Raw genomic sequence first — 251,274 nt, 5'->3', positions numbered from 1 at the left:
TAAGGTCACAGAAGTAGTGTTTTTGCAAGATGGATGGAATTAGCTACGACTGTGTCCCTTCCTGCTTTTTACTTGCTTTTCTTTGCTTTGTTTCTTCAGCATGTGGTTCCTCCAACAGAGCTTCTGCACAAATGTCTTCTGTTCATCTTGAAAATGAAAACATGCAGAATTTTATGTGACAGTTTTTTTTGCCTCACAATTATGCTGTGAATTTTACAAGAATTTATTTTCCCTTTTGATAATTTATTGTACCAAAGCTGTTTTTTATAGCACATAGATGTCTGTAACAAATAATGTAGCAGTTCTGCACTTTGACACAAGGTGTATCAATACCTTTTTTAAATGTCAGTAAAAATGGCTGTATCTATTGCTTTAGCAAAACTGGAACTGTTGTTGAATTCAATACATTTACTGTTAGCTGTATCCTCGACAGAATTGGTTGTAAGGTTGTCAAAAAAAGACAAAAAACAAAAACAAATCTCTCATTGGTATAACTTTTTTTCCGTTATCAAGGACTTGAGGGACAATAGATGCCAACGCTGGTTGCTACTCTGCGGGTTCCGGAGTATCAGTATGGTGGCTATGAGTCGAGGCAAGTCCTCGTACTCATGAGTCGAGAGGAAAAAATGTGAACAACAGTGCATTAATCCTTCAATTTGTGACCTGGGATTCAGAGGCCGTTTCAAACATGCCTATCTATCTGGGTAAAGCTGCCTTAAAATGACTTTCGGCAGTCTTCACGGCAGTGGCTAAAATGGTACCGCTTTTCCCCCCTCAATTTTGAAGCAACCCTATTTGACCTAGCTAGCAGAGGCACTGTACACATCCACATGTTTAGATGGATTTGGAGATGGGGTACTGCTCTAAATTAGCTTAAATTCACGTGTTTGACTGAAGCTCTCACCATGGGTGTTAAATCCAAAAGGAAACTAGTAGGGATGGATGGCGTGAGAAGTGAACCCTGTCTGCTGGAGCGTCATACTCCAGTCTCCTCGTGTGATGCCGGAGGATACGAGAGAACTGGCTAACGTTTTGTTCCAGTTGCAAATGGAAAGGGGCGGCAACAGCTAGAGGAAAGGTGTCCATGAAAACACAGGCTTCAGGTGTTTACTTTTCAACCCCATTTTAATAGTTGAAATAGAATTTATGTATATATTTATATTTTTTTAATAAAGGAAGTTTAGAACTCACTACTTTTTTCCTAATGGTATTTTGAGTACATTTAAGTCAATGTGGAGACCATGCAGTGGAAGTTCTTCTGTGATATTAGTCAATGGGTAACAGTGCTTCCAGGCCAAAGTAGTTGACAATGCCAGTACAAATGCAAAACCTGTAGGGTTTAAATTTTAACAGGACAGTAGATATGCATACCTTAAATATTATAGACAGGGTATAGTGTGTGGGTGTATGTCTACGAACCTGAATGACAGCTGTGTTTTAATATATAACAAATACATAAGAAATTATGTACGTATTACAGGAACTAATTTAAGTTGCATTAAAATTGGCATAAGCTTAAACCGTGGGTCCATTTGAAGTCAGGCTACTGATACGTGTGTGAAAGCCATGATCGTCACTATATAACCAGTGCATCGTCAACAAACATCCAACGTTTACTCCGAAGTGTTCAATATATTTTCTGCTCTGCTACCTGTTTCATTCGAATAAAGGCTTTGTTGTCCTCCTTGCCACCCTTTCTTTTCTGTCCCCCAGTCTGGTTTTGAGTGATTGACAACATAGTTTGGTTACAGGACATTTGACATGCACTGTTAAGATGAAACGGCATGGGAAAAGTACCTGTGTCCACAGATTGTAAGATCTAGTCAATACTTACTGTGTATATGATGTTACAAAAAGATACAAAATGGACAAGCCCTTTGTATTATATTCAAGCGGTCTTATGTATGATATAAAAAAAGTTCATTAACTTGTACTGAGTCTCTTTTGTTTCCTTTTCACTGTCACTTTCTTTGGTGATGGGTAACAGGACTAACATTCAATCGCAGTAGACCTGTCTAGAATGCCAACCCAAGCATTTTAACTAGTCTAGTTCCCATCGTGACCATTTTATGCTTCAGTAAGAAATGCAATACTAAAAAGCCCAAAATCTTGACAGTACTTAGTGGTAGCCAATCCAAGTATTTTATGTTCAAATCATCTGAAAGTATAAACATTTTATTGTGAAGCTCAACAAAGTCACTTTTAGATGATTAGAACATGATGTGCGAAAAATGCTAATATCAGGCCCATGACTTGAATGGGATATGTGCCACAAATGCTAAAACAGTAGCATGTGGAAACAGTGCCATGGAGACCGTATTGCTTAGTTGGTTACAGCGAGCAAATACGACCATCACAATCAACCATAGTTAACATGTTTTTAATGATATTCTGTAATTGCCACACATATACCACATCAATACAGAAACTAAATCGAAGCAGGGGTTGTTGTCGTACCTTGTCCATGGACTGCTTAAAGGGTAAGGAAACCAATATGTAATTTAGGTGAACTATCCCTTTAACCTTTTGACACATAATGAGGTTGAATGTGTGTTAACCAATGATGTGTATATAAATCATTGGTGTTAACATTCCACCACACTTGATACTTTGATTGTTATGAAGGGATTTCCATCCTTTAACATTTCTAAAGAATTTGCAAACAGATCAGTGCTTTTACTCCCACGGAATGTCATGAATGTCTAATTCTGAAGAGCCACAATGGCACTGAAGAACCAAGTAAAACAGAATGTTCCGACACTGCAGAAAGTGGGACAAAATTACCAAAAGATCCAAGCTCCTTACCTTTGCAATCATTTTAATACTTGCTTGGTGTGACTTTCATGCCAGGTAACTATTGTATGATGTCTGGTGAAATGAACATTTATTACATTTTGCAGCTGCTGTTTTCTTGCCGCTTGATATACTGTAGAGCGGCATCCTCTTTCGTGTGACACCAGTGAATTCATGTATTTGGTGTAATGGCTAAGGTGTGGCAGATAGCAGGATTGTACTGGTGTTAGAAGTGGGATAGCGCTACTGTAAGGCCATCAGAGGTGTGCCCAGGTGTGATCGACTTGAGATAGTTAGGTGTGGGAAGGAAAGGGGTAGTGTAGCATCAGAGATCTCATCAACCAGTTCAGACCTCATCAACCGGTTCAGACCTTGGTCAAAGTGTTGGACTGAGAGAGACTTGTTTGGTCTACCCCCTGAACTCTGCTCTACAGTAGCTAAACAATGTACTGTGTCACCAATTGCATAGCTTTAACTGATACTGTCATCGTTCTCTTGTGCCTATGCATTTAAAAGTATTCAGTCACAACTTAATGACATTGACCAATACAATATCATGCTCCTGAAAGTATTAGCAATCGGCTGTAGTATTGTAACCATTCCTTAAAACGCAGTACATATTTCAGTCAGAAGAGGGTACTCTAACACAAATGTGGAGAATGTACCGCCAGTAAAATGGATATGCTGTTGAGGAATCATATTTCCTTGTTTGTTTTTTGTTTAATGGATAATAACTATGTTTATGTTCCTTGTATATGTCTAATGGCTTCTCAACTTCTAACAACACCTAATCCACAGCCCCATGACAAGTATGCACTCCTGAGTGGCGCAGTGGTCTAAGGCACTGCATCGCAGTGCTAACTGTGCCACTAGAGATCCTGGTTCGAATCCAGGCTCTGTCGCCGCCGGCCGCGACCGGGAGACTCATGGGCAGCGCACAATTGGCCCAGCGTCGTCCAGGGTAGGGGAGGGAATGGCCAGCAGGGATGTAGCTCAGTTGCTAGAGCATGGCATTTGCAACACCAGGGTTGTGGGTTCGATTCCCACGGGGGTCCAGTATAAAAAAAATATGTATTCACTAACTGTAAGTCGCTCTGGATAAGAGCGTCTGTTAAATGACTAAAATGAAAATGTAAATGTATGCTGATCCATATCACTTACAGTGCATTCGGAAACTATTCAGACCCCTTAACTTTTTCACATTTTGTTACATTACAGCCTTATTCTAAAATAGATTAAATAAAACAATTTCCTCATCAATATACACACAATACCCCATAATGACAATGCGAAAACCGATTTGAGAGATTTTGGCAAATTTTTAAAAAATATCTTATGTACTTAAGTATTCAGACCCTTTGCTATGAGCTCAGGTGCATCCTGTTTCCATTGATCATCCTTGAGATGTTTCTACTTGATTGGCGTCTACCTGTGGTAAATTAAATTGATTGTACGGTGAGGGAAAAAAGTATTTGATCCCCTGCTGATTTTGTACGTTTGCCCACTGACAAAGACATGATCAGTCTATAATTTTAATGGTAGGTTTATTTGAACAATGAGAGACAGAATATCAACAAAAAAATCCAGAAAAACGCATGTAAAAAATATTACAAATTGATTTGCATTTTAATGAGGGAAATAAGTATTTGACCCCTCTGCAAAACATGACTTAGTACTTAGTGGTGGCAAAACCCTTGTTGGCAATCACAGAGGTCAGACGTTTCTTGTTGTTGGCCACCAGGTTTGCACACATCTCAGGAGGGATTTTGTCCCACTCCTCTTTGCAGATCTTCGCCAAGTCATTAAGGTTTCGAGGCTGACGTTTGGCAACTCGAACCTTCAGCTCCCTCCACAGATATTCTATGGGATTAAGGTCTGGGGACTGGCTAGGCCACTCCAGGAACTTAATGTGCTTATTCTTGAGCCACTCATTTGTTGCCTTGGCCGTGTGTTTTGGGTCATTGTCATGCTGGAATACCCATCCACCACCCATTTTCAATGCCCTGGCTGAGGGAAGGAGGTTCTCACGGTACATGGCCCCGTCCATCATCCCTTTGATGCAGTGAAGTTGTCCTGTCCCCTTAGCAGAAAAACACCCCCAAAGCATAATGTTTCCACGTCCATGTTTGACGGTGGGGATGGTGTTCTTGGGGTCATAGGCAGCATTCCTCCTCCTCCAAACACGGCGAGTTGAGTTGATGCCAAAGAGCTCAATTTTGGTCTCATCTGACCACAACACTTTCACCCAGTTCTCCTCTGAATCATTCAGATGTTCATTGGAAAACTTCAGACTGCCTGTATATGTGCTTTCTTGAGCAGGGGGACCTTGCGGGCGCTGCAGGATTTCAGTCCTTCACGGCGTAGTGTGTTACCAATTGTTTTCTTGATGACTATGGTCCCAGCTGCCTTGAGATCATTGACAAGATCCTCCCGTGTAGTTCTGGGCTGATTCCTCACCGTTCTCATGATCATTGCAACTCCACGAGGTGAGATCTTGCATGGAGCCCCCCAGGCCGAGGGAGATTGACATTTATTTTGTGTTTCTTCCATTTGCGAATAATCGCATCAACTGTTGTCACCTTCTCACCAAGCTGCTTGGCGATGGTCTTGTAGCCCATTCCAGCCTTGTGTAGGTCTACAATCTTGTCCCTGACATCCTTGGAGAGCTCTTTGGTCTTGGCCATGGTGGAGAGTTTGGAATCGGATTGATTGATTGCTTCTGTGGACAGGTGTCTTTTATACAGGTAACAAGCTGAGATTAGGAGCACTCCCTTTAAGAGTGTGCTCCTAATCTCAGCTCGTTACCTGTATAAAAGACACCTGGGAGCCAGAAATCTTTCTGAATGAGAGGGGGTCAAATACTCATTTCTCTCATTAAAATGCAAATCAATTTATAACATTTTTGACATGTGTTTTTCTGGATTTTTTTGTTGTTATTCTGTCTCTCACTGTTCAAATAAACCTACCATTAAAATTATAAACTGATCATTTCTTTGTCAGTGGGCAAACATACAAAATCAGCAGGGGATCAAATACCTTTCTCCCTCACTGTATGCTTGCTTGTTTTGTCACATAAACTGAAATTAGGCAAACTATTAGAATTTTAGCAACCAGAAAATGGCGGAGTGATTTCTGCATAGTGCATTTAATTTTTAATTTACTGGAAATCTAAAGGCACAACCTAGATTCGAGCCAATGTCTTAAGTAGTTGAACATGTTATTACTCCAACCTCCTGAAAGTGACAAACTGACACGTTTTCATTTTTGCAAAAATAATTTTATATCGAAGGAGTGCCTTTGAGTTGATGGCCTGCACATGCGCAGTTCGAAACGAGGCTACCATGAGACCCGATGATGTGTTTCTGCACATGAGTTTAGCTAGCCAACGTCGCCATGACATCGCCTACAAGTGTATTCGGGGATTTCTATTGGAGAAGCAGTTTCTGCCTATCTTCATACTGTAGGATACTGTCTTTGCCAGTATGTAGGTGATCTAGTTTCAGGCGTTTATTTTACGCCTGCTACGTTAGGTTAGGGCAGGGCTCTCCAACCCGGTTCCTGGAGAGCTGTTCCTGGAGAGCTACCGTCCTGTAGGTTTTCACTTCAATCCTAATCTAGCACCTGATTCTAATAATTAGCTGGTTGATAAACTGAACCAGGTTAGTTACAACTGGTGTTGGAGCGAAAACCTACAGGAGTGTAGCTCTCCAGGAACAGGGTTGGAGTCCTCTGGGTTAGGGATAGGCAGAAATTGTTTATAAAAAAGGACAGGTTATTGTAACAAAAATTAACAATGTTTTGTCCCCATACATTTTGAGTGTTTGATATTTAAAACATGTTAAATCTATATGAGTTGGAGAGTAATGCTGACTAAACAAATGCACATCCGATAAAAACCCTTGCTCTGAAGGTCTTGAAATTCAGCCACAAAGTAGGCTACATTAATTTTGTTGACCTCGTGTGTGTGCGGTTGTGAGCATGCGTTTGAGTGTGTGATAACAGATATGGTAGCTTCAGCATTGGGAAATTGAAAACTTCCCCAGGTACAAAGCGAACAGCTGGGGAACAGACACACACACACACCAGTGGAGAATCCTCAGAGGAGGAAGGGGAGGACCATCCTCCTCAGTGAATTTCATAGAATAAAAAAATAAGTATCCAAAGTTATCCTTTTAGATTAAACTATACTAACTATATTCACGTCACCAAATAATTGATGAAAACAAATTGTTTTGCAATGAAGGTCTACAGTATCCTCAACAGCACTCTGTAGGGTAGCACCGTGGTGTAGCCGGAGGACAGCTAGCTTCCGTCCTCCTCTGGGTACATTGACTTCAGTACAAAACCTAGGAGGCATGGTTCTCACCTCCTTCCATAGACTTACACAGTGATTATGACAACTTCCGGAGGACGTCCTCCAACCTATCAGAGCTCTTGCAGCATGAACTGACATCTTGTCCACCCAATCAAAGGATCAGATAATGAATCTAATACTGAAAGCTACAGCTAGCTAGTACTGCAATGCATAAAATGTGGTGAGCTGTTGAATCAAAGAGAGAGAAACACAATAGTTGAGCAGTTTTGAACAAATACATTTCTTCCAAAATTAAGGAGAAGCAAGAGAAAGAGAGATTTTGTCATATTTTTTTCACTTTCAGTTTAGCCTACTCAAACATCCTGCTCCATCAGAGGGATGATATGTTAGCTAGCTGGCTATGACTATCCAACACAACACTGGAACTCTTCCAAGTTTTACTAATTTATTGCCACTGGGGCCCGCTGGTGTAAGTGCTAAACTGCTTACTGACTGTACACTGTAATGTTACTGCATGATTGGAGCGGGTTTACTAACGCGTTAGTTGACTATGATGTTACTTTAGCTATGGTGACAACGATGTAGGCTGTGTGTAGCGGTTATGATATGGTTTGGCTTGGAAAGGTTTTTTCGCCTGGTAACATACAGCTGATGTGTTGTGCATTGAAGTCCACAAGCAAAGAGAAAAGGTGAGAGGAGGAGAGCGCATAGATGCGAGAAGGAATACAACGTGGCTGCCATGAAAGTGAATCGTGTTTACACATGATCAGGGGTGTATTCATTCCGCCGATTCTGTTGAAAAACGTTTCTTAAACGGAAGCAAACGGAACGAACCGGGGATAATAGAAACTCCCGTTGGCAACTGTTGGACTAATGATTACACCCTAGATCAGCTAGATGCAGGCATGATGCAGGCAAGAGTGTGCAAGGCGGTATTAAATGTGTCACTGTCTGTCCATGTTTCACTGTCTGTCACCTCAAATTTATCTCCACCTGTCTGCAACTACGTTGTAAACTTTCATTCATAGGTTAGGTTGTAGCAACCTCATGATGGGTATAAGGAAAATTATATAATCATGTAGTAGCCTAAACCTATCGCTGTTACATTGAACTGGGTGAATGGAATATGAATGACAGTCATCCAATATGCTGTAATAGAAATAAGGCCATGCTCATCAAAAATAAAATCATCCTCCCTCATCTTAAACGGCAATGACTGGCACTGACACACACACAGTCACTCTTGGAGGTAAGGATGACAGCAGTGGTGTAGCCTACGGGCGATACGGCTATCACTTATTATTGATATATACATAGCGCATTAATGTGAATCACGCTGCTGCTCTCTCATTTAGCTATTTGCGCCTTACGGATTGTGGTTGTTATGGATGGCTGTTCACAAATGTATATGTGTATTTAACACAATAATGGTTGAATTGAAGAAGTTTCAACTGCCTATCAATTATTGTTTTTGTGACCAGTGGACAGCCAATGAAAAATGCGCTCTTGCAACAGCTGCATGCGGATCCCAGCCTATGGAATACAAGTTTGAGGGAGTTCCCTTCTAAACTCCTCCGTGGTATTGTGCTCCATACTGTCAAAAACTAGTTTAATTTAAGAAGACCATGCGTGGGTCTTTTATTGCTCAATCTGATTGTGCTGATTCAACCCACAAAAAAATCCATAGGCCTAATGGACACAAACTTTTGATAGACTTAAACAGTTGCAAATGATCAAGATTTCAAAGTGTCACCAACAAAAACTTAAACAGTAGGCCTATAGCAAATGCAGCATATGGCATACGTTTTTCACACGCAAATAGCTCTTTTCGGTAGTGCTCAATGCATGCCATTCCATGAGAGCATCATTTCTTTTTCAACTCGAAGCAATGAGCCCATCTGTCCTCCATGACAACAAAATCATAAACAACAGAGTAGGCTAATAAATCCTTCGTTTTTGGGTTATGCTCAGGTAAAATAATTTAGCTAATCTATATTTTCATACTTCCAAGTCCTATTCTTGAAGATCAAGGGGTATTACATTAATTGGAATGACTGGAAATCTGACAGAATTTGGTTTTTAATGTCAATATATGGCCTAATCATATTATTATCTGTAATTAAAAGCAATGGGTTAGAGGGAGCCTACATCACCAACCCATAAAGTAAAATGCAACATCCATTTATGGCCAGCTATGTAAACTAACATTGATTTATCCTGGAATAGATGTCGTTCAATTGGTAATATACATTTTTGTCTTCTTCTAATGCCTCTTAAAGGGAAAGTAATCTAAAAGTAATCAGATTATGTTACTGAGTTTGGGTAATCCAAAAGTTACGTTACTGATTACAATTTTTGACAGGTAACTAGAAACTAACGGATTACATTTAGAAAGTAACATACCCAACTAGTGGTCTTCATGGGTCCAACAGACCCGAAATTCCCAGGTCCAACAGAACTGAAATTCCCAGATCCGATCTGTGACCCGAGTGGGTCCGGGTCCTACATTCTGACTTTTGCATCGGATTTGGGTTGGGTCTGATATAATTGTCTCTGGTATGTGCAATTAAAATTGATTTACCGATTGGACCTATCCTCTGTTAATTTAATGTGTGAAGTGATGAGAACTGCTTGAGCTCGTTATCTGTGTCAGCCAATTGCAAGTCAATAAAACATATAGCCTATGTCCAGCAAAAACTAGTTCCGGCCACTCGCCTCATGTGCGCTTGCTGCTAAGGAGAGAGAGAGAGAGTGGACGCCTGGATCTTTGTAGTGACTGGGTGTATTGATACACCATCCAAAGTGTAATTAATACATGGAATATGCTCAAAGGGATATTCCATGTCTGCTTTTTTTATTTAGACTTTTCCCATCTATTTTTTTATTTTTATTTTATTTCACCTTTATTTAACCAGGTAAGCCAGTTGAGAACAGGTTCTCATTTACAACTGCGACCTGGCCAAGATAAAGCAAAGTAGTGCAATAAAAAAACAACACAGAGTTACATATGGGGTAAAAAACATAAAGTCAGAAATACAACAGAAAATATATATACAGTGTGTGCAAATGTAGCAAGTTATGGAGGTAAGGCAATAAATAGGCTATAGTGCAGAATAATTACAATAGTATTAACACTGGAATGCTAGATGTGCAAGAGATTATGTGCAAATAGAGATACTGGGGTGCAAAAGAGCAAAATAAATAACAATATAGGGATGAGGTAGTTGGGTGGGCTAATTTCAGATGGGCTGTGTACAGGTGCAGTGATCGGTAAGGTGCTCTGACAACTGATGCTTAAAGTTATTGAGGGAGATAAGAGTCTCCAGCTTCAGAGATTTTTGCAATTCGTTCCAGTCATTGGCAGCAGAGAACTGGAAGGAATGGCGGCCAAAGGAGGTGTTGGCTTTGGGAATGACCAGTGAGATATACCTGCTGGAGCGCAGACTACGGGTGGGTGCTGCTATGGTGACCAATGAGCTAAGATAAGGTGGGGATTTGCCTAGCAGTGATTTATAGATGGCCTGGAGCCAGTGGGTTTGACGACGAACATGTAGTGAGGACCAGCCAACAAGAGCGTACAGGTCACAGTGGTGGGTAGAGTATGGGGCTTTGGAGACAAAACGGATGGCACTGTGATAGACTACATCCAATTTGCTGAGTAGAGTGTTGGAGGCTATTTTGTAAATGACATCGCCGAAGTCAAGGATCGGTAGGATAGTCAGTTTTACGAGGGCATGTTTGGCAGCATGAGTGAAGGAGGCTTTGTTGCGAAATAGGAAGCCGATTCTAGATTTAACTTTGGATTGGAGATTCTTTATGTGAGTCTGGAAGTTGAGTTTACAGTCTAACCAGACACCTAGGTATTTGTAGTTGTCCACATACTCTAGGTCAGACCCGTCGAGAGTGGTGATTCTAGTCGGGTGGGCGGGTGCCAGCAGCGTTCGATTGAAAAGCATGCATTTAGTTTTACTAATGTTTAAGAGCGGTTGGAGGCTACTGAAGGATTGTTGTATGGCATTGAAGCTCGTTTGGAGGTTTGTTAACACAGTGTCCAATGAAGGGCCAGATGTATACAAAATGGTGTCGTCTGCGTAGAGGTGGATCTGAGAGTCACCAGCAGCAAGAGCGACATCATTGATATACACGGAGAAAAGTGTCGGCCCAAGAATTGAACCCTGTGGCACCCCCATAGAGACTGCCATAGGTCCAGACAACAGGCCCTCCGATTTGACACACTGAACTCTATCTGAGAAGTAGTTGGTGAACCAGGCGAGGCAGTCATTTGAGAAACCAAGGCTATTTAGTCTGCCAATAAGAATGCGGTGGTTGACAGAGTCAAAAGCCTTGGCCAGGTCGATGAAGACGGCTGCACAGTACTGTCTATTATCAATCGCGATTATAATATCGTTTAGGACCTTGAGCGTGGCTGAAGTGCACCCGTGACCAGCTCGGAAACCGGATTGCATAGCGGAGAAGGTACGGTGGTATTCGAAATGGTCGATGATCTGTTTGTTAACTTGGCTTTCGAATACTTTCGAAAGGCAGGGCAGGATGGATATAGGTCTGTAGCAATTTGGATCTAGAGTGTCACCCCCTTTGAAGAGGGGGATGACCGCGGCAGCTTTCCAATCTCTGGGGATCTCAGACGTTATGAAAGAGAGGTTGAACAGACTAGTAATAGGGGTAGCGACAATTTCGGCGGCTAGTTTTAGAAAGAAAGGGTCCAGATTGTCTACCAATATGTGCTCTTCTTTGCGAGGCATTGGAAAACCTCCCTAGTCTTTGTGGTTGAATATGTGTTTGAAATTCACTGCTCGACTGAGGGACCTTACAGATAATAGTTGAGGTAGTCATTCAAAATCATATTAAACACTATTATTGTACACAGAGTCCATGCAAGGGGTGTGAATACTTTCTGAAGGCACTGTATATGTATATGATGGTGTGTATAGACATTATGGACAATATATTAATAGAAAAGGTGTGTACAGCAGTAGTTATATAGGATGAGCCTTGACTAGAATACAGTATATACATATGAAGTGGGTAAAACAGTATGTAAACATTATTAAAGTGACCAGTTTTCAATGACTATGTACATAGGTCATCAGTCTCTAAGGTGCAGGATACTGGGCGGAGGCCGGCTGGTGACTATTTAACAGTCTGATAGAAGCAGTTTTTCAGTCTCTCAGTCCCAGCTTTGATGCACATGTGCTGTCTCCCAACCTCTAGATGGTAGCGTGGTGAACAAGCAGTGGCTCGGGTGGCTGAGGTCCTTGATGATCTTCTTTGTTTTCCTGTGACACTGGGTGCTATAGATATCCTGGAGGGCAGGCAGTGTGCCCCCGGTGATGCGTTGGGCTGACTGCACCGTCCACAACTTCAGGGCTCTCCAGAGGGTGGTGCAGTCAGCCCAACGCATCACCGTTGCCGTACCAGGCGGTGATTCAGCCCGACAGGATGCTCTCAATCTTGCATCTGTAGAAGTTTGTGAGGGGGCCAAGCCTTCTTCACCATACTGTCTGTGTGGATGGACCATTTCAGGTTGTCAGTGATGTGTACGCCGAGGAACTTGAAGCTTTTAACCCCCTTCCGTCAAAGTGGATGGGGGCGTGCTCCCTCTGCTGTGTCATGAAGTCCACAATCAGCTCCTTCGTTTTGTTGACGTTGATGGAGAGGTTATTTCCACTCCGCCACTGTTGTGTCGTCTGCAAACGTGATGATAGATTTGGAGGCGTGCGTGGCCACGCAGTCATGGGTGAACAGGGAGTACAGGAGGGGGCTGAGCACGCACCCTTGTGGGGCCCCCGTGTTGAGGATCAGTGTAGTGGAGGTGTTGTTGCCTACCTTCACCACCTGGGGTCGGCCCGTCAGGAAGTCCAGGACCCAGTTGCACAGGGTAGGGTTCAGACCCAGGGCCCCAAGCATAGTGATGAAGGCTGAACTGTAGTTGATGAACAGCATTCTTACATAGGTATTCCTCTTGTCCAGATGAGATAGGGCAGTGTGCAGTGCGATGGCGAAGCGTCATCCGGGGATCTGTTGGGGTGGTATGCAAATTGTAGTGGGTCTAGCGTGTCGGGTAAGGTGGAGGTGATATGATCCTTAACTAGCCTCTCAAAGCACTTCATGATGACAGAAGTGAGTGCTACGGGGCGATAGTCATTTAGCTTAGTTACATGTACCTTTCCTTTCTTGTGTACAGGAACAATGGTGGAAGCAAGTGGGGACACAGACTGGGGTAGGGAGACATTGAATATGTCCGTAAACACTCCAGCCAGTTGGTCTGCACATGCACTGAGGACGCGGCTAGGGATGCCGTCTGAGCCGGCAGCATTTGCGAGGGTTAACACGCTTAAATGTCTTATTCACGTCGGCCATGGAGAACGATAGCTTACAGTCCTCGTGAGCGGCACTGTGTTTTCCTCAAAGCTGGTGAAGAAGGTGTTTAGCTTGTCCGGGAGCAAGGCGTCGGTGTCCGCGATGTGGCTGGTTTTCCCTTTATAGTCTGTGATTGTCTGGAGTCCCTGCCACGTACATCTCGTGTCTGAGCCATTGAATTGCGACTCCACTTTGTCTCTGTACTGACATTTTGCCTGTTTGATTGCCTTACGGAGGGCATAGCTGGACTGTTTGTACTCGTCCATATTCCCAGTCACCTTGCCGTGTTTAAATGTGGTGGTTTGTGCTTTCTTTTTTTTGCCAGAATGCTGGCATCTATCCACATAGATGGCTTGGTGTACTGTGCATTGGGCAACCCTCAGGGTTTGAGTATGACACCCCAACCCAAAACATTGGGTCCTCCCAAACTCTAGCTCTACCACCATTTCTTGGTCCTGCACCACATGGTTTCACAAAGTGCCCTTTAGATTGAATATGATTGTCAATTTTAATGAATCATTCTCCTAATATTGACCACAGAGTATGAATGTATGTCTCAATTTCATTAAATCAACACAAAAGGTAAAATACGATTTGTATCAATAAAAGAGTGTGAGATAAGTATTAGTTAAAGTATTGTTGAAGTTGATTTATGAACCAGTATGTTGGAATTCAGTGTAATGTTCAAGTTACAACCTAATACAACCATGATTGTGGTATTAATAATTACAAATGAATAAATACAGTCAAGTAAAGGAGTCGATATAATAAACATGTCTGTTTGTTCAATCTTTGTTCAGAGATTGGATAGAAGTAAGATTCAACAATGACGCCTGCATGTTGATAACGCTTTACATTAAGCTGCTGAAATACCACATAGCTGAAATATCTACCCTTTTGATAACATCAGAGTAATTACCAATAACTGTACAGTAACTACACCTGTAACAAATATGGATCACAAATAAAAACAATTGAAATAGCTATAGACTAACTGCGTTGTATACGGGCAACTTAATGTAAAGTGTTTCCCAAATGTTTTTCATTGACACATAGAACCCAAAGTTAAACAGGTGTGCTATCAGTGACAAGCAGAGCTAAAATGTTCTGCAGTAAAGAAATTACACAAAATAAATTACACACTGTAGATGTCTGAGCCTTGTATATGGCTCTTCAGCACAAGCAAAATAACCATGTTGTAAAGTAATACAATTGTAAGGTTATATTACACTGTTTTATTTCTAATCAAACATTTTGCCAGAAACACAAAGAAATTGCTTTTAGAAACGTAGTTCTGCAGCAGAAATAAAGTGGTCTAAATATGTAAAAATGCTATGGGCCAGACAGTGGGCTTCACTTCAGAGACACATTGAAAGATTGAAGCCTGTCCTTCAAATTAGAAAAGTGAGCATGTTTCTCACTGGTTCCAATCCAAGTGCCAATGCCGTTTATCAAACTCCAGGCAGTGCTATGGTCAGATGACATGAAAATAGAGCTCTTTGGCCATGCACACCAGTCGTGGGTTTGGCATCGAAAAACAGAAGCATATGGAGAAAAGTACTTCATACCTACGATAAAGTACTTTGCGTGGTGCATCTTATGGGGCTATTTTGCTTCCACAGGTCCTGTGGCCCTTGTTAAGGTCAACGGCATCATGAACTTTACCATGTACCAGGACATTTTAGCCCAAATCCTGGTTGCCTCTGCCAGGAGGCTGACACTTGGCTGTACGTGGATCTTCCAGCAAGACAATTACCTCAAGCACACATCAAAATCCACAAGGAAATGGTTAATTGACCACAACATTTTCATAAAACATTTTAGAAAAACGCTCAGTGTCGTGCCAATAATTTTTACCCGTATCTTTTTTAGATTTTTGTATTACATGTTAAATAAAATCTCTTTCTCTGAGCAACTGTATTAGTATAAAATAATATAATTTACCAATTTTGTGGAGCATACACTATACTGTATCTCAGTATTTGTATTTATTTTAATAAAAATGATTTATTTTGCTCACCTTTATCAAGGGTGAAAATAATTATGGACCTGACTGTATGTTTACATTGCCTTAGTTATACTTTTAGTGAGACTCTACGCAATACCATCATTATATGATAAAACCCCTAACATGCCAGTAACTAGAGGGCCTACAAGGAACTTTCCACTGGGTGGCTATCCACTACACTTACTCTGGCCTGCGGCCTGTGGCATAACTAGACCACCTCATCCCCATGGCAACCTCTATATCCTCAGCTGACATACAGTAGCCTACACTCATGTCTAGCATACAAATTGGATTATGTAATTTATTATACATCTTGGATAACGTATCTTGGATAACGTATCTTGGATGACGTCTTTCTCTGAGACCAGGTTGCTTGTTGCACCAGTAACAACATAGGAGAATTATGGGGAGAATTTATGTTGGCAGTTAGGGGAACTAACAAGCTTAGGACATTTACATAAAAGGTTAGAACTAAAACAACAAAGGTTAGGTACATTTACATAGCAGGTCAGGTGAATTGGGTTAAGTTTAGAATAAGGGTTAGGGGAAGTTTTAGATAAAATGCTACAGTTGTCCCAGACGCGACTCGAACACGCAACCTTTGGATTCCTAGACGGTCACGGATTATGCCTACCCCGACCAAGCTCCCTACTTTCGTTTCTGTTTAAAGTAACTAGCTCATTAGGCCAGGCTGAATAATCTATAGGGCTTGCATCCAGAATTATTAATAAGAGTTATTTTGTCTTGACTATTACAATCGCCATGATTCTCGTATGTACACAATATAGAATAAATTAACTACAGTGAGTTTTTGTACATGCTTATATATTTCTGAAAACCCTAATGTAATGAAAGCTTTGTACATAAGGCATATAATATGTACAGACCTGGTCTAAATTAATCATTATCAAACATCTTCCTGTCAAATATTCACACTTTGGCAACATAACAAATAGTATATACAAAAAATACAAATACAAATATCATAGAATATATATGTTTATATGTATAGGTTTTAATCTTTGAAAAAAAAAACTAAATAATATTAATTTATATCTTCAAGAAAAAAACAATGTTATCAAAACATGCAATTGCAGAGCTTTCCAGTCCAGCCATTGTCATTTACCAGCTATCCTTGGGGGGCAAATTACCTGTTTAGGGCCAAAGCTGTCCTTGTTGGAGGGCTCCTCGTACCAGACCGTCCTTGTACTCAGGTTCTCCCCTTTTCTGCCTTGGCCCCGACCCCTGACCTTTGACCTGGGACCAGCTCACCTGGTCAGACAGCCATGAGGAGTAGAGACACCACAGTAAGCCTCACACAGCCCCTCTGGCCCTAGGTTTTCTCTCTCCCCTCTACACTTTGGACTCGCTCTCTATATTAGCAATGTCACCGTTCTTCTCTGTCTGCTCCTCCAGCCCCTCTTCCTGGGTGACCAGGGTAGTACTCTTCTTCTCGCGGCCCTCGGGCTCCAGTACCCCCTGCTGGCTGAGCTTGCTGGCCACGGACCAGGTGAAGGGCAGGCGGACGTGGCAATTCATCTCAGCCAGCTCTCTGGCGCTGCAGCTGGGGGTGTTGGTCTCGTGGATGTCGTGGAAGCTGTTGTAGTCTACCTCGTAAAAGCCATCCTCCAGGGTGAGCACCGGCATGAAGCGATAGCCCCACTTTATCTCGCTGGTCACATACGAACTCCTGGCCTGGCAAGTCATCCCTGTGGGGACAGAGAGTAGAGGGAACTTAGCCTCCTCTAGAGGTGGACAAAAAAACACTGTCTAGTTGTGGATATGACTAATTCAATGTCAGAGTCATTACAACATAATGACACAGGTGTACCAGCACTTTACGAGCAATAATGTTACATTATGTTATCATGTCATTGTTAGGTGTTAGCATCGGTGATCTCTGGCTAGGGCTGTGTGTGTTGAGAGTGAGTAAGTTATTAAATGTTGAAAACTGAGCATTCATTAATATATCCAGCACTATCCAGTCCACCTAACACTCAGGAAGGGTTGATGTTTTGAACATACTGTACAGAGACTATTAATAACTCTTAATTATGAACATAGCCACTAACCATTTGACTTTTGATGCAGCAGTACACTGTAAATGCACCCCAAGCACTTCGCTCGGATTTTATTGTCACATTGGAATGAATGGTGCTAATAGGCTCTGTGTGTAGGCTAAGTGAAGCAATCCTCTAATATATTTCTCAAGGAAAACAGCCTTCTCACTACTTAAATTAATAATTTGTTGGGTCAAATATAATGACATGTTAATAATTACTCTAGAAAGTGTCTGAATTCCTTGCCTCTTTCCAACAGAAATCTAAATTCTTAGAGAAGGGAATTAGAGACATTTCAAGTTGACCGCTAAAAATAGTTTTCCATGTGTTTTAGAAGGAGAACTGTTTTAGAAGGGGAACTTCTAAAACAATAGACGAAAGACTTTAAACAGTAATTCTTACACAAGACGAAGAGCCTATAATCATTAACCTCGTTTTACCTACAGCTGTGCGCTGTCTTTTTTCTGATCCGTCAGGTTTCGTAAGACATCCTAATAAGAAACCGTTAAACTGACACTGAATGACAAGCAATGTCCCAAGACAGTTGTCATGGCTAATCAGCCCCTTTGACACGTGCAATGCTGCAGGGCATTGAAATGGCACAATTATTGAGATTTAAAAAGTGGAGGGCGGTCAACAGGGGATTCGTAATGAACATGTGATTAAAAAATAATTGGTGCTTTGGAGCGAATCCATCAACAGGATATTGAGTAAAGCAAAGAGATGGTATAAAGGACTATATCAAGGTGTGTGTGTGTGTGTGTGTGTCTGTTTCATGGTGGGGGAGGGAGGACTGGTACATCTAGTACTGCAGTTTCATTTGGCTGATACTCCTGAAAATGTGCAGCTCCATGGATGCTGAAGAAGACCTGCTGCTATGAGGTCTAACACATAGGTCTCTAAAACTATGACCAAGCCAAAAAGAGTGTGAATTTACAGAAAATTTAAAATAAGTGATATAATTATCCTGCTTGGAAAGAAACCATTACAAACTGTTGTTTTCTTTCATGTCATACCCTAAATGACACAAGCAGCTAGAGCTTTTCTTCTACTTCCATTCCTCACAGTGCAACATAGGCATTTCACTGGCTACAACAGTTTAATAATGTTTTCATTGAAGACATGCAAGGGGTGGAATTGCATATACATATAAACTGGTTGGGAATGCTCAACCGCCCAATATAGAGACAAATTCAATGGAGAACAGCAATTTGTTGTGTACTCAGACCCATCAATTACTCAACTTCAGAAAGCCCCCTCCTGATCCTGACACTACCAATCACTGTGTTTTTACACAACTTCCCCTGCCTAGTTTAGTTCAGGCAGGGGATTGGGCTACGGAGGATGTGAAGCCTTGAGATGGGGGGCTAAAACTGAGACATCATAATATAAAGATGGCTCACAGTGCAGGCCATAGGTACCTCAGTGGCTGATTACTCTCTCACAGCTGAGAGGCCCCTGAGCGAGACATGGGAGAAAAAAACTGACATGCTCAAACGCAATAATTTCAACAACAGCAACAGCCCTAAGGTAAGTGGAGAGAAATGAAGGCAGACACCTACACACAGTCCTAGCCGAGCACATACAGTGCCATGAAAAAGTATTTGCCCCCTTTCTGATTTTCTCTATTTTTGCATATTTTGGATACTGAATGTTATCAGATCTTCAACCAAAACCTAATATTAAATAAAGGGAACCTGAGTTTACAAATAACCCAAAAAATGGATACCTATTTTATTTATTTAATTAACAACGTTATGCAACACCAAATTCCCCTGTGTGAAAAAGTAACTGCCCCTTACACTCAATAACTGGTTGTGCAACCTTTAGCTGCAATGACAGCAACCAAATGCTTCCTGTAGTTGTTGATCAGCCTCTCACATCGCTGTGGAGGAATTTTGGCCCACTCTTGCATGCATAACTGCTTTAACTCAGCGACATTTGTGGGTTTTCAAGCATGAACTGCTCGTTTCAAGTCCTGCCACAACATCTCAATTGGGATTAGGTCTGGACTTTGACTAGGCAAATCCAAAACTTCAAATGTTTTGCTTTTTAGCCATTTTCATGTAGACTTGATTGTTTGTTTTGGATCATTGTCTTGCTGCATGACCCAGCTGCGCTTCAGCTTCAGCTCACAGACGGATGGCCTTACATTCATCTGTAGAATTCTCTGATACAGAGCAGAATTCATGGTTTCTTCTATTAAGACAAGTCGACCAGGTCCTGAGGCAGCAAAGCATCCCCAAACCATCACACTACCACCACCATGCTTGACTGTTGGTATGAGGCTCTTACTGTGGAATGCAGTGTTTGGTTTTCGCCAGGCATAATAGGACCCATGTCCTCCAAAACGTTGACTCAAGTTTGCCAAAAAGCACCGGGAAGCACCTGGATGATCATCAAGACTCTTGGAAGAATGTTCTATGGACAGATTATTCAAAAGTATAACTCATCGCATAAACAACTAGTTGGCCTGCTTCCATATGGAGAGTGTTATTCCCAGAAACACAATGTGCTATTGTGCATGCGGGTGAATGACAAACCTGGAACATGAATGTCTGGCGGGCACATAACCACACAGACTGCTCATCCTGCTGTGGATACGTGTGTATGTGTTTGTGTTGCGTACTGTACACTAACAGCCGTGAAAATGGCCACAAGCTGCCTTCCACAACCTTGCGACCCCTCCCCTCTCACCCGGAACGTCCTCCTTTACGTCACTGCTGCTCCGGCCTGTACAGGCCCCTGGGTTGAATGACAAGGCACCGCTTCGACTGTCCGTCTACAATTACTTCAGCCGGGCATGCTATACAGGCCACTGCCACAATAACACACAGTGAATTGTACACTAGAAAAACTATTAAACTTTGAGTCTGGCCTCACAAAGTTCACATCTCACCTCTTTTTCCATAGCATAGTATAGTAGTACCTTCGAAATAGGGGGGGAGGGAGTGAATTGATGGTTTCAAATGTCACCTGTGGTACCACCTGTCCATGTTGGTAAATTGGGCCTTGTATGTAGTCTACACAATATCAGCTACTCGCCTTCAACTTTCCTAAAACAATGACTGCCCTCGAATCTCCCATTCCTCTCAAACATTTTAGAAAGAGCTGTTGCGCAGCAACTCACTGCCTTCCTGAAGACAAATAATGTATACGAAACACTCCAGTCTGGTTTCATAGTACTGAGACTGCACTCGTGAAGGTGGTAAATTACCTTTTAATGGCATCAGACCAAGGCTGTGCATCTGTCCTCGTGCGCCTAGACCTTAGTGCCGCTTTTGACACCATCGATCACCACATTCTTTTGGAGAGATTGGAAACCCTAATTGGTCTACATGGACAGGTTCTTGCCTGGTTTAGATCTTATCTGTCCGAAAGATATCAGTTCATCTCTGTGGATGGTTGTCCTCTGACAAATCAATGGTAAGTTTCGGTGTTCCTCAAGGTTCCGTTTTAGGACCACTATTGTTTTTACTATATATTCTACCTCTTGGTGATGTCATTTGGAAACACAATAGGGCAGCGCACAATTGGCCCAGCGTCGTCCAGGGTAGGGGAGGGAATGGCCGGCAGGGATGTAGCTCAGTTGGTAGAGCATGGAGTTTGCAACGCCAGGGTTGTGGGTTCGATTCCCACGGGGGGCCAGTATGAAAAATAAAATAAAAAATGTATGCACTCACTAACTGTAAGTCTCTCTGGATAAGAGCGTCTGCTAAATGACTAAAATGTAAATGTGAAAAACAATGTCAACTTTCACTGCTATGCAGTGAAACATGGTGAAGCCCCAATAGAATATTTCAAGGGCAGCTTTTTTCATCTTCGTAACATTGCAAAAATCCTAAATGTTTTTTCAAGAAATTATGCAGAAAAGCTCATCCATGCTTTTGTCACTTGTAGATTAGACTACCGCAAAGCAATACGCTCTGGCTACCCGGATAAAGCACTAAATAAACTTCAGTTAGTGCTAAATACGGCTGCTAGAATCTTGACTAGAACCCCAAAATTGTACCATATTACTCCAATGCTAGCCTCGCTATACCTGCTTCCTATTAAGGCTAGGACTGATTTCAAGGTTTTATTGCTAACCTACAAAGCATCACATGGACTTGCTCCTACCTACAGTGGCTTGAGAAAGTATTCACCCCCCTTGGCATTTTTCCTATTTTGTTGCCTTACAACCTGGAATTATTTTTGGGGGGTTTGTATCATTTGATTTGCACAACATGCCTACCACTTTTTTTAAACAAACAAGAAAAAGAATTATAAATGAAAACTTGAGCGTGCATAACTATTCAACCCCCCAAAGTTAATACTTTGTAGAGCCACCTTTTGCAGCAATTACAGCTGCAAGTCTCTTGGGGTATGTCTCTATAAGCTTGGCACATCTAGCCACTGGGAATTTTGCCCATTCTTCAAGGCAAAACTGCTCCAGCTCAGTCAAGTTGGATGGGTTCCGCTGGTGTACAGCAATCTTTAAGTCATACCACAGATTCTCAATTGGATTGAGGTCTGGGCTTTGACTAGGCCATTCCAAGACATTTAAATGTTTCCCCTTAAACCACTCGAGTGTTGCTTTAGCAGTATGCTTAGGGTCATTGTCCTGCTGGAAAGTGAACCTCCGTCCCAGTCTCAAATCTCTGGAAGACTGAAACAGGTTTCCCTCAAGAATTTCCCTGTATTTAGACCAGTTTCCCAGTCCCTGCCGATGAAAAACATCCCCACAGCATGGTGCTGCCACCACCATGCTTCACTGTGGGGATGGTGTTCTCGGGGTGATGAGTGGTGTTGGGTTTGCGCCAGACATAGCGTTTTCCTTGATGGCCAAAAAGCTCAATTTTAGTCTCATCTGACCAGAGTACCTTCTTCCTTATGTTTGGTGAGTCTCCCACATGCCTTTTGGCGAACACCAAGCTTATTCTTTTCTATAAGCAATGGCTTTTTTCTGGCCACTTTTCCGTAAAGCCCAGTTCTGTGGAGTGTACGGCTTAAAGTGGTCCTATGGACAGATACTCCAATCTCCACTGTGGAGCTTTGCAGCTCCTTCAGGGTTATCTTTGGTCTCTTTGTTGCCTCTCTGATTAATGCCCTCCTTGCCTGGTCCGTGGGTTTTGGTGGGCAGCCCTCTCTTGGCAGGTTTGTTGTGGTGCCATATTCTTTCAATTTTTTTATAATGGATTTAATGGTGCTCCGTGGGATGTTCAAAGTTTCTGATATTTTTTTATAACCCAACCCTGATCTGTACTTCTCCACAACTTTGTCCCTGAACTGTTTGGAGAACTCCTTGGTCTTCATGGTGCCGCTTGCTTGGTGGTGCCCCTTGCTTAGTGGTGTTGCAGACTCTGGGGCCTTTCAAAACAGGTGTATATATACTGAGATCATGTGACAGATCATGTGACACTTAGATTGCACACAGGTGGACTTTATTTAACGAATTATGTGATTTCTGAAGGTAATTGGTTGCACCAGATCTTATTCAGGGGCTTCATAGCAAAGGGGGTGAATACTGTACATATGCACGCACCACTTTTCCGTTATTAATTTTTTTGAATTTTTTGAAACAAGTTCTTTTTTTCATTTCACTTCACCACTTTGGACTATTTTGTGTATGTCCATTACCTGAAATCCAAATAAAAATCCATTTAAATTACAGGTTGTAATGCAACCAAATAGGAAAAACGGCAAGGGGGATGAATATTTTTACAAGGCACTGTATCTTTCTGATTTTGTCCTGCCGTACATACCTACACGTACGCTACGTTCACAAGACGCAGGCCTCCTTATTGTGCCTAGAATTTCTAAACAAACAGCTGGAGGCAGGGCTTTCTCCTCTAGAGATCAATTTTTATGGAATGGACTGCCTATCCATGTGAGAGACGCAGACTCGGTCTCAATCTTTAAGTCTTTACTGAAGACTCATCTCTTCAGTAGGTCCTATGATTGAGTGTAGTCTGGCCCAGGGGTGCAAAGGTGAACGGCAAGACACTGGAGTGACGAACCGCCCTTGCTGTCTCTGCCTGGCCGGCTCTGCCTGGCCTGGCCGGCTGCCTGGCCTGGCCGGCTGCCTGGCCTGGCCGGCTGCCTGGCCTGGCCGGCTGCCTGGCCTGGCCGGCTGCCTGGCCGGCTGCCTGGCCGGCTGCCTGGCCGGCTGCCTGGCCGGCTGCCTGGCCGGCTGCCTGGCTGGCTCTCTCCACTGGGATTCTCTGCCTCTGACCCTATTACGGGGGCTGAGTCACTGGCTTACTAGTTCTCTTCCATGCCGTCCCTAGGAGGGATGTGGCACGTTGTGCCTGGCTTTTTTTGCTATACTCAACTTGAGTGGGTTGAGTCACTGACGTGACCTTTCTGTCCGATTTTGCGCCCCCCTCGTGCTCGTGCGGTGGAGCTGATCTTCGTGGCCTATAGTCAGCCTTGTCTCAGGGTAGTAAGTTGGTGGTCTGTTGAGATCCCTCTAGTGGTGTTGGGGCTGTGCTTTGGCAAAGTGGGTGGGGCTATATCCTGCCTGGTTGTCCCTGTCCGGGGGTATCGTCTGACAGGGCCACGCTCTCCCCTGCCCCCCCATCTCAGTTCCAGAATTTATGCTGCAATAGTCTATCTGGTGAGATTCTCCTGTCTTTATCTGGTGTCCTGTGTGAACTTAAGTATGCTCCCTCTAATTCTACAATCTCTCTCTCTCTCTCTCTCTCTCATGCTCTCTCTCTCATGCTCTCTCTCTCCCCTCCTGGAGTACCTGAGCGCTAGGACCAGGTCTCAGGACTACCTGGCCTGATGACTCCTGGATGTCCCCGTCCCCAGTCCACCGGTTCGTGCTGCTGATCCAGTTTCTGCTGTTTTGCCTGTGGCTATGGAACCCTGACCTGTTCACCAGTCGTGCTACCTTGTCGTGCTGCTGCTCCAGTTTCAACTGTTCTGCCTGCAGCTATGGAACTCTGGCCTGTTCACTGGACGTACTACCTTTTCCCGGACCTGCTGTTTTTGACCCTCTCCCTTCCTCTCCCCCTCTCAAATCAAATCAAATCAAATCATATTTTATTTGTCACATACACGTGTTTAGCAGATGTTATTGCGGATGTAGCGATATGCTTGTGCTTCTAGCTGCGACAGTGCAGTAATATCTAACAAGTAAAATCCAACAATTTCACAACATATACCCAATACACACAAATCTAGTAAGGAATGGAATTTAAGAATATATACATATATGGACAAGCAATGACAGAGCGGCATGGACTAAGATACAGTAGAATATTATGGAATAGAATACAGTATATACAGTGAGGGAAAAAAAGTATTTGATCTCCTGCTGATTTTGTACGTTTGCCCACTGACAAAGAAATGATCAGTCTATAATTTGAATGGTAGGTTTATTTGAACAGTGAGAGACAGAATAACAACAAAAAAATCCAGAAAAACGCATGTCGAAAATGTTATAAATTGATTTGCATTTTAATGAGGGAAATAAGTATTTGACCCCCTCTCAATCAGAATGATTTCTGGCTCCCAGGTGTCTTTTATACAGGTAACGAGCTGAGATTAGGAGCACACTCTTAAAGGGAGTGCTCCTAATCTCAGCTTGTTACCTGTATAAAAGACACCTGTCCACAGAAGCAATCAATCAATCCGATTCCAAACTCTCCACCATGGCCAAGACCAAAGAGCTCTCCAAGGATGTCAGGGACAAGATTGTAGACCTACACAAGGCTGGAATGGGCTACAAGACCATCGCCAAGCAGCTTGGTGAGAAGGTGACAACAGTTGGTGCGATTATTCGCAAATGGAAGAAACACAAAAGAACTGTCAATCTCCCTCGGCCTGGGGCTCCATGCAAGATCTCACCTCGTGGAGTTGCAATGATCATGAGAACGGTGAGGAATCAGCCCAGAACTACACGGGAGGATCTTGTCAATGATCTCAAGGCAGCTGGGACCATAGTCACCAAGAAAACAATTGGTAACACACTACGCCGTGAAGGACTGAAATCCTGCAGCGCCTGCAAGGTCCCCCTGCTCAAGAAAGCACATATACAGGCCCATCTGAAATTTGCCAATGAACATCTGAATGATTCAGAGGAGAACTGGGTGAAAGTGTTGTGGTCAGATGAGACCAAAATCGAGCTCTTTGGCATCAACTCAACTCGCCATGTTTGGAGGAGGAGGAATGCTGCCTATGACCCCAAGAACACCATCCCCACCGTCAAACATGGAGGTAGAAACATTATGCTTTGGGGGTGTTTTTCTGCTAAGGGAACAGGACAACTTCACCACATCAAAGGGACGATGGACGGGGCCATGTACCGTCAAATCTTGGGTGAGAACCTCCTTCCCTCAGCCAGGGCATTGAAAATGGGTCATGGATGGGTATTCCAGCATGACAATGACCCAAAACACACGGCCAAGGCAACAAAGGAGTGGCTCAAGAAGAAGCACATTAAGGTCCTGGAGTGGCCTAGCCAGTCTCCAGACCTTAATCCCATAGAAAATCTGTGGAGGAAGCTGAAGGTTCGAGTTGCCAAACGTCAGCCTCGAAACCTTAATGACCTGGAGAAGATCTGCAAAGAGGAGTGGAACAAAATCCCTTCTGAGATGTGTGCAAACCTGGTGGCCAACTACAAGAAACTTCTGACCTCTGTGATTGCCAACAAGGGTTTTGCCACCAAGTACTAAGTCATGTTTTGCAGAGGGGTCAAATACTTATTTCCCTCATTAAAATTCAAATCAATTTATAACATTTTTGACATGCGTTTTTCAGGATTTTTTTGTTGTTAATCTGTCTCTCACTGTTCAAATAAACCTACCATTAAAATTATAGACTGATCATGTCTTTGTCAGTGGGCAAACGTACAAAATCAGCAGGGGATCAAATACTTTTTTCCCTCACTGTACATATGATATGAGTAGTGCAAGATATGTAAACATTATTAAAGTGACTAGTGTTCCATTTCTTAAAGTGGCCAGTGATTTCAATAGGCAGCAGCAGCCTCTAATGTGCTAGTGATGGCTTTTAACAGTCTGATGGCCTTGAGGTAGAAGCTGTTTTTCATTCTCTCGGTCCCAGCTTTGATGAACCTTTACTGACCTCGCCTTCTGGATGATAGCAGGGTGAACAGGCTGTGGCTCGGGTGGTTGATGTCCTTGATGATCTTTTTGGCTTTCCTGTGACATCGGGTGCTGTATGTGTTTTGGAGGGCGGGTAGTTTGCCCCCGGTAATGCGTTCGGCAGACCGCACCACCCTGTGGAGAGCCCAGCAGTTGCGGGTGGTGCAGTTGCCGTACCAGGCGGTGATACAGCCCGACAGGATGCTCTCAATTGTGCATCTGTAAAAGTTTGTGAGGGTTTTAGGTGCCAAGCCAAATTTATTCAGCCTCCTGAGGTTGAAGAGGCTCTGTTGTGCCTTCTTCACCACACTGTCTGTGTGGGTGGACCATTTCAGTTTGTCAGTGATGTGTACGCCAAGGAACATGAAGCTTTCCACCTTCTCCACTGCGGTCCAGTCGATGTGTATAGGGGGGCGCACCCTCTGCTGTTTCCTGAAGTCCACGATCATCTCCTTTGTTTTGTTGACGTTGAGTGAGAGGTTATTTTCCTGGCACCACACTCCCAGAGCCCTCACCTCCTCCCTGTAGGTGGTCTCGTCATTGTTGGTAATCAAGCCTACTACTGTTGTGTCGTCTGCAAACTTGATGATTAAGTTGGAGGCGTGCTTGGCCACACAGTCATGGGTGAACAGGGAGTACAGGAGCGGGCTGAGCATGCACCCTTGTGGGGCCCCAGTGTTGAGGATCAGCGAAGTGGAGATGTTGTTTCCTATCTTCACCACCATGGGGCGGCCCGTCAAGAAGTCCAGCACCCAGTTGCACAGGGCGGGGTTCAGACCCAGGACCTCGAGCTTAATGATGAGCTTGGAGGGTACTATGGTGTTGAATGCTGAGCTATAGTCAATGAACAGCATTCTTACATAGGTATTCATTTTGTCCAGATGGGATAGGGCAGTGTGCAGTGTGATGGCGATTGCATCATCTGTGGATCTATTGGGGCGGTAAGCAAATTGAAGTGGGTCTAGGGTGATAGGTAAGGTAGAGGTGATATGAGCCTTGACTAGTCTCTCAAAGCACTTCATGATGACAGAGGTGAGTGCTACAGGGCGATAGTCATTTAGTTCAGTTACCTTTGCTTTCTTGAGTACAGGAACAATGGTGGCCATCTTGAAGCATGTGGGAACAGCAGACTGGGAAAGGGAGAGATTGAATATGTCCGTAAACACACCAGCCAGCTGGTCTGCGCATGTTCTGAGGACGCGGCTAGGGATGCTGTCTGGGTTGGCAGCCTTGTCAACCCAGATGTCTTACTCACGTCGGCCACGGAGAAGGAGAGGCCACAGTCCATGGTAGTGGGCCTCATCGGTGGCACTGTGTTATCCTCAAAGCGGGCGAAGAAGATGTTTAGCTTGTCTGGAAGCGAGACGTCGGTGTCGGCGACGTGGCTGGTTTTCTTTTTGTAATCCGTGATTGTCTGTACACCCTGCCACTTACGTCTCGTGTCTGAGCCGTTGAATTGCGACTCCACTTTGTCTCTATACTGATGTTTTGCCAGTTTAATTGCCTTGCGGAGTGAGTAGCTACACTGTTTGTATTCTGCCATATTCCCAGTCACCTTGCCGTGGTTAAATGCGGTGGTTCGCGCTTTCAGTTTTGCGCGAATGCTGCCATCTATCCATGGTTTCTGGTTAGGGTAGGTTTTAATAGTCACAGTGGGCACAACATCACCTATACACTTCCTGATAAACTCAGTCACCGTTTCAGTTTATTCGTCTAAATTATTTTCACAAGCAACCCGGAACATATCCCAGTCTGCGTGATCAAAACAATCCTGAAGCGTGGATTCCGATTGGTCAGACTAGCGTTGAATAGTCCTTAGCATGGGTACTTCCTGTTTGAGTTTCTGCCTATAGGAAGGGAGGAGCAAAATAGAGTCGTGGTCAGATTTGCCAAAAGGAGGGTGGGGAGGGCCTTATAACCATCCCGGAAGTTCGAATAGCAATGGTCGAGGATTTTAGCAGTGTGAGTACAACAGTTGATAGAACTTCGGCAGCCTAGTCCTCAAATTTGCTTTGTTAAAATCCCCGGCTACAATAAATGCAGCCTCAGGATATGTGGTTTCCAGTTTGCATAAAGTCCAGTGAAGTTCTTTGAGGGCCGTTGTGGTATCGGCTTGAGGGGGGACATACACGGCTGTGACTATAACCGAAGAAAATTATCTTGGGAGATAGTAGGGTCGGCATTTGATTGTGAGGTATTCTAGGTCGGCTGAACAAAAGGACTTGAGTTCCTGTATGTTACTACAATTACACCATGAGTCGTTAATCATGAAACACACACCTCCGCACTTCTGCCTCCCGGAGAGATATTTATTCCTGTCTGTGCGACGAACTGAGAACCCATCTGGCTGGACTGATTTCAACAGAATATCCCCAGAGAGCCATGTTTCCGTGAAACAAAGTATGTTACAGGCCTTGATGTCTCTCTGGAAAAAAATCCTTGCCTGGAGCTCGTTGACCTTGTTAACCAGAGACTGAACATTAGCGAGTAGTATACTTGGAAGCGGTGGGTGGTGTGCGCACCTCCTAAGTCGGACCAGAGTGCCTCTCCTCCGCCGGCGATGTTTTGGGTCAGCCGCTGGAATCAGTTCAATTGCCCTGGGGAGGATCTGCTTCGGGAAAGTCGTATTCCTGGTCGTAATGCTGGTGAGTGTCACGTTCGTCGGTAAGAGAGGAGGACCAAGGCGCAGCGTTGCAGGCAAACATACTCTTTATTTAGCGATACACGACCAAAACAACAAAACGATAACGTGACAGTTCACGGTCTAACACAAACCAACTAGAAACAAGATCCCACAACTACTGTGGGAAAACAGCCTGTTTAAATGTGGTTCCCAATCAGAGACAACCAGCCACAGCTGACACTCGTTGCCTCTGATTGAGAACCACACTGGCCAACATAGAAATGAAACACCTAGAACTACAACACAGAAATCTACACACCCTGGCTCAACATAAGTGTCCCCAGAGCCAGGGCGTGACAGTACCCCCCCCTAAAGGCGCGGACTCCGACCGCGCCAACCAAATACCACAGGGGAGGGACCGGGTGGGCACTCCGCCTAGGCGGCGGATCCGGCTCCGGGCCTGATCCCCGCTCCCTCTCCAACCCCCCAAAGTATCCCTGGTCCGGTCTGGCCCCGCTGGCCGGAGCTGGACTGCACACTGGTGGAGCGGATTGCTCTAGCTCCGGCGTGAAGCATCTGACCGGTGCCGGACCAGGCACCGGTGGAACAGGCACGGGACGTGCCGGACTGACGACGCACACCACTGACTTGGTGTGGGGAACAGGCACGGGCCGTGCCGGGCTGACGACGCACACCACTGGCTTGGTGTGGGGAGCAGGAGCGGGCCGGACCGGGCTGGCGATGCGCACCATTGGCTTTGTGCGGGGAGCAGGAACGGGCCGGACCGGGCTGGCAACGCGCACCATTGGCTTGGTGCGGGGAGCAGGAACAGGACGGGCCGGGCTGACGACGCACACCACTGGCTTGGTGTGGGGAGCAGGAGCGGGCCGGACCGGGCTGGCGATGCGCACCATTGGCTTGGTGCGGGGAGCAGGAACGGGCCGGACCGGGCTGGGAACGCGCACCATTGGCTTGGTGCGGGGAGCAGGAACAGGACGGGCCGGGCTGACGACGCACACCATTGGCTTGGTGCAGGGTGCAGGAGCAGGCCGGGCCGGGCTGTCGACGCGCGCCATAGGCTTGGTGCGGGGAGCAGGAGCGGGCCGGACCGGGCTGGAGACTCGCACCATTGGCCTGGTGTGGGGAGCAGGAACAGGCCGGACCGTACTGGGGACACACACCACTGGCCCTACGCAGGGATCTGGAACGGGCCGGACCGGACTGGTAACACACCCCAGTACCTCTCGCCGTGCCTCTACACCTTCCATCCCCTCTTCGACCAGTGGCCCCCGTAACCTGGCGGCCTCCTCTGCCAACCCGCTGGGCCGCTCTGTCGCGGTCTCCTGCTGGCCCGTCGTCCACGGCGTTAGCCCCCCCCTAAAAATTTTATGGGCTTCACTCCTACCCGTGGACCAGGTCTCCATACTTCTCGCCAGCCTTTCGCCCTTCTGCTTCCACGTCAAGCCCCTTTCTTCCTCACCCGGCTTGACCCAGTCGAGGAGGCGCTGGATATCCGCTAGGGATTTCCCTGGCGATGGCTCCTGGACCCGCTGCTTGGTCCAGTTATGGTGGGATCTTCTGTCACGTTCGTCGGTAAGAGAGGAGGACCAAGGCGCAGCGTTGCAGGCAAACATACTCTTTATTTAGCGATACACGACCAAAACAACAAAACGATAACGTGACAGTTCACGGTCTAACACAAACCAACTAGAAACAAGATCCCACAACTACTGTGGGAAAACAGCCTGTTTAAATGTGGTTCCCAATCAGAGACAACCAGCCACAGCTGACACTCGTTGCCTCTGATTGAGAACCACACTGGCCAACATAGAAATGAAACACCTAGAACTACAACACAGAAATCTACACACCCTGGCTCAACATAAGTGTCCCCAGAGCCAGGGCGTGACAGTGAGTTACCACCGCTCTGATATCCAATAGTTTTTCCCTGCAGTATGTAATGATACAAAACACTTTCTGATCTAATAATGTAAAAAATAATACATAAAAAAACAAAATACCGCAAAGTTTCCTAAAGCTAGTAACTCCCTCTCTCTCTCTCTCTCTCTCTGTCTCTCTCTCTACCTCACCTGCTGTCTCAACCACTGAGGTGCTGACCTGTTGCACCCTCTACAACCACTCTGATTATTATTTGACCCTGCTGGTCATCTATGAACGTTTTAACATCTTGAAGAACCATCTGGCCTTAATGGCCATGTACTCTTATAATTTCCACCCGGCACAGCCAGAAGAGGACTGGCCACCCCTCAGAGCCTGGTTCCTCTTTAGGTTTCTTCTTAGGTTCCTGCCTTTCTAGGGATTTTTTCCTAGCCAAAGTGTCACCGGCCACATCATCATGATGATGCAAAATGCAGAGAGATCATTCAAGTTTCACCCTCTCTCTCTCTGTCTGTCTTACACACACACACACACACTGCAGTTGCCATGGCAACCTCACAAACCACTGCCAATGATTTGATGGTTGCTTAGAGAGAGCAATAATAGCAGGAGGAGGGAGGACTTGTCCTTATGTTCCCACAACAAGATGGGGAATTAGTCATGTCTGCAGCTCTGTGTTCATGTCTAACTGAAATATTCACTGTACTGTAGTCACAGATACAGTGAGCACTGCTCTAAAGTATTACCTGTATAATAATTTGGTGGGTGCTTATATTTGTCCTATTTCACACAAGTGTGTATTATACACATTTAAGAATTGGAAATTTGTTTTTTTTGCATATTCAAACTCTCCCTGAGACACCCTGGAGCAATTAGGGTTAAGTGCTTTGCTCAAAGGCACATCGGCAGATTTTTCACTTTGTCGGCTCTGTGATTCAAACTAGCAACCTTTCGGTTACTAGCCCAATGCTCTAACCACTAGGCTACATGCTGCCAGTGATGTGCAGTCAGAGTAGGCAGGGTAGGTAAAAATAAATGAAAAAGGAACTGTAAAGAAAAATGTATAAATATAAATTGAATCAATAAATAATTTTGTCATCTTCATGTTTTTTCTGCATGATAAAATCGATTTCTGAACTACAGTCGTGGTCAAAAGTTTTGAGAATGACACAAATATAAATTTTCACAAAGTCTGCTGCCTCAGTTTTTATGATGGCAATTTGCATACACTCCAGAATGTTATGAAGAGTGATCAGATGAATTGCGATGAATTGCAAAGTCCCTCTTTGCCATGAAAATCCCCAAAAAACATTTCCACTGCATTTCAGCCCTGCCACAAAAGGACCAGCTGAGATCATGTCAGTGATTCTCTCGTTAACACAGGTGAGAGTGTTGACGAGGACAAGGCTGGAGATCACTCTGTCATGCTGATTGAGTTAGAATAACAGACTGGAAGCTTTAAAAGGAGGGTGGTGCTTGAAATCATTGTTCTTCCTCTGTTAACCATGGTTACCTGCAAGGAAACACGTGCCGTCATCATTGCTTTGCACAAAAAGGGCTTCACAGGCAAGGATATTGCTGCTAGTAAGATTGCACCTAAATCAACCATTTATCGGATCATCAAGAACTTCAAGGAGAGAGGTTCAATTGTTGTGAAGAAGGCTTCAGGGCGCCCAAGAAAGTCCAGCAAGCGCCAGGACCGTCTCCTAAAGTTGATTCAGCTGCGGGATCGGGGCACCACCAGTGCAGAGCTAGCTCAGGAATGGCAGCAGGCAGGTGTGAGTGCATCTGCACGCACAGTGAGGTGAATACTTTTGGAGGATGGCCTGGTGTCAAGAAGGGCAGCGAGGAAGCCACTTCTCTCCAGGAAAAACATCAGGGACAGACTGATATTCTGCAAAAGGTACAGGGATTGGACTGCTGAGGACTGGGGTAAAGTCATTTTCTCTTAATCCCCTTTCGGATTGTTTGGGGCATCCGGAAAAAAGCTTGTCCGGAGAAGACAAGGTGAGTGCTACCATCAGTCCTGTGTCATGCCAACAGTAAAGCATCCTGAGACCACTCATGTGTGGGGTTGCTTCTCAGCCAAGGGAGTGGGCTCACTCACAATTTTGCCTAAGAACACATTCATGAATAAAGAATGGTACCAACACATCCTCCGAGAGCAACTTCTCCCAACCATCCAAGAACAGTTTGGTGACGAACAATGCTTTTTCCAGCATGATGGAGCACCTTGCCATAAGGCAAAAATGATAACTAAGTGGCTCGGGGAACAAAACATCGACATTTTGGGTCCATGGCCAGGAAACTCCCCAGACCTTAATCCCATTGAGAATTTATGGTCAATCCTCAAGAGGCGGGTGGACAAACAAAAACCCACAAATTCTGACAAACTCCAAGCATTGATTATGCAAGAATGGGCTGCCATCAGTCAGGATGTGGCCCAGAAGTTAATTGACAGCATGCCAGGGCGGATTGCAGAGGTCTTGAAAAAGAAGGGTCAACACTGCAAATATTGACTCTTTGCATAAACTTAATGTAATTGTCAATAAAAGCCTTTGACACTTATGGAATGCTTGTAATTATACTTCAGTATACCATAGTAACATCTGACTAAAATATCTAAAAACACTGAAGCAGCGAACTTTGTGAAGACCAATACTTGTGTCATTCTCAAAACGTTTGACCACGACTGTAGTACTTCCCAAATTTGCAGTGATCTGGTAGAAAATGCGTAAGGAGGCCAGGGAAAGGAAAGGCCTCACCTTGTGCCTTTCTCCCCCCCTTCAAACTCCAAACTCAATGCAAGGTATTGAAATGACTTGCGCATGCGTGTTTCTACCTTATATTGCCTGCTAACGGACGCCGGAAAGCAGGCAGAGAGCTTCACTGCCTTTCATGTGAACATTTAGCATCCCATTTAGAGACTGCTACTGTGTTTGCTTTTTGCTCATGGTCTATGATGGGATTTTCAATTAATCTGACGCGCTCTTCCGTGTTCTGCAGGACAAAGTGATGGATATGTGTTTCTGCCTTACCCGTATCAGCGACACAATGAAAGCACATTTCGAGCAGAAATGCAGTGAACTGGGCCTGTCAGGAAGCGAAACTCATAGTAAACAGCCGATTAGCGTAGATAGAGGTCGAATCTACTACAACATACTGGACAATATCAATGTTCAGATGAGAGTCAGGTTTGACCACTTTGGTGAACTTTATTTCCTTGGCTTAGTGGACTGCAAAAAATGTGAAACAATGTCACAAAAGTTCGACACCAGCAAACGAGAGCCTGTAAAAATATGCCAACTACTTAGATCTCGTTAGACTTAAGTCTGATCTTGTCGGATGGTACAGTTATTTGTTTGGGGGACAAATCGATTGGACAGCTCCTCAGCTTTTTGTTCCAGTATGACCTGACACAGACTCTCCCCAAGGCAACAAAGTTACTGCAGCTGGTCCTCACTATACCAGCCACGACAGCATCTGTTGAGAGGTCATTTTCTGCATTGAAACGAATGAAGACATACAGTCGAAACCGGACCGATCAAGGACGACTCTCATCCCTTGCCATCATCTCCATCACATCGAGACTGAGGCACTTTTAAAACTGAGGGCCAACAGGGAGGAGTTTTACAGTTCAGTCACCGATGTCTTAACCCAGAAGGATAGACGGTTGGACTTCATTTACAAGTAAGTGCAAGTGTTAATTTACAGTAGCGTTGTCTACTATTATTACGTTACATGTCTATTGCGTAAGTGTACTGTACATTCACTGGCCAGTTTATTAGGTACACCACCCGTTCGCGAAAATGGATTGCTCCTACAGAAAGGGACTCAAGTGGCCGTGGCTTGCTATATAAAGCAGGCAGACAGGCATCGAGGCATTCTGTTACTGTTCGATTTAATGTTAGAATGGCAAAACAAGTGACCTAAGCGACTTTGAGCGTGGTCGGTGCCAGGCCTGCCGGATCCAGTATCTCAGAAACGGCCGACCTCTTGGGCTTTTTCACGCATGACAGTGTCTAGGGTTTATTGTGAATGGTGCGACAAACAAAAATCATCCAGTCAGCAGTAGTCCTGTGGGCAAAAACAGCTTGCTGATGAGAGAGGATGAAGGTGAATGGTAAGAATTGTGCAAGCTAACAGGTGGGCCACAAACAGACAAATAACGGCGCGGTACAACAGTGGTGTGCAGAAATGCATCTCGGAACTCACAACTCGTCGATCCTTGTCATGGATGGGCTATTGCAGCAGATGACCACACCGGGTTCTACTCCTATCAACTAAAAACAAGAAGAAGCGGCTCCAGTGGGCATGCGATCACCAACACTGGACAATTGAGGAGTGGAAACACATCGCCTGAAACATGACAGTGAGTTCAGTTTACTTGAGTGGCCCGCACAGCCCCAAGACCTCAACCCAGTAGAGCATCTTTGGGATGAGATTGAACGGGCTGTTCGCAACATGAATGTACTGCTGTCCAATCTGCAGCAACTGCGTGATGCCATCGCGTCAGCATGAACCAACATCCCTGTGGAACGTTTTAGACAACTTGTAGAATGCCCCGAAGAATTCAGACTGTTCTGGAGGCAAAGGGGGGTCCGACCCGGTACTAAATGGGTGTACCTAATAAACTGTCCGGTGAGTGTATATCTCAATCAGTATGGCTCAATAGAAAGTGCCTACCGGCCTGTCGTGTTGGTACCCGAGGTATAGTAAACCTGAGATATTAACCACGGGTATTGATTTGAGTGTCAAGAAAAGGGCCAAATGCAGCAAACCAGAAGCCTGCTTCTCTATTGTATCTCTACACTCTTTATTTCCACGTCATCACTCCATCCACTTACCGAAGACTAATGTGACTGTTTGACCGAAACAGTTGACTGTTTGACCGAATGACCGCTGAGACATTGAAGCCACACAATCCCATTCTAACTTTCTGTAACGTATATACTATGGGTACAAGAAAATCTAACCAGAAACATCAACCAACCTATCAGGTCTGCTATTCTTATAACTCAGTGCTTGTGGCGATACATGTGCTTCCCATGTTTGCTGAAAAGGAGAGTAATGACAGAATAATGTTCACAGCTACATCAACATGATGTAAAAGCTGAAAAAATTGATTTAGTAGCTTCCATTGTATTGTTCACTGCTATAATCCATCATTATGTTATGAATGAACATATATTATGCAGCCAATGTTGCTTGCTGTGGTAATCTCTCAGAGAAACATAGACTGTAACAGATGTATGTTCATTGAACCGACTCAAAAATTGTTTAACCACCACTTCATCATGTACAGTGGGGAAAAAAAGTATTTAGTCAGCCACCAATTGTGCAAGTTCTCCCACTTAAAAAGATGAGAGAGGCCTGTAATTTTCATCATAGGTACACGTCAACTATGACAGACAAAATTAGAAAAAAAAATCCAGAAAATCACATTGTAGGATTTTTTATGAATTTATTGGCATATGATGGTGGAAAATAAGTATTTGGTCAATAACAAAAGTTTCTCAATACTTTGTTATATACCCTTTGTTGGCAATGACACAGGTCAAACGTTTTCTGTAAGTCTTCACAAGGTTTTCACACACTGTTGCTGGTATTTTGGCCCATTCCTCCATGCAGATCTCCTCTAGAGCAGTGATGTTTTGGGGCTGTCGCTGGGCAACACAGACTTTCAACTCCCTCCAAAGATTTTCTATGGGGTTGAGATCTGGAGACTGGCTAGGCCACTCCAGGACCTTGAAATGCTTCTTACGAAGCCACTCCTTCGTTGCCCGGGCGGTGTGTTTGGGATCATTGTCATGCTGAAAGACCCAGCCACGTTTCATCTTCAATGCCCTTGCTGATGGAAGGAGGGTTTCACTCAAAATCTCACGATACATGGCCCCATTCATTCTTTCCTTTACACGGATCAGTCGTCCTGGTCCCTTTGCAGAAAAACAGCCCCAAAGCATGATGTTTCCAACCCCATGCTTCACAGTAGGTATGGTGTTCTTTGGATGCAACTCAGCATTCTTTGTCCTCCAAACATGACGAGTTGAGTTTTTACCAAAAAGTTATATTTTGGTTTCATCTGACCATATGACATTCTCCCAATCCTCTTCTGGATCATCCAAATGCACTTCAGACGGGCCTGGACATGTACTGGCTTAAGCAGGGGGACACGTCTCGCACTGCAGGATTTGAGTCCCTGGCGGCGTAGTGTGTTACTGATGGTTGGCTTTGTTACTTTGGTCCCAGCTCTCAGCAGGTCATTCACTAGGTCCCCCCGTGTGGTTCTGGGATTTTTGCTCACCGTTCTTGTGATCATTTTGACCCCACGGGGTGAGATCTTGCATGGAGCCCCAGATCGAGGGAGATTATCAGTGGTCTTGTATGTCTTCCATTTCCTAATAATTGCTCCCACAGTTGATTTCTTCAAACCAAGCTGCTTACCTGTTGCAGATTCAGTCTTCCCAGCCTGGTGCAGGTCTACAATTTTGTTTTTGGTGTCCTTTGACAGCTCTTTGGTCTTGGCCATTGTGAAGTTTGGAGTGTGACTGTTTGAGGTTGTGGACAGGTGTCTTTTATATGATAACAAGTTCAAACAGGTGCCATTAATATAGGTAACGAGTGGAGGACAGAGGAGCCTCTTAAAGAAGAAGTTACAGGTCTGTGAGAGCCAGAAATCTTGCTTGTTTGTAGGTGACCAAATACTTATTTTCCACCATAATTTGCAAATAAATTCATTAAAAATCCTACAATGGGATTTTCTGGATTTTTTTTTCTCAATTTGTCTGTCATAGTTGACGTGTACCTATGATGAAAATTACAGGCCTCTCTCATCTTTTTAAGTGGGAGAACTTGCACAATTGGTGGCTGACTAAATACTTTTTTGCCCCACTGTATACAGTGTGACCACTGGCTCCTGTCAGATTAAGCACTTGATGTCTGCCAGGCGTACCATCTGACTTCCACTGCCTGTGCTGCAGCTACGTATCTTGTCACTGAAAGCCACAAAGCTTAAAAAATTGATATCTGACTGGTTCATTATGACACCAAATCTGACTTTATTTTAACTATACATCTTTCGCTTTACTCTAGTGGTATGCCAGATATACGGTATGCTAGGTACAGTATCAAGAATAAGAGCGAAAAATCAGCTGGGATGTGTTAGGGCCTGCCGACTGCCCCCTCCAAAGTCAGCCAGCCAGCATAGCCGTCCTCTCTTGGACATTTTAAACAGTTCAGAAACAATGAACTGCAATATATTGGGAGCTAGATGATAACACCAGACCCAATCAGTCAACTCCTTAACACCGTGGGTCTTCAAATTAAGAGTGTAAATGTATGTATTAACAGCTGATAAAGACCATTGGAAGATTAGAATGATCAAGCAATTTCTGCTGCTTCCATTTCTAAATGATCCCCCTCTCTCATAATTTCCTTAGAAACCTTTTGTTGTAAACGCCCGCAGACTTGAGAGGAGGAAAATGTTCATTGTGAAAAGGTTATATTTTTTTAAGAGAGAAGATAATACACATTTTACAACCCACATAATTACATTGGTATTTTATTGGCGTTTTATCATCAAAGTGCTGATATGCTTCAAACCAACCTTGGCTGACTCAAATACAGTGAGGGAAGAAAAAAAAGTATTTGATCCCCTGCTGATTTTGTACGTTCGCCCACGGACAAAAAAATTATCAGTCTATAATTTTAATGGTAGGTTTATTTGTACAGTGAGAGACAGAATAACAACAACAAAAATCCAGAAAAACGCATGTCAAAAATGTTATAAATTGATTTGCATTTTAATGAGGGAAATAAGTATTTGACCCCCTCTCAATCAGAAAGATTTCTGGCTCCCAGGTGTCTTTTATACAGGTAACGAGCTGAGATTAGGAGCACACTCTTAAAGGGAGTGCTCCTAATCTCAGCTCATTACCTGTATAAAAGACACCTGTCCACAGAAGCAATCAATCAATCAGATTCCAAACTCTCCACCATGGCCAAGACCAAAGAGCTCTCCAAGGATATCAGGGACAAGATTGTAGACCTACACAAGGCTGGAATGGGCTACAAGACCATCGCCAAGCAGCTTGGTGAGAAGGTGACAACAGTTGGTGCGATTATTCGCAAATGGGAAGAAACACAAAATAACTGTAAATCTCCCTCGGCCTGGGGCTCCATGCAAGATCTCACCTTGTGGAGTTGCAATGATCATGAGAACGGTGAGGAATCAGCCCAGAACTACACGGGAGGATCTTGTCAATGATCTCAAGGCAGCTGGGACCATAGTCACCAAGAAAACAATTGGTAACACACTACGCCGTGAAGGACTGAAATCCTGCAGCGCCCGCAAGGTCCCCCTGCTCAAGAAAGCACATATACAGGCCCGTCTGAAGTTTGCCAATGAACATCTGAATGATTCAGAGGAGAACTGGGTGAAAGTGTTGTGGTCAGATGAGACCAAAATGGAGCTCTTTGGCATCAACTCAACTCGCCGTGTTTGGAGGAGGAGGAATGCTGCCTATGACCCCAAGAACACCATCCACACCGTCAAACACGGAGGTGGAAACATTATGCTTTGGGGGTGTTTTTCTGCTAAGGGGACAGGACAACTTCACCGCATCATAGGGACGATGGACGGGGCCATGTACAATGCCAGGGCATTGAAAATGGGTCGTGGATGGGTATTCCAGCATGACAAAGACCCAAAACACACGGCCAAGGCAAAAAAGGAGTGGCTCAAGAAGAAGCACATTAAGGTCCTGGAGTGGCCTAGCCAGTCTCCAGACCTTAATCCCATAGAAAATCTGTGGAGGGAGCTGAAGGTTCGAGTTGCCAAACGTCAGCCTCGAAACCTTAATGACTTGGAGAAGATCTGCAAAGAGGAGTGGGACAAAATCCCTCCTGAGATGTGTGCAAACCTGGTGGCCAACTACAAGAAACGTCTGACCTCTGTGGTTGCCAACAAGGGTTTTGCCACCAAGTACTAAGTCATGTTTTGCAGAGGGGTCAAATACTTATTTCCCTCATTAAAATGCAAATCAATTTATAACATTTTTGACATGCGTTTTTCTTGATTTTTTTGTTGTTATTCTGTCTCTCACTGTTCAAATAAACCTACCATTAAAATTATAGACTGATCATGTCTTTGTCAGTGGGCAAACATACAAAATCAGCAGGGGATCAAATACTTTTTTCCCTCACTGTAGAACATTTCAATTGTAAAAGAACAAAGTAATAACCCCTTTCAAAATGCAGGTCCACATTTATTGGCATTATTTTTTATCCTGGAGGCAGAGCTGAGCGATTTCCACTAGATGCTAGATGGGACAGCTGTAAAGTCAAAATTGGCTATACAGTATATCATACATTTTTTTGTCATTTAGCAGACGCTCTTATCCAGAGCGACTTACAGGAGCAATTAGGGTTAAGTGCCTTGCTCAAGGGCACATCAACAGATTTTTCACCTAGTCGGCTCGGGGATTAGAACCAGCGACCTTTCGGTTACTGGCACAGTGCTCTTAACCACTAAGCTACCTGCCTCCCCACCTGCTGCCCCAATGAACACAAAAATGTGATTTTTGGTCTTAATATAAGGTTAGGGTTAGTCATAAGGTTAGCATTGTGGTTAAGGTTAGGGTTAAGGTAAGGGTTAGGTTTAAAATCAGATTTTATGACTTTGTGGCTGTGCCAGCTGGTGACTACCCTGCAGAGCTGCATCCAGTACATGAGTTATCCCAATAAATGCCAACCTGCTTTCAAAACAGCTTCACTCATTTGACTCATTTACATGTACAGTGCCTTGCAAAAGTATTCATCCCCCTTGGCGTTTTTCCTATTTTGTTGCATTACAACCTGTAATTTAAATAGATTTTTATTTGGATTTCATGTAATGGACATACACAAAATAGTCCAAATTGGTAAAGTGAAATGAAAAAAATAACTTAATAATTAATAACGGAAAAGTGGTGCGTGCATGTATTCACCCCTTTTGCTATGAAGCCCCTAAATAAGATCTGGTGCAGTCAATTACCTTCAGAAGTCACATAATTAGTTAAATAAAGTCCACCTGTGTGCAATCTAAGTGTCACATGATCTGTCACATGATCTCAGTATATATATACACCTGTTCTGAACGGCACCAGAGTCCGCAACACCACTAAGCAAGGGGCACCACCAAGCAAGTGGCACCATGAAGACCAAGGAGCTCTCCAAACAGGTCAGGGACAAAGTTGTGGAGAAGTACAGATCAGGGTTGGGTTATAAAAAAATATCAGAAACTTTGAACATCCCACGGAGCACCATTACATCCATTATTTAAAAATGGAAAGAATATGGCACCACAACAAACCTGCCAAGAGAGGGCCGCCCACCAAAATTCACAGAACAGGCAAGGAGGGCATTAATCAGAGAGGCAACAAAGAGACCAAAGATAACCCTGAAGGAGCTGCAAAGCTCCACAGCAGAGATTGGACTCCCCAAACATATGGAAGAAGGTACTCTGGTCAGATTAGACTGAAATTGAGCTTTTTGGCTATCAAGGAAAATGCTATGTCTGGCGCAAACCCAACACCTCTCATCACCCCGAGAAAGTGGTGGCAGCATCATGCTCTGGGGATGTTTTTCATCGGCAGGGACGGGAAACTGGTCAGAATTGAAGGAATGATGGATGGCGCTAAATACAGGGAAATTCATGAGGGAAACCTGTTTCAGTCTTCCAGAGATTTGAGACTGGGACGGAGGTTCACCTTCCAGCAGGACAATGACCCTAAGCATACTGCTAAAGCAACACTCAAGTGGTTTAAGGGGAAACATTTACATGTCTTGGAATGGCCTAGTCAAAGCACAGACCTCAATCCAATTGAGAATCTGTGGTATGACTTAAAGATTGCTGTACACCAGTGGAACCAATCCAACTTGAAGGAGCTGGAGCAGTTTTGCCTTGAAGAATGGGCAAAAATCCCAGTGGCTAGATGTGCCAAGCTTATAGAGACATACTCCAAGAGACTTGCAGCTGTAATTTCTGCAAAAGGTGGCTCTACAAAGTATTGACTTTGGGGGGGGGGGTGAATAGTTATGCATGCTCAAGTTTCTGTTTTTTTTGACATGCGTATATAAAAAATATTTTGCATCTTCAAAGTGGTAGGCATGTTGTGTAAATCAAATGATACAAACCCCTGAAAAATCAATTTTTATTCCAGGTTGTAAGGCAACAAAATAGGAAAAATGCCAAGGGGGGTGAATACTTTCGCAAGCCACTGTATCAGCTCATATTGGCCACAAAGACAATTAAGGGGGAAATTGGAAGACGGAGGAAAGGGATTGAGTTGTTTGGCCTGCACTCCAGAGCAGAGCCAGAGAGCTACAGGATGAGTCAAGAAGCGGGGGACAGATAACTCTCAGAGCAGTTTCATAGCAGGATCATTTCTAGTTTACTCTTTGACCCAACCTTTAATGGGCCTGTTTTGAGTGGATGCATTCAAGTTCCCATTATCAAATGGCCTTTTTCTTACGATTTTCAAAGAAACAACAGTATCGGCCCAGAAACTGCAGTGCAATGATTTCTCACATTACAGCAAGGCCAAAAAAAACTCTCACTACACCCTGTGCGATTTAAAATAGAAAGTTGCAGTCAGACCTTCCCTGGAACATGATACAAAAACCAAATGTGATTTACAGACAAACAAGCACACTTCCTGCTTTGCATGATAATGTGCAACAAACAGACCTTACTCTTCAGCTCAATTGTCTTACTCTTCAGCTCAAATCATACAAGCGCAGTCACACGCCATACAGTACGACACCCTGCATTCGTGGAACGCTTAGGTCCCTTTAGAACCGCTTTTCAGTGATGCCATCTACAGAAATATTGTTCCAGAAAAAATTCTGAATGCAAATGTCCTTTGTGTTGGCATTTTGTTGGCAAAAATGTTAAACAAGGCCTTGTGTTTTGAATGTGTGTGCACAGCCTCTGACAAGCTGCCAAATTCAATCATGTCTATCCCTCTTCAGGGCTTCCCTGTTAGGTCCCGGAGTGATGTGTTGCGTTGGAGCTGTGCTGTGGAAGGCCCTCAGTGCCTGATAGAGAGTGACTCACTCACATTAATGTTACCTCACTAACGCAACATGAAAATGTACAGGCCGAAGCATGCGTGGAGACCTGCTTCTCACCCCGTCAAGTCACTTAGCTGCTTTTCTGCTGCCTCTGAAAATACAAAGTCACTCAGCCTTAGCGAATCCTCACTGCAGCTCCTTTGTAACAGTGTTTTAATTTATGAAACGCGTGTTTGTGTTTATCCCTTTATTCTGACAACCAAGTCTTGCTTCCAAGATGTCTCGGACGGTTTTGTTTGGTCTGAGTAGGAGTCAAGGAGACTCAAGGTAAACAACCTTCAAAGATAAATAATTTGTGTTCCTCCCAACAACAGGATTAAATTGTCTTCTAGCATGATGCACAGTAAATCTGGTATCTGGACTGGAAGTAATTAGTCTGGAATTCTGGAAAGGCAGTGCACTTGATTTCAGTAACACACGGACATGCACTGAGGTCAAGCCAAATCAAATGCAGCAAAGCTAGACCAACCAACAAACAGCAATTTGAGTCAAGGAAAACATATTCACCACACAATGGATACAATGAGTACCTGTCTTGTGGGTATGTTTGTGTTAAATAGTTTGTGTGTGTAACAAGTGTCTGTTTTTTCATATCAATGCCAAAGGAAAGTAATCTGTGCTATCTGTAACCTGTGTGCACACCTGGCTGGCTGCACTGTGCCTCTTAGTTTTATTCCACACTGAAGACTCTTTACTGCTTGTATAATCAGGCAAAAGTGTCTGCAGACAGTGTTTACAATGGTCCATGTGGTTACACAACCAGGGATGCACCTGCCTTTTCCTATTGGTAATAACATCTGATCTTATTTGCATCTCCCTCACAATAAGCCTATTGTGTAGCTAAAAACCTAACAAAAGGCTGTGGGGCAATACCATGGTGCACATACAGGGCCGGATTAATGCAGGGGTTTACCGGGACTGGAGTCCCTGGGCCCAGGCCTGTGGGGGGCCCAAGAGACAGCAAAAAATTGAATTTACCACAGGTGGACTCCAATCAAGTTGTAGAAACATCTCAAGGATGATCAATGGAAACAGCATGCACCTGAGTTCAATTTAGAGTCTCATAGTAAAGGGTCTGAATACTTATGTAAATAAGGTATTTCTGTTTTTTTTTGCAAACATTTCTAAAAACCTGTTTTCACTTTGTCATTATGGGGTATTGTGTGTAGATTTGTCTGGATTTTTATTTATTTAATCCATTTTAGAATATGGGTGTAACGTAACAAAATGTGGAAAAAGTCAATGGGTCTGAATACTTTCCAAAGGCACTACATTTTTCATTTTTACTGCAACCGCCAACTACAGGAGGATTCAGGAGGCCGCCCTCAATGAGTGTAGACAGCTTGCTGCTGCCTGCTGTCGCTTTAATAGATGGGTGGAGAGGAGGTAGGGGCCCACGTGGGTAACCGGGGGGCCCTGCCTTGATTGTGTAACTGATTAATAAATAAACTGCATAATAAATGTGACTGGTGAATTGTGTGAGCTAGGGGCTGGGCCCAAACACATATATATATATATATATATATATATATATATATATATATATATATATATATATATATATATATAAACACAGCTCTGGATAAAATTAAGAGAGCACTGCAAAAATATAAGTTTCTCTGGTTTTACTATTTATAGGTGTGTGTTTGGGTGAAATTAACATTTTTGTTTTATTCTATAAACTACTGACAACATTTCTCCCAAATTCCAAATAAAAATATTGTCATTTAGAGCATTTATTTGCAGAAAATGACAACTGGTCAAAATAACAAAAAAGATGCAGTGTTGTCAGACCTCGAATAATGCAAAGAAAATAAGTTCATGTTCATTTTTAAACAACACAATACTAATGTTTTAACTTAGGAAGAGTTCAGAAATCAATATTTGGTGGAATAACCCTGATTTTCAATCACAGCTTTCATGCGTCTTGGCATGCTCTCCACCAGTCTTTCACATTGATGTTGGGTGACTTTATGCCACTCCTGGCACAAAAATTCAAGCAGCTCGGCTTTGTTTGATGGCTTGTGACCATCCATCTTCCTCTTGATCACATTCCAGAAGTTTTCAATGGGGTTCAGGTCTGGAGATTGGGCTGGCCATGACAGGGTCTTGATCTGGTGGTCCTCCATCCACACCTTGATTGACCTGGCTGTGTGGCATGGCGCATTGTCCTGTTGGAAAAACCAATCCTCAAAGTTGGGGAACAATGTCAGAGCAAAAGGAAGCAAGTTTTCTTCCAGGACAACCTTGTTCGTGGCTTGATTCATGCGTCCTTCACAAAGACAAATCTGCCCGATTCCAGCCTTGCTGAAGCACCCCCATATCCTCACCAATCCTCCACCAAATTTCACAGTGGGTGCGAGACGCTGTGGCTTGTAGGCCTCTCCAGGTCTCCGTCTAACCATTAGACGACCAGATGTTGGGCAAAGCTGAAAATTGGACTCATCAGAGAAGATGACCTTACTCCAGTCCTCTACCGTCCAATCCTTATGGTATTTTGCAAACCTCAGCCTGGCTCTTCTTTGCTTCTCATTGATGAAGGGCTTTTTTCTAGCTTTGCATGACTTCAGCCCTGCCCCTAGGAGCCTGTTTTGAACCGTCCTCGCCGTGCACTTCACCCCAGCTGCAGTTTGCCATTCTTTTTGTAGGTCACTTGATGTCATCCTACGGTTGTTGAGTGACATTCGAATGAGTTGTCGGTCATCCCGGTCAGTAGAGAGTCGTTTTTGCCCTTTGCCGGTCTGTAGCTTTGTTGTCCCCAATGTCTGCTGCTTGACCTTGTTCTTATGAACCGCCGTCTTTGAAATGTTAAGGATGGAAGCAACCTGATGCTCACTGTATCCCTCTGCCAGTAAAGCCAGAATTGAACCCTTCTTTTCCTCACTCAAAACTTTCCTTTTCAACTCTTTTGGCATGGTCAATTGTTATTTTTTGATTAATATTACTTTTGAGGTACTATTAGCACTGTTTTTGCCATCCAGCTGGTCCTATTGCAAGAGGATAGTGATGACCACAGCAGTGGTTTTATACTTTTCCTCGTTAAATAAGATTTGGTTCTGGTGATCACCTAATCAGTACCTAATTCAGTAGAATGAGGTGTGCCTGTGTTGGAATTCAACAGACACTGTAATGGAATGGCTGTCATACATGTAGAGATGCTGATTTAAGAAAAATGTGCAGTGGTCTCTTAATTTTTTCCAGAGCTGTATATATATATTTTGTATTATATATATTTTTTTATCCAACCATAGGAGCCCACTCTCAATGTTAAAAAAAGACCATATCATTTTGTCACAGAAGATCAATAGTTTCTCAAAAATAACTGTGGATGAAATGTTATCACAAGCGCATACAGCTAACTGCCAGAATAAAGGAAACACCAACATAAAGTGTCTTAAAAGGGTGTTGGGCCACCACGAGCTGCCAGAACAGCTTCAATGCACCTTGGCATAGATTCTACAAGTAGACCTAAACGATTGCCAGGAAAATGCATCCCACACACAATAACATAAACTTTGTATCCCCCAAATATACAGCTTGTTGCGTTGTGGACATATAATCTATACAAAGGTTTTGGGACCACTTACCCTGGTGTTAAAGTCATGAGTAGACTAGCAATGGCTGCTAGTCCTGACTTGAATGGGAACTGCCATCTATGGATTATATTTCTATGGTTGGTTGCGACTGTCTGTTTGCCCTTTTCAAATGTCAAAATACAATAGCTGGAAGAACATACAGTTTGGAAAGCAAATGCCTACAGCTGAAAAGAGAAGACTAATCTGTTTGTAGAACCAATAGAAATCAAATTCTCAACAACTCCAATTTTTTTTCTAACAACAGCACTGTTTTTCAAAGTAGCTCATCTTGAGATAGGCTATTGCCAAGAGGAGCGCATCGGCCATCACCATGAGTAGTAGCCTATGGCTTCTGCTGTGTGTCGCTTCATTGGCCTGGTCTATTGTTTGTTTGAATTCAAGACCAGATTGATCTCAGTTTGTCAGAGTAGCCACTAATTTTGGTAATTTGTGTGGTATTACAAAAGATTCAGCTAATGTCTTCTGTCATGTAAATGACATAGAATTGCATGAAATGCGTTTTTAAAAGGCAATTTTTGGGGGGAGACCCTGCTAACAAATGTTCTCCGGCCCTGTGCACATTAAGGCTGAATCTTGATTAATTTAATTATATCACCTTGTTTGTTTCCCTCATGCCTTTCAATGACCCCCTCTCAAACCTCAGTGGAAAACAAGGTAAGAAGAAAAGGAGAGGAGATAAGCACACATGAATGCATTATTATAATAAGAGATGAAACATCCTTGTTCACTTCTGCATAATCCATTAACTACTAATGCAAATCAGTGGTAACATATAACTGGACGATGAGCATGGTCTTTGCTACTGTATAAAATTACTAGAGTTATTGTCATAGCTAATACAACACCCAAACACAAATTAAATATGTATTATCAAACTGCAGAAAAGTTTCAGTTTAACTTGGTGAAATCTGCTAATTAGGAAACAAAGAGAAGGAAAAGTGAATGAATTAAACCTGTAATTGATATGTTTGACGCTGCTTACCTGTAGCCTCCACCATGCCCTCCAGAATGACCACGATCTCCAGGTCCTCTTTGTCAAGGTGGGCCTGGGAGATCTCCCAGAAGGGGCTGTTCTGGTTGATCTCATGGCAGATGATGAGCGGGGACACCAGGAAGAGCCTGTCGTCCCCAGTGTCATAACCCACGTTCATGTCTGTCTGGTTGAGGGGTATGAACTCCCCTTCCTTGGTCTGCTTGGACTTGATCAGCTTGGCTCTGATGGAGGCCTCCACGATGTGCGAGTTCCGGAGGTCCCCCACCCTGAACATCAGGCACAGCCGGCCGTCCCTCACGGAGATGACGGCATTGGTGGAGAACACCAACGTCTCCGCCCGCTTCTTGGGCTGCGAGATCTTAACAAACATGCAGCCCACCATGAAGGCATTAACTATGGACCCCAGCACCGACTGAATCAACAGCAGAAGGATCCCCTCTGGGCATTGGTCTGTTATAACCCTATAGCCATACCCTATGGTGGTCTCCGTCTCTATGGAGAAGAGAAAGGCTGAGACAAACCCGTTGAGGTTATTGACACAGGGAGTCCACTGGTTGTCCCCTATGTGTTCCAGGTCGCCACGGACATAGGCGATGAGCCACCACGCAAAGCCGAATAAGAGCCATGTCACTGTGTACACCAAGACGAAGATGAAGAGGTTGAACCTCCACTTGAGGTCCACCAGTGTGGTGAAGATATCTGTCAGGTAGCGATAGGTCTCCTGGACGTTGCCATGGTGGACATTACACTTGCCGTCCTTACGGACGTACCTCTGAATCTCCCTTTTTGCCCGCACCTGATCCACCAGCTGCTTGGGCAGGTCCTCATGGGATGGCTTGGGTAGCTTGGGCTTTCGGATGGTGACTGCCGGACTCTCCACATCCTGCTCCATTGGGGCTTTTAGAAGAAGTCAAACCTACAGGGAGAGAGAGAAGACAACAAAACAAAAAGGGCAGGTAAGATTGCTGTTCAACTAATGAACTGCACAACCCCACTGGGCACAAACTGGTTGAATCAACGTTGTTTCAACGTAATTTGTCAACGTCTTGTGATGCGGAGTCTATGTGAAAAATAATCCTGTGGTTGAAATTGTACCTTTAAAACAATGTCAGATCTTCAACATTATATCCACTATCAGAAAAGAAAACTATAGGCTGGGCAGCACCTACTGGAGAATTGATTTACCTAAATTCACATCCAGGATTTTAACAAAGCCCATCCCTGTTTAACTATGATATTTGTCACTGACTATTACCAATGTGCTATCGGGAGAATGATTGTTGACAGAACTCCACTTAAAAAACTAAATAGATTCACTGTTACTATCAAAGTCATTCCAAAGGGTAGGTTTAATAGAGCAAATGAAATGTGACTATACTTTATCACTCATATATTATAAATAATGCTATTTAGGCCTATATAGCATTTGCAAAGTCATCAACAGATATTTTTTTCAATTCAACTCAGAATTCAACTAAACATAAACAATACAACAGGGTTTCAAGCGCTGGTTGATTTAAAATGTAACGATATTTAGTGATATTGAATTGTGTTTGATTCCAACGCAACCAAATACAAACATATACAAGGAGATGTATCTTCTGCTTATATAGTTCCATCTGTTCCACTGACTTAGTCTGGCTTTAATTTCAGTGTGTCTACAAATTAATACTTGATATGTTGGATTAACGTCTCCATCTCAACCAAAAATCGAAGGTAAAGAATACGACTAAATCTAATCAAACTTTATTTAAAGTGCATTTAAAGTTTGATTTGATTTAGTCCTATTTTTCTTCTATGCTTGATCTTGTTTGTTTTTTATTGTGTCTGTGTTTTTTGCTTGCTTATATATTTTGTAGGTTAACGTTTACTGCAGTGGGATAAATCAGGGTCACAAAGAGTGTTTATTGGTAGTCTTACAGTTTTTCTCGATTGTTTACACACATTTTCTGAAAGCATGCCTCATATTCTCAGAACTCTACACACAAATCAAAAAACACACACAATGGGCAAAACCCCTCAATTCTCCAGCAAAATGAAACTTTACATTCAAAACAATGTTATTTCTTATCAAAATGGAATTTTGAATAGACAATTATAAGAACCAGTTGAACACTGATGTGCTCAATGTAAAACACTATGATGAATGGAAAACACTTCTTCTCCATTCATCATAAGGCCTTTTTTTGGTTCAGTGTTGCCATTATTACAGACAGTACATACATAAGTGTGTTGTAAAATATTTGAGAATATTGTTTTTATACTCAGAACACACAAATACACGGTAACAAATATATTTCATTTTCCCCACAAAAACAATGTACACAGTGTACATCCCATTCCCAACCAACACAAAGTTGCACATACAGTGGTCTACATACAAAACAGAAGAATTTAATGTATACAGTTACAGAAAAAAAACGTACAAAAAAAATTTAAAAAAACTATGCTGTATCCTCTCTTCTGTTGCGGTCTGGCCACAGCACCTCATCCACATCACAAGCAATGTTTTCCCTGGCCAAGCAGCGGGGGAAATATCGCCTAGCATGGCGATTCCAGCCATGAAAAGCATCAGCTGCTATAACTCCACATGCGTCTTCCATAGCTTGGAGAAGAGGTATACGCATTTGTGGATTTCGGTCATACACTTTCCATCTCCAGGCAGAAAAAAATTCCTCAATAGGATTGTGGAATGGAGAATATGGAGGGAGATAAACAACTAAAAAGCGTGGGTGGGCAGTGAACCAGTTACGAACCAGAGCAGCCCTGTGGAAACTTACGTTGTCCCAAATGACAACGTACCTGAGCTGCTCTGGGCCATCTACCTGATCTGGTGGAATGAGTGTGTTGTGTAGGGTGTCCAGGAATGTGTTGGGTGGTGTTGTAGGGGCCAAGGGTAGCATGGTGATGGATGACGCCGTGGTGGGTAATCGCTGCACACATTGTGATGTTCCCTCCGCGCTGGCCAGGGACTTGAACAATGGCACGCTGGCCGATGATATTCCTTCCCCTCTTTCGTCTTTTTGTGAGGTTGAATCCAACCTCATCAATGAAGATGAACTGGTGCTCCACTGCAGCCACCTCTAGCTCCAGGACTCTCTGAAACACACATGACAATATCAGAAATAGACATGGAGTGGTCACTATTGTGAAGCACAATCATTATGATTACAATACTGAAATATGTATAATTTATACAATGTTGAGAGTATGCATCAATTGTGGGATTGTATAGGACTCACTTGCACATAGTTATATCGCAATTCTTTGACTCTTTCTGAATTGCGTTCAAATGGCACCCTGTAGACCTGCTTCATCCTAAGATTATTTCTGCGCAAGACACGGTCCAGTGTTGATAAGCTTACCCTATCAATATATTGAAATATCTCATTGTTTTCTATTATTTTTCTTTGTATTTGCCGTAATGTTATGGCCTTATTCTCTAGGACCATGTTCATGATTTCAGTTTCCTGTTCAGGAGACAGAACACGTTCCCGACCACCTTGTGTTGGTAATCTTTCAGTTCTGCCAAACAAATAGTAAAATGCTGTAAATACAAAGTAGAAATACATTTCCCAAATACTTAAAACATACTTTATTTTTACAGTCCTACAGAACAGTCCACAGGCAATACTGTACTACTGTACTCATTGAGTACTGTATTGATATGCAGTACTGCAATTTTCTAGTGAGAGTGGATTTCTTACCTATTCTCATTTCGGAATGTCCGGATGATGGATGCTACAGTGTACCTGCTCAAATTTGGCTGTACTCTTTGCCCAGCCTCCCTCATTGTTAGACCATGGTTGACCACATGATCAACCAAAGTGGCTCGGATCTCATCAGAGATTACGGTCCTTGGCCTTCCTCGTCCTCGTCCTCCCCTTCCTCCTCCTCTTACTCTCACTCCTCTGGCTCTGCCTCTGTTTCCAATGTTGGCATCCATTGCTCCAAAACAGAAGAGCTCACCTGTTGCCCTTTTATGCTAAAGCTCTGATTGCTAATTGTAAAACTGTGTGACGGGTGTTTGCCCATGTGATGAGTCAGTGTGCATATTTGAATGGCAGTGTGTTCATTGTGAAAACAAGAGATTTTCTGCATGAAAATTGTGCCAAATGCAAAGATTTGGGTGTAGTGTTTTGAAAAAAGTGTGTTGTAGAACTGCAATTTGAGTGTAAAGCAGGAATTGTGCTTGTAGTTTAGCAGAATTGGTTCAGGGGGTTGGTGCATGAGTTACATGTTGTGGTCATTGTGTCTCAAGTACCAGTATTTGTGTGTAAACAATTGAGAAAAACTGTAAACAAATCGACTTTGAAACAAAAGTATACACCTCACAAACATGGCTATGGGCTTTAAAAAATAAGATACCTGTACCATGTCAGATATAGAGTGGAAATGTATTCAATTTTGAGTTTGCATCCCAATATTACACTTTATATACATCACTGAAATATAACAAAACCGTTTGACATAGAAACACTGGATTGGAGGCCACTAGAGGGCGATTTGGTGATTTGACTGCAGGAAATGGCTACCTACAGTCGTGGTCAAAGGTTTTGAGAATGACACAAATATTGGTCTTCACAAAGTTTGCTGCTTCAGTGTTATGAGATATTTTTGTCAGATGTTACTATGGTATACTGAAGTATAATTACAAGCATTCCATAAGTGTCAAAGGCTTTTATTGACAATTACATTAAGTTTATGCAAAGAGTCAATATTTGCAGTGTTGACCCTTCTTTTTCAAGACCTCTGCAATCCGCCCTGGCATGCTGTCAATTAACTTCTGGGCCACATCCTGACTGATGGCAGCCCATTCTTGCATAATCAATGCTTGGAGTTTGTCAGAATTTGTGGGTTTTTGTTTGTCCACCCGCCTCTTGAGGATCGACCACAAGTTCTCAATGGGATTAAGGTCTGGGGAGTTTCCTGGCCATGGACCCAACATTTCGATGTTTTGTTCCCCGAGCCACTTAGTTATCACTTTTGCCTTATGGCAAGGTGCTCCATCATGCTGGAAAAGGCATTGGTCGTCACCAAACTGTTCTTGGATGGTTGGGAGAAGTTGCTCTCGGAGGATGTGTTGGTACCATTCTTTATTCATAACTGTGTTCTTAGGCAAAATTGTGAGTGAGCCCACTCCCTTGGCTGAGAAGCTACCCCACACATGAATGATCTCAGGATGCTTTACTATTGGCATGACACAGGACTGATGGTAGCACTCACCTTGTCTTCTCCGGACAAGGTGTTTTCCAGATGCCCCAAACAATCGGAAAGGGGATTCATCCGAGAAAATGACTTTACCCCAGTCCTCAGCAGTCCAATCCCTGTACCTTTTGCAGAATATCAGTCTGTCCCTGATGTTTTTCCTGGAGAGAAGTGGCTTCTTTGCTGCCCTTCTTGACACCAGACCATCCTCCAAAAGTATTCGCCTCACTGTGCGTGCAGATGCACTCACACCTGCCTGCTGCCAATCCTGAGCAAGCTCTGCACTGGTGGTGCCCCGATCCCACAGCTGAATCAACTTTAGGAGACGGTCCTGGCGCTTGCTGGACTTTCTTGGGCGCCCTGACGCCTTCTTCACAACAATTGAACCTCTCTCCTTGAAGTTCTTGATGATCCGATAAATGGTTGATTTAGGTGCAATCTTACTAGCAGCAGTATCCTTGCCTGGGAAGCCCTTTTTGTGCAAAGCAATGATGACGGCACTTGTTTCCTTGCAGGTAACCATGGTTAACAGAGGATGAACAATGATTTCAAGCACCACCCTCCTTTTAAAGCTTCCAGTCTGTTATTCTAACTCAATCAGCATGACAGAGTGATCTCCAGCCTTGTCTTCGTCAACACTCTCACCTATGTTAACGAGAGAATCACTGACATGATGTCAGCTGGTCCTTTTGTGGCAGGGCTGAAATGCAGTGAAAATGTTTTGGGGGGATTAAGTTCATTTTCATGGCAAAGAGGGACTTTGCAATTAATTGCAATTCATCTGATCACGCTTCATGACATTCTGGAGTATATGCAAATTGCCATCATCAAAACTGAGGCAGCAGACTTTGTGAAAATTAGTATTTGTGTCATTCTCAAAACTTTTGATCACGACATTCAGAAAGTATTCATACCCCTTGACTTATTCCACATTTTGTTGTGTTACAGCCTGAGTTCAAAATGTATTAAATATATATTTTTTCTCACCCATATACACACAATACCCCATAATGACAAAGGGAAAACATGTTTTTAGACATTTTTGCAAATGTATTGAAAAATAAATACAGAAATATCTAATTTACAGAAGTATTCACACCCCTTCGCTATGACACTCCAAATTGAGCTCTGGTGCATCCAATTTCCTTTGATCATCCTTGATATGTCACTACAATTGTGGAAAATTCAATTGTTTGGACATGATTTAGAAAGAAACACACCCGTCTATATAATGTCCCACAGTTGACAGTGCAAGTCAGAGCAGAAACTATACCATGAAGTCCAAGGAACTGTCCGTAGATCTCCAAGATATAATTGTGATGAGGCATATATCTGGGGAAGGGTATAACACAATTTATAGAGTCTTGAAAGTTTTCAAGAGTACATTGGTCTCCATCATTGGGAAATTGAAAAAAATATGGAACTACCCAGACTCTGACTAGAGCTGGCCGTCCGACCAAACTGAGCAACAGGGTAAGAAGGACCTTGGTCAGGGAGGCCATGGGAGAACCTGCCAGAAGGACAACAGTCTCTACAGCACTTCACCAATCTGGGCCAGACAGAAGCCACTCCTGAGAAAAAGGCACATGACAGCACACCTGGAGTTTGCAAAAAGGTTTGTGAATAACTTTGAGAGCATAAGACAAAAGATTCTGTGGTCTGATGAGACAAAATGTGTACTCTTTGGCCTGAATGCAAAGCGCTATGTCTGGAGAAAACCAGGCACAGCTCATCCATCACCCGTCTAAAGCATGGTGGTGGCAGCATCATGCTATGGGGATGCTTTTCAGCGGCAGGGACTGGGAGACTGGTAAAGATAAGAGGGAATAATGCATGAAGCCAAATGCAGGCAAATCCTTAATGAGAACCTGCTTCAGAGAGCAAACGACCTTAGACTGGGGCGAAGATTTAAGTTCCAACAGGACAATGACCATAAGCATACAGCCAAAGCAATGCTGGAATGTGAAAGTTCTTGAGTGGCCCAGCCAAAGCCCAGACTTGAATCCCATTGAAAATCTGTTGAAAGACTTGAACATTGCTGTTCACCCCCGCTCCCCATCTACACTGAATAAAAATATAAGCGCAACATGTAAAGCGTTGGTCCCATGTTTCATGTTTCATGAGCTGAAATAAAATATCCCGAAATGTTACATACGCACAAATAGATTATTTATCAAAAGATTTGTGCTCATTTGTTTACATCCCTGTTTGGGAGCATTTCTCCATCAAGATAATCCATCCACCTGACAGGTGTGGCATAGCAAGAAGCTGATTAAACCGCATGATCTTTACACAGGTGCTGGGGACAATAAAAGACCACTCTAAAATGTGCAGTTTTGTCACACAACACAATGCTACAGATGTCTCAAGTTTTAAGGGAGCTTGCAATTGGCATGCTGACAGCAGGAATGTCCACCAGAGCTGTTGCCAGAGAATTGAATGTTAATTTCTCTACCATAAGCCGCCTCCAACGTCATTTTAGAGTATTTGGCAGTACGTCCAACCGGCCTCACAACCGCAGACCACGTGTAACCACGCCAGCCCAGGACCTCCACATCCGGCTTCTTCACTTGTGGGATCATCTGAGACCAGCACCACTGAAGAATTTCTGCAGAAACTGTCAGAAACCATCTCAGGGAAGCTCATCTGCATGCTCATTGTCCTCACCAGGGTCTTGACCTGACTACAGTTCGGCGTCGTAACCAACTTCAGTGGGCAAATGCTCACCTTCGATGGCCACTGGAACGCTGGAGAAGTGTGCCCTTTACGGATTAATCCCTGTTTCAACTGTACCGGGCAGATTGCGTGTATGGCCTTGTATGGGCGAGCGGTTTGCTGATGTCAACATTGTGAACAGAGTGCCCCATGGTGGTGGTGGGTTTATGGTATGGGCAGGAATAAGCTACGCACAACGAACACAATTGCATTTTATTGATGCAATTTGAATGCACAGAGATATCAGGATGAGATCCTGAGGCCCATTGTCGTGCCATTCATCCACCGCCATCACCTCATGTTTCAGCATGATAATGCACAGCCCCATGTCGCAAGGAACTGTACACAATTCCTGGAAGCTGAAAATGTCCCCGTTCTTCCATGGCCTACATACTCACCAGACATGTCACCCATTTAGCATGTTTGGGATGCTCTGGATCGACGCATACGACAGCATGTTCCAGTTCCCACCAATATCCAGCAACTTCGCACAGCCATTGAAGAGGAGTGGGACAACATTGGCCACAATCAACAGCCTGATCAACTCTATGCGAAGGAGATGTGTCGTGCTGCATGAGGCAAATGGTGGTCACACCAGATACAGACTGGTTTTCTGATCCACACCCCTACATTTTGATTTTAAGGTATCTTCAGATTCATATCTGTATTCCCAGTCATGTGAAATCCATAGATTAGGGCCTAATGAATTTATTTCAATTGACTGATTTCCTTATATGAACTGTAAATCAGTAAAATCTCAGAAATTGTCGCATGTTGCGTTTATATTTTTGTTCAGTGTAAATTAACAGAGCTTGCCAAAATCTGCAAGGAAGAACGGGAGAAAATCCCCAAATCGAGATGTGCAAAGCTGATACAGACATACGCAAGACTACTCAAAGCTACAAGGTATTGACTAAGGGGTGTGAATACTTATGTAAATTAAATATTTCTGTATTTAATTTTCAATAAATTTTCTAAAATTGTGAAAATCATGTTTTCATTTTGTCATTATCGGGTATTGTGTGTAGATGGGTGAGAAAAACATGGATTTAATCAATTTTGAATTCAGGCTGTATCACAACAAAATGTGACATATTTCCAGAAGCTAGGCGTATTTCGCACGTCACTACTTCACAGGATAGGCATTTTAACTCAAAATGTGTTTTTTGGCAGAAATGCCTTCTGGAACATGTGAACTTTCATGTGCCTTAATAACAAACTTGTATGCCACCTGTAAATACAAATACAATTGTTAAATTAGGAGCCTAGTTTGTTTAGCCACGGCTTTTTTGAAAGATACACTACATGACCAAAAGTATGTGGACACCTGCTTGTCAAACATCTCATTCCAAAATCATGGGCATTAATATGGAGTTGGTCCCCCCTTTGCTTCTACAACAACCTCCACTCTTCTGGGAGGGCTTTCCACTAGATGTTGGAACATTGTGGTCCTCTGTAGCTCAGCTGGTAGAGCACAGCACTTGTAACGCCAGGGTAGTGGGTTCGATCCCCGGGACCACCCATACACAAAAATGTATGCCCGCATGACTGTAAGTCGCTTTGGATAAAAGCGTCTGCTAAATGGCATATTATTATTATTATTATTATTACTTCGGGGACTTGCTTCCATGATTAGGCAGTCTGCGTTCCAATTCATCCCAAAGGTGTTCGATGGGGTTGAGGTCAGGGCTCAGTGCAGGCCAGTCAAGTTCTTCCACACTGATCTTGACAAATGATTTCTGTAAGGACCTTGCTTTGTGCATGGGGGCATTGTCACGGAAGCACAGAATCGTCTAGAATGTCATTGTATGCTGTAGCGTTAAGATTTCCCTTCACTTGGACTAAGGGGCCTAGCCTGAACCATAAAAAACAGCCCCAGACCATTATTCCTCCTCCACCAAACTTTACAGTTGGCACTATCCATCGGGGCAGTTAGTGTTCTCCTGGCATCCGCCAAACCCAGATTTGTCCGTCGGACTGCCAGATGGTGAAGCGTGATTCATCAATCCAGAGAACGCGTTTCCACTTCTCCAGAGTCCAATGGTGGCAAGCTTTACAACACTCCAGCCGACGCTTGGTATTGTGCATGGTGATCTTAGGCTTGTGTGAGGACAGACGATTTTTACGCACTACGCGGTTCAGCATTCGGCGGTCCCGTTCTGTGAGCTTGTGTGGCCTACCACTTCGCAGCTGAGCCATTGTTGCTTATATTTCCACTTCACAATTACAGCATTTACAGTTGACTGTAGGAGGGCAGAAATTTGACGAACTGACTTGTTGAAAAGGTGGCATCCTATGACGGTGCCACATTGAATGTCACTGAGCTCTTCAGTAAGGCCATTCTACTGATAATGTTTGTCTATGGAGATTGCATGGCTGTGTGCTCGATTTTATACACCTGTCAGCAACGGGTGTGGCTGAAATAGCCAAATCCACTAATTTGAAGGCATCACCACATACTTTTGCATATATAGTGTGTAGCGTTAGCCATGGAGAACATTGCTGCCCTGAATTTAGCAGGCGCTACGACAAAGATCAGTGGGAAAAGGTTGCGATGGACTACTTTCTGCACACGGTCAGTGTGAACCTGAGTGTCTTGACTTACGCGGGTCAAACAAGCTGTAGCTAAAAACAAAACAGAGTTAAAGGGGTTCCAGACTGCCATGAAGTGTTCATCCATGTATACAGGTAAGAGTCTAGCTACATTATTAGATATTATACGTTTCAAATTTGGTCAGAAGTCATTTTCATTGCAAGTTAAAGCGTATTGTTAGCTAGCTAGCTAGCAAACGTTAGCTTTCTGGCTCGCTAGCTAACATTATGTGTGTGATCTGTGTAGAAATATTATCAGTATCTCAGAAAGCCATTTGCATTGCTAGTTATAGTCTAATGTTAGCTAGCTAGCTAGTATTGAACCTAGTTGGTTAGCTTTAGCTACCTGCAGATTCTTACTACAACATTTCATGCATGGTGGCTAGCTATGACAATCCGTTTGTATTGCTAGTAGGGTTGGGATTATGGTTCATTGTTAGAAAGTGAACCATCATGAACCCTAATAGCTAGCTAGCTAGCTAGCTAGCTAGCTACATGTCTAAACAAAAGACTTCACTTCGCCAGATGTTTACATGACCCATCAAGTTAGCCAGGTGTGTCTGGGGGTGATTGCAGCCATCTATTATATTTCATGAACATGTATACATGTCTAGACAATAGTGACCCATCCACTTAGCTCAGAGATCATCAACTAGATTCAGCCGAGGGCCGTTTTATTTAATTTTTTTGAGCGGATGGTCAGGTTGCTGAAAATAATGACCAATAATTTGTAGACTGCAAATTGACTGCAAGAACAGATACAATATTTTACTAAAATATAATAATTTTAAACCTTGCTTGCATTTATATACGATCACATGTATCTCTCTATTATGCGTGGGAATACTTTGGAAATCCAAAATTAAAATGACCTGGAGCTGATTTGCTGGTGTTTTTACAATCTTTTATGTCCAACAATTAAAAAATTATAATGATTACTCACGGGCCAAATTCAGCCTGCGGGGCCGCCGCCAGTTGGGGACCCCTGACTTAGCTAGATGTGGCTGGGCGTGGTTATAGCATTTCTTTCACATGACCCATCAATTTAGACAAGTGGGTCTGGGTAAGCATCATCTAATAATTATAAAATATTTATAAAATATTTATATCTGGACACTTTCTATTTTTGATATTGCTACTATGCAAATATGCAAGTAACCATTTCACTGTACCGTTTGCGCCTTCTCTATCCATGTGACAAATACACTTTGATTTGATTTCATATAGTGTGTGTTTACCAGAGACAGTAATGTGAAGAACAACATGACCTGCACCAAAGTCAGATTAGGATATAGGCCAAGGACTAGATAAAGTGTATTTTTACCTGGAGTTTTTACTTATTGTAGGCTACTACTTTCACCACTTTTAGCCTTGAAATCTTTGGTTGTTTACTACACTACCTTACTCACTCTGTTTAGCACATGGCCTCACGTGAATGCTTAAACAGATGGGTGGGCCTAAGGCTTAAGAGGGTGTGAACGATGCTGAATAGGTGTAGACAAAGAAAAGCTCTCCAGTAGGTGTACCAAAACATTCAAGGGCCATTTTCTCAAAACTGTGGTTACAAGTTTATCAACTTTCAAAGCAGAATGACTTTCCCTTTGTTCCTCAACTTCAGTGTATAATATACAATTTTGTAGCTCTGAGTCTCTACTTTTATCCAATGTAAAAAAAAAAACTATTTGAAAAGTTGCAACATAAGACCGAATCAAGGTGGTCGGTCACAAATGTGGAATAAGTCAAGGGGTATGAATACTTTCTGAGGGCACTGTATGTATTTTTACTATGTTTTGTATTTTTCCCCAGGTTGTTGCTGTAAATTAGAATGTATACTCAGTCAACTCCCCTGGTCAAATATTTTATTTAACTTTGATTTTATAAATAAAATAGCCTATTACAGTTTTTCCTCAATCGCGTACAGCAATTTTTTGATCTGTGTTGAAACGCATCTATAGCAGAACAGCAATGATAAATGTTCAAATACATTTACAGAACTTCTGATCATTTTCTTGCTTTAGTACCTGACTTGCATATTTTAGACCACCTTTTGCAAAACATTAAATACAAATGTCATCAGTGAATACAAAATTCACTGTTAAGTGTTTTGTTCACAGAATATTAACACATTGTTTTCATCAGAAGTGAAATGTGTGCAATTGTGTTCACTGTTTCCGGCAATCAGTAAACACTACTGCAAGAAATTCTAAATCATCTCATCAGTGTCATACCATGTACAGTGAAGGAAAAAAGTATTTGATCCCCTGCTGATTTTGTATGTTTGCCCACTGACAAAGAAATGATCAGTCTATAATTTTAATGGTAGGTTTATTTGAACAGTGAGAGACAGAATAACAACAAAAAAATCTAGAAAAACACATGTCAAAAATGTTATAAATTGATTTGCATTTTAATGAGGGAAATAAGTATTTGACCCCCTCGCAATCAGATAGATTTTTGGCTCCCAGGTGTCTTTTATACAGGTAACGAGCTGAGATTAGGAGCACACTCTTAAAAGGGAGTGCTCCTAATCTCAGCTTGTTACCTGTATAAAAGACACCTGTCCACAGAAGCAATCAATCAATCAGATTCCAAACTCTCCACCATGGCCAAGACCAAAGAGCTCTCCAAGGATGTCAGGGATAAGATTGTAGACCTACACAAGGCTGGAATGGGCTACAAGACCATCGCCAAGCAGCTTGGTGAGAAGGTGACAACAGTTGGTGCGATTATTCACAAATGGAAGAAACGCAAAATAACTGTCAATCTCCCTCGGCCTGGGGCTCCATGCAAGATCTCCCCTCGTGGAGTTGCAATGATCATGAGAATGGTGAGGAATCAGCCCAGAACTACACGGGAGGATCTTGTCAATGATCTCAAGGCAGCTGGGACCATAGTCACCAAGAAAACAATTGGTAACACACTACGCCGTGAAGGACTGAAATCCTGCAGCGCCCGCAAGGTCCCCCTGCTCAAGAAAGCACATATACATGCCCGTCTGAAGTTTGCCAATGAACATCTGAATGATTCAGAGGAGAACTGGATGAAAGTGTTGTGGTCAGATGAGACCAAAATTGAGCTCTTTGGCATCAACTCAACTCGCCGTGTTTGGAGGAGGAGGAATGCTGCCTATGACCCCAAGAACACCATCCCCACCGTCAAACATGGAGGTGGAAACATTATGCTTTGGGGGTGTTTTTCTGCTAAGGGGACACGAAAACTTCACCGCATCAAAGGGACGATGGACGGGGCCATGTACCGTCAAATCTTGGGTGAGAACCTCCTTCCCTCAGCCAGGGCATTGAAAATGGGTCGTGGACGGGTTTTCCAGCATGACAATGACCCAAAACACACGGCCAAGGCAACAAAGGAGTGGCTCAAGAAGAAGCACATTAAGGTCCTGGAGTGGCCTAGCCAGTCTCCAGACCTTAATCCCATAGAAGATCTGTGGAGGGAGCTGAAGGTTCGAATTGCCAAACGTCAGCCTCGAAACCTTAATGACTTGGAGAAGATCTGCAAAGAGGAGTGGTACAAAATCCCTTCTGAGATGTGTGCAAATCTGGTGGCCAACTACAAGAAACGTCTGACCTCTGTGATTGCCAACAAGGGTTTTGCCACCAAGTACTAAATCATTGTCACGAATTCCGCCGAGGCTGCTCCTCCTCCTTGTTCGGGCAGGCTTCGGCGTTCGTCGTCTCCGGAGTACTAGCTGCTACCGTTTGATGTTCTCTGTGTTTGTTTGGTTTTGTCTGTTTGGTGCACCTGTGTCTTATCCTGTCCTGATTATGTCACCTATAAGTTTCCTTTGGTTTTGTTTGTAGTTGTGTGTTGTTGTACGCCTGTCCGTTGAGGTTTTGGATTTTGCATTCTTGTTATTAAGTGTATTGACGCACTGTTTGCGCATTGCTTATGTTTAGTGTTTTACGCACTGTTTTGCGTATCGCTCGCCTCCGTTATTTGAGGCCCTTTCATTTGTATTGTCATTAGCTGACAAGTAAAGTCTGTTTGGACTAAGCTTCTGTGTCCTGCGCCTGACTCCAACACCACATCCACCTCAAAACACTGACAGAACAACACACCTTTCATGGAGTCAGCAGGAGCAGCGGCGGCGACCGAGTCGCTGGAGGATCGGGTCAGCTGCCAGGACGCCAGGATCCAGCAACTCGGCTCCGCCATGCAGGAAGTCATGAACACCCTGCACCGATGGGAAAGGGGAGGCGTGCCCACACCTCCTCCTACAGTACCACCACCATCGGCCAGTCCCACCAGACCGGTTCCGGAATCCAGTGGGATTCGGCTCTCGCTCCCGAGGGCGTATGATGGCACAGCAGCCGGGTGTCAGGGGTTCCTCCTGCAGGTGGAACTCTACCTGGCCACCATACACCCGGCGCCCTCGGGATACGAGAGCGTGTCCGCCCTCATCTCCTGTCTCTCCGGCAAGGCGTTGGAGTGGGCCAACGCCGAATGGAGGGGAATAGACGCCGCCACCATCAGCTACGCGGAGTTCTCCCGCCGCTTCAGGGCTGTTTTCGATCACCCTCCTGAGGATAAAGCGGCGGGGGAGCATCTGTTCCACCTCCGACAGGGGAAGAGGAGCGCACAGGATTTCGCCCTGGATTTTCGGACTCTAGCGGTGGATGCGGGGTGGAATGAGAGGGCCCTCATCGACCACTATAGGTGTAGCCTGCGAGAGGACGTTCGTCGAGAGCTGGCCTGCAGGGACACCAATCTGTCCTTTGACCAGCTAGTGGACATGTCCATCCGGCTGGATACCCTGCTGGCCACCCGCGGACATCCCGAGATGGGGCCGTCCTTTCCATCCCCCAGCACCTCCGAGCCGATCCCAATGGAGCTCGGGGGTGCTGGCGCTAGAGGGAGAAGGAGAGAGAATCCGAGGGGGGCCGTCCCCTGCACCAGCTGTGGCCGTGGAGGACACACTGCGGCTAGGTGCTGGGGAGGGTCTCCAGGGAATCGGGACAACAGGTCGCGCACTGGAGAGTCATTTCAGGTGAGTAGGCACCCCACTCACCCAGAGCTCTCTGTTGTTCACTTTTGTATACCTGTAGTATTTTCTCAGGTTGCATCTCATTCCCAGCATAAGGCGCTAGTCGATTCAGGCGCAGCTGGGAATTTTATTGATCGGAAATTTTGTTCTAGGTTAGGGATTCCCCTCCTGCCCGTTGATACACCCTTTCCTGTCCATGCCCTAGATAGCCGCCCGTTGGGGTCTGGGTTGATTAGGGAAGTCACAGCGCCACTAAAGATGAAGACGCAGGGGGGTCATGAGGAGATTATTCAGTTGTACCTAATTGACTCTCCTGCGTATCCCGTGGTGCTGGGGCTTCCTTGGTTAGTCACCCATGACCCCACCATTTCGTGGCAACAGAGGGCTCTCAAGGAATGGTCTGGCCAGTGTGTTGGGCGATGTCTAGGTGTTTCCGTGGGGGCGACTACGGTGGAGAGTCCGAACCAAGTGCCCGCAATGCACATTCCCCCTGAGTATGAGGATTTGGCACTCGTGTTCAGCAAGACGAGGGCGACACGATTGCCACCTCATAGGCAGGGAGATTGTGCGATAAACCTCCAGACAGGTGCGGCACTTCCGCGGAGCCATGTGTATCCTCTGTCTCAAGAGGAGACGGCGGCTATGGAGACATACATAGCTGAGTCCCTGAAACAGGGATACATACGGCCCTCCACTTCCCCTGCGTCCTCGAGTTTCTTTTTTGTGAAGAAGAAAGATGGAGGTTTGCGCCCGTGTATTGATTATCGTAGTCTCAATCAGATCACTGTGAAATACAGTTACCCTCTTCCTCTGATTGCGAGTATGACTGAATCATTACGCGGGGCGCGGTTCTTCACAAAACTGGATCTCAGGAGCGCTTATAACTTGGTGCGCATTAGGGAGGGGGATGAATGGAAGACAGCATTTAGTACCACCTCAGGTCATTATGAGTATCTTGTCATGCCATACGGGTTAATGAATGCTCCTTCAGTCTTCCAATCATTTGTGGACGAGATCTTCCGAGACCTGCATGGGCAGGGAGTGGTAGTGTACATTGACGACATCTTAGTGTACTCTGCTACACGTGCCGAGCATGTAGCCCTGGTACGCCGAGTGTTGGGTAGACTGTTGGAGCATGACTTGTATGTCAAGGCAGAGAAATGTCTGTTTTTCCAGGAGTCCATCTCCTTCTTGGGTCATCGGTTGTCCGCGTCAGGGGTGAAGATGGAGATTGACCGTGTGTCAGCCGTGCGTAACTGGCAAACCCCAACCACTGTGAAAGAGGTGCAGCAGTTTTTGGGTTTTGCCAATTACTACCGGAGGTTTATCCGGGGGTTTTGGACAGGTAGCAGCTCCCATTACTTCCCTGCTGAAGGGGGGCCCGGTGCGTTTGCAGTGGTCAGCTGAGGCGGACAGGGCGTTTTGTAAACTGAAGGACCTGTTCACCTCGGCTCCGGTGCTGGCGCACCCGGACCCCGCTTTAGCGTTCCAGGTAGAGGTGGACGCGTCAGAGGCCGGTATTGGGGCAGTACTGTCGCAACGCTCAGGCACGCCACCTAAGCTCCGTCCCTGCGCTTTTTATTCTAAGAAGCTCAGCCCGGCGGAGCGTAATTATGACGTAGGGGACAGGGAGCTGTTAGCCGTGGTTCAAGCCCTAAAGGTGTGGAGGCATTGGCTTGAGGGGGCTCAACACCCTTTTCTCATTCTGACCGACCATCGTAACCTGGAGTACATCCGGGCAGCTAGGAGATTAAACCCTCGTCAGGCTAGGTGGAACATGTTCCTGACCCGGTTCGTTTTTAAGATCACGTACATCCCAGGGTCCCAGAACGGTAAGGCAGACGCCCTGTACCGGCGGTATGACACAGAGGAGAGGTCCATTGAGCCCACTCCCATACTGCCGGAGTCTTGTCTGGTGGCACCGGTGGTATGGGAGGTCGATGCGGAAATTGAGCGGGCGTTACGCACCGACCCTACTCCCCCAGAGTGTCCAGTGGGTCGGACGTACGTGCCGCTCGAGGTCCGTGATCGGCTCATTTATTGGGCTCATACGTCACCCTCCTCTGGACATCCAGGTATTGGCCAGACAGCGCACTGCCTTAGTGTTAAATACTGGTGGCCAACATTGGCTAAGGACGTGAGGGTTTATGTCTCCTCCTGCTCGGTGTGCGCTCAGTGTAAGGCGCCTAGACACCTGCCCAGGGGGAAGTTACAACCCCTGCCCGTTCCACAACGGCCGTGGTCTCACCTCTCGGTGGACTTTGTCACGGACCTTCCCCCCTCCCAGGGGAATACCACTATTCTGGTCGTTGTGGATCGGTTCTCTAAGGCCTGTCGTCTCATTCATATGCCGGGTCTCCCTACTGCCCTACAGACCGCTGAGGCTTTGTTCACCCACGTCTTCCGGCACTACGGGGTTCCCGAGGATATAGTGTCTGATCGGGGTCCCCAGTTCACCTCTAGAGTCTGGAGGGCGTTCATGGAACGCTTGGGGGTCTCGGTTAGCCTTACCTCGGGTTACCACCCGGAGAGTAATGGGCAGGTGGAGAGAGTAAACCAGGATGTGGGTAGGTTTCTGAGATCCTATTGCCAGGGCCGGCCGGAGGAGTGGTCGGGGTATATCCCCTGGGCAGAGATGGCTCAGAACTCTCTCCGCCACTCCTCTACTAACCTGACCCCTTTTCAGTGTGTGTTAGGTTATCAGCCTGTTCTGGCACCATGGCATCAGAGCCAGATCGAGGCTCCTGCGGTGGATGAGTGGTTTCGGCGCTCGGAGGAGACGTGGAACGCTACCCATGTCCATCTGCAGCGGGCCATCCGCAGGCAGAAGGCGAGCGCCGACCTCCACCGCAGTGAGGGTCCAGTCTACGCCCCTGGAGATCGAGTCTGGCTCTCGACTCGAAACCTGCCCCTTCGCCTGCCCTGCCGGAAGCTTGGCCGGCGGTTTGTGGGGCCATTTAAAGTCCTGAGGAGATTGAATGAGGTGTGTTACAGGTTGCAACTGCCCAATGACTATCATATTAACCCCTCATTCCATGTGTCTCTCCTCAGGCCGGTGGTAGCTGGTCCACTCCAGGAGAGTGAGATAAGGGAGACCCCTCCGCCCCCACTGGACATCGAGGGGGCTCCGGCGTACTCAGTCCGGTCCATCGTGGATTCGAGACGTCGGATGGGGGGTCTACAATATCTCGTGGAGTGGGAGGGGTACGGTCCGGAGGAACGGTGCTGGGTGCCTCGGAGGGACATTTTAGATCCATCCCTCCTGACTGAGTTCCACCGCAGTCATCCTACGCGCCCTGCTCCACGTCCTCCTGGCCGTCCCCGAGGCCGGGGTCGGCGCACGGCTGGAGCCGCGCGTCAAGGGGGGGGGGTACTGTCACGAATTCCGCCGAGGCTGCTCCTCCTCCTTGTTCGGGCAGGCTTCGGCGTTCGTCGTCCCCGGAGTACTAGCTGCTACCGTTTGATGTTCTCTGTGTTTGTTTGGTTTTGTCTGTTTGGTGCACCTGTGTCTTATCCTGTCCTGATTATGTCACCTATAAGTTTCCTTTGGTTTTGTTTGTAGTTGTGTGTTGTTGTACGCCTGTCCGTTGAGGTTTTGGATTTTGCATTCTTGTTATTAAGTGTATTGACGCACTGTTTGCGCATTGCTTATGTTTAGTGTTTTACGCACTGTTTTGCGTATCGCTCGTCTCCGTTATTTGAGGCCCTTTCATTTGTATTGTCATTAGCTGACAAGTAAAGTCTGTTTGGACTAAGCTTCTGTGTCCTGCGCCTGACTCCAACACCACATCCACCTCAAAACACTGACAATCATGTTTTGCAGAGGGGTCAAATACTTATTTCCCTCATTAAAATGCAAATCAATTTATAACATTTTTCACATGCGTTTTTCTGGATTTTGTTGTTGTTATTCTGTCTCTCACTGTTCAAATAAACCTACCATTAAAATTATAGACTGATAATTTCTTTGTCAGTGTGCAGACGTACAAAATCAGCAGGGGATTAAAAACTTTTTTCCTTCACTGTACAACATATGGAAAGGTGTAGGCAATGGGGACAGTCTAATTGTTATGTTTTTTGTTGTTTAGTTTTTTACAGTATTGCGAACATGCAGAGAATTAAGTTGGGGTACTTTGGCTTACTCCTAAATCATCATCTCCAACATTGTGACCTTCCCTTATAAAGCTTTGCTTTGGTGTGGATTTAGGCCAATATATTCATATATGTTGTGTTCCTTGATTGTATTCACCTTTCCTTATTTCTATTGTGGATTGTGTTTCTTTACGCAAATGGTAAATTGACAAAACTATTAGCAAACCAACCTTTGTATTGAACACATACAATTGGAATGTGAGGATACCGATGAATGAATCCTGCACACAATGTGCTTATTTTTTAGAATAATTTTTTATCAGGAATAATATTGAATTTGATGTGTATGATATTGTTTTGTGAAATATGCATAAAAGGTGAGTAATTGCCCATAATTCTGCATATTTGGATAGTTGTACTTCCAATTTGGATCATCATTATTTAGTGACTGCAAAGAAAATGTATTGATCTACTGGGATTTTGTAAACACAGACTAACTTTCTGTTTCTGTTTTGTCTAACAAATGATATTTTGGATTCACGTCTCCAACTCAACCAAAAAAAAGAAAAAAAAGAAATGGGATTAAGCCAGTGGCATTGTCAACCAATCAATATTACTTTTGTAATACAGTAAATAGTCTAAAGTTAAGGCTATATTACAAACTACATTAATTCAATCTTAAAATGAGTAACACATCCATGGCCTATAACTATAAACTATAAATGTCTTATTACGTAATCATATCACAAATGCAGAATATCGAATGGCATTGCTCACTTGCACCATGCACTTTAATGTAATCTCAACTGCAATCCCAGGTCATTTGGTTCTGCTATTATCTCTCCCTCCCCTCCTGGAGGACCTGAGCCCTAGGACCATGCCTCAGGACTACCTGAACATTCCTCAGTCCCCAGTCCACCTGGTCGTGCTGCTGCTCCAGTTTCAACTGTTCTGCCTGCGGCTATGGAACCCTGAACGGTTCACCGTACGTGCTACCTTGTCTCGGACCTGCTGTTTTCGACTCTCTCTCTCTCTCTACCGCACCTGCTGTCTCGACCTCTGAATGCTCGGCTATGAAAAGCCAACTGACCTTTACTCCTGAGGTACTGACCTGTTGCACCCTCTACAACTACTGTGGTTATTATTTGACCATGCTGGTCATCTATGAATGTTTAAACATCTTGAAGAACAATCGGTCATTAATGGCCATATACTCTTATAATCTCCACCCGGCACAGCCAGAAGAGGACTGGCCACCCCTCAGAGCCTGGTTCCTCTCTAGGTTTCTTCCTAGGTTCCTGCCTTTCCAGGGAGTTTTTCCTAGCCACCGTGCTTCTGCATCTGCATTGCTTGTTTTAGGCTGGGTTTCTGTATAGCACTTTGTGACATCTGCTGATGTAAAAAGGGCTTTATAAATAAATAAATGTGATTGATTGATTGATTTGAAGCACAGTGATAATACATTAGTCTATTGTATGGTTTTAAATGGTTGAAAGCGCAATGATAGACATTTGGGTGACCACTGAACCAAAAATCAGACAATTGGAATTTGGTTGTGCTTTTAGATGATTAAAGCATAGTGATAACACATTGGAAATTCAATTAACTTTTGGCTTTTGGCTTTTTGAGTGGGTAAATATTAGTTGCAATCTCACTGATCAATGTCTCAACCAAATATTTCCCAATTATCCATGTTGAAAGGATGTGGTGTACCAGTGGGACCTTTAAACCGTGTGATGGCAATTTCATCCTAGATCCTACTATGTCTCACTTCAAGTGCTGTAGACAGATTGTAGGATCTTGCTACAGTTTGATTTATCTTATACAATTCTGACTTTTTATTTATCTTTGAAAATCTGCGCACTAACTTCCTAGTCTTCATACAGTGCAAGACATGATACAGTATATTGAATGTCTATTTGACTATTATTGCTTAATATGCTGACAATCTCAGACAGATTTTGATCATGAGGGGCCTTGAGTAAAGAAAGGTAATCTGTCAAGGTCAAAATATTAATATACTGGCTCTCCAATGCTACTCTCCAAATTCCATGATATTTATCAAAGCAATTTCCCATGCTTTGAACAAGCTCGTAACAGCAGGTGGGGATACTGACAATGTACTTTTGAAGATCCTCTCCAATTTACAACAGTTTCTGTTGTGCTTCAACTTTGAAGAGAGTGTTATATGGAATTTTTCACCAGCTAAAAATAGAACCATGGAAGTGCGAGGCTTCTGCCCAACCCCCCACCAACCCTCTAACTTTCTCCACATGGGGTCCTTTGAGGTCTTGGGCAGATGGACGGTCGTCCAGTTAAACCATGACCACATCTTCCTTAGTGTGCTTCTGGATACCACCAGATTAGATAGCTGTCACAATCCATTCTGTCTCTGAGAGAACTGCCAAGAAGCAAAGAAATGCTCTCTATGTTGAAATTAAAGCTACTCCAATCCATGTAGCCTGTTGTAATTAAACTACTCCATTCCACTTAGTCAGCTGGGTCAAGAATTCAAGGGGGGTCTCGGCCCTTGTACTTCATTTAGTCTCGACTGGTAGTAAGAGGTTAAATCGGAATTTCTAGATGATGGAACTGTTCGGAATATTTGCTTTTCCACAATACTTTTGAAGAGATATCTATTCAATTCCACTTACTTTATGCTGTCATCGCATGATTTTTTTTTCTCTCCAAAGTATTTATTAAAGGTCTCTAAGCAAGTGTTTTGTTGACAATATAGACATAAACTGAGTGTACAAAACATTAAGGACACCTGCTCTTTCCATGATATTGACTGACCAGATGAATTCAGGTGAAAGATATGATCCCTTATTACATTTACATTTACATTTTAGTCATTTAGCAGACGCTCTTATCCAGAGCGACTTACAGGAGCAATTAGGGTTAAGTGCCTTGCTCAAGGGCACATTTACGTCATTTAGCAGACGCTCTTAACCAGAGCGACTACAAATTGGTGCATTCACCCTATAGCCAGTGGGATAACCACTTTACAATTATACTTTTTTTGGGGGGTAGAATGATTACTTTATCCTATCCCAGGTGTTCCTTAAAGAGGTGGGGTTTCAAATGTCTCCGGAAGGTGGTGAGTGACTCCGCTGTCCTGGCGTCGTGAGGGAGCTTGTTCCACCATTGGGGTGCCAGAGCAGCGAACAGTTTTGACTGGGCTGAGCGGGAACTATGCTTCCGCAGAGGAAGGGAAGCCAGCAGGCCAGAGGTGGATGAACGCAATGCCCTCGTTTGGGTGTAGGGACTGATCAGAGCCTGAAGGTACGGAGGTGCCGTTCCCCTCACTGCTCCATAGGCAAGCACCATGGTCTTGTAACGGATGCGAGCTTCAACTGGAAGCCAGTGGAGTGTGCGGAGGAGGGGGGTGACGTGAGAGAACTTGGGAAGGTTGAACACCAGACGGGCTGCGGCATTCTGGATGAGTTGTAGGGGTTTAATGGCACAGGCAGGGAGCCCAGCCAACAGCGAGTTGCAGTAATCCAGACGGGAGATGACAAGTGCCTGGATTAGGACCTGTGCCGCTTCCTGTGTAAGGCAGGGTCGTACTCTCCGAATGTTGTAGAGCATGAACCTGCAGGATCGGGTCACCGCCTTGATGTTAGCGGAGAACGACAGGGTGTTGTCCAGGGTCACGCCAAGGCTCTTCGCGCTCTGGGAGGAGGACACAACGGAGTTGTCAACCGTGATGGCGAGATCATGGAACGGGCAGTCCTTCCCGGGAGGAAGAGCAGCTCCGTCTTGCCAGGGTTCAGCTTGAGGTGGTGATCCGTCATCCATGCTGATATGTCGGCCAGACATGCAGAGATGCGATTCGCCACCTGGTTATCAGAAGGGGGAAAGGAGAAGATTAGTTGTGTATCGTCAGCGTAGCAATGATAGGAGAGGCCATGTGAGGATATGACAGAGCCAAGTGACTTGGTGTATAGGGAGAAAAGGAGAGGGCCTAGAACTGAGCCCTGGGGGACACCAGTGGTGAGAGCACGTGGTGCGGAGACAGCTTCTCGCCACGCCACTTGGTAGGAGCGACCGGTCAGGTAGGACGCAATCCAGGAGTGAGCCGCGCCGGAGATGCCCAGCTCGGAGAGGGTGGAGAGGAGGATCTGATGGTTCACTGTATCAAAGGCAGCAGACAGGTCTAGAAGGACAAGAGCAGAGGAGAGAGAGTTAGCTTTAGCAGTGCGGAGAGCCTCCGTGACACAGAGAAGAGCAGTCTCAGTTGAATGACCAGTTCTGAAACCTGACTGGTTTGGATCAAGAAGGTCATTCTGAGAGAGATAGCAAGAGAGTTGGCTAAAGACGGCACGCTCAATAGTTTTGGAAAGGAAAGAAAGAAGGGATACTGGTCTGTAGTTGTTGACATCAGTGGGATCGAGTGTTGGTTTTTTGAGAAGGGGTGCAACTCTCGCTCTCTTGAAGACGGAAGGGACATGGCCAGCGGTCAAGGATGAGTTGATGAGCGAGGTGAGGTAGGGGAGAAGGTCACCGGAGATGGTCTGGAGAGGGGATGGGGTCAAGCGGGCAGGTTGTTGGGCGGCCTGCAGTCACTAGTCGCAAGATTTTATCTGGAGAGAGAGGGGAGAAAGAAGTCAAAGCATAGGGTAGGGCAGTGTGAGCATTAGACTTAACAACAGTGTCATTAGACTTAACAAACGAGGATCGGATGTCGTCAACCTTCTTTTCAAAGTGGTTGACGAAGTCATCCACAGAGAGGGAGGAGGGTTCAGCAGTGAGGAGAATGTGGCAAAGAGCTTCCTAGGGTTAGAGGCAGATGCTTGGAATTTAGAGTGGTAGAAAGTGGCCTTAGCAGCAGAAACAGATGAAGAAAATGTAGAGAGGAGGGAGTGAAAAGATGCCAGGTCGGCAGGGAGTTTAGTTTTCTTCCATTTCCGCTCAGCTGCCCGGAGCTCTGTTCTGTGAGCTCGCAATGAGTCATCAAGCCACGGAGCTGGAGGGGAGGACCGAGCCGGCCGGGAGGATAGGGGACACAGGGAGTCAAAGGATGCAGAAAGGGAGGAGAGGAGGCAGAATCAGGAGATTGGAGGGAGAAGCATTGAGCAGAGGGAAGAGATGATAGGATGGAAGAGGAGAGAGTAGTGGGAGAGAGAGAGCGAAGGTTGCGGCGGCGCGTTACCATCTGTGTAGGGGCAGAGTGAGTAGTGTTGGAGGAGAGCGAGAGAGAAAAGGATACAAAGTAGTGGTCGGAGACATGGAGGGGAGTTGCAGTGAGATTAGTAGAAGAGCAACATCTAGTAAAGATGAAGTCAAGCGTATTGCCTGCCTTGTGAGTGGGGGGATGGTGAGAGGGTGAGGTCAAAAGAGGAGAGGAGTGGAAAGAAGGAGGCAGAGAGAAATGAGTCAAATGTAGACGTGGGGAGGTTGAAATCCCCCAAAACTGTGAAGGGTGAGCCATCCTCAGGAAAGGAACTTATCAAGGCGTCAAGCTCATTGATGAACTCTCCAAGGGAACCTGGAGGGCGATAGATGACAAGGATATTAAGCTTAAATGGGCTAGTGACTGTGACAGCGTGGAATTCAAATGAGGAGATAGACAGATGGGTTAGGGGAAAAATTGAGAATGACCACTTGGGAGAGATGAGGATTCCTGTGACCTACAATAACTACCTGAGTAAACTACCTATAATACCTAACTACAATACCTACCTACAATCTAAATACATGGTTTAAGCTTTACTCAACACCATATAAGAAGCCAAGCTTACCTCCTGCTAGAGAAAACACAACCTCTCCCTCTCCCGACCACCTCTCTCCCTCTCCCGACCACCTTATTGATGTCACTTGTTAAATCCACTTCAATCAGTGTAGATGAAGGGTGAGGTGACAGGTTAAAGTAGGATTTTGAAGTCTTGAAACATGGATTGTGTATGTGTGCCATTCAGAGGGTGAATCGGTAAGACAAAATATTTAAGTGCCTTTGAACGGGGAATGGTAGTAGGTGCCAGGCACACTGGTTTGTGTCAAGAACTGCAACGTTACTGGGTTTTTCATGCTCAACAGTTTCCCCTGTGTATTAAGAATGGTCCACCACCCAAAGAACATCCAGCCAACTTGACACAACTGTGGGAAGCATTGGAGTCAACATCGGCCAGCATCCCTGTAGAACGCTTTTGACACCTTGTAGAGTCCATGCCCCGACGAATTGAGGCTGTTCTGAGGGCAAAAAGGGGGGGGGGTGCAACTCAATATTAGGAAGGTGTCCTTAATGTTTTGTATACTCAGTGTATACTAGGGCAGTCACTTTACTCCAATTCACCTTTACTGCCCCTGGGTCCTAAAGTCTCCATGACTGTCAAACTGATTTGGTCAGGAAAGGCTTGGCATGCGTCATGGATCTGATGAAAGACTAGAAAGCAAAATGCAGATATGCCTTGGCAAACTAAGCTGTGGCCCTGGCTCATAGAGAGTGAGGGACAGGGAGGCTTCTTTGCCCATGACTAATCCCTGTGTCACTGGCCGCCGGCAGCCATACAGAAAAGAGGCAGGTAATTCAATTACTCCAGCTTCACTAGGCCCTCCTCACATCCCCCAGATTTGTCATTTGCATCAGAGCTCCAGCTAGGGCAAAATGGAGATGAATGTTGAGCAACAGTTCTTTGTGGAGATGAGTACAATACACGACATGGAGTGTGTCCTTACATTTTCTTCTTCAAAAGACACAAACACATTCAACATAATGGTACTGTCTTGATGGACAGATTTACTTTTGTTGCTGTAACTTTGGTTTTTTTTGTCCTAGAAATGTATGCTATATTTAGCTTTAATTGGCTGGACCCAATTGAATTACAACCCCCTTACAGTGCTTCTTCTCCCCTCCATTTTTCTTTCATTCCTCATTGTCAGTAGGCTGCATAGACAGAATGTATGTATGCTCTTTCCTGCCCTTATCTTGATTGGCCAGCGTCTGTTGCCGCTCGTAGCCATGTCTTCTATTTCAAGCGACCGTCTCTGGGACGCCATCACTCTAAATCAATAGAACTTCACTGAGTAATCTACTTTTCACAGCGACAGTTGAAATGATTTAAACCGCCAAAGATAAGGGGATCCAGTGGATGTGGCCTTGTGGAACAACACTCATCATGTTTCAGACACCGAGGATCGTTTATGATGGTCTTTTACAGCCGTCCACCGAAATAGTTTATGGGTCAATGAAAAGGCCTACACTGACTGTTCTCTAATGTGACACACATTTCTTAACACCCAGCAATGCACTGACTGACCCAGCTTCACGTGATTACAATTGTGTCTTATTTTATTGTAGCGCCTACTTTCGTATATATAGTCAGTAGAGAAGACCAGACGACAATGTTGAGCACACTTAATCTAGGCTATTTTATCACACAAATGGGTTTGATACAGTGATAAGATCATTCATATAGCCTTTATGTTCATTATTCCCCACACATATGTACCCTACAAGGTTCCATGGTTCCTTGAGATGTGTATAGGCTGTGGGTTTAGCCCCGGTCAATCCCTAGCCACACCCATAGTCACTTCCTGGTTTGAGTGAATTAGGAAGTGGGTGCATAAACTGTGTGTTGACAAATCCAGGTTCTTGGCCTTCATCATGATGGTTGTGAATTGTGCAAATTATTAAAATTGCCATTATTATAGGATCTACAGAAGATGTTGGAAGAAGAAGTGCCACCCTCCCTGGCCCGTGGGCAGAGGAGGGATTCATTTACCTGATCTCTGTAGTATGGCTAGTGGGCTAGGGGTGGGTAGTGTAGTGCATGTAGTTTGGTGTGAGTTGTATGGGTTTGGATGATTTCTAGCTAACATTTTTGAGTAGAAGAAGTAGAGGTACAGTTGGTGCCAGTAATGAAACATTAATATTGGATGCCAACCGCTGTGAAACCCCAATGAAGGAGAAGAAAAAGGAAGTGGCCGTGTCAGTTAGGGAAGAAGCCATGTTGTGGTCCGTAATGTTTGGTAAAGGAAACTGTTTATAGTTTATAAGACTAGTTTTCTCACTCCATACAAGTGAGAACTTTCTCAAAAACTTTTAAGCCTCACTTAGGGGCCGATTCAGACTTATTCATTCAAATAAAATAAAATTGTATTTGTCACATACACGTGACAAATAGATGTTATTGCGGGTGTAGCTAAATGCTTGTGCTTCTAGCTCCGACAGTGCAGTAATATCTAACAAGTAATATTTAACAATTTCACAACATATACCCAATACACACAAATCTAAGTAAGGAATGGAATTTAAGAATATATACATATATGAACAAGCAATGACAGACTAAGATGCAGTAAAATATTATAGAATACAGTATATACAAATGAGATGAGTAGTGCAAGACATATAAACATGATTAAATTGACTAGTGTTCCAATTATTAAAGTGGCCAGTGATTTCAATAGGCAGCAGCAGCCTCTAATGTGCTAGTGATGGCTATTTAACAATCTGATGGCCTTGAGATAGAAGCTGTTTTTCATTCTCTCGGTCCCAGCTTTGATGCACCTGTACTGACCTCGCCTTCTGGATGATAGCGGGGTGAACAGGCAGTGGCTCAAGTGGTTGATGTCCTTGAAGATCTTTTTGGGCTTCCTGTGACATCGGGTGCTGTAGGTGTCCTGGAGGACAGGTAGTTTGCTCCCGGTATTGCGTTCGGCAGACCGCACCACCCTCTGGAGAGCCCTGCGGTTGCGGGCGGTGCAGTTGCCATACCAGGCGGTGATACAGCCTGACAGGATGCTCTCAATTGTGCATCTGTAAAAGTTTGTGAGGATTTTAGGTGCCAAGCCAAATATCTTCAGCCTCCTGAGGTTGAAGAGGCTCTGTTGCACCTTCTTCACCACACTGTCTGCGTGGGTGAACCATTTCAGTTTGTCAGTGATGTGTACGCCAAGGAACTTGAAGCTTTCACCTTCTCCACTGCGGTCCCGTCAATGTATTTAGTATTCAGACTTACCTTATTCAGTTGCGTAAAGCACTCTGCAGGTGTGGTTACCTTGCACGCTCTGAATAAATGTCATTCAACAGCTGCTGGCCAACAGATATTCTCGTGGAGTTTTTCAGTACATTTATTTTAAGCCATTCCTTTAAATACGGTGTAAAATTTAGTTTGACTTTTGTTGACAGACTCACTAGAATATTTTGAGAGAACGGGTTCAGAATATTAGGGATCAATGAAAAAGCCATCTAAATACAGTGGGGGAAAAAAGTATTTAGTCAGCCACCAATTGTGCAAGTTCTCCCACTTAAAAAGATGAGAGAGGCCTGTAATTTTCATCATAGGTACACGTCAACTATGACAGACAAATTGAGGAATTTTTTTTCTCCAGAAAATCACATTGTAGGATTTTTAATGAATTTATTTGCAAATTATGGTGGAAAATAAGTATTTGGTCACCTACAAACAAGCAAGATTTCTGGCTCTCACAGACCTGTAACTTCTTCTTTAAGAGGCTCCTCTGTCCTCCACTCGTTACCTGTATTAATGGCACCTGTTTGAACTTGTTATCAGTATAAAAGACACCTGTCCACAACCTCAAACAGTCACACTCCAAACTCCACTATGGCCAAGACCAAATAGCTGTCAAAGGACACCAGAAACAAAATTGTAGACCTGCACCAGGCTGGGAAGACTGAATCTGCAATAGGTAAGCAGCTTGGTTTGAAGAAATCAACTGTGGGAGCAATTATTAGGAAATGGAAGACATACAAGACCACTGATAATCTCCCTCGATCTGGGGCTCCATGCAAGATCTCACCCCGTGGGGTCAAAATGATCACAAGAACGGTGAGCAAAAATCCCAGAACCACACGGGGGGACCTAGTGAATGACCTGCAGAGAGCTGGGACCAAAGTAACAAAGCCTACCATCAGCAACACACTACGCCGCCAGGGACTCAAATCCTGCAGTGCCAGACGTGTCCCCCTGCTTAAGCCAGTACATGTCCAGGCCCATCTGAAGTTTGCTAGAGTGCATTTGGATGATCCAGAAGAGGATTGGGAGAATGTCATATGGTCAGATGAAACCAAAATATAACTTTTTGGTAAAAACTCAACTCGTCGTGTTTGGAGGACAAAGAATGCTGAGTTGCATCCAAAGAACACCATACCTACTGTGAAGCATGGGGGTGGAAACATCATGCTTTGGGGCTGTTTTTCTGCAAAGGGACCAGGACGACTGATCCGTGTAAAGGAAAGAATGAATGCGGCCATGTATCATGAGATTTTGAGTGAAAACCTCCTTCCATCAGCAAGGGCATTGAAGATGAAACGTGGCTGGGTCTTTCAGCATGACAATGATCCCAAACACACCGCCCGGGCAACGAAGGAGTGGCTTCGTAAGAAGCATTTCAAGGTCCTGGAGTGGCCTAGCCAGTCTCCAGATCTCAACCCCATAGAAAATCTTTGGAGGGAGTTGAAAGTCCGTGTTGCCCAGCGACAGCCCCAAAACATCACTGCTCTAGAGGAGATCTGCATGGAGGAATGGGCCAAAATACCAGCAACAGTGTATGAAAACCTTGTGAAAACTTACAGAAAACGTTTGACCTGTGTCATTGCCAACAAAGGGTATATGACAAAGTATTGAGAAACTTTTGTTATTGACCAAATACTTATTTTCCACCATAATTTGCAAATACATTCATTAAAAGTCCTACAATGTGATTTTCTGGATTTTTTTTCTCATTTTGTCTGTCATAGTTGACGTGCACCTATGATGAAAATTACAGGCCTCCCTCATCTTTTTAAGTGGGAGAACATGCACAATTGGTGGCTGACTAAATACTCTCGACAAACCATTTCTGTGTGGACCTCGCTTTGTGCACGGGGGCATTGTCATTCTGACACAGGAAAGGGCCTTCCTCAAACTGTTGCCACAAAGTTGGAAGCACAGAATCATCTAGAATGTCATTGTATGCTGTAACATTAAGATTTCCCATCACTGGAACTAAGGGGCCTAGCCCGAACCATGAAAAACAGCCCCAGACCATTATTCCTCCTCCACCAAACTTTACAGTTTGCACTATGCATTGGGGCAGGTAGCGTTCTCCTGGCATCAGCCAAACCCAGATTCGTCTGTCGGACTGCCAGATGGTGAAGCGTGATTCATCCCTCCAGTGAACGTGTTTCCACTGCTCCAGAGTCCAATGGCGGCGAACTTTACAACACTCCAGCTGACGCTTGGCATTGCGCATGGTGATTTTAGGCTTGTGTGCGGCTGCTCGGCCATGGAAACCCATTTCATGAAGCTACCGACAAACAGTTATTGTGCTGAAGTTGCTTCCAGAGGCAGTTTGGAACTTGGTAGTGAGTGTTGCAACCGAGGACAGACGATCTTTACACGCTATGCGGTTCAGCACTCGGCGGTCCCGTTCTGTGAGCTTGTGCTGCCTACCACTTCACGGCTGAGCCGTTGTTGCTCCTAGACGTTTCCACTTCACAATAACAGCACTTACAGTTGACCGGGGAAATTTGATGAACTGACTTGTTGGAAAGGTGGCATCCTATGATGGTGCCACGTTAAAAGTCATTTAGCTCTTCAGTATCCGCCATTCTTATGCCAATGTTTGTCTATGGAGATTGCATGGCTGTGCGCTCGATTTCATATACCTGTCAGCAACGGGTGTGGCTGAAATAGCCAAATACACTAATTTGAAGGGGTGTCCACATACTTTTAATCATGCTTTGTGACATTATGTTATCTAGCTGTCCCCAGTTAGATAATGTGTTTTCACTTATTGCATCTGTGTGCTTGTTCAAATCTAATCAAATCAAGATTTATTTGCCACATGCGCCTTACCGTGTAACACATGTAGACCTTACCGTGAAATGCTTACTTACAAGACCTTAACCAACAATGCAGTTCAAGAAATAGAGTTAAGAAAATATTTACTAAATAAACAAAAAGTAAAAAATAAAACAAAAAGAAACACAATAAAATAACAATAACGAGGCTATATACAGGGGGTACCGGTACCGAGGCAATGTGCGGGGGTACAGGTTAGTCAATGTAATTTGTACATGTAGGTAGGGGTAAAGTGTCAATGTAAATAGTCCGGGTGGCCATTTGATTAATTGCAGTTTTATAGCTTGGGGGTAGAAGCTGTTAAGGAGCCTTTTGGACCTAGACTTGGCGCTCCGGGTACCGCTTGCATTGCGGTAGCAGAGAGAACAGTCTATGACTTGGGTGACTGGAGTCTTTGACAATTTTTTGGGCCTTCCTCTGACACCGCCTAGTATATAGGTCCTGGACGGCAGGAAGCTTGGCCCCAGTGATGTACTGGGCCGTACGCACTACCCTCTGTAGCACCTTACGGTCGGATGCCGAGCAGTTGCCATACCAGGCGGTGATGCAACCCGTCAGGATGCTCTCGATGGTGCAGCTGTATAACTTTTTGAGGATCTGGGGACCAATGCAAAATATTTTCTGTCTCCTGAGGGGGAAAAGGTGTTGTTGTTCCCTCTTCACGACTGTCTTGGTGTGTTTGGACCATGATAGTTTGTTGGTGATGTGGACAGCAAGGAACTTGAAACTCTCGACCAGCTCCACTACTGCCCCGTCAATATTAATGGGGGCCTGTTCGGCCTTCCTTTTCCTGTAGTCCACGATCAGCTCCTTTGTCTTGCTCACATTGAGGGAGAGGTTGTTGTCCTGGCACCACACTGCCAGGTCTCTGACCTCCTCCCTATAGGCTGTCTCATCGTTGTCTGTGATCAGGCCTACCACTATTGTGTCGTCAGCAAACTTAATGATGGTGTTGGAGTCGTGCTTGGATACGCAGTCGTGGGTGAACAGGGAGTACAGGAGGGGATTAAGCGTTCTCCCTGGTGCACTTATTCGTTTGTGAGCTGACTGCTCGTTCTAAATAGTATAATCTAATGTGTTCAAAACAGTGGCAGCAGGTGCAGCAGCGGTCATTCACTTTTTGACATGCAAAAGTGAAATAGGTGCATTTATGCTGTTGTTCAAATGCACAGATTGCTTTATATAAAATAAAGAACAGAGCAGCAGCAGCAAATGATGAGTGTAAAAGTGTGTGTGTGTGTGTTATGTGTATGTGTGCGTACGTAGCGTATGTGAATGTGTGTGGGTTTTGTAATAATAAACTCTACAAAAATGTGAAGGTTATTTCCCCCCCCAAAAAAATGTAAAGAGCAAGTGTGGAGGCTGGCTTTGTTCAAGCTTGGTTTCAGAGGAGGGGGAAACGCTCCGAAAACAATCGCTCTTCCAAAAGGTCATCCCATTTCACGTGGCGATCAAATAATATTAGCGGCGTGGGGTTTCCTGTTGCGGGACATTATGAAGGCTCCTTTGTGCTACATCTGTAAAGCTGCATGGCCAAAGGTTTAGGTCACAGCACGCGTCATATTTGTTAGCACCCGCCGAGCTGTCAAATAGACCCGACCTCGGGGCACCCCACCTGCCTACGGATCTGCTTGCACTTCACTCATCCACCTAATCATCTTCCTTTAATTTTCTTTGCCAATGCAGTCACGAGTTAGGAGATATGACCACTCTATTGCCAAGGCCCCAGAGTGTCTACCTTCACAGTAACAGCACACTGACTGAGACAGATGGGTTACCATGCCTCCCTTGTGGAAGAACTCCTCCAGAACTCTGCCATACAAATTCTCTTCTTTCTTTCTCTCTCGTTCTTCATCCGTCAGCCAATCTCCTAAGATGGACCTATCCAACACGACACTATAAGCGTTTACATTTCTTATATTGCTTGCATCTCAAGAGGTTTGAATGCTAGGATAGATGAAAATATATGGTGCCTTGCATAAGTATTCATCCCCCTTGGCGTTTTTCCTATTTTGTTGCATTACAACCTGTAATTTAAATGGATTTTTATTTGGATTTCATGTAATGGGTAGCTGTCTTTACTCATGTTACCACCACTGATTCAAAACCCAAGCAGTGCTTTTATATGACCTCTTTTCAGTGACTTTTGTGTGAAAAATAGCATAGATCTAGAGGTTACAGTAATTAATCCTCAATCCATTATTAAAGTCTATTGTGTGTTATTTAAGATGACAGAAATGGCAGAGCGTCGGACATAAAACATGGCTGGTGTCACCTAACTGCTCTCGCATTAATCATTCGTTCACACTCTGGCTGCAACTGAGTCATGTAAGGAGAATTAAAGGCTTGTCACATGTCACCATGGCTGACACATTGCTACAGTCCCCTTTGTACACAGACTGCAGGAAGCCTTTACTCTGGGAGAGGTGGAGAAGACATGGCTGGCATTGCACTGAGTTGCCCAGAGTGAAATTTCTGTAGTTTTTTTACTTTCTGTTTTTTGAGCTGTCTTTCTTATCCATATTCGCTTCCAGACAGACACCAAACCAAAAATATAACCACTTGTGTTATTGAAGTCAGTTCAAAACATCTTCACCATGGCTTGATAAGAGAATTGTAATAAGAGAAAAGGAACTGCTAAGTCTCCATTAATTATTTCACGGAAGTGAAGGACAAGCCAAGAGATCAAACTCTTCTCAACCATTGTAATATCACAAGGCAAATCCTGAACAAGGCATATTTGAGTCTTGTCAAATGTCAAAAAGTTGAGAGCTCTGTCATGTTTTCACAGAGAGAGAAAGGGTATGAGTTGACATGTTCGGTATGAAAATGGCAGCCAGACCGGTAAGCATTTTCCCTGGCAACATAGCGCCGGAGGGGATGGCTGCCGTTTTACGGGCTCCTAACCAACTGTGCTATTTTGTGTGTTTTTTCGCATTGTTTGTAACTTATTTTGTACATAATGTTGCTGCTATTGTCTCTTATGACCAAAAATAGCTTCTGGATATCAGAACAGCGATTACTCACCTTGAACTGGACAAATATGTTTTCTTTAATGAGTCCGACGCGAAGGATATACTGCTTCTCCAAGTCCAGGCCCAAATCCCTGTCACTAGCGTGAAGAAAAGACAGGAATACAGGGGGCGGAGATCGGGGTGCCATGTGAGAATTCTTCGGCGAGTGGGTAAGACGCCTCTACCATCCGTTCTATTGGCCAACGTGCAATCACTGGAAAATAAACTGGATGATCTCCGCTTGAGACTATCCTACCAACGGGACATTAAAAACTGTAATATCTTATGTTTCACAGAGTCGTGGCTAAACGACGACACAGATTATATACAGTTGGCTGGGTTTTCTGTGCATCGGCAGGACAGAACAGCTACGTCTGGTAAAATGAGGGGTGGTGGTGTGTGTCTATTTGTCAATAACAGCTGGTGCGGGATGTCTAATATTAAAGAGGTCTCGAGGCATTGCTCGCCTGAGGTAGAGTACCTCATGATAAACTGTATACCACACTATCTAGCAAGAGAGTTTTCATCTATATTTTTCGTAGCCATCTATTTACCACCACAAACCGATGCTGGCACTAAGACCGCACTCAACGAGCTGTATAAGGCCATAAGCAAACAAGAAAATGCTCATCCAGAAGCGGTGCTCCTAGTGGCCGGGGACTTTAATGCAGGCAAACTTACATCCGTTTTACCTAATTTCTACCAGCATGTCACATGTGCAACCAGAGGGAAAAAAACTCTAGACCACCTTTACTCCACACACAGAGACGCATACAAAGCTCTCCCTCGCCCTCCATTTGGCAAATCTGACCATAATTATATCCTCCTGATTCCTGCTTACAAGCAAAAACTAAAGCAGGAAGTCATCCCAGCCAGAAGCCATGGATTACAGACAACATCCGCACCAAGCTAAAGGCTAGAGCTGCCGCTTTCAAGGAGCGGGACACTAATCCGGACGCTTATAAGAAATCCCGCTATGCCCTCAGACGAACCATCAAACAGGCAAAGTGTCAATACAGGACTAAGATTGAATCCTACTACACCGGCTCTGATGCTCGTCGGATGTGGCAGGGCTGGCAAACTATTACGACTACAACAGGAAAATCAGCCACGAGCTGCCCAGTGACATGGGCCTACCAGACGAGCTAAATGCCTTTTATGCTTGCTTCGAGGCAAGCAACACTGAAGCATGCATGAGAGCACCAGCTGTTCCGGACGACTGTGTGATCACACTCTCCGTAGCCAATGTGAGCAAGACCTTTAAACAGGTCAACATTCACAAGGCCACGGTGCCAGACGGATTACCAGGAAGTGTACTCAGAGCATGCGTAGACCAACTGGCAAGTGTCTTCACTGACATTTTCAACCTCTCCCTGACCGAGTCTGTGTAATACCTACATGTTTCAAGGAGACCACCATAGTCCCTGTGCCCAAGAAAGCGAAGGTAACCTGACCAAATGACTATGCCCCGTAGCACTCACGTCGGTAGCCATGAAGTGCTTTGAAAGGCTGGTCATGGCTCACATGAACACCATCATCTGGAAAACCCAAGACCCACTCCAATTTGCATACCGCCCCAACAGATCCACAGATTACGCAGTCCACACTGCCCTTTCCCACCTGGACAAAAGGAACACTTATGTGAGAATGCTGTTCATTGACTACAGCTCAGCGTTCAACACCATAGTGCCATCAAAGCTCATCACTAAGCTAAGGACCCTGGGACTAAATACCTCCCTCTGCAACTGAATCCTGGACTTCCTGACGGGCCGCCCCCAGGTGGTAAGGGTAGGCAACAACACATCTGCCACACTGATCCTCAACATGGGGACCCCTTAGAGGTGCGTGCTTAGTCCCCTCCTGTACTCCCTGTTTACCCACGACTGCGTGGCCAAGCACAACTCCAACACCATCATTAAGTTGGCTGACGACACAACAGTGGTAGGCCTGATCATGACAATGATGAGACAGCCTATAGGGAGGAGGTCAGAGACCTGGCAGTGTGGTGCCAGGACAACAACCTCTCCCTCAACGTGAGCAAGACAAAGGAGATGATCGTGGCCTACAGGAAAGGGAGGGCCTAACACGCCCTAATTCACATCGACGGGGCTGTAGTGGAGTGGGTTGAGAGTTTCAAGTTCCTTGGTGTCCACATCATCAACAAACTATCATGGTCCAAACACATTGACCCCCCACCCCCTTTTTTTTTACGCTGCTGCTACTCGCTGTTTATTATCTATGCATAGTCACTTTACCCCTACCTACATGTACATATTACCTCAATTACCTCGACTAACCTGTACCCCTGCACATTCACTCGGTACTGGTACCTCGTTATTGTTATTTTATTGTTGCTCTTATATTTTTTACTTTAGTTTATTTAGTAAATATTTTTCTTAACTCTTATTCTTCTTAAAACTGCATTGTTGGTTAAGTAAGCATTTCATTTTAACCTGTTGTATTCGGCGGATGTGACAAATACAATTTGATTTGATTTGAATTGTTAAATCTACTTCAATCAGTGTAGATGAAGGGGAGGAGACAGGTTAAAGAAGGATTTTTAAGCCTTGAGACAGTTGAGACATGGATTGTGTATGTGTGCCATTCAGAGGGTGAATGGACTAGACAAAAAATGTAAGTGCCTTTGAACGGGGTATGGTAGTAGGTGCCATAGTAAGTGACCCCAAACTTTTGAACAGTAGTGTACATCCATCCATACATACATATATAAATATGTTTGTGTCAAGAACTGCAATGTTGTTGGGTTTTTCACCCTCAACAGTTTCCTGTGTGTATCAATAATGGTCCACCACCCAAAGGACATCCAGCCAACTTGACACAACTGTGGGAGCATTGGAGTCAGTATGGGTCAGCATGCCTGTGGAACACTTTCGACACCTTGTAGAGTCCATGCCCTGACAAATTGAGGCTGTTCTGAGGGCAAAAGTGTGGAGGGGATGCAACTCAATATTAGGAGGCTGTTCCTAATGTTTGGTATACTCAGTGTACTTAGAGCTAAGTGTTAATGATATAAGAACAAACATTATGAATTTACGTAACATAAATGTAATAATGTTTGTATGGTTCAAAAGTCTAAACTCATGTCGGCATTCGTTATTATTGAAGGAGAATACGGTTCTTATCGAGTTACACAAATCCACAAGGAGTCAGTAGAAACCATATTTATTTTAGCAAGTCAGCCATATCAGCTATGGTTTTTAAAAAGGCAGTAAATGAGGCTGAATGAACTGTTTCGCTGCCAGACGAGGCTCCGTTGAAAGCCAGGTGTAGCAGTGGTAAGGATTCACTCCATGGTAATGAAAGGAAAGCTCTGCTGTCGGGACAGCTTTATATAGGCTCTAACAGTTTGTGGGCACCGTTTGTCACCGTTATAGTCTATTTAATGTATTGTTTAGTGTTGTTTTGTGTAGTGGCTTCGCTGGCATGCATCTAAAAAAAATTGGTTGAGTTTGCCCCACCAAGATTTAGATGTTAAAATCACCACTGAGAGCATGGTGTGGAAATGAGCGCATAACGGCTCTCATTAGGGTTCTCTAGCCATCCAAGCCATTGACTGTTCTCTCTGCTTCCGCACGGCAAGCGGTACTGGTCCATCAAGTCTTTTATTATTATTTTTATTTATTTAACCTTTATTTAACTAGGCAAGTCAGTTAAGAACAAATTCTTATTTACAATGACGGCCTACACCGGCTAAAGCCGGACGACGCTGGGCCAATTGTGCACCGCCCTATGGGACTCCCAATCACAGCCGGTTGTGATACAGCCTGGAATCGAACCAGAGAGTCTGTAGTGACACCTCAAGCACTGAGATGCAGTGCCTTAGACCGCTGCGCCACTCGGGAGCACCAACAGGCTCCTGAACAGCTTCTATCCCCAAGCCATAAGACTGCTAAATAGCTAACATAATTGCTACACCGACTATCTATTTTTGCATTGTCTCTATGCACACTCACAGGACTCTACACACTTACGCACACTGACACTCCAACACACACATAACATGCACACAAAATTATACTGACTCTACACACACACACACTCACATACAATCATCATTTACGCTGCTGCAAAGTCATGTCAAAGTGGAATAAAAAATTTTAAAAAATGTTTTTACAAATATGAAAAGTAAAACACTAATATATCTTGATTAGATAAGTCCTCAACAGCCTGAGTCAATACATGTTAGAATCAAGTTTGGCAGCGATTACAGGTGTGTCTTTCTGGGTAAGTCTCTAAGAGCTTTGCACACCTGGATTGTACAATATTTGCACATTATTCTTTAAAAGATTCTTCAAGCTCTGTCAAGTTGGTTGTTGATCATTGCTAGACAGCCATTTTTAAGTCCTGCCATAGATTTTCAAGCCGATTTAAGTCAAAACTGTAACTAGGCCACCCAGGAACATTCAATGTCGTCTTGGTAAGCAACTCCAGTGTACAGATACGCCGTATGCTGACCTTGACTTACAGTGCATTCGGAAAGTATTCAGACCCCTTCCCTTTTCCCACATTTTTTACATTACAGCCTTTTCCCCCTAATCAATCTAAATACAATACCCCATAATGACCAAAGTGAAAACAGGTTTTTAGAAATGTTTGCTAATTCATAAAAATAAAAAAACAGACACCATATTTACATAAGCATTCAAACCCTTTGCTATGAGACTCAAAATTGAGCTCAGGTGCATCCTGTTTCCATTGATCATCCTTGAGATGATTCTACAACTTGATTGGAGTCCACCTGTTGTAAATTCAATTGATTGGACATGATTTGGAAAGGCACACACCTGTCTATATAAGGTCCCACAGTTGACAGTGCATGTCATAGAAAAAACCAAGCCATGAGGTCGAAGGAATTGTCCGTAGAGCTCCGAGACAGGATTGCGTCGACGCACAGATCTGGGGAAGGGTACCAAAACATTTATGCAGCACTGAAGGTCCCCAAGAACATAGTGGCCTCCATCATTCTTAAATGGAAGAAGTTTGGAACCATCAAGACTCTTCCTAGAGCTGGCAGCCCGGCCAAACTGAGCAATCGGGGGAGAAGGGCCTTGATCAGGGAGGTGACCAAGAACCCGATGGTCACTCTAACAGAGCTCTAGAGTCCTCTGTGGAGATGGGAAAACCTTCCAGAAGGACAACCATCTCTGCAGCACTCCATCAATCAGGCCTTTATGATAGAGTGGCCAGACGGAAGCCACTCATCAGTAAAAGGCACATGACAGCCCCGCATGGAGAAAAAATATTCTCTGGTCTGATGAAACCAAGATTGAACTCTTTGGACTGAATGCCAAGCGTCACGTGTGGAGGAAACCTAGCACCATCCCTACGGTGAAGCATGGTGGTGGCAGAATCATGCTGTGGGGATGTTTTTCAGTGGCAAGGACTGGGAGACTAGTCAGGATCAAGGCAAAGATTAACAGAGAAAAGTACAGAGAGATCCTTGATGAAAACCTGCTCCAGAGCGCTCAGGACCTCAGACTGGGGGCGAAGGTTCACCTTCCAACAGGACAACGAACCTAAGGCCACAGCCAAGACAATGCAGGAGTGGCTTCGGGACAAGTCTCTGAATGTCCTTGAGTGGCCCAGCTAGAGCCTGGACTTGAACCCGATCAAACATCTCTGGAGAGACCTGAAAATAGCTGTGCAGCAACGCTCCCCATCCAATCTGACAGAGCTTGAGAGGATCTGCAGAGAAGAATGGGAGAAACTCCCCAAATACAGGTGTGCCAAGCTTGTAGCGTCATACCGAAGAAGACTCGAGGCTGTAATCCTTGCCAATGGTGCTTCAACAAAGTACTGAGTAAAGGGTCTGAATACTTATATAAATGTAATATTTCTGAAAGGTGAATTTGGCTCTTCTGTTTCTTTTTATTTAAAAAATAACTCCCTAGTCCTTGCCGATGACAAGCATACCCATAACATGATGCAGCCACCACCATGCTTGAAAATGTGAAGAGTGGTACTCAGTGATGTGTTTTGTTGGATTTGCCCCAAACGTAAATGTTTTTATTCAGGATATAAAGTTAATTTCATTGCCACATTCTTTGCAGTTTTAATTTAGTGCCTTATTGCAAACAGGATGCATGTTTTGAAATACTTGTATTCTGTACAGGCTTCCTTCTTTTCACTCTGTCAATTATGTTTGTATTGTGGAGTAACTACAATATTGTTGATCCACCCTTAGTTTTCTCCTATCACAGCCATTAAACTCTGTAACTGTTTTATGGTCACCATTGGCCTCATTGTGAAATCCCTGAGCGGTTTCCTTCCTCTCTGGCACCTGAGTTAGAAAGGACGCCTGTGTAGTGACTCGGTGTATTGATACGCCATCCAAAGTGTAATAACTTCACCATGCTCAAACGGATATTCAATGTCGGCTTTTTTCTTCTTCTCTTATTCTATCAATAAGTGCCCTCCTTTGCAAGGCATTGGAAAACCTCCCTGGTCTTTGTGGTTGAATCTGTTTGAAATTCATTGCTCGACTGAGGGACCTTACAGATAATTGTATATGTGGGGTGCAGAGATGAGGTTGTCATTCAAAAATCATGTTAAACACTATTATTGCAACTTATTATGTGACTTGTTAAGCATATTTTTTACTCCTGAACGTATTTAGGCTTGCCATAACAAAGAGGTTGAGTACTTATTGAACCAAGCCATTTCAGCTTGTCATTTTTTATTAATTTGTTTAAAAAATATATATATATAATAATAATTATCCACTTTCACATGGGGTATTGTGTGTAGGCCAGTGACAAAACTCTCAATTTAATCAATTTTAAATTCAGGCTGTAACACAACAAAATGTGGAAAAAGTCAAGGGGTGTGAATACTTTCTGAAGGCACTGTATATCCTGATGCGTAGTCACCTTACCCCTATTATGGGGGATTTATTATTCTCCTAATTGATGGGATGACTAACTTAGAAAGAATGCATTCTGGACTGTGCTAATGTAGGTTGTGTCACCTGGCAAGCTGTGATTGATGTGAAGAGCTGTTTTAGGGGATAAGATAAGATAATAATTTATGTCTCCAAATACTAGACAATACTGGTTCTTTGTGATCTGTGAACCTTCCTTGGACGTAGGAATGGTGTCTAGGGGAGCTGGCTCTTCTCACTATGACAGGTTGTTATGATAAACGTATGCCTGGTAACAGAAGAGGCGGGGAACAGCCGGTGCGCCAACGGATAGGCTGAGTAAGTCTAAACCACGCTCAAGTCTCTACTCTGATTGGCCAGCAGAGAGGTGGGAAACTCTCTCTCTGTCAGAGTATTTGAGGAAGAACCTGGAACAATGGATTAGTTCTCTGAAGTGCCCTGCGAGGTATTTCAAGGAGCCCGTATATACGAAACATCATATTTACCATTGAAGGTTTTTGCATTAATTAAAATAACTAGTATATCTTAGAAGTCGTGTTGACCTCTTTTGTTCCTAATGCCAGATTTGAATTGACGCAACTTTGACACTATACATATCTACCTCTATCACTCTGGTATCCCTGCACAATGTAAATATGGTATTGGAACTGACCCTGTATATAGCTTCTTACTTTCTCGTGTTTTTTCTTATCTTTATTTCTCGTGTGTTTTTGTTCTACCTCATGTTATTTTAAGTGCTACATTGATATTGATTACAGCATTGTTGGGTTTGGAGCTTGCACTGTACTTGTGCACATGAAATTACAACCAATCACATCTCAAATCTAATCTGCCTGGGGATGAAAGAGGGGGCCATTTGGAAAAGCTTGCGTCAGATTGCCTTGGGTTGATTTGCCAGATAAAATTATCCAGGGAAAGTAAGATTCTAACAGCAATCAGCACCACTTATTGGCTCCCAAGACAGGCCCTCCATCACACTTCTGCTGGAGTCTGGGCCAGAGGTACCCTGAGTTGGTTCAGTTATCCTGCTCCTTGGATATCTGTGGATGCCTAAAGTGGCTTGCGAAAGTATTCACCCCCCATTGGCATTTTTCCTATTTTGGGGGTTTGTTTCATTTGATTTACACAACATGCCTACCACTTTGAAGATGCACAATATTTTTTATTGTGAAACAAACAAGAAATAAGACAAAAAAACAGAAAACTTAAGCGTGCATAACTATTCACCCCCCCAAAGTCAATACTTTATAGAGCCACCTTTTGCAGCAATTACAGCTGCAAGTCTCTTGGGGTATGTCTCTATAAGCTTGGCACATCTAGCTACTGGGATTTTTGCCCATCCATCAAAGCAAAACTGCTCCAGCTCCTTCAAGTTGGATGGGTTCCGCTGATGTACAGCAATCTTTAAGTCATACCACAGATTCTCAATTGGATTGAGGTCTGGGCTTTGACTAGGCCATTCCAAGACATTTAAATGTTTCCCCTTAAACCACTCAAGTGTTGCTTTAGCAGTATGCTTAGGGTCATTGTCCTGCTGGAAGGTGAACCTCCGTCCCAGTCTCAAATCTCTGGAAGACTGAAACAGGTTTCCCTCAAGAATTTCCCTGTATTTAGCACCATCCATCATTCGTTCAATTCTGACCAGTTTCCCAGTCCCTGCCGATGAAAAACATCCCCACAACATGATGCTGCCACCACCATGCTTCACTGTGGGGATGGTGTTCTCGGGGTGATGAGAGGTGTTGGGTTTGTGCCAGACATAGCGTTTTCCTTGATGGCCAAAAAGCTAAATTTTAGTCTCATCTGACCAGAGTACCTTCTTCCATATGTTTGGGGAGTCTCCCACATGCCTTTTGGCAAACACCAAACGTGTTTGCTTATTTTTTTCGATAAGCAATGGCTTTTTTCTGGCCACTCTTCCATAAGCCCAGCTCTGTGGAGTGTACGGCTTAAAGTGATCCTATGGACAGATACTCCAATCTCCGCTGTGGAGCTTTGCAGCTCCTTCAGGGTTATCTTTGGTCTCTTTGTTGCCTCTCTGATTAATGCCCTCCTTGCCTGGTCTGTGAGTTTTGGTGGGCGGCCCTGTCTTGGCAGGTTTGTTGTGGTGCCATATTCTTTCAATTTTTTAATAATGGATTTAATGGTGCTCCGTGGGATGTTCAAAGTTTCTGATATTTTTTTATAACCCAACCCTGATCTGTACTTCTCCACAACTTTGTCCCTGACCTGTTTGGAGAGATCTTTGGTCTTCATGGTGCCGCTTGCTTGGTGGTGCCCCTTGCTTAGTGGTGTTGCAGACCTTTCAGAACAGGTGTATATATATATCTCATGTGACAGATCATGTGACACTTAGATTTCACACAGGTGGACTTTATTTAACTAATTATGTGACTTCTGAAGGTAATTGGTTGCACCAGATCTTATTTAGGGGCTTCATAGCAAAGGGGGTGAATACATATGCACGCACCACTTTTCCGTAATTTATTTTTTAGAAATCTTTGAAACAAGTTATTTTTTTCACTTCTCCAATTTGGACTATTTTGTGTATGTCCATTACATGAAATCCAAATAAAAATCCATTGAAATTACAGGTTGTAATACAACAAAATAGGAAAAACGCCATTTGGAAGAACAAAATAGGAAGAAAAAGTATTTGATACACTGCCGATTTTGCAGGTTTTCCTACTTACAAAGCATGTAGAGGTCTGTAATTTTTATCATAGGTACACTTCAACTCAGACCATGAAACATCACGAAATCGGTCTTCTCACAAAATCATCTGTAGCGTCCGAACGGTTTAGCTTACTCTCACGAACACGATGGTGTTCTCTGTTTTGCTCTACGGCCCCCACAAGTGTCTTGGAACTCATCTGAAGTTGGTACAGCTGATCTGCCAACTTTTGTCTGTAGCGTCCAAACAGTTTGGGCTACACACTAATATGACCCCTCTGTGGAAAGGTGAGACTCTGACGAACACGTACATGTCAGTTGTTTTGCCCACACGGCCTCAGAAGACTTGTCTGAAGGTCCCCTGGTACCAGCTGAAAAAATGCATGGAGACTGTTCAGTGGCAAAAATAATGGGTTAAATACATGTAAAAAAATCTACAAATGTTTCCTGATCTTCCTTATACCTCTCAGATATTGGACAGACATTTCAGAACAAACTTTCTTTAGATTTGTTTTTTTGGGGACTCTGTTGTTCCATGTAGTGAATCTGTTGTTCAATGCGTTTGTATGGGCTAATAGCAGTAAGGCCAAATACAGTTTTCATCAAATATTTTCTTGTTTGTTTTGTTTTTGATACTTCAAGGGGTCTTAAAATTCTAAATCAAATAGCAAAATGATCCTTGGTATGACCTTCTTAAAACAATTCCATATAGCTTAGTAGAACTTAGTAGAATTTCTGGGATCTTTTATTTCAGCTCATGAAACATGGGACCAACACTTTACATGTTGCGTTTATATTTTTGTTCAGTATATATATCCTTCTTTACTTAAAGGGGCAATCTGTGATTGCTACATTAATTTTTTAAACTTTTAAATTCATTATACAGTGGGGAGAACAAGTATTTGATACACTGCCGATTTTGCAGGTTTTCCTACTTACAAAGCATGAAGAGGTCTGTAATTTTTATCATAGGTACACTTCAACTGTGAGAGACGGAATCTAAAACAAAAATCCAGAAAATCACATTGTATGATTTTTAAGTAATTAATTTGCATTTTATTGCATGACATAAGTATTTGATCATCTACCAACCAGTAAGAATTCCGGCTCTCACAGACCTGTTAGTTTTTCTTTAAGAAGCCCTCCTGTTCTCCACTCATTACCTGTATTAACTGCACCTGTTTGAACTCGTTACCTGTATAAAAGACACCTGTCCACACACTCAATCAAACAGACTCCAACCTCTCCACAATGGCCAAGACCAGAGAGCTGTGTAAGGACATCAGGGATAAAATTGTAGACCTGCACAAGGCTGGGTTGGGCTACAGGACAATAGGCAAGCAGCTTGGTGAGAAGGCAACAACTGTTGGCGCAATTATTCGAAAATTGAAGAAGTTCAAGATGACGGTCAATCATCCTCGGTCTGGGGCTCCATGCAAGATCTCACCTCGTGGGGCATCAATGATCATGAGGAAGGTGAGGGATCATCCCAGAACTACACGGCAGGACCTGGTCAATGACCTGAAGAGAGCTGGGACCACAGTCTCAAAGAAAACCATTAGTAACACACTACGCCGTCATGGATTAAAATCCTGCAGCGCACGCAAGGTCCCCCTGCTCAAGCCAGCGCATGTCCAGGCCCGTCTGAAGTTTGCCAATGACCATCTGGATGATCCAGAGGAGGAATGGGAGAAGGTAATGTGGTCTGATGAGACAAAAATAGAGCTTTTTGGTCTAAACTCCACTGCCGTGTTTGGAGGAAGAAGAAGGATGAGTACAACCCCAAGAACACCATCCCAACCGTGAAGCATGGAGGTGGAAACACCATTCTTTGGGGATGCTTTTCTGCAAAGGGGACAGGACGACTGCACCGTATTGAGGGGAGGATGGATGGGGCCATGTATCGCGAGATCTTGGCCAACAACCTCCTTCCCTCAGTAAGAGCATTGAAGATGGGTCGTGGCTGGGTCTTCCAGCATGACAACAACCTGAAACACACAGCCAGGGCAACTAAGGAGTGGCTCCGTAAGAAGCATCTCAGGGTCCTGGAGTGGCCTAGCCAGTCTCCAGACCTGAACCCAATAGAAAATCTTTGGAGGGAGCTGAAAGTCCGTATTGCCCAGCGACAGCCCCGAAACCTGAAGGATCTGGAGAAGGTCTGTATGGAGGAGTGGGCCAAAATCCCTGCTGCAGTGTGTGCAAACCTGGTCAAGACCTACAGGAAACTTATGATCTCTGTAATTGCAAACAAAGGTTTCTGTACCAAATATTAAGTTCTGCTTTTCTGATGTATCAAATACTTATGTCATGCAATAAAATGCAAATTAATTACTTAAAAATCATACAATGTGATTTTCTGGATTTTTGTTTTAGATTCCGTCTCTCACAGTTGAAGTGTACCTATGATAAAAATTACAGACCTCTTCATGCTTTGTAAGTAGGAAAACCTGCAAAATCGGCAGTGTATCAAATACTTGTTCTCCCCACTGTATAATGAATTTAAAAGTTTAAAAAATTAATGTAGCAATCACAGATTGCTCCTTTAAGTAAAGAAGGATATATATACTGAACAAAAATATAAACGCAACATGTAAAGTGTTGGTCCCATGTTTCATGAGCTGAAATAAAAGATCCCAGAAATTCTACTAAGTTCTACTAAGCTATATGGAATTGTTTTAAGAAGGTCATACCAAGGATCATTTTGCTATTTGATTTAGAATTTTAAGACCCCTTGAAGTATCAAAAACAAAACAAACAAGAAAATATTTGATGAAAACTGTATTTGGCCTTACTGCTATTAGCCCATACAAACGCATTGAACAACAGATTCACTACATGGAACAACAGAGTCCCCAAAAAAACAAATCTAAAGAAAGTTTGTTCTGAAGTGTCTGTCCAATATCTGAGAGGTATAAGGAAGATCAGGAAACATTTGTAGATTTTTTTACATGTATTTAACCCATTATTTTTGCCACTGAACAGTCTCCATGCATTTTTTCAACTGGTACCAGGGGACCTTCAGACAAGTCTTCTGAGGCCGTGTGGGCAAAACAACTGACATGTACGTGTTCGTCAGAGTCTCACCTTTCCACAGAGGGGTCATATTAGTGTGTAGCCCAAACTGTTTGGACGCTACAGACAAAAGTTGGCAGATCAGCTGTACCAACTTCAGATGAGTTCCAAGACACTTGTGGGGGGGTCAGAGAGCAAAACAGAGAACACCATCGTGTTCGTGAGAGTAAGCTAAACCGTTCGGACGCTACAGATGATTTTGTGAGAAGACCGATTTCGTGATGTTTCATGGTCTGATAAACACCGCTCTAGCTCTGTCACCTTTCACCGCAGATGTGGATGTGCGACATAGGCGGATGCAGTGGATTGAGATGCATCCAATGCAAAAAAACTGATTTTTATGGGAGTTCTTTTATTATGCTAATTTGATTTCCGCAGGGGCGCAGACATTGAACTTAGGGGGTAAACAGCATGATCATTACAAAGGTGCACCTTGTGCTGGAGACAATAAAAGGCCACAATTTTGTCACTCAACACAATGCCACAGATGTTAGGGAGCGTGCAATTGGCATGCTGACTGCAGGAATGTCCACCAGAGCTGTTGCCAGAGAATTGAATGTTCATTTCTCTACCATAAGCTGCCTCCAATGTCATTTTAGAGAATTTGTCAGTACTTCCAACCGGCCTCACAACCGCAGACCACTTGTAACCACGTCAGCCCAGGGCCTCCACATCCGGCTTCTTCACCTGCGGGATCGTCTGAGACCAGCCACCCGGACAGCTGATGAACCTGTGGGTTTGCACAACTGAAGAATTTCTGCACAAACTGTCAGAAAACGTCTCAGGGAAGCTGATCTGCGTGCTCGTCTTCTTTACCAGGGTCTTGACCTGACTGCAGATCGGCGTCGTAACCGACTTCAGTGGGCAAATTCTCACCTTCGATGGCCACTGGCACGCTAGAGAAGTGTGCTCTTCACGGATCAATTCCGGTTTCAACTGTACCGCGCAGATGGCAGACAGCGTGTATGGTGTCGTGTGGGTGAGCGGTTTGCTGATGGCAACGTTGTGAACAGAGTGCCCCATGTTGGCGGTGGGGTTATGATATGGGAAGGCATAAGCTACGGACAACGAGCACAATTGCATTTTATCAATGGTAATTTGAATGCACAGAGATACCGTGACGAGATCTTGAGGTGCCATTCATCCGCCGCCATCACCTCATGTTTCAGCATGATGATGCAGGACCCATGTTGCAAGGATCTGTACACAATTCCTGGAAGCTGAAAATGTCCTAGTTCTTCCATGGCCTGCATACTCACTAGACATGTCACCCATTGAGCATGTTTGGGATGCTCTTGATCAACGTGTATGACAGCGTGTTCCAGTTCCCACCATTATCCAGCAGCTTCTCACAGCCATTGAAGAGGAGTGGGACAACATTCCACAGGCCACAATCAACAGCCTGATCAACACTATGCGAAGGAGATGTGTCGCACTGCATGAGGCAAATGGAGGTCACACCAGACACTGACTGGTTTTCTGATCCACGCCCCTACCTTTTTTTAAAGGTATCTGTGACCAACGGATGCATATCTGTATTCCCAGTCATGTGAAATCCATAGATTACGGCCTAATGAATTTATTTCAATTGACTGATTTCCTTAAATGAACTGTAACTCAGTAAAATGTTCTAAAGCTTAAAGGTCAAGTTTAACCAAATCTATATTTTTATCGCTGGTGGCCTAAGTTTCTCAAAACTAAGCGAAATTGCAAAAAAAGTGTCTGGACACTTCTATAACATGCCATTTACATCAAAAAAAGAGATTTGTTTAAATTAAGTGAACTTGTCCTTTAACAACATTACCAGTTAGCACATTGTGCTTATACAGTATACCTTGTCATTTCTGATTGACATGCTTTGATTTTCAAATAGTGTTAAGGATCAATTAGCTTCTGTGCATTGACAAAGTGGATTGAAAAATGACAAACCATTACTGTTTGCACACTCTTAGAAAAAAGCTGCTATCTAGAACCTAAAAGTGTTATTTGGCTGTCCCCATAGGATAACCCTTTTTGGTTCCAGGTAGAACCCTTTTGGGTTCCATCTAGAGCCCTTTCCACAGGGTGCAAATATAGATATCACATATTAGTCTGACCGCCTGGCCTATACCACCACACATAGTCTCAGTGGGCATCCCCTGCACTGAACCTAATTAGCCTCACTGCTGGTCTGCAGGTGGGGAACCAGAATTGGTCACAGGACCGCCGGTCAATGACGTTCGCTATTATCCGTGAAATAGTACCCTTATTTAATTCTGCTATTAATTTCACAGTGGGGACAGAGCATAGCTCCTGGTCCACATTTAAACTATGCAAAACACATTGTTTCTCAAACATGAGACCTCTCTCAACCTCCCTATAGCCCTTGTGAGAGTGAGGCCAAGAGATAATCCTGTTTGAAGGACGCGGAAATAGTATATTAAATGAATTGTGATTAGTGGGGAAAGCTTGGTGGGACATGCAAAGAAAGAGATAAGTCCTTATCGGTGTCATGCCATTCATGCTAAGCAGCACACAGGCAAATGAGGCGATAGATCTAATCGTGTGAACCTGTTTGAGTCAGGTCAGGTCTCCCTTTGCAGTGCTCACTCTGACTCAAAGTAAACTGTATGGAATATATAAACACAGAATCAAGTAGAAATCAACATTTAAGTAACCTTTAAAGCCCCCATGCAGTCTTTTTAATTTTAAATCATCACTGTATGTCTAATAAATCCCTGTGTGTGTTTATTTCATGAACATAACTCAAAATATATTTTTTATAATTTATTTCCACGAGCCACCTATTGCCATTGAAATGCTCAATCTGATCATGTGGGCGTGTTGATACAAATTGAAATATATTTACATACACAGCCCTGATTGGCAGATAGGATCATCTAGACTCTACAGCCTATCCCGCTTACCCCTTCAAAGTAGGAGGATACATATGCAAATAAAACATGACTGGTCATTGGTCAGAATATTCAGATCAGATTGTGATGTCATGCTGTGGGCCAAAAACTCTATCCCACCTGAACAGGCTTTAATTCCAGGTGTTTTTTTTCTCCACTAAAATGGCATTACCGATTTTAATACATTTCTTAATCGGAACGAAAAGGGGAGGGACCTACCTGAATTTGTCCAATAGAAGCTCTTGTTTTAGTTGCAGAACGGAACGTTTTGCAACTGTTTGGACTAATGATTACATCCCAGATCAGCTAGATGCAGGCAAGAGTAGGGTTGCAAAATTCCGGGAACTTTCAATAAATTCACTGGTTTTCCCAAAATCCCTAATGTGTCACCTTGAATCCTCCAATTTGTCTCTCGAACTGTGCACTTACGTTAGAAACTTTCCTATCTAGGCTAGGTTGTAGAAACCTCATGATGGGTATAGGGAACATTTGAGTATCATGTAGTAGCCTAAACCTATCAGTGTTACATTGAGCTGGGTGGATGGAATATGAATGACAGCCATCCCAAATGTTGTAATAGAAATAAGGCCATGCTCATAAAATAAAAAAGACTCCCTAATCTAAAACGGCCCGACTGCCACTGTTCTGCAGGCCAACTAACTAAGAAAACTTTCTTGGCTAATTCCAATAAAGCAAAGACTTCAGATATGAAGAATTCATTAACCCAATATAGCCTGTATCAGGTGTACACTTTTTCAATCGTAAATCTGAGGATTACGAGCAATAATCCACCATATTGAGTCTGTGTTCTCGGCTGCTTTGCAGCACTGCAAGAGACGGAGATGAAGCTGAAGAAACATCTTCTTATCTTCGGTCCTTATGTGTTTGGGCTGTTTTGTGTTAGATCGTGTGAGGTCAACCAATCAAAACCACTGTACAAACTTTTAGATTTTCAATAAATCCTATGGGGGTTAATTTTGTAGATTGTTTCCCTAGTCTTCCACAATGGATGACATCGTGATGTTCCAACGAGCCAAAAGAGTAGATGATTTAAAAACAGTAATCAAAGCTGTGCTAAAATCACTAAAGCTAGCATCAGAGACCGAACCAAAAATAGCAACGCCGTCAAAGGTTAACGCATGCTAGAGTCAGCATCGTGGGCCCAAGTGGCAAGGAAAAACATTTATTCTGTAGATAGTGCTGGAAAATGTAGCCTTACATAACATCATGCAACATTTACTTCTATCTATTTACCAGCTATGCCAGTGTTGGTAAGCTCTCACCTTAAGTACCTACATCGTCATATTGATTTTGTATCCGCATTGACTGTAGATTAGTTTCATTATGAACCAGCAAAATAGGCCTATATTCTCTGTAGTGGAGCTATGGAGTAAGTCTCAGTCTCCTAATTGAATAGAGGGCATATGGTCACAGCACAGCAGCAGATGTGTAAACATTTGTTGATGTGATTAATTAGCTCCCTCTCTCTCTCCCTCCTCGATCGCTGTTTAGCGGGCCATCACCTGAGTCCAACACATTCATGTCATCACTCTCTCACTCCCTCCTTCTTCCCTCTCTCCTCGTCTCTCACCCTCTTTCTCTGTGAAGATTGAAATGAATGCTGAGACACAACCCTCTACTCTTTCTTCTCTGCTACCAGCTTGTCTTTCCTCAGCTCAGATCTGATCTGTTAGCTCCTATCACTCCGCTGTTAGCCTCCTGTCTTCGTCTCTCTCTATCTCTCTAAAGAGGGGCTTACGGAAAGGCTTTTGTAACTATGTTCCTATCAATAGGAGGCCATTGAAGTTTGGACATGCTGACTTGATTGGCTTCCGTTGAAGAGGAGCTGAAGAGGGATGATGTCATCATGCCATGCATTGGGAGTTATTTAATGTGTGTGTATAATATCTGCTGCTTAACACTTGTTCTGTAGCTGCATTTCCTCTTCCTCTTCTTATAAACAGACATTGTCCTTTTAAGGTTTGTTATGAGCATTTCACATCCCACTCATGTTTATTAAAATGCTCAAATGACGAACCTCTTTTATGCTATGTGGCTGGGTGTCAATTTCCCGTGACAGACAGAAATGGAAAAATACAACACAAAAATAACTAATATTCATAAAGCCTTTCAAAAAAAGATACACTCTTAGAAAAAAGGGTTCCAAAAGGGTTCTTCGGCTGTCCACATAGGAGATCCCTTTTTGGTTCCAGGCAGAACCCTTTTTGGTTCCAGGTAGAACCCTTTTGGGTTTCATGTAGAACCCTCTGTAGAAAGGGACCTACCTGAATTTGTCCAATAGAAGCTCTTGTTTTAGTTGCAGAACGGAACGTTTTGCAACTGTTTGGACTAATGATTACATCCCAGATCAGCTAGATGCAGGCAAGAGTAGGGTTGCAAAATTCCGGTAACTTTCAATATATTCACTGGTTTTCCCAAAATCCCTAATGTGTCACCTTGAATCCTCCAATTTGTCTCTTGAACTGTGCACTTACGTTATACACTTTCCTATCTAGGCTAGGTTGTAGCAACCTCATGATGGGTATAGGGAAAATTTCAGAATCATGTAGTAGCCTAAACCTATCGATGTTACATTGAGCTGGGTGGATGGAATATGAATGACAGCCATCCCAAATGTTGTAATAGAAATAAGGCCATGCTCGTAAAATAAAAAAAGACTCCCTAATCTTAAACGGCACCGACTGCCACTGTTCTGCAGGCCAACTAACTAAGAAAACTTTCTTGGCTAAATCCAATAAAGCAAAGACTTCAGATATGAAGAATTCATTAACCCAATATAGCCTGTATCAGGTGTACACTTTTCCAATCGTCAATCTGAGGATTACGAGCAATAATCCACCATATTGAGTCTGTGTTCTCGTCTGCTTTGCAGCACTGCAAGAGACGGAGATGAAGCTGAAGAAACATCCTCTTATCTTTGGTCTTCATGTGATGGGGCTGTTTTGTGTTAGATTGTGTGAGCTCAACCAATCAAAACCACTGTACAAACTTTTAGATATTCAATAAATCCTATGGGGATGAACCTCTTTTATGCTATGTGGCTGGGTGTCAATTTCCCGTGACAGACAGAAATAGAAAAATACAACACAAAAATAACTAATATTGATAAATCCTTTCAAAAAAAGATACACTTAGAAAAAAGGGTTCCAAAAGGGTTCTTCGGCTGTCCACATAGGAGATCCCTTTTTGGTTCCAGGCAGAAACCTTTTTGGTTCCAGGTAGAACCCTTTTGGGTTCCATGTAGAAGGTTCTACATGGAACCCAAAAGGGTTCTACCTGGAACAAAAAAGGGTTCTTCAAAGGGTTCTCCTATGGGAACAACCGAAGAACCATTTTAGGTTCTAGATAGCACCTTTTTTTTTTGAAGAGTGTAAAAGCCAGAGCTCGACATTCAGGTAAATTTACCAGTGGCACACCGGGCCAGTGCCAACTGAAATCTACTGGCCCAAATGGAAGTCTTTGACATCAACAAGCTCACATCTCCTGAAATAAAGAAAGATTTTACCGTCTAGCGAAGAAATCACTTCAGTCCATTAGCCAATGCAGAGGAAGAAGACCAGGGCACAGTTGAAACCACGTGGAGTAACATTAAGAATGTGTATACAGAAACTGCAAAGAAGGTTATTGGCTTTAGAAACAAAAAGGGCAAGAGGTGTTTAACACAAGATACATGGAAGAAAATAGATAGAAGTCTGGCCAAAGATAAACTGCTGGCCGCAAAATGATTGAGCAAGCACAGCAAGACTATAGGACCAAGGACAAAGAAGTAAAAAAGAGTGCTCGAAGGGGTAAGAGAGCCTTTGTCTAGGAATTGGCCAGTGAGGCAGAACCAGTGGTGTAAAGTACTTAAGTAAAAATACTTTAAAGTACTACTCAGTGGTGGAAAAGGTATCTAATTGTCATAATTGAGAAAAAGTAAAAAATACCTTAATAGAAAATGACTCAAGTAAAAGTGAAAGTCACCCAGTAAAATACTACTTGAGTAAAAGTCTAAAAGTATTTGGTTTTAAATATACCTAAGTATGAAAAATAAATGTAATTGCTAAAATATACTTAAGTATCAAAAGTAAAAGTATAAATAATTTCAAAGTCCTTATATTAAGCAAACCAGACTCCATCATTTACAAACTCAGCATTTGTGTTTAGTGAGACCGCCAGATCAGAAGCAGTAGGGATGACCAGGGATGTTCTCTTGATATATGTGTGAATTTGACCATTTTCGTGTCCTGCTAAGCATTCAAAATGTAACAAGTACTTCTGGGTCTTGGGGAAAGTGTATGGAGTAAAAAGTGAAAGATGTCCAAAATGTTAATAGTAAAGTAATGTACAGATACCCCATAAAACTACTCGTTACACCCAAAAGTACTCGTTACATTTTGAATGTTTAGCAGGACAGGGAAATTGTCCAATTCATGCACTTAAAGAGAAAATTCCTGGTCATCCCTACTGCATCTGATCTTGCGGACTCACTAATCACAAAACCCACTGATATTGCCAACTACTTTAATTATTTTTTCATTGGAAAGATTAGCAAACTTAGGCATGACAGCAACAAATGCTGACACTACACATCCAAGTATATCTGACCAAATTATGAAAGACAGGCATTGTAATTTTGAATTCCGTAAAGAAAGTTAAAAATTATTGTTGTCTATCAACAACGACAAGCCACCAGAGTCTGAGAACTTGGATGGAAAATTACTGAGGATAATAGGGGACGACATTGCCACTCATATTTGCCATATCTTCAATTTAAGCCTACTAGAAAGTGTGTGCCCTCAGGCCTGGAGGGAAGCAACAGTTATTCCCCTACCTAAGAATAGTAAAACCCCCTTTACTGGCTCAAATAGCCGACCAATCAGCCTGTTACCAACCCTTAGTAAACTTTTGGAAAAAATGTTTGACCAGATACAATGCTATTTTACAGTAAACAAATTGACAACAGACTTTCAAGCTTTCAATCAACAAGCACAGCACTTACAGTGAGGGAAAAAAGTATTTGATCCACTGCTGATTTTGTACGTTTGCCCACTGACAAAGACATGATCAGTCTATAATTTTAATGGTAGGTTTATTTGAACAGTGAGAGACAGAATAACAACAAAAAAATCCAGAAAGACGCATGTCAAAAATGTTATAAATTGATTTGAATTTTAATGAGGGAAATAAGTATTTGACCCCCTCGCAATCAGATAGATTTTTGGCTCCGAGGTGTCTTTTATACAGGTAACAAGCTGAGATTAGGAGCACACTCTTAAAAGGGAGTGCTCCTAATCTCAGCTTGTTACCTGTATAAAAGACACCTGTCCACAGAAGCAATCAATCAATCAGATTCCAAACTCTCCACCATGGCCAAGACCAACGAGCTCTCCAAGGATGTCAGGGACAAGATTGTAGACCTACACAAGGCTGGAATGGGCTACAAGACCATCGCCAAGCAGCTTGGTGAGAAGGTGACAACAGTTGGTGCGATTATTCGCAAATGGAAGAAACACAAAATAACTGTCAGTCTCCCTCGGCCTGGGGCTCCATGCAAGATCTCACCTCGTGGAGTTGCAATGATCATGAGAATGGTGAGGAATCAGCCCAGAACTACACGGGAGGATCTTGTCAATGATCTCAAGGCAGCTGGGACCATAGTCACCAAGAAAACAATTGGTAACAAACTACGCCGTGAAGGACTGAAATCCTGCAGCACCCGCAAGGTCCCCCTGCTCAAGAAAGCACATATACAGGCCCGTCTGAAGTTTGCCAATGAACATCTGAATGATTCAGAGGAGAACTGGGTGAAAGTGTTGTGGTCAGATGAGACCAAAATCGAGCTCTTTGCCGTCAACTCAACTCGCCGTGTTTGGAGGAGGAGGAATGCTGCCTATGATCCCAAGAACACCATCCCCACCGTCAAACATGGAGGTGGAAACATTATGCTTTGGGGGTGTTTTTCTGCTAAGGGGACAGGACAACTTCACCGCATCAAAGGGACGATGGAATGGGCCATGTACCGTCAAATCTTGGGTGAGAACCTCCTTCCCTCAGCCAGGGCATTGAAAATGGGTCGTGGATGGGTATTCCAGCATGACAATGACCCAAAACACACGGCCAAGGCAAAAAAGGAGTGGCTCAAGAAGAAGCACATAAAGGTCCTGGAGTGGCCTAGCCAGTCTCCAGACCTTAATCCCATAGAAAATCTGTGGAGGGAGCTGAAGGTTTGAGTTGCCAAACGTCAGCCTCGAAACGTTAATGACTTGGAGAAGATCTGCAAAGAGGAGTGGGACAAAATCCCTCCTGAGATGTGTGCAAACCTGGTGGCCAACTACAAGAAACGTCTGACATGCATTTTTCTGGATTTTGTTGTTGTTATTCTGTCTCTCACTGTTCAAATAAACCTACCATTAAAATTATAGACTCATCATGTCTTTTTCAGTGGGCAAACATACAAAATCAGCAGGGGATCAAATACTTTTTTCCCTCACTGTACACAAATGGCTGATGGTTGGCTGAGAGAAATTGATGAACAAAATATTGTGGGGTCTGTTTTGTTAGACTTCAGTGCGGCTTTTGACATTATCGATCATAGTCTGTTACTGGAAAAATGTATGTGCTATGGCTTTACACCCCCTGCTATATTGTGGATAAAGGGTTACCTGTCTAACAGAACACAGAGGGTGTTCTTTAATGGAAGCCTCTCCAACAAAATCCAGGTAGAATCAGGAATTCCCCAGGGCAGCTGTCTAGGCCCCTTACTTTTTTCAATCTGTGAAAATGTAACAAGTACAGTTGAAGTCGAAAGTTTACTTACACTTAAATTGGAGTCATTAAAACTCGTTTTTCAACCACTCCACACCTTTCTTGTAAACAAACTATAGTTTTGGCAAGTCGGTTAGGACATCTACTTTGAGCATAACACAAGTAATTTTTCCAACAATTGTTTACAGACAGATTATTTCACTTATAATTCACTGTACCACAATTCCAGTGGGTCAGAAGTTTACTGTGCCTTTAAACAGCTTGGAAAATTCCAGAAAATGATGTCATGGCTTTAGAAGCTTCTGATAGGCTAATTGACATAATTTGAGTCAATTGGAGGTGTACCTGTGGATGTATTTCAAGGCCTACCTTCAAACTCAGTGCCTCTTTGTTTGATATCATGGGAAAATCAAAAGAAATCAGCCAAGACCTCAGAAAAAAATGTGTAGACCTCCACAAGTCTGGTTCATCCTTGGGAGCAATTTCCAAATGCCTGAAAGTACCACGTTCATCTGTACAAACAATAGTACGCAAGTATAAACACCATGGGACCAAGCAGCCATCATACCGCTCAGGAAGGAGACGCGTTCTGTCTCCTAGAGATGAACGTACTTTGGTGCGAAAAGTGCAAATAAATCCCAGAACAACAGCAAAGGACCTTGTGAAGATGCTGGAGGAAACAGGTACAAAAGTATCTATATCCACAGTAAAACGTGTCCTGTATCGACATAACCTGAAAGGCCGCTCAGCAAGGAAGAAGCCACTGCTCCAAAACCGCCATAAAAAAGCTAGACTACGGTTTGCAACTGCACATGGGGACAAAGCTCGTACTTTTTGGAGGAATGTCCTCTGGTCTGATGAAACAAAAATAGAACTGTTTGGCCATAATGACCATCATTATGTTTGGAGGAAAAAGGGGGATGCTTGCAAGCCGAAGAACACCATCCCAACCGTGAAGCACGGGGGTGGCAGCATCATGCTGTGGGGGTGCTTTGCTGCAGGAGGGACTGGTGCACTTCACAAAATAGATGGCATCATGAGGAAGGAACATTATGTGGATATATTGAAGCAACATCTCAAGACATCAGTCAGGAAGTTAAAGCTTGGTCGCAAATGGGTCTTCCAAATGGACAATGACCCCAAGCATACTTCCAAAGTTGTGGCAAAATGGCTTAAGGACAACAAAGTCAAGGTATTGGAGTGGCCATCACAAAGCCCTGACCTCAATTTGTGGGCAGAACTGAAAGAGCGTGTGCGAGCAAGGAGGCCTACAAACCTGACTCAGTTACAACAGCTCTGTCAGGAGGAATGGGCAAAAATTCACCCAACTTATTGTGGGAAGCTTGTGAACCTGAAACGTTTGACCCAAGTTAAACAATTTAAAGGCATTGCTACCAAATACTAATTGAGTGTATGTAAACTTCTGACCCACTTGGAATGTGATGAAAGAAATAAAAGCTGAAATAAATAATTCTCTCTACTATTATTCTGACATTTCACATTCTTAAAAGAAAGTGGTGATCCTAACTGACCTAAGACAGGGAATCTTTATTAGGATTAAATGTCAGGAATTGTGAAAAACTGAGTTTAAATGTATTTGGCTAAGGTGTATGTAAACTTCTGACTTCAACTGTACGTTGTAAACCTTCATTCTTAGGCTAGGTTGTAGCAACCTCATGATGGGTGTAGGGAAAATTTGAGTATCATGTAGTAGCCTAAACCTATCGCGGTTACATTGAACTGGGTGAATGGAATATGAATGAGAGTCATCCAATATGCAGTAACAGAAATAAGGCCATGCTCATTACATTTTTTAAATCCTCCCTCATCTTAAACGCCACTGACCGCCACTGATGGGAGATAATGTTTAATTTTCATGTTCCAAAGAACTCTGTGGCTGCGTCTACAATCACAGACACACAGAGAGAGACCCACAGACAGAGGTAAGTAGGTTTGCGACTGACACTGCTTGGAGTGAATCATCCTCTTCCAGTAGACAGCTGTTTTTAGACCACTGTGTCACGATCGTCGAAAGGAGGAGACCAAAGCGCAGCGTGTTGAGCGAACATCGTAGACTTTATTATAAAGAAACCACGATCAAAACAACAAACCAAATATGACGAAAGTGAAGTCCAATACTGATAATGACTAACAGCAACAAGGAAACAAAAACCCACAAAACCAAGGTGAAACCACACAGTATAAAAATTGCTCCCCAATCAGAGACAACGAGCCGACAGCTGACACTCGTTACCTCCGATTGGGAGTCATATGACTAATCAACATCAAAACCAAACATAGAAATGAAACAACTAGATCCCACATAGAACTACACCCAAATGAAAATGACAACCCTGGCTCACTACTAAAAGTCCCGAGCCAGAACGTCACAGTACCCCCTAAAGGCGCGGACTGCGACCGCGCCTCACAACCCCACAATAGGGGAGGGCTGGGTGGGTGTTGCTCCCCGGAGGCGGTTCCGGCTCGGGCTTGACCACCACCCCACTATAGTTACTACCCGCTTTCTTAACCTCCTCCCAATGACCACCCTCCACTTAAACCCACCTGGATTAAGGGGCAGCACCGGACTAAGAGGCAGCACCAGGCTAAGGGACAGCACCGGACTAAGGGGCAGCACTGGACTAAGGGGCAGCACTGGACTAAGGGGCAGCACCTGACTAAATGGCGGATCCTGGCTGGCTGGCTCTGGCGGATCCTGGCTGGACGGCTCTGGCGGATCCTGGCTGGACGGCTCTGGCGGATCCTGGCTGGACGGCTCATGGCTGGCGGACGGCTCTGGCTGATCCCGTCTGGCGGAAGGCTCTGGCTGCTCCTGTCTGGCGGAAGGCTCTGGCTGATCCGGTCTGACGGAAGGCTCTGGCTGCTCCTGTCTGGCGGAAGGCTCTGGCTGATCCTGTCTGGCGGAAGGCTCTGGCTGATCCTGTCTGGCGGAAGGCTCTGGCTGATCCTGTCTGGCGGAAGGCTCTGGCTGATCCTGTCTGGCGGAGAGCTCTCAGCGGCTCCCGGTCTGGCGGGACGGCTCTGAAGGCTCATGGCAGACGGGCGGCTTTGCAGGCTCAGTACAGACGGGCAGTTCAGACGGCGTTGGGCAGACGGACAGTTCAGACGGCGTTGGGCAGACGGGCAGTTCAGGCGCCGTTGGGCAGACGGGCAGTTCAGACGGCGTTGGGCAGACGGACAGTTCAGGCGCCGTTGGGCAGACGGGCAGTTCAGACGGCGTTGGGCAGACGGACAGTTCAGGCCCCGTTGGGCAGACGGCAGACTCTGGCCGTCTGAGGCGCACCGTAGGCCTGGTGCGTGGTGCCGGAACTGGAGGTACCTGGCTGAGGACACGCATCTCAGGGCTAGTGCGGGGAGAAGCAACAGGGCATGCTTGGCCCTGGGGACGCACCCGTAGGCCTGATGCGTGGTGCCGGAACTGGAGGTACCGGGCTGAGGACACGCATCTCAGGGCTAGTGCGGGAAGCAGCAACAGGGCATGCTTGGCCCTGGGGACGCACATAAGGCCTAGTGCGGAGAGCAGCAACAGGGCATGCTGGACCCTGGGGACGCACATAAGGCCCTAGTGCGGAGAGCAGGAACAGGCCGGGCTGGGCTGGCGACGCGCACCGTATCCCTGGTGCGAGAGGCCGGAACAGGCCGGGCCGGGCTGGCGAAGCGCACCGTATCCCTGGTGCGTGGAGTAGGAACAGGCCGGGCTGGGCTGGCGACGCGCACCGTATCCCTGGTGCGAGTGGCCGGAACAGGCCGGGCCGGGCTGGCGAAGCGCACCGTATCCCTGGTGCGTGGAGTAGGAACAGGCCGGGCTGAGCTGGCGACGCGCACCGTATCCCTGGTGCGAGTGGCCGGAACAGGCCGGGCCGGGCTGGCGAAGCGCACCCTATCCCTGGTGCGTGGAGCAGGAACAGGCCGGGCTGGGCTGGCGACGCGCACCGCATCCCTGGTGCGAGTGGCCGGAACAGGCCGGGCCGGGCTGGCGTAGCACACCGTGGACCTGGTGCTTGGAGTAGGAACAGGCCGGTCCGTACCGGGAACACACACCACTGGCCTCAACCGAGGATCAGGAACGGGCCGGACCGGACTGGCAACACACATCAGTCTTTCACGCCGTGCCACAAACACTTCCCTCCCTCTACTCGCCAATGGCTCCCGTACTCCGTTAGCCTTCTCTCCTTTTCTCCCTGTGGCAGCCTCCCTGCTGCCCAGCCGCTAAGCCATGTGCCCCCCAACATTTTTTTGGGGTTGCCTCCCGTCCTTCCGACGATGGCCCTGCCGATGCCGTTGCTCCTCTCGCCGTCGCCTCTCCACCGTCTCGCTCCATGGTCGGCGATCCATACCATCCAGGATCTCCTCCCAAGTCCAGGACCCTTTACCGTCCAACAGTTCCTCCCATGTCCAGACCCTTTGCTCCTGGACGCGCTGCTTGGTCCTTTTAAGGTGGGTTTTTCTGTCACGATCGTCGAAAGGAGGAGACCAAAGCGCAGCGTGTTGAGCGAACATCGTAGACTTTATTATAAAGAAACCACGATCAAAACAACAAACCAAATATGACGAAAGTGAAGTCCAATACTGATAATGACTAACATCAACAAGGAAACAAAAACCCACAAAACCAAGGTGAAACCACACAGTATAAATATGGCTCCCAATCAGAGACAACGAGCCGACAGCTGACACTCGTTACCTCCGATTGGGAGTCATATGACTAATCAACATCAAAACCAAACATAGAAATGAAACAACTAGATCCCACATAGAACTACACCCAAATGAAAATGACAACCCTGGCTCACTACTAAAAGTCCCGGAGCCAGAACGTCACACACTGTCCTGAAGAAAAAAAAGCCCAGAGCCAAAGCAATAAGCGGGGGCAGAGAGAACAGAAAAACACAATGTTTGTGGCGCTGTGACACTGAGGCAGAAGATGTACAGTACCGAGGGGAATAGGAATTAGATTAGTGATTCACCCCCTTTGATTCATGAATGATTCAGCCATTCATTTAGGCTTGGTATTCTGACTCTTTCATATTAGCAGGGTGATATAATATTGTGGTGACATATTGTGGAGCATGCTGAAGATTCCCTGAAAGCAGTGCTACTCAGAGCACAGGGACACACTGTGCTGCGTATCAGCTTGGTGACAGTTCCTGGATTATCAGCTTGATGACAGTTCCTAGATTTTGCATACTTTGGCAGGGAACATGCGCTTGAAATAATTTGGCCATCTAGAGGCTGGAATTCTAGGCTTACTCAACAGGTTGCTCTTATTAGGCTAGTCCCTGTGACAATACAGTATATACTGTATATGGGAAAGACATGGCAGGAGCAAGCGCTGAGCTGTCTTCTCAACATAAATTAATTAACACGCATTCAGAACAGAGGCTTCGATCCAATAGAGCACAAGCGAGGGGTTCTCAGAATAAATCCAGTAATAGTGTTGGAAGGATCATCTGACTGAACAATGTGGACGGTTTATCTTGCATACATTTCTGAGGGAGATGCACAAAGCTAAGGCACAGCATGTTGCACATTTAAAGTATTTTTTTATCAAACCACAGACTGTGGACTATTCAGTGGAGTATTCAAGTCGAATCAACACAGAGTTGGCAAAACAGTGTACATAGACTTCCCCCAAACCTGGTGCCAAAAGAAGGCTCACATGCAATGATTCAATATTCTTCCTTCGCTGGCTCAGTCGACAAAACCAGAGCAGCATTTTCACAGAATGAAACCATAGCACAATAGCAAGGAAAGGCAGATCTGTAAAATTACAACAAGGGAACATAATCACACAGCCTTTTCACATAGAAATACACAAAATAGATTCTAATTTCAGCGAGCTGCGTTCTTAACAGTACACTGTTAGGACTAGCGCTAAATCATATTTGTTGCATGTCTGACGGACGTTACTGTGCTTGCTTAACAGTACATCATCCTCGCTCATAAGTCCTCACCGGTCCTTGACCTTGAGTCATCTGTCTTGCAAACAGATATGACTGCCCTCTTGACAACACCTGCTACACCACCGAAAAGCTAGCAATTCGATTGCAGATGTGGAGGCATTTCAAGCTGATTGATATCAGTCTCATCAGAATGGGAGCGTTGTACTATTTGTGGCTGCAGTGCATGAAGAGAAATAAAGAGTGACTGATATCCATATGAAAAGAGAATGACTCATGTCCAACCAATGCATAGTGTTGGAGAGGACTTTAAATGGGCAGGAATGTTTAAGAAGAGAGACATGAGGGGCGGATCATACCCCTTCATAACAATGACTAGGAAACCCTTCGTAATTAATTAATGAAATCTGGCTGATCTTGTTATGTGGCTGACAAGGGTCAGGATTTGAGATGGTAGTGTAATATCACATTGGAGAGGAAATGAGCCTGCCAGTCATAATGTGTCAGAGACAGCTAGAGAGATGGCAGGCTGCAGTCTAATATAAGGGGCCATCTGGTAGACAGTGCATGTACTTCTCACTTCCTCCGAGATGAGACACAATGTCTGAAACACCTAGGCCTAACCCCCTTTCCTTCGCAACACTTCTTAAATCGTGGGCTTTCATAATGAAATGTCCTTGTTTCCTGGGGTTGACACCCTGTGAGAAGCCAGCTGATGGTGTGAGTCGTGTCTTTTAGTGACTGCACATCTTTTTTGATAACCTGCTGACACTGGGGCCATAGGCTGCATGATTCACTCCCAAGGGAGCAAAACAAATTACCCAAAAAATGATGGCTTTAAATCATGATGGCAGTTATAGCTGTCCAATTAAGAACCGTCGTCTCTGACCCAAGCCGTTCCTTTCCACTCGCTCTCTTTTTTCATTAAGTTCATTTTCACAGTCCCTCACTAAATCTATAGTGTGCCACAAAGCCATTAATCAGCTGCGGCCACCAGGCGAGGAGCCCCAGAACCAATCATATAGCTGTGGTGAAGCAGCCTCTTCCTCTGGCCAGGTAAATCCAGGGCCTGATGGTGCTACTTGTGACGCAGCGCCAGAGTCCCAATGGATTTCCTCACAGCCCAGACTGAGATACATTATTATGTACATACTGCACAGTAGGCCTATACCAGTACATGCACAGGTGCACACACACATGCTCTCACAAATGTAGGACTCACACACACAAGCACAAACTCATGCACTTGCGCACGCACGCATGCGTACGCACACATAACGGAAAGACACACGCACATTAGTGATGCGCGGGTCAGTTGTTTGTTCAACGCACCCGCCCGCAATTGGTAATAACCCATCCGCAACCGCCAGATTATATGTGATAAAGTGAAAATCCCGCAATTAGGCCGATAGAAAATGCACTGTACAGCCAGAGACGGCATAATATTTTTTTGACAGGGGGTGGGATTTCATTTTTTAAGCCTAATTTAGATATGTTTCTGCTTAAAATTGTCCATCCTGGATGGACAATAATGTTTTATTCTATTCTGTTTTATTCTATCTCACACAGGAGCAACAGAGCAACGGAAACCCGCCCAGACCAGTTAGACACTCTCCCAGAACTGTGAGACCCCTCCTGGAGGACCTGCACCAAGAGGATCCACACCAAGAGGACCTACACCCAGACCACAGCACCTACAGGCACATCCCCACCCCCACCCCAACCAGTTGACCTTCCCCCCAAACAAACCCTAGCCCCCCAAGATCAGGCCTATGCCCCTTCTTGCTCAATGTAATTGAAGAATCCATAGAATCTAACCACTTCTGGGAAAATTGGAACACACTAAAGAAACAACAACATGAAGAGCTTTCTATCAAAAATGGAGATGTATGGATAAACCACTTCTCCAATCTGTTTGGTCCTATAACAAAGAACAAACAGCAAAAACATATACATGATCAATTAAAAATCGTAACCTTTTCAGTTCCAAATCTCTAACGGTTGACCCAGCGTGAGTTTTTTTATGCGTGTGATGTCAGAATGCACTTACTGTTCCAAAATGTGATTGTTACGCAACAAGACAGTTAACCTGCGCTGCCCTCAAACCAAGACACACGCTGCCTGCTAATTATCTATAGCCTATATTTCAACTTATCAATTTGAAATTATATTTTATAACAAGTTTTATTTTCTAACAGTTTGAATTGAAGTGTGTTCCGCCTCCTCATTAATTCACATAGAAGTACCCCATTTCACTGTTGCGGACAATTTATATTTGAGGCTTTACTGAACTGGACAAACTTCTCTTTTTGATGAGAGCCCAAGCACTTCCCCAGTGTTTCCCCAGATCAAGTATGCAGACATTTGCACAGTCTAACACTAACTTTTTCCCCCTGGTCATTTGCCGACATCCTTTTTGCCTCGGTGGATCGACGTAAACTTTTTCTGCCCAAGTCCCAAAAGCATTTGGTGATTGGCGTGCATTTGGCGCGCACACAGTTAGGTCCTAAAGCTTAGGCTTACGCACTAATGGCAGATAAAAATAATGAATGAAAAACCTCAATGTAGCCTATAGATATGAATTATGAGTCAACCCACGCATCACTAATGCACATACACACAGGAAAGAAGACACAAAAGGTGGACTACACACACTACGCAGGCGAGAGTCGAATATTGCTATAGCAAGGAAGACATGAATGTACACTGCTTGAGAGGCCAGGCACTCTTGAATTCAATTATTGCCACTTGACATGAAGACAAAAGACAATTTAATGGCCCAGTGACGGAGAGACGTTTTTCATTGATCCCCAGTTCATAATGCAGTGTGAGGAAATCACATCAAAGCCGATGAACTCAAGTGATGACTTTAGTCCATGAAGCCGGATGTCAGGCGACAGTTTGAGCTTTGGCCCTTCAACCTCATGGTGGACAATGTGTTAAAACAACATGTTTAGTTACCCTCAAACACCATTTGCCTTCCTTTTGATATCTATGTTTCATGATTAACTACTAATGGTGTGATTGTGATAACGTACAGGAATTCAAGTCCTTTTGTTCACCCGACCTAGAACACCTCACAATCAAATGCCGACCGTATTACCTCCCAAGTGAATTATCTTCGGTTATAGACACAGCCGTGTATATTCCCCCTCAAGCCGATACCACAACAGCCCTCAAGGAACTACACTGGACTTTGTGCTTTCACGTCTCCTTCCGTTGCTCCCCTCCGGTGCTCTGATTCGCCGGTCTACTGAGCCACCGGTCTGAGCGCACCACCTCAGCAACACCGGAATGGAAACCCAACACACCCTAATCACCTCCAGCGCACCTGCACCTCATCATCTCATCACTACCCCTATTTAGCCCTGGACTGTTCTGTAGGATGTTGTGTGTGATTGTTTTGCTTCGTTAATTCTCTTTGTCATTGTTTGAGTAAACCTTGACCTTGTTAATTCCTGCGTCATGCCTCTTCGTATCCTCAGTACTCGTCACATGTGCAAACTGGAAAACACATATACTGAGGCCGCATTTATTGTAGCCGGGGACTTTAACAAAGCAAAAACCCACACTACCGAAATTCTATCAACACATACCTGTAGTACTCACACTTCAAAAACTCTTGACCATTGTTACTTTCCATTCCGGGATGGCTACAAGGCCCTCCCCCGCCCTCCCTTTTGGCAAATCAGATCAGGACTCTATTCTGCTCCTCCCTTACTATAGGCAGAAACTCAAACAGGAAGTACCGTGTTAAGGTCTATTCAACGCTGGTCTGATTTGGAATCCATGTTTCAAGATTGTTTTGATCACGCAGACTGGGATATGTTACGGGTTGCCTCTGAGAGTAACATTGACATATACACTGACACGGTGACTGAGTTCTTCAGGAAGTGTATAGGGGATGTTGTTCCCACTGTGACTATTAAAACCTACCCAAACCAAAAACAGTGGATAGATGGCAGCATTCGCGCAAAACTTAAAGCGCGAACCACCGCATTTAACCACGGCAAGGTGACTGGGAATATGGTAGAATACAAACAGTGCAGTTATGCCCTCCAAAAATGACGAGACTGCCTACAGGGAGGAGGTGAGGGCCCTGGCGGAGTGTTGCCAGGAAAATACCTCAACATCAACTAAATGAAGGAGCTGATCGTGGACTTCAGGAGACCGCAGAGGGAGCACGCCCCCATCCACATCAACAGAGCCACAGTGGAGAAAGTAAAAAGCTTCAAGTTCCTCAGCAAACACATCACTGACAATCTGACATGGTCCACCCACACAGACAGTGTGGTGAAGAAGGCACAACAGCGCCTCTTCAACATCAGGAAGCTGAAGAAATTCGGCTTGGCCCCTAAGACCCTCACAAACTTTTACAGATGCAACATTGAGAGCATCCTGTTGGGCTGTATCACCGCCTGGTACGGCAACTGCACCGCCCGCAACCACAGGGTTCTCCAGAGGGTGGTGCGGTCACCGCATCACCGGGGGCACACTGCCTGCCCTCCAGGACACCTACAGCACCCGATGTTACAGGAAGGCCAAAAACATCATCGACATCAACTACCCGAGCCATGGCCTGTTCACCCCGCTATCATCTAGAAGGTGAGGTCAGTACAGTTGCATCAAAGCTGGTACTGAGAGACTGAAAAACAGCTACTATCTCAAGGCCATCAGACTGTTAAATAGTCAGCACTAGCTGGCCTCCACCCAGTACCCTGCCCTGAACTTAGTCACTGTCACTAGCCGGCTACCACCCAGTTACTCAACACTGCACCTTAGAAGCTGCTGCCCTATGTACATAGACATGGAATCACTGGTCACTTTAATAATGGAACACTGGTCACTTTAATAATGTTTACATTCTTGTCAATGCCATCCTATTCAATTATTGCTGTATATATACTATTCTATCCTACGTGTTCTACAGATATACTAAATATTCCATCCACATACGGTCCATAATGTCTATACATCCCATCACACACATATATATATATATATATATATATATATATATATATTTTATACTCCGGACTCCGACATTGCTCGTCCTAATATTTATATAATTCTTAATTTCATTATTTTACTTTTAGATCTGTGTGTATTGTTGTGAATTGTTAAATATTACCACACTGCTGGAGCTAGGAACACAAGCATTTCGCTACACCCGCAATAACATCTGCTAAATATGTGTATGCGACCAATAAAATTTGCTTTTGATTTGATTTGACTACACCAGTATGTCTGTCATCTGTGGGAAAAAAATGTTTTGATTTAGAATGGACCATTATCATGCACCTGTCTCGAAACCATGGCAGGGGAAAAAATACATTTCATCTCTGTACTTCAAATCCAATTTTATTTGCCACATGTGCCGAATACAACAGGTGTAGACTTTACAGTGAAATGCTTACTTACAAGCCCTTAACCAACAATGCAGTTTTAAGAAAAAATAAGTGTTAAGTAAAAAATATATAACTTAAAAATAACAAATAATTAAAGAGCAGCAGTAAAATAACAGTAGGGAGGCTATATACAGGGGGTACCGGTACAGAGTCAATGTGCGGGGGCACCGGTTAGTTTAGGTAAATGAGGTAATATGTACATGTAGGCAGAGTTATTAAAGTGACTATGCATAGATAATAAACAGAGAGTAGTAGTCTTATGGCTTGGGGGTAGAAGCTGTTTAGAAGCCTCTAGTCGCGTGTAGCTCAGTTGGTAGAGCATGGTGTTTGCAATGCCAGGGTTGTGGGTTTGTTTCCCACGGGGGGGGCAGTATGAAAATGTATGCACTGACTAAAAAACTGTAAGTTGCTCTGGATAAGAGTGTCTGCTAAATATGTAAATCTTTCTTTGCCTCTAACAATGGCAAAACAATACACTAATTGCTTTGGAGAGAGAGAGAGAGAGAGAGAGAGAGAGAGAGAGAGAGAGAGAGAGAGAGAGAGAGAGAGAGAGAGAGAGAGAGAGAGAGAGAGAGAGAGAGAGAGAGAGAGAGAGAGAGAGAGAGAGAGAGAGATTTTTATAGAAAAATCTATATTTAAAATTGGATAAACCTTTTTTTTTTTTTTACAATGACATATACAGGATACTACCCTCCACAACATAGCCTTTACTCCAAATCAAAACTCCAAACCTAAAACCTGATTTTGTACAAAATGACCTACATTGATTCTTACTGCCAAGGACTATCCAGCAAACTTGCTGACAAACCAACAACCAGCAAAAGAAGCACAACAGAAACCCGAAAATATAATCCAACCAGGAACTGAGTAAGTAATGTTCAGTCTGAAGCTACTTATAAAGCCTAGAAGGAAAAGAACATTACAATAATCTCTAGATATTTTACTTTCTGAAGACTGAATGCTAAACTTGCTAGGAAAGAACAGATCCGGCTGCAACTTCAAATGACACTGAGGTGTGACATGAGAGGTGTGAAAGCCCTTGATCCCAACAATGTCAGCTAAAGGTTTTGGCACAATCAGTTATTGAGTGTAAGGGGGCAATTACTTTTTCACACAGGGGAATTGGGTGTTGCATAACTTTGTTTATGAAATAAATGAAATAAATATGTAATTGTTGTGTTATTTGTTCACTTATGTTCCCTTTATCTAATATTAGGTTTTGGTTGAAGATCTGATAACATTCAGTATCACAAATATGCAAAAGTAGAGAAAATTAGAAAGGGGCAAATATTTTTTCATAGCACTGTATGTACGGTATATCTATCCAGTGCAGTTGGGACAGCGGTCAGTTGTGAGTGAATGTATCAATGTCCTCTATGTTTTTAGTGTATGCAATATGATGGACTGACTGGTTTAACCTCTTAAGGATCGGACACTTTTTTTCAATTTTCGCCTAAAATGACATACCCAAATCTAACTGCCGGTAGCTCAGGACCTGAAGCAAGGATATGCATATTCTTGATACCATTTGAAAGGAAACACTTTGAAGTTTGTGGAAATGTAAAATTAATGTAGGAGAATATAACACATTAGATCTGGTAAAAGATAATGCAAACAAAAAAACATGCGTTTTCTATTAATTTTTTTGTTCCATCTTTGAAATGCAAGAGAAAGGCCACAATATAATATTGCAGTTTAGGCACAATTTAGATTTTGGCCACTAGACGGGAGCAGCGTGTGTGCAAAATTTCAGATTGATCCAGTGAAGCATTGCAATAAGTCTGCCCAAATATGCCGAATTGGTCAATTTATACATTTTCAAGTACATAACTATAGAGAACATACAAAAATGATTTGGTAATACAAAATGTAAGTTTACACACTCCCAGGAATGTCATACATGATGGATCATTAGCTATATAATCACTTTCACACATCTAGATGGCCGGGCGGGTGGGTGTGAAGCCAGAGACAGCAGGGGTTCAAACTGTAGAACCCAGTTCCTACATTTGAATATAAAAATTGATTTTATTAAACAAAACTATGCTACATTTTATCTCTGGGACCCTCAGGATGACAAATCAGAGCAAGATTACTGAAGTACATTATTTACCTTCAGAGGTGAATGTATCAAACCAGTTACCGTGATACGTTTTGTGTGTAGATTGCTGAGGATTTGTATTTATTTAATCAATTTTAGAATAAGGCTGTAATGTAACAAAATGTGGAAAAAGTCAAGGGGTCTGAATACTTTCCGAAGGCATTGTACATGAGCAACTTCACTGAATTGCCGAAAGGCCAGTCTCTTTGGCAAATTACAGGAGTGGCAAGGAATGGAATGTTAGCTAAAAAGACTGGTATCCGGATGGGTGCCCAGACAAAAAAATCCTGCACTTTCACTGGAGAATATTATGAGTTCGATCTGCGGTGGTCTCCATGGCAACGCACAGCTCAATCCATCAATTGCTCACAATATTGGCATAGGCTATGCAGCGATGTCAAATTCAAATTGCTTTATTAGCATGACAAACAATTAGTAAATATCAATGTTACAACTGCATTGAGTCATATAGCCTACATTGTAATACAATACAGACCCCCCCTCAGCCCCCAGTTGTGCCCTGGACACCATATGTGAATTGCATGCCCCTCATCTATCCTCAGAGTTTGTACTGCTTCGTGACCTAAACTGGGATATGCTTAACACCCCAGCCGTCCTACAATCTAAACTAGATGCCCTCAATCTCACACAAATTATCAAGGAACCTACCAGGTACAACCCTAAACCCGTAAACATGGGCACCCTCATAGATATCATCCTGACTAATTTACCCTCTAAATACACCTCCGCTGTCTTCAACCAGGAACTCAACGATCACTGCCTCATTGCCTGCGTCCGTAATGGGTCCGCGGTCAAACGACCACCCCTCATCACTGTCAAACACTCCATAAAACACTTCAGCGAGCAGGCCTTTCTAATTGACCTGGCCTGTGTATCCTGGATGGATATTGACCTCATTCCGTCAGTAGAGGATGCCTGGATGTTCTTCAAAAGTGCTTTCCTTTCCATCTTAAATAAGCATGCCCCATTCCAAAAATTCAGAACTAAGAACAGATATAGCCCCTGGTTCACCCCTGACTTGACTGCCCTTGACCAGCACAAAAACATCCTGTGGCGTACTGCATTAGCATCCAACAGCCCCCGCGATATGCAACTTTTCAGGGAAATCAGGAACCAATATACACAATCAGTTAGGAAAGCAAAGGCTAGCTTTTTCAAACAGAAATGTGCATCCTGTAGCACTAACTCCAAAAAGTTTTGGGACACTGTAAAGTCCATGGAGAATAAGAGCACCTCCTCCCAGCTACCCACTGCACTGAGGCTAGGAAACACTGTCAACACCGATAAATCTACGATAATCGAGAATTTCAATAAGCATTTTGCTACGGCTGGCCATGCTTTCCACCTGGCTACCCCTACCCCGGCCAACCGGTCCGCACCCTCCGCTGCAACTTGCCCATGCCCCCCCCCAACCCCGCTTCTCCTTCACCCAAATTCAGATAGCTGATGTCCTGAAAGAGCTGCTGAATCTGGACCCCTACAAATCAGCTGGGCTAGACAATCTGGACCCTTTCTTTCTAAAATTAGCCGCCGAAATTGTCGCAACCCATATTACTAGCCTGTTGGAAAGCTGCTGCGGTCATCCCCCTCTTCAAAGGGGGTGACACTCTAGATCCAAACTGTTACAGAGCTATATCCATCCTGCCCTGCCTTTCGAAAGTATTTGAAAGTTAACAAACAGATCACCGACCATTTCGAATCCCACCGTACCTTCTCCGCTATGCAATCTGGTTTCCGAGCTGGTTATGGGTGCAAGGTCCTAAACTATATAATAACCGTGATCGATAAAAGACTGTGCAGCCATCTTCATCGACCTGGCCAAGGCTTTTGACTCTGTCAATCACCGCATTCTTATTGGCAGCCTTGGTTTCTCAAATGACTGCCTCGCCTGGTTCACCAACTACTTCTCAGATAGAGTTCAATGTGTCAAATCGGAGGGCCTGTTGTCTGGACCTCTGGCAGTCTCTATGGGGGTGCCACAGGGTTCAATTCTCGGGCCGACTCTGTTCTCTGTGTATATCAATGATGTCGCTCTTGCTGCTGGTGACTCTCAGATCCACCTCTATGCAGACAACACCATTTTGTATACATCTGGCCCTTCATTGGACACTGTGTTAACAAACCTCCAAACGAGCTTCAATGCCATACAACACTCCTTCCGTGGCCTCCAACTGCTCTTAAATGCTAGTAAAACTAAATGCATGCTCTTCAATCGAACGGTGCTTGCACCTGCCCGCCCGAATAGAATCACTACTCTCGGCGGGTCTGACTTAGAATATGTGGACAACTACAAATACCTAGGTGTCTGGTTAGACCGTAAACTCTCCTTCCAGACTCACATTAAGCATCTCCAATCCAAAGTTAAATCTAGAATCGCCTTCCTATTTCGCAAACAAAGCCTCCTTCACTCATGCTGCTAAACATGCCCTCGTAAAACGGACTATCCTACCGATCCTTGACTTCGGCGATGTCATTTACAAAATAGCTTCCAACACTCTACTCAGCAAATTGGATGTAGTCTATCACAGTGCCATCCGTTTTGTCACCAAAGCCCCATATACTACCCACCATTGTGACCTGCACGCTCTCGTTGGCTGGCCCTCACTACATATTCGTCGCCAAACCCACTGGCTCCAGGTCATCTGTAAATCACTTCTAGGCAAATCCCCGCCTTATCTTAGATCATTGGTCACCATAGCAACACCCACCCGTAGTATGCGTTCCAGCAGGTATATCTCACTGGTCATCCCCAAAGCCAACACCTCCTTTGGCCGCCATTCCTTCCAGTTCTCAGCTGCAAATGACTGGAACGAACTGCAAAAATCTCTGATGCTGGAGACACTTATCTCCCTCACTAACTCTAAGCATCAGTTGTCAGAGCAGCTTACCGATCACTGCACCTGTACACAGCCCATCTGTAATTAGCCCACCCAACTACCTCATCCCCATATTGTTATTTATTTTTCTCATTTGCACCCCAGTATCTCTATTTGCCCATCTTCTTCTGCACATCTATCACTCCAGTGTTAATACTAAATTGTAATTATTTTGCACTATGGCCTATTTATTGCCTTACCTCCATAACTTACTACATTTGCACACACTGTATATAGACTTTCTATTGTGTTATTGACTGTACGTTTTGTTTATTCCATATGTAACTCTGTGTTGTTGTTGTTTTTATCGCACTGCTTTGCTTTATCTTGGCCAGGTCGCAGTTGTAAATGAGAACTTGTTCTCAACTGGCTTACCTGGTTAAATAAAGGTTAAATAAAATACAAATAATAAAAATTGCTAGTAATAATAAAAAAGAATAGAAATAACAGAAATAGGCCTATGGAATGAAGTGGCAGCATTAGATGGGGGTCTCCCGTAACGTTGATTGATTTATCCTCATCTTCCGGTTTTCAGTTAAGTCAACATACATGCTAGTACTCCATTCCACAAAATCATATAATCCATTTCAAATGCATTCTATCTCTCCTGTTTTTTTTTTAGGGGGTAGATCAGCTTTAATATTGCAGATATATCGTAACTTCCATCAATTTAGTTGTCTGCATCACTTCCAATCCCCCATATGTTTTTTTTTTCTTTTTTCTCTCGCATATATATATATATACAGTGGGGAGAACAAGTATTTGATACACTGCCGATTTTGCAGGTTTTCCTACTTACAAAGCATATAGAGCTCTGTAATTTTTATCACTTCAACTGTGAGAGACGGAATCTAAAACAAAAATCCAGAAAATCACATTGTATGATTTTTAAGTAATTAATTTGCATTTTATTGCATGACATAAGTATTTGATCACCTACCAACCAGTAAGAATTCCGGCTCTCACAGACCTGTTAGTTTTTCTTTAAGAAGCCCTCCTGTTCTCCACTCATTACCTGTATTAACTGCACCTGTTTGAACTCGTTACCTGTATAAAAGACACCTGTCCACACACTCAATCAAACAGACTCCAACCTCTCCACAATGGCCAAGACCAGAGAGCTGTGTAAGGACATCAGGGATAAAATTGTAGACCTGCACAAGGCTGGGATGGGCTACAGGACAATAGGCAAGCAGCTTGGTGAGAAGGCAACAACAATTATTAGAAAATGGAAGAAGTTCAAGATGACGGTCAATCACCCTCGGTCTGGGGCTCCATGCAATATCTCACCTCGTGGGGCATCAATGATCATGAGGAAGGTGAGGGATCAGCCCAGAACTACACGGCAGGACCTGGTCAATGACCTGAAGAGAGCTGGGACCACAGTCTCAAAGAAAACCATTAGTAACACACTACGCCGTCATGGATTAAAATCCTGCAGCGCACGCAAGGTCCCCCTGCTCAAGCCAGCGCATGTCCAGGCCCTTTGAAGTTTGCCAATGACCATCTGGATGATCCAGAGGAGGAATGGGAGAAGGTCATGTGGTCTGATGAGACAAAAATAGAGCTTTTTGGTCTAAACTCCACTCGCCGTGTTTGGAGGAAGAAGAATGATGAGTACAACCCCAAGAACACCATCCCAACCGTGAAGCATGGAGGTGGAAACATCATTCTTTGGGGATGCTTTTCTGCAAAGGGGACAGGACGACTGCACCGTATTGAGGGGAGGATGGATGGGGCCATGTATCGCGAGATCTTGGCCAACAACCTCCTTCCCTCAGTAAGAGCATTGAAGATGGGTCGTGGCTGGGTCTTCCAGCATGACAACGACCCGAAACACACAGCCAGGGCAACTAAGGAGTGGCTCCGTAAGAAGCATCTCAAGGTCCTGGAGTGGCCTAGCCAGTCTCCAGACCTGAACCCAATAGAAAATCTTTGGAGGGAGCTGAAAGTCCGTATTGCCCAGCGACAGCCCCGAAACCTGAAGGATCTGGAGAAGGTCTGTATGGAGGAGTGGGCCAAAATCCCTGCTGCAGTGTGTGCAAACCTGGTCAAGACCTACAGGAAACGTATGATCTCTGTAATTGCAAATAAAGGTTTCTGTACCAAATATTAAGTTCTGCTTTTCTGGTGTATCAAATACTTATGTCATGCAATAAAATGCAAATTAATTACTTAAAAATCATACAATGTGATTTTCTGGATTTTTGTTTTAGATTCCGTCTCTCACAGTTGAAGTGTACCTATGATAAAAATTACAGAGCTCTATATGCTTTGTAAGTAGGAAAACCTGCAAAATCGGCAGTGTATCAAATACTTGTTCTCCCCACTGTATATATATACACATACATACATACATATATACATACATACATACATATCCTTTAAAAATATATATATTTCCCTTTATTACCTTCCAACCCCACCATCCCCTCCCTAATTGGAGTAAACTAGTGAACAACAATGCTTAGAACTCTACTTCATGCTTATACATACTATATACATTTTATGGACTTCCTCCGATCATTTTCATGATGTCCATCTGGTATACTTCTATATGCCATATCTTTCTAACTGTGCTCTTTCACAAAAGCTCACAATATATAACCTATATACTTATTATGGACACAGCATGTCTTACACTAGTTATCTTGTTGTTATTAGTTGTTGTTATTAGTCCCATCCTTCTGCTCCATTCAACACCTCCCATCTATATCTTAACACCATCCATATTGGATTTCTATTTGCCATATATTTTTCATCTGTACTGTGATGTTTTACAAAAGTTCTGAACCTTTCTATTCTCATTGTTTCTACAGTTTGTGAATTGAAAATAAACATCTTTGCTAAAAGTATTATTATATTATTGATCGATTATTCTATCTCTCCTGTTACATGTGAATGCATATAGGCCTATAGCCTTGGGGGAAGCATCTGTAACTTTCATTTTCATTAGGCTACATGTTTCCTTAGAAAACAGTGCCTGACAAAGCAATATGTCAGCCTGAGAAGTCAAACCCTGATATTCTAATAATAGCGGAGCCTATCCAAGCCAAGCAGCATTCACAGGATACATTACCAGGCCTGCTTGTAAGCTTATCCATAGAGCTTTAAACTGGGGATAGTCAAGACATTTTATGATTTAAATAATTTATTGCTGACATAGGAAGGAAGTAAGGAAGAGAGAGAATGGGTTTTGTCTAGAAGGGCTACAGCTTTTGTCAAAATCGACTTTTCGTAGCAGGTTTAGGAGAATTTACGTAGCAGGTTAGGAGACTTAACGTAGCAGGTTAGGATAATTAGGTTAAGGTTAGGAAAATAGTTAGGGTTAGCTAAAATGCAAAAAATAAATACGCTTTTGACGTAAATTTGACAAAAGCTGTATTCTATCTAGACCGAGAGAATAACAGATAGTCCGACTAACAGCAAATAATTTAACCCTAGACATAAGACAACCTCATAGAAGTACTGTAAATTAACGTGTGCAGTATTGTCCATTTCCTAAATTTGTCAGGCAATTGCAATACTAAGTGAGAAGTAGAAAATGCATATTAACACCAATTCAGTACGGAGAGTTGGCCTAATTTGAAGCAGCCAGGTGCAAAATATGCAATGGCCTTAATTTCTTTAGGCTTCTAAAATAGCTTTCTTATTGTAAGCAAAGCCGTAAAGTGTCAATTTAGCCTAGATGTTATAGGCCCTACCAGCCTACTTCAATCATCCTCTATGCCTGTTTTCTGGGTTAAGCCATGTTGCAAGTATGACGACCTGCAGGCTACCTGTGTGGTTTAGTTAGGCAACTTGGCTCAATGTTACGCCATCTCTGAAACTTTAGCCTATTTAAGTAGCATATGTTGTCAATCACTATCGATGTTGAGTGTATGCGAATCACTTTAGAATGTTTTCACGTGTAAAGAATGCACCCGAGTGAGTTAGTTAGGAAATCACAGCCCAGTGGGCATACAACGTGATAAAGACATATTTTTTTGGTTGAAGTCTGGTCGTGACGTCTTATAACCAGATCACAACCAGATTAAGACATATTTTCCATGACGTCTTTTTGACATCTTATTTTGGTTGATATCTGTTTTTTGGTTGAAATCTGATTGAACTACTGACCAAATGTTAATTAATTAATAGACACCAATCTATATAAACATGTGCATAGTGTTTGTGGGCCATGCACCCATTGGATGTAAGACACTTCAACCATTACAATTATTACAATTGGAGTAATGTTGTTTTTCGATAGGGTTTGCATGATTCAGCTTAGCACACTTGGCAAACAACAGCTGGCAGAGCACACCAAAGCGGGTTAGGGTCTCATGGCATTCTGTACTGTGTAAGACTCGGGGGACTCTGCATGGACTCGGATATATTTCACCTTCAAGTCATCGGATTTGCTAGGTCATTAAAAGCAAAACATTTTGACAGTGTCTGCGGTCCTATAGCTATCAGAGATGGTCCTTATTTAGAGAAACTCTGATGCTATACAGTGAGGGATAAAAAGTATTTGATCCCCTGCTGATTTTGTACATTTGCCCACTGACAAAGACATGATCAGTCTATAATTTTAATGTAAAAAATGTTATAAATTGATTTGCATTTTAATGAGGGAAATAAGTATTTGACCCCTCTGCAAAACATTACTTAGTACTTGGTGGCAAAACCCTTGTTGGCAATCACAGAGGTCAGACGTTTCTTGTAGTTGGCCACCAGGTTTGCACACATCTCAGGCAGGATTTTGTTCCACTCCTCTTTGCATATCTTCTCCAAGTCATTAAGGTTTCGAGGCTGACGTTTGGCAACTCTCGAACCTTCAACTCCCTCCACAGATTTTCTATGGGATTAAGGTCTGGAGACTGGCTAGGCCACTCCAGGACCTTTATGTGCTTCTTCTTGAGCCACTCCTTTGTTGCCTTGGCCGTGTGTTTTGGGTCATTGTCATGCTGGAATACCCATCCACGACCCATTTTCAATGCCCTGGCTGAGGGAAAGAGAGTTTGGAATCTGATTGATTGATTGCTTCTGTGGACAGGTGTCTTTTATACAGGTAAACTGAGATTAGGAGCACTCTCTTTAATAATGTGCTCCTAATCTCAGCTCGTTACCTGTATCTGTAGCTCAGCTGGTAGAGCACGGCGCTTGTAAACACCAGGGTAGTGGGTTCGATCCCCGGGACCACCCATACACAAAAATGTATGCACGCATGACTGTAAGTCGCTTTGGATAAAAGCGTCTGCTAAATGGCATATTATTATTATTATTATTATTATTATAATAAAAGACACCTGGGAGCCAGAAATCTTTCTGATTGAGAGGGGGTCAAATAGTTATTTCCCCCATTAAAATGCAAATCAATTTATAACATTTCTGACATGCGCTGTTCTGGATTTTGTTGTTGTTATTCTGTCTCTCACTGTTCAAATAAACCTACCATTAAAATTATAGACTGATCATTTCTTTGTCAGTGGGCAAACGTACAAAATCAGCAGGGGATCAAATACTTTTTTCCCTCACTGTATCATACTGACATCTTTTCAACTAGGTTTTTCTCACTGGGAGAGGGCTATTGGAAATGTTTTGGTAAACTCCCAGTGGGTAAAACCTGTTTGAAAAGACATGAGTATGACTAGTTGATTTTTTATTTTTTTTATTTTTTATTTTTACTGACCAGAATATTAGGTATTTTTCTGACCACCATACGACCAGTTGGTCATAATTGTGACCACTATATTATGTGCTATATTATGCAGCCTACTAGTCAGATAGATATAGTTAAGACCTCATTATAACCTGGTAATGGCCACCTGACTACAGCTTATTACCACTGTAAAAAGTATTGCAGAGGAAAAAGTTGGATATTGAAAACATTGTTCATTACATTTCTATTTGTTTCCATAGTCACCAATTCAATTTTATATCTGCAACATATTCTTACATTTAAAATAGATCAAGCAATGGCAAAAACAAATCTACATCATAACTTTTTGCACATCTACATACAGTAATTGTTACATAATTCACCCACAGATATTACATGCATAGAAAGACTGAGACACAGAGTATATAAAGGCAGACTGTTGTATTGTATTAATGTTTTATTTTATAAATTATTAATAAGAGTGGTGTGATGGGTCAGATCTGCAGTGAAGACAGTCTGCACATTACAACTTTATGAATTTGAGATTTTAAAAGAAAATGACATTCCTGAAGAAACTTTGTGGACTCAGCTGGCTCAAAGTATTTCCATGGTACTAGTTGAATACGTTTTTGGCAGTTATAGCTTAGAAATGTCTTCAAAAAATACCAACTTGCTCATATACATACTTTGCGTCCTCCTCCACCATGGCGGTCACATCAACCTCCTGAGTTTTTGAGCTTTTTATGACACTTACTGTAAGCATAAAAAGAGAAGAAAATAAATGAACGGTTGGCATAAATTGGATATGCAGGACACGACTGAACAGTAATGCACAGTAAAATATCTTTAACTGTGCGAATCTACAAAAAATGTCTCATTGTCTATCTCAAATGTCTCAACTGCTCAAATTGACTTACTAACTACAATGGAGCACACACTAGTGGTAGCAAAGGCATGTTTGATCCTCTGTCGATTCATCTTGAAGTGGGACATTCATTCATTGGTCATCAATCTGAAACATTTAAAAAGGATATCAAAATTAGACAGTAGTTGGATAATGAAATGTTTTAACTAATCTCTAAATGGTAAACTTTTGCTTAATCCTAATACATGTTGTAATATTCAAACAACTTTTTATAAACACACCGCTCCATAATCCTGAAGACATTTTCCCGGACAGAGGTTCCCCCAAGAAAGGTAAATGCAAAAAATATGTATAAAGAGAAATTAAAGATACAATAAAATATTACATTTTCCAAAAATGATGTCTGTCATATCATTGGTGCAACAAACATTGTTAGAAATGGGTGTAATTGGCAAATCTCTTCCTCTTCTCTGCAACTGCGCACATGTGTGAGTTTGAGTGAGCGACAGGAAGAAAGAGCTAGAGAGAAATAGGATCAACTTTACATAACTCACCAAGGGAGATGTCTGTTGAATCACGTTTTGCACCTGAAAAAAAAGGAGAGCTACAATAGGATTTTATTTGCTTTACAAACTTATGTTATTAGAAGCAGTGCTATTTCAATTGGATCTACTTACACTACACTCTTTAAAAAAAGGGTTCCAAAAGGTTTCTTCGGCTGTCCCCATAGGAGAACCCTTTTTGGTTCCATGTAGAACCCTCTTTGGAAAGGGTTCTACATGGAACCCAAAAGAGTTCTACCTGGAACCAAACAGATTTTACATGGAACAAAAATCGGTTCTTCAAAGGGTTCTCCTATGGGGACAGCCTATGAACCTTTTAGGTTCTAGATGGCACCTTTTTTTCTCTTGGGGAATCCAGTTTCTCTCCTGATGCAGAGAAAAAATGTTAATGATCATCAGCATAGCTAGTAAAAACCTAGCTCTTACAAAGCTGGCTAGTAGGAATCAATACACATTGAAGATCATAGAATCAAACAGAAGGTAAAAAAAACTTAACTATGGATTTAAGGAGTGGTGGTGCTGCTCTCTCCTTTCCCTGGGATGTGGCAGAATAGGTCACCGGTAACTGAGTGGGTGGCCAAGCACTGCTGTAGAGGCCATTCATCAGGTCATTGACATGTTTCAGGAACTGTAAAGACAGAGACGAATCATGATTAACCATTACCTAAGGTCTTCACTAAGTTAGACTTAGCCTTGAAAGTACATTGACTACGTTGCCCCTCAGCCATCTGGCAGTCAGGCAGACATACGGAGAGATAGAAAGAGCAATAGAGAGCAAAACACAGGCTATTTACATTTCTTAGTCAGCCGGCTGGATAACTTCTGTACTCCTTCCTTTTGTTCCCTCCTCCATCCTTCCATCCAATCTAGAAGATTCCTGCAAAAAAGAGAATCAAGAATTGAAAAAGGCAGTTGAGAGTTGTAACGTTAGAATGACTGTTGAGGGGAAGGCTAAATGTATTGTCAAATACAAAATATAAGTATCCCTGATGAATCAAGAAAAACTTTACATCCATATCGGGGGTACACGTTTCAAGAATTAGGCTAGCTTAAAATGTATTTCTCTCTCTCTCACACACACAAACACAATTCCTATGTGTATTCATCAACCATCGCTCTCTCTCTCTCTCTCTCTCACACACACACACACACACACTTCCTATATGTGTATTCATCAACCATCGCTCTCTCTCTCACACACAAACACTATCTCTCTCGTTCTCTCTCTCACACACACACACACACTTCCTATATGTGTATTCATCAACCATCGCTCTCTCTCTCTCTCTCTCTCTCTCTCTCTCCACACAAACACTACAGTGGGAGAAAAAAGTATTTAGTCAGCCACCAATTGTGCATGTTCTCCCACTTAAAAATAATTTTCATCATAGGTGCACGTCAACTATGACAGACAAAATGAGAAAAAAAAATCCTGAAAATCACATTGTAGGACTTTTAATGAATTTATTTGCAAATTATGGTGGAAAATAAGTATTTGGTCAATAACAAAAGTTTCTCAATACTTTGTTATATACCCTTTGTTGGCAATGACACAGGTCAAACGTTTTCTGTAAGTCTTCACAATGTTTTCACACACTGTTGCTGGTATTTTGGCCCATTCCTCCATGCAGATCTCCTCTAGAGCAGTGATGTTTTGGGGCTGTCGCTGGGCAACACGGACTTTCAACTCCCTCCAAAGATTTTCTATGGGGTTGAGATCTGGAGACTGGCTAGGCCACTCCAGGACCTTGAAATGCTTCTTACGAAGCCACTCCTTCGTTGCCCGGGCGGTGTGTTTGGGATCATTGTCATGCTGAAAGACCCAGCCACGTTTCATCTTCAATGCCCTTGCTGATGGAAGGAGGTTTTCACTCAAAATCTCACGATACATGGCCCCATTCATTCTTTCCTTTACACGGATCAGTCGTCCTGGTCCCTTTGCAGAAAAAACAGCCCCAAAGCATGATGTTTCCACCCCCATGATTCACAGTAGGTATGGTGTTCTTTGGATGCAACTCAGCATTCTTTGTCCTCCAAACACAACGAGTTGAGTTTTTACCAAAAAGTTCTATTTTGGTTTCATCTGACCATATGACATTCTCCCAATCCTCTTCTGGATCATCCAAATGCACTCTAGCAAACTTCAGACGGGCCTGGACATGTACTGGCTTAAGCAGGGGGACACGTCTGGCACTGCAGGATTTGAGTCCCTGGCGGCGTAGTGTGTTACTGATGGTAGGCTTTGTTACTTTGGTCCCAGCTCTCTGCAGGTCATTCACTAGGTCCCCCCGTGTGGTTCTGGGATTTTTGCTCACCGTTCTTGTGAACATTTTGACCCCACGGGGTGAGATCTTGCGTGAAGCCCCAGATCGAGGGAGATTATCAGTGGTCTTGTATGTCTTCCATTTCCTAATAATTGCTCCCACAGTTGATTTCTTCAAACCAAGCTGCTTACCTATTGCAGATTCAGTCTTCCCAGCCTGGTGCAGGTCTACAATTTTGTTTCTGGTGTCCTTTGACAGCTCTTTGGTCTTGGCCATAGTGGAGTTTGGAGTATGACTGTTTGAGGTTGTGGACAGGTGTCTTTTATACTGATAACAAGTTCAAACAGGTGCCATTAATACAGGTAACGAGTGGAGAACAGAGGAGCCTCTTAAAGAAGTAGTTACAGGTCTGTGAGAGCCAGAAATCTTGCTTGTTTGTAGGTGACCAAATACTTATTTTCCACCATAATTTGCAAATAAATTCATTAAAAATCCTACAATGTGATTTTCTGGATATTTTTTCTCTCAATTTGTCTGTCATAGTTGACGTGTACCTATGATGAAAATTACAGGCCTCTCTCATCTTTTTAAGTGGGAGAACATGCACAATTGGTGGCTGACTAAATACTTTTTTCCCCCACTGTAGTGTTTGTGTGAGAGAGAGAGAGAGAGAGAGAGAGAGAGAGCGATGGTTGATGAATACACATATAGGAAGTGTGTGTGTGTGTGTGTGTGTGTGTGAGAGAGAGAGAGAAGATAGTCTCTCTCAAACAGAACCAGGGTTTCCGTTAGGAAAATGTGGCACTGGACATTTGACCTGCAGCGTTTTCATTTCCCAGACTTTTTAGAAATGTACCATATCTATATGTATTGGGTGCGTAAACTGATTAGGGCGTCCACCCACGGTGCTCAGAATGACAGAAATCACATTTAGATTATCGTAATTCATCTTAATAGAACATGCAAGTCGAGGATGCAATGATGTGTGGTCCTTCTTACCGAATTCCGATGCCACCAAGACGATTAACGAACAGCACAATCACTAGCCATAGTTGAAAAGTTTACCTATTCTATTGGTCAGCATGTCGAGAAAGAAATAGCCTATTCCAAACAGACTCTGGGACAGTTGTGGGACGATAGGTCCAACATTCATACAACCAGTAGGCCTAGGCTACATAAAAAAAAAAAAAACATTAAGAAGTAATGAGGGCCTCCCGAGTGTTTGGCAGGTCGGGATGTCCTTGTCCCATCGTGCTCTAGCGACTCCTTGTGGCAGGCCGGGCGCATGCACACTGACTTTGGTCGCCAGTTGTACAGTGTTTCCTCTAACACATTGGTGAGGCTGGCTTCCGGGTTAAGCGAGCAGTGTGTCAAGAAGCTGTGTGGCTTGACAGGGTTGTGTTTCGGAGGACGCATGGCTCTCGACCTTCGCCTTTCCCGAGTCCGTATGGGAGTTGCAGCGATGGGACAAGACTAACTACCAATTGGGGAGAAAAAGGGGTAAAAATACACACAAAAATTAACAAATAAGTAATGAGTCTGATGCAACATATCAGAACGTTTCGCTTAAAATGTTGATCATCTATTATTTATTCACATTATAAGCGCAAAAATGTGCATAAGGCAGTAGGATATGCATGTGGTCCTCTGTAGCTCAATTGGTAGAGCATGGCGCTTGTAACGCCAGGGTAGTGGGTTCGATCCCCAGGACCACCCATACGTAAAAATGTATGCACACATGACTGTAAGTCGCTTTGGATAAAAGCGTCTGCTAAATGGCATATTATTATTATGAATGTTCGTTCCATAATGCAATTAGCGGGAAAACACAGTCGTCAAAAGCCAGTGGTTTCATGTGACTGAGATGAAAATATCTGTTCTAAATTTAGAAAGAGGGGAGATCTAATATACAACAACTAAAATGGGGTGCTAGGATTGTGCATTTGGCTACTGGACAATGAAAGAAAGTTTATATAAAAGATTTGCCTCCACGGATATTGTCTGATTTTGGCTAGGTTACTTTGAAGCAAGGTAAGACATGCCTCATAATATGTAATAAAACGTTCAGGTTTCCAACAATTAAGTATATGTTTACAAAATGCATACTGCCTCCAGCTCATTACAAAGTGGTTTGAGATACTGTAGCAGCAGCTCTCGCGCTGTCTGACAGATTTTCTGCTCAAAGGCTCTGTATCTGTATGCTATTAACCTATAGACCGATAAGCATGACTGGTCAAATGTATTTACATCGACTACTATTTATATCAATGAATAGGCTAAAAAGCATTATTTCGCAATGGGATTTCTTCTTCTTCTCCCGGACAATTGGCCGGTGCCAATTTTATATATCTGCTTTTCAAATTTGTTATCGGCCAAAAGCCGGGTAATACAGGCTAACGGAAACTCTGCACAGAACACACACACACAGCTAGCATGACAACGTTGACATGACAATGTTTTCTACAGTTATTGTGATCATCATCTCTCTCTCTCTCGCTCTCACAGAGAGAGAGAGAGAGAGAGAGAGAGAGAGAGAGAGAGAGAGAGAGAGAGAGAGAGAGAGAGAGAGAGAGAACACACACATATACACAAATGTACTGTCATTAAAGTGGAACTTGAAAAAGAAAAGGAGAGCCGCACACTCTAGGAGCTCAGATGCAATAATTTAATAACCAATGTTTCGACAGACAAGCTGTCTTCATCAGGGTATAATGACAAACACTGCGGGTCACTAGTTTATATAGTTTCAAAGGACACACAGGTGTCTGTAACCATGGCCGGGTGTGGCATGATATCATTGGCTAATTTACAGTTATAAATAGAACATATAAAAAGCCTGAATGGATAACATATGATCATAGATACAATTTGGCTACATAGGCCTACAAACATTTACAATTAATAGCTAAATCACAAAAATCACAAGAATGGCTTCAGATCAAAGTCTACGTTGAGACCTAAGGGAGCAAGGCCCTTGTTAGCACCTCGCCTAAACAGGTGTGATTTCTTTCGCCTCCAGATTAAAGTGGAACTGACAGCATTTTAGAATCTGTTCTAGACCCCCAGGAAGAATAAATTTTCTGACAAGCGAGCAGTTAGATATGGTCATTTTCATGTTTTCATGCATTCTTAGAATGTTAGTGAATTACATATACTAAGGCATTTGTGAAAATTCTATAGCAATATAGAGTGGGCAAGCGGTCGTGCGTTTGGACAATTAACTGCAGTAAATAAAACCTAATAAAACATGTGTCTCGTCCAGGACCAGAGTCTACGCAGACCGGTGCGTCATAGCCAGTCAGAGCTACAGTAGGCCTTTATTTGACACACAGGCCTACCATCATTGACTTTGAACTGGACTGTTTGTTTACAGGCAGTTGCAACAGCGCGACTTTAGATCATTCGAACGCATTCGCCAAAAATCACAAAATACACCTGAATGGATTTCTGCAAATATTTCAATACCACTTGGGAGTCCTCTTACATTTGGGAACTTTACAGTCCTACTGATCAAACAACCATGAAAAGGTAGGCTCTCTCTCCCTCAGTTATGCACATCAACAACAAACAGATCAACAACTAATGCTAGCCAGAGAAAGATTAGCTAAAATCTAACGAAGGAACATTAGATAAACCCTCTCAAACTTTTTCAGTTAGTTGGCCGTCAAAATTGCACTGAAAAACGATGGGGAATTATAGCCTACTCGTCCTTCTGCAGCTTGCCCGCCAACAATACATGCTTGTCCCAAACAAGTACCTAGAGTGTTCATGACTATCTATTACTTTCTTTGCCTATGTTTACTGACACCGGTCAGTCATATTCAGTGGGTGTTGCGCTTCGTAAATGACATGACATGACATCCTCCTAGCATCTAGCAAGCTAGCTATCTAGCTAACGTTAGGCTACGTGTTTTTAGCTTGCTACATAAATAGATACGCTAGCCTATTAGCCACGTTATGACTGACTTGTGATCATTGCCCTTGCTAGTTTGATTGTATTGACATTACCAGCCTTAGTTACATTCGTCTGTTTTTGTTCAAAATATTGAGCCATTGAAACTGAAACAGTGCATCCCAAATGGAGGCAGCGCACAATGTACCAAGAAATGTATTGGTGAATTATATGAATCATACATTGAACTGCATCCATCTATTCTGCCAACAATGCCTTAGTGTAAGTCATTTGTTAAGGCAAATATAAACATATTTTTAAAACGTCTTATAAACTGGGAATTTTCTATTTTTGGCTGATATTATGATTGTCTGTTTGTTATGAACGCTGTCAGTTTCACTTTAACTAAACAGATCTCAAAATGTTAGCTAGCTAGCTACAACAGGTAAAAATTAAAACTTACCATTTCCATGGAGGATTAGCCAGAGAGCTAACATTAGCTAGCTAAAATTAGCCAGCTAGCAAAACTTTCCTTGACGTTCTTCTCCCCAACAAACCGCCGCTTTAAAATAAAACAAGAATGCAGGAGAACAGGGACTACCACTTAGCAGTCAAATCTTTTTGAAGTTTTTGTGCACATTTCGTTGTTTCCCAGCGTGCCGTATGGAATCTGTGCAAGCAGGCTGCCTGCGTGCACAGATCTATTGCTGGAACTGATTTGCCTACCTCCTTATTTAGTTACTGAAATTAAAATAAAATTACTGCACACATTATGTTAATTGCTTAAAAGCTTTAAGGGAAAATATAATTGTCATATTCTCAGGGTCCAATTCAGGCGCAATAATGTTTTTTTAAATTATTGATGGAACTAAATGGGATAACAATAGGGTTTTGTAAATCCTGGTGGATTGTAGTAGGATATTGAAATAAAAGACATAAGCCTATGTGTTATTTGTTAAATTCTGAAAACAAATGTAGTTAGTCATAATAGAACATCAAAATTGCATTCAGTGGAACAGAAGAACATGTGCAACACAATAAACAATGCAATTAACATCAACAAAAAATTATCATTAGAAGCCAACACACACAGCAAGCTACCAGATACCATTCATTAAACCACCATTATTTCATTGTACTGCAGTTTTACTGCATTTTAACTGCAGTGCATTTTTTGTAAGGGTATCCTGTATTACTGTGCATGTTTTTTTTTACATGCTGGTAGCCTAGAACAAATGTTATGGAAGTGAATGTGCACTTTTCAATTGGGTGGACTGCAACCACAAAAAACACTGCCATAGCACTTTTCAATTGGGTGGACTGCAACCACAAAAAACACAGCCATAGCCTGTAGCAAAAGCATTTATAGCATCGGAGGTTCTCTAAATTAGGGACCATCTCTGATAGCTATAAGACCGCAGAGACTGTCACTAATTTTAGCTTTTAATGACCTATCAAATTCGATGACTTGGAGGTGAAATATCACAATTCTTAGTTTTTTTAAATTGGTATTTCATCACCTGCCGAATAAAAACCACAAATGGCCCTACTCCTGAAAAAGTTAATTGGGCCGGATAAACTGAAGTGGACTCGGCCCGAGTACCATTAACAGGAGCCCAGAGTAATAAATGAAACCTGCTTTGGTGCGCTCTGCCAGCTGTTGTTTGCAAAGTGTGCTAAGATGAATCATGCAAACACTTCTGAAAAAGAACATTACTCCAATTGTAATAATTGTAATGGTTCTAGTGTCTTATATGCAATGTGTGCATGGCTTACACACACTACGCACATGTTTATATAGATTGGTGTCTTTTAATTGAGTAGCATTTAGATAACTGGTCAGTAGTTCAATCAGATTTCAACCAAAAAACAGATATCAACCAAAATATTATGTATTTTTCAAGATGTCAAAAAGATGTCATGAAAAATATGTCTTAATCTGGTTGTGATATGGTTATAAAACCTCCCGACCATATTTCAACCAGTAAAATATGTCTATCACATTGTATGCCCACTTGGCTGCGCTGTTGCAGAAAGGCAACAGTCTGGAGGCTAGGTCTATAGCCTACAAAACGGGCTTTTCTCAGGGTAGGATAGCCTATAGCAAGCAATCAATAGCCTAACGTTACTCAGTTCACTCACCCGGCTTCTTTCTACAAAGATGACTTGTGTCTCAGAATTGTTCCCCTTTCTGTCCCCAAAACAGATCCTATAGTTAGTTTTTTTTTCTTCAACATGGTGCGAGAGGGCTCTACCTTTCGCTTTGTCCTGCCATCGAACCGATCCCCCTTCAAGCGAGAAAGCTGCGCACACTCCATGGTTTTGAATGTAAGATCTCCACGTTGCCATGGAGATGGAGGGAGCTCTTATCCAGAAAATAATAGGTATCGCATCATTAGCAACAATGCTTCACCAAGCCAGCCCCTTCAGCATTTTATTTGACCACAAAAATGCTCTATTGTCATGATCACGAATTTAATGACAAATGATTCTCTAGACACGGTGGTTCTAGAATAAGATTATATTATAGAACCTTAAAAAAATGCCAGGCCTGTGTTTGAAAGAACAAGACGCAATTTCATGGAAAATGCAATAACTGACAGTTAAATGTTTTTGTTTTATGGTATACTAACATTATTAGAAAGGTTGAAAACACAATTAACACAGAGACCTCAAGGAAACAAAGTGCTTAATTAATATTCTGTGGAACATAGGCCTATAGGCTAAGTAGCCTACACAGATCTATGGAAATACTTATTTGGCAGATTTTTCTGATGAAGCACACACGTTATTCAATTACTGTTAATAATGTCTGACAAATGACAATGCAAGGACAGATAACAGAGCATGTGGAAACCCTCTGTATAAGGTTCCAGTGTTCCTTATTCACGTGCCGCTAGTGCATGTTATAAACGCGACTTCACACTCAAAGCTTGTTGCTTTTTCATTGCATGGATAACTGGATACTCTCGTTCACTTGGAATATGTACGTAAAATAAAAAGGGAGAACGGTGCAATGTGTTATGTAACATCACCCACTTATATTATCCGTAATTTCTCAGTCACCACAAAACCAGTCTAACGTCCAGAGGAAAAAGAAGACAGTATACATAACCTACCTTGTTGATAGACGCCGCTCTTATTCATTCATTCTGTTGAACAATTAAGGTTGTCGTTTCACATAGGGGCAACATTGGCTAAGAGTTGCTAATTTCACCTTTCCCCCCACATCTCGTTGAAAAATCCATCTCCTGTCATTCTGTTATGTCCCCTTCTTTTGAGCTCCGCCAAGTATGAAGAGAGAGAGAGAGAGAATGGGCGAGTGAAAGTCTGAGTGAGGGAGAGAGTAGGCTATTTGTGTGTAAAGAGAGAGAGGGGGGACTTCAAATAGCTGAGATCCAGGTTGTTGTGTATGGACAGAGCTGTCATGAGGAAGAGTATGAGTATTGAGGAAATCACAGAGGGTCTGTGGAAGCAACCCAACCAGGCAACCGGGTCTCAGAGCATTTAGTATTATTCTTTAAGTAAATCCGAGACACTCCATTTAGTATGATATGGCATGTTTCGTATGGTATGTATTAATTTGTGCATGTCCATCACCCGTTTTGTATGATATGTTATGAATTACAATTCGTATTATATGTTCTGAATTTGCAAAAAAGTACATATGTTACGAATTTACAAACATATGATATGTTACGAATTCTAGCTAGATGGCTAATGTTAGGGGAAGGGTTAGCTAAAAAGGTTAAGGTTAGAGTTAGGGGAAGAGTTAGCTTAAAAGGTTAAGGCCAGGGTTAGGGCAAGGTTTAGTTAACATTCTAAGTAGGTGCAAAGTAGCTAAAAAGTAGTAAGTAGTTGAAAAGTTTCTAATTAGCTAAAATGCTCAAGTTGTCCATGATGAGATTCGAACTCCAACCTTTGGGTTGCTAGATGTTAGTGTTATACCAGCCTGATCTCATAGACTAGACGTAACATAGTAAATGTAAATCCGGGCACACTAAAATTAGTATGATATGCTACGTTTGGTATGGTTATATAAGACAGATGATTACTTAAGGCAAAAACAAAACTAGAGTGGTTGCTCGGGGTGGATGGGTGGGCGTATAATGCGAATGTCTAGCAACCCAAAGGTTGCGAGTCCGAATCTCATCCCAGACAACTTTAGCATTTTATCAAATTAGCTACTTTTCTACTACTTTTTAGCTACATTTACATTTACGTCATTTAGCAGACGCTCTTATCCAGAGCGACTTACAAATAGGTGCATTCACCTTATAGCCAGTGGGATAACCACTTTACAATTATTATTATTATTTAAACAAATTGTGTGTGTGTGGGGGGGTTGGGGGTAAGTGGGGGTAGAAGGATTACTTTATCCTATCCCAGGTATTCCTTAAAGAGGTGGGGTTTCAAATGTCTCCGGAAGGTGGTGAGTGACTCCACTGTCCTGGCGTCGTGAGGGAGCTTGTTCCACCATTGGGGTGCCAGAGCAGCGAACAGTTTTGACTGGGCTGAGCGGGAACTATGCTTCCGCAGAGGTAGGGGAGCCAGCAGGCCAGAGGTGGATGAACGCAATGCCCTCGTTTGGGTGTAGGGACTGATCAGAGCCTGAAGGTACGGAGGTGCCGTTCCCCTCACAGCTCCGTAGGCAAGCACCATGGTCTTGTAGCAGATGCGAGCTTCAACTGGAAGCCAGTGGAGTGTGCGGAGGAGCGGGGTGACGTGAGAGAACTTGGGAAGGTTGAACACCAGACGGGCTGCGGCATTCTGGATGAGTTGTAGGGGTTTAATGGCACAGGCAGGGAGCCCAGCCAACAGCGAGTTGCAGTAATCCAGACGGGAGATGACAAGTGCCTGGATTAGGACCTGTGCCGCTTCCTGTGGAAGGCAGGGTCGTACTCTCCGAATGTTGTAGAGCATGAACCTACAGGATCGGGTCACCGCCTTGATGTTAGCGGAGAACGACAGGGTGTTGTCCAGGGTCACGCCAAGGCTCTTCACACTCTGGGAGGAGGACACAACGGAGTTGTCAACCGTGATGGCGAGATCATGGAACAGGCAGTCCTTCCCCGGGAGGAAGAGCAGCTCCGTCTTGCCAAGGTTCAGCTTGAGGTGGTGATCCGTCATCCATACTGATATGTCTCCCAGACATGCAGAGATGCGATTCGCCACCTGGTTATCAGAAGGGGGAAAGGAGAAGATTAGTTGTGTGTCGTCAGCGTAGCAATGATAGGAGAGGCCATGTGAGGATATGACAGAGCCAAGTGACTTGGTGTATAGCGAGAATAGGAGAGGGCCTAGAACTGAGCCCTGGGGGACACCAGTGGTGAGAGCACGTGGTGCGGAGACAGCTTCTCGCCACGCCACTTGGTAGGAGCGACCGGTCAGGTAGGACGCAATCCAAGAGTGAGCCGCGCCGGAGATGCCCAGCTCGGAGAGTGTGGAGAGGAGGATCTGATGGTTCACTGTATCAAAGGCAGCAGACAGGTCTAGAAGGACAAGAGCAGAGGAGAGAGAGTTAGCTTTAGCAGTGCGGAGAGCCTCCGTGACACAGAGAAGAGCAGTCTCAGTTGAATGACTTTGCAACTACTTAGCAATTACTTAGCATGTTAGCTAACCCTAACCCTAACCTTAACCCTTTTAGCTAACCCTTCCCCTAACCTTAACCTTTTTAGCTAACCCTTCCATTAACCCTAACCTTAACCCTTTAACCTAACTCCTAAACTTAACCCTAACCTTAACCCTAACCCCTAACCCCTAGCCTAGCTAATGTTAGTAAGCTAGCTAATGTTAGCCACCTAGCTAGAATTCGTAACATATCATATGTTTAGCAAATTCATAACATTGTCAGTTTTGCAAATTCGTAACATATTGTACGCTTTGCAAATTTGTAACATATAATACAAATTGTAATTTGTAACATATCATACAAAGTTGGTGATGGACATCACAAATTAATAAATACCATACGAAAAGTAACATATAATACTAAATAGAGTGTCTCTGATTTAGTTCAGAATAATACTAGACCAGGTTGGTTATACGCCCACCCATCCACCCTGACCAACAACCCTACTTTTGTTTTTGCCTTAAGTAACCATCTGTCTTATGTAACCATACCAAACGTAACATATCATACTAATTTGGATGTCCCGGATTTACTTTTACTATGTTATGTCTAGACTATGAGACCAGACTGAACCAGAAGGCAAAAAACAAGATCAGACAAGGGGAACTCATCAATAAGTAATTCAAATGCAGAAGACACAGATAATTTGATTTGATTTATTTCCTTCATGCTTGCAGTCGAGAAGACTGCAGAATGCACAGTTACATTTAAAAAATAGTTTAAAAAACGCAAGATATTACATTAAATTAAAAAGGTGCTATCTTACAAGAAATTACAGTTTAAAAAGTCACATTTGGTTATTAAAAAGTCTGATGGCAGTGGCTATGGTAGAATTGTTCAGCCTATTTGTCCTTGTGTTGATGCTGGACAGTTGGTTTTGGTTTCGGAGGACTCTGCAAGTACTGTCTCCCCTCTGTGGTAGGAGATCAATCTTACTGCTGCTTGCTCTCTCCGCGACTGTAGTGGTGGAAGGGTCAGTGGGGTGTCTCTGGTTTTTGTTGTTATCTTGCTTGCCCTTTTCTGTACCCTATCCAAAGTGTGTGCCCTGTGTGTCATTTCGTTACCCAAGAATAGCAAAGCACCCTTTACTGGTTCAAACAGCCGAGCCATCAGCCTGCTGTTTGACCAGATACAATGCTAATTCACAGTAAACAAATTAACAACTGACACTCAGCATGCTTATAGGGAAGGTCACTCAACCTGCACAGCACTGACACAAATGACTGATGATTGGCTGAAATAAATTGATAATAAGAAGATAGTGGGAGCTGTTTTGATAGACTTCAGTACAGCTTTTGACATTATCAATCATAGTCTGCTGCTGAAAAAATTATGTGACTAGAACCAAAAAATTTGCTCATATAACTCCAGTGCTAGCCTCTGGCTTCCTGTTAAGACTAGGGCTGATTTCAAGATTTTACTGCTAACCTACAAAGCATTACATGGGCTTGCTCCTACCTATCTCTCCGATTTGGTCCTGCCGTACATACCTACACGTACGCTACGGTCACAAGACGCATGCCTCCTTATTGTCCCTAGAATTTCTAAGCAAATAGCTGGAGGCAGGGCTTTCTCCTATAGAGCTCAAGTTTTATGGAATGATCTGCCTATCCATGTGAGAGACGCAGACTCGTCTCGACCTTTAAGTCTTTACTGAAGACTCATCTCTTCAGTAGGTCCTGTGATTGAGTGTAGTCTAGCCCAGGGGTGCGAAGGTGAACGGCGAGGCACTGGAGCGACGAACCGCCCTTGCTGTCTCTACCTGGCCGGCTCCAGTCTCTCCACTGGTATTCTCTGCCTCTGACCCTATTACGGGGGCTGAGTCACTGGCTTACTAGTGCTCTTCCATGCTGTCCCTAGGAGGGGTGCGTCACTTGAGTGGGTTGAGTCACAGACGTGATCTTCCTGTCCGGTTTTGCGCCCCCTTGGGCTCGTGCGGTGGAGGAGATCTACGTGGGCTATACTCAGCCTTGGTTGGTGGTCTGTTGATATCCCTCAAGTGGTGTGGGGGCTGTGCTTTGACAAAGTGGGTGGGATTATATCCTGCCTGGTTGGCCAAGTCCGGGGGTATCGTCGGACAGGGCCACAGTGTCCCCCGACCCACCCCTGTCTCAGCCTCCAGTATCTATGCTGCAATAGTCTATGTGCCGGGGGGCTACGGTCAGTCTGTTATATATGGTGTAATTCTCCTGTCTTATCTGGTGTCCTGTGTGAATTTAAGTATGCTCCCTCTAATTATCTCTCCCGCCCTCTCTCCCTCCCCTCCTGGAGGACCTGGGCCCTAGGATCATGCTTCAAGACTACCTGGCCTGATGACTCCTGGCTGTCCCCAGTCCACCTGGTCATGCTGCTGCTCCAGTTTCAACTGTTCTGCCTGCGCTAAGGAACCCTGACCTGTTCACCGGACGTGCTACCTTGTCCCAGACCTGCTGTTTTCAACTCTCTCTCTCTCTACCGCACCTACTGTCTCGACCTCTGAATGCTTGGCTATGTAAAGCCAACTGACATTTACTCCTGAGGTACGGACCTGTTGCACCCTCTACAACCACTGTGATTATTATTTGACCCTGCTGGTCATCTATGAATGTTTGAACATCTTAAAGAACAATCTGGCCTTAATGACCATGTATTCTTATAATCTCCACCCGGCACAGCCAGAGGAGGACTGACCACCCCTCAGGGCCTGGTTCCTCTCTAGGTTTCTTCCTAGGTTCCTGCCTTTCTAGGGAGTTTTTCCTAGCCACCGTGCTTCTACATCTGCATTGCTTGCTGTTTGGGGTTTTAGGCTGGGCTTCTGTTTAGCACTTTGTGACATCTGCTGATGTAAAAAGGGTTTTATACAGTATATACATTTGATTGATTGATTGATGGCTTTACATCCTCTGCCATATCGTGGATAAAGAGTTACCTACAGTTGAAGTCGGAAGTTTACATACACTCAGGTTGGAGTCATTAAAACTCGTTTTTCATCCACTCCACACATTTCTTGTTAACAAACTATAGTTTTGGCAAGTCAGTTAGGACATCTACTTTGTGCATGACACAAGTAATCTTTCCAACAATTGTTTACAGACAGATTATTTCACGTATAATTCACTGTATCACAATTCCAGTGGGTCAGAAGTTTACATACACTAAGTTGATTGTGCCTTTAAACAGCTTGGAAAATTCCAGAAAATGATGTAATGGCTTTAGAAGCTTCATTTGAGTCTATTGGAGGTGTACCTGTGGATGTATTTCAAGGCCTACCTTCAAAATTGTAGACCTCCACAAGTCTGGTTCATCCTTGGGAGCAATTTCCAAACACCTGAAGGTACCACGTTCATCTGTACAAACAATAGTACGCAAGTATAAACACCATGGGACCACGCAGCCGTCATACCGCTCAGGAAGGAGATGCATTCTGTCTCCTAGAGATGAACGTACTTTGGTGCGAAAAGTGCAAATCAATCCCAGAACAACAGCAAAGGACCTTGTGAAGATGCTGGAGGCAACAGCTACAAAAGTATATATATCCACAGTAAAACGAGTCCTATATCGACATAACCTGAAAGGCCGCTCAGCAAGGAAGAAGCCACTGCTCCAAAACCGCCATAAAAAAGCCAGACTACGGTTTGCAACTGCACATGGGGACAAAGATCGTACTTCCTGGAGAAATGTCCTCTGGTCTGATGAAACAAAAATAGAACTGTTTGGCCATAATGACCATCGTTATGTTTGGAGGAAAAAGGTGGTGCCTTGCAAGCCGAAGAACACCATCCCAACCGTGAAGCACGGGGGTGTGTTATGATGAGTTTCTCTGGCATCAAGTAATTCAGTATGCAAGAAGATATTGTGATGTCACGAGAGGCTGTGTCCTGGAGGGACGTTACATCCCCCTGAGGTGGCTGCAAACCCAGACAGCTATGGCTCCATCTGCTGGTAGGGTCGGGAACTCCACCCCTCTATGGCCAATCTTCCCACGCAGCTGAAACAAATGAGGAGCTGATGAGCTGAAGGTTTGGGAAGGGAAGAGACACAGTCTCCAACCTGGGCTCTCTGGAGGACAAGAGTGCTGCACGTCCACTTCCATGAGGAATATAAGGATTTGGAGATACTTACCTTTGGGAAATACTCACCTTTGGATATATGCACCTGTGGAAATACGTGAGAGACATTTGGAAGGACTTTTTGCTGGGTTGGCCACTAGCTGCAACGTGGACTACAGTAAGGCTGGGGAAAAGTTATCTGAGCGAGTGAGAATTATGATTTTGGATGTGGAAGAGACATCCCTGAACTGTTAACCCTTAAAGAGCCACAAGAGAACAGAATTTTGTTATATTTTCGTTAATTTCCCAAGACCTATAATAAAATCCTTGTTTTGTTTGAACCTTGTCTCCTTGCACTACTTGAGCAATCCCGCTGAAAGCTGTGTAGCCTCTCGTGACGTCACAGATGGTGGAGAATACGGGCACGCTCAAGCGTTAATAGTGCATGTCAGAGGAGGATACCGAAGGTTTGATCACCCAGTTTTCCAAGTTGGCCGTAGGCTCCCCGCCCGACTGAAATGGAGGACATATTGAAAGCCCTTGTTGCTGGCCAGCAAGCCCAGATGCAAGCAAACGTGGCTCTCTTGGAGGAGCAAAAGAAAGCCAACCTTCTGAAGGCAGAGGAATTGCAGTTGCAGAGACAGATGGTTGTCCAAAATACCCGCCCAATAAAGGCAAGTGACTTTATATCTAAGATGGGAGCTACCGATGACATTGAGGCATACCTGCATGCATTTGAGGCCACGGCCACTAGGGAAGCCTGGCCCAAGCAACAGTGGGTTGGTCTGTTAGCCCCCCTTCCTAACCGGGGAATCGCTGAATGCTGTCCGGGACCTGGGCCCTGACCAGGTTACTGACTATGATGCCCTGAAGTCTGAGATCCTCAGCAGATATGGACTCACAAAGTTTGGTATGGCCCAGCGCTTTCACAGCTGGACCTTCCAACCAGACCAACCTCCTCGGGCGCAGATGCATGAACTTGTCCAAATCGCAAGGAAATGGCTGGATCCGCAGAGGAATACAGCAGCGGCGGTGGTGGAGGCCGTTGTGGTGGATCGTTACCTACGCGCCCTGCCTTATGAGGCAAAACGGTTCATCAGTCAACAGGCCTTGACCACGGCTGATCTGACCGTGGAAGCTGTGGAAAAGTACCAGGCCACAGCGGAGATGCTGAATGCTTCCCGAAAAGACCCCAGGAGTGCGGCCCCACCACAAATGGGAAGAACCCGTCCAAAGGACCCCAAGGTCTCGAACCCAGCCACGTCAGGACTTATCCCGGCTCCAGGGGGAGCCAGAAACCAGGCGGGTCCAAGAAGAGTACACCAGGAGGGGGAAACTCGACAGTGTTACCGGTGTGGGGAGATGGGACATATCTCCTGGCAGTGTGGGAAACCAGCCGATGAACCTATGCCCACTGCGGAGTCCTCCAGCTCAGCACCCACACACCGTGTTGCCTCGCTCTTGGGAGTCGTAGATGGCGGCCCAGATCGACCCCCCCACCTGCCCGGTAACTGTGAATCACCATGATGTGGAGGCCTTACTGGATTCTGGTAGCCGGGCCACCCTGGTGCGTAAGGATTTGGTGGGCCCAACGTGTCTGACCCCGGGGAAAGTCCTCCCAGTTTCCTGTGTCCATGGGGACACCAGAGAATACCCCATTACTGAACTTACAATGACCAGCACACGGGGAACCATACACACGACGGCGGGGGTGGTTGATTCCCTCCCCGTCCCTGTCCTAATTGGACGAGACTGCCCAGCCTTTTACCCACTCTGGAGAGAGTCTCAGGAGAGGATAACCCGAGTACCTCGGAAACGGAGAGGCAAGACTCATCCTGGGAAGGCTCCGGTGCAATCCTCCGAGTTACTCACTCCCGCCCGGGCTCTGATAGGGATGGCAGGTGCCCAGACCGACACAGAGACGGAGCTACAGAATCTGGACAAAGAACTGTCTGGTCTGAAGGGGACCGCTGAGAGGTATCGTTTGTTAAAGCAACAGTTAGACATGAAGACAGAAGAGTTAGATATCCTCCAGGCTAAACTCCAACAGAGCTCCTTCCCTAAGCAACAGGAGGAGCTGGAGAGGCTGCGCAGGACCATCGAGGAGTGTGAGGAGACCCTGCGCAGTAGTAAGGAGGTCCAGAAGAAGGCAGAGGAGAAGTACAAGGTGTTGGAGAACAAGATGAAGAATGCGGAGGCAGAGAGAGAGAAGGAACTGAAAGCTGCTCAACAGAAGCTAAACTCTGCTAAAACCAAGGCTGATGCGTTCAGTAAGAAACTCAAGGAGAGACAACAGGAGGCTGAGTCCCTGGTCCTAGAGTTGGAGGAGTTGAAGAGAGAGCAGTCTGGCAAGCACCACGGCAATGCGGACGCCCTCTCCCGGCGTGATGCCTTCTTCGCTGCCTTTACCCCGACGAGGACGTCGGTCCCGAGGAGGGGGATGTGTGATGTCACGAGAGGCTGTGTCCTGGAGGGACGTTACATCCCCCTGAGGTGGCTGCAAACCCAGACAGCTATGGCTCCATCTGCTGGTAGGGTCGGGAACTCCACCCCTCTATGGCCAATCTTCCCACGCAGCTGAAACAAATGAGGAGCTGATGAGCTGAAGGTTTGGGAAGGGAAGAGACACAGTCTCCAACCTGGGCTCTCTGGAGGACAAGAGTGCTGCACGTCCACTTCCATGAGGAATATAAGGATTTGGAGATACTTACCTTTGGGAAATACTCACCTTTGGATATATGCACCTGTGGAAATACGTGAGAGACATTTGGAAGGACTTTTTGCTGGGTTGGCCACTAGCTGCAACGTGGACTACAGTAAGGCTGGGGAAAAGTTATCTGAGCGAGTGAGAATTATGATTTTGGATGTGGAAGAGACATCCCTGAACTGTTAACCCTTAAAGAGCCACAAGAGAACAGAATTTTGTTATATTTTCGTTAATTTCCCAAGACCTATAATAAAATCCTTGTTTTGTTTGAACCTTGTCTCCTTGCACTACTTGAGCAATCCCGCTGAAAGCTGTGTAGCCTCTCGTGACGTCACAATATTTAAACACTTACATGGAGAGTTGATTCAAAGTATTTAATATTGCGGTACCGGGTTCACATAGCAAATGGCACGTGGGTGGCCCATTGTTATCTGAACTCACTGAACAAAGGAAATCTCTTCGCTTATATACTTGTTTGCAAGCTAATTCTATCCAACAGTTGCCAACCATTATTGAGTGTCACTCCTCACCAGAATAGGATCACCCTATATGGTATTGTGTTGCACCCTAGTCAGGATATTCCATCACGTACTCCTCCTAAGATTAGCACCAGTGGCCCCCTAACTATCTTGGCCCGCATACCTTCTAGCACCCACCAGTGACAGAAATAAATACATGGAATCCTCCGAATCCTTATGCAGCTCACAATATTTCAAACATGAACTAATCCTATATAAAAGACGTAATATCAGGGTGGCAGCATCATGCTATGGGGGTGCTTTGCTGCAGGAGGGACTGATGCACTTCACAAAATAGATGTCATCATGAGGAAGGAAAATTATGTGGATATATTGAAGCAACATCTCAAGACAGTCAGGAAGAGTGGTCTAAGGCACTACATCGCAGTGCTAGCTGTGCCACTAGAGATCCTGGTTCGAATCCAGGCTCTGTCGCAGCCGGCCGCGACTGGGAGACTCATGGGCGGCGCACAATTGGCCTAGCGTTGTCCAGGGTAGGGGAGGGAATGGCCGGTAGGGATGTAGCTCAGTTGATAGAGCATGGCGTTTGCAACGCCAGGGTTGTGGTTTCGATTCCCACGGGGGACCAGTTTGAAAAAAAAGAAAATTACAAAAAAATATATAAATGTATTCACTAACTGTAAGTCGCTCTGGATAAGAGCGTCTGCTAAAATGACTAAAATGTAAATGTAAAGCTTGGTCGCAAATGGGACTTCCAAATGGACAATGACCCCAAGCATACAGTGAGGGAAAAAAGTATTTGATCCCCTGCTGATTTTGTACGTTTGCCCACTGACAAAGAAATGATCAGTCTATAATGTTAATAGTAGGTTTATTTGAACAGTGAGAGACAGAATAACAACAAAAGAATCCAGAAAAACGCATGTCAAAAATGTTATAAATTGATTTGCATTTTAATGAGGGAAATAAGTATTTGACCCCCTCTCAATCAGAACATTTCTGGCTCCCAGGTGTCTTTTAGACAGGTAATGAGCTGAGATTAGGAGCACACTCTTAAAGGGAGTGCTCCTAATCTCAGTTTGTTACCTGTATAAAAGACACCTGTCCACAGAAGCAATCAATCAATCAGATTCCAAACTCTCCACCATGGTCAAGACCAAAGAGCTCTCCAAGGATGTCAGGGACAAGATTGTAGACCTACACAAGGCTGGAATGGGCTACAAGACCATCGCCAAGCTGCTTGGTGAGAAGGTGACAACAGTTGGTGCGATTATTCACAAATGGAAGAAACACAAAATAACTGTCAATCTCCCTCGGCCTGGAGCTCCATGCAAGATCTCACCTCGTGGAGTTGCAATGATCATGAGAACAGCGAGGAATCAGCCCAGAACTACACGGGAGGATCTTGTCAATGATCTCAAGGCAGCTGGAACCATAGTCACCAAGAAAACAATTGGTAACACACTACGCCGTGAAGGACTGAAATCCTGCAGCGCCTGCAAGGTCCCCCTGCTCACGAAAAAAACATATACAGGCCCGTCTGAAGTTTGCCAATGAACATCTGAATGATTCAGAGGAGAACTGGGTGAAAGTGTTGTGGTCAGATGAGACCAAAATCGAGCTCTTTGGCATCAACTCAACTCGCCGTGTTTGGAGGAGGAGGAATGCTGCCTATGACCCCAAGAACACCATCCCCACCGTCAAACATGGAGGTGGAAACATTATGCTTTGGGGTGTTTTTCTGCTAAGGGGACAGGACAACTTCACCGCATCAAAGGGACGATGGACGGGGCCATGTACCGTCAAATCTTGGGTGAGAACCTCCTTCCCTCAGCTAGGGCATTGAAAATGGGTCGTGGATGGGTATTCCAGCATGACAATGACCCAAAACACACGGCCAAGGCAACAAAGGAGTGGCTCAAGAAGAAGGACATTAAGGTCCTGGAGTGGCCTAGCCAGTCTCCAGACCTTAATCCCATAGAAAATCTGTGGAGGGAGCTGAAGGTTCGAGTTGCCAAACGTCAGCCTCGAAACCTTAATGACTTGGAGAAGATCTGCAAAGACAAAATCCCTCCTGAGATGTGTGCAAACCTGGTGGCGAACTACAAGAAACGTCTGACCTCTGTGATTGCCAACAAGGGTTTTGCCACCAAGTACTAAGTCATGTTTTGCAGAGGGTCAAATACTTATTTCCCTCATTAAAATGCAAATCAATTGATAACATTTTTTACATGCGTTTTTCTGGATTTTTTTGTTGTTATTCTGTCTCTCACTGTTCAAATAAACCTACCATTAAAATTATAGACTGATCATTTCTTTGTCAGTGGGCAAATGTACAAAATCAGCAGGGGATCAAATACTTTTTTCCCTCACTGTACTTCCAAAGTTGTGGCAAAATGGCTTAAGGACAACAAAGTCAAGGTATTGGAGGTATCACAAAGCCTTGACCTCAATCCTATAGAACATTTGTGGGCAGAACTGAAAAAGCGTGTGCGAGCACGGAGGCCTACAAATCTGACTCAGTTACACCAGCTCTGTCACGAGGAATGGGCCAAAATCCACCCAACTTATTGTGGGAAGCTTGTGGAAGGCTATCCAAAACGTTTGACCCATGTTAAACCATTTAAAGGCAATGCTACCAAATACTAATTGAGTGTATGTAAACTTCTGACCCACTGGGAATGTGATGAAAGAAATAAAAGCTGAAATAAATCATTCTCTCGACTATTATTCTGACATTTCACATTCTTAAAATAAAGTGGTGATCCTAACTGACCTAAAACAGGGAATTTTTACTAGGATTAAATGTCAGGAATTGTGAAAAACAGAGTTTAAATGTATTTGGCTAAGGTGTATGTAAACTTCCGACTTCAACTGCATCTAACAGAACACAGAGGGTGTTCTTTAATGGAAGCCTCTCTAACCTAAACCAGGAAGAGTTTGGCATACTTCAAGGGTCTTGCCTTGGCCCCTTACTTTTTTTCAATCTTTACTAATGACCTACCGCTAGCCTTGAGTAAAGCATGTGTGTCTATGTACGCTGATGACTCAACATTACACACATCAGCTACCACAGAAGTTAAATCACTGCATCACTTAACAAAGGGCTGCAGTTTGCAGTCAGTTTTAGAAAGGCTGGCTAGTAATAAGCTAGTCCTAAATATATCAAAAACTAAAAGCATTGTATTTGGGACAAATCATTCACTAAACCCTAAAACTAATCTAAATATTGTAATGAATAATGTGGCAATTGACCAAGTTGAGGAGACTAAACTGCTTGGTGTAACCCTAGATTGTAAACTGACATGGTCAAAACATATTGATGCAACGGTAGCTAAGATGGGGAGAGGTCTGTCCGTGATAACGCTCTGCTCTGCTTTCTTAACATCACAATCAACAAAACAAGTCCTACAGGCCCTAGTTTTATCACACCTACCTGGACTACTGCCCAGTTATATGGTCAAGTGCAACAAAGAAGGACATAGGCAAATTACAGTTGGCACAGAAAAGAGCAGCACGGCTGGCCCTTAAATGTACACAGAGGGCTAATATCAATAACATGTATGTCAGTCTCTCCTGGCTCAAAGTAGAGGAGAGATTTCTTGTCTTTGTGAGAGGTATTGACGTGTTGAAAGCTAACACACAACTCAGACACCCATACATACATTACCCCACAAGACATGCCACCAGGGGTCTCGTCACAGTCCCCAAGTCCAGAACAGACTCTAGGAAATGCACAGTACTACATAGAGCCATCACTACATGGAACTTTCTTCCACATCAATTAACTCAAGCGAGCAGTAAAATCAGATTTAAAAAACAGATATTTCATAGCTGGTAGGCTACACAAGACTACCTCATCTTAAACTTTACTGTTACTGCAACATAATGGTTTGTCTTACGGCCATAGTAAAATATTATCTGTAGCTGTAATCCTTATATGCCTAACTAAATGTTTTCTATTTCCCCAGACATTATATTCTAGTCATATCTACTTCACTGTCATTCTTCATTAAATGTGGGCACTCAACCCATTATAGAGCCCCGTCTCAATAACAAACCAAGTCTTCACTGCAATCCTCTGTGGCAAGCCTTTTTTGTGTGAAGTCTTTCCCTCATCAATGTCTATTCTTGGTCATATTAGGGAGTGGATGACTGTCACTTTAACTAGAGCACACAATTCACTCACCATGATCCCCCCATCTGACAGGAGGGGTATGTATAAGGTGGACCAAGACTGAACAGAAGTGTGATATCCAAGAGGCCCACCTCAGGGAGCCAAAGGATTTCTGCTGGAAAAGATAAACATCTGTCACTCAGCAGCAACAGGGCTAAAGCCTAATCATCCAGACGGTGTCCTGCAAGAAGCGTTTTAACACAGCCAATCTGCACTGTGGCCCCTGTCTTACCTTTAAGTGTCTCTCTCTCACTGAGGGCAGCTGATCTAGCACGCTCTACGGTTGCAGAGTTTTCCAGAGCAGATGTGTTGTGGTGGTGGGTTTAGGGGTGTGAGGGAGGGCGGACGGGGACACTACTGGGCTAATTCACACCTTCTGGAGCCGCACATTTGTTTATGAGTCCTGTTGGGTTATTTGCTCCCATTGGACAAAAGCTGAATGGTGTCCAAAAAGCTTTCAATGGAAGGCTTCTCATTGCTTTCTTGGGAGCTGTCCAAGGTACAGACTACTGTGTTCACTTAGATCTGTTTTGTGAAAGAGTACATTGAGAAAAACAGACACACTATATTCCACTTAATCCTACTCCCACCCCCTTTTTCTCTAATAATTTTGTCTCTTGAAATCTTATTGGATATTTAATTAGAATTTGGATTTGATGGCCTTTAAGGGCCATTATGGAAATTGATTACAGCAAAGACAGATCATTGATTCAACGCTCTCTGCTCACTGGGAACGAGTCCTACTCCCCAAGTGATTTGTAACCATAATGGCCTCTTATGCACAGTATACATAAACAACCCCTGTCATCTTACAGAACTGAAAAACATAATTTTGGAAAGTTGCCCCTGAAATGAACGCTTAATCTCAATCAGAGTGTAACGATCCCGGCAGTCTGAGTCGGGTCCTGTCTGTGGACTAGTTTTTCTGCTCGTGATCTCCAGTTTCCCGAGGGTTCTGGAACGCTCCGGGGAGCTCTCTTGAGTTCCGCACCTGCATCCCATCAGCAATCTGCACACCTGGTCCTGATCATCACCCTTCTTAGGCTCTGGCCTAACATCCATTCCCTGCCGGATCGTTAGCCATGAACAGTAGGTTTACCAGAGTATCAGTCTTAGAGCTTCTAGCGTTAGTTTTGTTGTTTTGCACCTTGCTGGTTTGTTGTTTACTTACCTCCGTTTTGTTCCATCTGCAGTCACTCGTCCGGAACCTTCATCCAACCTCTGCCTGGTGGTCGGCGGCTGCCGAGCCATGATTGGATCAACCACTGCACCCCCAACAACTAATCAACGCCGCCCGCTCTGTTCCCTGGATTATTCAGCATCACTCTTGACTTTGTAAATAAACACTCACCTTCGTTTCAACTTACCTTGTCCTGGTCTGCTTCTGGGTTCTGGCTTTGTAACTCGTGACAGAACGATCCGGCCAGTAATGAACCCAGCGGACCTGGACTCTGTTCGCCATGCCATTACCCATCAGGAGAAGATGTTGGGCCATCATAGCACGGAGCTACAGGAGATCGCGTTGGCAGTTCGGAACCTTTCTACCGGTCTGACGGAGGTCCAGAACCAGCGCAAGTTTCCGGTGGAGGATCCACTACCGGTTTCACCCATCTCGCCTGCCGCGTCTGGAGCTGTGTCCTTCCGTGAGCCCAAGGTTCCGACGCCGGATAAATATGAGGGGGAGCTGGGAAGATGCCGTTCTTTCCTTATGCAGTGTGGGTTAGTGTTCGATCTACAGCCCTACTCTTATGCCACAGACAAGGCTAGGATAGCCTTTGTGATTGAGTTGCTGCGTGGTCGAGCGCTGGAGTGGGCTTCAGCCGTTTGGGAACGACAAGACCCCTGCATGGCTTCATACCAGGGGTTCACGGCCGAGATGAGGAAGCTCTTCGACCATTCCGTCCGAGGGAGGGACGCAGCTAGGCACCTGTTTTCGCTTCACCAAGGAACTCGCAGCGTGGCCGACTTCGTGATCGAGTTCAAGACGTTGGCTGTGGAGAGTGGGTGGAATGAGGAGTCTCTGCAAGCGGCCTTTTACCAGGGTCTGTCGGAGCAGCTCAAGGATGAGTTGATCTCCTATCCGGAGCCTAGTGACCTGGACAGCTTGGTAGCCTTGTCTATTCGGGTGGATAATCGAGTCCGTGAGCGAAGGAGGGAGAAGCAATGGGGGTCCGTCCAATCGATCAGCTTCTCAGGTTCCAGTCGGGTCGGGATTGGACCAGAATACGTCGATCATCGTCCACCACACAGGATTAGTGGAGAGGTCCTGTCTCCCGATTCTGAACCAATGCAAGTAGGGCGGCACGGGTTAACCAAGGAGGAACGCCAACTCAGACGTAGGACTAACTGTTGCCTCTACTGTGGTGGTTCGGGACATTACCTCGCCACCTGTTCCCGGCGGTCGTCAAACTGCGCGCTCGCTAAAGTTGGGAGGACTTTTAGCGAGCCAGTTTCGACCTCTCAATACCTCTGTCAGACCCCGTTTCCCGGCTACCCTTGTGAACAGGAATCAGAGCTTAGCGATTAACGCTTTTATCGATTCAGGTGCCGATGGAAGCTTTCTTGATGCCGAGTTGGTGGAACAGCTGGGGCTTTCCAAGGAGCAATTGCCGGAAGCCATTGAAGCGACCACTCTGAACGGCAGTAGTCTGGCACGTATCACGATGAGGACTGAACCGGTTAAGATGCTGTTGTCGGGGAATCATTCGGAGATGATTTCATTCTTCATTCTGCCGTCTTCCCATGTTCCTCTGGTCCTTGGTTACCCCTGGCTGAAGGAACACAATCCCACGTTCGATTGGGTGACGGGCAAGGTAACGAGTTGGAGCCTTGATTGTCATGCTAACTGTCTCAAGACTGCCTGTCCCCATTCGGTTCCCAGTCAGGTGATTGAGGCTAAACCCCCAGATTTGTCCCTGGTTCCCGAGACATATCACGATTTGGGGGAAGTTTTCAGTAAGCAGAAGGCTCTGTCACTCCCTCCCCACCGACCATATGATTGTGCCATCAACCTGTTCCCTGGAGCTGTCTACCCCAAGGGAAGGTTATACAGTATCTCTCGCCCTGAACGTGAGGCTTTGGAGACCTACATCAAGGAGTCCCTAGCTGCTGGTCTCGTTCGTCCCTCGTCATCACCCCTGGGGGCAGGATTCTTCTTTGTGGGTAAGAAGGATGGCTCTCTTCGACCGTGTATTGATTATCGGGGGTTGAATGACATCACGGTCAAGAACAAGTATCCCCTGCCCTTGATGAGTTCTGCCTTCGACTCCTTACAGGGTGCTACGGTGTTCACCAAGCTAGACCTACGCAATGCGTATCACATGGTCCGGATCAGAGAGGGAGACGAGTGGTTGACGGGTTTCAATACACCGATGGGTCACTTCGAGTATCAGGTGATGCCGTTTGGACTGACCAATGCTCCAGCGGTATTCCAGAGTATGGTGAACGACGTCCTGAGAGATATGATCGGTCTCTTTGTGTTTGTTTACCTGGATGACATTCTGATCTTCTCGAAGGAACCTTCCGACCACGTCCAGCATGTCCGGCAGGTTCTGCAGCGATTGTTGGAGAATCGCCTGTTCGTGAAGGCCGAGAAGTGCGAGTTTCACGCCCACACGACATCCTTTCTCGGGTACATCATCTCCAGGGGGGAGATTAGGATGGACCAGGAGAAGGTTAGAGCGGTTCTGGAATGGGCCCAGCCCGGTACGAGATTGCAGCTCCAGAGATTTTTGGGGTTTGCGAATTTCTACCGCAGATTCATCCGGGATTACAGCCGTGTGGCCGCTCCGTTAACTGCCTTGACTTCCAGTATCAGGAGCTTCAAGTGGAATCCGGAGGCGGATCGAGCGTTTCTGGATTTGAAGAGGCAATTCACCAACGCACCGATTCTCTCTCAACCGGACACGGCCCGTCAGTTCGTCGTTGAAGTGGACGCGTCTGATGTGGGAGTGGGCGCCATCCTGTCGCAGCGATGCTCCACGGACAGTAAACTCCATCCCTGCGCCTACTACTCTCGTCGCCTTTCGCCTGCGGAGAGGAATTACGATGTGGGTAACCGGGAGCTTCTCGCGGTGAAACTTGCCTTGGAGGAGTGGCGCCACTGGTTGGAGGGGGCGGAGCAACCGTTTATTGTCTGGACTGACCACAAGAATCTTGCTTACGTGCAATCGGCTAGACGTCTCAACTCCCGTCAGGCCAGGTGGTCGTTGTTTTTCGGACAATTCAATTTTTCCCTGACGTTCCGACCTGGATCTAAGAACGGCAAGGCGGACGCCTTGTCTCGGATGTTCTCCAAGACGGAGGAGAGTGGGTCCAAGACCGAGACAATTCTCCCCCGGAACTGCGTCGTGGGAGCTGTTAGGTGGAAGATTGAGGAGGAGGTGATGGCGGCCCTTCGGACGCAGCCCGGTCCCGGTAACGGTCCACCCGGTCGGTTGTTTGTGCCTGAGTCGGTTCGTCCTGCGGTCCTCAAATGGTCCCACGCCAGCAAGATGGCTTGTCACCCTGGCGTGGCTCGGACGATGGCGTTTCTTCGCAGACGTTTTTGGTGGCCTGCCATGGCCGAGGATACTCGGGGTTATGTTGCTGCCTGTCCAGTGTGTGCGCAGAATAAGAGTACCAATCGGCCCAGCTCTGGACTACTTCACCCCCTTCCTATTCCCCGGCGACCATGGTCGCATCTGGCCCTGGACTTTGTCACTGGGTTGCCCGCTTCTGAGGGGAACACGGTCGTTCTGACTATCGTGGACAGATTCAGCAAGTTCGCCCACTTTGTGCCAATTGCCAAGCTTCCCTCTGCCTCGGAGACGTCCGAGATCCTGGTTAGGGAGGTTTTCAGGGTCCACGGTTTGCCCAGTGATATCGTTTCCGACCGTGGCCCTCAGTTTACCTCTGCTGTCTGGAAGTCCTTCTGTTTGGCCATTGGAGCTACAGTCAGTCTCACATCTGGTTTTCACCCCCAATCTAATGGTCAGGCGGAGAGAGCCAACCAGAAGATGGAATCCACGCTACGCTGCCTGGCCTCTTCCAACCCCACCTCCTGGGTCTCTCAGTTGCCTTGGGTTGAGTATGCCCACAATACTCTCCCTACATCTGCCACTGGGATGTCTCCCTTCCAGTGCCTGTATGGCTACCAACCTCCCTTGTTCCCTTCTCAGGAGAAGGAGCTCTCAGTGCCTTCTGTTCAGGCCCATATTCGTCGTTGCCACCGGACCTGGCATCGGGCCAGAAAGGCACTCCTTAGAGTTTCGGACCGGTATCAGCTCCAGGCGAATCGTCGCCGGATCCCCGCTCCCACCTATACCATCGGAGATAGGGTCTGGTTGGCCACACGGGATCTTCCTTTACGGACTGAGTCTAGGAAGTTGTTACCGAGTTCATTGGTCCGTTTGTGGTGGAGAAGGTGATCAATCCAGTGGCAGTTCGACTCAAACTACCGAGGACGCTCAGAGTCCATCCCACCTTTCATGTCTCCTGCCTCAAGCCTGTTTTCCTCAGTCCTCTGTTGCCTCCTCCGCCTCCTCCTCCTCCTCCTCGGATGATCGGAGGTGGTCCTGCCTACACGGTGCGACGCATCATGGATTCCAGACGGCGGGGCCGGGGTTTCCAGTATCTCGTGGACTGGGAGGGGTATGGTCCTGAAGAGAGGAGTTGGATTCCGCGGCGACAGATCCTAGATGCTGACCTCATTCGTGACTTCTACCGCCTCCATCCTGGCGCTCCGGGAGTCCGCCCGGTGGCGTTCGTCGGAGGGGGGGTACTGTAACGATCCCGGCAGTCTGAGTCGGGTCCTGTCTGTGGACTAGTTTTTCTGCTCGTGATCTCCAGTTTCCCGAGGGTTCTGGAACGCTCCGGGGAGCTCTCTTGAGTTCCGCACCTGCATCCCATCAGCAATCTGCACACCTGGTCCTGATCATCACCCTTCTTAGGCTCTGGCCTAACATCCATTCCCTGCCGGATCGTTAGCCATGAACAGTAGGTTTACCAGAGTATCAGTCTTAGAGCTTCTAGCGTTAGTTTTGTTGTTTTGCACCTTGCTGGTTTGTTGTTTACTTACCTCCGTTTTGTTCCATCTGCAGTCACTCGTCCGGAACCTTCATCCAACCTCTGCCTGGTGGTCGGCGGCTGCCGAGCCATGATTGGATCAACCACTGCACCCCCAACAACTAATCAACGCCGCCCGCTCTGTTCCCTGGATTATTCAGCATCACTCTTGACTTTGTAAATAAACACTCACCTTCGTTTCAACTTACCTTGTCCTGGTCTGCTTCTGGGTTCTGGCTTTGTAACTCGTGACACAGAGAGTTGGTGTAGTATCTGTTTCAGTTTTTATATGTGTGGTTCTTTGAGAGAGAATTGAGAGAGCTGGTTCAAGCGTGGTGGTTTGGCATTGCCTGCAGTGTTGGGGCCTAGAAAAGAGTCCTACTATAAACACAGAGGGAGATGGGAATATAGCTTGATGTCTTTGCCTTGGACAACTTTTCTGGGAGCCAAGACCTGTTCACTTTACTCTAGATGTGTGTTTTATGTGTTTGTTAATGTATCTTCCCTAGCACTTTTCTTTGGATATGCAGGTTTGCTCCTTGCTAATCTCGTCCGAGCTGACTATGTACCAGTAATTCGAGCCTGTGGACGAGGTTAGCTCCTTGCAGACAGATTAACATCTAAGTAAAGGAGCGATGGCTTGTTTGGCTTCTTGTTTATCTTTCCTATCACTTCTGATGATGAATTGCTGATTACAGGCAGATTAACTTCTCTGTATGAGTAAAGTGGCTATAGGTTCCTTCTAGGATTAGGGTTAAAGGTATATAGGTTGTGGTATATGTAATTCTGTATTTTGATGTATTATTAAGGTTTTACTAACTAGTCAGAGAGAGTTCAATGATGCTTTTCATTGTGAGTCAACTTGGTGGCACCCCTTTATGAGATGCATTTTTGTAGGATGTGTCAGTCAAATATGGGGGTTATAAAAATTGTATAAATCATTGTTGTTTTATGCTTCCATTTCACTTGCTGTGCTGTAGCATGCATTTATTTTCTCTCCAGTGATGTCTGTGTTTCGTTGTTCACACGAGGAACGCCCTCTCATCACTCTCTCACTCCAGCTGTGTAGGAGTCTTCCAGTGATGAGAGAAATACTATATGCAAAGTAGCTCAAATCCAGCGCAAATCTCTTTCTCTCTCTTCTCCTCCTGCACTCTCCTTCTCTTTCTCACTGTATAATTTTCCTGCACTCTCTTTCTCCCGCTCTCTATCTCATCTCCTCTCCTGCCTCTCCTCTCTCTCTCTCTCTCTCTCTCTCTCTCTCTCTCTCTCTCTCTCTCTCTTTCTCTCTCTCTCTCTTTTTTATTTCTCTTTCTCTCTGTCCCTTTCTTTCTATTTCTCTTTCTCTTTCTCTCTCTCTTTCTCTCTATTTCTCTCTTTCTCTCTCTCTATTTCTCTCTCTCCCTCTTTCTCTTTGTCTCTCGCTCTCTATTTCTCTTTCTCTCTCTCTCTCTCTCTCTCTCTCTCTCTCTCTCTCTCTCTCTCTCTCTCTCTCTCTCTCTCTCTCTCTCTCTTTCTCTTTCTCTCTCTCTCTCTCTCTCTATTCTCTCTCTCCCCCTCTCTCTCTCTCTCTCTCTCTCTCTCTCTCTCTCTCTCTCTCTCTCTCTCTCTCTCTCTCTCTCTCTCTCTCTCTCTCTCTCTCTCTCTCTCTCTCTGTATACTAGGGTACATGCACACAGATCATTCTAGTTCATGAAGCTATACAGTTAGCCTCACTCAATCTCCCTCAGGTGCTGGCTGCATATCTCTCTTGGTAAGCAGGGAGACATCAGTCTGTGTTATTTACACTAGCTTGTGATGCACTTGTTTCAAACATGAAGGACATCCAACTGATTTAATGTAATAATCTCTTACTCTCACTCTCTCTCCCTCGCTCTCTCGCTCTTTCTCCTCTGGGTGGTGTGTCGGGGTGTGTGATCCACATCAGAGAGCGGCTCTTGAACCCACAGAGGAGACAAGAGGACACGCAGAGTGATCTCTGCTGCGACACACACACACTCCAAGCAATTAATCAATCAACGTCTGGTTGTGCGTGTGTGTTTTGCCTGAGCCATGCGAGGCGTAGCTCTGTGAATCTTAATCGCACAAAACCTATTATTTGGCGGGGAATACTATTTGTAGATCGGTGATTCTACACCTCACTTTGCTCAAGCTTATCCTCTCCAACGAACTCGGGCGTTGTCGTAAAAAAATTGGTAAATTAGCGACAGTAAAAGGGGAGAGTCAATGAAACCAACCATGGACGTGTATTGTAGAAACTTTGGCCAAACCTTTTGGCGTAACGGTTAAGGTGTTGGTTTGACAGTTGCTGGATCTGGGTTCGAGTCCCGGTCAGGGAATCAAACCTGGATCTACTTTATGATGCAATATACATTTAAAAAAAAGTTTTTAGTCATTTAGCAGACGCTCTTATCCAGAGCGACTTACAGTTAGTGAGTGCATGCATTTTTTATACTGGCCCCCCGTGGGAATCGAACCCACAACACTGGCGTTGCAAACGCCATGCTCTACAAACTGAGCTACACGGTGCCTATACACTGAGTGTACAAAACATTTAAAAAACAAAACATGCTCTTTCCATGACATAGACTGACCAGGTGAATCCAGGTGAAAGCTATGATCCCTTATTGATGTCACTTGTTAAATCCACTTCAATTAGTGTAGATGAAGGGGAGGAGACAGGTTAAATATTGATTTTTAAGCCTTGAGACAACTTACACATGGATAGTGTATGTGTGCCATTCAGAGGGTGAATGGGCAAGACAAAGATTTAAGTACCTTTGAACGGGGTATGATAGTAGGTGCCAGGTGCACCGGTTTGAGTGTGTAAAGAACTGCAACGCTGCTGGGTTTTTCATGCTCAACTGTTTCCCGCGTGTATCAAGAATGGTCCACCACCCAAAGGGCATCCAGCCATCTTGACACAACTGTGGGAAGCATTGGAGTCAACATGAGCCAGCATCCCTGTGGAATGCGTTTGACACCTTGTAGAGTCCATGCCTTGAGGAATTGAGCCTGTTTTGAGGGCAAAGGGAGGGGGGGGAGGTGCAACTCAATATTAGGAAGGTGTTCCTAATGTTTTGTAGACTCAGTGTATATATACAGTGTGGTCCGAAATTATTGCTACCCTTGATAAAGAAAAAACAACTGTAAAATAAATAATTCAAATACTGAGCTATATTAGGTACATTTTTTGTCAATATACCTCTTCAAAGTTTATTTTTTCATCCCTAGCTGCTGCTCAAATAGACTTCTTCCCTTCTTTCACTTCCTTGGTTGCTCTCTCAAGAACCTCAAGGGGAGCTAGACCCCTGCTGATTTTGTACGTTTGCCCACTGACAAAGAAATGATCAGTCTATAATTTTAATGGTAGGTTTATTTGAACAGTGAGAGACAGAATAACAACAAAGAAATCCAGAAAAACGCATGTCAAAAATGTTATAAATTGAATTGTATTTTAATGAGGGAAATAAGTATTTGACCCCCTCTCAATCGGAAAGATTTCTGTCTCCCAGGTGTCTTTTATACAGGTAACGAGCTGAGATTAGGAGCACACTCTTAAAGGGAGTGCTCCTAATCTCAGCTTGTTACCTGTATAAAAGACACCTGTCCACAGAAGCAATCAATCAATCAGATTCCAAACTCTCCACAATGGCCAAGACCAAAGAGCTCTCCAAAGATGTCAGGGACAATATTGTAGACCTACACAAGGCTGGAATGGGCTACAAGACCATTGCCAAGCAGCTTGGTGAGAAGGTGACAACAGTTGGTGCGATTATTCGCAAATGGAAGAAACACAAAATAACTGTCAATCTCCCTCGGCCTGGGGCTCCATGCAAGATATCACCTCGTGGAGTTGCAATGATCATGAGAACGGTGAGGAATCAGCCCAGAACTACACGGGAGGATCTTGTCAATGATCTCAAGGCAGCTGGGACCATAGTCACCAAGAAAACAATTGGTAACACACTACGCTGTGAAGGACTGAAATCATGCAGCGCCCGCAAGGTCCCCCTGCTCAAGAAAGCACATATACAGGCCCGTCTGAAGTTTGCCAATGAACATCTGAATGATTCAGAGGAGAACTGGGTGAAAGTGTTGTGGTCAGATGAGACCAAAATCGAGCTCTTTGGCATCAACTCAACTCGCCGTGTTTGGAGGAGGAGGAATGCTGCCTATGACCCCAAGAACACCACCCCCACCGTCAAACATGGAGGTGGAAACATTATGCTTTGGGGGTGTTTTTCTGCTAAGGGGACAGGACAACTTCCCATCCACGACCCATTTTCAATGCCCTGGCTGAGGGAAGGAGGTTCTCACCCAAGATTTGACAACTACCGTCAAATCTTGGGTGAGAACCTCCTTCCCTCAGCCAGGGCATTGAAAATGGGTCGTGGATGGGTATTCCAGCATGACAATGACCCAAAACACACGGCCAAGGCAACAAAGGAGTGGCTCAAGAAGAAGCACATTACGGTCCTGGAATGGCCTAGCCAGTCTCCAGACCTTAATCCCATAGAAAATCTGTGGAGGGAGCTGAAGGTTCGAGTTGCCAAACGTCAGCCTCAAAACCTTAATGACTTGGAGAAGATCTGCAAAGAGGAGTGAGACAAAATCCCTCCTGAGATGTGTGGAAATTTCTCATGGAAGAATGGTGTCACAACCCTCCAATAGAGTTCCAGACACTTATAGAATCTATGCCAAGGCGCATTGAAGCTGTTCTGGCGGCTCGTGGTGGCCCAACACCCTATTAAGACACTTTATATGGGTGTTTCCTTTATTTTGGCAGTTACCTGCTGTATGTCATAATTGTTCCGCCTGAACACTCCCGGCTGATAATGACTAATAAGTAGTACCATGTATTGTCACATTTGACAGTATTTCGTTAACTGGCCCTTATGACCCATACTTGGAGTATTACCTCATCCTCCCGCCCATCCTATTAGCTCCATTTCTGTGGTGCTCCATCTGTGCCACCCTCAGGCATAACTGGGGCACATGCTCTCCAATGGGACTGCTGTCCTCATCATTGATAGGTGATTAATTGTATGAAACCACTGAATGAAAGCAAATCAGTATTTTAAAATGGCTTAAATACTGTCAAACTAAAATTGCTGTCACATATTGATATTCGTAACAGATATGTCAATGTGCATCCTTCCCTGGCAAAATCCGCCTGGTAAGAATGGCCTTGACTCAACACTGCTCAACAAAGCCAGGCATCATCTGTCAAGTTGGCACTTAATCAGAAGCATTAACCTGAGCCATTATTTCTGTCCCCTACACACGATTAACACCCATCTGTGTCGGTAAACACACACACATGATAATGTGCGTACATGCATCCATGTTCGCAAAACACATAAACACACCAGGCAGTGTTGGCCTGCACACATTTAGCTTTATACACTCATACACTCACACTACAGATGTAGGATCTTAATTTGAGCCAGTTTGCTGCAGCTGGAAAAAAATCCTATAGCAACAGGAAATGTTAATTATTATGTGGATTTTAATTAATGGACATTTTTGTAGCGGTTGACACATTTTTCGTTAAGGCAAATCAAGTATGAAATTCAATGTGGAAATTACAAACCTTAGAAGCCTTTTAAAAACTCAAATACTTTGCATTTCTCAGCAACAAAAGAGTGATCAAATTAAGATCCTACATCTGTATGTTAGCACGCACATACCACAGGAGGTTTGGTGGCACCTTAATTGGGGAGGACGGGCTCGTGGTAATGGCTGAAGCGGAATAAGTGGAATGGCATCAAATACATCAAACACATGGTTTCCATGTTTTTGATGCCATTCAATTCACTCCGTTCAAGCAATATTATGAGCTATCTTCCCCTCAGCAGCCTCCTGTTGCATGCATACACATCTATGCCACAAAGTACCACTCCCTGCATATGGGTCTAACTGAGCAGCACTGAACCTCTCTGCTGAAATATATCCCTTAATCAGACACTCAGAGTGGAGGAAATGACTGGTTCTGTCGCCAAAGGCCAGCCGGCTGTTCTTCCTGAGCAGAGCAGAGCGACAGCCTGGGCCAGGATATGAATCTAACACTGACATTTACTGATCTAATGATTGTCATTGCCAGGAGAAGCCCGGGTGATTGGAAATTAAATAATGGGAGGAGGAGAACTGGACAGGTGTTACTGCTGAGAAACAGCACACTAAGACAGAATGGATAGGAGCACTGTACTGTAAAATATGTCTAGAGCAATGTGCTCATTTATAGCAGTGCTGTAGCAGTTATCATACCAATTAGAAATGGGTGAAACGTTTATTTGAGAACCAGACCACTCAATTAAACATACTGTAAGGCAAATCTGATGCGAACAGAAAGAGTATATTGTACTATTATACTCTACAAACGTTCTCTCTCCCAATAATGCATTGTCATCCTAGCTGCAGTTGAGTGGCTCCATGTTTGGGTTGTCATAGGACTAAGCGTTGAAATGCAGCCACACAGAACTGAGCCCAGCTGGTAGAACAAAGAGACCATATGGTGCCAGTCAGCCAACGTCGTTGCTGTGTTCCTGTCTATTGGGGAGCGGAACTTCAGACAGGATATCAAACTGTGGTCCCTCCTCCTCATGCTGCTACAGTCTCAGGATGGCCGCTCCTTATGCAGAAATAAGTTGAGCTATTTGGGCTATTTCTCAGATAAAAAAAAAATCCCACACATACATACATGTTTACCTATCGTACACTTGCTAATACATATACACAGAGAAACTCTCACAAGCACTCGCACGCAGGCATGCACACAGACTGGACATAGTTTAGCCCTGGGTCAACATGCCGTGGCCCAGTTATGCGATCCATGAGCTCCTCTTTGCATCTGCTCTTTATCCACCACTAGTCCAGGCCAAGGCAGCGGGGTGAACCAGGGAAGGGCCAGGCTCCACCAGACCAGCTCCAGAGGATGAGGGCCAAGGCCACTGTGGAGAGAGCTGCTGCCGGTTTAGAGGAGAAGAGAGAGGCAGAGATAGATAAAGCATTGGAAGGTTATGGACCCTTAGAGAGAAGCTCCTCAGAGCCATATCACAGCAAAAAAAACAAGACTTTTATTATTTTATTTGTCACATGCTTCGTAAACAACAGATGTAGACTAACAGTGAAATGCTTACTTACAGGCCCTTCCCCACCATGCAGAGAGAAAGAAAATAGAGAAATAATAGAAAAGTAATAGCACGTAATAATAAAAGTAATAATAAATACACAATGAGTAACAATAACTTGGTGAACAGGGAGTACAGGAGGGGACTAAGAACGCACTGAGGGGCCCCCATGTTGAGGGTCAGCGTGGCAGATGTGTTGTTGCCTACCCTCACCACCTGGGGGATGCCCGTTAGGAAGTCCAGGATCCAGTTGCAGAGGGAGGTGTTCAGTCCCAGGGTCCTTAGCTTAGTGATGAGCTTGGAGGGCACTATGGTGTTGAACTCTGAGCTGTACTCAATGAACAGCATTCTCACATAGGTGTTTCTCTTGTCCAGGTGGGACAGGGCAGTGTGGAGTGCAATAGAGATTGCGTCATCTATCTATCTGTTGGGGTGGTTGTCACGAGAATTTATATCTCTAATTAATCAAACTCAATGCTCTGAATAATTCCCAGAGGGTGTAAATTATCTGGTTTAATCATGAATTAAACAAAGGTCCGCAACCAGCAAGAATGGTCTGTATTTTTAATCATGGAGAGCTCTGGCGCCAAAAAACATACATACAGCTTTTATATCCCTTGACACACAAAGGCACTTTGCTCCGCCCACCTATAAACCGTTTCTTAGTCCCCTTCACCCTGGAATGCTTTCAACAGTTTCTAACTCCCCCCCTCTGTTAGTGGGTTCACACTACATTATAACTCTAACACCTCACACATTTATACTGTATTTGGGGTGAAATCCTTTAGTCATTATTCTTAAAATACAAATTAATCTATCAATCCACCCCTTTGACTAAATGTTTTCACATTCAGGATAAATGTATTTTACAAGCATGATTAATCTCAGAGATTACGTCAGAACTAATGAACATTTCATCCAATGGCGGTCTTTCAGGGTCAAAATCCTCGTCATCCACCAAGCCTGGAGGATCGTTTTTCACATTCCCCTGGTCAGAGTCCAGAGTCGGTCCATCTCTCATCATTGTTGAGATACTGCATTTCACCAACGCCTTACTCACCAATCCTCGGACACAGGGAACAAGACAACAACCACATAATACAAGAATACCCATACAAACACTGACCGCCCCTAAGATGGTGGCTGCTATGGTTTTCCATTTACCAAACATTTCATCAAACCACCCTATCCACGATGTACTAACTTCTGAGTTCTCAGTTCATTCTTCACTTAGTGCAGTTAATTCTGCAAGAGCTCTGGTGACTGTCCCATCCAGTGTGGTGTTGTTAGGGATAAATGTGCAACAATGGCTTATCATTCTATAGACATTGGCCCTTTCTGCCTGATCTAGAGCCAACCTCTTTTATTAAGTCATGAGTGGCATGGCGGATAATTGTTCGGAGATCCCCTTTACTGCATCTCTAGTCTGGTTAATAAATCGTTGTTGGTTGTAATAGATATAATTAATCCAATCCACATTCTTGTTTATTGTCACCCACCAGAAACATTTTGTGGTAAAACCCTCCCATATTTGATTCATAGATTTGTATTCGTCTGGAACACCCCTGGGGATGCCTATACCATCTATCCAAATTGGGTTATTTCCTTCCTGACCTATATTTCTTCTCCTCCTGATTATTCTTCCTGTCACTGGTCTTTGATTACTAATTCTTACAGGTTGGACCAACAATACTGGGGCACAAGTACCCACCCATCCTTCTGGTAATGTCTGTCGAATGCTCCCTTTGTTAGTACATGCCCACCACACATCAGTCAGAGGGATGGTAAGGTTCATCATTTTTTTCCCCCTCCCCTATCTAAATCAGTCACATTAATTATCTCCTTACAGCCATCAAAATCACCCAAGTTACGGGTGCCATTTCTATGTCTGTAACACTGGTATTCGCCAGGAGTTAAAGTGAACCTAGGTGGGCTAGCCGAGTAAGTCAACTTTGCTAGCCCAATTCCTGTGCAATTGTGCTCTTTCTGATTGGACCCCAGGTCTAATACACAGGGAAACATTGCCTTTGAAATTGGGGCGGTCAACATTGTCGGTCGCCCAATGGAGCATGCATAACAATTGGTCTCCCCCAAGGCCCTAGCAGTGTACTTCATCCACTTTAACCAGAGATTTTCATCCGGGACTCCCTCTACTTCCCCTTGGTTCCATTCTTGGAGGAGGAAATCTTTCATAGTGGACGGGTTAGTTGAATTGACTCTGTCATCCCTTGACTGATTTACTCGGTCAATCGCTATTAATGGATTATTGACAGGACCTGGATCCTCCATCTCTTTCGACTCCACTAAATGTAGTCGTAGACAGGTATCGCGTCCGTATTCGTCCGCGCAAGCCCAGTAAGTTCTTTTCATGTCCTCTTTAGTGACCTTTACTATTGTTACCACCATCTCCGTGGGGATGTCGTTATACCTTCTTATCCTCCATCTGGACGTCCAGCCCCCCCCCCCCCATCTCATATCTCCATCCCCCAGTATGTCTAAACACCTGAGCCCAGGAACAATCCGCCGAGGGAGCTGAACATAAATACAATGGGATTATATAATCCCACGTTGCTTGCTTATTGACATGTACCCCACCCATTGGCTACGTCCCTAACCCTTATTTTGAATCCGACAGTCTGCCCTTCTCTGACTCCCATTTTGTAGGCCACTCGTCCTTGACGGTTAGTATGTCGGGTCGCCTCTCTTCTCTTTTACTTCTTAACAATGGTAAGGGCATAGCGTAATTGGTGGTGGATCTTGACATATCAAGACCATTGCCGAGACTATGATGCAGCTCAAGTTACCCCTATTCCCAAAAACCGCCAACCCTCTCCTGTCCTCAGTCTTTCTGCTTGGTATCACCCCATACACCCTGAGAACACACTACAGTGATGATAGGTCGGGGTAGGAGATCTTCGTTAACAGAGGTGATCCCCAGACCCTATTGGGTCAGTTCTTCTCTCTAACTCTGCGTGTGTTCAGTGGTGCTTGTATGTGTTCTTACCTTTTTGCAGTGGGTAACGTGGACCCAGGTTGCTCTTTCTGCTATTCTAATGGCAAAGGCAGTGACCAATATAACCTGATAGGGCCCTTCCCAACAGGCCTGCTTCCAGTCTTTCTTCTTTAGGGACTGGATGCTCACCAGTCACCTGGTTAGATAGAGTGGGTCTCCTTCTCCTTTAGTTCACCTGTGGGGCACAAAGCCTCTGACATACCGCTCACATCAATATTCTCTTTCTAGACTGTATCTAAAAAAATGTAAAAAAAAAAAAAAGTATTTTGTCCTCTCCTTCATATATTATTTAATCCTACCACTACCCTCTTCCCCCCTCTTGACACATGGTTCTGCTCATGTGTCAACATTACCACCTACCTAAACAATCACTTATTGTTAATATTGGTAATTTATCATCCAATTGCCATCCCTTATTTATTTTTGAGACTGACCCTTGCTTCTTTATTGCTCCTCCCACTTCCTTTGTATTTTATGGCGGCTAAATTCGACTTTTATTCAGTTCAGAATCAATAGTAATCCAATCAATCAATCTCTTATCTTGTAAAACACTCATGTTTAGTTCAAACTCTGTTCTACCCCGGCTCTCCCGGGCTTGACCTGAAGACTGATGGTTGGACATGACAGGTCCATACTTAAATCTTTCAAACCTAACACAAACCCCCCTTCATGCTGTAACCAATCAAGAAGATAGCAAAGGAGAGACAGGTTTTAGCCTGAACTCTGCTCAACCCTGGTGCCGCTCCCTTCACAATGTTTGAAGAGAGACAAAAGACAGCCATTGATTGAAGTAAGAGCAAGCACTTCTACCCTAGGTCACCTAAGTCTTCTGCCTAGCAACAAAGAATAAAAAAACTCTATGTTCATGATTAACCCAGTTATATCTAATAGCCCACCAAAAAAAAACTCCCTCATCACCATCTTTAAATCACGACCAATGTCATATCCCTCTTTACTCTCTACCATTTGGGTAAAATCCCTGTTATATGTAGGAAAAGCTAAGACTGTTTGGGAAGTGAGCAACTTTTTCCTATTCATAAATTGTTCTTCCTCCTCAGAGTTCCAAAGGATTTTACCATGGGCTGCCATTGCCTTCCCATAGATAAGATCACTTAATTTACCAGTATGCAGTACATAATGGAGTACCCAAGCTTTACAGCAGTCTATCATTCCCCAAAAGCTCATCATTCTTCATCTATTTCTGGACAGCTAGTCCCTATCTTAAATGATCCTATCCAGTTTCCTATTACTACTATCTTCCTGATCTTATTACTAAATCAATGATCTAGGCAATAGCTGTTTCGCATTAGATTGTGCCTTCCTCTGATTACTGCAGCTCATTGCATTTAATTTAGTTTCAAATACCAACTTGTTGTTTATTAAAGCATAATAAAAATGAAATGTAAATGACAACATTTGATAATATCTCAACTTACTTCTATCCCTAAAAGTAATCCAAGATTAGTACAATTGACTAGCAACAGGTATCTTTCATTCAGGGAAAGCTCTCTCCCTCTTCTGTTATTTTAATGTTTCAAATCCTATTATTACCAAATTATAATCTTCTTCACACTTTTCACAGCACTATAAATTACCCTCAATTTGATAAAATAAACCATCCCAAAGTCCTCCTCTCATGCCCCCAGAACCACCAGTGTGGATGACCAATCAACACCAGAAATTCAAAACAGAGCCCAGAGGCCATTGAAATCACCCAATAAACCGTTCTTTCCCACAGCATAGTAAACACCACCTATGAACTGTTGAAAATCCCCTAAATTCAACATAACAACCCCTTATAACCATCATACTAGGTGTGTTGTTTTTTATTTGAAAAACCCAATTTGAAAAACAACAACCAAAAATAGCCAGGCCCCACTTAATTTGGTAGCTCACTTTTATGACCTAAATACTGCCTAACTTCACTACTGCTCCCCCTAGACCTTGGCAACATTCCAATGGGATAAGCTAATCTCTTTCTCCTGGTTATACATTTTGTTAACCTTCAATTACCATCAGTAATCGAAAGATGGTAGTACACACAAAACATGATACAGATATCCCCAGTCGTAACCCATTAATAATTGTTTGTATCAATCTAATTCCTCATAACTAATCCATAAAACCACTCAAAATTCCTCGAGTATACAATGATTATTTAATTGATTACCCTAAATCTGCTACATGTGATCTCATCTCAAATGATCCACTATCAATTATTTGATCAACCCCCTAGGAAAATCTTTCTCCCCTTCTATTGTTCCTGTTGAAGTGCTAAGTCAATAGTAGCCAATTCAAACACCTCACAATTTGGATCAAAGGGTTCTACTCTTTCTCCCTCAAGGACTAGTTACGCCTTATCTTTCTCTTCCTCACGCTCAAAGCTGGTAAATAGACGTCTGTTAGGCTTCTCTCTCTTTTCTTTCTTTCCTCCTCTAAATTTACCCCTACGCGGTTCTTCCTCCTGTATCCACTCGGAACAGGTTTTGTCTGTTTTTTGTTTTAACGTAATATTCTTCCGTTATTTAAAGTACGTTAGTATATTTATTTAAATCAAATTATTCCCACCTAATTAGTTAAAGTCGGTGCATATTTATATTTCAACGATAAACCAAATTATTGCAGTCTAATTATTTAACCAGTATTATGCTATGTCAAACATCAAACGTTACAGTTCAGTTATATCAGTTCAAACGTTTCAGTTTAGTCATACTCGTTATTCATTATTTTTACCTTAATATTCCCAATTTACTATTACTTTAATCATTGCAACCTGTTGCATTGATGTTTTTAAAATATAAACCTATTGTTTAATAACTTCATACTTATAACCAATGTTTATTCAATCCATCATCCTAATAGTAAAAACGATATCCCATTGTTCACGTAACGAAACCAAATTATCGTTTTAGAATTCACCACTTATTTTCATACACCATTGGTGTTACCCAACCTATACAATAAAGTAATAACCATTTGAATTTATCAAAGCACTTCCTTCCAGTCAAGTATTTAGACCTCTACTTGAAATCTTACAGCTCAATCTAACTCACTGGACCCTCTATTTTTTCCCGCTAACCAGAGCCATAAATTATTCTCCTTTGTCCTCAACTCAATTTTCACAGCTCTATCGCCATTTCAGTTCGCTATTCAATTTCTTTAACTGTTCTCTCTGATTCGGCCCTAATTAATAAAACAAATACTTGATATCGTTGATAAGCATACATTTAATGATATTCCTATCATCTGAACTATGTACTGTCTCTCACCCCTCCCCCCCCTGCTCCTTCCTACACAACGGGGGAGGCGCGGGGACCTGCCCTAATCATCTTCCTTCTTAGGAAATAATGTAATTCGTACTTGTAACATATTTTCATAGACCTATCTAGAATACTTCTAAAGCTATCTAATTAAACTTTTAATACACGTAAAAACTATCTCTCCCTACACCCATTCCCTATTGAATAAGTGAGTATTTCTATTTAACCCCAACCACGCTACAAATCTTCCATTCAACATCAACAAACCAAATACTCAGTAGTATCCGGTTACCATTCATACCAGCCGTTGAATTCACTCATACACACAGATTTCACCTTATGCCATTGAAATGCCCAACAAAACATAATAGTTCAATGGAACCCTCTATTGGCTCTCTACTATTTATACCTTCCTTCTATAACCACATTAGTTATGGTCCGATTACCCATTAAACCTTATCACATAACCTTATCACATAATCACACAACGGCACAACCTTAAACTCATATGGGGCGGCAGGTAGCCCAGTAACCAAGAGCACCGTGTCAGCAACCGAGAGGTCGCCGGTTCCAATCCCCGAGCCGACCAGGCGAAAAATCTGCCGATGTGCCCCCGAGCAAGGCACCTAACCCCAATTGTTCCTGCAAGTCGCTCTGGACAAGAGCGTCTGCTAAATGACCGCAAATGTAAATATTCTCTACATTCTCACCCATTACGTACGTCTACGTTTGGGTGAGAAAGTTCATACGTATATATTGTTAGAAATGTATAGGTACCTCTCAAATAATCGCTTCGTGGTGTTTTTAGCCAATTCTTAATCGACACAAATCACTTCTTCAAACATTTTACCCGTGGAACCAAAAAATAGACTGTCATTTCCCGGACACTGCCCTTTCCTTTATTTCTGCAGTCGCGATGGTTATGACCTGTTTTGTTACAGTATTTACACAGGGCCTTACACTCCCTGGCCAAATGACCCTCCTTGTTACAGTTAAAGCACTTCCTCTTACCTCCTCCCCTATTCTGCCTCCCTGATTTATTGTAGCTATCTAATTTAGTCTTTCCTGACTCTCCAAAAGCCATACTCTCGCTGTGTCTAGCCCCTCCCCTCGCTGTTTCTTCAAATCCGTTCCGCAATTTACATGCATCTACCTAATCATATTTATTTCCCATGGTAGAAAAATAAGAAATCCACCCGTTTAGTAATAATTCAATCCAGAATTATTTTCCTTGGGACTTATTATCTGGTGCGACTCTTGAGCCAATGTTTATGATCTGCTTTTGTAATTAACCATTTAAATTATCTAACCCGTAACCCAGAGTTTTTTTAAACCCCAGTTTCATGAAAGGGATGGGACAACCATAATTTTTTTCTCACGCGACCTATTTTAGTCCCTTCCTTGAAACAATTATCACGTATTTCGATGGATTATTAGGTCTCACACGTATACAACCTTATACGATTTTTTGCTAACACTATCCGTAACCTAGAGGTCGTAACTGCTCCAGTTTCATGAAATAGACAGAGTTCGAGCAAATCCCCAGTTGTTTATGACTCTTGACTTGTTTAATGTATCCATCTCACACGATGATAATTATCTCCCTTCCTGTTTATATTGTAAAGACTGTATCTCGTACAATCTCAATATTAACTAGTTTATTTTGGTAATAGCTATCTACCCAGAGTCAATCCCGGACCCTTCTTCCTTCCTTTATAATTCTCTTATGAGATTTTGGTAACTATTCTCTGCCCTTCACAATAATTATTATTCTCATACAAGTTCAAATAATCACACCAAAATCCATGAATAAAAATTATTGACCTTCTCCTTGCAGTTCGGATTTAAATGCTTTTTCAATCTCGTTAACATCTTTATCGTTCATAAGATTAATCACCGTCCTGTTTATAACCTTAACGTCGAAGGCCAGGTCTATTCTATACGGATGCTATCATCCGCCCGTGCACGGTTTTCGGTGTCCTCAGAACGATAAAGACGTATTTTGAGCTCTGCCCGAAGGATCATTTGTCACGAGAATTTCTATCTCTAATTAATCAAACTTAATGCTCTGAATAATTCCCAGAGGGTGTACATTCTCTGGTTTAATCATGAATTAAACAAAGGTCCGCAACCAGCAAGAATGGTCTGTATTTTTAATCATGGAGAGCTCTGGCGCCAAAAAACATACATACAGCTTTTATATCCCTTGACACACAAAGGCACTTTGCTCCGCCCACCTATAAACCGTTTCTTAGTCCCCTTCACCCTGGAATTCTTTCAACAGTTTCTAACTCCCCCCCTCTGTTAGTGGGTTCACACTACATTATAACTCTAACACCTCACACATTTATACTGTATTTGGGGTGAAATCCTTTAGACATTATTCTTAAAATACAAATTAATCTATCAGTGGTATGCGAATTGTGTGGGTGCAGGGTGTCTGGAATGATGGTGTTGATGTGAGCCATGACCAGCCTTTCAAAACATTTCATGGCTACAGATGTGAGTGCTACGGGGTGATAATGAATTAGACAGGTTACCTTGCCGTTCTTGGGCACAGGGAATATGGTGGTCTGCTTTAAACATGTAGGTATTAGAGACTGGGTCAGAGAAAGGTTGAAGAGCATGATCACACAGTCGTCCGGAACACGCATTCCGCATGGTTCAGTGTTGCTTGCCTCGAAGCGAGCATAGAAGGCATTTAGCTTGTCTAGTAGGCTTGCGTCACTGGGCAGCTAGCGGCTGGGTTTACTTTTGTAATCCGTGATAGTTTACAAGCCCTGCCACATCTGACAAGCGTCAGAGCGGATTCGATCTTAGTCCTGTATTGACACTTTGACTGTTTGATGGCTCGTCTGAGGTCATAGTGGGATTTCTTATAAGTGTCCGGATTAGCGTCCCACTCCTTGAAAGCAGCAGCTCTAGCTTTTAGCTCAGTGCGGATGTTGCCTGTAAACCATGGCTTCTGTATGGGATATGTACTAATGGTCACTGTGGGGATGACATCGTCGATGCACTTATTAATGAAGCCGGTGACTGATGTGGTAAACTCCTCAATGCCATCGGATGAATCCCAGAACATATTCCAGTCTGTGCTAACAAAACAGTCCTGTAGCTTAACATCTGCTCCATCGGACCACTTCCGCATTGAGTGCTTCACTGGTACTTCCTAAGTTTTTGCTTGTAAGCAGGAATGAGGAGGATAGAGTGATGGTCAGATTTGCCAAATGGAAGGCGAGGGAGAGATTTGCATGCGTTTCTGTGTGTCGAGCAGTGGAGGCTCCTCTGAGGAGGAAGATGAGGACCATCCTACTCAGTGAATTTCAGGAGAGAAAAAAAATAGTGAAACATTAAAAAAGTTATCCTTTCTCCCTTGTGGAGCAGCGGTCTAAGGCACTGCATCGCACTGCTTGAGGCTTCACTACAGGCCCTGGGTTCGATCCCAGGCTGTGTCACAGCCGGCTGTGACCGGGAGACCCATGAGGCAGCTCACAATTGGCCCAGCATCGTCCGGGTTAGGGGAGGGTTTGGCCGGCCGGGATTTCCTTGTCCCATCGCTCTCTAGCGACTCAATGTGGCGGGCCAGGCGCCTGCAAGCTGACTTCGGTCGCCAGCTGGATGGTGTTTCCTCTGACACATTGGTGCGGCTGGCTTCCGGGTTAAGCGAGCAGTGTGTCAAGAAGCAGTGCGGCTTGGCAGGGTCGTGTTTCGGAGGACGCATGGCTCTTGACCTTCTCCTCTCCCAAGTCCGTAGGGGAGTTGCAGCGATGGTACAAGACTGTAACTACCAATTGGGGAGAAGAAAAGGGGTAAAAGTACAAAATAATAATAATCATTTTAAATTAAACTATACTAAATATATTCACGTGACCAAATAACTGTTTTGTAATGAAGGTTTACAGTAGCCTCAACAGCACTCTCTGGGGTAGCACCATGGTGTAGCTGGAGGACAGCTATTTCCCGTCGTCCTCTGGGTACATTGACTTCTATACAAAACCTAGGAGGCTCATGGTTCACACCCCCTTCCATAGACTTACACAGTCATTATGACGACTTCCGGAGGACATCCTCCAACCTATCAGAGCTCTTGCAGCATGAACTGACATGTTGTCCACCCAATGAAAGGATCAGAGAATGAATATAGTACAGAAAGCATCAGCTACAGCTAGCTAGCACCGCAGTGCATAAAACGTGGTGAGTAATTGACTCTAAGAGAGAGAAAGACAATAATTGAACTGTTTTTAACAAATTAATTTCTTCAAAATGTAAGGAGAAGCAGCAGAGAGAAAAAGAGAGAGCTAGCTATATATGAATATATTTTTAAATCACTTTCACTTACTTAGCTAGCTAATGCAGCTAGATGATTTAGCCTACTCAAACACCTGGCTTAAACAGAGAGGGATGCTATGTTTGCTAGCTGGCTATAGCTATCGAACACTGGAACGCTTCCAAGTCAAGGTAAGCTTTTGGTTTCATAAATGTATTGCCAAAGGGGCTCACCGGTGTAACTGTACTTCATGATTGTAGCGGGTTTACTAACGCGTTAGTTCTAGTAGCTATGTTGACTAGTTATGACGTTAGCTAATGTGGTGACGTTAATGATGTAGGCTGTATGTAGTGGTTAGCAGTGATGATGTGAAGGTTTGGCTTGGAAAGGTTTTTTTGCCTGGTCACAGACAGCTGATATGTTGTGCACAAGCGAAGGGAAAAGGTGAGAGGAGGAGAGCGCGTAGATGAGATAAGGAATTCTACAATGAGCAAAATGATCATGCTGTTTGTATGTGGCTGCTATGAAATTGAACTGTGTTTGAATGTGATCAGGGGTGTATTCATTCCGCCGATTCTGTTGAAAAACTTTTCTTAAATGAAGAAAACTGAACGAAACAGGGATAAACATACCTGAATTTGTCCAATAGAAACTCTTGTTTGCAACTGTTGGACTAATGATTACACTGTAGATCAGCTAGATGCAGGCAAGAGTGTGCAAGGTGGTATTGAATGTGTCACTGTCTGTCACCTTGATTACTCTTAATTGTTCTCTCGACCTGTGCACCTACGTTATAAACTTTAATTCATAGGCTAGGTTGTAGCAACCTCATGATAGGTATAGGGAACATTTTAGTATCATGTAGCAACATGAATGGAATATGAATGACAGTCATCCAATACGCAGCCGTTGAAGAGGAGTGGGACAACATTCCACATACCACAATCAACAGCCTGATCAACACTATGCGAAGGAGATGTGTCGTGCTGCATGAGGCAAATGGTGGTCACAACAGATACTGACTGGTTTTCTGATCTATGACCCTACTTTTTTTAAGGTATCTGTGAGCAACAGGTCATGAAATCCGTAGATTAGGGCCTAATTAATTGATTTCAATTGACTGATTTCATTATATTTTTTACATTTTAGTCATTTAGCAGACGCTCTTATCCAGAGCGACTTACAGTTAGTGAGTGCATACATTTTCATACTGGCCCCGTGGGAATCGAACCCACAACCCTGGCGTTACAAGCGCCATGCTCTACCAACTGAGGTACACGGGGGGCTTATATGAACTGTAACTCAGTAAAATCTTTGAAATAGTTGCATGTTGCGTTTATATTTTTGTTCAGTAGACTTTACACCACTGAATGAAATGTACTGTCATCACCTCCCTCCACTGTGTTTGCAGGGCTCCTTTTTTTTTTAAGATGATCCAAACCCTCATTTGATAAAGAATTTGATCAGAACAGGCCATTACCCATAGTGTGGTTGTTAGAACTCAATATAAAAGGGTAAAATATAATGTATTGTGACTCTAACACTATGTTTTAAATTCATAGAGAAATCAATGTCAACTAAATTATAAATCAGATAAGAGGACGAATGGTACAAACTGGGTGAGATAGAGAGAGAGAGAGATGGAGAGAGAGGGAGGCTAACACTAACCGTCTCCCATATTATGAAGTTGTTTGGAGCTGGAGCAGGAACGTGGAGAGAAAGTCTTTGAAAGCTGCAGCTTGTTGTGGGAGACCATTTCCATATCCTTCCCATGGGGTGGCAGAATTTAGCAGCAGCTTGATTGAGGCTATGGAGTCAGGGAGAGGCCTGGGCAGTGAGTATGCGTGGCTTAATCTGTTTGGGGATTGAGATATTTTCCATAATAGAGGAGAGATCAACAATTCGTTTTATGATGCTTGGCTGGATAGAGATAAGTATGCTTTTCATGTTGTGTGAAAACATTCTATTAGTTTGTGTATCAATAAACATTTTGTGGGTAAGGTTAGGGAGTTAGCTCTGTGATATGTTGCACAATCTTTTAGTAAAGGTCATTGATCATGTTTGACTTTGCAAAAGCTAGTTATGTTATTTTGGCAATTTACAGATAATATGGCCTCCTCTTTGACCCTCCATTGTTCGACGATCTCATGAAAATACAGATGTAGGATCTTAATTTGATCACCCGGTTGCAGGAAAACTTTCCTTCAATGCAGGAAATGAAATATGTGTAGTGTATTTGAGGTTTAAAACGGCTTCTGAAGTTTGTTGCTGCAGGGTTATTTTCCTGCTGTAGCAAATTGGCTCAAATGAAGATCCTACATCTGTATAATGCAATTCCAAACGCAGACACACACGCACATAACACTTCCAGAGCAATCTTTTAAAATCTGAAAACATATTGTTTAATTATACCTGTTCTGAGTTAACAATGCAAAGAATAGTCACACATATTTCCACATAAGCATTAGGAGAACAGACTAGGTTTTCTCCCTGTGGAAAGAAATAAAATGTAGATCTCCTCAAACTCCTTAGTCACGCAGGCCTGCCTATCCAACGATGGTGGGGCTGCCAGTTCCCATCTCCTACTCCAGCTACAGGAGAAGCTAATCATTCCGATCTCATTGGGCCCAGAGAGAGTTTAATTGTCAAGGAGTGGGACTGTCAATCAGATACTATTCATGCAGAGGGATTGGGAGGATTATTACTGTGGAGTTAGTTAAAGCAGGACAATTCACTGTTGCCTGCAGAACCACAGCCAGCCTAGGGTGCCTTCTTCATGGCTTGTCTGGAGCTCGGAGGCTTGGCTGGAGTCCAAGGGTTGTGTTCGGATGAAGAGTTTGCATTACACCTACTTCTTGCTAAGGCCAGGTTACTTAATCACCCTGCCCAAGAACACCAGCATAATACAGTGCACTCAATATCCTGTCTCAAAAGAGAGTGATGTTCTTGACAGGAAAGAAAGTGTCTGGAAAATTAGAAATATTTGAAAAAGTCCAGCGAACATTCTTGCAAGAATTACAAGACTTGTGGTTGAGTCTAAGTAAATGTAATAACTTCGGTCTGTGGCATTTCTGCTACCGTCAAGGGGGGGTTCAGCGAATCCAAACTTTTGTAAAGAAATGCCGATACGAGGGGTTGCAGGAGGAAAAACAACTGGCTGTTTTGCCTGCTTTCTCTGCCTGATGGCACATCTCAGTATTCACCAAGGACCTGCTCTTTCGCTCTCACCTTACCTTACCTGCCAAACAAGTCTGAATGTTAACAAATCTTAACGCACTTCAGTATTGACCTGGGAGAGAGGGTTCTGACTCAGAGGCATTAGCTCAGGTGTTCCCGAACCACCCAGTGCTTTAATCTCTTGACCATCTGACCTTATGGTACCTTCACCTTGCATTGTCAGCCTCAGCCTTGTGTGGAGGGTTTTCCCCCTAGACAGGTAGACACTGTTTACCATCGGCAGGTAGACAGTGTTTACCATATGTATTATTATCCACAGGGACAATAGGATGGTCGATAGGGCTGGAGCCAACACTGTACTCTACAAAACTGTGGCTTTATTCACATGCGCATTATTCAAAACAACTCGATAAGCCGCATTTGTGTGTGTGAGTCAGATACAGTATCTCACAAAAGTGAGTACACCCCTCACATTTTTGTAAATATTTGAGTATATCTTTTCATGTGACAACACTGAAGAAATGACACTTTGCTACAATGTAAAGTAGTGAGTGTACAGCTTGTAAAACAGTGTACATTTGCTGTCCCTTCAAAATAACACAACACACAGCTATTAATGTCTAAACCGCTGGCAACAAAAGTGAGTACAGCCCTAAGTGAAAATGTCCAAATTGGGCCAAAAGTGTCAATATTTTGGGTGGCCACCATCATTTTCCAGCACTGCCTTAACCCTCTTGGGCATGGAGTTCACCAGAGCTTCACAGGTTGCCACTGGAGTCCTCTTCCACTCCTCCATGACGACATCACGGAGCTGGTGGATGTTAGAGTCCTTGCACTCCTCCACCTTCCGTTTGAGGATGCCCCACAGATGCTCAATAGGGTTTAGGTCTGGAGACATGCTTGGCCAGTCCATCACCTTTACCCTCAGCTTCTTTAGCAAGGCAGTGGTCGTCTTGGAGGTGTGTTTGGGGTCATTATCATGTTGGAATACTGCCCTGCGGCCCAGTCTCCGAAGGGAGGGGATCATGCTCTGCTTCAGTATGTCACAGTACATGTTGGCATTCATGGTTCCCTCAATGAACTGTAGCTCCCCAGTGCCGGCAGCACTCATGCAGCCCCAGACCATGACACTCCCACCACCATGCTTGACTGTAGGCAAGACACACTTGTCTTTGTACTCCTCACCTGGTTGCTGCCACACACGCTTGACACCATCTGAACCAAATAAGTTTATCTTGGTCTCATCAGACCACAGGACATGGTTCCAGTAATCCATGGTCTGCTTGTCTTCAGCAAACTGTTTGCGGGCTTTCTTGTGCATCATCTTTAGAAGAGGCTTCCTTCTGGGACGACAGCCATGCAGACCAATTTGATGCAGTGTGTGGCGTATGGTCTGAGCACTGACAGGCTGACCCCCCACCCCTTCAACCTCTGCAGCAATGCTGGCAGCACTCATACGTCTATTTCCCAAAGACAACCTCTGGATATGACGCTGAGCACGTGCACTCAACTTCTTTGGTCGACCATGGCGAGGCCTGTTCTGAGTGGAACCTGTCCTGTTAAACCGCTGTATGGTCTTGGCCACCGTGCTGCAGCTCAGTTTCAGGGTCTTGGCAATCTTCTTATAGCCCAGGCCATCTTTATGTAGAGCAACAATTCTTTTTTCAGATCCTCAGAGAGTTCTTTGCCATGAGGTGCCATGTTGAACTTCCAGTGACCAGTATGAGGGAGTGTGAGAGCGATGACACCACATTTAACACACCTGCTCCCCATTCACACCTGAGACCTTGTAACACTAAGGAGTCACATGACACCGGGGAGGGAAAATGGCTAATTGGGCCCAATTTGGACATTTTCACTTAGGGGTGTACTCACTTTTGTGAGATACTGTAAATGACAATTTCATGTTCTAGTTACAGAGCTATTTTCAGATAGGGGCGTTGCCATTGAATAAAATGAGGACTGCTACTGTATCTCTCTCCCCCAGTCACATATCCCCAGAAATACTATACCCTGCTCCACACACACACTGTTAGTCAGTCAGATACAGTGCCTTCAGAAGGTATTCACACCCCTTTAATTTTCCCACATTTGTTATGTTACAAAGTGGGATTAATTGTCATTTTTTTGTCAACGATCTACACAAAATACTCTAATGTCAAAGTGGAAGAAAAATTCTAACCATTGAAAAAAAGTATGAAAAAAAAAATACTAATATATCTTGATTAAATAAGTATTCAACCCCCTGAGTCAATACATGTTAGAATCACCTTTGGTAGCAATTACAGCTGTGAGTTGTTCTGGGTAAATCTCTAACAGCTTTGCACACCTGGATTGTACAATATTTGCACATTATTCTTTTTAAATTCATCAAGCTCTGTCAAGTTGATTGTTGATCATTGCTAGACAGCCATTTTCAAGTCTTGCCATAGATTTTTAAGCCGATTTAAGTCAAAACTGTAACTTGGCCACTCAGGAACATTCAATGTCGTCTTGGTAAGCAACACCAGTGCATTCATAAAGTATTCAGACCCTTTGACTTTTCTACATTTTGTTACGTTACAGCCTTATTCTAAAATTGATTAAATTGTTTTGTTCCCTCATCAATGTACACACAATACCTCATAATGACAAAGAAAAAACAGGTTTTTAGACATTTTTGCAAATGTATAATTTTTTAAAAATGTAAATATCACATTTACATAAGTATTCAGTCCAGAGACCAGAGAATCTTGTTTCTCATGGTCTGAGAGTCCTTTAGGTGTCTTTTGGCAAACTCCAAGCGGGTTGTCATGTGCCTTTTACTGAGGAGTGGCTTCCGTCTGGCCACTCTACCATAAAGGCCTGATTGGCGGAGTGCTGCAGAGATGGTTGTCTTTCTGGAAGATTCTCCCATCTCCACAGAGAAACTCTGGAGCTCTGTCAGAGTGACCATTGGGTTCTTGGTCACCTCCCTGACCAACGCCCTTCTCCCCCGATTGCTCAGTTTGGTCGATCGGCCAACTCTAGGAAGAGTCTTGGTTATTCCAAACTTATTCCATTTAAGAATGATGGAGGCCACTGTGTTCTTGGCGACCTTCAATGCTGCAGAAATGTTTTGGTACCCTTCCCCAGATTTGTGCCTCGACACAATCCTGTCTCTGAGCTCTACGGAAAATTTAGTCTAAAAACCTGTTTTCGCTTTGTCATTAGGTGGTATTGTGTGTAGATTGATCAGGAAAAAAAGTGTATTTAATCTGTTCTAGAATAAGGCTGTAACATAACAAAATGTGAAAAAGGGAAGAAGTCTGAATACTTTCCGAATACTTTGGCCTTGTGTTTTAGGTTATTGTCCTGCTGAAAGGTGAATCCGTCTCCCAGTGTCTGTTGTAAACTAGACTGAAGCAGGTTTTCCCCTATTCTGTTTATTTGTATCCTAAAAAACTCCCTAGACCTTGCTGATGACAAGCATACACATAACATGATGCAGCCAGCACTATGCTTGAAAATATGAAGAGTGGTACTCAGTGATACGTTGTGTTGGACATAAAGTTAATTTCAGATAATTGTGTGTGTGGGGTACAGAGATGAGATAGTCATTCAAAAATCATGTTAAACACTATTATTGCACACAGAGTAAATCCATGCAACTTATTATGTGACTTGTTAAGCACATTTTTACTCAAACAAAGGGGTTGAATACTTATTCACTGAAGACATTTCAGCTTTACATTTTTTATGAATTTGTAAAAATTCCACTATGACATTATGGGGTATTGTGTGTAGGCCAATGACAAAGACATCTCAATTTAATCAATTTTAAATTCAGGCTGTAACACAACAAGATGTGAAGAAAAGAAAGTCAAGGGGTGTGAATACGTTATGAAGGCACTGTAGCTCAGAACCCCACACCACAGTGCGGGCACAAGCCATCCTGATCTGGCCCATGTCACTGTTCTGTATGTGACCTGCTTTTCACAACATGCAGAAAGAAATTACTGTTACTGTCACAGATACAGAGAGATACAGCTGCTGAAAAATACATGCAAACACACACACACACGCAAACACATGCACACAAACACACACACACACACACACACACACACAAACACATGTGCACACACAAACACACGTCTGTATGTGTACAAACACACATACACAGCTCAGTGCAGTAGACTAAGCTCAGCCAAAAATGCTTTCAATTGCAGTGAGACAAAACAGAATACCTCCCATTGTCTGTGGCCCTTAAATAGCTCTCTGTAGCTGTTTGAAGTGGAGAATGCTGAGAACATATTCAGTGAACCATGACCCTGTGTGCAGAACTGTGCTAGGCAAGGCTAGCTTGGACATATGGCTGTTAATAACATATGCATACAGCCTGCTTACATTAGCCTAGCACAGCTATTCAAACTACCAGGAAAAAAACACACCAAATTCAAGTTATTACAATTGTTTGGATAGGGGTTTGGAAGTAGAGCCGATTCCAAGGAGGGATTTTGACTTTGTGGCTATAATAGAGTCTAGTGGAAATTGTGCTGCTCGGGTCCATTTTTTGGAGCCGCACCCGCCCCACGCCAGCCACATCAATTCCGAGCCCCACCCTATACCCAACATCAGGACAGATTGTACTCCGTAACCCGAACCACCAACATAGAATTGTTCCGGGGGTTTGTGGTATATGGTGTTGCATCGTGCCTAAGAACAGCTCTGAAAGCCAATGTAAGCTTGATCCAAAAATGTGGTTGGAGGCTCCGTATGGAGCGTGTGACGCAATGGCGGAGCCTCCGGAGGCATGCAGAGGCCAAATTGAACTCCGTACCACATTGCCGTGCGCCTCCCAAATAGGTAGGCCTATTCGTTCAGCACTTTCGAAATGGACAGTGTCACGTCTACTCCCGCTCCCCCTCTTCGGCGCTTGACGTCGCCGGTCTACTGACCTCCGGTCCTGGCAACCCATCTTTACGCACACCTGCGTCTCATCATCCGTTACACCTGGACTTCATTACTCCCTGATTACTTACCCTTTATATAGCACTCTTTTGTTATCAGTTATCAGGCAGTATTGGTTATGTTTCCTTGTCAGACGTTTCTCTTGTTTTGTATCGTTCTATGTTAGTTTATATTAAACTCACTAACTGCACCTGCTTCCTGACTCCCGTTAGAGAATACTGCCTCGCCAAATGGATGCAGCAGTTAATCAGGACATCTCCCAGATAGTCAGCGAACAGGGACGCCTACTTCGCCAACACCTCGACCAGCTGGCACAACTGGGGATGGCTATGGATGAGGTCCTCCGCGTTCTTCAACGTCTCGACATTCCCAGAGGGGCGTCACCTCCAACAAGCGGAGCATTCTCTACCACAAGTCGACCCAACGAGCCTGCACCCCGGCCCATCCAACAGTCCGCCCAGGTGCTTGGACACCACGTACATTACCACTTATCACCTCTGCCCCGTCGTAGGTTTGTACAGCCAGCTTCTCCTTCACGTTCAGTGGCGCTAGGACTTGTTTGATGGTGTTGGATAGGCTCACACCACTCCAAAAACCTCTCACACACACTGTTGTCTGGTAACATGTCGCGCAGCACTATTACCATCTGTGATTTAAAGGAGACGTCTGTGGTCTCGTCTGCCTGTACAGACGCAAAAGGAGTCTCAGACACCTCCTTAGCTATAGCTTCTCTGTACACTTCATACATACAATCCAAAAGTTCGTTTTGGATCGTGCTTGATGTACCCTTAAAAAGGGGTTGGTCGTCATAATGCCTTTGTAGCCTGTAATCTCCTTCATGCATGGTCTCAAAAATACACCTGAAAACGCCTGGGTTCAAGGAGTCGGCCGACTTGTCATGACCCCTCAGTGCTGTCTCACAATTGCCACACAATTTAATGCATGCTATAATTCTGGCAAGCACATACCTTTTCTCCTCTGTTTATTGGTTATGAAGGTCATGGCTCGTCTATATGCGGTGTCTAGCTGAGCCACAATGTTTGATTTGATTTCCCAAGTAATCCCAGTTTAACAGCGTTGTCTACATGTGATGCACAATTCTCATGTTTTGAGACCCTTTTAGACAGATGTTTTAAATCCTTAAACCCAGAATTGGACCACACACCCTCTCCACTGAATAGCAGGCAGGGGAAGTAAAATAGTGATTGCTTTGCGACGCTCGTAGTTAGACACTGCTTAGTTCCAAACCACTCATTGTTGAATTTGCGATTTCTGACTTGTTGTGTAATGTTTATGTCCAATGGTCGATGAGCACCGATACGTTTTAGCTCTAATTTCTCTTCATATGACAAGGATTGAAAAGGATTTGCCAGTAGATTGTCGACGTGATTCATGATGATGACTGCTTATCTAGCTAGCTAGCTAAGATTTTGAAATTATGACATGATCAGCCCAATCAAAGCTACGGGAGATATAACGTGATTTGATGTAATTTTATCTGTGGCCAATGACCTTGAGCCTTCTTGGACGGGCACTTCTACTGTAAATCTATGGCAGCACCCAAGGGGGATTGAACAGCCTAGCTCTGCGGTGACGTAGTGTCCCCATGAGTGACAGAATCCTAAGCTAATCACGGCGCAACCAGAGAAGATTAACAATGCCTACTCTCTGTGCTTTTGCTGGCTGCTCCTCCACCACAGAGAGCACTAAACTAGGCTGAAACAGCTGCATTTTGGAGCTGCCTTAAAGACAGAGACCAAGTTTGTATGCTGCTTTACTAACTCAAGGATTTTTTCTTTTACATTGTTTCCTAAACTGATGACACGAATTTCCCAAAAAATATCAACAAGTGACTGAATGTTTGAATATTATATATGAAATCATTAGAATTATGCCTTAATCAATTGACTTGATGGATCAGCTTCTCACATAAGCTTTTATCGACAGGTTAGTGATTAGAAATATCTTTATGATTCTGGGAGTCAATTACCTTGTGTCAAGCCATGGAAATGAGATAAGCATGATGAGTTTGCTGTTTGTGAAGAGAAAAAATGTTTATTCTATCAAGACACTAGGAGAGTGCATGACAAGGACAGCTTTAGCGCACCTGATTGGTAGATCTAAGCATGAATAGTCATTGAAAATGGTGAAAAACATCTCCCACTACATTCCCATTAAATTGAGATGAGAAAATTATGCTATAAATAACTATTATGTAATCCATTTTAGTCCGATTAATATTGCTTGGCAAAATATTGTGGTTGCGCAACACTGCGTTGTTGACGCGTTAATTATTCAAATCGACACAAACATGAAATTATTTCTGATAGTACATTTGTTCAAAGTAACGAGCATTACAAACCAGAAACATGGAGATAAGACAGATACTGTGCACTTCTTGCCAGCTGTTAATTTTGTCCCAAGGCTGTGTTACTCCCGCCCGCTGGCAGGTACAAAAGTAACGTTGCGGTAGTTCTGTTCTAAGTCTATTTAATTTCAACATTACATTTTATCGATCTAATTAGTAATTATGAAAAAAACTAAAAGTGTTACTTTTGTCCCGGTTCTCCCCTAGTAATTCAATAGGTATTGAGTAGGCATACAGCAGTAATGTGTAGGCATTACGTAGTAATTCAATAGTGAACATGTAGGTATGTGTAAGTTTTAAGTATTAGATACCCAAAAGCTCAGTAGTTACACAGTAGTCATTAAGGGAAAATTATGTATTGATTTGAATAGGAAATATGTGTTGTTCACCAGTAGTGAAACTACCCAATTTATCACTAATTACTACATAAATTACTACATAAATCACTACATTTACATTTACATTTTACATTTAGCAGACGCTCTTATCCAGAGCGACTTTACAGTTTGTGCATACATTTTTTTTATATAGTGTAGTACTGGTGTACTACACACCTCAATAGCAATCAAGTAATAAAACCAGTAGGTTTTGTGTAGATCTTGTGTAGTAGAGTAGTAATTCAGTAGTACTTTTTCCACGAGGGCACAGTACTGTAGGTGCAATTACAGTGAAAAGCTATAGTACCCCTATGAGAAGATACACCACTCATCTAAACATAGTGCTTCTGGCTTTGTTGCACTATGTCATTGTCACTGAAGAGAGGGAAAACAACAAAGTGGAGGGAAGATGAAAGCTAGCGTTTGCCTGAGTCTCAGGCTCACCAACAGCAATCTCCATCCCAGGTACGCCTGTCAATCCAAAATGGCCTCCCTCAGAAGCACTCAAATCAAATCAAATCAAATTATATTTGTCACATACACGTGTTTAGCAGATGTTATTGCGGGAGTAGCGAAATGCTTGTGCTTCTAGCTCCGACAGTGCAGTAATATCTAACAATTTCACAACATATACCCTATAAACACAAATCTAGTAAGGAATGGAATTTAAGAATATATACATATATGGACAAGCAATGACAGAGCGGCATGGACTAAGATACAGTAGAATATTATAGAATACAGTATATACATATGAGATGAGTAGTGCAAGATATGTAAACATTATTAAAGTGACTAGTGTTCCATTTCTTGTGATGTGCTAGCTATTTAATACATTTTACATTTTAGTCATTTAGCAGACGCTCTTATCCAGAGTGACTTACAGTTAGTGAGTGCATACATTTTATTTTTTTATTTTTTTCATACTGGCCCCCCGTGGGAATCGAACCCACAACCCTGGCGTTGCAAACGCCATGCTCTACCAACTGAGCTACATCCCTGCCGGCCATTCCCTCCCCTGAATGCTGAGCTATAGTCAATGAACAGCATTCTTACATAGGTATTCCTCTTGTCCAGATGGGATAGGGCAGTGTGCAGTGTGATGGCGATTGCATCGTCTGTTGATCTATTGGGGTAGTAAGCAAATTGAAGTGGGTCTAGGGTGACAGGTAAGGTAGAAGTGATATGATCCTTGACTAGTCTCTCAAAGCACTTCATGACGACAGAGGTGAGTGCTTCGGGGCGATAGTCATTTAGTTCAGTTACCTTTGCTTTCTTGGGTACAGGAACAATGGTGGCCATCTTGAAGCATGTGGGAACAGCAGACTGGGAAAGGGAGAGATTGAATATGTCCGTAAACACACCAGCCAGCAGGTCTGTGCATGCTCTGAGGACGCGGCTAGGGATGCCGTCTGGGCCAGCAGCCTTGCAGGGGTTAACATGCTTACATTTCTTACTCACGTCGGCCACGGAGAAGAAGAGGCCACAGTACTTGGTAGTGGGCCTCGTCGGTGGCACTGTGTTATCCTCAAAGTGGACGAAGAAGGTGTTTAGCTTGTCTGGAAGCGACGTGGCTGGTTTTCCTTTTGTAGTCTGTGATTGTCTGTAGACCCTGCCACATACGTCTCGTGACTGAGCCATTGAATTACGACTCCACTTTGTCTCTATACTGATGTTTTGCCAGTTTAATTGCCTTAAGGAGTGAGTAGCTACACTGTTTGTATTCTGCCATATTCCCAGTCACCTTGCAATGGTTAAATGCGGTGTTTCGCGCTTTCAGTTTTGCGCGAATGCTGCCATCTATCCATGGTTTCTGGTTAGGGTAGGTTTTAGTAGTCACAGTTGGCACAACATCACCTATACACTTCCTGATAAACTCAGTCACCGTTTCAGTGTATTCATCTAAATTATCTTCGCAAGCTACCCGGAACATATCCCAGTCCGCGTGATCAAAACAATCTTGAAGTGTGGATTCCAATTGGTCAGACCAGCGTTGAATAGTCCTTAGCACGGGTACTTGCTGTTTGAGTTTCTGCCTATAGGAAGGGAGTAGCAAAATGGAGTCGTGGTCATATTTGCCGAAAGGAGGGCAGGGGAGGGCCTTATAACCATCCCGGAAGTTCGAATAGCAATGGTAGAGGATTTTAGCAGCGCAAGTACAACAGTCGATATATGTTGATAGAATTTCGGCAGCCTAGTCCTCAAATGTTCTTTGTTAAAATCCCCGGCTACAATAAATGCAGCCTCAGGATATGTGGTTTCCAAGTCCAGTGAAGTTCTTTGAGGGCTGTCGTGGTATCGGCTTGAGGGGGGATATACACGGCCGTGACTATAACCGAAGAAAATTATCTTGGGAGATAATACGGTCGGCATTTGATTGTGAGGTATTCTAGATCGGGTGAACAGAAGGACTTGAGTTCCTGTATGTTACTATAATTACACCATGAGTCGTTAATCATGAAACATACACCTCCGCCCTTCTGCTTCCCGGAGAGATATTTATTCCTGTCTGCGCGATGAACTGAGAACCCATCTGGCTGGACCGATTTTTACAGAATATCCCCAGAGAGCCATGTTTCCGTGAAAGAAAGTATGTTACAGGCCTTGATGTCTCTCTGGAAAGAAAGACATTCCGAAGCTCGTCGGCCTTGTTAACCAGAGACTGAACATTAGCGAGTAGTATACTTGGAAGCGGTGGGTGGTGTGCACGCCTCCTAAGACGAACCAGTAGGCCGCTCCTAGTGCCTCTCCTCCGCTGTTGATGTTTTGGGTCAGCCGCTGGAATCAGTTAAATTGCCCTGGGGAGAGCAAACAAAGGATCTGCTTCGGGAAAGTTGTATTCCTGGTCGTAATGCTGGTGAGTTACCACCACTCTGATATCCAATAGTTTTTCCCGGCTGTATGTAATGATACAAAACACTTTCTGAGCTAATAGTGTAAAAAATAATACATAAAAAAACAGAGCTAGTCGCGAGGCCGCCATCCTCGTCGGCGCCAAGTCAAAAGCCTGGCTGTGTCTGGGATTACTCTCAACTCAAGCCTCTGACAAGTCAAGAGCCGAGGCATCCAGAAATTCACATCTACTGCCAAACAGCGAAAGCCAAACTTTTCACTTTCTACATTTTCAGTGGAAAGAGTGTATTTCACTGTTTTGCAGTAGAGGTGAGTTTTTTGATAATATTGATATTGAAAAGCTCAATATCTAATATCGAATATATCATAGGCTTTTAAATGATTGAATCACTACTGTAGATGTAAATTGACGTGCGCTCTACGCATTGTAATGATTTGGATGGACTGTAAACAAGCATTGAGAAAGTGATACTGATGTAGTAATTTCTAAGTTGACACAGTCTTACCATCCAGGAGAATGCAAGAAGTCATTTTTGTTTGTCAGAGTGAGATTACAGACTCTCCTATCCCGTCTATATAGATCAGGAGGGCTCACCAGGAGTGGGAACTGATAACGTGAGATCTGCAGAAATGTCAATACCTATCTGTTCACAAATCCATCACTCTTCAACACTTGTCCGCACATTCAACAGTTGGCTCATTTTGTCTTCAGCTGTCGACAGACAATGTCACTGGGTGGAGATGCTTAACTAAGTGCTCAGTGATTAAGTGTGCATGTGTTTGCGTGTATCTTTCTGTCTGTCTGCCTGTCTGTCTGCCTGTCCGTACCCCTGTCTGTCTGTCCGTCCGTCCATCCGACCCTGATCATCTAGCAGGGACGACCACGGAGATCAGATCCTGGAACACTCAGCTTCCTCGGATCAATGTTCCCTCTAAAATTAGCGGCCCTACTGCCCTACCAATGCCCCAGAGTGCCTTACACAAATAAACTGGACCCAGACTGAGTGACCAAGTCTAATCCCTCAGACAGCCATTTTCTATTGGCTTTTTTATGAGTTTTTCAGTTTTTCTTTTGGCTCTAGTATCTATGTGATTTGGGTCAGGGCTGAATTTGGTCCCTGTAGTGATCCTTTGACTTGTGAAACGTCTTATGTTGTGACATGGCAGAAAATAACCACAACCTTAGACTTAATGCTCTTGTCCCTCTGTCTTAAAGTGCAAAGATTTTCAGAATGAGTTATATTTTCCATATAGTGGTTGTCCGTAGACACCGATCTAGGATCAGCTTACCCCCAAACCTAACCTCAACCATTTCAAGGGAAAAACACAATAGTGACCTTAGATCAACTTGTAGTGGTAACTTAATTCTACTTTGTGGGTGGATGTTTGGGAAGATAAACAGGTGACAAGAGGTCACTGGTGTGGATCCTTTACAGTATCTGCATATACTTCTGTAGGATATCTACAGATCTTTACGGTGAAAAAACAGACACAGCCAGCATAGATAGTGTTCATATGTGAAATGTAGGTTGGGTCATGCATGCACTCGTTAGCATATGGAGTGCAGTATGGGAAAAAGCTAATGAACATGAATTATTAATAAGTACGTGCAAAGACTGCATTTTGTCTTGAAATGTGTGAAACAACACATGAGAATTGAACTAAAGACCCTAAGACAAAACCACACACACACACACACCTTCTCATTCAGCTGACTACTCTATCTGTAGTCCTGACAGTTTTTCAGTTTGTCTGAAGTTAGGAATGAGCAGCACAGCTCTTACATTACTTCTTGCTCAGACACGCCATCATTTTCACAGATTCACCAGAACACTCTCTGGTTCTTGGATTGGGATGGAAAGTCCTTGGGGAGTCCCCGAGGTAGTGTAAGGTATTTAAACCCATAATGCACTGCTCTAAAGCTCCCTGCTGGATTTGAGTCCTCACACCCTTCCTCCATCGCCCTTTCCCGTCCTACGAATCCTTACTTGCTTTGTCACAGCGATGCTGTGGAACAGTGACAGCAGCACAGACCCAGTGTTAATGGTTTCTCCTGCCCAGATCATATTTTTCCATGTAGCGTCATTCCCCTGTGTCCTCATTGGTATCCTGGTAGGATAAATTAATCTTGACACACGTGCATTACACAACACATCATCCATTGCTCTTTTGATAGTATAGTCTATCTATAATACTATCACAGATAGAGCCAAGGGCCCTTCTTTGTACAACCCCTATGATACTAGATATACATTATATGTGATGTATGTTTTTCATAGTGTATATACTACATAGGTACCCATAAGAGATCAATTTAAATGCTTTATGACATGTCCCTCCAGGTCTCCCTCCACCTCAACAGCAAGTGCAATAGTGCACCTCAAGAGCAGGTACCTCCATAATATATATGTATGAAGAGATGACCAATCCCCAACTCCTTACTATAGTGGCTTCCTCTTCTCCTTTCCTTCTTCTGCACTGATGAGAAATAAATTGGACAGTCGAAAGAAAGTTTCTGTTTTTTTTCATAATTAGACAAGATGAAGGAGAGGAAACGCAGAGAGGAAACCACAGACTATTGAGATGCACCCAGAGACACTTAAGGCCTCTTGAATGAGACTCTCACCTTTCCTCCAGGCAGATTGAAGGAAGCCACAGCCTTCTCACTGGAAAAATGGGAGCATGTTACCTGTGGCAGAGGGGAAAAAATAGAGGCTCAGAGGAACCCTGTGACGCCATCTGAGGAGGGAGCGGGGAGTCTGAGAGGGTGACGCGCACAACTGCTGAAAGCAGGAAGTTCAATGGGGCACTCTTCCTCTGGAGGCATCAACAGTTTCCAGAACCACATTTTGATTATGACACCAATTGAGCAGTCTGTGATGCTGAAGCTGCCAGCAGGGCACCATAGATGGCTGGCAGAGTTATCTACTATAGATTCTAGGCACTATAGATAGCTGGCACGGTCATCTAGGCATGGCAGATTTCACACTGTCGGCATCCCCCATTGGTTCTTATTCTCTCCAACATCACAGTGGTAACACCAATTGAGTGCCAAATGGAGTGCACCATGAAGGGCCAATATGTACAATACGTACAGTACTGCCGAACAACGTGGCATTGTGGACACAATATGCACTCAGAGGAAGGTTACAATATCAACAGACATACATTGTAGGACCAAGAAAATACTCATTAGGATTAATCTACAGTAAGTGCTGGTTGAATTCCCTCCATCATATCCTCCTGGCTGCTCCTGACCTTGGCTGACTATACATACTGTAGCTGGGAAAAGAGTAGAGAGAGGCTCTTCTTCCCAAGCCTGGATGTCAATACAGTGGAGCAGCTGCCAATAGAGAGCGAGAGAGAGCTCTGCCAGGCTCCGGTAATGGGCTCTCTGGAAAAGCATCAAGGTTGATTGGACCAATCAAAGATACAGGCTGAACTAAACTGCTGGGTCTGAGGGCTACATGGCACAGTTCAGTTCAGCTCAGTCCATTATGGCTTAGCCCAGACATTCCTGACAGCTATTGTCTCGTCTACTACAGCACACACGCAGACACAAACACATGCACGCAGGCAGGCAGGCATGCGCACATGCACACACACACACACACACACACACGTGGACACACACACTTAGCAAATACACTACTACCACCAGCCTGGCCTGTGCCTCGCCTATCTCCACAGCAGCAGGAGAATACTTAGAGTGTAATGGAAAAAGCACAGAAAGGAGTATGGCTCTGGAAGAGGCTGAACCCTGCATGCCAGCCGTGGTAGGATCATCCTCACCATCTGCTGTTCAGCTGCACCTTACGATGTTCCTCGCTAGCGTCTGCACAGTGCACACACACAGACACACACCACCACCACCACCATTGGATCCCAAATGTTTGCAGAAAATATTCAATCACTCCTCCTGTTTGTACAATCTGAATTCAGGTGAAGGGTTTCAGTAAATGCACTGGTACAGCCCATTGAGCTGCTACAGAAGAAAATATATTTTTTTATCCTACTCAGTAGTGCCCTCTGCTGAGACTTTACAGGAAGAGTTTCACTATTGTTTACCAGTGACACAAAACAAATGCCAGTAAAGGCAATTATATCTGCTCTGACAACTTTCATCAGGGTTCATGCTCTATGTAAGGGTCCTTTAGTAAGTATTCGTGTGGATGGTGGCTTCACGTTCAGTACAAATCCATAAACTGGGAAAGACATTAATATGACTCACCTCTAAACCTATTTACCAGAAAGCAGACAGTATTCAATACAGACATTGTTCAATCTAAATTAAATTAAATGACAGTGACTTCAAACCACTAGCATCTAAACTGAGAGACATAGAGAAAGAGAGAGAGAAAAACATGGGACATTGGCAAGGCAAGCAACACAGTCAACAACATCCCATCTCAAATAACCAGCCAGCAGATCCTGCCGCCGCCACTGCCGCCCAGGAAAAAATGGATCCCAGTGTATTGCTAAAACAGAGACTCATATGAGGGGCTTTCAGATGTCCCCCCAGTCTGTCTGTGGTAACATCACTGTGTATCACTCTCACATATCCTGTCTCAATTACATGATTGATGTGGTGCTAACGCTGTAGTAGAAGGATATTTACAGTTGTAGCCAAATATATTGGCACGCTCACACTTTTCTTAAAGTGGCAATATGAAACTTTTTTGGGGGCGACCCAACCAAATTTGCATAGAAATGTGAGTTATAGATCTATCATTCTACTTGAAAGCAAGTCTAAGAACCGGTAGATCTGTTCTATGTGCGCTATTTCTATGTTTCCAGTTCTTAAGTTTTGTTTTTGTGTCGGTTTTGTACACCAGCTTCAAACATCTGAAACAACAATATTTTTGTTTATGGAAAATATATTTCACAGCGGTTTAGATGGTACAATGATTCTCTACACTATACTATCTTATTTTTTCACAGAAACTGAAATTATGCGAACTAATACAGTTTTAGCAACCAGGAAATGGCAGAGCAATTTCTACATAGTGCAATTTTAAAGGTTGACGAGAAAAGTATTGTTCAACCCATCGTCCAATCCATCGGGTATCTCACTGCACCCTCATATGCCATATCTTGAAATATGCAGACAGATGGATTAAAAGTACATTTACATTGTAATACTTCTGACAGCTAACTTTCTAACCCCGCCCATAACTTTTGGACTTTACAACATTCCCAGAAAGCATGGATTATTGAGTCATTGTTAGTTTTACACTTAAGACATGACTCTGCCGTTGTGCTGTATAATTTGTTTTTGTCTCTTGTGTAATAAATTCTATACATTAGTTATACTGGATTATGTGTTTTATATCCCTGTTAGTGAGCATTTTGAATTTGCCAATAAAATCAATCCACCTGACAGGTGTGGCATTTCAAGAAGCTGATTAAACAGCATGATCATTACACAGGTGCACCTTGTGCTGGGGACAATAAAAAGCCACTCTAAAATGTGCCGTTTTGTCACACAACATAATGCCACAGATGTCTCAAGTTTTGAGGGAGCGTGCAATTAGCATGCTGACTGCAGAAATGTCCACCAGAGCTAATGTAATGTTCATTTCTCTACCATAATCCGCTTCCAACGTCGTTTTAGAGAATTTGGCAGTACGTCCAACCGGTCTCACAGCCGCAGACCATGTGTAACCACGCCAGCTTCTTCACCTGCGGGATTGTCTGAGACCAGCCACTCGGACAGCTGATGAAACTGAGTATTTCTGTCTGTAATAAAGACCTTTTGTGGGAGAAAACTCATTCTGATTGGCTGGGCCTTGCTCACCAGTGGGTGTGCCAGTCTCCCAAGTAGGTGGTTCTATGCCCTCCCAGGCCCACCCATGGCTTCAAACCTGTCCAGTCATGTGAAATCCATAGAATAGGGCCTAACATGCTGACCAGACCTCTCGCGCGTGTGTCCGCGTTCCGCCATCGCACGCATGTTGATTTTGTCCACCCACACCAGACGCGATCAGGACACGCAGGTTGAAATATCAAAACAAAATTAACTATATTAATTTGGGGACAGGTCGAATATCAAAACAAAATTAACTATATTAATTTGGGGACAGGTCGAAAAGCATTAAACATTTATGGCAATTTAGCTAGCTAGCTTGCTGTTGCTAGCTCATTTGTCCTGGGATATAAACATTGGGTTGTTTTTTTATCTGAAATGCATGAGGTCCTCTACAGCGACAATTAATCCACAGATAAAAGGGTAAACCGAGTTCGTTTCTAGTAATCTCACCTCCTTCATGCTTCTTCTTCTTCTTTGGACTTTATATGGCGGTTGGCAACCAACTTTAAGGTGCATTACCACCACCAACTGGACTGGAGTGTGGACCTCAGTTCATCTTTCAATCACCCACGTGGGTATATGCTCCTAAAAACCAATGAGGAGATGGGACTTGCAGTGCGTCAAGCTTCACAAAGTTCTAATTTAGCGCCTGGCGACACCGACGCTCGTTGACGCGCGCAAGCAGTGTGGGTGCAATAATTGAATAACATGTACAGTATGTGTACATTTCTTTTGCAACGCTCGCACACGCGATGCGAGCAGTGTGGTCAGCATGTAATGAACTAATTTCAAATGACTGATTTCCTTGAATTGTAACTCAGTAAAATCGATGAAATTGTTGGATGTTGTGTTTATATTTTTGTTCAGTGTAGTTAATAGACCAATAAGAAAGAGAGTTCCAAACATCTCTGCCAATAACAGCTAGTTTTCAGTTTTCCCCTCCCCACTCAGACCACTTCCAGACAGTCCTAGCAAAATTCTTGCTTGAGAAATTGCTCTTTGCTAAGAAGCTATTTTGTTTCTTTTTTTAACCTTTTTAATTGAAAACAATCACATTAAGATATTTAATTGTTACCAAGAAATGATTCGATATTAAGATAAAAACGGCTGCATAATTCCCTGTTTCTTCTAAATAAGTTGACATTAAAAAGTAACTTTTGGTAACTACACTTTTTTTTTGTAAACTTACATTTGCAGTTTTGACGTAGAAAATAAAGACAAATGGCATGGACAAAAATTATTGGCACCCCGGAGCTACTACTTTGTTTCAAGTTTTATTTGTCACATGCACAAGTACAGTGAAATGCTTAACTTGTGCGCCCTCCCCAACAATGCAGTATTCAATATCAAAATAGTATAACTACAAAAAATAAAACACGAGAAAGGATGAAAAAATAATAATTACAGGAGAGTGTACACTATATAGTGTGCAGGGATACTGGAGTAATTGAGGTAGATACAGTGCCTTCAAAAAGTGTTTATACCCCTTGACTTATTCCACACTTTGTTGTGTTAAAGCCTGAATTCAAAATGGTTTAAAACGTTGTTTTTTTTTATCTCTCACCCATTTACACACAATACCCCATAATGACAAAGTGAAAACATGTTTATATATTTATATTTATATATTCATATGTATATATATATATACAGTGGGGAGAACAAGTATTTGATACACTGCCGATTTTGCAGGTTTTCCTACTTACAAAGCATGTAGAGGTCTGTAATTTTTATCATAGGTACACTTCAACTGTGAGAGACTGAATCTAAAACAAAAATCCAGAAAATCACATTGTATGATTTTTAAGTAATTAATTTGCATTTTATTGCATGACATAAGTATTTGATACATCAGAAAAGCAGAACTTAATATTTGGTACAGAAACCTTTGTTTGCAATTACAGAGATCATACGTTTCCTGTAGGTCTTGACCAGGTTTGCACACACTGCAGCAGGGATTTTGGCCCACTCCTCCATACAGACCTTCTCCAGATCCTTCAGGTTTCGGGGCTGTCGCTGGGCAATACGGACTTTCAGCTCCCAACAAAGATTTTCTATTGGGTTCAGGTCTGGAGACTGGCTAGGCCACTCCAAGACCTTGAGATGTTTCTTACGGAGCCACTCCTTAGTTGCCCTGGCTGTGTGTTTCGGGTCGTTGTCATGCTGGAAGACCCAGCCACGACCCATCTTCAATGCTCTTACTGAGGGAAGGAGGTTGTTGGCCAAGATCTCACGATACATGGCCCCATCCATCCTCCCCTCAATACGGTGCAGTCGTCCTGTCCCCTTTGCAGAAAAGCATCCCCAAAGAATGATGTTTCCACCTCCATGCTTCACGGTTGGGATGGTGTTCTTGGGGTTGTACTCATTCTTCTTCTTCCTCCAAACACGGCGAGTGGAGTTTAGACCAAAAAGCACTATTTTGGTCTCATCAGACCACATTACCTTCTCCCATTCCTCCTCTGGATCATCCAGATGGTCATTGGCAAACTTCAGACGGGCCTGGACATGCGCTGGCTTGAGCAGGGGGACCTTGCGTGCGCTGCAGGATTTTAATCCATGACGGCGTAGTGTGTTACTAATGGTTTTCTTTGAGACTGTGGTCCCAGCTCTCTTCAGGTCATTGACCAGGTCCTGCCGTGTAGTTCTGGGCTGATCCCTCACCTTCCTCATGATCATTGATGCCCCATAAGGTGAGATCTTGCATGGAGCCCCAGACCGAGGGTGATTGACCGTCATCTTGAACTTCGTCCATTTTCTAATAATTGTGCCAACAGTTGTTGCCTTCTCACCAAGCTGCTTGCCTATTGTCCTGTAGCCCATCCCAGCCTTGTGCAGGTCTACAATTTTATCCCTGATGTCCTTACACAGCTCTCTGGTCTTGGCCATTGTGGAGAGGTTGGAGTCTGTTTGATTGAGTGTGTGGACAGATGTCTTTTATACAGGTAACGAATTCAAACAGGTGCAGTTAATACAGGTAATGAGTGAAGAACAGGAGGGCTTCTTAAAGAAAAACTAACAGGTCTGTGAGAGCCGGAATTCTTACTGGTTGATAGGTGATGAAATACTTATGTCATGCAATAAAATGCAAATTAATTACTTAAAAATGATACAATGTGATTTTCTGGATTTTTGTTTTAGATTCCGTCTCTCACAGTTGAAGTGTACCTATGATAAAAATTACAGACCTCTACGTGCTTTGTAAGTAAGAAAACCTGCAAAATCGGCAGTGTATCAAATACTTGTTCTCCCCACTGTATATATATGTTAGGTGGTAGATCAGCTTTAATATTGCAGATAGATTGTAACTTCCATCAATGTAATTGTCTGCATCACTTCCAATCCCCCATATGTTTTTTTCTCACATTTATATATACATACAGTATCTCACAAAAGTGAGTACACCCCTCACATTTTTGTAAATATTTGAGTATATCTTTTCATGTGACAACACTGAAGAAATGACACTTTGCTACAATGTAAAGTAGTGAGTGTACAGCTTGTATAACAGTGTACATTTGCTGTCCCCTCAAAATAACTCAACACACAGCCATTAATGTCTAAACTGCTGGCAACAAATGTGAGTACACCCCTAAGTGAAAATGTCCAAATTGGGCCCAATTAGCCATTTTCCCTCTCCGGTGTCATGTGACTCGTTAGTGTTACAAGGTCTCAGGTGTGAATGGGGAGCAGGTGTGTTAAATTTGGTGTCATCGCTCTCACACTCCCTCATACAGGTCACTGGAAGTTTAACATGGCACCTCATGGCAAAGAACTCTCTGAGGATCTGAAAAAAAGAATTGTTGCTCTACATAACGATGGCCTATAAGAAGATTGCCAAGACCCTGAAACTGAGCTGCAGCACGGTGTCCAAGACCATACAGCGGTTTAACAGGACAGGTTCCACTCAGAACAGGCCTCGCCATGGTCACCAAAGAAGTTGACTGCACGTGCTCAGCGTCATATCCAGAGGTTGTCTTTGGGAAATAGACATATGAGTGCTGCCAGCATTGCTGCAGAGGTTGAAGGGGTGGGGGGTCAAAATCAAATCAAATCAAATTTTATTGGCCACATGCGCCGAATACAACAGGTGTAGACATTACAGTGAAATGCTTGAGCGGTATGCAAATTGGAGTGGGTCTAGGGTTTCTGGGATAATGGTGTTGATGTGAGCCATGACCAGCCTTTCAAAGCACTTCATGGCTACAGACATCAGTGCTATGGGTCGGTAATCATTTAGGTAGGTTATCTTAGTGTCCTTGTGCACGGGGACTATGGTGGTCTGCTTGAAACATGTTGGTATTACAGACTCAGTCAGGGACATGTTGAAAATGTCAGTGAAGACACTTGCCAGTTGGTCAGAACATGCTCGGAGTACACGTCCTGGTAATCCGTCTGGCCCTGCGGCCTTGTGAATGTTGACCTGCTTAAAAGTCTTACTCACATTGGCTACGGAGAGCATGATCACATAGTCATCCGGAACAGCTGGTGCTCTCATGCATGCTTCAGTGTTGCTTGCCTCGAAGCGAGCATAGAAGTGGTCTAGCTCGTCTGGAAGTCTTGTGTCACTGGGCAGCTCGCGGCTGTGCTTCCCTTTGTAGTCTGTAATAGTTTTCAAGCCCTGCCACATCCGACGAGCGTCAGAGCCGGTGTTGTACGATTTAATCTTAGTCCTGTACTGACTCTTTGCCTGTTTGATGGTTCGTCGGAGGGGATAGCGGGATTTCTTATAAGTGTCCGGGTTAGAGTCCCGCTCCTTGAAAGCGGCAGCTCTACCCTTTAGCTCAGTGCGGATGTTGCCTGTAATCCATGGCTTCTGGTTGGGGTATGTACGTACGGTCACTGTGGGGACGACATCATCAATGCACTTATTGATGAAGCCAGTGACTGATGTGGTGTACTCCTCAATGCTATCTGAAGAATCCCGGAACATGTTCCAGTCTGTGCTAGCAAAACAGTCCTGTATCTTAGCATCTGCGTCATCTGACCACTTTTTTATTAACCGAGTCACTGGTGCTTCCTGCTTTAGTTTTTGCTTATAAGCAGGAATCAGGACGATAGAGTTATGGTCAGATTTGCTAAATGCAGGGCGAGGGAGAGCTTTGTATGCGTCTCTGTGTGTGGAGTAAAGGTGGTCCAGAGTTTTTTTTCCTCTGGTTGCACATTTAACATGCTGGTAGAAATGAGGTAGAACTGATTTAAGTTTCCCTGCATTAAAGTCCCCGGCCACTAGGAGCGCTGCCTCTGGATGAGCGTTTTCCTGTTCACATAGGATTGATGGAAAAGGCAGTTTACTCGCTCGCCGTCGAATCCTTACAAGGCACCCCGACCTACAGTGGGGAAAAAAAGTATTTAGTCAGCCACCAATTGTGCAAGTTCTCCCACTTAAAAAGATGAGAGAGGCCTGTAATTTTCATCATAGGTACACGTCAACTATGACAAAAAAATCCAGAAAATCACATTGTAGGATTTTTAATGAATTTATTTGCAAATTATGGTGGAAAATAAGTATTTGGTCACCTACAAACAAGCAAGATTTCTGGCTCTCACAGACCTGTAACTTCTTCTTTAAGAGGCTCCTCTCTTCCACTCGTTACCTGTATTTTATGGCACCTGTTTGAACTTGTTATCAGTATAAAAGACACCTGTCCACAACCTCAAACAGTCACACTCCAAACTCCACTATGGCCAAGACCAAAGAGCTGTCAAAGGACACCATAAATAAAATTGTAGACCTCCACCAGGCTGGGAAGACTGAATCTGCAATAGGTAAGCAGCTTGGTTTGAAGAAATCAACTGTGGGAGCAATTATTAGGAAATGGAAGACATACAAGACCACTGATAATCTCCCTCGATCTGGGGCTCCACGCAAGATCTCACCCCGTGGGGTCAAAATGATCACAAGAACGGTGAGCAAAAATCCCAGAACCACACGGGGGGACCTAGTGAATGACCTGCAGAGAGCTGGGACCAAAGTAACAAAGCCTACCATCAGTAACACACTACGCCGCCAGGGACTCAAATCCTGCAGTGCCAGACGTGTCCCCCTGCTTAAGCCAGTACATGTCCAGGCCCGTCTGAAGTTTGCTAGAGTGCATTTGGATGATCCAGAAGAGGATTGGGAGAATGTCATATGGTCAGATGAAACCAAAATATAACTTTTTGGTAAAAACTCAACTCGTCGTGTTTGGAGGACAAATAATGCTGAGTTGCATCCAAAGAACACCATACCTACTGTGAAGCATGGGGGTGGAAACATCATGCTTTGGGGCTGTTTTTCTGCAAAGGGACCAGGACGACTGATCCGTGTAAAGGAAAGAATGAATGGGGCCATGTATCGTGAGATTTTGAGTGAAAACCTCCTTCCATCAGCAAGGGCATTGAAGATGAAACGTGGCTGGGTCTTTCAGCATGACAATGATCCCAAACACACCGCCCGGGCAACGAAGGAGTGGCTTCGTAAGAAGCATTTCAAGGTCCTGGAGTGGCCTAGCCAGTCTCCAGATCTCAACCCCATAGAAAATCTTTGGAGGGAGTTGAAAGTCTGTGTTGCCCAGCGACAGCCCCAAAACATCACTGCTCTAGAGGAGATCTGCATGGAGGAATGGGCCAAAATACCAGCAACAGTGTGTGAAAACCTTGTGAAGACTTACAGAAAACGTTTGACCTGTGTCATTGCCAACAAAGGGTATATAACAAAGTATTGAGAAACTTTTGTTATTGACCAAATACTTATTTTCCACCATAATTTGCAAATAAATTCATTAAAAATCCTACAATGTGATTTTCTGGATTTTTTTTCCTCATTTTGTCTGTCATAGTTGACGTGTACCTATGATGAAAATTACAGGCCTCTCTCATCTTTTTAAGTGGGAGAACTTGCACAATTGGTGGCTGACTAAATACTTTTTTTCCCCCACTGTACACATAAATACATATACATATATATACATATCCTTTAAAAATATATATTTCCCAACCCCACCACCCCTCCCCTAATTGGAGTAAACTAGTGAACAACAACGCTTAGGCCTCTACTTCCAGCTTATACATACTATATACATTTTATGGACACAGTCAATCAAGTTTGTTTTTACTCCTGAACTTCCTCTACCCTCAACCTCTCCGATCATTTTCATGATGTCCATCCGGTTTGCTTCTATATACCATATCTTTCTAACTTTCACAAAAGCTCTCAACCTATTACCTATATACTTATTATGGACACAGTATGCTTTACATTAGTTATCTTGTTGTTATTAGTGGTTGTTAGTTGTTATTAGTCCCATCCTTCAGCTCCATTCGACATCTCCCATCTATCTCTTAACACCATCCATATTGGATTTCTATTTGCCATATATTTTTCAACTGTACTGTGACGTTTCACAAAAGTTCTGAACCCTTCTATTCTCATTGTTTCTACAGATTGTAAATTGAAAATAAACATATTTGCTAAAAGTCTTATTATATTATTCATCGATTGACTATGACTTTTCAGATCACCCAGTAGTGCTATCTGCAGGGTTATTTCCAGGTAAATATTGCAATCCTTCAGCCATTCCTGGACCTGTGACCAAAAACAAGCTACAAATGGACAGTACCAAAACAAATGATCTAATGATTCTGACTCTTCGCAGCAAAATCTGCAGGACTGGGAAGATTGTATCCCCCATATAAATAACATTCTATTGGTAGCACGAATTTTGTATAATAATTAAAGTTTAAAAATTCTACGTTTTGAATCTGGCGTCATTTTAGCAATTTACATACAGTGGGGAGAACAAGTATTTGATACACTGCCGATTTTGCAGGTTTTCCTACTTACAAAGCATGTAGAGGTCTGTAATTTTTATCATAGGTACACTTCAACTGTGAGAGATGGAATCTAAAACAAAAATCCAGAAAATCACATTGTATGATTTTTAAGTAATTAATTTGCATTTTATTGCATGACATAAGTATTTGATCACCTACCAACCAGTAAGAATTCCGGCTCTCACAGACCTGTTAGTTTTTCTTTAAGCAGCCCTCCTGTTCTCCACTCATTACCTGTATTAACGGCACCTGTTTGAACTCGTTACCTGTATAAAAAAGACACCTGTCCACACACTCAATCAAACAGACTCCAACCTCTCCACAATGGCCAAGACCAGAGCGCTGTGTAAGGACATCAGGGTTAAAATTGTAGACCTGCACAAGGCTGGGATGGGCTACAGGACAATAGGCAAGCAGCTTGGTGAGAAGGCAACAACTGTTGGCGCAATTATTAGAAAATTGAAGAAGTTCAAGATGACGGTCAATCACCCTCGGTCTGGGGTTCCATGCAAGATCTCACCTCGTGGGGCATCAATGATCATGAGGAAGGTGAGGGATCAGCCCAGAACTACACGGCAGGACCTGGTCAATGACCTGAAGAGAGCTGGGACCACAGTCTCAAAGAAAACCATTAGTAACACACTACGCCGTCATGGATTAAAATCCTGCAGCGCACGCAAGGTCCCCCTGCTCAAGCCAGCGCATGTCCAGGCCCGTCTGAAGTTTGCCAATGACCATCTGGATGATCCAGAGGAGGAATGGGAGAAGGTCTGATGAGACAAAAATAGAGCTTTTTGGTCTAAACTCCACTCGCCGTGTTTGGAGGAAGAAGAAGGATGAGTACAACCCCAAGAACACCATCCCAACCGTGAAGCATGGAGGTGGAAAAATCATTATTTGGGGATGCTTTTCTGCAAAGGGGACAGGACGACTGCACCGTATTGAGGGGAGGATGGAAGGGGCCATGTATCGCGAGATCTTGGCCAACAACCTCCTTCCCTCAGTAAGAGCATTGAAGATGGGTCGTGGCTGGGTCTTCCAGCATGACAACGACCCGAAACACACAGCCAGGGCAACTAAGGAGTGGCTCCGTAAGAAGCATCTCAAGGTCCTGGAGTGGCCTAGCCAGTCTCCAGACCTGAACCCAATAGAACATCTTTGGTGGGAGCTGAAAGTCCGTATTGCCCAGCGACAGCCCCGAAACCTGAAGGATCTGGAGAAGGTCTATATGGAGGAGTGGGCTAAAATCCCTGCTGCAGTGTGTGCAAACCTGGTCAAGACCTACAGGAAACGTATGATCTCTGTAATTGCAAACAAAGGTTTCTGTACCTAATATTAAGTTCTGCTTTTCTGATGTATCAAATACTTATGTCATGCAATAAAATGCAAATGAATTACTTAAAAATCATACAATTTGATTTTCTGGATTTTTGTTTTAGATTCCGTCTCTCACAGTTGAAGTGTACCTATGATAAAAATTACAGACCTTTACATGCTTTGTAAGTAGGAAAACCTGCAAAATCGGCAGTGTATCAAATACTTGTTCTCCCCACTGTAAGTATTCACACTCCTGTGTCAATACATGTTAGAATCACTTTTGGCAGCGACTCCAGCTGTGAGTCTTTCTGGGTAAGTCAAAAAGAGCTTTGCACACCTGGATTGCACAAAATTTGCTCATTATTCTTTTCAAAATTATTCAAGCTCTGTCAAATTGGTTGTTGATCATTGCTAGACACCAATTTTCAAGTCTTGCCATAGATTTTCAAGCAGATTTAAGTCAAAACTGTAACCTGGCCACTCAGCAACATTCACTGTCTTCTTGGTAAGCAACTCCAGTATAGATTTGGCATTGTGTTTTAGGTTATTGTCCTGCTGAAAGGTGAATTAATCTCCCAGTGTCAGGTGGAAAGCAGACTGAACCAGGTTTTCCTCTAGGATTTTGCCTGTGCTTAGCACCATTCTGTTTCTTTTTTATCCTGAAAAACTCCCCAGTCCTTAACGATTACAAGCATACCCATAACATGATGCAGCCACCACTATTCTTGAAAATATGGAGAGTGGTACTCAGTAATGTGTTGTATTGGATTTGCCCCAAACATAACACTTTGTATTCAGGACAAAAAGTTAATTGCTTTGCAAAATGTTTTGCAGTATTACTTCAGTGCCTTGTTGCAAACAGGATGCATGTTTTGGAATATTTTTATTATTTACAGGCTTCCTTCTTTTCACTCTGTCAATCAGGTTAATATTGTAGAGTAACTACAATGCTTATTGGTTTTGGTTCTGCCCACTATAATGCTGTCCGGTTAGAACATGATGTTGAGGCCCATCACTGTACTCTTGATGGTCACCACCACACACACGCACTTATGCACACACACACACGCACGCACACACACACACACACACACACGCACGCACACACACACACACACACAGCTGTTTCCATTTTAAGATGTTTTATATGATTGTGTGGTTCTAAAAGAGAAACAATACAATCATTAGTATCCATTAGAAGATACTAAGATAAATATCCACATGTAAGTAATACAAAACATTGCTAACACAATACTAATTAAGTAGGCTATTTGCACTCAATAAACACACTTGTAGCGATGAATACTAGACAAAGTAGCATGCACGGGTACATACAAACAAACAGTAGAGCTAGCATTAGCCGGGAGCTAGAAAACAACACTGCAGCTTCTTACTTGCAAACGTATCTACACAGTTACACTGCACGATAAGGTTACCATAACTCACTACTATTGCACCCCCTATTAGCACAATAACATTCCCAACAATCACTTGTCAATGGACGCACAACAGTTCAGTTAGGAAACAGCATGTCCAAAGGTCAGTCAGCAACACAACACTTGCTTCTTCTCCGGATGGCAACTCACTGGCTGCTGCTGGGGTTGGTGACTCTCTCACCACTGCTGGAGGCGATGGCTGACATGGTGGAGCAGGTGGGGACACCTGGGCGAGGCTCATCAGGAATCTGGGGGCAGAGGACAGCTGGGCCCCAGAGACGAGGTCAGGTGGTTCCCCAGGTGCAAGGGCCGGAGGGTCTTCCAGTGCAGGAGGTGGGAGGTCCTCCAGAACTGGAGACAGCAGGCACCCCAGGTCAGGGAACGGTGGGTCCTCCAGTTCAGGGGGGCTGAGGGCCTAGCAGGGCAGGAAACTCAGGGCCTTACCGGGAAGGGGACTTGGAACCTTCTACTAAGACTGAGGACTGCAAGCCAGGTATGGACCGGGAGGCTGCAAACCTAGCTGAGCAGGGAACTTATAGCCTAGTGCTAGTATAGGCGACTGGTCACTGGCTAAGGCTGGGAGCTGCGAACTGGCTAAAGGCAGGGACTGCACACCTAGAGGAGCAGACACCTCAGAGCCTAACGGGACGGGAGACCCAGCACCTAGAACTAGGGCAGGAGGTTTGGCGTGTAGCACTGAGGGAGCTGATTACTTGCCGTCTGAGGCTTGGGGCTGCGGACCAACTGAGGGCAGAGGCTGCAGACCTAGTGGGGAACCTAAAGTCTTGCGGCGCAGTGGACTGAGGGCCGACTAGAACTGGATACAGCAAAACTAGAATGGCTGAAGGCTGGAAGATAAGTTCTGATAGCTTTGGGCCTGACAGGGAGAACGATCTGAATAAGACAGGGAGAACAAATCTGAACCTGACAGGGAGAACGACTCTGAATCTGCCGTCTGAGGCTTGGGGCTGCAGACCAACTGAGGGCAGAGGCTGCAGACCTAGTGGGGAACCTAAAGTCTTGCGGAGCAGTGGACCGAGGGCCAACTATAACTGGATACAGCAAAACTAGAATGGCTGAAGGCTGGAGGCATGCTTCTGATAGCTTTGGGCCTGACAGGGCTGAACGATCTGAATCTGACAGGGAGAACGAATCTGAACCTGACAGGGAGAACTCTGAATCTGACAGGGAAACTGACTCTGGACCTGACAGGGAGAATGAACCTGACAGGGAAATTGACTCTTGACCTGACAGAGAAACTGATGCTGGACCTGACAAGTAAACTGTCTCTGGACCTGACAGGAAAACTGGCACTGGGCTTGCCAGGTAAACTGGCACTGGGCCTGCCAGGGAATTGAGTCTAGCGGGGTAGGAGCCTAATGGCCCACTTGGGTTAGGGACTGAGGGCTGACTAGTGCTAGAGACAACAGACCTAGTACAGCTGGAGACTGAAGACCTAGTGCTAGGGACTGAGGGCCAACAAGGGCTGAGGACTGACAACCTAGCACAGGTAACTTGTGGCCTAGCAGGGCAGGAAGCGCTAAGCCTGTCGGTCTAGGGAGTTGTGGGCTGACTGTGTCTGGAGAACACGAGCCTAGTGCAGTGAACTTGGGGCCTAGTAGGGCAGGAGGCTCTAAACCTGGTGGGCTTGGCAACTGCCTACTAACTAAGGCAGGGGGCTGCAATCTGAGCAGGGCAGGACACTGCAGACCTACAAACAGGGCACCTAACTTAGAGCCTGGCAGGGTAAGGGGCTCTAAGCCTGGCAGGCTAGGAATGCTGCATATCCAATAAGGCAGGGGGCTGCAATCCAAGCAGGGCAGGAGACTGCAGACCTGCATATGCTAACTTAGGACCTAGCAGGGCAGGGGGGTGTAAACCTGTTGGGCTGGGTAACTGCATACCAACCAAGGCAGAGGGCTGTGATCCGTGCAGGGCAGGAGACGGCAGACCTGAAGGTGAGGCAAAAGTGGAGCCTAGCTGGGTAAGATACCTAGCAGCAAACTTAGGGGCTACTCGTGCAGGAGATTGTGGACCTAGAACGGCTGAGGACTGGGGGCCTAGCACTATGGCTGGAGTCTGGGAATCTAAATCAGAAAAGTTTGAACCTGCAACTAGGGCCTGAGACTGAGGGCCGGGTATGGCCAGAAACTGAGAGCCTACCGTGGGGGCAGGATACTCTGACCTTACAAGGAGGGAAGGGAACTGTGACCCTACCAGGAGGGAAGGCAACTCTGAACTTATCAGGAGGGAAGGGAACTCTGACCCTACCAGGAAGGAAGGCAACTCTGACCCTAGCAGGAGGGAAGTGAACTCTGACCCTACCAGGAGGGAAGGCAACTCTGACCCTACCAGGAGGGAAGGGAACTCTGACCCTACCAGTAGGGAAGGGAACTCTACCCCTACCAGGAAGGAAGGGAACTCTGACCCTACCGTGGGTGCAGGGAACACTGACTCAGACCCTACCAGGGAGGAAGGGGACTCTAACCCTACTGTGGGGGCAGGGTACCCTGACCCTACCGTGGAGGTAGGGAACTGGACAGCTAGGTCAGGGGGGACATCAGGGGTGACTTCTGGTAGGTCACCCGGGGTGAGGTCTGGTTGGTCCCCTGAGGCGAAGTCTGGAAGGTCTGGAGGTAGCAGGACCCTCTGGGCTGGAACTAGCACAGTGCGAGGGATGTCGATCTGGAGAGCAGCTGGGCCACCTCTGGCCAGCTCAGTCCCTATGTAGGTGTCATGACCAGCCATAAAATATCATATATATATGTCACAACAGGTGTAAATATATGACAGTGTTATGACAATATTATGATAGGTTATGACCGTGTCATAACGTGTTATGATACTGGGTGTCAAGTAAGTGTTACCGATGTTTTATATGATTGTGGTGCTTAAAGGGACCGTGAGAGGATGACCCTCTGCTGCTCTCTTCCTCCCTGCATTGAGACTAATGCCTTGTTCAAAACAACTGGGAACTCTGAAAAAAACTAGATCTGACTGGGAAATATATTTTTTAACGGTCACCCAACTCATTTCAATAAGGAAACTCGGGCATCTTTCTAGAGCTCCGACTTTACGACCTGAATATCATTTTCTGTGTCCCCAGTTGTCTTGAAAGCACCATTACCATCAGATGCATGTACCATAAGTCCAGTAAAATAAAAAAGCACATTATTTCAATTTATGCTCTGCAGTGCCTCGCAAGTGCTAGCTACACCAACTGATATTGGCAGGCTGTGATAATGTATTAGGCCTACTGCACAAACCTCATTCCTACAGAACTGTTTTTATTAGGTTAATGTTACATTTTTTCAATAATGTTTTAACAAAAAATCTGAGCAGTAGATCTCGGATTGCTTTTTGACTGCGAAAGTGATCTTTACTCAGAAAAGGTTGGTGACCACTGCACTAAAAGATACTAAGATACATATACACATGCAAGTAATACAAAACATTGCTAATACAATACTAATGAGTAGGCTAGTCACACTCAATAAACACACTTGTAGCAATGAATAACAATACTAGACAAAGTAGTATGCACGGGTAGTGCTGTTGTGGTGACCATATTACCGCCACACCAGCAGTCATGAGTCATGACCGCAGTCAAATTCTGGACATGCGTTGTTAGTACCCAACTCACTAACGACCATCTGGTTACTAATGGCCTGGTACTCAGTGCTCTATTGTCCCTCTAACCACTCTGACATCAATGCAAATCCAATCTCACCGTTAGGCTCCATTTTGTGTCCTCACTGTGATGATCAATTTGAAGAAAGAAGTTCAACAAATCAAATCAAATTGTATTTGTCACATACACGTGTTTAGCAGATGTTATAGCGGGTGTAGCGAAATACTTGTGCTTCTAGCTCCGACAGTGCAGTAATATCGAACAAGTAATATCTAACAATTTCACAAAATATACCTAATACACACAAAACTAATAAGGAATGGAATTTAAGAAAATATACATATACGGACAAGCAATGACAGAGCGGCATGGACTAAGATACAGTAGAATATTAAAGAATAGAATGCAGTATATACATATGAGATGAGTAGTGCAATATATGTAAACATTATTAAAGTGACTGTAAACATTATTAAAGTGACTAGTGTTCCATTTCTTAAAGTGGCCAGTGATTTCAATACGGAGCAGCAGCCTCTAATGTGCTAGTGATGGCTATTTAACAGTCTGATGGCCTTGAGATAGAAGCTGTTTTTAATTATCTCGGTCCCAGCTTTGATGCACCTGTACTGATCTCGCCTTCTGGATGATAGCGGGGTGAACAGGCAGTGGCTTGTGTGGTTGATGTCCTTGATGATCTTTTTGGCCTTCCTGTGACATCGGGTGCTGTATGTGTCTTGGAGGGTGGGTAGTTTGCCCCCGATGATGCATTCGGCAGACCGCACCACCCTCTGGAGAGCCCTGCGGTTGCGGGCGGTGCAGTTGCCATACCAGGTGGTGATATAGCCAGACAGGATACTCTCAATTGTGCATCTGTAAAAGTTTGTAAGAGTTTTAGGTGCCAAGCCGAATTTCTTCAGCCTCCTGAGATTGAAGAAGCTCTGTTGCACCTTCTTCACCACACTGTCTGCGTGGGTGGACCATTTCAGTTTGTCGGTAATGTGTACGCCAAGGAACTTGAAGCTTTCCACCTTCTCCACTGCGATCCTGTCGATGTGGATAGGGGGGTGCACCCTCTGCTGTTTCCTGAAGTCCACAAATTATTATTGTTATAATTGTTATTTTTTTTCACCTTTATTTAACCAGGTAAGCCAGTTGAGAACAAGTTCTCATTTTCAACTGCGACCTGGCCAAGATAAAGCAAAGCAGTGCGATTAAAAACAACAACACAGAGATACATATGGGGTAAACAAAACATAAAGTCAAAAATACAACAGAAAATATATATACAGTGTGTGCAAATGTAGCAAGTTATGGAGGTAAGGCAATAAATAGGCCATAGTGCAAAATAATTACAATTTAGTATTAACACTGGAATGATAGATGTGCAAGAGATGATGTGCAAATAGAGATACTGGGGTGCAAATTAGCAAAATAAATAACAATATGGGGATGAGGTAGTTGGGTGGGCTAATTTCAGATGGGCTGTGTACAGGTGCAGTGATCGGTAAGCTGCTCTGACAACTGATGCTTAAAGTTAGTGAGGGAGATAAGAGTCTCCAGCTTCAGAGATTTTTGCAGTTCATTCCAGTCATTGGCAGCAGAGAACTGGAAGGAATGGTGGCCAAAGGAGATGTTGGCTTTGGGGATGACCAGTGAGATATACCTGCTGGAGCGCATACTACGGGTGGGTGTTGCTATGGTGACCAATGAGCTAAGATAAGGCGGGGAGTTGCCTAGCAGTGATTTATAGATGACCTGGAGCCAGTGGGTTTGGCGATGAATATGTAGGTCCTCTGTAGCTCAATTGGTAGAGCATGGCGCTTGTAACGCCAGGGTAGTGGGTTCGATCCCCGGGACCACCCATACATAAAAATGTATGCGCACATGACTGTAAGTTGCTTTGGATAAAAGCGTCTGCTAAATGGCATATTATTATATTATTATTATTAGGACCAGCCAACAATAGCGTACAGGTCACAGTGGTGGGTAGTATATGGGGCTTTGGTGACAAAACGGATGGCACTGTGTTAGACTACATCCAATTTGCTGAGTAGAGTGTTGGAGGCTATTTTGTAAATGACATCGCCGAAGTCAAGGATCGGTAGGATAGTCAGTTTTACCAGGGCATGTTTGGCAGCATGAGTGAAGGAGGCTTTGTTGCGAAATAGGAAGCCGATTCTAGATTTAACTTTGGATTGGAGATGCTTAATGTGAGTCTGGAAGGAGAGTTTACAGTCTAACCAGACACCTAGGTATTTGTAGTTGTCCACATACTCTAGGTCAGACCCGCCGAGAGTAATGATTCTAGTCGGGTGGGCGGGTGCCAGCAGCGTTCGATTGAAGAGCATGCATTTAGTTTTACTAGTGTTTAAGAGCAGTTGGAGGCTACGGAAGGAGTGTTGTATGGCATTGAAGCTCGTTTCGAGGTTTGTTAACACAGTGTCCAATGAAGGGCCAGATGTTTACAAAATGGTGTCGTCTGCGTAGAGGTGGATCTGAGAGTCACCAGCAGCAAGAGCAACATCATTGATATACACAGAGAAAAGAGTCGGCCCGAGAATTGAACCCTGTGGCACCCCCATAGAGACTGCCATAGGTCCAGACAACAGGCCCTCCGATTTGACACATTGAAATCTATCTGAGAAGTAGTTGGTGAACCAGGCGAGGCAGTCATTTGAGAAACCAAGGCTATTTAGTCTGCCAATAAGAATGCGGTGGTTGACAGAGTCGAAAGCCTTGGCCAGGTCGATGAAGACGGCTGCACAGTACTGTCTATTATCGATCACGGTTATAATATCGTTTAGGACCTTGAGCGTGCCTGAGGCCAGCTCGGAAACCGGATTGCATAGCGGAGAAGGTACGCTGGGATTCGAAATGGTTATTGATCTGTTTTGTTAACTTGGCTTTCAAAAACTTTCGAAAGTTTTTGAATGTGTCAAATCGGAGGGCCTGAGTGGCGCAGTGGTCTAAGGCACTGCATTGCAGTGCTAACTGTGCCATTAGAGATACTGGTTCGAATCCAGGCTCTGTCGCAGCCGGCCGCGACCGGGAGACTCATGGGCGGCGCACAATTGGCCCAGTGTCGTCCAGGGTAGGGGAGGGAATGGCCGGCAGGGATGTAGCTCAGTTGATAGAGCATGGCGTTTGCAATGCCAGGGTTGTGGGTTCGATTCCCACGGGGGGCCAGTATATATAAAAAAAATATATATATATGTATTCAGTAACTGTAAGTCGCTCTGGATAAGAGCGTCTGCTAAATGACTAAAATGTAAATGAAAGGCAGGGCAGGATGGATATAGGTCTGTAACAGTTTGGAGCTAGAGTGTCACCCCCTTTGAAGAGGGGGATGACCGCGGCAGCTTTCCAATCTCTGGGGATCTCAGACGTTACGAAAGAGAGGTTGAACAGGCTAGTAATAGGGGTTGCGACAATTTCGGCTGCTAATTTTAGAAAGAAAGGGTCCAGATTGTCTAGCCCAGACGATTTGTAGGGGTCCAGATTTTGCAGCTCTTTCAGAACATCAGCTGTCTGAATTTGTGTGAAGGAGAAGCGGGGGGGGGGGCATGGGCAAGTTGCAGCGGAGGGTGCAGAGCTGGTGGCCAGGGTAGGGGTAGCCAGGTGGAAAGCATGGCCAGCCGTAGCAAAATGCTTGTTGAAATTCTCGATTATTGTAGATTTATCGGTGGTGATAGTGTTTCCTATCCTCAGTGCAGTGGGCAGCTGGGAAGAGGTGTTCTTATTCTCCATGGACTTTACAGTGTCCCAAAACCTTTTGGAGTTAGTGCTACAGCATGCAAATTTCTGTTTGAAAAAGCTAGCCTTTGCTTTCCTAACTGCTTGTGTATATTGGTTCCTAACTTCCCTGAAAAGTTGCATATCGCGGGGGCTATTCGATGCTATTCGATGGCATTCTACCTGGATTTTGTTGGAGAGGCTTCCATCAAAGAACACCCTCTGTGTTCTGTTAGACAGGTAACTCTTTATCCACAATATAGCAGGGGGTGTAAAGCCATAACACATACGTTTTTCCAGCAACAGACTATGATCGATAATGTCAAAAGCCGCACTGAAGTCTAACAAAACAGCCCCCACAATATTTGTATCATCAATTTCTCTCAGCCAATAATCAGTCATTTGTGTAAGTGCTGTGCTTATTGAATGTCCTTCCCTATAAGCGTGCTGAAAGTCTGTTGTCAATTTGTTTACTGTAAAATAGCATTGTATCTGGTCAAACACAATTTTTTCCAAAAGTTTACTAAGAGTTGGTAACAGGCTGATTGGTCGGCTATTTGAGCCAGTTAAGGGGGCTTAACTATTCTTAGGTAGGGGAATAACTTTTGCTTCCCTCCAGGCCTGAGGGCACACGCTTTCTAGTAGGCTTAAATTGAAGATATGGCAAATAGGACTGGAAATATCGTCTGCTATTATCCTCAGTAATTTTCTATCCAAGTTGTCAGACCCTGGTGGCTTGTCATTGTTGATAGACAACAATAATTGTTTCACCTCTTCCACACTTACTTTACGGAATTCAAAATTGCAATGCTTGTCTTTCATAATTTGGTCAGATATACTTGGATGTGTAGTGTCAGCGTTTGTTGCTGGCATGTCATGCCTAAATTTGCTAATCTTGCCAAGGAAAAAAATCATTAAAGTAGTTGGCAATATCAGTGGGTTTTGTGATGAATGAGCCATCTGATTCAATGAATGATGGAGCGGAGTTTGTCTTTTTGGCCAACATTTTTCAGTTCTTCTGAAATAAATGTTCTTCATATCATAATGTTTTTTTAGACCTGCCTAAAATAAATAATAGATTTATTGTGATGGTGTATATTAAATTGATTTCTTTGATTTCTTTAAATGTAGATGTTCCAAAGGCGCGCATCAGTGGCTTGTATGCGTTGGGGCCTGGAGATGCTAAACATGTTTATGTTAATTCATGGTAAATTACCTTGAGACCGGCAGTCATTTGCATGACAATAACCAGCTGACAAAATGTAATGACCGCCACAACCCTTAGCACACTAAATAGTTTCTCATGGTCTCCTATAATCTCTTATTCCAGTAATAATAATAATATGCCATTTCGCAGACGCTTTTATCCAAAGCGACTTACAGTCATGCGTGCATAAATTTTTTTTTGTGTATGGGTGGTCCCGGGGATCGAACCCACTACCTTGGCGTTACAAGCGCCGTGCTCTACCAGCTGAGCTACAGAGGACCACTTCCAGTGTTGTACTAGTTGCATTGTGGAATATGCTTAAAACATTATTTAAGACCATGTTCATAGAAAACTGTTAAAATACATATTTCACAGTTGAAACACACTAAATACTGTCTCAAATTGTCTCCTGTCAACTCGCCTAATGGTGCTGTACTAATGGTACAGCACGGGGTACATACAAATATTAGAACCAGCATTATCCGAGAGCTAGCAAACAACACTGCAACTTCTTACTTGCAAACGTATCTACACAGTTACACTGCACGATAAGGTAACCATAACTCACTACTATTGCACCCCCTATTAGCACAATAACATTCGTCATTTGTCCATCAGGTATTCCAAGACGGGTGCAAAATAGGTTGAGACTTCCACTGCGCTAGAGTCTGTACACCATTTGTTTTTGATGAAGAGACATACCCCTCCCACTCTGGATTTCCCTGAATCCAATGTCCTGTTCCTCTCATTGAATGGAGAATCTGTGAGTTGGCTAGCAATGGGCGGTATCTTGTCCGAAAGCCATGTTTCAGAAAAACAGAGAATACAAGAGTCCCAAATCCGTGATCAGAGGTCATCCATCTTCAAATGAAATAAAAATCACATGTTATTTGTCACATGCGCCGAATACAACAGGTGTTGTATTGGCCAATAGAATGGAGGGAAGTGGTGGCCCGTTTTCCCTTCGCCTTAGTCTCACCAGGACACCCGTTCTCCTGCCCCTTTTTCGCCTGTGTTTCATCATGGGTAGCCTGAAGATTGGGTCGGAGGAACACAAAGAGCCCTGGGCAGGTGAGTCGAAATCGAAGTTGAAGACGGAATAGATAAACGCCAAAAGAATCACAAAATAGCTAAGTTGGGTCGGAGCTCGCAAGACGGCAACCATACAGTATGGTGCCATCTTGACTCATTCTTTGGTCAAGATAACTGTAGAAAAACACTTATTTTAGCCATCAATGAGCTTACTACACCTTTCTACTGGTAATTTCACCCCCGTTGCAGCAGCGAACTCTTCGCTGGTCACTCCAGAACAGTACAGCTTCTCTTCTTGAACCATTCCAGGGTGCTTTTTGATGTGTGTTTGAGGTCGTTGTCCTGCTGCAAGGCCCACAACCTTCAATGGAGACCCAGTTTTTGGACACTGGGTTGAACATTGGACTCCAAAACACCTGATAATCTGCTGATTTCATGATGCCTTGCACAATTTCTAGGCCCCCAGTGCCAGAGGCAGCCAAGCAACCCCACAGCATTATCAAACTTCCCCCATCTTTGATTGTAGGGAGGGTGTACTTTCAACTGCTGACCATGTGTAACCACGCCAGCCCAGGACCTACACATCTGGCTTCTTCACCTGCGGGATCGTCTGAGACCAGCCACCCAGACAGCTGATGAAACTGTGGGTTTGCACAACAGAATAATTTCTGCACAAACTGTCAGAAACCGTCTCAGGGAAGCGTGCTCATCTGCATGCTCGTCGTCCTCACCAGGGTCTTGACATGAATGCAAGTTGCATTCTAATCGACTTCAGTAGGCAAATGCTCACCTTCGATGGCCACTGGCATGTTGGAGAAGTGTGCTCTTCACGGTTGAATCCCGGTTCAACTGTCCCGGGCAGATGGTTTGCTGATGTTAAGGTTGTGACAGAGTGCCCCGTGGTGGTGATGGGGTTATGGTATGGGCAGGCATAAGTTGCGGACAACGAACACAATTGCATTTTATCGATGGCAATTTGAATGCACAGAGATACCATGATGAGATCCTGAGGCCCATTTTCATGCCATTCGTCTGCCGCCATCACATCATGTTTCAGCACGATAATGCATGGCCCCATGTCGCAAAGATCTGTACAAAATTCCTGGAAGCTGAAAATGTCCCAGTTCCTCCATGGCCTGCATACTCACCAGACATGGATCGATGTGTACGACAGCGTGTTCCAGTTCCAGACGATATTCAGCAACTTCGCAACTATTGAAGAGGAGTGGGACAACTCTATGTGAAGGAGATGTGTCGCACTGCATGAGGCAAATGGTGGTCACACCAGATACTGACTGGTTTTCCTACCTTTTTTAAAGGTATCTGTAACCAACACATGCTCATCAGTATTCCCAGTCATGTGAAATCCATAAGTTAGGGCCTAATGAATTTATTTCAATTGACTGATTTCCTTTTATGAACTGTAACTCAGTAAAATCTTAGAAATTGTTGCATGTTGCGTTTATATTTTGTTCAGTGTATTTGGCCGCAACTATGAATTTGACTGTTTATTGCACAAATAATAATGATAATATGAGCCGTCACATAAATATAGACACAGAATGGTAGACTGGGGTTGGAAAACGAATGAGCTGTTGGAAAACGAATAAGCCGGTTTAATTTAACTCATGAATCTTATGATGCATTCTATCATCATTTCACAGTAAGCGTTGTGAGAATATTTTTATTAAACATTAAGATTATTTGGATTCATAACGATAAATTTTTAATTTACAGGTGGATACCTTTAGGCATTTAATCAACCATACCAAGTTAAGTATTAGTCATGCAGATAACGACATTTATATAAAGTATGATTTGAAGAGTTGTGCAGGTGCAAGTGATTTTTTTTATTTTTTATAAATAAAAAGTTTTTTTTTTTAATTTAAAAATAACAAAATAAAATAAAGAAAGTGCAAGTGAATGTATGCAGTATAGGCTATCAGTAAAATACTGAACAGTTGGTTAGTGTACATTTCTACTGGCTAAATGAAAATAGAGTTTCACCAAAATGGACATTACAGAATAAAACTGTAGCATATTGAAGCAGACAAAACACAACATCATAGTAATTATCAATGGGGTGGTTGTATGGTTTGTATGGAAACTAGAGTAGAATAGAGTATATGCACATGATCTACAGTTAGTAAGCTGTGCTTAAATCTTTGTATTGGTCTTCCGATGAACAATCAATTTGTAGTTGTTGTCTCTTCAAATCTAAGGAGGCTATTGCTCTATGAGGTATCAGTTCAAACTGCTTCAGCAACCTCTAATTGCTCAAAAAATGACCAATAAAGAGCTACACAAAAACATTATGTGAAGGTTATAATGTTAACGACTTCTATTTACAATGGAATTACCAATGGAAGCCAGTTACTCAGTATATGTCGACAAGGGCTAGATCGGAGCTATCATTCACAGATTAATAACATTGGCCATCATAGCCTCTTTTTTTCCCCCAAGATGCACTTGGTCCCTTTGATAGGGCCTCTCAGGTACAAGCTAATCCAGGGGCCGTCTCAGTCAACATGCCCGGCAAACACTCTGTAAGTAATAAACTCGCAGATTCAATTAAATGTGTGACGTGACTAATGGTCAATTAATGTTTAGTGGGGCTGTGCACTCTTTCAATAACTACAATAATAGCCCTGTCCTCTCCCCTGGGCCCCAACATGCATCTGGCTTATAGGGAACACTTTTCCTCACCATGCTGATTCCCATCGATAGAAAATGTATCCTCCCTGATTGTCAATTGATCGTAATCTGTTAACACTTGCACTGTTGATGAGAGGGACAGAGGGACTCTATTACAAAAGCTTTGGAAAATACAAAAGTGGTTCTATATAATTCAGGTGGGGAATAAACCCACAGTGAACAAATATGTGAAGATATCAATATCTTCATTGGCCCACCATACACAGTATACCCTGCTTGTAAGTGACTTTGCAGGCTGTGGAGTTCTGGGAGATTACCCCCTCTGTCTCAGTCCTATTGAGATCCCGCTGCTGCTCCTAAATCAAATCAAAGATTATTTGTCACCTACACAGTTTATAGCATGTATAAACGGTGCAGCGAAATTATTACTTGCAAGCTCCCTCAACAGTGCAGTATAAATATCAATATCAATTAAAGTCGAATAAAAAATAACAAGTAAGTAGAAGAAAGTAGTATGTATAACTGATATATACACAATAGGATATCCAGTTTAAATTATGAATGTGCTATGTGAAGTATGACTGAGAAATATGTTAGTCTTACAGTTTCATTATCGTTATACAATACATACGTAGGACAAATCATCAGAAATAGGGTATTGTAGAGCATGTTGGCTACTGTAAAAACGTAGCACAGTGTTGTATGCCATTTCTGCCCCATGCAACATAGTACAAGATCACCTTTTCTAGTTGACGTGTGAACTGATACAGTATCGCCTGTCTCTCTGCCTGAAATTCATCAGCTTACAGTGTATCAATGAAATTCAGATACTTTTTAGAATATTGTTATATACAACCCAGGTATTTCCGCAGTGCATTGTACACTACACTATAAATCCAAATGGTAGCACATCGAGTGACTCTTTCCACTTTGTACTATTGAAGCACACTGGTTGATAGAGAATGATTATACAGTATTTACAGCCACATCCATATTAGATTTGGTTTTACCTTTCAACATAAATTGATGTCAAATGTATACACCCCCACACCATAACACCTCCTCCTCTATGCTTTACGGTGGGAAATACACATGCAGAGATCATCCGTTCACCCACACCGCGTCTCACAAAGACACGGCGGTTGGAACCAAAAATCTCCAATTTGGACTCCAGACAGAAGGATACATTTCCACCAGTCTAATGTCCATTGCTCGTGTTTCTTGGCCCAAGCAAGTCTCTTCTTATTATTGGTGTCCTTTAGTAGTGGTTTCTTTGCAGCAATTCAACCATGAAGGCCTGATTCACACAGTCTCCTCTGAACAGCTGATGTTGAGATGTGTCTATTACTTGAACTCTGTGAAGCATTTATTTGGGCTGCAATTTCTGAGGCTGGTAATTCTAATGAACTTATCCTCTGTGGTGGTCCTCATGACAGTTCCATCATAGCGCTTGATGGTTTTTGCGACTGCACTTAAAGAAACTTTCAAAGTTCTTGAAATGTTCCGTATTGACTGACCTTCCTTCATGTCTTAAAGTAATGATGGCCTGTCGTTTCTCTTTGCTTATTTGAGCTGTTCTTGCCATAATATGGACTTGTTATTTTACTAAATAGGGCTATCTTCTGTATACCCCCCTAACTTGTCAAAACACAACTGATTGGCTCAAACGCATTAAGAAGGAAACAAATCCAACAAATTAACTTTTAAGAAGGCACACCTGTTAATTGAAATGCATTCCAGGTGACTACCTCATGAAGCTGGTTGAGAGAATGCCAAGAGTGTGCAAAGCTGTCATCAAAGCAAAGAGTGGCTATTTGAAGAATCTCAAATATAAAATATATTTTGATTTGTTTAACAGTTTTTTGGTTACTACGTGATTCCATATGTGTTATTTCATAGTTTTTATGTCTTCACTATTATTCTACAATGTAGAAAATAGTCAAAGTAAAGAAAAACCCTTGAATGAGTAGGTGTTCTAAAACTTTTGACCGGTAGTGTACATTAACTAGACACTACATACTTTGTTTCAGTAGTTATCAGTTTTGGACAGTTTGATTAAAGGGAATGCACAGTGAAAACTGCACTTATATTGAAGTTAATTAGCATTTTAACTAAGGCAAAACAAATCTTCGAACAAAGTCTGAAAAATCTATATTACTGCTCTGTCTTTTGAGCTGTATCTTAAAATCCAATCACGTGACTAGAGTCTGAATCACACGGTTTTGCTTTGCCTCAGGTGATGTGATGTCAGCTCACTTACTCATTTTAATACGTCCGATGATATGCTTTGTATATACTTCATTCCCCACCCTAATTTGAATGTGTACAGCGCATTACCTGTCAGTCCCCACCATATCTTTGGATTCAGCAAGCAACAGGTCAGATAGCTAGCTAGTTACCGGTAAGCAAAAATGGCTCGTTACTGTGTCTTTGGCTCTAAAAGCAATTTACAGCAGTTGTTTAACTTCCCTAAAAAGGAAGATTTAAGGGAGAAGTGGGTTACATTCATTTCCCAAGCTCAGGATGCACCGAAGTTGACCACAAAGAGTGCCATTTGCAGAGCACATTTTGGGGTATGCCAAGTTTCTTGTACTGAAGCCTGATGCAGTTCCAACACTTGAGTTGCCACTGACAGTCCCAGAAGCAAGCGTGGATCACCATGTACGGGTAAGTAGCTAATGTATTTGTCAATATTGAGCTAACGTTAGCTCCGACATGAACCTCCATATCCTTGCTTTCACTGAGCTAACATTAGCTGGCTAACTTAACTAGCAAGCCAAATATCTGACTCAAGAGAAGATGTTTTACAATCAGATTTGTATGCATCTGTTTTGGTGCATAACAGATCAAAATCTGATTGTAAAGCATTTTCTCTTTGAATCTTAGGGCTAGCTAGCCCTTCATCATGACTCTCAGTCAGGTAAAAGACCAAGTTCATATTATGGCAAGAACAGCTCAAATAAGCAAAGAGAAACAACAGTCCATCATTACTTTAAGTCATGAAGGTCAGTCAATCAGGAAAATTTTAAGAACTTTGAAAGTTTCTTCAAGTGCAGTCGCAAAAACCATCAAGCGCTATGATGAAACTGGCTCTCATGAGGACCGCCACAGGAAAGGAAGACCCAGAGTTACCTCTGCTGCAGAGGATAAGTTCATTAGAGTTAACTGCACCTCAGATTGCAGCCCAAATAAATGCTTCATAGAGTTCAAGTAACAGACACATCTCAACATCAACTGTTCAGAGGAGACTGTGTGAATCAGGCCTTCATGGTCGAATTGCTGCAAAGAAACCACTACTAAAGAACACCAATAATAAGAAGAGACTTGCTTGGGCCAAGAAACACGAGCAATGGACATTAGACCGGTGGAAATGTATCCTTTTTGAGATATTTTTTTGTTGAAATTTGAGATTTTTGGTTCCAACCGCGTGTCTTTGTGAGACGCAACGTAGGTGTTATGATGAGTTTCTGGTATCGAGAAGTTCAGGATGCAAGAGAGTAGTCGACACTTAGATGGAGATTTGATTCAGTCATTATTTAATGGTAACAGTACTGGATTCAATGACACGCGGTACGGACGTAGCCTCCTGCCATCTGAATGACTTCCATAGAAAATCTCTCACTTTATATAATGCTCTCCGAGCTAACTGCGCCACCTAGCCCACAGACTTAGGAAACATCCCAATGAGATATAAGGAAATCCCCATTTACAGTGAGCTCCATAATTCATTGGACAGTGACAATTTTTTTGTTATTTTGGTTCTGTACTCTAGCACTTTGAGTTTGAAAGGATACAATGACAATGAGGGTATAATTTGAGGGTATTTTCATACATATCGGATGAACCATTTAGAAATGACAGCACCTTTTGTACATGGTCCCCCCATTTTAAGGTACTACAAGTATTTGTTAAATTGGCTTCACAGATGTGTGTCGTTAGGCAGGTGTATTCATTTGTGTCGTTAGTGAATGCAGGAGAGCTGTTGATGAATAGTATTGATTCTAGACTTTGCTATTGCCTTTGGAGGTTGTTGTTGGGTCTGACAACATGAGGAAGACAGCAGTGTCAATGCAAATGAAGCTGGCCGTCATAAGGCTCAGAAACGAAAATCAGGAAATTCAAAACATTGCAAAAACCCTGGCCATGCCCAAGTCAACAGTTTGGTTCATCATTAACAAGAAAAAAACAACCGGTGAACTCAATTATGTCAAAAAACCCGGTAGACCGAGGAAGACCACTGTAGTGGATGACCGGAGAATACTCTCTATGGTGAAGAAAACCCCCCTGACAACAGCCCAACAGATCAAAAACGCTCTCCTGGATGCAGGTGTAGATGTGTCAAAGTCTACCATACGTAGAAGACTACACCAGCAGGACTACAGAGGGTACACTACAAGATGCAAACCACTGATAAGCCTGGAGAACAGAAAGGCGAGATTACAGTTTGCTAAAAAGCACCTAAAAGAGCCCCAAGAGTTCTGGAAAGAAGTATTGTGGACAGATGAGACAAAGATTAACATGTACCAGAGTGATGGAAAGTATGGAGAAAAAAATGAAATGCCCATGATCCAAAGCATACCACTTCATCCGTGAAACATGGTGGAGGGGGTGTTTTGGCTTGGGCCTGTATGGCTGCCAGTGGAACAGGCTCACTTGTCTTCATCGATGATGTGACTGCAGACAGAAGTAGAACAATGCATTCTGAAGTCTACAGAAATATTTTATCTGCTCAGATAAAACCAAATGCCTCCAAACTCATTGGACGGCACTTCATCATGCAACAAGACAATTACCCTAAACATACTGCTAGAGCAACGAAGGGGTTTTTGATGGTCAAAAAGTGGAAAATCCTTGACTGGCCGAGTCAATCACCAGATCTGAATCCAATTGAACATGCATTTTACATGCTGAAGAGGAGACTGAAGGCAATAAGTCTCCGAAACAAGCAGGAACTGAAGATGGCTGCAGTACAGGCCTGGCAGAGCATCACCAGGGAAGATACCCAGCGTCTGGTGATGGCGATGCATCGCAGACTTCAAGCAGTCATTGCATGCAAAGGATATGCAACCAAATATTAACAATGATTACTTTATTCTACATTATGTTAAACTGTCCAATGTTTTTTGATGCCCGAAAATGGGGGGACCATGTATAAAAGCTTCTATAATTCCTAAACGGTTCATCCGATATGTATGAAAATACCCTAAAATTAAAGCTGACAGTCTGCACTTCACCCCCATTGTATCCCTTCAAACTCAAAGTGCTAGAGTACAGAACCAAAATAACAAAAAAATGGTCACTGTCCAATGAATTATGGAGCTCACTGTAAATGGAAGAGAAAGTATATATTTCGTTAACATTCAATTATAATCCTACCTCACATCAATAATCGTTTGTTTCAATCTAATTCCTCATAACTACTCCAGAAGATTACATAAAATCTCTCAAAAGATGAAAACCACTCAAGATTCTTTGAGTTTACAATGAGTTTTTTTTAATGATTACTCTTTATACCTCATTCCTTTTAAGTCTCACAATGATTATCACCTCCAAAATCAGCTTCATTTTATCCCATATCAAATCATCATGGTGTCGTTACTGGATGACTTACCCCTTAGATTGTTCCTGTCACCCCTCTAAACATACTATTTGAGACATTCACAAATATAATCACTTACTACGCATAAAGAATCAATGATATTCCAAGCGTCTATTAAAAAGTTGTTTGAGACCATCTCCTACACCTTCTTTAACATACCACGTTTCATTGAGTTGACTACACCTTCTCTCTAAACCTATAACCCCTTTTTGGTAATGTAATCATCTCCACTTGTTGCATTGATGTTTTAAAATACCAACCTATTGTTTAATAACTTCAGAACGTACAAAAAATGTTTACTATTCCTTCAGCCTAATAGTAATAACTACCTCCCATTGTTCAACGTACCAGAAACAGATGATCGTTTAAGAATTAATTAACTTTCTGCATAACTCACTGGTGTTTAAACAAACTATAGAATTTAATAATAATAATTACAAATTGTCACAGAACGTTCCCTATTAAACTGTCTAGATGTCTGCTCCACATTACCCTCTGCGTCCTTTACATCCCGATATAGCACAACTAGCACGACTCTCTTTCACCCGTTTACTAAATCATGGCATTAGTAAATTATATCCACAAACCACTACTACATAATAACATATTTTCATTGACCTTTCTAGAAATAAATATTTTAATACCAGTCTACTTAAACAATCCAATGCAACATTTCTCATCTCCCAATTAACCTACTTTCTTTTTAACACAGAAAATCTATTTTATCCTCTACCGCTGTCTTTCTATCTAACGGTATTTTAGCAGGTTACAAATTATTGTTAAGTTATAGTCAAAACACATAAAACCTCTATTCACAGAGATGCCACTTTAATGACCTCCCGAGTGGCGCAGTGGTCTAAGGCACTGCATCGCAGTGCTAGCTGTGCCACTAGAGATCCTGGTTCAAATCCAGGCTCTGTCGTAGCCGGCCGTGACCGGGAGACCCATGGGGCGGCGCGCAATTGGCCCAGGGTAGGGGAGGGAATTGCCGGCAGGGATGTAGCTCAGTTGGTAGAGCATGGCGTTTGCAACACCAGGGTTGTGGGTTTGATTCCCACGGGGGGCCAGTATGAAAAATAAAAAAATTATATATGCACTCACTTACTGTAAGTTGCTCTGGATAAGAGCGTCTGCTAAAATATAAAAATATACTATGTTATCCTATCCGTCATGGGTTGGTAGGATAATCTTATCAATTAAACAGTTTTGCTTCCTTCCCTACATGGGCTTCAACCAGGTACCCTCTGCACACATTAACAACAGTCACCCTCGAAGCACCATTACTCGTCATTCAACAAAAGGCGCGACCTTGCAGAGCAAGTCAAAAAACCAATCTAAACTCTACTAGTTAACACCACTAACTAGCTAGCCATATCCCATCGGTAACACCCTTTTGACATCCTTCTCCGGAGCAACCATTGATCCGTGTACACTAAACGTAACCCATAATGACACTTACAGCTCTCTCACGTTCAGCTAACCCCAGTTGCTAACACCCACAGATCAACACCTAGAAACTCTCCAAACAACAAATAAAAACCATTCTCAAACAGCGTTCTGCCTTTCCCTCTATCATAGGGTTAAAACTAACTTGACAACTTTAACAATCGATTGCTCGAGTAGCTTCATGTTTGGTTCAGTTTATCTGTTATGATATTGTGTCAGTAATATCTCTGTAGTGACCTCAGCTACAAGTTCCTATATTCCTCAGTTGATGTTATCTTTCATACTCTGCTCCCTTCCAATACTGCTTCATTATCCGTGGTGTTTTTTTAATACTCTTTTTATTCTCTTTGTCCCCTTGCTTCACTTTCCATTAAGATAAGACACCCGCTTCCCTGTGCGTCGTCCCTATACTATACTATTATTATCCCCTTTATCAACGAAGATAATACCAATCCGCCATTACTAGAAGTCAGCAGATCTGGTAACTGTCCTTTCTAAGTAGGCTACAAGTAACAAACCAAACACTTGCTGTAGTTGACAAGCATATATTGAATTTATATCCATATTATCAATATCCAATTAATTGATAGACGTTACGCCACCATTCTCAATCGTTTAATCTAGCACACCATTATGCAACCCCCCAAAAATGTCTACCTCGAAATCATCTCGCTATTCCTGTTAAATAAGTGAGTCTTTCCATTTGAACCCAGCACACTGATAAATCTTCCATTCTACATCACCAAACCAAATACTTTGTAGTATCTATCTAAGCAACACATACCAACAGTAGAATTACACTCAGAAACCCAGATTTGTTTACTCTATGCCATTGCCCCAATGCTATTGAAATGACAATGAAATCCCACAAATTGCGCAATTATACTGGCTTATCTTCTCACCATCCGATACAAAACGAAGTTCCTTCACTACATCACCTTACCTCCGCAATGATAATTAGTTTAATGGAAACCCCAAATTGTCTTTGTACTATATTATACGTTATGTCTATAACTTCCACTCCTTATGGGCAGTTCATTTCTTAAACGTTATCTCTATCAAATGATCCATCAACGTCTCAAACTCAGAAAACCTGTATTTATTATTTACCACCCCTGACGTACGTCTACGTTTGGGTGAGCAAGTTAATACATACAGTGAGGGAAAAAAGTATTTGATCCCCTGCTGATTTTGTACGTTTGACCACTGACAAAGAAATGATCAGTCTATAATTTTAATGGTAGGTTTATTTGAACAGTGAGAGACAAAAAAATCCAGAAAAACGCATGTCAAAAATGTTATAAATTGATTTGCATTTTAATGAGGGAAATAAGTATTTGACCCCCTCTCAATCAGAAAGATTTCTGGCTCCTAGGTGTCTTTTATACAGGTAAAGAGCTGAGATTAGAAGCACACTCTTAAAGGGAGTGCTCCTAATCTCAGCTCGTTACCTGTATAAAAGACACCTGTCCACAGAAGCAATCAATCAGAATCCAAACTCTCCACCATGGCCAAGACCAAAGAGCTCTCCAAGGATGTCAGGGACAAGATTGTAGACCTACACAAGGCTGGAATGGTCTACAAGACCATCGCCAAGCAGCTTGGTGAGAAGGTGACAACAGCTGGTGCGATTATTCGCAAATGGAAGAAACACAAAATAACTGTCAATCTCCCTTGGCCTGGGGCTCCATGCAAGATCTCACCTCGTGGAGTTGCAATGATCATGAGAATGGTGAGGAATCAGCCCAGCACTACACGGGAGGATCTTGTCAATGATCTCAAGGCAGCTGGGACCATAGTCACCAAGAAAACAATTGGTAACACACTACGTCGTGAAGGACTGAAATCCTGCAGTGCCCGCAAGGTCCCCCAGCTCAAGAAAGCACATATACAGGCCCGTCTGAAGTTTGCCAATTAACATCTGAATGATTCAGAGGAGAACTGGGTGAAAGTGTTGTGGTCAGATGAGACCAAAATCGAGCTCTTTGGCATCAACTCAACTTGCCGTGTTTGGAGGAGGAGGAATGCTGCCTATGACCCTAAGAACACCATCCCCACCGTCAAACATGGAGTTGGAAACATTATGCTTTGGGGGTGTTTTTCTGCTAAGGGGACAGGACAACTTCACCGCATCAAAGGGACGATGGACGGGGCCATGTACCATCAAATATTGGGTGAGAACCTCCTTCCCTCAGCCAGGGCATTGAAAATGGGTTGTGGATGGGTATTCCAGCATGACAATGACCCAAAACACACGGCCAAGGCAACAAAGGAGTGGCTCAAGAAGAGGCACATTAAGGTCCTGGAGTGGCCTAGCCAGTCTCCAGACCTTAATCCCATAGAAAATCTGTGGAGGGAGCTGAAGGTTTGAGTTGCCAAACGTCAGGCTCAAAACCTTAATGACTTGGAGAAGATCTGCAAAGAGGAGTGGGACAAAATCCCTCCTGAGATGTGTGCAAACCTGGTGGCCAACTACAAGAAACGTCTGAACTACAACGTCAAAAAGGGTTTTGCCACCAAGTACTAAGTCATGTTTTGCAGAGGGGTCAAATACTTATTTCCCTCATTAAAATGCAAATAAATGTATAACATTTTTGACAATCTGGATTTTTTTGTTGTTATTCTGTCTCTCACTGTTCAAATAAACCTACCATTAAAATTATAGACTGATCATTTCTTTGTCAGTGGGCAAATGTACAAAATCAGCAGGGGATCAAATACTTTTTTCCCTCACTGTACATATTATTCAAATTATTACTATATCACCTCTCTAGTAATCGATTACACACATAAAATTCATCCTATTTTCACATCGTCACATACTCCATATAGAACGTTAGAAACTCCTAGATACTCACATCAAACAATCCCTTCGTGTTTTGTTTAACGATCCTCACTCAACACAAATCAACTTCTTCAAACATACTCCTATCGGAACCAAAAAAACAGATCAGATTGTAGTTTCAAGGACACTGACCTTCCTGTCATTGTATCCTCACCGGTTCTCTAACCTTCAGAAAACCCCTTCAAAGTCAAGCCTCTCATTAAAACATATACTTCTCCACTACACTTTAACATAACCCACGTTCTCCATACCACTCCTTTATATCATATGATGGGCATTGATGTGGTCCTCTGTAGCTCAGCTGGTAGAGCACGGCGCTTGTAACGCCAAGGTAGTGGGTTCGATCCCCGGGACCACACGTACACAAAAAAATGTATGCACGCATGACTGTAAGTCGCTTTGGATAAAAGCTTCTGCTAAATGGCATATTTTTTTATATTTATGTACGGAACCACAATATAATGTTATATCAAAGCTTATTATCCAAACTTATATCAACTTATCATACACATTCATATAATTTATAGGTCACTGGTTTCATTGACAGGCCTCCTCTACATCCTGCCTTATACCACAAATACAAAACTCTTGTCTCGATAGACTCTTCCACCAAAGGGACCAGAAGTACTGTATGTTAGTTTCCAATGCACGTTCCATGTTTAACGTCTGTTTATGACGAAGATGATTAAATAAGAAGTGATACACACACACATACACATGACCACACGCATGCACAAACACAAACAAACACAAACCACATACTAAACTAACCTCTCTCTTTTCTCTTTGTCTCTGTAGGTATCTCCATGCCCATTCCTGTCCTAGGCCTGCGGGACCACACCAAGGTGTTCAAAGACGGCAGCTGCCTGCTGAGAGATGACAGTTTTGTCCTGGTGGGCTCCTTCATGGCCTTCTTCGTCCCCCTCACCATCATGGTGGTCACCTACTTCCTGCCCTGCAGACTGAAGCTACCCTCTGCCTGGACCAGCTGGTTCCCCAGCCCAAATGGAGCGCCACCTTGACCCTGGGCTTCTTCCCCCAGGCGTCACTCTCCTCAGAGAAGCAATTCTTCAGGCTTTCGCTCAGCCGCGACACGGGAGGGGTAGGAGGAGGGGTCATCAGACCTGGGTGGATCCGCGGTAAAGGCATTACATCATGCAGTCATAAAGCAACGAGCAGAAGGCCTCCAAGGTCCTGGGCATGGTCTTCTTCCTGTTTTTGGTCATGTGGTGTCCATTCTTCTTTACCAACATACTGTCGGTGGTGTGCGGGGGTGGGGGGGGGGCTGCTGACTGTGTTTGTGTGGGTGGGATACCTCTCCTCAGCCGTCAACCATCTGGTATACACTCAACAAGACGTACCATGCATCCTTCTCCCGCTACATATGCTGCCAGGACAGCCCAAGGAGGAAGCCTCTGCAGCTTGTACTGGTCAACACCACCCTCCACTGGCATACAACTCCACTCAACTGGCCCTGCAGGAATTGGGTCCACAGCGCTGGAGGACCCAGGGATTCCTAGCTCTGTGGTGAGACTCAGGGGCCTTTTCTCAATACATAATCCTCACGTCCTCTCTCCTCTTTCCTCGCCTCCATCTCAAAACCCATTGGGTGAGATAGCCAGAGGTCTCTCCCCTCTGACCTTCTCCAATGGGTTTTGAAAAGGAGGCGAGGAGAGAGGACGCAAGCATTATGCAATTGAGAAAAGGCCATGCTGCCAGGAGCAGTCAGGAACAGGAAATAGGAAACAGGAGAGAGGATGGAGAATATATGCCTATGACAATATGTACCCTGTTGTACATGTCTAGCCCCCTGAAAGACGTGCACCAGTGTGACACCTGTGGGAAAACTTTGGTACCACCTGCCATCAATCCTGTCTGATGCCAGAGGCTATCCTGGACCCCACAGTAACTTCCTTGTTTAAGTAGGACAGCCTGATTTCTCTTCAAATCTCCTGGCATGACTGGTGAAGTGAGTACTCATTCACACAACATTAACCTTTTCATGTTTGAGTTCCAAATACTGTATCTCTAATGGCCCCCCAGCGTGAGTTTTCTTATGCGCATGATATCAGAATTCACTCACTGTTCTGAAATGTGATTGTTATGCAACAGGACAGTTAACCCACGCTGCCCTCAAACCAAGGCACACTGCCTGCTAATTATCTATAGGCTATGTTTCAACATGATTTTCTAAGAACAATTTGAAATGAGGTGCGTTCTGCCTCCTCATTAATTCACATAGAAGTATCCCATTTCACTGTTGCGGACAACTTACGTTTGAGGCATGCTATGCTAATGTAGGGCGAGTATGCAGACATTTGGCATCTCCATTCAGAACAGAACCTGCCCAAACTTTTTACCCCTGGCGCATTTTATGGCTGGCACCCGCATTGCCTTCACTGTTGTTTTCCTTACTAATAATTACTGTGTGCGTTCCTATCAAAGTAAGTGCCTTATTACTGTTGTGTCGAAAAAACGTTGCTAATTATGCTGTGAGACCAAGGAGAACCGCTGACGCTGTATTTTCATCATAAAGGTTTATTCATAACAAAGGGTTACAGCGTCGATTTACAGATACCTGCAGATATCTGGAGAATAATCGCCCCATCTCAAATATGATTATTCTGTCCTCCTTTGTTCAAAACATGGTATTTATATCCTATGCCCTATGTAATATAATATGGGTGGTTTTTCCTACCAACCAATCCCAGGAGGCCACCTAACAGACTTCCTCGGCTTTATGGTGCCCCTATAGAACTACTCCCCAGATGCTCCCTTTAAGCTGAGTCAACATCCTCTAAAACAATTTGAAACCATTAGCAAAGTCATAAATTCCTCAGATACTACATATTCCCCCCTTCGAGACAAATTAAGTCTCGAAAACAAAAAGAATAGAATTATGACAAATAACAATCTCTCTTATTGAGTATCTTTAACAATAAACCAAAAACAAATTTTTCTATGGAGTGTAAATACATTTCTATGAAATATGAACAAATCTTTATGGAGTGTGAATACATTTCTATGAAATATGAACAAATCTTTATGGAGTGTGAGAGCGAAAAACCTGTCTGGCAGCTTTCTTTCCAAATATCCCTCCATCAATCAAGACAGTAAAATTCTCTCACGGCCCCTCTGCCCCAGGCAACCACCTAAGTACTCCAGATCAATTCATAAATCTTTATCAATGCATTTGAAACTATGATGCAATTTGAATACACATGAAAGCCTCAGCAAACAAAATACAATCCAAAACGTCCACATTCAGGCTGGTCAACCCATCGAACCCTCCTGTGGATTCTCTCTATCCCTGCCTAGACTCAATATCCCTAAGCATTCACGAAATAAACAAAAACATCTGAGATTCCCACATGTACCCAATAACAGCAAATATCATTCTACAAAAATGTATACAGAAAGAATCTGACACAAATTATGTATTACACATGCAAATATGTCTATATATCATTGCAGACACTTGAATGTAGTCCACTACACTTCATCTCCTCAGCAGTGTCGACTTCCAATGCAACGTCGATGATGGAATCGGCACATTTCCACACCTTCCTTGTTCCACTTCCTCCAGTCCATTCATATTCTCCTTTCATATTGTCCCTTCATATTGTCCTTGTTTGAGCATTTGAATCCCCTCTACATATTCCCCCATATGCTTCTGGAAGAAAAGAAAAGACCAAACAGTATCTTTTGCAAAACAACACATTCAAATTAAAACATCAATATCAACAAAAAATATAAAAATGATATATAAAATGAATCACATTCTATTTCCCCCCTTTGATTCATAACAAAATACTAAAATCACACTAATATTGAAAACCTTTGATAATCAAAATTGATATCTATCTATCAATACTCCTTTGAGTCTTGACAGAAGGTTAAACCCTCTTATCGTTTCATTTGCAAAACCCTTCAAATTATAGGTAATATTATCTATATGATCTTCTCAAAATTTTACACCATACCATGGAAAAATCCCCACTTCTCTCTTAGACTTATCCTCCAATGGTAGGCTTCCCAGACTATGAAACTTCTCTCTTTCATAATCAGATTTATCTATGTCCCTTTCTTCCCCTCTTTTAATTTTAAAAACCTCATATGGAAGCTTCAACTTCAACATGTAACAACATCCTATCCATCCATAGGGTAAGAATATATTCTCTCACCACAAACCCCAGATGTTTCTAAAATCCCCCAATAGTCACATTACCATGCAAAAACTTCTCTCCTTACTAAATGAAACCTCAAAAGTTACATTATATTTCTCATTACTAACCTTATGTTCATGCTTACCCCAAAGTCATCATATAATCATCACCATCTGATATTCCCCTAAACATCCCTTTCCATCATATGTTTTATTAGAACAAAAACAGCTTTTAGCCCTCACTGGTTTCACCTCCAATGCTTCATGAAGCGCTATTAACTGATTTTCCTTCCTATCTAACAAATTCACATAGGGTAATTCATTTAACCAATAACACTTAGACCTATACCTAAACAAATGTTTCCACAACTACATTATTTTCTCTCTTAATGATTGCTGCTAATACAACATCCCTTATAAAACATAAGATTTACACATACTTGATAGAAGTTTAGCTACCTTCTAAGATTCAACCCCATTTTCTTTATGCTGAAATTCTCAACAGACATTTACCCTCAAGATTCCTCACTGATCTTACAGAATGAGGTAACTCCTTGAACTAAAGATTCCTACCTATAATAATAATAATAATATGCCATTTAGCAGACGCTTTTATCCAAAGCGACTTACAGTCATGCGTGCATACATTTTTTTTTGTGTATGGGTGGTCCCGGGGATCGAACCCACTACCTTGGCGTTACAAGCGCCGTGCTCTACCAGCTGAGCTACATAGGACCACTACCTGCCCATCCATCTTTAATTTTCCAAACAGAAAAATCAAATCCATATGCCTTCCATTTAGTTTCTCTCTTCCCTAACGAACTGTATTGATCAGATATATGTTCTTGTCTTTCATTAAAATCAAAGAACTCATCCTGTACCTCCATGATAGTATTCTGCACTATTTCAGATGAATCTGCATCATTCTCTACTACCATCTGCTCTCCTATCTCAACACTATCCTTACTACCATTGACAGCACTCTCCATCCGTATCATAAACTCCTTAGTCACTCTTGTTACATCCTTTAGTTTCAGAAAAGTTGTTGTTGGTGTCTGTGTCATATTTCCTACATTTGTTATTGCCGTCTTACCATTAACCTCTTTCAAAGTTACTATTAAAATAGTTGCTTTAGTTGATGTATTAACACCCTTAACTATTTCCAGTGGGAAAGTTACAGATATCCTCTGTGTAGTATTTACTGTTGGAGTGGCTACTGTAATATACTTCTCTTGAACTCCCTTGGTGACTGTGGAAGCTTCAACAGACTTCAAATCTTCCATCATGAGCGTCATCTTACGAGTTACATAGCCTTTTAACCAATAATTCTTAACCGGAACAAATTTTAATGCTTGCACTAGATAAGTACACATATATTCTCCCTGATCTTTCCATGTAACATTACTCAAAATAAGTGAGCAATCACTCATAACCCTCTTCCACTTCATATCGTTGTACAAAATATACTTCCTTTGACTAGATGAAACAGCTTCTACTTCTTATCCTCATAACAACACTTCTTCTCCATAATTATCTCTCCATCTGGGAGGAACCTCACCTCTACACATTCCTTCTCTCACATCTACAAGGAAGATGAGCTGTATCACCCATCCTAACCCTGATGACAGTCTTTTCCTCTAAAATTGGTGCTGGAGCGATTGGCTCCCTTGTAATCAAATGTGATATATTTATAGCTTTAATAACTGTCAATGTTGAAAGAGTTAAATTGCTTCTCACTGTTGTTATAATATGCTGAAGTGTTGATGTCATTGTTGTTGATTCATCTATTTTCCCTAAGGCTTTGAACTCTTTACTTGTATTTCCATCTATCACCACTAGTGTCACTACATTAACTCTCAGTCCCAACTCTAATCCCTCACTTTCAAACTGTTGATAAAAAAAAATACACTTATAATCACCTTGATCTTCCTGCTGGGAATTGTAAATATAGATACTACAATCACCCTCAATCTTCTCTTATCATTCAGCAACGCATACTTTCTCAATGCAACTGCTCCTAACAGATCTAAACTCCTACCATATCTATCTTCCCACTGAACTCTAAATGTCCCTTCACCACTGTTCTCTCTCTCTTCCTACTAACATTGAAGCTTAGCTGACTGTCCTAGAGTTCCTTCAACCCTAGTTTTCCTAACTTTTTTTTTAAATCTGACTTTTCTCCTAACTTTTTCAAAAACCATTTCACTGATTTATCCACAAATTCCTTTCCCACTAATTTTAGAAAAACCATTTCACTGATTTATTCACAAAATCCTTTCCCACTAATTTTAGGACATGTGATCGGGTAATCCCCACCTGCTTATGACTTCTTTACACACAGACTTGGAAAACGATTGAGCATCTTTTAGCCTAGTTTGACATCTTATTCACCTCTTGGTGTAGGAATGTAACCAAGAATAACAGTCACCCCCTGTAAACATTATTTTTAAGACAGATTGTCCTCCTTCCTATGATATATATCTTTTCAAGCAAATATGATTCCCAAAAACCCTACTCCTTTATAATCTTCTCCTAACCTTAGCCTTCTTTAAAAAATCTTCACTGAGATTTCCAATCCAGAATACTAAAGACAAATCCATTTCTGTCATCATCAACAATTGGTAAACCTTTTCCTTTGGCACTTCTACCAGACAGCCGTCTGGTGTACATCTTATTGTACAGTTCAATTTACACAATGCATCTCTTCCCAACAATGCAATAGGTATATGTTCTGATACCAGTATGAGTATTGTAATTTTTTTAATTTTCATAGCAGAGCTCAATTGGTTCCGTAAGAGGAATCAACTGTTTTTCTCCCTCAAATCCCTATCCTAATTAGTTGATTTTACATAGTGAGATGTGTAACCTCTTCAGGCTGAACACAGATAAAAGCTGTTCCGCTATTCACCATCACTTCTCATGGTCCTTTGTTTTCACTTCAATTGTTGGATCTTTTTCCGGTCCTGATGCTACCAGCTGACACCCCCCTTTCGGATCTTCTGGGCACCCCTAGAATCCTTGCTCCTTGCCCCGATAAGGGTTCACCTGTCCTCCAGATGATCTTCACTTGCTCCTGTATCTTCCTCTGAAATTCTTTCTTTCCAGAAACTATCTATGGATATGAAACAACTTGTACCACTAGTTGTTTGTGGCTGGTACAATTGCATTTGACCTTGTTCAGTTGAAGCTGTAGCAGTGATTGTTGATTTAGTGCACACTGATTCTTCATAACCAAAGCTTTTCTTCTCCTTCTTCTTCTCCCCCCAGTTGTATTTCATCAAGTTTTCTGAGAGTTTCTTGGTCCTGTTCTTTCTTGTTGTTGACATATCGGTATTCTTCAAAGGCTTATATTCTAGGTTTTGTCCTTGAATGATACACCTTGCATCATCTTCTTACTTGTGCTCCCTTTCCTTGGCCTCAATGTATTATTCTTCTCCTCCAATTCTTGGGATCCTTTTCTCAGCAGTTTTTTCCTCTCTTCTGTATCTTCAGCTTCTTGAGTTGTTCTTCCAGTTCTTTTTTTTCTCTTCTAAATTATTCCCCTTATCCAGGCATAATACACATCAGTCTATATCTCTTTCTATTTCTTCTTTACTAATCATTGTAGAATAAAATCCTCTTGAATATGAAGCCCCTTTAATCTCCAAATCTTTATCGCTGTCTTCATCTTCGCTTTCATCAGAACTGGAATATCTTGTATTCTTCTTCTTCAAACATCCATCACCCCTTCTTTCCGCTCTGGCCAACCTCCGTCTGATCACAGGGTCATATCCACCCATGATCTCTTCTCAATCACTCTGATCATCATCATCATCTTCTTCTTCATCTTCATCTTCAAGTTCCATCTTCCTGAACCTTATTCCACCCTTAGTTTCCAGACATCTCGGTTTTCTTCCTACTTTTGGAGTTTTGGATTCATCTTTATGGTCATTTCTGCTTTTCCTCTCTCTATTATTCAATCACTTTCATCATGTTGATGACGTCAGGGTTAAGATTCCCTTCCACTAGCTATGGTTGTTCAATGTCAGGCCAACTTTTATTCCCTTTTCCAGATAACCTTTAGTTAATGGTATTGCAAGGTTTACTATTTTCAACTATATCAACAGGTGTAATTACTTTCATAGTTCTGATGTCCTTTTTCCCCATTGTAACAAAAAAAATTTTTATATTCCTTTATTGTGAATTATTTTTATTTTAGACTATATAGCCTATGGTTCCCTCCCTATTTTTTTTTTTTTCTCTCCAAATTAATTAATTAATCAATTTATTGATTCATCAATTTATTTATTTATTCATTTTATTTTATTTTACCAAATTATTGATTAGTGGCAATCTTACCACATCCAATCAGGAAATTAAATGAAAGTAGTCAACTTCAGAGCAATCCAAAAAATAAAGACCTATAATCCTGCAACACTACAGTACTCACAAACCAATTGCTTAATAAGCACCCAATTATTATAATTTTACAGAATAATGTCAGTACTCGATTCCCAACACAACTCTAATCAAACCCACTCATGAACAAAAACTCAAAAATGCAATTCTTATTTTCATCAATTGATCAGTCTTTTGCCAAGTCCTTGTCAAATTGTCATAACATCAATTATGCTAGGCACACAAATTATCCTGTATGGGAAGGTACGTTTTGTAAATAGAACAGTACTGGCCTTGATTTGACTGGATCCTGTCGCAGCAGACTCTGTCGCGTCACACCCTGTCGCGTGATGTACACGTCAGCACTTCCGCTCTCTCGCTCTCTTTTCCTTCCTCTTATCGTCTCTCATATGACAGAATAACAAAGAAACAGACAAGACTTTAGTATTTTATGCACACACTGAGTTATTTCAACCATTCAATATTTCTCTAGTCACATTCGCGCTAAGAATTAACTCAGGAATAGTATAAATAGCTCAATAACATTTTATTTTATTTATTTTATTATTTTATTTTTAATCTGTCAACATATCTCTAGTTTATCAATTCGATAGGTCTCAAGAAAACAGTTTAATCATTAAACAACAGCCTATTTAACAAACAGAATACACTATTAGTCTCCAAATCTTCTCTCTCTTCGTTCGTCTGCGTCTCCCCGCAGCTCAGTGTAGGCAGGGGAGTGGCATATTTACCCCTACGTAACTCTAAAGTCATAAAATCACGCGCATGCGTAGTCCATACACCAATACGATTTCAGCGTGGACGGAGCTCTCTCCCAGCTCTCTCCAAGCTATACAACAGAAAGTTAACAGTCCCGCTGTACTTCCTCTCTTTTACCCCTCATAGACAAACAATAACACTTAACAGAGCTCACAAACCATAGGACACAAATCCTACACTATTCTACACAGTTTAAGAGGCTTAATCCATTCCCATGGACCTCTAAGGTAGCATGCAGCATGTAGCATGTAGCATGTATCATGTATCATGTAGCATGTTACCTCCATTGCGCCGTAAAATTCCTTTGTTCCTAAATTTAGGCTGCCACGAGGTCCGCGGAAATTCAATGAGCGGTCACATCAATCATATGATTCGTCAACCACATGTTGAGCGGTAACTTGCAACCGAATATATATACCACAGCCTCAAGTCCCCTGGACTCACCTAAATACACCTAACGTGTTTTTAGGATTTTCGGCCCATCCTAGTGATCGCCTCATTAAGAGGGCTACCGTATTTTCGCAATGTCCTAATTTGTACACATTTATCTTAGTTCCTGGCCTTATTCCCTCTATTCTTCAATAGTTATAGACACTCCCCCTTTTTGCGTTGTTTACCAGCGCAAACAAATTTAGAACGGACTCCTATCCCACAGCATATATTCAACAACGCACACGCGCAAGTTCTTAACGGTGCATTCATTCAACGCACACACACACACAAACTAACCAGAGCCCAAAGTGGTGACAAAACTCACCCTTTATCTGCCGGACTCCGGAGCGAAAGTCAGCTCGGCGCCCATGAATGAAACGCTGAGAAAATAACGCAATACCGTCCCAAATTCCTCGTCGCCATTTTGTTGTGTCGAGAAAATGTTGCAAATTATGCTGTGAGACCAAGGAGAACCGCTGACGCTGTATTTTCATCATAAAGGTTTATTCATAACAAAGGGTTACAGCGTCGATTTACAGATACCTGCAGATATCTGGAGAATAATCGCCCCATCTCAAATATGATTATTCTGTCCTCCTTTGTTCAAAACATGGTATTTATATCCTATGCCCTATGTAATATAATATGGGTGGTTTTTCCTACCAACCAATCCCAGGAGACCACCTAACAGACTTCCTCGGCTTTATGGTGCCCCTATAGAACTACTCCCCAGATGCTCCCTTTAAGCTGAGTCAACATCCTCTAAAACAATTTGAAACCATTAGCAAAGTCATAAATTCCTCAGATACTACATTACCTTATCATAACAGTTTCTGTGTATCATGTTATGTCATTTCTACTGTAGCACACCATATTTATGTATGGAACATAATGTATTCTGTGTGTATTCCTTTATAACTGTGGACACGCAACGTATTGATTTCATAACCTTTATGGTGTTATACTCAATTGTGCTTATGTAGTTCAACATGTTCTATTAGTTCTGTAAAACAATGTTAATGTTGTATCCTTTGAAGCTGCCCTGGCCTTATCATGACCATTGCATTGGCCTGTGTATTCATTTGGTCTTCATAGCTCTGCCCTGCCCCTTGTGGAGCCCTTGTGAAGCTCTTCAGTTATTATGTTATTTGTTATATTGATTTATTGCTATATCCTGATATTTTATTCTAATGACTAATAATACCTCTTTATTCTGTACTTTCAGAAACCACACACACACAGTATTGATCATAACTTCCCAACATCATAACTGGAACTGGACATCTTTCGTGCCGAAGATTGAGGACAGCTTTTGTATGCTAGCAACATACTGTTTGGAGAGGGAGTAGGCAGGATGAGGGAGTGGAGCGGAGGATAAGGGAGTGGGGATATGGGTGAGATATTGTCAATATAATTGCATAATGGAACTGTATTTGATTTATATGTGAACTGTATGTCCAATTACAAAAAAAACTTCTGGATAGTAGCTCATATCCCGCTTAAGGTCTTATTCGGGATAAGCTACAGTACATGCACCATTGATATCCCGCTCACGAGTATCCCTGTATCCGTGAATAAACAGAATATTCCTCATTTAAGCTCAAATGGGTTAAATGGAACAGTAACTGAAACATGGACACTGACTGTAGGACTATAACCTCTCACATGTAGCGTAATATAATATTAACTCCTGCAGGATTATGCATTTCTTGATACAACAAACGTTAATTTTGTCTCGGGAACAGGAATGGAAAAATATGATTTATTTCTTTCAGCATCTCTTGAGAAAATGTGAATGTGCGTGTAATGTGTTGTCTTTGACACTGTTCGTTTCCCACGGGGGGCCAGTATGAAAAATAAATAATGTATGCACTCACTAACTGTAAGTCGCTCTGGATAAGAGCATCTGCTAAATGACTAAAATGTAAAATGTTATGCAAGCAGACAGTATTTCAAGAACATAAAATGTGCACAAAGACGAACTGAAGTCTTATCAGAAACGTGTTTCATCATTTTCTCAGCTTTTCATTTCCAGTCCCTAAACAAAACAAACAACTTTATGTATGTTAACGAGATGACTAATGCATTCATTCTATCGATGTAAGACATTCTGGTGAGCATTACTTTAGAGTCTTCTGGGGCAAAAAGTTATGACAGAAGAGAAGCTGCATGTATCTAACTATGGTTGACAAACAAATGGCCTACCAAATGTCAGAAATTATAATATTGCTTACCAAATGTCGGAAACTATAAGCAGAAACCTGTCTAAATTAGGGGTGAACGTAGCCAGTAGGCTATACGGTCCAATACGGAGTATCAGCAAAATAAATGATTATGGAATTATGGTGGATCAAACTGCGCCGGTAGCCTATTTTTTGAAGTGATTTGTTTGACAGTCAGATGAAAACATCATCACACAACACCCATGATATGCGAAACTGAGCCTGCGCAGACCGCAGGTTTACCTGCCACAGTATCTTATCTGGGTTTCTCATAACCGGGATACAAGCTTTTTCTGGTTGTTGTAAACGGGATATGATGTTCAAAAACAGAATACTTCAGTATCCCGAATAATAACGGGATATTGGTGTGCATGTAAACGTGGTCAGTGAGGGCATAACGTTGTAAAGACTGTTTAAAAAATATATATACAGTACCAGTCAAAAGTTTGTACACACCTACTCATTCAAGGGTTTTTCTTTATTTTTACTATTTTCTACATTGTAGAATAATAGTGAAGACATCAAAACTATGAAATAACACGTATGGAATCATGTAGTAACCAAAAATGTATTAAACAAATCAAAATATATTTTAAATTTGAGATTCTTCAAATAGCCACCCTTTGCCTTGATGACAGCTTTGCACACTCTTGGCATTCTCTCAACCAACTTCACCTGGAATGCTTTTCCAACAGTCTTGAAGGAGTTCCCACACATGCTGAGTACTTGTTGGCTGCTTTTCCTTCACTTTGCGGTCCGACTCATCCCAAACCTTCTCAATTGGGTTGAGGTCGGGGGATTGTGGAGTCCAGGTCATCTGATGCAGCACTCCATCACTCTCCTTCTTGGTAAAATAGGCCTTACACAGCCTGGAGGTGTGTTGGGTCATTGTCCTGTTGAAATCAAATGATAGTCCCACTAAGCCCAAACCAGATGGGATGGCGTATTGCTGCAGAATGCTGTGGTAGCTATGCTGGTTAAATGTGCCTTGAATTCTAAATAAATCCTTCTTCTCCACAAATAAGAACCCTGCGCCGGCGGGGGAGGCAGAAGGACGGATACACCCCGCAGCCAGGGAGTCCTCAATGCACCTTTCCATCGCCTTGGTCTCCGGACCCGACAGGGAATAAAGCCGCCCGAGGTGGTGTTGTGCCCGGGAGAAGGTTGATGACGCAGTCGTAGGGCCGATGCGTTGGAAGCGATGTGACACGGGCCTTGTTGAAAACCTCCCGGAGGTCCTGGTACTCCGTGGGAATGGCGGAGAGGTCCGAGGCTTTTTCCAAGCCCGCAGGAAGACGTCCCGGGGCAGGTTGCCCCAACTTCAGGCAATGAGCGTGGCAGAACGGGCTCCAACCCTTGATAGATGTCACGGAATCAGCCGAAGCTGCCCCTCCTCCTTGCTCGGGCAGGCTTCGGCTTCGTCGTCCCCGGAGTACTAGCTGCCACCAATCTATGTTTCGGTGTTTGTCTAGTTTGTCCTGATTGTTTGCACCTGTTTCCCATCATGTTATATTGTATTCCCTTTATAAACCCCTGTCTCTCATTGGTTATTGTGTGTGATTGTTTTCCGTTAGGTCGGCAGTGCTGAGGCATGCGTTATTTGTTCCTCCCTGTTTTGGAGGTTTGTTTTGTACTTTCTTTACTGTGTTTAGTAAAGTACGTTCTTCCAGTAGTTCGGTGTCCTGCGCTTGACTTCGTTTCCGCATACACGTCAAAACACTGACAGAATCACACACCACTCATGGAGTCAGCAGGAGCGGCGGTGCCAGCTGGATCAATGGAGGAACGCGTCGAACACCAAGAAGCCATGATCCAGGCTCTCGGCACCGCCATGGAACAGGTGGTGAGCACTATTGGGCGATGGGAAAGAGAGGGTCTGCCTACGCCTTCTCCAACAATACCACCACCATCGGTGATGCCCATCGCTTCACCTCCGGGGTCCAGTGGGATTCGTCTCTCGCTCCCGAGGGCTTATGATGGCACAGCGGCCGGGTGTCAGGGTTTCCTGCTCCAGGTTGAACTCTACCTAGCAACCATCCACCCGGTGCCCTCGGGATACGAGAGCGTGTCCGCCCTCATCTCCTGTCTGTCCGGCAAGGCGCTGGAGTGGGCCAATGCCGAGTGGGGGGGGAATAGATGCCGCTACTGTCAACTATGCGGAGTTCACCCGCCGCTTCAGGGCAGTATTCGATCATCCACCAGAGGGTAAAGCGGCGGGTGAGCGTCTATTCCACCTTAGACAGGGGAGGAGGAGCGCACAGGAGTTCGCGCTGGACTTCCGGACGTTGGCTGCCAACGCGGGATGGAATGAGAGGGCCCTCATCGACCACTACAGATGCAGCCTGAGGGAGGACGTGCGTCGGGAATTGGCCTGCAGGGACACCAACCTCAGCTTCGACCAACTGGTGGACATGTCAATTCGCCTGGATACCCTGTTGGCTACCCGCGGACGTCCGGATTCAGGGCCGTCCATTCCATCCCCCAGCACTTCCGAGCCGACCCCTATGGAGCTCGGAGGTGCTGGTGCTAGGGAGACCAGGAGAGAGACCAGTAGGGAGGCCGTCCCAACTGTGGCCGCAAAGGACACACTGCTGGTCGGTGCTGGGAAGGGTCTCCTAGGAATCGAGGCGGTAGGCAGCGCACTGATGAGTAATTCCAGGTGAGTAGGCACCCAACTCACCCAGAGCTCTCTGTTGCGCATATGTGTATTAAAGTTGTGTTTCCCGAGGTTTCTCCTCACTCCCAGCATAAGGCGCTAGTAGATTCAGGCGCAGCTGGGAATTTTATCGATCGCCAATTCACCTATAAGTTAGGGATTCCTATTGTACCTGTTGATGTGCCCTCACCATCCATGCCCTAGATAGCCGCCCTTTGGGGTCAGGATTGATTAGGGAAGTCACAGCGCCGCTCAGGATGAAAACGCAGGAGGGTCATGAGGAGATACTACATTTGTATTTGATTGATTCTCCTGCATTTCCCGTGGTGTTGGGGCTTCCCTGGTTAACATCTCATGACCCCAATTCAATAATTGGGAATTGAATTGGGAACACACAATGGTTTGGGATGCGCGGAAAGTCTACAGGAATGGTTTGGTGTGGGGAGCAGGTACGGGGCGTACCGGGCTGGCGACACGCACCACTGGTTTGGTGCGGGGAGTAGGTACGGGCCGTACTGGACTGGATACGCGCACCACTGGTTTGGTGCGAGGAGCAGGTACGGGGCGTACCGGGCTGGCGACACGCACCACTGGTTTGGTGCGGGGAGCAGGTGCGGGCCATACTGGACTGGATACACGCACCACTAGTTTGGTGCGGGGAGCAGGTACGGGCCATACTGGACTGGATATGCGCACCACTGGTTTGGTGCGGGGAGCAGGTACGGGGCGTACCGGGCTGGCGACACGGACCACTGGTTTGGTGCGGGGAGCAGGTGCGGGGCGTACCGGGCTGGCGACATGCACCACTGCATTGGTGCGAGGAGCTGGCACAGGCCGTACTGGGCTGTGGAGGCGCACTCTAGGTCTGGAGCTTAGAGCTGGCACAACCCGTCCTGGCTGGATGCCCACTTTCGCGCGGCACATGCGCATTGGGCTGTGAACGTGCACTGGTGACACAGTGCGTAGGACTGGCACAGGATATACTGGACCATGGAGGCGCACTGGAGACCAGGAGCATTGAGCCGGCACAGCCCATCCTGGCTGGATGCCCACTTTCGCACGACACGTGCGGGGCGCTGGCACAGGACGCACTGGGCTGTGAATGCGCACTGGCGACACAGTGTGTATCTCCGCATACCTAGGTTCCTCAATGAACACACGCTCCTTTTGTTGCCTGACCAGCTCCTCTCTCCGTGCATCCACCACTTCCTTCTCCCTACGGGCCTCCTGCAGCGCCTCCTCTTGAAGGGATCTCTCCTGCTCTATCCCCGCTATCAGCCCCCGTAATGTGGTGGACTCCTCTCTTAAACTGCAGATCCGCCCTTTCACGGCCTCCTGCTGCCTCGTCGTCCACCCCGTGTGCCCCCCAATTTTTTTTTATTGGGGCTGCTTCTCGGGCTTTCTTCGTGACCGAGTCCTTTTAAGTCGCCGTTTCTCCTCTCCTACCTGGGCTACCTCCTTCGCCCAGGGTCCTCTACCTGCCAATATCTCCTCCCAAGTCCAAAATGTATTTCCCACCTGTGTCCAGGGTGTCTGCTGCTCCTGGGCACGCTGCTTGGTCCGTGTTTGGTGGGATCTTCTGTCACGATCGTTGAGAGACGGGTCAGACCAAGGTGCAGCGTGGTATGCGTACATGTTTATTAATACGAATAAACACTTGACAAAATAACAAAACAAGGAAACGTGAAGCTCAAACAGTGGCTACAAACACAACAAGCCAAACGCGAGTCAAGATCCCACAACTAAGGTAGGCAACCAGGCTACCTACAGTGGGGAAAAAAGTATTTAGTCAGCCACCAATTTTGCATGTTCTCCCACTTAAAAAGATGAGAGAGGCCTGTAATTTTCATCATAGGTACACGTCAACTATGACAAAAAAATCCAGAAAATCACATTGTAGGATTTTTAATGACTTTATTAGCAAATTATGGTGGAAAATAAGTATTTGGTCACCTACAAACAAGCAAGATTTCTGGCTCTCACAGACCTGTAACTTCTTCTTTAAGAGGCTCCTCTGTCCTCCACTCAATACCTGTATTAATGGCACCTGTTTGAACTTGTTATCAGTATAAAAGACACCTGTCCACAACCTCAAACAGTCACACTCCAAACTCCACTATGGCCAAGACCAAAGAGCTGTCAAAGGACACCAGAAACAAAATTGTAGACCTGCACCAGGCTGGGAAGACTGAATCTGCAATAGGTAAGCAGCTTGGTTTGAAGAAATCAACTGTGGGAGCAATTATTAGGAAATGGAAGACATACAAGACCACTGATAATCTCCCTCGATCTGGGGCTCCACGCAAAATCTCACCCCGTGGGGTCAAAATGATCACAAGAACGGTGAGCAAAAATCCCAGAACCACACCCAGAGAGCTGGGACCAAAGTAACAAAGCCTACCATCAGTAACACACTACGCCGCCAGGGACTCAAATCCTGCAGTGCCAGACGTGTCCCCCTGCTTAAGCCAGTACATGTCCAGGCCCGTCTGAAGTTTGCTAGAGTGCATTTGGATGATCCAGAAGAGGATTGGGAGAATGTCATATGGTCAGATGAAACCAAAATATAACTTTTTGGTAAAAACTCAACTCGTCGTGTTTGGAGGACAAAGAATGCTGAGTTGCATCCAAAGAACAACATACCTACTGTGACGCATGGGGGTGGAAACATTATGCTTTGGGGCTGTTTTTCTGCAAAGGGACCAGGACGACTGATCCGTGTAAAGGAAAGAATGAATGGGGCCATGTATCATGAGATTTTGAGTGAAAACCTCCTTCCATCAGCAAGGGCATTGGAGATGAAACGTGGCTGGGTCTTTCAGCATGACAATGATCCCAAACACACCGCCCGGCACGAAGGAGTGGCTTCGTAAGAAGCATTTCAAGGTCCTGGAGTGGCCTAGCCAGTCTCCAGATCTCAACCCCCATAGAAAATCTTTGGAGGGAGTTGAAAGTCCGTGTTGCCCAGCGACAGCCCCAAAACATCACTGCTCTAGAGGAGATCTGCATGGAGGAATGGGCAAAAATACCAGCAACAGTGTGTGAAAACCTTGTGAAGACTTACAGAAAACGTTTGACCTGTGTCATTGCCAACAAAGGGTATATAACAAAGTATTGAGAAACTTTTGTTATTGACCAAATACTTATTTTCCACCATAATTTGCAAATAAATGTATTAAAAATCCTACAATCTGATTTTCTGGATTTTTTTTTCTCATTTTGTCTGTCATAGTTGATGTGTACCTATGATGAAAATTACAGGCCTCTCTCATCTATTTAAGTGGGAGAACTTGCACAATTGGTGGCTGACTAAATTCTTTTTTCCCCCACTGTAAGTATGATCCCCAATCAGAGACAACGAGCGACAGCTGCCTCTGATTGGGAATCACACCCGGCCAAACATAGAAATACAAATACTAGAATCCAACATTGAAATACAACAACATAGATCTCAAACTGAACTCACACCCTGACCCAACCAACAAGAGTTCCCTAGGTCAGGGCGTGACACCAGTGTACTCCAACCTACTCATGGGCCTGGTTTTTTAATGGACAGGTAGAAATATAATGACCTGTAGTCCCACAATACAGACAGCTCTTGGTGTTCAATCTGCTTAAACGTTCGGCAGGAGAAAATCTAGCTCTGCCAAGTTGCATAGGCTCCGGAGGAGGTGAGTCGGCAGGCCTCTGTGATTCCTGGAGGAACTCGGGTAACCTCGGATTATCTCGGTAATGTAGATGCCGGGGACTTCCGGGATTACTCAGAGGCGAGTGTGACGAGCGAGTGTGACTGGGAACAGACCTCTTCTCCCTCCTACTTTCCCGTAGTTGCCCATCGATCCGTATGGTCAAGGCGTTTAGAGAGTCGAGATCCATGGGCAGCTCCCGGGCTGCGAGCTCGTCTTTAACCTCCTCCGATAATCCGTGAAGGAACGTGTCGAACAGGGATTCTGGGTTCCAGGCACTCTCGGCGACCAACGTGCGGAAATCGACCACATAGTCTGCCACACTACGGGAGTCTTGACGTAGTAGAAGTAGCTTCCGTACAGCCTCTCTCCTGGACAACGGAGAATCGAACACCTTTTTCACCTCCGCCATGAACTCCTCCAGACTGAAGAACACGGTGAATTGTTGCTCCCACGCCGCCGTAGCCCAGGCGAGAGCCTTCCCGGACATCAGCGTTATAAGGTACACTATCTTTGAGCAGTCCTAGTGAAAAGAAGAGGGCTGCAGCTCGAAGATCAGGGAGCCCTGGGAGAGAAACGTCCGACACGTTCCTGAATCTCCAGCTTAGCATTCAGGAAGAGGTAAGCGGGGTTCTCGGGAAGCCGGGGTGGGCTGGGGAGACACGTTGCTGACAGCGGGGTTACTGAGAGGCTGGGAGGTTAATGTAGTAAATGGCCAAACTCTAAATTGCGCCTAAACTGCAATATTATAATGTGGCCTTTCTCTTGCATTTCAAAGATGATGGAACAAAAAAATAATAGAAAACGCATGTGTTTTTGTTTGTATTATCTTTTACCAGATCTAATGTGTTATATTCTCCTACATTACTTTCACATTTCCACAAACTTCAAAGTGTTTCCTTTCAAATGGTATCAATAATATGCATATACAGTGGGGAGAACAAGTATTTGATACACTGCCGATTTTGCAGGTTTTCCTACTTACAAAGCATGTAGAGGTCTGTAATTTTTTATCATAGGTACACTTCAACTCTGAGAGACGGAATCTAAAACAAAAATCCAGAAAATCACATTGTATGATTTTTTAAGTAATTAATTTGCATTTTATTGCATGACATAAGTATTTGATACATCAGAAAAGCAGAACTTAATATTTGGTACAGAAACCTTTGTTTGCAATTACAGAGATCATACGTTTCCTGTAGGTCTTGACCAGGTTTGCACACACTGCAGCAGGGATTTTGGCCCACTCCTCCATACAGACCTTCTCCAGATCCTTCAGGTTTCGGGGCTGTCGCTGGGCAATACGGACTTTCAGCTCTCTCCAAAGATTTTCTATTGGGTTCAGGTCTGGAGACTGGCTAGGCCACTCCAGGACCTTGAGATGCTTCTTACTGAGCCACTCCTTAGTTGCCCTGGCTGTGTGTTTCGGGTCATTGTCATGCTGGAAGACCCAGCCACGACCCATCTTCAATGCTCTTACTGAGGGAAGGAGGTTGTTGGCCAAGATCTCGCGATACATGGCCCCATCCATCCTCCCCTCAATACGGTGCAGTCGTCCTGTCCCCTTTGCAGAAAAGCATCCCCAAAGAATGATATTTCCACCTCCATGCTTCACGGTTGGGATGGTGTTCTTGGGGTTGTACTCATCCTTCTTCTTCCTCCAAACACGGCGAGTGGAGTTTAGACCAAAAAGCTATATTGTCGTCTCATCAGACCACATGACCTTCTCCCATTCCTCCTCTGGATCATCCAGATGGTCATTGGCAAACTTCAGATGGGCCTGGACATGCGCTGGCTTGAGCATGGGGACCTTGCGTGCGCTGCAGGATTTTAATAATGTGTTACTAATGGTTTTCTTTGAGACTGTGGTCCCAGCTCTCTTCAGGTCATTGACCAGGTCCTGCCGTGTAGTTCTGGGCTGATCCCTCACCTTCCTCATGATCATTGATGCCCCACGAGGTGAGATCTTGCATGGAGCCCCAGACCGAGGGTGATTGACCGTCATCTTGAACTTCTTCCATTTTCTAATAATTGCGCCAACAGTTGTTGCCTTCTTACCAAGCTGCTTGCCTATTGTCCTGTAGCCCATCCCAGCCTTGTGCAGGTCTACAATTTTATCCCTGATGTCCTTACACAGCTCTCTGGTCTTGGCCATTGTGGAGAGGTAGGAGTCTGTTTGATTGAGTGTGTGGACAGGTGTCTTTTATACAGGTAACGAGTTCAAACAGGTGCAGTTAATACAGGTAATGAGTGGAGAACAGGAGGGCTTCTTAAAGAAAAACTAACAGGTCTGTGAGAGCCGGAATTCTTACTGGTTGGTAGGTGATCAAATACTTATGTCATGCAATAAAATGCAAATTAATTACTTAAAAATCATACAATGTGAGTTTCTGGATTTTTGTTTTAGATTCCGTCTCTCACAGTTGAAGTGTACCTATGATAAAAATTACAGACCTCTACATGCTTTGTAAGTAGGAAAACCTGCAAAATCGGCAGTGTATCAAATACTTGTTCTCCCCACTGTATGAGCCAGAGTCATACACTGAAATTAATGAGGAAGATAATGAGCCATTGCAAAACCCAAGAGGTATGCAGGATGTAACACAGTGGTAAGTCTATTTGGAAATCATTGCAACCTGTAACTTTGGACCACAATATAATATTGCAGTTTAGGCAGCAGTGTGTGTGCAAAGTTTCAGATTGATCCAGTGAAGCATTGCAATACTGGACTATTTTGTATCAACATTTTACATTTACATTTTAGTCATTTAGCAGATGCTCTTATCCAGAGCGACTTACAGTTAGTGAGTGCATACATTTTTCATACTGGCCCTCCATGGGAAACGAACCCACAACCCTGGCGTTGCAAGCGCCATGCTCTGCCAACTGAGCTACAAGTCTGCCCAAATGTGCCGAATTGGTCAATTGATACATTTTCAAGTACATAACTATAGAGAACATACAAAAATGATATGGTAAAACAAAATGTAAGTTTATACACTCACAGGAATGTCATACATGATGGATCATTAGCTTATACACTAACTTTCACACATCTAGATGGCTGGGCAGGGTGGGTGTGGAGCCAGAGACAGCAGGGGTTCAAACTGTAGAACCCAGTTCCCACATTTGAATATAAAAATTGATTTTATCAAACAAAACTATGCTACATTTTATCTCTGGGACCCTTAGGATGACAAATCAGAGCAAGATCACTGAATTTAAGTACATTATTTACCTTCGTATCAAACCAGTTGCTGTGCTAAGTTTTTTGTTGTTGTGCACTCTCCTCAAACAATAGCATGGTATTTTTTCACTGTAATAGCTACTGTAAATTGGACAGTGCAGTTAGATTAACAAGAATGTAAGCTTTCTGCCCATATAAGACATATCTACAGTATGTCCTGGAAAGTTTGCTGTTACTTACAACAGTCACGCTAATCACATTAGCGCACGTTAGCTCAAACGTCCCGTATACGGGACACCGATCCCGTAGACGTTAACTTTCACTGAATGTTGCAATATGACTTTTAATAACACTGCTAGCTTATTTTGGGTTAACTTTTTTGAATTCCAAGCACAGATAGGACACATGGAAAATAATTTCCTTAGACATTAATCATGCAAACACATTTCTTTTTTATTGTGACACGGCATCAGTGAGATTCAAACCTATAATCTTCTGTTGTCTATCCATGGAATAAGTCCACTGTGCCACCAGAATGGAAATGGCGTGCCATGTTTTTTTTTACGCACACAAAGCTGTTCATTTTAGTCTATTCAAACAGACCCCATTTCAAAGGAAACAAGAACTCATTAAGATACCTGAACATGCTAAACAAGATAGAGGATAGAGAGTCTTGTTGATAATGAGAACGGAATGTATATGTTTTTAAATAACATTCTTAGAACTTCCTCAGAATGTTAAAATTGTCTTGTGGTTTTTATGGGCATTTTTCTTAATGTTCTCAGAACAATTTGAACATTACTTTAAATAGAACTATGAAGAAGCCTGTAGTAAACGTTATGCTGAAGTACTGAAAATCCCACAGAACGTTGTTTCTTAACGTTTTCTGAGCTATTTGAGAACATTCCCTCTGTCAAACCAGTTGGAGAACGTTCCTAGAACATTACCAAAATGTAAATTAAATGTCCCCATGTTTTTAGGAAACGTTAAAGTAATGAAATACCAAGAAAATAATGTTTTTTTTGTTAAGTTCCTTAATTGAGCTGAGAATGTTTCAAAACCAAGCAACTATCCTGCACCATTCCCAGAAAGTTGTGGGAAGGTTGAATTAAAAATACCCATAGGACAAACACGCTTCACCAAGCTCTAAGAAACATATGACTCTCAGAACATTGTGCTAACTGGGTACTTTGGTTTTGATACAAGCATCATGAAACCTATAACACAAATGTATTTGACTTTGTGAAAATCAGTTTTTGGGACCTAATTTGCATTCCACTTTTTCCATGTGGTTTCTTCCTTCACATACTCAATGAAATGATGACCTCTTTCTAAATATTTGGTCACATTATTAATTTAGTGTATGGTTTCCTAGACACAAGGGGTGGCTCAACTAACTCTTTGGCCCAACTTACCCCTCTCCCATATCTAGGTTATTGACTAAAGAAATTGGAGGAAAACAAGTGTGGAATTGTCTGGTCCGTTCTATTTTAGACTTATGAGGTTGGTTGCATTCACAGACAGGGAGAGCAGCATCAGAAGGGGATAATCTTTACAATAAAGTGGGTTAACTGGTCTAAATATGCAGCTTTTAGCGAAAGGCAGGGCATCATCCACCTGGCAGGATAAAACACCCTGGAGAAAGTTTCCTTCTAAATCATCCATAGACTATATGAAGCACTGTAGCTATTGTTCCCATTGACTCCAGAGATGACTGTCCGATGGTATTTTTCCTCTCGTTGTTTCTTCCAAACTTTTAATGAGTCAGTATCTCTGTGGTGATGGATTACTTATACCAACCAGTATCTAACACTACCTGTAAACACCCACTTCACACACTCACTGTCAGACCCCCTCACACAGCTGTGGCACCACCATCATCACCTTAATCATCCATCAACCAAATCCTGTCCACACACCTGTTGACCCGATGAACAAACTAAATTCTCCTGTTCTGTTCCAGCTGAAACTGCTCTTCCTTGACCTCCCTGCTTCTTTCATTTATTTTTCCTCTGCAGTCTCCATGGAGACCTGCATGGGCCGTATCTCGGGGGGCTGGCCGGGCTAGGGAGTACATTGCTTTTCTCAGGCTCCATTTCCCCTCGATGCACCCCCTTCCCCCCTCAACTCCCCTCCCCTCCAACCCGCTCGGAAAGAGGTGCTAATTTGTGAATTTAATGATTGGTTAAGATCATGGCAGAAGCCTCCCTTTTACCTCTTTTTTTTCTGGACCAATTTATCTCTGACCTATAAAATAGATGAGGCCCGGCGGTGCATGCCGACAAACCACATTTCTAATTTAATGATCTATTTAGCGCTGCCCCTTAGATAAAGATACTCTCGCAAATTAATGTTTTGACTCCAGGCCATGCCATGCGTCTGTGTGCTGTGTATGCTGTGTGTGTGCATGTGTACACGTGTACAGCTGCACAGGACTCATGTCATTCGTTGCATATCTCAAAGTGCAGGGGCCTAAGGCAATGTGCTTGGTTATGAAAGTAATGAGGAAAATGTCCACACACACACACAACCAAGCCGATAGCTACTGAGCAGATAACAAAAGCGAAACAATGAAATTCAATATGAGTATGAATATGAATAAAATGAACAAGTCAGTGAA

The 251,274-nt window shown here is 43.6% G+C and overlaps 1 protein-coding gene and 1 pseudogene across 5 annotated transcripts; one reads left to right on the top strand and one right to left on the bottom strand.

Annotated features, from left to right (window-relative positions):
* Positions 1–15,249: 15,249 nt before the first annotated feature.
* LOC121551155 (G protein-activated inward rectifier potassium channel 2) lies at positions 15,250–137,615 on the bottom strand. 5 transcript variants are annotated; one of them, XR_005997035.2, is made up of 6 exons: positions 137,294–137,615; positions 128,813–128,895; positions 128,515–128,646; positions 128,010–128,384; positions 127,508–127,602; positions 127,076–127,343 (listed from the first exon to the last, which is right to left on the bottom strand). XR_005997035.2 is itself a non-coding variant. In XM_041863706.2 (3 exons), exons 2-3 carry the CDS (start codon positions 48,768–48,770, stop codon positions 16,851–16,853), a joined length of 1,260 nt encoding a protein of 419 aa, XP_041719640.1. In that variant the 5' UTR covers positions 48,771–48,794; positions 137,294–137,615; the 3' UTR covers positions 15,250–16,850. The 5 variants fall into 5 exon arrangements, 1 of the variants encoding a protein (XP_041719640.1); XR_005997033.2 differs by having other exon boundaries at positions 128,010–128,646; XR_005997034.1 differs by lacking the exon at positions 137,294–137,615 and adding an exon at positions 134,638–134,974 and having other exon boundaries at positions 128,010–128,646.
* Positions 137,616–227,937: 90,322 nt separating this feature from the next.
* Positions 227,938–228,677, top strand: LOC121550630 (annotated as a pseudogene).
* Positions 228,678–251,274: the final 22,597 nt, after the last annotated feature.

Source organism: Coregonus clupeaformis, chromosome 35 (assembly GCF_020615455.1).
Source record: "Coregonus clupeaformis isolate EN_2021a chromosome 35, ASM2061545v1, whole genome shotgun sequence".
NCBI lineage: Eukaryota > Metazoa > Chordata > Actinopteri > Salmoniformes > Salmonidae > Coregonus > Coregonus clupeaformis.
The sequence above is the reverse complement of the archived record's forward strand: the minus strand, read 5'-3'. Positions and strand labels throughout refer to the sequence as shown.

Coding starts and splice junctions, on each gene's coding strand:
- LOC121551155 (XM_041863706.2), bottom strand. CDS start 48,770: ATGGAGCAGGATGTGGAGAGTCCGGCAGTCACCATCCGAAAGCCCAAG. Junction 17,207..47,866: donor GGGCATGGTGGAGGCTACAG/GTAAGCAGCGTC, acceptor CTGTCCCCACAG/GGATGACTTGCCAGGCCAGG.